We start from the raw sequence: 217,569 nt of genomic DNA on the forward strand, positions 1-217,569 counted from the left end.
TTAACTGGTATTTGAAATCGTTGTGCCTTGCTTTATTCCTATAAAATAGGAAAGGGAATAGGATGGATGGGAAAGAAGCAGATCAACTGATCTGACACCCATCTACACCCCAAGGTGAGGCCATTTCCTGATTTCTTCTTTCCGACAGTGCTATTCACTTGTGCCAACAGATCCCCGTTTTCAGACAGGAGAATTCTGCTACAGGAAACGAGAAGTAAACTTTAAAAATAGCCAACGCCCGGAAGAAACGAAGGAAAGGAAGCGATGTCTTTCGTGTCGGAGAGAGTGGAAGCGATCCAAGGACCAAAGGGATTTGGGGAGCCTTTTTCCATCATAGGCAGCAGGTGCTCGCCTAGATGTGGTTATGGCAGCAAAATAAATGACGGATAATTGCTTTTGTGACAACTTGCCAATTAAATTAGACTCAGCAGAATAACATAATGACAATTTGTTATGCTCTGGTGGGCACTAACATACCAATCATAATTAAATGCTATGACTGAAATAGGAGGTAGCTGTACCCAGGAATATATAACCCCAATTCCCACCCTGTGAAACATTATAGGTTTGGGCATGATATTTAATTTCGGGAGGATAATAGCATTAGCGCACAGCACAATGAGCTTGCAGGGATGCGCGGCGGAGGCAGCGCATTGGGGGGGGGGGCTGAGGCGCCGTCAGATCACCTCCCAAATGATCTGCATGTTTGCTCCAGCGCAGCGTGTGCACGAGGGGGTGGCAGAGAAACTCCTCGTCCCCCGCCACTGAAGAAGTATGGCCAGTAGAAGCTGGCTTTCGAAAAACTACCTTGGTGTTTAACATACAGCACGGTAGGTGTTGAGGGAGATGCCATGCCAGAGTTTCAGCCAGCAGCGTGTTAAAGACCCATGAGGTGCCAAACTCCACCGGGGAAGCCGAAAAGGGAGGGGGGGGGAATTAAACGATTAAAATCTCTCCACGTTACGAGCTTCTGTCGCCTTGATTTTAATGAGCTGCCTGCCGTTAAGCTGTCGGGTTAAAAAAAGAAGAAGGTTCATTTAAAAAATAATAATAATACACACATTACAACCCTCCCAGAAGTAAGAAAAGAAGTTTTCAAGGCCCCATCTGTTGTAAGGCATTGTGGGAAATATAACCTCAACGGACATGTGTCAGCCATAACAGCACATAGGAAGTTGATTCAGGTCGCAATCCTATGCTTGTTTAGACGGGGTGGGTAGGGTGGGGGTCCTCTATCTCCCAGCATAGGATTTCACCCTTAGACTAGATAGGACTGTTTGTTCATCAAACCTGAGGACCTTTCGGAGGTCTTGTGGGTTGCATGGTGGGAGGAGCCAATGAGAAAAGGGGTGTGGCCACAGGCAAAAGGTTTAATTTTTATGGATATCATTATTATTTATTGCATTTGTATACCGCCCCATAGCCGAAGCTCTCTGGGTGGTTCACATAGGCCTTAATCTATGCCTGCCTGAGATTTGAGCTCTGTTGGCGAAGCCCTCCACTGTGGGTCACACCACATGTGAAGTAACGTCAGGTGCAAAAGCTACCCACACACCAGACTACCATTTTTGTGCGTACCCTATGACTTTTGAGATTTCACCAGGTAGTATTCACCTACTTTTTTAGACGGAAAAAAGTCCAAGTCCTTGCATGCTGGGAGTTGTAGGGTTTTTTTTATCTAAGCACACAGAGGATTGTGCCCTTAGGGACTAGAAACTTTAAAAGAACGGCTGCCCTCTTATTATTATTGAATTTTACAAGTACTGATGAACAGTGACCAATCCAAATACACCACGCGTGAGGCCATTTCCTTACAATCTTTCTGATCTGTCAGGATCTCTATTTGGTACAAGCAAGCTTATCTGATAAAGTTACCACTCGTCTTCCTAAAAGATCATGCAGTACAGCTCCATGAGTGTCTGAGGTGGTTCTTCTCAATATTTGCAAATTCAATAAATGGATACCATAGTGTAGGAACGTCTGTTGATTATTTGTAAAGTGCTGTAGGAACCTTTCTGGTTGAGCTGAGGAATAAAAATACTCTAAATAAATAGAGGGTAATGTACATAACATCACTTTCTTCGAACTTGTGTTCCAACTGTGCTCTGGTCTGCTTGCACTGGCTGCCTGTATGTTTCCGAGCCCAATTCAAGGTGCTGGTTTTGACCTATAAAGCCTTACACGGCTTGGGACCACAATACCTGACGGAACGCCTCTCCCGACATGAATATACCCGGTCACTACGTTCAACATCTAAGGTCCTCCTCCGTGTGCCTACTCCGAGAGAGGCTCGGAGTGTGGCAACGAGGGACAGGGCCTTTTCGGTGGTGGCCCCCAGACTGTGGAATGATCTCCCTGATGAGGCTCGCCTGGCACCAACGCTGCTATCTTTCCGGCGCTAGGTTAACACTTTCCTCTTTGCCCAGGCATATGGCGGCACATCTTAATCACCCACATGTTTAGGTTTTTTAAAAAAGTTTTTAATGCTTTATGTACGTATGTTCTGTGTTTTAGAATTTTAAATTTTGTATACTCATTTTTATCTTTAGAATTTCTGTAAACCGCCCAGAGAGCCCTGGCTATGGGAGCGGTATACAAGTGCAATAAATAAATAAATAAATAAATAAACTCTGTAACCCAAAAGACTCACCTGACCTGGCACCCCCTTTGAAGCCATTCTGGTGCTGGACAAAGACATACAAAGATATTCCCGAGAGCATTGGCTATTGGGCGGTATAAAAATGAAATAAATGAATTTTAATTGAATGTGTTATTTTTAGCATCCAATTTTATGCTGCTCTCTTATTTGCTGTTGATTTATTTGCAGTTGAGGTTTTATTACACACGGGGTATTTGTTATTGCATTATTGTATTTTTAGAGTTTTTCATAGTCCCCTTGGGAATTTTTTTTTTTTAAAGGGTGAAGTATGACCGTTTTAAAAGAAATATGCTGCATATGCTATAGATTTGTAGGATGAAGAATAAATAGTACAAGTCCAGGCACTTATTGGTTAACAAGGATTTGTAAGTACTTGGCATTACATATTTTCACATTGCTTCCCTGAAGTAAGCCCTGCTGAACTCAGTAGGGCTTACCTCAGAGTAGACGCGTCTCGGTTTGCACTGTTAATTGACTAAACAGTGCAGTGCTAATATATAAACAGCCATATTACGAGATGCCTCGGTCTCCTAGAGGAAGGAAGTGTAAATTATTCCAATTAATGTCTCTATCCCCTAATGACCTATTAGATATCTTACCCCAGACAAATATCTGCTGGTGTGGTGCTTAAAACTGCGGGGAAAAACCGGCAGGAAATCTTTTAGCAATAAAACAGAAGCTAGAAAGCATCTTCCACTCTTTAATTAGAGCTGCCGTTCGCCTCAAAATCTTCCTTAATTCAAATCTTTTCAACAGCAACCCTCCTCCTAAGAGGAATTGGTTCGCTGAAGGATTTGATTGTTTTTATTTTTACATCTTGATCCGATGTCTTCAGCCACAAGATTGGTTTTGTAGTAGGCCCAATCTGATGCATATTTAGACAAGAATTAAGTCCGACAATGCTGGACGTTGTAGGATTTATTTTTGACTGAACATGCATAGGACTGCACCCTAAAGGTTCCAAACGGCTCAAGGTGTATAGAAGAGGTTCTCTGCCGCATCTCTGTATGATTCATTGCTCTAGCCTTGGCTCCTTCCAATTTCCAACAAAGAGTTGCAGAGTTGAGAGCTCTTGTTTAGGGTTCCAGCCAGCCATGCTGGTTCCAGAATATTCCATTTCATTGCTTTCCCTCTGGTTTTCCATATATCGCCTTCCCCCACCCAACAGTCAGCGGGCACTGTGTCAGTATTGAGCATGCTCAGTTCTCAGTAGACCATCTTGAGGGGTCCCTTGGGATTTATTAATAAAGATTTTTTTGCATGTCTGTAAATCTTGGGGCTCCCTCAAACCTGCTTATACACCCTATTGTACGTGGATGATGCCATTTTGGTTACATAAGTGGTTCGCACTTGTACTAATGAGTTCGCTGTTAGTATATAGGACTGATTGATCCCATTACTCCCCATGCAGAGGCAGAATTAGCCACCCTCATGTGGCTGCCTGTCGCAACTCTGCACGGTTCACCACTCTGGTTTTGGCTCCTGCTTATCAGCTTCCACTGAGAGACAAAAGATTCTGCTGCATCTTGGCACTGGGTACAATTCAAGCATTCAAATGCTTCCCAGGGCAGAGAAGCAACAAAATTGCCTGTAGGGTGGCCGCTTTACATGCATCTGTACATATAAGGGAGCATGTGCAAATTCTGAGCAAAAATGTCTTCATAGAATCATAGAATAGTAGAGTTGGAAGGGGCCTATAAGGCCATCAAGTCCAACCCCCTGTTCAATGCAGGAATCCACCCTAAAGCATACCTGAAAGATGGTTGTCCAGTTGCCTCTTGAAGGCCTCTAGTGTGGGAGAGCCCTCCTCTGTTTTGACAGATTGCCCCCACCCACCCCACACAAAAAAGACAGGAAATGCATAATCAAAAAAAGGGGACATGTTTGTTTAACATGTGCACAGGCTCATTTATAGGTATAGATCCAAATTTATAAAGAATTGCTATAATGTAAACAGAGATGCAACACTTCTCGCCTGCCCAAGGACCTCCACTTCCCTTACTCGGCTTCGTCCTTTTTCTTCTGCTGCCCCTTACGCCTGGAATGCTCTTCCAGAACACTTGAGAACTACCAACTCAATCACAGCTTTTAAAACTCAGCTAAAAACTTTTCTTTTCCCTATAGCTTTTAAATATTGAGTTTGTTCTGACTCTATACTGTTAGCCTCACCCTACCCGGTGCCTGTTTACACTTCCCTGTGCCTGTTTGCATTCTCTTTCCCTCCTTACTGTTTACTACAACTTTATTAGATTGTAAGCCTATGCGGCAGGGTCTTGCTATTTACTGTGTAATCTGTACAGCACCATGTACATTGATGGTGCTATATAAATAAATAAATAATAATATAATAATAATAGTAGGAGGACGATAAACAGGTGAACTGCTTAGTGGTAATTGTGGAAAGACAATAATTGCCCTTGCTTGGTCTCCCTTCTATTTGTTCTTTATCTTTAAACTGGACGTAGACCACGGAGCTGGGGATGTGCATTTTGTAAAACCTGTTCCATCGGCGTTTCACGGATTGTCAAGTGCTTTTTGTTCTCTCATCTGCTCACTGACGGAATCAGTCCCCCCCCCCCCCAATTTCATGAATTTGCGCAAATTCGCACTTGCGCAAATCCCCCCAAAATGCACATTTACATGTTTTAGTCTATAGGGGAAAGGTGTATTTTTAGCCAGTGTTTATTTTACATATTTTTCTACAACTAGATCTGCATGAAATTCCAGAAAAAAAATTATTTTGCAGGTCAGATTCATAGAAATCTGAACTCATTTGATTCCATTGCAGGGGTTTCTTCAACATCCAATCAAATACATTGCAGAAAATACTTCTGAAATAGAAGACGCCTTCAAAATAGAAACATCTGGAGATCTGTCCATGTCTGAAATAGAAGAAGCCTTCGAATAAAGGACTACCCTCTCTGAAGTAGGGCACCTGGCTACCTTAATGATCTACTTTTCACTAGAGGCTGCCCACTGCATCTCAGCCTGTCCCTCTTCTGGAGCCTCAGCCATCCGAAATTTGGGAAACGTCTGAGAATTATGGGCTCAAATGAGCACCGTTCGGAGAGGAGGCCGCGTGTGGGTGAGTGGAGAGTTCATTCATGGTCTGAAGTACTAAAATGAGAGGATGTTGTTTTAATGCACCATTGTGCCTGGAGCCATATGGAGGAAACGAGAGTGACCTCTTGCCACCCGCTGTTAACTCGGCTGCCTCGCGATGAGGCTTGCCAGAAGACCGGGAGGGCTGCTGACCTCTGTTCCTTTCGGTTCGCTTTCAGGAAGGAGGAGGTCAGCAATTTAGCCCGCAAAGGTCGACTGGGCGCCCTCGTAATGGGGTGCAGGATCCAAGACATAGACAAAGCCCCGGCTCTTCTCATTAGCAAGACCGGCAACCCTGGGACAAAACACTTCCTTTACACCCAGAGCAAGGGCAGACATTTTGCCTGTCTTCAAAACGCCACGTTTGTTAGGTTGCGAATTTAAGTGAATTAAGACACTCAAACGCACACACAGAGGAGACAAGGATATTTGAGCTCCTTGTTTAGCGCAAGATGAGACAGACCCACTTTATTACATACTATATTAGCTCCCCTTCCCATTACAGGTCCCAAGGGAAGCCCTGTTGTTTTTACTTAAATGGCTTTTTCGATGAAGGATCTCATTATCCAGGGTAGCACCAGACTGGAATTACAATGGGAACCGCCATAAACGCTGCTTCTTGCACTACTACTGTGCAGCACAGGAGCCGTGGGAAGACCCGGCATGACCCTCGGCCAAAACCGGATCCTCTGCGTCAACCTGGTGTCCTCCAGATGTGTCGGACTGCAACTTCCAGCATCTCCCAACCAGCAGATGCACATGACTGAAAGCTGAAGGACAAATAGGGAAGTTGCAGGTGCCCGACGAGGCCCAGGAGTCCGACGGACTCTCCCACATCCACCTCCTGGAACCTGCGGCGCATGCACGGGCCATCCCTTCAAGCACCCGGCAGCCGTCCGCCCTGGTCCAGAGCCTCCACTGTGCGCATAATGGAGACGCTAGAAATCACATATTTTCCCCGTTGCATAAATGACGTCCGTAAAGGCCCCATTTACACAAGAGTAAAGGTGCGAATGACGTGTTCGCGCCTCTGTTCTTGCATAAACGGGACCTTTATGGCAGCCGTTCACACCAAGGGGGAAATGTGCAATCTCTGGAGCCTCCGTTGTTGCGCACAACGGAAGCTTTGGACAAGGGTGGATGGTCTTGCGACGTTGTCAGATGTCCACCAAGCCTCAAAAGAAACTCACACGCTACCACAAGCGGGGAGCAGGTGGGGAGGGGCGAGCGTTCGATGAATCGGACGCAGGTGAGTCCGTCCATCTCTAAGCACAAACGATTCCCTGGATGCACTCCCTAGCTAACCACATGGCCTAAGGTAAGAGTGCATTACATCGGGTACCAGCAACACACGCACCTCCCTTGGGGTTCCCAGATAGCCAGGCCCATTCCCCTCCCGCGACATTGATCATTTGGTAGTTTCCCAGTTTCCCCCCATTCTAAACAGTTGAAATGCCTCTCCTAAGGCTAAGAGCTTTTCTACACAAGCCGGTGAATTGCTGTATCTACTTTCGGTTTCATCGCAGAATTGAGGCCTTGAGCTCTACCCAAAGGGCTTTTTTCCTTTCCTGCTTTTCTGCTACATAACCTCTAGGTGGCACTGTGGTATAGCAAAATACACATGTAGGAAAACACCCTTTCTATCGCTTTCAGAAATAATAATCCACTTTCCCCACTCTAAAACAACAACAACTGGGAAAGTCAAATAGAAACAAGTGAAACTGTAGGGTCAAAGTGCTGTCTAAAGAACCCATAAACAAGTATAAGGTATGAAGAGCACACAATAAATACCTCGTTTAGAAAAGTGCTTAGTTCTTAGCAGGAAGAGCTTTAAGCTAAAATGCTGGTATTTTAGGCTTACCCTTTTTGCCTTTGGTCCTGAATGTGCCTCTGCCCCCAAACATCTTTGATACTGGATTCGGCCTTCAGACTGAAAGATGTTCTGCACCACTGCCTTAAAGCCACGAATAGACCTTCAGAGTGTGCTCACATTACGCTTTCCCCTGCCACCTGCAAGTCCTGCAGGCCAACGACATGCTAGGCAGGATGGAGGAAACTTGGTGTGTGTTTGTTTAAAATATCTGTGTCCCACTCCTCAGCCACAAAAGGTCCCTGGACCAGTTTGCATGCAATCAGGAAAACAAGGCAGTCACTGCCTGCAGGCTTACGATCTAAAAAGACACGACACACGAGGAAATAGGGATGGGGAGGGAAGAGGAAGGAAAAGAAGAAGTCTTTTTTCAGTAGGGATGGGGGAATGACCCTGCTTCCCCTATCTGGGCTTGCTCCTCCTCTTCACCATTGCAACCTGCTTGTTCACTCGCCTCTCACTCTGGTCCAGACAACAATAGTGAGGAGCAGGAGGTGCCACGGACTCCTTGCTCACTGGCCCACTGCCTGTCAAGAAAGCAAGTGGGAGCAATGATGAGAAAGAAGGGGGGAGGAGCTAGAGCAGTTGGTAATAAGAAGGTAGACTCACTGAGGGAGGGGGCTCATGGAGGGCGCCTTGCCCAGGCCCGCCCGAACGCTAGAGCTGGCACTGATCAGACTAAAGGCCTATTTAGCCCATCATCCCATTCCCCGCACTTGCCAGGCACATGTCTATGGGAAGCCCACAGGTAGGACATGAGCGCAATAGCACCCAACCGCTCATGTTCAGCAGAAATGTGTCTACAGAGCCCTATGAGGAGAGACTGAAAGAGCTGGGCCTGTTTAGCCTGGAGAAGAGAAGACGGAGGGGAGACATGAGAGCACTCTTCACGTCCTTGAAATGTTATCACACAGTTGTCTCTTCTCGATCCTCCCAGAGTGCAGGACACGGAATAACGGGCTCAAGTTAAAGGAAGCCAGATTCCAGCTGGACAGCAGGAAAAACTTCCTGACTGTTAGAGCAGTACGACAATGGAATCATTACCTAGGGAGGTGGTGGGGTCTCCCACACTAGAGGCCTTCAAGAGGCAGCTGGACAACCATCTGTCAGGGATGCTGTAGGGTGGATTCCTGCACAGAGCAGGGGGTTGGACTCGATAGCCTTATAGGCCCCGTCCAACTCTACTATTCTATGATTCTTGCCTCTGATACAGGAGGTAATATATCTAGGAGCCATTGAAAGCCTTACCCTCCACGAATCCGTCCAAGCCCCCTTTAAATATGATGACCATCTCAATTAAAGAGCATTAAAGTGCAATTCCGTCCATGTTAAGACAGACAGAAATCCTACAACTCGAGTTGCCGGACTTTCGTCGGTCAAAACCCTTTGCAATCCTATCCCTTCTCTGACGTTAAGTCCCATGGAGTTGGATGGGACTTACTCCTAGATTCAGATTGCAGCCGTAGAAAACAAACATAAACGTAGCGTGGGTTTGCTGAAAAGACGTTGCTACCCGAAAACATGCATCTATAACAAAGGAAGGGAGAGGAAAGATCAAGCTGGCATGGGAAACCTTGCAGTGCCACCAAGTGGAAGAAAGCTGAAGGGGTTTTGCCAGCGCTTCTGCCCTTCCAGTCGTGACATTTGCAAAAGCAATCAATATCTCATTATTGACTATAATCACTAGCCAGTGGTTTGGATTTTTGTGGAAACGAGAAACAGACTCACACTTCTTCTTTTTTTTTTTTTTGTCCGCCTGTGAATTAGGCAGACACAGTGTCCTAAAAAGCCGAAAATCATTACTGGCAGGAATGTTATGCAGATTAAAAACACCAATACCACAAAACACAAGGTTAGAGCAATTGAAGGAGTATCTTTTTCATCATAAGCTAAAGAGGGAAAGGAGTTTCTAAAAAGAATGCGCGCGCGCACGCACGCACACATGCAAAACCACAAGTCTAAAAGCCTCCGCTGAAGCTGATAACCTTTTGCTAACTGCTGGAAGGTAAATGCTTGATAAATAAGTAAATAGGTCACCCTTGGAGGGGGTTGCTTACAACCTTTTAATTAAAATACTCCAGCTTCTGTAAGGTCACAATGAATGACAGAGTCCGGAGTACAAAGAACTCTTCCAAGGTAGAGAACTCAACTCACGGCATTTCTTTAGCAGGCTCCCTTTCCATTCTTACAGCAAGAAGGATACCTGCCTATTCCACGGTTCATTCAAAAGCTGAACCCCCAACCCTTTTTTCCAGCTGATTGAAAGTAATGGAGACCAAGCTGCTATTCTGCTAATGTGTTCTTTGGTAGGGAAGTCAACCAACTTGGATTCCAACAAGCTGTTTCTTAACTCTGGAAGCCACATTTAAAATTAAAGGGATGGCCAGGGGTGGGTGGGGGCGAGCAGCCATTCCGTGTGCCCCCCGCCCCATCTTTGCCACCACAGAACGGCCAACAACAAAATACCTTCAGCAGCGGCAAGGCCAACTCATTTTGCCTGACCGCTCGCTTAGGCATTTCAAATCTTTCCAGTTAATTGGGCCACCTTACGAAGCGACACGGAACGCCCTCACGCTGCTCTCCCCGTTGGCAGCGGGCCGGATGGCTGCTGCTCCACTGGCCGGGTGGCACCGCGTCAAGCCAAGCCACAAGCCGAGAGCCGCCAGCTCTGAGTTCGGGCTAGCCGACTTCCGTGGGACTTTCCTTCTAAGTCGGTTTCAGGTTCGGGGGCAAGCGTTCCATGAGCAGCGTTCTCGCCAGTCCAACTGTTGAAGAAAAAGATGGGGCAGGGAGCTTCTTTTTTTAATGCTGGGGCACAGGACCTTACACCCGGGGGTTCCTGTGCTGCAGATCCCCCCTCCCCCTGTCCAGGGGTCTCCGTGTTGCCGGGGGGGGGCCTCCCTCCTAGGAGTTCCCATGCTGCGGGTCCCCCACCCTCCCAGGGGTTCCTGTGTTGTGGGGGGGCGTCCGCCCAGGGGTTCCCGTGTTGCAGGGGGGCCACTCGCCCAGTTTCCTGTGCTGCAGGTTCCCCCCTCCAGCTATACACCTTCCCTATACCCCAACCCTAGAATCATAGAATAGCAGAGTTGGAAGGGGCCTACAAGGCCATTGAGTCCAACCCCCTGCTCAATGCAGGAATCCCCCTTGAGACCCACAATGGAAGAAAGGGGGGAGGCATGAAGAAACCAAGAACGAGGCCACAACCACAGGTGTTTCCCCCAACCACCATTTGGAGATTTTCCGGCATTCATGCTATTCCCCCCCCCCCCCCACCTTCTAGAAGGTTGAAATGTCTCTGGCAGTTTCGGGCGCAAACTTAGACAGGAAAAAAAAAAAAAGTCTGACAATTCCCAGCTTGGCTGGCTGGGAAATGTCAGACTTTTTTTCTGTCTAAACTTGCATAGGATTGTGCTCTTAAGTGAAAATACGCTGGTATTTTGGTTCGGCTCCTTTTGTCCTCAGGCCCACGTATCACTATGCGAGTCTCGAAAGCGTCCCTGAAATAGAATCTTACCTTCAGGATGAAAAGAGTTTCAATCCCCTGCCTTAATGCCGCCATCTGGGCAATACGTACAAATCAAGGTGACTCTCTGTGAACAGCCCACAAACTATAGGACTTCTCTTTCGCTGAAGGTTTACTAAGATGACACATCTCCAGAAGGCACGGTAAGGCTTTTCCATTTGGCAGGTTTTAAGACAGCCTCCCTCAACCTGGGGCGCTCCAGATGTGTTGGACTGCACCTCCCAGAATGCCCCAGCCAGCCGAGCTGGCTGGGGCATTCTGGGAGTTGTAGTCCAACACATCTGGAGCGCCCCAAGTTGAGGAAGGCTGTTTTAAGACAACAGGGAATTGCTGTCCACACTTCGAATACTGTGTACAGTTCTGGCCACCACACCTAAAAAAAGATATTGTAGAGCTGGGAAAAGTGCAGAAAAGGGCAAGAAAAATGATGAAGGGGCTGGAGCATCTCCCCTAAGAGGGAAGGTGACAACAGCTGGGATTGTTTAGCTTGGAGACAAGGAGGCTAAGGGGAGACAGGATAGAAGTGGACAAAATCATGCATGGGGTGGAGAATGTGGAGAGGGAGACATTTTATTCCCTCTCTCACAATAAGAGAACCCAAGGTCATCCCATGAAGCTGACTGATGGGAGATTCAGGACAGATCAAAAGAAGTACTTCTTCACACAGTGCATAGTTATAGCATGGAATTCACTTCCACAAGATGCAGTAATGTCCACAAATTTGAACGGCTTTAAAAAGGGGATGGATAAATTCCTGGAGGAGGAGAAGGCTATCCCTGGTTACTCGTCCTGATGTTTATATACTACCTCCAGCATCCGAGGCAGGAAGCCTATATACACAAGTTGCTGGGGAACATGGGTGGGAGAGGACTGTTGCATGTGGGTCCTGCTTGTGGGTCCCTGGTCCACAGCTGGTTGGCCACTGTGTGGACAGAGTGCTGGACAAGATGGACCCTTGGTCTGATCCAGCAGGGCTCTTCATATGTTCTTAAGGAGTTGTTCATGCATTTGCTACTAAGACAGCCTTTTCTCTCATGGCACCCTGGTTACTGAATGAGCTTCCCAGAGAGGTTCTCCTGTCGCCTACATTGTGCTCTTCCTGGTTTTAGACCTCAACTCCAAGAAGCCTAAGCTAATATAGCTAACGATCAGGAGTGCTGGGAATGACAAAGGTGAACTCAGTACCCAACTGTAGTTGCTGTACTGCCGATGCAGCTGGATTTTCAAGTTATTGTAAGAGCCACGTCTTCACAAGAGGCTAGCTTGAGAGATCTCCCACTGAGCTTTATGGCTGGGTGAGGAATTGGACTCGGTCTATCTTGGGTCACTCAGCCCCTACAGAATCATAGAATCATAGAATAGGCCACCTACAAGGCCATCGAGTCCAACCCCCTGCTCGATGCAGGAATCCACCCTGAAGCATCCCTGACAGATTTTTATTTCATGTTGGTAAACTGCAGAGGGGGGAAAATGGTGTATCCCTTTAAAATAAAGACATGTATGAATCTCTGAGGTCACAATCAGGCTTACACAACAATGCTCTGAAGTCCAGCTGAATTGCCAGTTGCTCCTTTTCATTTCAAAATGCTCTTGGGTCAGTTGGGGAGTAGAGTGGACTACGGAGATCATTGCTATTCAAGGACCTGGGCAACACCAGGTAGGTTAATAGAATAGTAGAGTTGGAAGGGGCCTACAAGGCCATTGAGTCCAACTCCCTGCTCAATGCAGGAATCCACTCTAAAGCATACCTGACAGATGGTTGTCCAGCTGCCTCTTGAATGCCTCTAGTGTGGGAGAGCCCACAACCTCCCTAGGTAACTGATTCCACCGTCGCACTGCTCTAACAGTCAGGAAGTTTTTCCTGATGTCCAGTCGGAATATGGCTTCCTTTAACTTGAGTCCTGGATGGACCTTTGGTCTGATCCAGCAGGGCTCTTCATATGTTCTTAAGGAGTTGTTCATGCATTTGCTACTAAGATGGCCTTTTCTCTCATGGCACCCTGGTTACTGAATGAGCTTCCCAGAGAGGTTCTCCTGTCGCCTACATTGTGCTCTTCCTGGTTTTAGACCTCAACTCCAAGAAGCCTAAGCTAATATAGCTAGCAAGCAGGAGTACTAGGAATGACAAAGGTGAACTCAGTACCCAATTGTAGTTGCTGTACTGGCGATGCAGCTGGATTTTCAAGTTATTGTAAGAGCCACATCTTCACAAGAGGCTAGCTTGAGAGATCTCCCACCGAGCTTTATGGCTGCGTGAGGAATTGGACTCGGTCTATCTTGTGTCACTCAGCCCCTACAGAACCATCAGCTCCACCCATATTAGACGTCTGCAAGGGAGGAAGAACATCAAAAGAGCTGGACGTGAACCAAACTTCAGACTGAGTCCTTGCTATAGTCTGCTCATGGCCCCTATTCTGTATGTAACTACTCAGAAGGAAGCCCCATTCAGTTCAGTAGGACTAACTCCCGAGTAAGTGTGTACAGGATTGCAGCCTCAGTGATTAGACTATTCGATTTCCTCCATCACTGAAAGATCTCAAGGAAGTTTTTAATGATTGAATTCATCATTTTAAACACCAACTGTAGTATGTCGGATTGCCTCCCAAAGCATGTCCCAAGTAGACAGTCCTCATGGCCTTCCTACAGCACGCCATTATTCATAACCATGGGAAATATGAGGTGGGCGGAGCTTTGGTGACCATTTGTTTTGCACGGTCTCTCCTTCAGCGGCACGTCGCAGCGCTTTAAAACTAAGGCTGAGAAACGCAGAGTCCTTCAGGGCGTCGAGGGGCCTCCCGCTGGCTCTTCTGTGGACTCGGGCTTCTGTTCTGGCACGGGGTCAAGCATCTCCTGCAACATGCTTTGGAGCCTCGTTTGCAATGCAGGCTTGGCTTCCAGGTGAGCCTCCTGGGTTACCTGTAGGACAGAAACAGGTGAGGGGCACGGCCCACAAGAGTACAACCAAGGGGGGGCTTTGCCAGCTCCACGTCAGCAGTTCTCATCCCGTACAAGGTTGCTAGAGCAAACCTCCCACTCCCTCGCGTGCCCCACGGGCAGCCCAGCTGGAGCCGATTCCTGACAAGACGCTGTTCACGCAATCTGAATTACCATCCCGGTGGAGGGGGTTTCACCCCCGCGGCAGTCCTGATCCGGATCGGGAGCTCCGGTTCCGCTCTTTGTGCCAAGGGGGATGCATTTCTTCCAATGCAAGAGCAGGTGTGAGCCACCCACCCTCGATCCTTTTCAGGACCACAGCAGGAAACAGAGGCGGCCTACAGCCCTCTAACTGCCCTGGACGCTGACCCAGATAGGGGGCAGAGGGAGACACACTCCTGCCATTTACTTTGAAGCAGCTCTTCACCCAACCGCTGGTTGGATGAAGGGCCCTTGGCCCACAGGCCAACCTAAAGCCAAATACTGAGACATCAGCATTGAGCAGGGGGTTGGACTCAATGGCCTTAAAGGCCCCTTCCAACTCTACTATTCTATGATTCTATGTATTGGTAACATTTACATACTGCTGAGTTGGAGCCAAGCCAAAAAGAACGCACATCGCAGCCACATTAATTGTCATAAGCTGGGTTAGGCCAAGCACAGAGTAGTGGAGAATTGATTCCCTCCCTCCTTGTACATTTTTATGCTAAATTCAATGCCACACATACAGGTGAAATCCAAAGGATTAAAGGATGAGAAGAGAAGCTAAAGAAAATTAACACACTATAGTCTCACCAATGCTTTAAAAACAAAGACAATGTAAACGCGACCGAATCCATTTCACAGAATACGTAACAAGCAGACTGATCCTATCCTGCGTGTTTACTCGGAAGCAAGTCTGACTGGTTTCAATGGCACTTGCTCCCAAGAAAGCATGCGCAGGATTGGAGCATGGCACTATTAAAGAGTCAATGTTACTTTGTCATTACTTTCTACTCACATCAGGGCTATTTCAAGGATTATGGAGAAAGTTTATTCTTCAACCTAAAGCCTCATTATTGATCGGCTTACACGGGAAGATAATTAATCTGATCTCGTCACTTTTAGGCAATACCAACTCCGGTATTAACTCAAACACACGCTAATGAAGCTCTGCTGAGAATACCATCTTATGTGGAAGTTAAACCTGTCTCCATATATTTATTTACTGCATTTTACCCCTCTTTTCAGACAATTATTGTCTCCCAAAGTAGCTCATTAAAAAGAGAGAGAGAGAGAGGTCCTTATTTCAATCTTACAAACTGAAATGCAAGACACACAAGGGAAGGGGAGTTGAAGAGAAAGGAAGAGGAGGGGTCGGCGTTTTAAAGCCCAGAACAAGATGGTGCACTATGAGTGGACATCTGAAGGCACTTTGGAACAGGCCAATCTACCCTTGAACAGCAATTGGTGGCTGGATTGGATTTGGTTTCAGAAGAATGGCAAGGAGTCAGGTATGAACTTGCAGAGTCATTCGCAGCACAGGTACACTTATTTGGTAGAGCAGTTGGCAACTATAAGGAAGTTAGAGTTGGTTTTCATAGCTTTCATAATTTTCATACAGTCTTTTGAAAGGCCGTATTCTCCCTTATGAGCCTGCCCGTGCTTTGAGATCTTCTAGAGAAGCCCTTCTTTCAGTCCCACCTTCTTCACAGGCGCGCTTGGTGGGAACACGGGAGAGGGCCTTCTCGGTGGCCGCTCCAGTGCTTTGGAACTTTCTTCCTGGGGAAGCTAGACTGGCTCCCTCCTTGATGGGCTTTCGGAAGCAGGCAAGAACTTCTTTGTTCCGGCAGGCCTTTGGAGAATAATCTGGTCCTCCATCTATGTTAATGACTTATAATTTTGTTGTGTATTTTAATTTTGTTTGTTTTGTACATTTCTTTTCCTAGGTTTTACAATGTATGTTTTAAACTTTGTAAGGCCGCCTTGAGGCCCAGTATTGGGCAAAAGGTGGGATACAAATAAATATAATAATAATAATAACAGCTGTACTCCGATAGAGCGGTCAGTGTTTTTTGCTGCTAGCAAAAGTTAGATAGCGCGCAGTTGCAGTTTGTACTTTCCTTACGGTAAGAATGCTCCTTTGCCTGCTGCGAGAAACTTTCGTTCCTCCCAAGAAATTAAGCCCCCGCTTTCTCCTCCATGGTGAAGGGAGGGACGCGTGTGCATGTCTTCTGACCATCTTTAACTCAGTGTCAGGGTCCTGGGCAGACTGGCCTGCTACCTGTTCTCGTCGGAGGGAGGGAAACAGCCCCCGGGATGATGCCCATTGCATCCAGGGAACTGATGCAACATCAACAGAGGGGATTGTGATCTACCAATTCAGAGGCGTGTGTAAGCTTTTCTTCGCTTTTATTATCTGCATCCGTGTTCTATCAACATGATTCATACCGAATCGCTTTAGTGTGGGTCCTGGCTGGATCCAGCCCCAGTAGCTTTTTTCCTTTTACCGATGGATGGGGCCAAAGCATTCATCCCCCTTACCTCCACAGTCCCAGGGCGACAGGCAGTTCGGGTCAAATGTCCTTTTGGGCAGAGAGAGGGGCAAGTGAACTCCCTGCACATGCTTCTTCTCTGGCCACTGAATGGGCCAGCCTGGCCTCCCACTCGGCTCGACGTTAATCCTGGGAAGCAGAAGGTGCGGCCTCCCATTGGCTCTACACCTCCTGGCTGATGGCCCGCCGGAGTGTGCTTCATGGATACAGGGCCTTTCTACTGTAGCCCCAGGACACCATAATGCTGTCCTATGGGAGGCTCACATAGCTCTTTGTCATCTTTCTAGAGACCTCCCTTTTCTATGCTGTTGAACGTTTTGAGTCTGCTTACACACTTTCTTCTCCTCTGCTGTTTATTGTATCTTTGGTTTAACTGCCCTCTGGCGTTTGCTTTAGGACGCCTTGTGTTTGGATTGTGTTGATTAACCCCGTCCAATGTCTTCTCGCCCAATGGTAGAGCTGCCTTCTCCAACCTGGAGCCCTCCAGATGTGTTGAACTGCAACTCCCATCATGCCCAGCCAGCTGCAGTCCTACACATCTGCAGAGTACCAGGACGAGGGAGAAACTTTTCATAATACTTACGTCCCCCATTGCTTTCCTTCGCAGGATAAGTCCCTCGGCCAGGAGAGCTTTCCCCGTTTCCTCAAACAGTCTGTCATCATCCATTTCTCCCTGCTTCTGCAGCTCGTGGTATTTCTCAACAAACCTGGAATTCAAGATACCCGTGAACCGCCAACAAGGGAAACCATGACGCCCATTCCATGAACCCAAGGGATGGCGGAGGGAATCCTCAAGTCAGAGTTTGTTCACTTACCTTTGGCAGGTGGATTTAAAGTTTAATCTGGACAGCTCAAAGGCTCTTGGGCCATTTCCATAAGCTTCATAAAATTTCCTAATGAGCAAGATAAGAAGTTTCAGCTTGGGAATGATCCATATGTCAAAAAGGTTTTTGGAGACACTAACAAAACAGTAAAGGCACTTTCCTTCCTCAGAACCTGAACTCCAAAATAAAGGCAAAATCTTGGCCTAGACAGATAAAAACCCTGTTATACCTTAGAGGTGGCCAATTCCTCATTTCCTGCTGCTGTCTCCAGGACCAACCAAGACAAAGCCCTCCCCCCACCCCCGGGACTTCAGAAAGGGCCAACAGCTCAGTGGTAGAGCACACGCCCCTTATTCAAGAGGTTCAAAGTTCGAACCCCACCCCAGCTTTGCAAAAAAAAAAAAATCCCCTTTTTTATTGTGAATATTAACCAAAAAGAAAATTGTGAAAAACGAAAACGAAGCATATATAGGAATATAATCATTTTCCATCAGGTATACCATTCTTTTTTAAAAAGTGTGTGTGGGTGGGAGGAGAGTTATGCATAGGTTTCAAGAAAAGCAGACTATGCGACCATGTATTTATCCACTCGCAAGTTGTGCCTATATAACACCCGTTCAAATGTTGATAACGTTAAGCCCTCAATCCACTGCATTATGGGAGGTGAGCATTTGTTCTTCCAACATGATACCCTATTTCTTTGATTCTAAGACGCACTTTTTTCCCCATATAAACTTCTCTAAAAATGGGGTGCATCTTAGAATCGCGGGTGTGTCTTAGGGGTTTTTTTTTTCTGTTGGTGGTACTGAAATTAGTGTGCGTCTTACAATCGATGGCGTCTTACAATCGAAGAAATACGGTAGTATAAGTCTTTTAGCTGTCGTAAGGGCTCTGGGAACCCATTTGCGTTGACCATGTGTCAACTTCCAAGAAGCCGGTAGGTAGTTTAGGAGGACATGCACAATTTTAAAAAATTCAGACAATGAGGCTGAGAACAGCCACTACAGCCTGAAATCTTGAAGAGTCGTTATTATTATTATTATTATTATTATTATTATTTACAATATTTATATACCGCTCCCCACTGAAAATTCCGGAGTGGTGTACAAGATAAAATGAAAATAAAAACAGAATAAAACACTTAAAACAGATTTTGAAAGAAGCAAATACAGTGACTCATGGCTGGATATTAAGGAAAGGCTTCCTGGAATAATGATGTTTTCAGGAGGCGCCAAAAGGAGTACAAAGTTGGTGCCTGCCTGACCTCCAGAGGCAGGGAATTCCACAGGAGGGGAGCCACCACGCCGAAGGCTCTTCCCGTGGTGGACTCCAATCAGAGGATGGAACTATGTGGGACCACCAGGAGCAGACCCTCGGATGACCTCAGTGACCAGGCAGGTTGGTAGGGGGGAAGGCGCCCTCTCAGGTATCCTGGTCCCAAGTTGTTTAGGGCTTTGTACACAAGTACAAGAACCTTAAACCTGGACATTATGACATATTTGTCATGTCCTTCCTCAAAGGAGCTTTTCCCCTCTCCCCTATTTTATCCTCCCCAAAACTATGTGAGGCAGGGAAAATACTGACGGCCCAAGGTCACCCAGTGACGTTCCTGAGTGTGGAGCTGCATCCACACCACCCTGGTCTTAGTCCACAACTGTAACCGCTGCACCCTACCTGCTTTCAACAGGAGTTGGGGTGGGTAGCCTGCAGCTCTAGCTGCAGCCTCATGCGGACCTCCGCCTAATTTCCAAAGCGTACCAATTGGTTTAGACCACTGGCAAGAGCGATCCGTCTCTTCCCTGGCAGTCCGCTATGTGGGGAGGAAGAGAGCAGAGAGAAAAGGGGTAACCCACCCACTCTTGACCAGCCAGTGGTCTCAATCATGATCAACGCTGAATCAACTTCAACTCAGCACATGTTCCTGAGCATCAACGTGCAAAAATGAGCCCCGTTCCGGGATCCTTGGTAGGTAACCCTGCAAATTATGCAACTGCCTTTCTTGGACAATTTCTCGCAGATTCATGAATGCCATACTTGGTTCTTGTACGAATGAATCATTTACTACGGTCACGGACCAATACAAATGTTTGGACGAAAGGAAGATACAGCTAATTGAGAGGAATTAAATAAAACCAGTACATTTGAAAACGGGGCCAATATAATTTTTCCCTTGGTTGCACTGGAATGAGAAAGAACGCAGCAACCTTCTCAGTGATGTAGGATGAATCATGCGAACATCACCCGCTCTTCCAAATGTCATCCAGGAGGAGCATACTTGGTTATTGACTTCTTCTTTTTTTGTCTCTGTAGGACAATTCTTTAGCTGGCTGGCCTTCGGTGACACAGGTCTAGATGAAATCTACGGCAGATGTGTTTACAAGTTTGTGCTATTAACGTGTCTGGGCAGCAAAACCTACTGCTCCCTTCCTCCTCCAAACACTTGCAGTAGAGTTTTAAACAAATGTGCTTCGATTTCCTGAGCCCTGGCTCATATACAGATGGTGAGCAATCACATCATATATTTATATTCCAGGGATTACTTGGAATTCCTGTGGACATTTCTGTTTGTGGCAGGCATTTGCCCAACAACTCAAACTTATCCAAAAGTGGCTGAAAGCGGCAAATGTTTCTGAGCCAAAAGAGAAGCTTCCTGTACAAGCAATTCTCCTCAAGACGCCATTTCCTCGTACAACCGGGCAGCCGAGGAAGCCACGATTGGCTCAGAATTAAAAAAGGAAGAAAAGAGTCCATCTTTCACTGTTCTTAGTAGCCCACTTTCTCTTGCTTGGAAAGAATGATCTATTTCACACAAGACATGAATAAGTCCACCTGCTACGAGGCTGGCCTGTTACCTATATAGGCCACCAAAACCACCTCCAAACCTTTGAGTTATGGTACCAAACACCCAAGGTTATAAAGGCAATCTTGATGATCCAGGCCTACCCAGTCTAGTGTTTTGTTTCCCGCAGTAGCCCCAAGTACAGCTTGAAGGCAAGAGCTCGCCTGCATTGCTCCTGCAACCCAGTTATTGGAATTCATTGACACATCACCTTGCAACATGGAGGACTGATTTAGTAGCCCCTCAATAGGCCTATCCATGAATTTGCCTAACCCCCTTTTAGGTCTCTCTCAGCTACTGAGCATCACCATATCTTGAGGCCGCACTGGATTCTTTAAATTCATTATGTGCCATCTAAAGGACTTCCTTCTGTCTAGCCTGAACCTATTGCCCATCAACTTCCCTGTATGGCTCCAAGTTGTAGAATTATGAAAGCGAGAGAGAACACTTACGCTCTGATCTCATCCTCCTGGTACAGGATTGTGGGGACTGTGCTTGACGCTTTGCCATATAGTGGACGAGGCTCCCGATAAAGAGGCTCCCTCAACGGAGGGAAAGCGGCATAAACGTCATACCAGATGGGTTTCTTGGCCTCAGACATCACCCCAGAGCGTAACAAGTCCTGTGTCCTGAGGGGTGTGGGGGAGAGGGGAAAACGCAAAGAACAATATTAGCCAAGAATAAAGTTTAAGATATCCTCGAAAAGGTACACGTAGGAAAGTGACCTCATAACAGCCATTACCACAAAAGAAGAGATCCTGAACCGTTGCTCTTTTCCCCCTGCCTATGGAGTAGTCAGAGGTGGGAAGAAAAAAAACCAGACTCATTGTGGGCTAGGGGAAAAAATCTCTCCTCTGAAACAGCAGCCTTACTATTGATTTGCTTGCAATGATATCTATTTGTGCTAATTATCTGGAGTACAAAACCTACATTATGTTCTCCACCTTTGCTACGTCCAAGCAAGTCCCTTTGGGCAAATTATAACAAAGGGTTGTGCACACACGATGCTTTGCTTTTAATGATTTCTTCCCCCCGTCAGCTTTCAAAAACAACATGTGAGAGGCGCAGTAAATTCCCATTCAAGAAGAAAAATTAAGAAGACATACACACATTGTGCTCACTGGATCACAGCCTCTCCATTTCTCTCATATATACTGTTTGTTCTGCTCTTGCTGACTCTAGTTTAATGCTGACTTATCATAGGGTGACCATATGGAAAGGAGGACAGGAATTTAAAGAGAGAATTTCAGCAGGTGTCGTTTGTATGCATGCAGCAGCTGGTGAAATTCCCTCTTCATCACAGCAGTTAAAGCTGCAGGAGCCCTGCCCTCTTTTGTATCTGGTCACGCTAGGCAGGGCTCCTGCAGCTTTAACTGCTGTGATGAAGAGGGAATTTCACCAGCTGCTGCATGCATACAAACGACACCTGCTGAAATTCTCTGTCCAATACAACTGTTAGATACAGGAGCCCTGTACTCCTTTCCAAAGGGTCACCCTATTCCTGCCGTTTATGTTAGAGTGACCCTATGAAAAGGAGGACAGGGCTCCTGTAACTTTAACAGTTGTCTATACAAGGGAATTTCAGCAGGTGTCATTTGTATGCATACAGCACCTGGTGAGAACATCCATATTTAGAGGCAGTATACCTCTAAATACTGGCTACTGCAGAGGCAGGCCACTGCCTTCAAGACTTGGTTGTGGGGGTCCTAGAGACATCTGATTGGCCACTGTAGGAATCAGGATAGCTGGACCTTTGGTCTGAACTTCCAGGGCTCAGGTTTTTTTACTAACTATGGTGGCTAGGAACAGAAGCTCCATGTTCAGAGGCAGTCTATCTTGTAGAACCGGCGAAAAAACGTGGAAGGTTGTTGCCTTCTTTCCCTGTTTGTAAGCTTCCTGGAGAAGCATCTGCTTGTAGGTTTTAGGAAACAGGCCACTTGGTTAGATAGAGAACACCAGCCTTTCCCAAGCTAGGCCCTCCAGATGCGTTTGACTACAACTCCCAGAATCCCTCAGCCAAATGACTGGGGGATTCTGGGAGTTGTATTCCAACACATCGGGAGGGCACCAGGTGGGGAAGACAGAAACAGACCTTTGCTGTAATCCAACCTTCCCCTGCATGAGGCCCTCCAGATGTATTGGACTATGCTGGCTGGGAGATTCTGGGAGTTGTAGTCCAACACATCTGGGGGGGAACCAGGTTGGGGAAGCCTTTGCTCTAGTCCAACCTTAGGCCCTCCAGATGTTTTGGACTACAACTCCCAGTATTCTTGGCCACTGGCCATGGCTGATGGGAACAAGTCCAAAACATCTGGAGGAAACCAGGCTGGGGAAGGCTCTTCCTAGCTTCTTATACCCCACTTCACGTCGAACCAAGAGCCCACCGTTTCAGCTAGCTTCCAGCAGCCCTGCATTTCATTTTTCGCCCCACACAAAGAACTCCACCCCATAGAACCTATGCCCGCGGCATCCCCTGCCCCCAAACTGCGAACGGAAGGCCCATACCGACTGAAGACAGTGCCGAGCTTCTCCAACCGGCTCCCCGCCATGGCGCCCTTGGCCTAAACTAGGCCTCTCTTAGCAACGCAGCGCAAGGCCTAGCAACAGCAGCACCCGGAAGCGGAAGCGCGAAACCTCGCGAGACCGCCGGGGCGCCAACGATGAGTGGCCGAGTAATGCAGTTGCAAACCGAAGCGGGGGAAGAATAGATTACGCAGACAGGCAGAAGCAATCGCTGACAGAATGGTGCTGGCTAAGCAGGGCGTTTCCTCCCTACAGCAGGCTTCGGGTAAAATCCAACATACATCCTATTTAGAGTAGACCCGTTGGAATAAATGGGGCTAACTTAATAAATGACTAACTTAGAACCATAGAATAATAGAGTTGGAAGGGGCCTACAAGGCCATCGAGTCCAACCCCCTGCTCACTTGTCCTATTCATTTTAATGAGTCTACTTTAAGTAAGATTTATGTTGGATTTTACCCATAAAGAATTTTAATTTTTTAAAAGAGCACATGGATAAGACTATTTAGGTTTTCATTTTGAGCTCTGTCCTGCAACCTATTTGCAGGTATTATGACAGCACAATCCTATGCATGTTTACTTAGAAGTAAATCTAGAACATAGTGCAGCATACTGTCCTTTATTTTATTTATCTAAAGTATTTTGAACTCCCCTCTTTAGTCAGAAAGCCTCCCAAGGTGGCTGTAGTTAGACAATCCCCAGCCCTCAAACTTGCAATCTAAGAGACACGACACAAAAGGAAAAAAGGGTGTGGAGGGAGGAGGAAAAAGAACGCTCAGGCACCAGCTCTTACTGATCCTGTCTAAACATTCAGAGAATTACACACCTAATGGCCTTAACCCCTTTAGATGCCCATGTGTATTCAGTTGTGAAGCATACAACTGACATCTCTTCTCGCCTGTGCAAATTCCATGCTTTACATCTGCTTCCACATTCCAAATATGTTAGGGCAAACAACCAGCCCAGCTAAAAAGAGAAATACTCTGGGCATGTGCAATTCTGCACTTTTAAACTGATTTAAATCATAGCACCATCATGATGACGAAAAGGATAGCAGCAATGTAAAGTAAAAATACTAAAACGATCATCTCAAACCATGTACATCCCCAGCCAAGCCAAATTTTAAAACAAAACAAGGAGAAAGGAAGGATGCTATATCTTGTTCATCTGCCTCTCACTCTAGACAACAGAGGTGGTGAGAAAGAGGAGCAGGAGATGCCACATCCTACATGCTCACAGGCCTGTCAAGTAAACAAGTGGGAGTGTCAGAGGTCCTTCTGTGTCCTGGATCCCCCAAGCGACTCCTTAAGGATCTCTGCCTCCTTAAGAGTCCCAGCTTCCTTCTTTTGCCTTCCCTTTCCCAGTAATGTGGGGTTTGGGATGTACACGTGGGGTAATTAGCACAACAGACACTTGAGGTTTAACACAACAGTTTACTAGTATATTAAAACCACCAACTTTCAAGTAAAGGTATTTAATCAACAGAGCCGATACAAAGGCATTAAAAGAAAACAAACATTGCCAAAACGGAAGTCCTTTACCCTAGCTACATTTAGGCTTTTCCAGCTGTTGCTTCCTCATGCTCTCATCCTTTCCTGCTGTCCCTGGCTGACTCGCTCCTCTCTTTTTATACCCTTTCCCCGCAAAACACTGTTTGAACCTTGAAGAAATTAAACTTAATTGGGAAATGAAACTACTCCTCTCAGGGATACCCCCTCCCAAAAGGATAACCCCAGGCCTCTAAGGCTTGGCGTTTTTACTCTGCTTCCGTAGGCCTCAAACCTTCACAGGGAGCCATGATGAGCAGCTAGTGACAATGGTGGTGAGATGTAGACTCACTGAGGGAAGGGGCCCAGCCCATTGGGGGTTTCTTGCCCAAGAGCCCTCCAAAACCTGTACCCAGCATTGTAGCTCCAACATCAGACCACCTGGCTTGTTTTCCTCTAGTTATCTCCAACTCCCCCTTGCATTTCACACTCTGGGTGATAGGGAGGGACACCCAAACTGGGTGTGTTTGGGCCAATACCATTCTTCGGTTAGGTACCATTTCGAAAGCACCAAAGCAAGAAGGAGCAGTGATGCTAGCAACTACCAACGCGCCCTTCCCGTCAGGAAAGCCGATCGAAGGAGGGTGGGGTGGAGAGCCGCTCTACATATCTCGCAACCGAACGCAAATTAAAGTCCTTAAGCTCAGACCATATGGCCAAGCAGAGTGCCCAGATGGCGTCAGGGCCTCAAAGCCTCGGCGAGGCTTCCGTCAGCTTTGATGCCTCGGTATAAACATAAATAGATGTGCACTTTTATGCTGCTTTCACGGCGCACTTTGTGGCAATTATCTCTGTACTGGAAGACACTGTTACTGATGTCAAGGAAGGAAGTGGCTTCCCCCCCACCCTCGGCAGTCTGTTTAATATTTTGCTGAAGCATCCTCGATGCACGTCAGAGGTTGGGAGACGTTTGCTTAAAGGCTGGCAGGATCCACACTACTGTTTTATAAAGGTATTGACAACTGTTGGGCCCAGGACACATTCCATATACTGTTTTTCAACCGCTTTCAAAGTGTTACACCCCTGCTTGGTGTAGATCTTGCTGGATCTGTCCCACCTGAGTGAAGATGGGAACACAACAGTGGGAATGTAGCCAGTGAAGGAAAAGGAAGGCTTGAGTTTGAGGCTGTGCAGCAAAGAGGAGACCCTTGAGCAGCCTTCCCCAACCTGGACTACAAATCCCAGTATCCCCCAGTCATGCTTGTAATCCAACACATACTGTTTGCTTTAGGGGCAGGGGAGGGGGCGCTGCTGCTGGTTTTATTGATAGCACCATCTGCTTCAGTGTTGGCTGGTTCCTCCATGCTCAGCTCATCTCTTTGCAAATAAACAGATTACAAAGGAAACATCTTAAATCGCCAGTCCTTTCTTCTCTCAAAGAAACCCACTCTGCAGGAGCAACCCTCAAAATGTCCCAAAGTTTGCGGAAACGTGGAGCGTACAATGGTATCACAAGCTACCTTTGCTGTGTCAGTACAAAGGTCCCTCTTTGGTTTATCTAGCCCCCCAGAACTGTCAACCTTGACTGGTCGTAACTCTCTCTTCCTTTTAAAAACAACGTAAGAATGTTTAATCCATAACACGCTTGCTCACGCTGCTAGTAGAATTGAGATATATGAATCTGCCTATTCACTAAGTTCATCCTTGGAGGTCCTGTTCCGTTTCCTACCACCATCACCACCTGAGGCACATTTCGTAGGGCAGGGCCTTTTCAACAGTGGCACCAGGCCTGTGTGGGGCTTATTTCCGAAAGAGGCGCATTTTGCTCCTTCTCTGTTGGTTTCTAGGTGGCAAACAGAGATGCTACTCCTTCAGAGATCTTTTGAAGACACACGGAAGCCAGGCCAGTGTCAACAGTAGCGACACTCTGGGGCGTGTGAGAAACTTAAAATGGCGGCCAATGTTTCACCAATGTAGAAGAGGCCCCACATTGACAAGGCCTCTCAGACCTGGAGCCTGTCTTGCAGTGATGACTTCGCGTTTTAAAGTTTAATGCTACTGGTGATGTTTCTACTGGTTTTATGTATGCAATTTATGTATTGAATGTAGGAGGCTAACAACAAGAATACTTAATTACAAAATAAAGACCAACAAATACAAGCAAAACCAAATGAGCAAATTAAAAACTACAAGTGAAAAAGCAGCAGCCGACTAAAAATCAGCTACACAAAAGCCTGTCGAAAGAGAGCTAGTGTGGTGTATTGGCTAGAGGGTTGGGGTGGGAGTCTGGAGATCCGGGTTCCAGTCCCCACTCAGCCATGGACTGGGTGACTTTGGGCCAGCCACTGCCTCTCAGACCATCCTACCTCACAGGGTTGTTGTTGTGAGGATAAAATGGAGAGGATTACATACGCCTCCTTGGATTTCTTAGAGGAAGAAAGGAGGGATATAAATGTAATAAATAAATAAATAAGACTTTATGTGCTGTCAGAAAGGTAGCAGGTGTGTGTTTGTGTGTGTGTGAAAGAACAGGGGGAGCAGAATATGTATTTTATTCTTAATTTATTTGCACAACAACCCTCTGAGTCTGAATAGAATCATAGAATAGCAGAGTTGGAAGGGGCCTACAAGGCCATCGAGTCCAACCCCCTGCTCAATGCAGGAATCCACGCTAAAGCATCCCTGACAGATGGTTGTCCAGCTGCCTCTTGAAGGCCTCTAGTGTGGGAGAGCCCACAACCTCCCTAGGTAACTGATTCCACCGTCGCACTGCTCTAACAGTTAGGAAGTTTTTCCTGATGTCCAGCCGGAATCTGGCTTCCTTTAACTTGAGCCCGTTATTCCGTGTCCTGCACTCTGGGAGGATCGAGAAGAGATCCTGGCCCTCCTCTGTGTGACAACCTTTTAAGTATTGGAAGAGTGCTCTCATGTCTCCCCTCCATCTTCTCTTCTCCAGGCTAAACATGCCCAGTTCTTTCAGTCTCTCTTCATAGGGCTTTGTTTCTAGACCTCTGATCAATAGGCTGAGGCATAGGGTGACGAGGCTTCAAGCCTGGTTTTAGAGGCAAACTTGCGGGATTCTCTAAGCCTGCTCCTGGAGAGGAAATTGTTCATCTAAACGCAACCATCGCCTATATTTTTACACAGCCTGAAAAACCTTGAGGCCAACTATGGCTGCGTTTTCAGGTTTGTTTGGAGGTGTGTGTGTTTTTTTCTTTTCTTTTTGGCACATTTCTTTGAAGGTTAACGGCGCTTCCCAGACGTGTCCGCCAGATGGCACCAGATGTAACGCTTCGCAGTCTGGTTTGTGTCCCACCCACTGTCCCCTTTGATGGATGCCCTGAAACACCTACACCAAGGTTACCGCAATGAGCAAACAGTCTTTTCATGCTTTCAATATTTCCAGGAATCGTCTTCGGCGAGAACCCGCCTAAGAATACCACTTGGCTGGCTTTGGGGGTTTCCGCTGCTCTAATAATTCCAGATGGGCTGACACAAAACCCACATTCTCCATCGAAAAGGAAAATCTGACTCCCTCTTTAAGCCAACATTTGGGAACGCCAGGGAGCTGGTAGTTGGTCATCTCATCGCCTCAGTAATTCCACTTCCTTTTACAGTGCAATCCAGAACACCCTTACTCTGAAGAAAGTCACAGTGTTCAAGGCCCTATGGCAGCCTGCAGGGCCGGAATGATGGGGCATCAGCCAAGGGCCCACATTTCAGCAGGAGCCCACTGACAAGACCCCCTTGGACATTGCAACCTGCTTGCTCACTTGGCTCTCCCTCTGGCCCAAACAATGGAGGTGAGGAAGAGGAGGAGATGTCCAAAAAAGCATGGAAGGAGTAGCAATGATGAGAAAGGATGAGTTGCTGGGTGATATAGGAATGTAGTAAATAAATAGATAAATGTCCAGATTTCACCTCAGAAAGACTCTGATCTTAACTAGGGATCATATAAAAATATATCTATATCATCATCATCATCATCATCATCTATATACCGCCTTATCTGCCAAAATGGCATCAAGGCAGAATATAAATAAATAGAAGTTGCCTTCTATTGCAGGAGTGGGGAACCTTTTTCAAGCCGAGGGCCGCATTCCATTTGGAGAAGCTCTGGGGGCCGCATTCCAGTGATGGGTGGAGCTAAAGACAAAAGGGGGGAAGGCCCGAAAACCTCAAAATAAATACTAGTCTATTGAGCTTTAGCTCTTACTGCCAGTAACTATGCTTTAGGAGAGAGGCATTTGAATCCTTTAGAATGGAAAACTACCAAAAGTGGGGAAACCACAGATCGATGGTCAGGGAAGATGGGTGTGGCGCTATCTGGGAACCCAAGCCAGCTGGAATGGGACCTCAGGCTTAAAGTTCCCCACCTCTGTCTATCTGAATCAGATCATTGTTCCATTTCTCCCCAGTGCTATCTGTTCTGGTGGTGGTTCTCCAAAGTTTCATGGATGCTTGATGCTAAAACGCTTGATTTTAACACTGTATCTTTTTTTTCTGAATACCAAAGGGACAGCTGCTCGGGGTTGAATTTGGAATCAGGACCACTGGTGAGAGGGGAGGAACTTTAAGCCTTACCCCTCTACCATAGTCGTGATGAAAATAGTCTCTCCCACTGGTGCTAAATTTGCATTGGGAGGGAAGCTTCATTAGGCAGCCATTTTGTTGCCCCCCACCCCCCAAACTTAAGGTGCATAGCTGCTAAAGCCCGTCAAGTTACTTTTTGGCACCTGAGGCAGAAAATCCTGGGTATAAAAGATATCATAAAATGAATTGAATAATGAACCAATTGCTGCCTTTCATAATAACAAGCTACCTGAGGTGGCTGCTTCAGTCTGCCTAATGGTAGGGCTAGCCCTGAAGGACGGAAAAGGTGAAACTCCCTTTCTCCTTCTGCAAACCTGATGGCAGACTCTCAGTAGCTGCTATTTTTCAACTGAGACCAAGTTCCTCTCCCACACTAAAGGCATTAGCTAGAAAGAACTTGCCCCGGTGACGGCTGTTGTGAATGAGCTCTCTGCTTATGTCATATGTTTTGAGCTTTACACAGAAATGCCACAGACTGTCATGTGTTTTATGCACTTCAGCCACTACTGCTTATAATTCTCCTTCCCCACCAACATATGTATCTCCACCAAGACTTTTTGCATCTGAAAAGTGGGCTCTAGTTCATGAAAGCGTCTGTCGCAAATTTTTAAGGTGCTTGTACAACTCTGTAAGCCCGGTGGGCACATTTGGAATTTTGAGTGTCATGGGCATATTCACAAAATGGCTGCCATGGAGGACTTGCCCATAAAATGGAGGTGCAAAGAGCATCCAAAGAGTAAAACACGTGGGGCTTTCCATTCATAACATCTTTGCCGGTACAGAATATTTTATTATGTACTGGTCCAGTAAAGTACAAAAGTATGCTAATCCACAATCCCTTTTAGGGATATGATGAGGCAGTAATAGACTGCATTTTATATCTGACATTTCTTTTTGACTTGTAAAATGAAATAGGGATGATTTATTTCTTATTTGTGTGGTCGAATACTTGTAAAACAAATAAATAAACAAAAATAAATAAATACAATCTTTGCATCCTTCATAAAATGGCTACCACGGTGGGTGTCACCAGTCACTACCATTTCCCAGACCGCAAACCTGTGAGGCTAAAAGAAAAATAAATCGCCCAAGGACAAGGTTTTTCTGGGCAGCTAGACATGCTTCAAAAGAAAACACTGAGCTGCAGCTACCCAAGATTTTTATTTTCTGGGGTTGTCTGTCTTAGCCTCCTAGTTTAAAAAACACACACGTTAGTCTCTTGGTTTTAAAATAAAATAAAATAACTATCAGGAAGGCACCACCAGAAGTGTCCGTGGGCACCCGTTGGAGACCCTAGTACAACACTATTTGTGTGTGTGTTTGATCTACGAGTTATCCAACGTTTCACAACTCTCAAGCAAGCATTCAGTTGTAAATCCACCTTTGGCCTCTCCAAAATCTCCGAGCTCAATTTGAAGTTTGCTGCTCACAACCAAGCAACGGGTTCAGCATCAGAGCACAACCACAGCGTCGAATCACAGAGCAAAAAGCACTTAAGAGAGTACAACATGACTTTTATTATATGAATTACTATGAAACATCTTTTAAGAAAAAAATCATGTATGGAAATAAATTCTAAAATAGCAACACTCACAAACGTCACAAAAGTCTCTCTTTTTGTTGCTGTTGGTTGTGTCCTTTTTGTTTGTTTTTAAACCATTTTTTTTTCTTTTTTAGAGAAAGCAATACAAATGTTATCAAGGATTGTACATTGTTTGATAGGAGAAACACAGCGCGGCTTTCAAGCCCGTCTCAGTGGCTCTTAAAATGCGTTTACGTCAGAGCTGGAAAATGAAATCCGGAACGGACAACTTTGTTCTCCTTCCTCTGGGAGACAAATGTCTGAAGGATTTTCTATCCAGCTGCAAGAATTCAAAATGATTCTTTTTTTCTGCCCATCCCCGGAATGATTTCTAAACTTCACCAAAGGACCTTTTATTCTACCGGGCCTTGTGGAGAAACCGTAACAGGGGGGACATTAGAGAATCACGCTTAGGCCATAATAAATTTGTTAGTCTTTAAAGTGCCACACGACTGTTTGTACTTTTTACTCCTAGTTGGAACACAACAGTACTTCAGGGAGGTTTAAAAGAACACCAGTGTTGTTGTGAGTGACTGCAGGAGCCATGGCTCAGGCAGCCTTCCTCAACCTGGGGCACTCCAGATGTGTTGGACTGCATCTCCCAGAATGCCCCAGCCAGCAGAGCTGGCTGGGGCATTCTGGGAGTTGTAGTCCAACACATCTGGAGCGCCCCAGGTTAAGGAAGGCTGGCTCAGACGGACACAGCGACAGCACTTTTTTTCTTAGCAGCATCTGCCATCCTCCCTCAGAATTTCCTGTTCCCTCTAAGCCTAACTGCAATCCTATAGATGGAAGGGTGGCGGGGAAATGAATTTTCCCAACAATATTATCTTTTTCCTTGTTGCAATGCAGAGTATTTTGGATGTGGTTTGATCTTGAACCATTTACAGGCGTCACACAACATGCTAACCTGCACTTGAGTGAGGGTTGTTTGTTGAACTGTGGGTTAGCGTGCCGTCTGAACCCAGGACATTTCCCGCTGGGTGTCTTGTTAACCATGCAGTGTGGTTTATTTGTCTCGAACTAGCCGCCTTGAGAACCTATGGTTTATTGTTGGATTGTGTTCAGGGTGGTTCCCTTGCAAGAAATGTCCTGAGTTCAGACATGCTCACCTACAGTTCAGCAAACAACCCACACAATCAACCTATGTGTGGGTTAGTGTCTTGTGTGAACAGCCCCACTAACTTGATAGACGACCTGCTTCTGGTGAAGATGAAAACTGCTAGAAGTGGTTCGTTGATATAGATCCGCACAGTTGCCTGAATTTTGAGACTCTCTTTTGGGACTCTTCCAAAATTTACCACTACACCTCTGAACCCAGGTTCAAGTTGGGTTTGTGGGGCATTGCAAAAATGTACATTATCATCTGTGACTGGGCTTCTTTTGGAAACCGTTGGGAGCATTCAGGACAGGGATGCAGGAGGACACGCACAAATGCTACAGCCGTGGCTGCAGGGCTATTGATCAGCCTGGAGGGGTCTCCCAAGTTGTTCCTTTCCCAATGCACGATTCATTGCTCACCCATCCCTGTAGACCCACGGGAATCCCCACGACTTGGGTCGTGTCAGCTTAATAAGCGCACCCGGATTCCCATCCATATCCCAAGTCTGATCAATTAATTGCAGCAAAGGGAGTACAGTACTTGTTTCAAAAGGGAAAAAATGGGACAGGAAACAGGAAGTTGTAGTGGCTACAGCGCCCAGGGTGGGGTCTTGAGGGATTGCTGCTGAAGCTGCAGAGGGAGATTGAGAGGGGTCAGCAACTAGAAGCCCCCGGGCACTACCCACCCTCCCGGATAAGAAGTATCGCCTGCCCCTCAGGGCCAATCCAATGGCAAGAAGGGTGAGTGACAGAAACTATGGCTGTAACACAGCCGCCCCCAACCTGGTGCCCTCCAGGTCTGTAGGACTGCAATTCCCATCACGGGAGGAATGATGGGACTTGCAGTCCCGTATACCTGGAGGGTACCAGGTTGGGGACATCTGCTGTAAGGCTTTGCGACAACCCATTTGGGGATAGGAATACATGACCTTGGCCCAACCCGCTCCCAAACGGCCGTCTTGTAAAACTAGTTGCCGACTAACGTTTTAAATAGGGTGACCATATTTTGGAAACCAAAAAGGAGGACAACATGGTCGGCCCCCAAGGGGGCGTGTCTAGCACCAAGGGGGCGTGCCCACCCGAACATGGCCTTGGTCATATGTCTGATTTTACAGCACACATTTAAGACAAATCTGTTCTACAAAATAATTTTAAAACCTCAATTATTAAAAAATTCCTAAAAAATCAATGGATGAACAGATCTGTTTCAAATTTGGTATGGCTAAAGCTCTACCTAAAACCTATCATGGTGTGAAGTTTCATCTCTTTATCTTTAAAATTGATGATTTAAAAAAAAATAATTTTAAAACCTCAATTATTAAAAAATTCCTAAAAAATCAATAGATGAACAGATCTGTTTCAAATTTGGAATGGCTAAAGCCCTTCCTAAGAGCTACCATCGTGCCAAGTTTCATGTCTTTATCTTTAAAAATGATGGAGTTATAAGCATTTTTGTTAATTCCCATTAGAGCTGCTCTTTGGCTGGGGAAGATCGGGAAAAAAATCCGGATTTCCCCTCCACCTCCCGGATTTGTCACCAAAAACCCAGACAAATCCGGGCAAATCCGGTCATATGGTCACCCTATTTTAAAGGCCCGGGAATTCTGAAAGGCTGGGGCAAGAGGGATGTGGCAGTGCTACATCAAAGGCCGAGGACATGGCCTGCTAATTTCTACTACTGTATGATGAATCCCTTAGTCATTTCACTCAAAACGGGTGGGCCTATTTTCTTTTTTCTTACAGAAGGGAGGAGCTGCCCGCATCTCTTCATAGCACGATATCCTAGAAAATAAAAACATAAACCAGGTATTCTGAGAAAGAGCAGGAGCCTTGGGTACGTCCTCCCCTCCGATTTCCACAAAGCGGCCACTCTGTAGCAGGCAATGTCTACTAAACATGCCTGGGTGATGGAATTTCTTGCTGGCTTTTAAAAAAGAGGGAGAAAATCCATGGAAAGTCTAAAAAGTCAAGCCCGCAAAGTGGCCACAAAACACTGGAACATTCAAAAACTTGGCTTCCTCCCAAGTGTTCAGAGAGAGCAGCTCTGAATAAGAAAAGAGGAACAGCCGGGCCGCTTCTTCAGCTACGAATGGAGAACGGAGGGAGGGAGGTGAAACCTACCCTAAGGATCTGTGTGTCTCTGTAGCCCTTAGTTTTCCATTTCCCCAAAGGGAACTATTAATGCCTGTCTGCCTCTGAAGTTCTTTTTAAGCAGTGTCGTCTCCCCAACCCCCTCTGCCTCCTTCAAAACAGTCTGGAAACTTGGATCTTGTACAGGGCAAGGCTGTGGCGTCCAAGCGGCTGAACTTTTGTCGAAGTTGTGCTGACGTCACTTTTGCCTTGGAGAGAACCCAAACTTCATTCGAGTTTTTTCCCCTCTCTCCTCTCGCTCTGTGTTTCAAAGCCACAGACAACTCCCCAGAGATCAGGCCTGCTTTTGATAGGCACATGAAATAAAACCCACAACCCTAGATGGACCCTCGGTCTGATCCAGCATGGCACTTCTAATGTTCATAAGTAGGTCTTAAGATCTGAATTGTCAAGGTACTTCTGAATAGCGAGTTAAAGATCCAATCTAAACCAAACCTTGCCAACCACAAATCAAAAGCATATCTATTAACCATGATAATGTACATTTTCATGGTTAATAGCTATAGATAAACCTAGGCTTCATAAATTTGTCTATAAGAAGGGGGAGCAATGAAATAGCCATACGCACAGCCTTGGGGTTATCAGCAAAATCCTCTGACCTAAGGTAGATATTTAAACCAGTAGTTACAACTGAGACCTGGTTTACACAACACAGCAACAAATTGTGGGTTATTTAACCCACGATTTGTGGGAAAGCACACCACTTGTGAGCTGCTTCTGGTTTCTGTAAACAACCTCCGATCAACCTGATTGGAGGTTGTGAGCATCATATGTGAACTCAGACCACTGAGTTTAAGGGCTAAACAACCCAGCAGTCTGAGTTCACATGTCACACTCACTACCTCTGATTGAACTGCCACCACTCTGTTCAGACGACACACTAAGCCACGGTGGGTAAGCATTTTGAGCTAAATATTACGGCTTAGTGTGTCATGTGAACCATGACTCAGCATGTCATGTGAGCCATTCCTAACCATGATGGCTCCATAATCATGTTTAAACACACTCACTGAGCATTTGCTGCAAAGGGTTAGTGGCCATTTGCTGGTGGCATCATAATACAAACCAGTTGAAGGAGGAACCAGTCAAAACCACCAATTCCCCCTCAGGGTCTCCATGTGAAGAATCCCTTCACACATGCTTTTGTCGCACACTGCTGAGGTAACGTTTGAAAACCTGGTGTCACGTGGGCGGGGCCAATTTTGTGCTTCCTCCCTAGTCAATTGTCACCTAGTGCCAAAGTTTCAAAGATGACCTCATCAGTGTGGGACAAAATCACGAGGACGTTGGCTCTCTCGCCAATGTTGTTAAGGAGACCTAATTCACAGAAATTAAAGGATATAATTCTTCACACCAATCCGATTTTTCCATTTTGTTTCTCAGTGACACAAGGAACACAAAGATAAAAGAGGGATCACACTGAAGCAACGGGGTAAAAATTGTTGCAAGTTGGGCAGACACTGAGTCTGAGTCCGTTTTTTTAGGATAGTCAACTATCGGCCGACAATAGGATGAATCCATTGTAAAGTGTTTTTCTGGTTGTGGAAGGGTATGAAACGCCTTTTCATGGAGAAAAGTTTATGGACAACCAGGTATCTTGATTTGGGGTTATTTTCTATTAGCAGCAATAATTATATTATAATAATAAAAATAAAATAATAACAATGATTTTGAGGCCATTCTGTATCTGGTCACACGTATCCGTTAAAGAGATATGGTTTGAAAACGCCACTTTAAAATATTCTTTTTCATTCATACATCTGAACAGCACGGTATAACAAAGATAGAGAGGGACTTGACCCATGTGTAGCTTGAAAATCATTCTTCAGCTGCAAAGACGGTTGTAGAAAAATTCAGGTCAGGTCAGCTGTTAAATTTTGTCTCTCTCCCCTGCCCCCCCCTTTTTTTTTTGCTGGATTCTTCAGACTGGAGAAGAAGAAGAAGAAAACAGAATTGTTTTCAAACCCATTGGTAAGAAAGCATTGTGTGCATTGACGTTATATAACGGTTGTACTTTGGGAACCATTCAAGGACTCGGGCAGGTATGAAGCATCAGCCCAAAAACCATCTTCCATGCCAGCCATCTTCTCACCTGATTTGCCTTTTATTTTTTGTAAAAACTGCCAGTTCAGGATCTAAAATGAAAAGGAAGAAGAAGAGAGGGGCTGTGAACGTAACATACACTGAGCTTGCTCGTTTGATTTATTTGATTTGTATCCTGCTCTTCTTCACAAGGAGCCCAAGGTGTCGACCATCCTATATTGAACACTGCATACCACATAAACATTAAAATCATGACTCTTCACAAGAAGGATGCAGACAAGCTGGAGGGGGTTCAGAGGAGGGCGACGAGGATGTTTAGGGATCTGTAAACAAAGCCCTATGAGGAGAGAATGAAAAAACTGGGCATGTTTAGCCCGGAGAAGAGAAGTCTGAGGGGAGACATGATGGCACTCTTCAAGGTCTTGAACGGTTGTCACACGGAGGAAGGCCAGGATCTCTTCTCGACCATCCCAGAGTGCAGGACACAGAATAATGGGCTGAAGTTACAGGAAGCCAGATTCCAGCTGGACATCAGGAATAACTTCGGATTGTTACAGCAGTACGACAATAGAACCAATGACCTAGGAAGGTCGTAGGCTCTCTCACATGAGAAGTATTCAAGATGCACCTGGACAGCCATCTGTCAAGTATGCTTTAAGGTGGATTCCTGCATTGAGCAGGTGGTTAGACTCAATGGCCTTCCAACTCTATTATTCTATGATTCTAAACCTGCACAGAACTAAAACATCAAGAGAGTGGAATTTAGTAAATAAGGGTGTGGGGTCAATAGAAATAAATACACACACACACACACAGAGCCTGTCAGGATCAGGTCCATTCTCCCTAGTGTAGGGGATGGCTTTTCAGAGCCTCAATCGGACTTGGAGGCTGAAGAAAAAGAAGGAGACGGATGCCAGTCAAAGACAGGAAGCGGGGGAGGAGATTCTCCAGGAGTCGAGGAGGAATCTTCCCAGGAGCTTTTTGGACAGGAAGCCCAGGCTCAGAGATCTCCCTCCCACACCACCGGGAACTGTCTTTGTTGGATGGGGAGGGAACATCCGAGTTGACAGACTCCAGAGCCCGGCGCAGGGTCAAGTGGGCGGAGTTGGAAGGAGGTGGGAGGCGCTCTGCTAGGTTGGCCGCTTGGCAGAGCCTTCACTTTGAAGACCCTCCCTGAAGGAGGGATTTAGTAAAAGCCTACCAGGCACAGTGGGAAACTGTCTATTTAGCTGATAGGCAACTGCCTTGCTTTGTTAGGCTAATTAAGCTTAGAGGAGAGCTCCTAGCATTCACACTCCCTTCAGGTGTGAAGAGACGTCTATTTACTCAATAAAGCTTTGTGGATTCGAAAGACCTCTTTATGGCCTCACATCTCAGAGGGAGGGCTTAGAATCACAGCACAGCCCAACTCAAAACACCCAGTTTATTAAATGATATTCCCAATAGCAAAAAAAAACCCACTGAATGGGCCGGTAACATCCGTGATGAAGAGCAGCCCTAACCTCAAATTGCCCCTCACCTTACTGCACTTCTTTGGATGTTTCTTCTTCCACGGGTAACTGTCGTCTTCTTGCTTGGGTGTCTTCATCTGAAACGCAGAGACAGACACGAGAAGCTTGAAGCCGCGTCGCCATCCGCTCCGCAGTCGCGTGGAGTTGGGGGGTCACACGCGCCCCATTGAATTGGAGAAGGTTGAATAAGCAGGGCAGGGGGTGGGGAAGCTCTCCATCTTTTCTTCAGGTTGAGGGACGCCACCCCACCTCGTCCATTTTAGCCTTTCTCTGGGCCTCTCTTACACAGAGGCCATAGCTAGATGGGGCGAAATCCTGGGGTGATCCCCGGAACCGTCCCTGTGTGTCCACATGACGCACAGGGGATCCCGGGATCAGGGAGGGATGATCCCTCCCTTGCCCCGGGATCTCGCCCTCCACTTTGGCCCCGGTTTTTGGCCCTCCACTTTGGCCCCGGACCGTGTGGCCGGGCCCCGCGGGTTGACCCGGCTCTGCCCGATTCCTCGCGAAGAACCGGGAACTGCGCACGGAGCGCTGTGCCCATCAGGGGTAGGGTGGGGGGAGCCGGGAAAGTAATTTAAATTTTTAAAAATTACTTACCGATTGCGCACGAGCGTTCGTGCGCTGCTGCCCCTTTAAGTTAAAAAAGATGGCAGTCACGACGCCTCTCCTTCTGAGGTCGTCAAGCGTCGCATGGAAACAGAGGAGGGATCTCGCGATAAACACATCGCGAGATCTTCCCTCCTCCGTCGTGGGCTAACTGGTAGGTCAAGCTAAGGCCAGAGAAAGGGATTCAGGTGGCACTGGGGAAAGCAGCTGCTATACAGCGCCAATTTTGCTACTGATCCACCCCCAAACCCCACAGCATCGCTACTGCGAAGCAGCAACGCTGGGGTTACATGGCAGGGGTTACATGGACCAACAACCCCCCCCCACCACCACCAATTTATCAATTCAAGCAGGGTGTGGGAACATGTGCCATTCCCATCAGCCTTTGCCAGCATAGCCAAGAGCAAGGCATGATGGGAGTTAAAGTCCAACTCCTTCCCACCCCTGAATTACACAAGCTGCAGCCCAAGCACAAAATTTGTGGCATATTAGGCAGTAGCCGGGTTCAGTCCAAAGGGTGGCAGTGACGTTAGAAACAGGCGTATCGTCTTACCGCACGACTGTCCTTCAACGTCATCGAGAAGGTTAGCTGTCGAGGCCGCGGTCCCCATCCTGGGCTTGCGATTAAGGAGAATAGTAGTGTGCTGATAATGTCCCGACGGCATAACCCAAACAAGGCCTCACTCAAAAGTGAGGGCTGCGGACGAAGTTATTTAAAGAACCTCCTGCACCCATGGGAGCTTCCGGATGGGGGAAACTCCATTGTGCAGCGGGTTCATCTTCTCCTCTCGAACAAATTGGCGTTGGGGCGTGTGTAAAGAAAAAAGATGGAAACAGCAGTGGGAAAACACGGGAGGGTTAGAAATGGAAGACACTGTTGTCTAGACCCCCTGTGAATGAGTCAGGGTGATTGCACGATAACGCCTGCTCTGGAAGCACCCTGTACGAACCTGCCTGGGCATTAAAAGTCTTTCTACATGAGGGTTTCATTGTGCACTCGTGACTGCTCACTCGTTGTAGTTTGCAGGTCCTTTACACAACGTCATCATCCTCCAGAGCCTCTCACGTGTTTGGCAAGCATTAATAATAATAATAATAATAATAATAATAATCACAGTTTTTTTTCCTAATGGGGAAAGTCAGGTATTATGTAGAAACGGCGGAACGAGACTCTCATGTAATTGCGCTATTCCACTATACCACAGTGCCATCTAGTGACTGTATAATGAAACATATAGAAAGACGAATGATTTTAAAAAAGCACATGTCACGAATCTGATCTTAATCCCGCAAGGAATCTGGAAGCGGAATGCTTGGAAAAGGTGCGGGATAATACCTCATGTAGAAATGCCCCAAAATTGGCCTCAGAGGCCTAGCGGGCACTGGAAACAGGGCATTTTTGCTGGTGGCTCCAGATTTTGTGGAACTCACTCCTGAAGGAAGCAGATATGGCTCCATCTTTGTCAACTTTTACAACCGGTGTGTTTACTAGAAGTCATGTGTTGAGCTTTTAAACTGCCACTGTTTTGAGTTTGCAGGTGTTTTATATTGTTTTAATTATATATGTAAATCGTCTTGGGAAGCCTTTGCCCTGAATTTTCTAAATCACAAGGAATAATAATAGGATAAATACTAGGTTTCATGTAGCAGAGCTGGGCAGAGATCTATATGGTCACGTGATATTTTACTAAAAAAACCCAGGTCCATTAACCAACCACAGCAAAGTGCAAAATAGCGGTTCAGGGAGGTAGATATATAAGGAGAATTAAAATCACATGCTCTGAACACATGACCAGCTGGGGGATTATTTTTCTAATCCACAACTGAGCTCTCAGTCCCTTTCACACAAAAATCCACTTCTGGTTTTCCCTCCGAGCTTTCTTAAACTGCAATCCATTGCAAATTTAGGCCAAAAATAATAATAATCCCAGCATGCCCCAGTGCTGTCTGGAGCATGCTGGGAGATGTAAGGCTTTTCCCCCCTCTAAACATGCACACGACTGCACACTTAGCTTCAGTCACCTAATTTAGAAAGGGAAATTTTTTTAAAAAATTACTCTTAAAAAGCTGGGAGCCAGAAACCCTTTTTAATCTACTACAACTCACTGAGAGATCTGCCAGAAGATTCCAATCTACCTTAAGTAACAACAGTAGCAACAACAAAGCAAGCAAGGAGAGTTATAAATCGGCATCTATTACTTTTTCAGATCTGCCCTGCTCACGTGTCAGGTGAGCTGCTGAACGCCGACCCAGCACAGTGTGTTGGAGAAGGACACGGGAGCTCCGAGTTCAAATCCCTGCTCAAACATGAAACTCACTGGCTCCTCTTTAGCTGGGTCAGGGAAAGTGGAGCACGTCCCACCGAAAGGAGGGTCCCTTTCTCCCTGGGGGACACTACAGCGAGTACAGAAAGCCAGCTATTTGTACCAGAATAAGGTTGCCCATACACTTGGGAGTTTGGAAGAGCTCTGTTATCCCTGGGGATGTCTTCATAGAGCTCAGTTGGCAGTGCAGAAACCCTGCGTTTTTCCTCTCCGACGGTGGCGTCGGGTAATCCTGAAACCAAGGGGGAAGCGTGGGTTTTCTGGCTGTCATCTGTGTATTGGAGCTGCCCCCTTCCCTCTTCCTGATGGAAGGCGACCAATCACCAGTCGCCTTCCATGGACCCCGGCCCCGCAACGATGTCAGACGGCAGAAGAGCTGTACTGCCCTCGCTCCCGTTGAAAAAGTCAGGATAGGTCCCCGACTTTTTCAATGCGCAGCTTCGCAGGAAAGCCTTGCGGTGGGTGCGAAGCTGCGGCTGCATTGCATAACTGATGCGGCGCAACTGCGCAGCCATCGCAGGGCTTTCACCGTGTACAGACGGCCCCCCTGAAAAGGGATTCATCCGGGTGACCCTCGAGGTCTCCGAGTTGGGAGACCAACAGCGGGATGTTTCCCACCATCAGGAAATATTTATCGTGTGGAAGGATACACCTGATGCTTCAACAGCTGTTTTCTTTTTGACTTCCGCATTTTGGTCTTCTCTGAGAAAGCCCTGGCGAGTTCAAAGAGCTTCTTGCGTGTAGCTAAAAGAAAAAGAAAAGGGGTGGGAGAAGACGTTTTTAAGGAAAAAGAGGGCAATAGAGGCTCAGTGGCTTTTGAAATTCCACCGGGCTCACGTGCTGTCAAGTCACACTTCAAAGCCTTAAGGTCTAGGAACTTGCTTAAAATAAACGCTGCAGTCTTTTCAGGACATCAAATCCCTCAATTGCAGTATATATATATATTTCTAACAGCGGAAGAAGGAGGAGAGAGTCTTTGAAGAAAGCATATATCCCCACCCCAGGGCCAAACATTATTAAATCCCATCCTACTTGGGAGCCCTGCCCATGTGGTGAACTGCAAGGATGAGATGATGATGGATAATAATTCTTACCCGCCTCTCCCTTTGGATCGAGGCAGGGAACAACATTAGTACAACAATACAATAGAAATCAAACACATAAAATTAATTAAAAGAGCATATAAAACCAATACAATATCAAAAAACAACCAAGACATCTTAAAATTCTTGGTTTAAAATTCATCTGGGTAGGCCTGCCGGAAGAGGCTAGTCTTTATAGCTGTCTTAAAGTCGGAGACAGAGTTAAGTTGACGAATCTCCTCCGGCAGGCCGTTCCACAGTCTGGGGGCGACAGAAGAAAAGGTCCTCTGGGTAATACTTGTCAGCCTAGTTTTGCCCAAAAGAAGTAAGTTCTCCCCAGAGGACCTGAGTGTATGGGAGAAGTTGATCCCGCAGGTAACCTGGACCCAAACCATGTAGGGCTTTAAAGGTAATGAAGGTAAATGTACTTCGCCTGGAAACTAATTGGCAGACAGTGGTGTGACGCTCCAAAACACACACACATACACACAGTAACACAATGGCATTCAGATGTCCGTATTGTTGACACTTAACGCCAAAGGAATTAAGAGATCTAGTGCAAGATGGACATACAGCGTTGACAAGGAAAACCTATCAAAGGCCTGGATCCAAGCCTGCCGTTCACCATGGTGCAACTTACATTTTCCCATGTGTTTTAATTTGTCCCTGAATAAGGCATCTTCGGCGGCGGCACCACTGGACACGCTGTTTAAGGACCGGGCGACATCGTCTGGAAGACAAAAACATCTGGGATCACCTGGAAGCGAAGAAAGGTGACCCTTTCGTGTGATGCACACAGCATACGTGTTTCAGGCTCCCACACCGTGTGCTCTGTTCTGACTGTAATTTATTTGATTGATTTGAAGTATTTTTATGCTACTCCTCAGCCCCAAAGGTTGTAAGCAGGGACAGGGACCAGCGAAAACATAAACTGAATGAATAAAAAAAAAACAATACACAAGGAAAAAGAAATAGGGATAGATGGGGCGGGGGATTAATTCTTTCAGCAGGACTGTTCTCCCTCTGTTTGACCTGAAACTAAATTGAGATGTGTAATTTCCATGGTGTAACACCACCATGTGGCGCGTAGGTTTGATGATGTCATCAAGATAGCCACCGTCAAAATTCACAAGGTCATAAATATCTCTGTAAATAGTGGACGGATTTTTATTTATAAGGTCTGATATTGTAGGCATTTTACAGAACTATGAATCTGATCATTACAACTATAACTCTAAAGTCTACGGGTTTTTTTAAAAAAAAGATATTTGCATATTTCTAATAACAACCCTTTCTATATACTAGTTTTAGGTATAAAAGCAGAACAAACAAAATTCCTACTGGTCATAAAATTGTGGGATACGCTCAGGCCTCCTCTAACAAAGTCTGCTTGAGCCATTCCAATTCCTTTCAGTGACGTTTTGCATGACATGACAAGCCATCATGGGTAACTAGCCGCGGTGGCTTGCCGTGTCGTCTGAACTCAGACCGCTTCCCGCAGGGTGGCTTATTTTTCGGCAGCAACCAACCCTGACATAGTTTCAGAGCGTTCACCAATGTTTCCAAGAGGAAGAAAATCACTTGAGGCGAGTCATGTGAAGTTGTCAACGTTACGATAAAGGCAGTGATGCCATAAAATTTCCGATATGGTATATCGTATTTCTTCAATTGTAAGACACCATCGATTGTAAGATGCACACTAATTTCAGTACCACCAACAGAAAAAAGCTTTGATTCTAAGAATAATAATTGCACCTGCGATTCAAGACGCACCCCGTTTTTAGAGATGTTTATATGGGGGGAAAAAGTGTGTCTTAGAATTGAAGAAATATGGTACTTTAGACAACTGTAAGGCGTTTATGCATTTTGGTGTGTTTTCCCCCGTCTTGTTCCTAAGTGTTTGTTGCTGTTTTTAATCCTCACTCCAAATAAAGTTTTGTTAAAGTTGATGATGCTTCTTGAAACTTTTGCACTCTTTTGCACTAGCGCTGTTCAGTTTCCAGGACCCTCTCCTACTCTGGGTCGGCTTCTAAATGCACCGCTACGCAACGAAGTACCCACACAAGGAAAATGCACAGGTAACGATGTAACGCCCGCAAATTACAATCACAAACTGCTGTGCACTGCACCTCTGCCACCCCTTGGAAAAATTCCTGCAGACACACATGCGCACGGCGTTGACTGCGGTTGGCAGTTTCACCCAAAGGCAGGCCTCTATAACGCTCCAGCCTCATCCCTTTCTGCAACTTCAGTAATGTGATAGTGACAGACAGAGGCTCTAATTCCCTCCTCTGAGGCTGCCGCTCGTCTGGGTGGCTGAGGTTAAGCAGGATTATTTGCTCGTTCTGCCAGCAAAGCAACAAACCCTTGTTCAAAGGCTAAAAGGAAGGCGGCGTTTGCGTTCAACGAGGACCGGGAATTGGGATCTTCCTAGCACAGCCGAGTTTCTCATCTGAGGTATTTCTAGCACAGTCCTCCTCAAACCGGCACCGTCCGGATGGGTTGGAATTGCAACTCCCATCATTCCCAGCCAGTATGGCTGACCATGGGAATGATGGGCGTTGCAGTTCAAGCCATCTAGAGCAGCCTTCCTCAACCTGGAGCGCTCCAGATGTGTTGGACTACAACTCCCAGAATGCCCCAGCCAGCTGGCTGGGGCATTCTGGGAGGTGCAGTCCAACACATCTGGAGCGCTCCAGGTTGAGGAAGGCTGATCTAGAGGATGTCAGGCCGGAGAAGCCTAGGTCTGGAGAGAGCCGGGTTCAAATCCCTACGCAGCCACAAAGCTCACTGAGTGACTTTGGGCAAGAAATATTAAACTTAGGGCTCAATTACACGTGACGTTATGTGTGTCTTTGCATCTAATGTTCAGGTTTTTTAAAGTGTAAGTTGCATCTGCTGAGGATGAGGCATCTACCTGCAAATTACTGGCAGCGGGGAGGGGGCAATTTAACCCTTTCCTCCCTTGCTGCAATCCTGAAGAAAATCCCGCACCTGAAGCTTTGCACGCTCCATTTTTTTTCCTGGCTTTGCAACCCTCCAATTCTTGCGACAGGCCACAAAGCTAAAATTCTGGCAAGGTGGCAACCGTATGGGACAAGGGCAAGAGTTAGGAACAACGACGGGGTTTTCCTCAGTAGGGTTAGCAACAGAGAGCAGCCATCTATCTACCTGATATTACGGAGGAAAAACTGACATCGCTACTGAGGGCAACGCTCGTCGTTTTGGATTTCTTCGATTCGTACCTCAATCGATCTAGATGGGGACAACAGCAGCAACAATCAGGAAATTTATGAGCTGTCTTTCGACGTCAACTCCCAGTTGAAAAAGAATAAGGCAATACAATAAACCATTCGACATGAATAGGGCCGGGCAAAGCTGGTAGTAGGCCCAGGCCAGATGGGAAATGGAGGCCCCATTTCAAACTGCTCATTAAGTATTTTTTAATCAGTTCTAAATACATATGAACTAGAACGATTTCTTAAAAAGGTAATGGCAAGCGCTTTTATTCGAGATGTATAGAGGACATCACTTCTTCACATTCAGAAATGCTTTAAGTGCTTTTCTTTGGGCAAATTCATCATCAACAGAAAATCAAGCCACTTTGCCCAGGGGGACTCGGAGTAGGCCCCCCTCAAAATCGTAGGCCCATGCCAACTGGCCCCGCTGGCCCCTCCTCTGCCCAGCCCTGGACATGAAAGCGTCATAAAACACAGAACAACGTTCATGCAATAAATCAAGGACAGGGGACGCTTTTCTATCAGAGGCCATTAAGAAGGGGGGAACTCAATTGTGGGTCAACCTACCTCTGGGCCCTTTGCCCTATAACCGCAACCGAGGACTGAACATGTAGCAGCTACAGTTTCCAGCCAAGTCTTGCTGTGCTACTTCTCTCTTTCTTTGTCTACCCAACTTCCCTCAATCTGTACCCTACCTCTCTCTTGGTGGTGTGTGTGTGTGGATTGGCCACACTGCTGGAAGTCGCTTGGAACACCCAACTGGCCACTTTTCTCACCTTTCCAAGGCTTCCCTTCTCAATTTGAGAAAAGCTTTGAAGGATGAGAGCCAAGCCAATCAAAGGCATCCTTTCTGAACACATTCAGGGCCAGCCCTACCGTTAGGCAGAGCTAAGCAGTTGCCTCAGGCGGCAGATGCTGGGGGATGGCAGCAAGGTGTTGGAGGAGAGACCCGTGAGCCATGGGAGGCGCTCTGCACCTCCCAAATCAGACTGCTGCCTTCAGGTACAGCGGAGGATGCTGTCCTGTCATCAGTGTGAAGACAGAATCATCTGCCAGACCAGTCAGCTTTTGTGCCAGGAATGGGAGGGGGCACCTTGTCCTCCTTTGCCTCAGGCAGCAAAGTGTATTGGGCGGCACACGGGCACAGTTTTTCCTGAACCTCCCAGAGAGCTTTGGCTATGGGGCAGAACAGAAAAGAAATGAAATTTTCAACACAGCGCCGTGAGCCAGATGAAATTAAACCGCAAGCGGAGTTGGCCCGCGAGCCACGGGTTCCCCATACCTTCAATAAGCCATAAAACTGCCAGAGCGTATTAAAATGGCAATTGAAACCAACACTTCAACATCCCGAAATGCCTGGGCAAACAAAAGAAAGGTTCACTTGCCGCCCAAAAGAGGTCAGGGGTGGGCACATGGGCAAGCTTCTCTGGTGAGGGCCATGACTAAAAAGGCCTTCCCTCTTCTCTCTGGGACCTGGACAGAGGCCTCTGATGGCCATAAAGTCTGGGCAGGCGTGACGTGGCGGAAGGCATCCATTCAACACGCTATTGGAAGGCTCTAAAACAACCCATTACCTCTCTCGAGGGCCAGGAGGAAATCCCGGTTCCTCTGCAGCTCCTTCATGAACTCCTCGTTCTGCAGGAAGAGCGCAATCCGTTCATCTTCCAGGTACTGCTTCCACTTCCTCTCCTGGTCCAAGCAGCCCTGGGCTCTCTGGCTTCCCGGGCTGGGTGTTGTTTGATGGCAGCTTTGCGAACTCTAGACAAAGGTGTTCGTGGGTCAAGGAAGAGCAAAGTGCGGCAAACAGGACCCGTATCACACATCACAGGGCAGCAAAGCCAAGTCCAACACTGTAGACTCTTAATGCAGAGCCACGGCCAAGGAAGATGCCCTTGATTCTTTATTTGCTGATTAAATTTATGAGACAGCTCAGAGAATCAATTTCTCCAGGCCTTTTACAATTTAAAACAGAATACTATTAAAATTACAATAAAACGTAGAACTAAGAAACATGGTAATACAGCCATAAAATACAAAATTTGGGTATAAGAGGTAAAACTAGGGACAAAATACACAAATATTAAGATATTTAAAATAGACTTTAAGGATGCAGTACTATGCATGGCTGTGGCATGCTGGGAGTTGCATCACCATCATCATCATCATTATTATTATTATTATTATTATTATTATTATTATTAATATACCGCCCCATAGCCGAAGCTCTCTGGGCAGTTTACAAAAGTTAAAAACAGTGAACATTAAACACAAATATACAAAATTTAAAACTATACAAAGCATAAAATACAAACAAAAACACAATATCCGTAGGACTTTTTTTCTAGTCTAAACATCCATAGGACTTTCTTTAAGAGGCTGGGAGAAAAGGAAAGTCTTAGTGTGGCGCCAAAAAATGTCTTAACCTGGCTTCCCTTGAGTGGGCCTACCAGAGCTGGGAGCCACCACTGAAAAGGCCCTTTCTCTTATTGCCACTTCTATAAACCACACAGTTTGCAAACACATGCTTGTAGTATTCACACTTTTCTTTCCTTCTTTTGAAGTATACTTTTAAAAAAAATCTTAGGGAAAAAGGTAACGGATGAAGCTGCCTCTCTGTGGACTAAAAGCCCACAACACTTCAGGGTTGTAGTTAACATTCCAGTCTGGGGAAGGAAGAACTAGATTTTCGATGGAGACCCAAATCGCAAGACAGGGAGGGTAAGATTTGGTGGAGAGGAGTAAAGCGCAGAGAAGAGGCATTTAACCTCCCCCCAGGCCAGAATACTCCCCCCAGGTGCTCTTCTCCCTAATAGGGAAAATAAGCTGAGGCAGAGAAATGTAGGAGAACAAAGGAACGCACCCACTCCTCTGCCCCTTGCATCTCTTCTCCAAATCATACATCCTCGCCTTACGCTTTTTTAGATGTTTCGTGGGAAGTCTGGGAGACTGGTGTTTGCCAATTAATATCTGGCTTGGCCTGAGCCTAAAGAGGCGAAAAAACAACAACCCCAAAAACCCAAACCAAGGACCACAGGGAAAGTAGAGATTCAGAAGGAGGAATGGAGGGGTGTTAGAACTGGCTCCTTCTGGGTTAAAGATGAGTCAAGGCAAGGCCAGGCCGAAGGGGAAAAAGGTGACAGAGGTCAGTAGAATCATAGAGTTGGAAGGGGCTTACAAGGCCATGGAGTCCAACCCCCTGCTCAATGCAGGAATCCACATGAAAGCATCCCTGACAGATGGCTGTCTAGCTGCCTCTCTTAAAGGCCTCTAGGGTGGGAGAGCCCATCACCTCTATAGGTAACTGGTTCCATTGTCGTACTGCTCTAACAGTCAGGAAGTTTTTCCTGATGTCCAGCCGGAATCTGGCTTCCTGTAACTTGAGCCCGTTAGTCCGTGTCCTGCACTCTGGGAGGATCGAGAAGCGGTCCTGGCCCTCCTCTGTGTGACAGCCTTTCAAGTATTTGAAGAGTGCTCTCATGTCTCCCCTCAGTAGATAACAAGAAGCATCAGAAAGCAGCAAGAGCTGACCCACAGTTTGGAGTGACTAACCCATTTTGCTAACCCATGGTTTAGAGTGACATGAATGCGCCTAGGGGAGACCTCACCCCTCTGCTCCTCCAGTGTTACTTCCATTTCCCATTAACCACAGTTGGTTAACTGTGGTTAATGTTAATTATGGTTTGTTGAAACAAACTAAATTCATAACTCGCCGTCTGAACTTGGCTTGTTTCAAGCAAACTATAGTTAACATTAACCACAGTTTGTCAGTTTGGGCAGCACGACAAGTTGCAGTTAAGAAAAAGAAGCAAAGGCTTCTTATCTTGTCCTCCCGTACATCGTTTAGCGTGAAGGGCACATGGCTTGTTCTCGATGGCTTTACAGGCCCCTTCCAACTCTATGATTCTATGCCACACTAAACTATGGTTTGGCATGATGTCCAAATGCAGCCATGGTTTAAATAAAAAATATATCGACTTCTCACCTGTAACTTGTCCATTTGCTGGGGTAAGATGCGAAGGAAGTCATCAGGAAGGTTGCCTAGTAATGGTGGATTCCAATTCCTGTACCGCCTTTGTGTCTGTGGCCCACTTGAATTTTGGATATCAATTCTGCATGGTCGAGGGGGGGAAAAGGCAAATTCAGTCGAAGCTTCAAAATCTAGTTGTCTTAAAATGTTGGCTCCCTTTCCTAGCATCCCCGTCCCCTTTTTCCTCCTCAAGACTTTTAGAGCCCAAAAAGTATGGACGCTTTTGTGTTCCATGAGATATTCAGTGTTAAAATGGCGTCCTCCTATTGTCATGACCACCAGACCTTGGGTCTTATAGTGAGCAGAAGAGGGGCTTTATAAGGATGAGGCACAGGCCTTGTAGGGCTGTCAGTGCCCTCCCAGCGAGAAGACTCAGCTCCATCGTCGGCTCAAAGAATGCGTCCCTATCAGACCTTCCATCTCTCGAGCCTCGCAGAAGTCTCAGGAAGACAAAAATCAGGCAAGGGCCCTTTAACTGTCCAGTCAGTTGCTTCTGGAAAGGCAGAACTGACCACGCTACCAGTCTTATCAGACTTTCCCAACATGGCGCCCTGCATTTGGGATGGACTGCAACTCCCATAATTCCCAGCCAGCACGGCCATTGTTCTAACAGGAGAGACTTCCAGCCAAGCAGGACCAGCTTAGAACTATCCAAGGCCCTATTTTCTTCCTGCTTTGAACTGAGTGCCATCAGATACTATCTGCTTTCCCCGTGAGCCTCAAGGAACCAAAGAACGGGACTCCTACATCCGTGGTTTCATGTACGTGCTTAAATTTATTCTTCTTCTTCTGGCAGGCCTATCCAGTGGAATTTTAGGATGTTTTTAGGATGTTTTAACAATGTATATTATGTTTTTATTCAGTTTTATGTATTTTATATTTGCTGCTGTTCCCCAGCTCTCATTTTCACTTGCTTAGCATCTAGCCTGAAGTAGAGTTCAATGAAACTTGAAAGCTTGCTCGATTTTTTGTGACCTCTAACTTTGTCAGTAAAGATATTATGCCTGGAATGATTTATAAGAGGATAACGTAAGTCCAACGGCAACATTTCCTTCTCTATTGCCCACACAGGTTTTGTGTTTCTGCTTAACATCCACACTGTTAAAGAGTTAAGAACCTAAGAAGAAGAGCCCTGCTGGATCAGACCAAAGGTCCATCTAGTCCAGCACTCTGTTCACATAGTTTGGAGAAAGGCGGTGTTTGTCCCTCGCCTCAGGCGTATCAAGAGGTGGTGCTTGGCTTGAGCAGGGAGTGTCCGCGGCCGGACCTGTTGTTCGGAGCCTGTGTCGTGGCAACACCCCCTTCCCGTAACTCGCAAACAAGGTTGCTATCCTCCCAACATGGAACTTGGAGCATTCTGCATGCAAAGAAGAGCTCTTCCACTGAGCTATGGATCCCTTCCAACTAGGGATCACTCTAGATTTCCTAGATCACGCAACGGGTTGGGCTAACCGGCCTGCAAGACCTCCTTCCAGCGCTGTGATTCTACGAGCTCCTAGTCAGAGTTGCCTGCTGCTTACCTGGGGGGTGGCGTCGGGGGAGCCTGCGGGTACTGCCTGTCAAACACGTGCATGTCGTAGGAGGGAGGAGAGTAAACTGGAGGCGGCTCTTCATCTGAACTGTCCGGTTCCAGAGTCCGTTCCAAGATCTGAATCAAATGAGAGAGAGAGAGAAAGCCAGGAATATATATATATTTATTTATTTATTACATTTTTATACCGCCCAATAGCCGAAGCTCTCTGGGCGGTTCACAAAAATTAAAACCATAATAAAACAACCAAATAAAACAAGGAATAGGCATAAGTATCCGAATCGCTTTGTGCACTGCAGAGATCCAGCCAACGCAAGAGCACCTAAGACTCGCTGTTGCGGGTTCCCTGATTTGCCTAAAATGAACCAGCTTGGAAGTATCTATGGATCTTACGTTACGCCTTATTCAATAAAAATGTCTTGTTTGGGGGTCTGTTGGATGCCACAATGTCTTGTCAGTAAAGGCTTGTCTAACTCGACTAATTGTTGGAGGTGTAATGCTTCTTTTCAGCATAGGTTTTCGAAATGCCCAATAGTCACCTCTTGTTGGGAGGAAGTTATTATAACTAGCTCAGTAACAGCTACACTGATTGGCAACGGTTCTTCCAGCCTCTTTCCCATTACCCGATTCTTCTACCTGGAAATGCCAGAGATTGAACCTGGGAGCATGTCTATGCAACACAAGCCTGCAGAACGCACAACAACATAAAGCTCAATGTAGCCCACCACCCATGAAACACACACACACACACACACACACACACCCCAGTCCCATTTCAGAAGCCCCTCAAGAAAGCAGCAAAAACAGGGAGATTACTAAGCCCCTGCTGGGGCTCAGCATGCCTATCTGGGAAATTGCATTCGGTGTGGAAGGTCACACTCGGACAGGCCTGGAAGAACTACGAGGCTGGGCAAGCGACCCAATTACTTGCCCTGAAGTTACCCGAGACGATGACAGCGCTCAAGGCACTGACCTCGCTGGGATCCCAGCAGTCTTGCAGTACGAGATTCCTGCCATCGTCTCGCCAGGATATTTTCAACCCCGTAAAAAGAGAACCAGACAAGACAAGAACGGCTTCCAGTGTTCCCTTCTGCTAAGGACAATACACAGCCTGCCCTAGCGGGGTTGTTTCTCCCGCCGCTGCGGTTCCTTTTCTTGCATCCGGATTTTCCTTTCCCCATTTTCAAACTCAATGCAAGGGATGGAAGGAAGCCATCCTTAAATGCCACCTACGCTTGCACTCCAGGAATGCTTAAAAACCGCAGTTCCATAAGCACTTAATTTTCCTTTTTTAAAAACCTACTTTGCGTGCCCATTCCTGTAGAAGCTACAAGAGGGTGATTAAAGAGGATATTAAGGAACACTGTCACGAAATTAAAGAAACTCTTAAGAGCTTTAGGCTGCAATCCCATACACATTTACCTGGGAGTAAGCCTCACTCAACTCTTAGGACTTACTTCTGAGTAGACATGTATGGGATTACACCGTTAGTTGATTGACCTACTGACTGATTAAACCCACATATATTTGCATATGATAAAAAACAAAACAAAACAATACTTCTAAAGGGGAAAAATGTTCTTTTGTTTTAAATGACAGAGATGTAGTTGCAGAAGGCACCATTACAGAGTGCTTCCTTGTTGCAGCAGGTATTGTCTTAGAAGAGGCATTTCTGCTTCTCTTCCACAGCATGGAACGCCTCTTCTTAGATCATACATCCCATCAGTTGCAGCTATATTCCTGCTTCCCTAACACACAGGAAGAAATGCCGCCTCTTCGCCTCTTCAACCAGCCTTCCCCTGCCAACCTGCGGAAAATGTTGTGGGTTCAGACAACATACTAACCCACGGTTCAACAACAACCCAAGTGTGGTTCCGTGTGATGTAGCCCCATTGTGTCATCACGGCGTAAGCACCAATCACAATCACTTTCATTCCTCGCCAAGTTCAGCCAAGAAACCTCACAACCGATTGGCTGGAATGCTTCTTCAACCATCCTTCTCTCACACCCATGCACACCTCTTTGAATCACCTGCACATATCCTCAGTGGAGGGCACACAGTTTCAAAAGAGAAAACCAAGGAAATGTAACTGAGGGAGAAGGCCTCATTTTAGTGCAGCCAGGAAGGTTAAATCAGCTGAGATTGTTCAGCCTGGGGAAAAAGGAGGGTAAGGGGAGACATGATAGAGGTTTACAAAATTATGCCTGGGGTGGAGAATGGGGAGAGGGAGACATTTTTCTCCCTCTCCCAGAATCCTAGAACGCAGTGGGGTCAATCCCATGAAGCTGAGTGGCGGGAGATTCAAGACAAAGAAAAGGAAGGACTTCTTCACACAGAGCATAGTTAAACTATGGGATTGTCTACCACAAGATGTGGTGATGGCCACCCATTTGGATGGCTTTAAAAGAGGATTGGATAACTTCCTGGAGGAGAAGGCTATCCATGGTCACTAGCCCTGATGGTTGTGTGCTACCTCCAGACTCTCAGGCAGTAAGCCTGTGTGCACCGGTTGCTGGGGAACATGGGCAGGAGGGTGCTGTTGCACCGTGTCCTGCTTTGTTGATCCCTGGTCAACAGCTGGTTGGCCATTGTGTGAACAGAGTGTTGAACCAAATGGACCCTTGGTCTGATTCAGTGGGGCTCTTCTGCTCTTCTGTTCTGTCACCACCAGACAGCTGGAAGTAACATCTAAGTCTTGGAACCCAATGAATTCTTCACACTTCATCAAGCGCCAAGTGCTTAAAATCGGATCGGAGCCTTAAGTAGCTTCAAAGCATTTAATGACTCATAAAAAAAGAAAAAAAGAAAAAGACTGAACCCCTAACCAAGTTACTAGAAAGAAAACTGTCAACACGTGCAATTTGTACAAAAACTTCATGACACAGCTTGAATATTTTTAAAGTATTCTCATAAAAGTGAGCCATTATTTTTCAAACAAAATCAACCAACGTTTGTGTAACCTGAATCATACCAACCCCGTGCAGAGTGATCGAAAGCATGTCTACTCAGAAGTAAGTCCCGCTGAGCTCCATGGGCCCTTACTCCTTAGTACGTGCGCTTAGGGCTGCCAACTTGGCTGGGTTCACAGAACACGGTAATCCACACTTAGTGGGCAATTGTGTGTTGTTTGTTGAACCTTGGGTTATCGTGTTGTCTGAACGCAATGCGTTTTCCATGGGGCGGCTTCTTAACTATGCAGGGTGGCTTCTTAACTACCTTGAATGGCCCAACAACAAACCATAGGTTCTCAAGGCGGCTTGCTTGAGGGGGGAAAAGCCCCACTGCATGGTTAACAAGCCACAGTGTCAACTTGCTTTAATGCTCTGTCACTCAACAAGGAGTTTCACATGAACAGGCACCAAGAATATCATTATGCAGTACAAATATATCCAGTTTTTGACCCTTCATGAAACGGTGGGGAATATGTGGTCCTTCAGCTGTTGTTAGACTATAACTCCCATCATCCCCAACCATGTTCCATGCTAGCTTAGAGTCCAACAACATCTGGGGAGAGGCACAACTTCCTCACCTCTGCCTTAGACCAAAACAAAACAAAAATCTTCCTAGTTTTATTTTTCCGCCCAAGAAAATTGGCCACCTTCTACTGGAACAGCAACTACCACCCACCCTGGTGTAGTGTTTCCATGTGGTATCCTTCTATGTCTCTTGGGGCACTGCTGACGCTAGCCCTGGACCCGTTTATACTTTGTTTGCCTGGGCATGGACATGGGCGGCCACCATTTTAATTTCCCATAATGTTCCAGAATCTCAGAGATGCTAAATTGATGGGCATGATGGCAATTAAAACGGTGGACATTCATCACTGACTGGAGAAGCACCACCACTGGGTAAGTCCACCAAGACAGGGCATACTAGCATTCGAAGAGCCCCACCACAGGGCACCATGATAAGGGCCTCCTCAAAGCTGGAGACGGCCTTGCAACTACCTCACAACATGGCAAAGTTTACCTCAGGAGGAATGCTGTCATCCGAATCCGAACTGTCGTCATACCCACTGCCATCTAGGTTCATCTGTAACAGCTGGTCAATGGTAGCATCCACCGCACCATTGTTCGCCCTCAAAACACATTCAATGATGTCGTAATCCATGTTGGGGAACATAGTCTTGAAATCCTCCATGGCCTGGTTAAACTCCAGCCGCCGGACCTGCCTGGCGGGGCGGCTATTGTTAAGTTCCTGGGCGGAGGAACCGTTCCTTGAGCTGCCATTGCTGCTGCTCCGTCGGAACAGACTTGTCATTTTTGAGAACTGTTTTTGGAAAATGTTTAAACTTTTTCAAATCAGCTTGTTGAGGTAGAAGGGAAAAAGAAGAAGAAATCGAAGAAATGTATAAATCCCACGCCAGGAGAAAGGAAAGATGAGGCGCGATCCGCCTTCCAGTCTCGTTGTCAGGAAGCTATGGATCCATCTTCCAGCACCACCGGCTGGTAACCCACAACAAAATGGCGGGACATCGGAGACGCCGACCCAAGACTGACAGATTTTGGCCCCGGGTGAATCCACCAAGGAGGTTGTCCGGGGCGAGGCCTTCAGAAATACGACAATTTTGGAAGCCTCAGAAGCAAGTTTGTCTGAAAACGAACAAACATTAAAATAAAAATGAAATGAAAAGGCACACGCGATGTAATCACACGTTTTCTCCCCTTGCACAAACCGTTATGAAGTTTGGCAGAATTTTAAAGAAAAGACATGGAATAGAAAAACAATTATCAATTTCGAAGTACAAGGGTGAGGCCTTTTTTGGTGGGGGGCTAGCAGGGTCGGCCCAAGATATTTTGCTGCCTTAGACCAGGAGGGATTGAATTTCTTTCAGCTCGAGGATCATATTCCATTAAGAAGGGGCGCATTCCAGTGGCAGGAGAAGCTGAAGGCCAAAGGAACCCGGGCAAAATACCAAAAATATCTAAATATTTTAGCTTAAAGATCCTACTGCCAGTAACTGAGTCTTAGGAAAGGCCTTTTAGAATGGGGGGAAATGGCAGAAAAACAAGGATACCACGATTTGTGGTTGTAGGGAGAGGCTGAGGGTAAGGAAAAGAGGAATATTTCATCTGGGGAACCCAGGAGAGATGAATCGGGAACCCAGGTAGACCAGATATGGCTTATGGGTCTGACCTCCTGCACCTCTGGCCTGCGACTAATCGGACTGGATCGGCAGTTCAATTTTACTTCAACAATTGTGATGGGAAGACATCTTACACCTCACCTGAGGAGAGAGGTTAGCTTAGGGGTACAGGTCAAGCTGTGCACAACACATAACTCTGTCCTCCAACTGAAGTGAAAGGGATGCCACTGCTACTCCCCGCACCACTCATCATCTGCCGCCTGAGGCAACCGCCTCACTCTCCTTAATGGTAGGGCTGGCCCTGTCTTTCATAGACTGCATTCTCTCTGGGATAATCCGATGGAGAAGGGGCACATACCAACGGTAGATGGGTCCAGGACCAAAGGTGGGAGGGTATCAACCCTTCCTCCCTCCCTCTCTCTCTCTTTCTCACTGTCCAAAGGGCTACCAAGTGAGGGAGGGATTGCTCTTGCTAGACATCTCAATTTCCCAGGGGGGCAGGGGCTTTGAAATTAGGCCACGGTCCACAAGTCGCCCACCTCTGATCTAATAACGAATGGATCTCCCATTTTTGGCCTTTATAAATTATCTTACAAGAGCCTCACACAGAAGTTAAAATGTAGCTGCAGAAAACCTGGGCTGGTCTAGTAGGCACAACGTTTGTAACCAGTGTTAATATTCCAGTTGCATTTCTATTCTTCAGAAGAGCAGACAATAAAACAGATGAACGCTGCTTACTATTCTGCGACGCTTTGGTTGGTCCTAATAAAGGCATTAACTTTTCTTTTGCTAACGAGTAGGGCTCCTTTTACATGCAGGCAACGTACATGCGTGGGTTTGTATGTCCAGTAATGTTTACCCACATCTAGATGAGCTACAAACTTGAAATTTGGGACGCTGGTAGATCTTCCTGTATAGGCTGACCATATGAGAAGGAGGTCAGGGAATCTGTATCTTTAACAGTTGCATAGAAAAGGGAGTTTCAGCAGGTGTCATTTGCATGCATACAGCAGCTGGTGAAATTCCCTCTTCATTACAACAGGTAAAGTTGCAGGAGCTATACTACAGTGACCAGATACAAAAGAGGGCAGGGCTCCTGCAGCTTTAACTGTTTTGTTGAAGAGGGGATTTCACCAGGTGCTGCACGCATACAAATGACACCTGCTGAAATTCCCTTTTCTATGCAACGGTTAAAGATACTGTTCTCCTTTACCTATGGTCACCCTATTCCTGTACAATGTACCCCCCAAAACCCCAAAAAACCATATTTTTGTGGTTTAACTGTTTTTAAACAATTTAAAACAAATCCTACACTGACGCCTACCACTCCCAGCAGCTGTTGAGGAAGCGTCTCTCAGAGGATGGGACCGCCTGAGGACCGCCAAAGGCATGCTGGGAGGTGTAGGCATTTCAGAGATCTCGTGGGATTGTGCACGGCCACGTGGCGATTACCCAAGATCTCTGAAATGGCGGCACATCCCCCATCATGCCTTGCCCAGAGCTGCCCGGGTCCACGGAGGGCTGCTTCCCTCTACTACTCAGCGATGCTACTATTCGAGAAAGCAGCAAGGAACAGCATCAGTGACAAGCGGAGGGAAGCGGATTTACATTTTTCAGGGACCCAAGCAACACTGGGAAATTCTGCTAATTAATTTTGATAATTAATACAAAAATGTAAAGTCCTTAAAACAATCATATGGAATGAATAATTATATTAGTAGTGATTTTTACAAGTAGTAGTCACCAGGGTGGATTTGATTTAAATCAATTAGATTTAAATCATGATTTAAATCACAATTTAAATCACTACTTCAAATAATAATAATTAAATAATTAAATAATAATAATAATTAAATAATAATTCAAATCGTGTGGCGCAGAGCGGTAAAGCAGCAGTTTCTGCAGCTGGAACTCTCCCCACGGCCTGAGTTTGATCCCAGCGGAAGCTGGTTTCAGGCAGCCGGCTCGGGATGACTCAGCCTTCCATCCTCCCAAGGTCGGTAAAATGAGTACCCAGTTAGCTGGGGGAAAGGTAATAAAGGCCGGGGAAGGCAACGGCAAACCACCCCGCTATAAGGCCTGCCAAGAAAACATCAGCGAAAGCTGGCGTCCCTCCAAGAGTCAGTAATGACTCAGTGCTTGCACGAGAGGTTCCTTTCCTTTCCTAAATCACTACTCAGAAAGACTAGATTTAATCATGTGACTCCTCCCCCCAAAAAAGTGCACTCTAGTTATTGAATTTTTTGTAATTTAGCACTTAAGAGGTAAGGGAGTTGATTCTGTGTACATAGATTTGCAAAGGAGCAATGGGATTGTGATCTCTGCAGACACAAATCCACAGTTTTGAGAACTGTAAAACCAAGCAGCTGTGATAATAATATTGTCTAGATAGAAAAATTGCCCAATAATCTTACAGAAACCTCTAGAACAGCATGACATTGTGAATGGATGAATGGAATTCATTTACCAAAAAAATTAAACTAAAAGCTAATCCTTATTTCATGATGAATAACATTTGGACTATAATGTATCTTAAATAGAAAACTCTCTTTAGATAGATTTTTCCTCAAAAAGCATTTTATTAAAAAAAATCCAATTTAAATTAAAAAAATCCAATTTAAATAAAAAAAAACCAATTTAAATAAAAAGAATCAATTTTTTTTATTTTAAAAAATAAATTTAAAAATCATTGATTTTTTTATCCACCCTGGTAGTCGCTGTAGGATAATTTCATACGTTTCACAATAATTTGCTCAGGCAGACTGCCTTATTGCTTCTTTTAACAACTAAGCTGGACATAAATCAGTATTTTCTCTATACATTGCTCTCAAAAAGAGAAATGGTTGTACTCTACCTTGTACCCTATTGTTCGGCTATATAACAAAAAGGCTCCACAGCTCAATGATACAACTGTCTAGACGTTTTCCTTCTTATTATATTAGGCGATGTGTTCATCACAATAACCCAGAATTTTAAACAATTCTGGCTTATTTTGAACAAGCTGCCTGTTCTTCCGACCATGATCTGTTTATCTTGATGTGCGAACCAGGAACTCCGGCTTGTCTTTCCTCAGACAAACCAGAGTCATAGCCAAGAAGAAACCACTGTCTGGGGAAAGACAAGCCAGAGTTCTTGGTTTCCATGTCATGATGGACAAATTATTTCGCCACTCCCTCTTGCCAAACAATATGAGCCTCGTGTGGTGCAGAGTGGTAAGCAGCAGTTACTGCAACCAAAAGTCTCCCCACGGCCTGAGTTCGATCCCAGCGGAAGCTGGTTCTCAGGCAGAGCCGGCTCAGGTCTCTTCCATCCTTCCGAGGTCGGTAAAATGAGTACCCAGCTAGCTGGGGGAAAGGTAACTGCGACTGGGGAAGGCCATGGCAAACCACCCCGCTACAAAGTCTGCCAAGAAAACATCAGCGAAAGCAGGCGTCCCTCTAGGAGTCAGCAATGACTCAAGTGTTTGCACGAGAGGTTCCTTTCCCTTTCCTTGCCAAACAAGCCAAGTGAAAGCTATTGAACTGTGCGCACCAGTACACCAGCCCATCACAATACGACAGAATTCTTTAGAACTTGAGTTTATTGTGACATAGCCAATGAGTGAGTCTGGTTGTTCATGCTATGCTCCAAGCCATTCCTCAAGAGAAAGAAGACCAAGCTTTTAAAATTTGAAAGTTATACAGCTATCTGGACTGGAGTCAATGAATGAACAACAATTTCTAAGGGGCTGTTTACACAACAAGCCAACCCACACTCACTGGGTTGTTTTGAACTTTGGGTTGTTCAAAGTTCAAAACAACTTTGTTTTGAACTTTGCGTTGTTTGCTGAACTTTGGGTTAGGAAGTTGTCTGAATGTTACATGTTTTCCACAGGGTGGGTTATCGTGTTGTCAGAACGCAGCCAGGGTGGCTTGCTAACCATGCAGTATGGTTTGTTAACCACCCTGAACATCCCAACAACAAACCATGGGTCCCCAAGGTGGCTTGTTCGAGAAAAATACGCCACACTGCATGGTTAACGAGCCACCTTGCTGGAAATATCCTGGGTTCAGACAATGTGCTAACCCACGGTTCAAGAAACAGCCCCTCGGTTCAACAACAGCCCACACCCAACCACTGCATGTGGGTTAGCGGGTTCTTGCGAACCCACTCATTCTATCCAAATGCCTAAACTGCCAGGTTTGGTGTTGATGACTGTCTCCTGGTTCCTTCAAGGAAGCCATTAAAGTGAGTCATTGGCAAACCTTGATATACAAACGTGAAAAATGCAATTGAGAAGGAGGGAAAAACTTCAGACCTGTTGAAAAATTATAACGCATGCTTTTTTTAAAAAAAAAAAGTACCGCAAATCCACAAGAGGGAGAGATGGGTGGGGGAAAGAGCCACAAATTCTAAGATTAACATTGCCTTAAACACAAAAGAAATACAATTTATTTCTAGTACAGAGACTCCACTGATGGATGAAATTACTCAGGGAAGGAATTCAGGGCACATCACATTATTCCATTAAGAGGCTGGTGGGAGATTTCAAAACCCAATGAGATAATAGAACCATATTTAAACTTACATATAAAAAAAAGAAGGTATTTTTGCAAAGGAAAATAAATGTGATTAGAAGCTCTTAGGTGAAACATCGTGCAAGTAGATTTAACACCATCAGGCAAAGGAATGAGCTCTGAAATTTATCCAGGCATAACAATTCCCTTATCACACAAACATGTATTATGCACAGAAGCTCTGTTCTTGTGTTAACTGATTTGTGTTAGCAATAAAACTGTGCAGTCGTTCATTCATTCAGTACACTTCTATACCGCCCAATAGCCAAAGCTCTCTAGGTGATTTACAAAGATGAAAATCTTAAAAATACACTTTACATAGCATAAAAACCATTTATATACAAACATATAAACAGACAGCACACACAGAATCACACATATCTCTAAACAAGTTGAAACAAACAACAATAAGAAAAGTCCAGCACCTGATTAAAACCTCATCATATGCTGTCGAATGCTTACGAGACGAGGAAGGTCTTAATATGATGCTGAAAAAATAGCAATGTTGATGCCAGGCGGGTCTTGTTGGGGAGATCAGCCCAGCATGGGGGATCACCACTGAGAAGGCCCTCTCCCTCAAAAGGAAGCTTGGAAGGAAGCAGCCTTCCAAGCTTCCTTTGGAGGAGGCATCTGGAGGAGGGCCTTAGATGATGAACATAGCGTACGGGTAGTTTCATGCTGGGAGAGGCGCCTTTGAATACTTTGAGTTATTCTTAGAAACGTAATGGGATACATGGAATAACTAGATAGTTAAGCCACGAGCACTGGTTGTGCGGCGGCATCCCCCAAATGGATCATGCCCACTAGTTAGTTTATTTCAGCTTTCCCCAACCTGACACCCTCTGAATGTGCTGGACTACCCTCCTAACATTCCCCAGCCAGCCAAGTTGGGCAACGCTGGGTTACATATTTCTCTGTTCTAGTACAAAGTTGTTGTGATTGATGACAGAAGCCTATGCACATGGTTTGGTGATGACATATGAAACCGGGGACGCTGGCAACCAAACATAAGCACTCAGGTCTCTGTGCCACCACAAGGGGGAGCCACAGGCCTACTATCTGCTGCTCTTGGGCGCCACCAATACAGGTGACTATAAGGAGGTACTGCAACTTGCTACGTCATTTCATTTCATTTATTCTCTTTCTATACTGCCCAACAATCAAAGCTGTCTTGGTGGTTTACAAAGATTAAAACCTTAAAAATACAATATAGTAACATTCTGTAAAAACAACCACCACCCCGTGAAGTAGGTTAGGCTGAGAGTCAGTGACTGGCCCAGAGTCACCCAATGAGCTTCATGGCTGAGTGGGGATTTGAACCCGGGTTCTCCCCAGTCCTAATCCAACACTCTCGCCACTGCACCACGCTGGTTGCTAGGAAGAGTAAGTTTCCCTGATTGAAATGTTTTTGCCCTCCACAATTGATGCTTTTTGCAGAAAATGCCGCCCTCTCCCGAATTGAGGGGCAAAGGAATGTTTTACTTTGGATCAGTAGGTAGGGCAAATATAATTCACGCTATGGTGCCACCTGCCTGCTCTTCCCTTAGGGCTGAAGGCATGGGTCCCGAGACAAATATCTATAATAATAAAAGAGCATGTCTGTCTGTCCGCACCATAGTGCCACATCCGTGAAATCCAGATACCTGAAACTTGGCATGCATACTCAAGAGACCCTAGGTGTATGCATCTCTGGGTTATATTATTTCTAATATGCATTAATTGGTTTTAATCAATTCAAATGTGTCCATGTGGTTGAAACCTGCAGTAACATCTTCAGCCACTAGGCGCTGATTTCCGTAAAGAACACATAGTTTTGCAGACCATATAGTTTGAAGCCGGGGAAGATTAGTAGGCCAAGGGGAAGAGTTAGATAATTTCCCTCTCCCCTTTGCTGAGGGGCAGTCCCGAATGGAGTGGACAGACCCTTCCCTTGGGATCTACCATAGCAGGGGTCATGTCTAGGGGGTGCCAGTGGGGGTGCCTATAGTTAGAGAGATTGGGCCACATAAACGTGCAGTGTATCATAAAGTTTTGTGAATGCTTTGCCCCCTCTTTTTTCATGCTACATTTATCCATGGGGCACTCCTTAGGCAGCTTGATTTTTCAGGTTGGAGGGAATCAGAAGGCACAACCGGGGTGAGCAGGCTGCTGCTACCAGGGCTGGCTCTGCACAAGAGCCTTAGACTTTCAGGGAAGATTCTTGAACAGCCTTACCTCCGGCTGGGCTGTTTTGAACACAGAAGACTTGACCGAGAAGATTCACAGGCCCACGTCACCATCACGTTCTCCAGCTTTTCTCAGAGGGGAGTTTGTTACCAAGAGAGTGAGATTCTTTCATCGTTTGTCCAGACAGAAGAAAACGCAGCCACCTGCAAGAAAATCCGTGTTTTAATGCTGTGCCGTTGCTTAATCCAAACTGGTGCCGTCCAGATGTGCTGCTCATCCAATACATCTGGAGACAGCTGCCTCGGTCTATTGAACTGGGTACCCTGCGTGTACGCACATGTGCGCAAGGATAATGAATTGGCAAAACACACAAAAAAGAGAAAGCTAGCGTTTAGGTCAAGCAGTCTCACCAACTTTCATTGGAAATTCAAGGCTTGTTTGGCCTTTGAAGTTTGGGGAAATCCAACTCAGATTCACCCAAAGCCATAAACAAGGGCCACCATACCCCAAGGGCCACAAGGGGTGTTGTTGCAATTGGGGGGGGTTAGATTTCAGGGAACAGTGATCCATGTTATTAATAAGGTATCCAGTCCCAACAAACAAATCCTGTAATAATCCATCTCAGTGATGCCAAACCTTTGATACTACCTAGGAAGTATCAGATGGCTTTCCCAGTCAGTCCCCCGCTCACCGCCGCAACCTCAATCATATTCCTTCGGTATGCCCACGGGAATTGAAATAATGACACCTTTGTTATTTTATGTTTTCAATTTGTATGTTTTCCCCTCGAATTTGGTGACCCACTTAACTTGGTGCCCTAGGCGACTGCCTAGCTTGCCTAGACGGACGGGCTGCACCCCTGGGTGTTGCATTAAGACACCAGAGGTGCCTAGTAGCTGTGGCAATGTGTGTCCTTATTCTGGGAAGTCGGGGAGGGAGAGATTGCGTTGATCATACAAGAGGGAGGGGGAGGAATCAGCCCCAAGGGTGAGCTCACTTTTAAAAATATATAGAGAAATTCATGGCAGATCCTTGGGCAAGTATTCTCGATGTGAACTCTGGGTGCCCCTTCAAACAATGCTCTGATCCGCTGAGGGTCAGGTAGCTGGATCTGGGAACTAGGCTTTTTAGTGTCCCAAAATGCCTCTGATGTAACATTGCTCCAAGGCATTGTGGGAAATTTAAATGAGAGCTCCACTGGAACTCTGCTGGCAGGTAAGCCTGCACTGCTGGGGGGTGCACTGAAATGAGGGCGGGGGCAATAGGGCCTCCCCTCAAACAGGGAACCAGCCCAGCCTCCTTGCCCTATTTTGCACTTCAGTTTCCCCCATGTCTCTGAGCTGTAGTCCAGATCGCATCAGGAAATCTAAGGGCATCCCGCAAACAGTGCTACAAAGCCTCTTTACACCCAAGAGGAAAAGAGTGGTGAATATTTATATTTATATAAGTAAATATTTATTTATTGTGGGATTTATAAACTGTTCCACGTCAAAAGATATCGGAGCAGCGTGCAACCAACTGAAATACGAAATATTTACAACGGAAGCAGAAACATCAGTAAAAGAAGTGGCTGGAATTTAGCCGTTAGTCCGGAAAACGTTCGCCTGAAAAGAAGCATTTTCAGCAAACACCGAAAACACAGTAAAGTAGAGGTGGGCCTGATCTCCGCTGGAAAGACATCCCACAGGATGGGAGCCAACACACTGAAGGCCCTACTCTTGGTGATTTCCAAGCAGATCTCTGAACCAGGAAGTACCACCAGGAGGGTCTCTTCAGAAGACCTCATTGATTGGGCAGGAAGGAGAATTTGGAGGAAAGAGAAAGGGGCGGAGCCACGTGGGAAACCCTGCAGGGCTGGATCAGAACCTCAGGGAGGCTCAATACCACTGGACTAGACAGTCTGGCTTTATATAAAGTGATTTCCTACTTTTGTGGTTTGAAAACAAAAATATCTTTGCCCTGCTTCAAGACGTCTTCCGCTCCACAGGCCAAATGCTTTTATCCACTTCGCGATTCTCCACTTTGCCTTTCGAATCGATCGCTAAGGAAGAGTCCAGGCAAATGAGACTTTTCCACGTAAACCTCCAGAGTGCTGCCATTGCAAACTGGGGAAGAAGCCAAGGAGTTGCAGTACCTCTGCCTCATTAGCCCGCAAAGCAAAAGGGACGTTAATCCGATGGCAGATTGCATTCAATTAAGCGAACAACTCCGAGGTGCCCAGGAGCTGGTTATTACAAGCTCGCCGACGGGCAGGCTAATTCTCCTCCGTCTCCGCCGCTCCGGCATCCCGCCCCGAGCGCTCATTTGCACCGCCACCCAATAAGTAACGCAAACGCTATATCATTGCCTGTTGTGTTTCAAAATATTTTAAGAACATAAGAAGAGCCATGCTGGGTCAGAACAAGGGCTTCATGCCTCTGATCCTGGAGGTCGCAAATAGCCATCAGGACTAGTAGCCATTGATAGCCTTTTCCTCCAGGAATTTCTCCAACCCCCTTTTAAAGCCATCCACATTTTGGGGTAGCTGGATCTTGAATGGGCTATTTAATAATAATAATAATAATAATAATAATAATAATAATAATAATAATAATACATTTATTTATTACCCGCCTCTCCCTTTGGATCGAGGCAGGGAACAACATTAGAACAGGAATCAATACATCTTAAAAATTCATGATTTTACATTGATCTGGATAGGCCTGCCAGAAAAGGCTAGTCTTTAAAGCTGCCTTAAAATCACACAGAGAGTTAATTTTACGAATCTCCTCCGGCAGGCCGTTCCACAATCCGGGGGCGACAGAAGAAAAGGTCCTCTGGGAAACTGATGTCAGCCTAGTTTTAGCTGACTGAAGTAAGTTCTCCCCAGAGGACCAGAGTGTGCAGGGCGGACTATATGGGAGAAGGCGATCCCGCAGGTAACCTGGACCCAAACCATTTAGGGCTTTAAAGGTAATGACCAACACTTTGCACTTTGCCCGGAAACTAATTGGCAGCCAGTGGAGTGATTTTAAAGTTGGTGCAATGTGGTCACCCCTAGGTGTACCGGTGACCAACCTGGCTGCCATATTTTGAACTAGTTGAAGTTTCCGAACTAGGTACAATGGTAGCCCTATGTAGAGCACATTGCAGAAGTCAAGCCTTGAGGTTACCAGCGCGTGCACGACCGTCTTTAGGTCTTCTGACTCTAAGAAGGGGCGCAGCTGGTGTAAAAGCCGAAGCTGATAGCAGGCACTCCTGGCCGTCGCATTTATCTGGGCTGTCATTTGGAGCGACGGATCCAGGAGCACCCCCAAACTGCGAACACAGTCTTTCAGGGGGAGTGTAGCCCCATCCAGAACTGGCTGACACACCTCCAAACCTAGGTCAGAGCCCTTGACAGCAAGCACCTCCGTTTTGTCTGGATTCAGTTTGTTTTTCCTCATCCAGCCCATTACCGCCTCCAAGCATTCATTCAGAGGAGACACACTATCCTTAGCCGATGCTGTTATTGAAGGCATAGAGAAATATATTTGGGTGTCATCAGCATACTGATAGCACCCCGCCCCAGGCCTCTGGATGATCTCTTCCAGCGGTTTCATGTAGATGTTAAACAGCATTGGGGATAGGATGGCACCTTGTGGTACACCATACAACAGCTCCTTCTTTGAGGAGCAACTATCCCCAAGCATCACCATTTAAGCTTTATTAAAGACCTGCAGCTGGTGGAGATGAACTGGTTTGTTGAGATCAATTGACACACTTGTCTGCATTTTTTAATTCTCCTTGGGGGCGTGGCTATGAGGACTGTCATGAGGAGCGCCCGCACTTCAAAATTTAATACTACCGCACTGCTGCCAGGTAGCGTGCAGCTTCAACTGGAAACTACGCAAACCAGGCATAGATTCCTTACTCCCTGGGTTGTTTTAGAGGAGGGAACGGCAGGGCCCCAGACACTTCTAGGAAGCGCATACAAACCGGGCATGGTGGCGATAGCCAGCTTCTGTTGTGTGATCTCACCATCTGGCATTCGGAAGTCTCCCGCCTCCAAGCATGGAGGTCAATCAGAGCAGGATTACAGCTGCAAAACAGCTGTCGGCGTTCTGCAAAATGGAGGAGCAATTCTCCTTCAATACCCTGAAACGCAGCAACCGGGAGGGCGGGGGAGATCGCCAAGCAGTCTCTCAAGATAAATTGACACCCTTCCCCGCTGGCTGGAAAATGGTGAGGTGTTAAGGGTTATTAGGTTTCCCCACTCCCATACCCCCATCCTGGCTGATCACTGCCTGCACTGTTATGCAAACAGGCCTCAAAACCTGGCGGGCCTGGTGCCGATTTGCACACACACACCCCACCGCCCCAAACTGATCAAAACCATATTGTCCGTCTGCAATTTGCCGCGAATGCCTAGCTACAGAGACAGCCCAGCTACAGTTATCCATGCTCTGATAACCTCTCGTTTGGATTACTGCAATGCGTTATACGTGGGGCTGCCTTTGAAAACGGTCCGGAAACTTCAACTGGTACAAAACAGGGCAGAGCGGTTACTAACAGGGACTGGCCGGCGAGACCACATTACGCCAGTCCTTTTCCAGCTTCATTGGCTGCCAGTCCAGGCCCGGCGGATTCAAAGTGCTGGTATTATCATTTAAAGCCCTAAACGGCTTGGGGCCAGACTATCTGAAGGAACGCCTCCTCCCATATGTACCTGCCCGGGCCCTAAGGTCATCCTCAGGGGTCCTTCTCCGCGAGCCCCTGCCAAAGGAAGTGAGGCAGGTGGCTACCAGGAGGAGGGCCTTCTCTGCTGTGGCACCCCGGCTGTGGAATGAGCCCCCTAAGGAAGTTCGCTTGGCACCTACTTTATATGCTTTTAGATGCCAGGTGAAGACCTTTTTATTCTCCCAGCATTTTAACAGTCTATAAATAAATTTTAACTTGGTGTTTTAAATTTGTAATTTTGCATTGTTGCTGTTTTTATGGTTGAGCTTTTATATTGTATTTATTATTATTAGTAGTAGTAGTAGTAGTATCCCGCCTTTTGCCCAATGCTGGGCCTCAAGGCGGCCTTACAAAGTTTAAAATATACATGGTGGGGGAGGGAAACAAAATCATAACCAATTAAAAAATACACAACAAAATTATAAGACATTAACATAGATGGAGGGCTGGATTATTCTCCAAAGGCCTGCTGGAACAAAAAAGTTTTAGCCTGCTTCCGAAAGCCCATCAAGGAGGGAGCCAGCCTAGCTTCCCCGGGAAGAGAGTTCCAGAGCACCGGAGCAGCCACCGAGAAGGCCCTCTCCCATGTTCCCACCAAGCGCGCCTGTGAAGAAGGTGGGACTGAAAGAAGGGCTTCTCCAGAAGATCTCAAAGCACGGGCAGGCTCATAAGAAGAATACGTTCTTTCAAATAACCTGGACCCGAACCATATAGAGCTTTATAGGTCATAACCAGCACTTTGAATTGTGCCCGGAAACAGACTGGAAGCCAGTGGAGCTGTTTTAACAGGGGAGTTGTGTGCTCCCTGTAATCAGCCCTGGTCAACACTCCGGCTGCAGCTCTTTGAACCAGCTGGAGTTTCCGAACACTCTTCAAAGGCAGCCCCACGTAGAGCGCGTTACAGTAATCCAGTCGGGATGTAACTAAGGCATGTGTCACCGTGGCCAGGTCCGACATCTCTAGGAACGGGCGCAGCTGGCGCACTAGCTTTAACTGTGCAAATGCACTCCTGGCCACCGCAGAAACCTGGGCATATATTATATATTTTATATTACGGTTTTATACTGTTGTTTTATACTTTGAATGTTTTTAATTTTTGTGAACCGCCCAGAGAGCTCCGGCTATTGGGCGGTATAGAAATGTAATAAATAAATAAATAAAAATAAATGCCTCATACCAGGCCCTCAAACACATGCTTCTTTCCCTATGCACACAGAGACACGTAACGGTTCATTCACGGCTCTGGGTGCTCTTACACACTTTGCCAGGAAAGCCTCCCACACGTTCCGTTCAAAGCTGCACCAGTCGTTCCAAGCAAAACAATGTTGGAAATTCTCAGTAACCGTATCTTGTACCGAGAGTCCCTGCCCCGGTACAAAGGGGAAATGGGCAGGGGTGTGTGTGTGTCTCCTCTTTGCATTCAGAAGCTGCAAAATGCCATTCAGCCTGCCCGTTTCCTGACTCAAGGGGCAGTACAGAGTTGGTGGCAAACCCAAGGAGTAGTGTAGTGGTAAAAGCTGAAGTGCAGCCATTCGTCATGACAGTCTTCATAGCCATGCCTGCCAGGAGAGTCAAAAATGCAAGCTGGGTTGATCCCTTTCAACAAACCAGGTTTAACAGTCGCCATCTCCCCCAGGATAAGGTCTTTTGTAAAGCTTGTTGTTTATTCGTTCAGTCGCTTCCGACTCTTCCGTGACTTCATGGACCAGCCCACGCCAGAGCTTTCTGTCGGCTGCCGCCACCCCTAGCTCCCCCAAGGTCAAGTCTGTCACCTCCAGAATATCATCCCTCCATCTTGCCCTTGGTCGGCCCCTCTTCCTTTTGCCTTCCACTTTCCCTAGCATCAGCCTCTTCTCCAGGATATCCTGTCTTCTCATTATGTGGCCAAAGTACTTCAGTTTTGCCAAAGATTAAAATACAGAGTTAAAACAGTAAAATTTAAATTTAAGTTAAAATTAAGTGCTAAAATACTGAGAGAATAAAAAGGTCTTCAGCTGGCGACGAAAGGAGTACAGTGTAGGCACCAGGCGGACCTCTCTGGGAGCTCATTCCGCAACCGGGGTGCCACAGCGGAGAAAGCCCTCCTCCTAGTAGCCACCTGCCTCACTTCCTTCGGCAGGGGCTCACGGAGAAGGGCCCCTGAAGATTACATCTTAAAAATTCATGATTTAACATTGATCTGGATAGGCCTGCCGGAAAAGGCTAGTCTTTAAAGCTGCCTTAAAATCACACATAGAGTTAATTTTAATATATGCGCATGCATTAACCTCCATGCACACTGGAGAGGAGCACCGCCGCCAACTCACACCTTCCAACCCAGCAGCCCTTCGGAAAGGCAAAACTGGGTCGCACATACTTTGTGCACCTTCGGCTCCCTGTCTTTTGCGTCACTGTGTGCAACAGAGTTAGGCCACCTTCGTGAGTTGTGTGGATTCCTGGCAGCTGATCTCCATATGTGGGAGTCCAAAGCATTTAATACCATGTCGGCTCAGACTGTGCACACCTGTCTTCGGTTTGACGCAAGCTGGTTCTGGAAATTTCCCTTTGTGCTCCTTACCAGGGTGAGGAGCATAAGCCCACACGTGGTGCACCCATGACGACAAAAAACAATCCTCCAAGGCCCGTGGCGCCTAGAATTAAACAAGAAGGGCTCTTTTCCCAAAACGCTTCCATTTGAACCTCTCTCAAATATCTTGACAGGAGGCTAGAAAGGGTTTGATGGTGGTGGTTTTTAAACCACTGCTACGTGGACCTTTAAAAACATGGGGGTGTCATATCAGCCTTGTCAATTGGCCCACAAAAATAATTGCCTGCAACATAAAACACACCACACACCAGCTGCATTGGACTACACTTCCCATTCATCCCTAGCCAACACAGCTGGAGGGGCTGGTCTACACATCGTCAAATTTATTTCTGCAGGCTTAGAAGGCAGGGAGCTGTTTTCCTAAACCAAAGCAGAAATGGAAAATTAATGTTCTCTTCACAACGACCCTGTGAGGTAGATTAGGCTGTGTGAGATGACATGTAGGCCAAGGTCAAGCAAGCTAGCTTTCGGGCAGAGCAGAGATTTGAACTCGGGTCTTGCTGGTTTAAGAGCAACTCTACGTGTGTGCCAAGCAGACAGCTATCCAGTAATATTTTGAACAAAGAGTATGCACAAATCCATATTACAAGCGTAGCTACAACTAACAGTGCAATTCTTCAGTATATTAGATTCAGTTCATTGCGGGTGGAGAGAGAGTTAAGTTTTAGCATTTGTAACTTGATAGCCTCTCCTTTTTAATCTATCCCGGATTTTAATCTATCCCGGATTTGTTTTTACGGTTTGGCTGATTGCTCAAAGTTTAGATGCAATGTTGTCTCTGTGTATGCTTTTTTTTAAAAAAATGTTTTTACATTTTGCATGTTGTTTTTAATGTTTTAATCTTTGTAAACTGCCCAGAGAGGTTCAGGTATGAAGCAGCATAGAAATTATTATTTATTTATAAATAATGGGGCAGAAGCAGGAAAAGAAACTACGGCTTTCTAAATCTTCTGATAAAAGCAAGCACCGGCAGTGGAGCGGGGGCTTGTTAATGCCACAGTCATATTAAACCGCAGCAGCTAAGCTACTTGGGGGAAGACAACAATAAAAAGCAATCAGAAGGAAATAAAATAAGCAAGCTCTCTTGGGACAGCCAGCCCTACACACGCACACACATTTCCGACAAGAATCAATCCTTCAAGACTGCAGAGCCAAGTAAAACTGGCCCAGGGAGAAAACAGAATGGATGGACGACTACGTGGAATGTGAGGAGTGTGTGTGTGTGTGTGTGTGTATATTACCCAAAAGGGAAAAGAGATCGAGGGAACAAAGGAGCAGACAGATTCCAAGCAATTCCAAGGCATTCAGAGGAATGTAGAAGAGGATGTGACTGAATGCGTGCCACATACTGGTGGCCATAGTAGACCTGTTGCTGCAGCGACAGCAGAGAGGCCGGCCTGGCCAAAGACATTTTGCTGCCTGAGGCGGAACGGCAAGTGGGGCCCCCTCCCCAAGTCAATTTTATGCTACCTAAGGCTGGCCACATTATTTGGGCTGAGGCAGAAAACCCCCAAAGTGCCTCACCCTGGGAGAAAAAATAATAACACAAAGGGTAGTACTCAATAACCTCCCAGCACCAGCAGCTCCTCTTCAAGAAAAGTCGCTCCTATTTTGCTGCTGATGCCACCAGTTTGGACGGCTTTAAAAGGGGGTTAAACAAATTCATGGAGGAGAAGGCTGGCCTTTTTTTTCCTGCCACACCGCCACTACTAGTCCTGATGAGTATACACTACTTCCCGTAGCAGAGGCAGTGTGCCTACGTACACCACTTGCTGGGGAACATGGGCAGGAGAGTGCTGTTGCACTCATGTCTTGAGCTTGTGTATCTCCTGTCGACAGCTGGTGGGCCACTGTGTCAACAGAATCCTGCACTCTTGGTCTCATCCAGCATGGCTCTTCTTATGTTCTTAGGACCTGTGCCTCTCCATTCCTAGTCCAACATAATGGGAAGGAAGAATGTGGTCATCTTGCCTCCTCTCCACTGGCTGGGTGTCCGTTTTGCCATCTTATTTACTTAACTCTTGCACTATAACATACATTTTTCAGCGTGAAATTGCTGATTCATCAAGACATTCAATTCGATTCCCTCTGGTTTGAATAAGGACTTTAAAAAAATCACGCTACATATATTAATTAGCTCACCAGTGCAAAGATGCCAGCATTATCGCCCAACAACATTTTATGAATGGTAATTATCACTGTCTGTACTTTTTGCATTTCAGTGCCCTCTGATAACACATCTCTCCCCACCATGTGTATATAAATCAACCCGTTTGAGAGTAATACTACATGAAGTAGAGATTGTCCACGAAAGCTTATGTCAGAATAAATTTGTTCGTTTTTAGGATGCCACCAGACTCTTTGCTGTTTTTGCTGCAACAGACTAAATTGGTTACCCTTTTGGAAATTAATTTTTTAGGCTTTGTTTTAAATCTTCCAATGCTGTGATAGTCAGGTTTCGAGAATGAATTTCTGGCTTCAACAAAACTGCCTTGGGGATGTTTCCCTTTTTGGTTTGGTCTCTACAAGTGTGTCTGTTTTTCCATTTCTTTCCTGTGACTAATGCTTTGCTATTCCATGCTGGAATTTTAACTCTTCTCACTGTAGTTCTAAATTAAACCTGTATTAATGAGGAAAGTGAAGGTACTTAATTGAAAAGCTCCATGCCCTTGCATGGGAACGTAATTTGATCTCAGTAGGATGGCATTCTTGAAATATCTGGGAGAATTCAAACATGAAATAAGGTTTCTAGGCAGGGAGGATGGCCGGAATGTAAAGGTGGCAATAGATATTTTATATAAATTTTAGGACAGCAACATTTAGTCATTTCATCACATTATGTGATTGAAAACTTCACTGGTTAGAAGGATTTTTATTTTTATTTGTTTAGAACACGGCTCATTATCTAATGCAAAATCTACAAAAGTGATGGCTGGCATCTGCCTCTTATAGGTCTATGTCATTTTGCATGCGTTAATTCACAAGTCCCTTCCGTCTGCATTTCAGCACGAATCTGCTTTTTTTTTTCCAAGCCAAACAAAACACTGCATTCTTTTTGCACACACATTTCCTGAGAATATGCAATTTTTGTACACATTGTAACCTAAAATATTCATTTAAGGTATGATCTTGGCATTTATTTGAGAGAAGATTAACTGGGTTAATCTGCTTATTAGCACAGGAAGTGTGAATCAGGTCAGTTTGCTTAAAAACGAGGACTGAACAAAATTCTCGAGCATTCTTAACTGGCCTGCACCATCATAAAAGAGGATCCCCCCCTTTGAATCTCACTGCAGAAAGCCTCTTTTAAATGGCACTTTCTATGGCACATGTGTCCACAATCTAAATACAAAGTATGCCTCTTTCCTTTCAAAGTTTTGCTTTACTCAAATGCAAATTTATTTTACTTAATTGTTAAAATATTTGTATATCTCTTTTCCACAGTTCTGAAAACAGTTCACAACAATAAAATAATATTTAACAGATCACATTGCCTCTCACACGGACAGCAAGCCTCCCAAGATAGAATTATCAGATTGGAATCAATTCATATGATCGATTGATCAAAGAAATATTAATCATGGGGCAGCACACACATATAGGTAGGTAGGGCTCCACAATTTTTTTTGTTTTTTGTTTTGTTAGACAGCCCAAATTTGTGCTCACCGATGCTAAATAGGAGAGGTGGCTCTTGCCATTCCTCCAAGGAACTCAAGGTAGCATGCATGGTTCTTTCCACACATACACCCATGTGAGGTACACAACAACCCTGTGATGTAGGCTAGGCTGAGAGGCAGTGGCTGGCTGAAAGTCACCCAGTAAGCTTCATGGCTGAGTGAGGACTAGAACCCAGATCTCCTGACTCCCAAACCAACACTCTAACCACTACACCACATTGGCTCATGCTGAGCTGCACCTTCCGAAGCCCAGTACAACAGCAGGGCCGGGTGGGGGAGTGTTAGAGAATCAAGCTTGCTTCGCGTGGAGAGTCTTAGAAACCAGCTAGATGTGTCGCTACTTACTAAGCACAAGGTCAGTGAGACTCCGCAAAGCCAGCTTCATGGCGGCTTCGGAAAGGGTTGGAAGGTAGCGAGATGAAAAGAACTGGAATGTGGGGGGATTGCCTTTCATGTTCCTTCAGTTTTGGGCTATCTTGCTTACTGTGAACCGGTCTATCGCTGTAGTTTCGACTTCTAAACTAGCAGGAGGTCAGAGACCCAGCAGAAGCACCTACGTGTTCCTTGACAGCCTGAAAATCTCTCCCTTTTGCCTCTGGAATGCAACAACCATCACAGTGTTTGCGGTGTCCGTGATGCATAGAAATAGTTCAGAATGTGAACACAGAGCTATGGGTTTAGCTGGACCAGAAACAGCCTGACCAGCTGTGTCTATGGGCATGTTCACACGTCCTGTTAACCCATGGTGGCATGTAAGCTATAGTGTAGTTTATTCCCCCCACCCCGGCAGTCCTCCCACCCACCCAGGCAGGTATCCCAGCTTCTTTAGTGAATTTTCAAACCTTTCCTTTTTCCACCCATGTGCAACAAAAACTGGGAGAATTTAACTCTGAAAGTTTGCAGAAATGGAATAAAATTTAATGTTCCCCTTATGGGGAGCCACCACACGCACTACTGGATAAATGTGGGGCTTTGCATTTTCATGGAAAAGTGAGGATTTATCCACACGTGAAACTGTTTGGGAACCACGTGGAGTGGGAGACACAGCAGAATGTGGCAGGAAAACAAGTTTGCTCAGAGATTGCTCGAGAGGAGCAGAATGGTGGCAGCGCTTTTTGGCTGCTCTTGCCACTGTAGGAGATCTCCGTAACCCATGCTGGTGCAACAGATGACACGGTAACCCACTGTAGGTAAAATAACCCTTAATGCAAACTGAGGGTTGCCAGGGTGGTGTATTTGGGGGAAATACCCTAATATGGGTGGGGAAAGGACGACACACTAAGCCATCATGGGCTAAATAAACCATCATGGTTTAACCCAGCATGGGTTAAGGTGTCATCTGAACCCAGTCTATATTAAGTCCAGTTCACATTGCTGTTGTTTTTAGGAGCCTGCTTGCTTCCAAAGAAGACCATAGATCAGTAGCGGAGTATCTGTCTTCCATCAAAATGTCTCAGTAGGGCAAGCAGCATCTCGAGCATCAGCGTCAGCAATACTGAACTGGGTGAACCAACGCCTGACTCTGAATAAATCCGCTTCCTTAGTCACTATAAATCATCAGTGTGCTCTTGTGCAAAGGAAACTAGATCCTGTAGCACTGTCTCAGGAACGCCTCACAGCTGAGAGAAGCAGTGCATGCATCTATTTATACAGCGCCATCCATAAACATGGAAGGAGCAAACCGGGACATCAATATGCCTCATGGCAACGGGTCTTTCCAAAATCCAAGAATTTTTCCTTGTTGTCAGCTTCCACCAGTCGATGTGGGGATGTGGGGGTGTATTTTAATGTGCAATTAAAGCCACTGTTCTCGAATCCCGCCGCTACTTCAGAAAGCCCTGGCTACAGCACAAGGGAGTGCAAAAGGATTCACTGCTTTCAACGTCTCCCGGTCCCGCTCTTTCCCTTTCAAGGCCTCCTTGCAATTGGGGGTGCGGGGAAGGAGGAGGAAGAGGAATAAACTGCTATTGATTCGCCTAAGGCGAGGCAAAAAGCAAAAAGCAAAAAGCAGAAAGCCCGGCGTGCGTTTCCATGGAAACAAAATGAGTGCACTTTGAAAGGGGCGGCGAGGCCTTCTCCCTCACAGGCACTGTAAATTATTTAACCAGGACAGGCCTCTATCCATTAAGGTCTGGGAGAAAGATTTAAAGCTAATCATTACACAGCGAGCCACAGCCGCTTCATTCAGGCCACTGCCCCACTGGGAACGAGGAAAAGAGAAGACCTGGGGTTTCATTCATTTATTTATTTTGCTTTGATGCCTGCAAACAGCTGTACAAGCCATCATGGGATGCAGAAGGGCTGGGTGTAAATTTCTTTAGGCCTTACATTACTGGCCAATCTGAAAATAAATAATAGTGCGATGATACAGAATGACATCCACACTCCATTGCTGGCGCTGGGGGCTTCTCGGCTTAATTGGAAGCTAAGGGAAAAAGAGTTGCAGGATGTGGCAGGAATGGCCCCCGCCATTTTGGGGCCTGAGGCACAAATAACCAAAACAGCACCCTCCACTGGGGTAAAGATACAATAATACATACAACAATTGAGAAATTGCTCCTTTTAATGGGCTACTAAAAGGTGTTGCTTGAGGCAGGCTGTTCACTTTGGTCATGACAGCGTTGTTTTAAGGGAGCGTCTGAGGAAAAATATGGATGCCACAAAGGCAGCCATTTCCCCCCCAGAAGCCCCTTCAAAACGATGCTACGTTATGATGGCGTGCCACTCCAAGGGCATTCAGAGGAGGCAGTGGTAAAAATGAATTAAAATAATAGAACAGAATGCCCCAAATTGCCCCCCCCAACCAAGAAATCTTTTTTTTTAAAGCCCTCTAAAAATAATGAGAAGATGCCAGCCCCTATTTTTGTCACCTATGAACAGGTTGGCAAATTAGGAGGAGACATTTACTTTCATCCGTAGCTGATTGTGCTGTTTTAATATTCATTGTTTTTATGATTATCAGCTAATACAAGAGTTCTTTTGGTGAGGTGGGATATACATATATTAAATTAAGGAATACAAATATTAAGTTGATTAAGACCACCAACGTTATATCAGCTTTTAGCAGGGTAAATTGCTTTACTGAATGGCAAGTGGTCCGTTGACCAGCACCATCCAGAATGTTTGGTTATTATTTTTATATTGTAGATTTAAACTTTCAAGAGCACAATCCCATGCATGTTTAGACGGAAAGAAATCCTACATCTCTCAGCAATCCCCAGCCAGCTATGCTAACTGGGAAATGCTAGAAGTTGTAGGACTTGTTTCTGTCTAAACATACATAGGATTGCACCCTAAACTTTTACACTGTATTTTGTCATTTCTATTTTATCGGCTTGTATTTTATGATTTTAATTGTGAGCCGCCCAGAGAGCTTCGGCTATTGGGTGTTATTATTATTATTAATAATAATAATAATAATAATAATAATATTTATTTATAAAGTGCCATCAATGTTCATGGGTGGAATAAAAAATGTAATGAATGAATGAATAAATAAAATAATATAGTATCACGCATGTTCTTATTATTGGCTGACAGTGCACAAATAGTCTGGCAACATGAAACTAGCCTCACTTCTGTTTTGGCAGATAGGGAAAAAACCCAATCTGGCTTTAAAAATCACATAAAAACACTAAATATAACCGTAACAATACACCAGCAACTGTTAAAGTATGGAGCCAAACGAAAAAGAGGCACTTAGAGCCTGAGAAATTTAAACAATTTTGACCTGGCACCCAAAAAGCCATCAAATTTGGCACCAAGAAAACGGGTAAGCAGAAGGCGTGGCTAGCGTGGGCCTGGAAGCCACAGCCTCGGCGTTCCTAGCCCACGTTGTGACCCACTCTTTCCTTACAACGAAGTTACAAGCCAGCAGAAAATACCTTGTTGAGCTTATTTTTGTGTACAGCACCAAGTACTCAGCAGATTTCAAAACAATAGCTAATTATGATAGTGCTAGGCCCCAGAGCACACACTGTTTTGTTGGCATAACTAAATCATTATTTCAATATTTGGGCAGGAGGGACGGGGCGGGGGGTAATAGAGATTATAAATATTGATGAGGCAATTACCTTCAATTAGCACCGGCTGGATGGAACCCCTTAAGGAATCCGCTTGGATAGAGGCCCAATTCCCACTTGAGGGCTGCTTTGAGTTCAAGCTGGCGCGCAGAGGCCCATTCTCCAGACAGAATAGCACTGATGGAGTAGAAAAGGAAGGTGTATTTCAGACTCATTTATTAGGGAGCAGGCAAAGTCCCATTAAACTCAGTGGGAATTCCTGGGCGTGTGCTGTTACACTGTTCTTTTTACCAAGACATTTGCTGTGTTTTTATTAACAAAAAAATGCCAAGTCAAACGGCTGGGGCATGCTGGGAGCTATAGGGCTTTTTTTTCTGTCGAAATACACATAGCATTGCACTCTAAATCACTAAAAGACTCAGTGGATGAAGGAGCTGCTAAAACCATCCAGTCCAAGTATCCTACATATGTAAAAACATACGCTGCTGAGCTGTAAACTATAGGATGTGGAAAAGAGGACAGGGCTCCTGGATCTTTAACAGTTGTATAGAAAAGGGAATTTCAGCAGGTGTCATATGTATGCATGCAGTACCTGGTGAAATGCCCTCTTCATCACAACCGTTAAAACTGCAGGAGCCCTGCCCTCTTTTGCACCTGGTGAAATGCCCTCTTCATCACAACAGTTAAAGATGCAGGAGCTATACTAGAGTGCCCCGATGCAAAAGAGGACAGGTTGATTTTGTTGTATTGATTATGTTCTTAAATTTATATTGAATGTAATGTATATTGTACAACACCCAGACAAATTAAATGTATATTGTACAACACCCAGACAAACTATTGTATTGGGCGTTTAATAAATCAGTTAAATAAAAGTATACAAAATGTTATCTTTCGCCCTTCGGGTGCTTATTATAGACCACTCAGGGCATCCAACAACCATTAAGACCAACCGTAAAATATAATAACATTGAATTTTATTTTTAAAGTTTAATAGAAACAGAGACAGGCAAAGCAGATAAAAGAGAGGCATCAGATAAAAACGCATTTACCTGATAAAACAAAACAGGAAGGCTTTTGCTACACAGCAAAAGAAAAATTTTTAAAAATAAGATGGGCAAATTGAAAGCCTCCCAGGTCAAAGAGCTTAATTCCTTTCTCTTACTATCCCATATGCCTTCAACCTGTCGGAAGAATGACACAGCCCCATCTCTTGCTTTTCCTTAAAATCATCTCATTGCGTAGTGACATCTTTATTTATTATTTATTTATTGCATTTCTATACCGCTCAATAGCTGAAGCTCTCCTCTTTACAGGAGATGCAAGGATAGCAAAGATATAATGTAGCCTTACCCATCTTGGCACTCTTCAAATGTTTTGGACTACAACTCCCAGCATTCCTGAACATTGGCCGTGCTGGCAGGGGCTGATGGGAATTGAAGTCCCAAACATCAACTCAACACAACTTTAAACAACAACGTGAGTGGAGTCCCCTATTAAAGGAAAATTAAAATTAAAATATTGTTTAGGGTTTTTTATTCCCATTTCTACAGCTCTACTGAAAACGCAATGTTTCTTCTTTGCCTTGTGCATGAAGGATACAACCAACCTACGCCTAAATCCTGCAGCCCTAAATTCAGCCTGTCAAGATTCATCCCTGTTTTCCTTTATACTGGATAAATAGCTTAACCTAAAACCAGCTTGGCTAAAGAAAAAAAACTTGCCATAAAAGGAACATTTTTAAAAAATCTTCAAGGGGAAAAAAAAGGAGATATTTGTGGCCTTTTATCGCTACATTAAAGTCACCCCCTCGGACACTGATGGTGCAAATCCGCTACACATCTACTCAGAAGTAAGACCCATTGAGTTCAACGGGATTTACTCCCAGGTGACTGCAGCTTGAATGACATCAAGATCTGATATATGTGTTTGTGAGTGTAATTTCTTGGAAGATACTGACTATCTAGACCCTACAGCCTCTCCTGGACAGAGGATAGCTTGGCCACACGCTAGTAACCTCAAGGCTGGATTACTGCAATGTGCTCTATGTGGGGCTGTCCTCAAAGCTTCTCCGCAGCAGCTCAGCTGTTGTCAGGAGCTGCTCCCTTTTCAGCATATAACTCCTTTGCGGAAGGAACTGCACTGGCTGCCTATTCACTACCAGGCCAGGTTTAAGGTTTTTTTATTGGCATAGAAGGCCCAAACAACTTGGTACCAGGATATTTGAGGATAAGACCTTACCAACCTGCCCAGTCACTGAGGTCATCAGATGGGATACTCCTGGTGATTACAGTTGAGCCTATGCCTTGAGTGGAGTCCACCTGGAGTACAGCCTTCAGTATAAGGGTTCCCTCTCTATGGAACTCCCTGCCTGTTGCTGTCAGGCAAACACTGACATGGTTTCATTTTCAGCGCCTGCTAAATAAATTTTTATTTAAACAAGCCTTCCCCGACTAACCTGTTACAGTTTTATTGGCATCATTTGACCTTAAAAAAAATAATTTTGCATTTTGATTTTCTTTTTTTTTCTTCTTTTCTAATCGCTTGGGAGTTTTATGGGATGTAGAGCAATCTATGAATCTTATAAATAAATTGTATCTATACACACACATCTGACATAGTTTTTTTCCTGATGCGCCAAGGTAGGATCAATAAAATCAGAAGTAGTTGAATTGACTTCAAGCACTGTACCAGACTTAAAACAAACAGAGGAAATCTATTCCGAATTCCTAACACTCTCAACTATGTAGATTTTTTATTTAAAAACCAAGTTTCTGGCCTTCGTGGTTGTAGGGAAATCATAATTAACATCTTTATATACTGTTCAAATCGTTTCAGATAAATTATCAGAAAAATTATAAATTATCTTTTTCTAATCTTTACAGCCCTGCAATGGAGATCACTACTGATCCCCCCAAAAATTGCAGATTGGGGGTAGGGGGACTGAAACCAAGAGAGAGGAAGTGTCTTGGGTTCCAAAAAACCCACCTCCTTAGCTCATAGCTGAAACAAGTTATCAACTGGAGACGCCCTGATCTGTACCTCAGCCAATGTGCTACGCCGTTACTCAACCATGAATATGTTCTACCTGTAACAGGTCCTTGCGTTTTTGCTGCACAGTTCTGTATCCTGCTTAGGTGCTTTTCTTTTTCCTGTTCCCCTACACTACAGCTAAATGAAGAGGAAGAAATTGCATTTCTCCTGTCCTGTTCTCATTGACTGACCAAAAAAAGAGCTCAGAATTCTACAAGAATGCAAATGTGCAAATGGAGCAGCTTTGTACAAAACCATATTTGCATGAAGACTGCATTTTTAAATAAAGAATTAGCATTTTCCAAAATCACATTTCCAGAATGTTGATGAGAATAGAACTCTGGTATAGGAACAGACCCATTTAAACCAGCTCTAACAAATAGCTTAAAATTCCATTGAGAACTTTTTACTATCCAACAGTAGTGAACTTTCTGCCATGTGTGATAGATAACCACTCTCTTTCGCTCAACAGAAGATGGCATACAGATATAAGGTGTTCTCTTAAGCAAGCCAGTGTAAGTTACCAAATGGAATATGCAAGCTTTTGGTATTCTACAGAACTCCATCTGGTGAGGAGTTCTGTGTAGCACAAAAGCCTATACCGTACTTCCTTACTGAACAAAACCAAGTCAATAAAAAGAGATACTCTTACCTAGAATGCAATATATGCCATAAGGGAAGCAGGAATCCCTGCATTTCTCCAAGGAAGGAGGCTAGGTCATTGACTAAGCCATATGCAAATGAGAAGCAGAGGGGATTAAAAAGGGATGGAATCACACCAGCTGTCTGCAATGTAACTATTAATTAAAGGGGCAGTGCTGTCCTTCCTTGGAATTAAAGCTCTGAAGACAACAGAAGGGAGGTGCCCAAGACATGACACCCCCCCTTACTTAAAGAGAGAGAGAGAGTTTGGTTGAATTTCTGCTCTAGAGATCAAGATTCAGCGAGAGAAGGAAATGCTGACTACAGATTTTTCAAAACTAATATCAAGCTATCCCAGATGGCTAAAACGCTAACCTTTCATGGCGCACGGAGCACAAATTACACAGAACTTAAAAGCCTTGCTGATCCATCACCAATTGTAGTCTTTAAAAAAAAGGTATCATCAACATAATGCAGCAGTCTGCATCAACAGCAACAATTTTACTTACCCTATTTCTTCTATTCTAAGACACACTTTTTCCCCCATATAAACATCTCTAAAAATGGGGTGCGTCTTAGAATCGCGGGTGTGTCTTAGTTTTTTTTTCCCCTGTTGGTGGTACTGAAATTAGTGTGCGTCTTACAATCGATGGCGTCTTACAGTCGAAGAAATACGGTATTCTTATTTCTAGCAGTAAAGTTTTGAATGGGGCCAGCAAGGTCCCAAGTTCCAACATGTAATAGAGTTAAGTCTGATCAGAAGTCAGCTAGAAAATCAGAGGTCTCAATAAACAAGCATAATTTCATGCAGTGTTTTAGAAAATCAAGACTAACGGTAATGTAAGAAGAGCCATGCTGGATCAGACCAACGTTCCACCTACAACCAGCTGTCGACCAGGAACCCACAAGCAGGACACGGATGCAACAGCACCATCCCACCCATGTTCCCTAGCAACTGGGGTACATAGGTTTACTGCTTCTGCTGCTGAAGGTAGCGCATAGCCATCTGGACTAGTAGCCATTGATAAGCTTCTCCTCCAGGAATTTATCGAACCCTCTCTTAAACCAATCCAAACTGGTGGCCATCAGAACATCTTGTGCTACTGAATTCCATAGTTTAACTCTGCTGCATGAAGAAGTCCTTCCTTTTATCTGTCCTGAATCTCCCACCAATCAGCTTCATGGAATGACCCCACTCAGATCTAGTATTATGGGAGAGGGAGAAAAATGTCTCCCTCTCCACATTCTCCATCCCAGGCATAATTTTGTACACCTCTATCTTGTCTCAGCGTCCTTTTTCCCAAGCTTAACAATCCCAGCCGTTGTAACTTTCCCTCATAGGGGAGATGCTCCAGCCGCTTGACCATTTTATTTGCCCTTTTCTGCACCTTTTCCAGCTCTACAAGATTTTTTTTTTAAGTATGGTGACCGGAACTGTACACAGTATTCCAAATGTGGTCACACCACAGATTTTTATAATGGCAGTATGATATTGGCAGTTTTATTCTCAATTCTTTTTCTAATTATGCCTAGCATGGAGTTGGCTCCCTCCACGCTTTTTTCTTTTTTTACAGCAGCTACACACTGGCTCCATCTTTTCATCGAGCTGTCCACGATAACCCCAAGATCTCTTTCTTGGTTGCTACGAGTTCAGATCTCATCAGGTTATTCTTGAAGTTGCAAAAAGTCTATCATACATCTGCCCACAGGAGATGATGACCTGTCCTCCAGGTACCCAAACATCTAGTGCTACTTGGGCCTCGTTGCTAGGCATGGTCACCATGGTACCTTCAAAGAGCAGCAGTAGGGAACATTATTAGCATCTAACGCAGTGATGTGTAACCAGATTCCCTCCAGATGTTTTGGTCCACAACTCCCAGAAGCCTCTGATCATTGGCTAGTGTCGATGAGAGCTGTGTACATCTGATGCCTACTTCTGATCTATTATTATTATTATTTATTTATATAGCACCATCAATGTACATGGTACTGTACAGAGTAAAACAGTAAATAGCAAGACCCTGCCGCATAGGCTTACAATCTAATAAAATCATAGTAAAACAATAAGGAGGGGAAGAGAATGCAAACAGGCACAGGGTAGGGTAAGCAGGCACAGGGTAGGGTAAAACTAACAGTATAAAGTCCGCACAACATCAAGTTTTAAAAGCTTTAGGAAAAAGAAAAGTTTTTAGTTGAGCTTTAAAAGCTGCGATTGAACTTGTAGTTCTCAAATGTTCTGGAAGAGCGTTCCAGGCGTAAGGGGCAGCAGAAGAAAATGGACGAAGCCGAGCAAGGGAAGTAGAGGCCCTTGGGCAGGTGAGAAACATGGCATCAGAGGAGGGAAGAGCACGAGCGGGGCAATAGTGTGAGATGAGAGAGGAGAGATAGGAAGGAGCTAGACGGTGAAAAGCTTTGGAGGTTAACAGGAGAAGTTTATATTGGATTCTGAAGTGAATTGGAAGCCAATGAAGAGATTTCAGAAGCGGAGTAACATGGTCTGAGCGGCGAGCCAAGATCTAAGGTCTGGGGAGTGGATGTTTTCTATAATTGCCCACCCCTCCCAAGAATCTTCATCAGGAGGAGGAGGAGGAGAAGAAAATATACACCACTGGCTATGGAAGTTAAAGAACTATGGCAACAGGAAAAGGTCACAATTATTCTGTTAGTCACATCAGTCACCAGGACCACATCAAAAAACTATACAGAAAACCTTCAGAAACCGGGCCTACCAAAACGCATCCACACCAACATCCTGAAAGCAGTCATACTTAAAACATGTTCAATAGTCAGGAATTTCCGAGTCAGTAAAAGACAGCATGACTTGGCAAAGCCCGTCATGTCCGTCTAGAAAAACCACCATGAGTAAGAAAAGAGAGAATAATATTAATACCATCAACAATAAGAACAATAAGCAATACTTATAACCCCCTTTTTTATTTATATACCTTGCCTTTAAAACTGGATTATATTTATTATGTATTCATTTTCACTTAATGTCAGCCTCATTCGAGGTCCGCTGTAGGGGTATAAAATATTTAAATTAAATTAAATAATCACTTTCGTCTCCTCTCTAGTGCTTCAGCCATGCCAGCAGGGGAAGCTGGTTCCACAAGGGCCTGGGGCAGATCTGGAGTGATACCCATTCGATTTCTAGCACCCTCCATCTTGTCTGCATCCTTCTTGAAGTGTGGTGCCCAGAACTGGACGCTATACTCAAGATGAAGCCTAACCAGGGCCGAATAGAAGGGAACCAGTACCTCGCGCAATTTGGAAGCTATGCTTATATTAATGCAGCCCAAAATAGCATTTGCTTTTTTTGCAGCTACATCACACTGTTGGCTCATATTCATTCTCATCTTGTTGTGTTTTTCCCCATTCTGAAAGGTTGAAATCTCTCTCTCAAGGTGACTGCCAGTAAGATCTTCAAACTACAACAGGCCGGTATTTTGGCCACTCCCCTTTTCCCTTCAGCCCCGCCCCCTTTTCCCTCCAGTCCTGCGCACCACTGGAACGTGATCCCTGAAAGCTTCTCCAAAACTGAATTTTGAATCAAGCTGAGTTTCTGCACCCCTACATTCCAACATCTTGGAATGCAGGGGTGCAGAAATCAAACTTCATTCGCCACTTTAATTTCCATTTGATTTTAGATTGGATGGACACAGTAGGATTGTGCAACACTGTCTCATGTCCCTTCATCTCTATGGTAGGGAACCTCCCGGGGGTACAAAATGAGCAAGCAGTAGTGCATCCATAGATGATCACAGAACTGATACTCCAAATTCCAAGGGTGATAATGGATTAAGAGTTTTTTTGGGTAGACGCAGCACAAGAAACTCATCAGTTATATGGTACAGCTCAGTACGGACCTACCTTCGCCCATCACACTGGGTCCTATTAAATCGGGCTTAGCTCCTTAGTAATTAGGAGGCAGATACCAAAAGGTGCAGAACCAGGAGTAGCTACTACCACTTTCTCCAGCCTCAACTGCTGGCTCTGTTCTCCTCACCTGGTTCTCACACTAGGGAAACAAAGAAAAGCGCTGCTAGGAGACCACTGTGATGAAACAACATTCCACCAGACCATTCTGCTTCAGGCATTGTGCAACGGGTACTTAAAGCAGAGTGTTTTTTTAAGGCTTCTTCAAAATATGAACCAACGGATGGAGGTAAGCATCCAAAGTAGGTCAGAAAGAAGAGAAGCACGTTTTCAGGAGGCAAAATGTTTCTTTTCAGGAAGCCCGACACGTTTCGGGCTGTCCTTTAATCTAAGGCCTTCCTTAAGGGGTTGTTAGAAGCGTCTGCAGAATTTCTTCTGGCAAAAAGATGGTCTCCTAGGACGACTTTCGGCACCTTTGAGAGCTCCTTTAGAGTTCTGACTGAAACTCAGAACGGATTCACCGCCCCACTGACATTGGACCCCACTGAACCTCCAATGGCTTGGCTGATATTTTCCCCTCCCCTTCTTTTTTGCCCAACCCTGTACGTTGCTTTATCTGCTGTGCCGAGATTTTAGATGAACCTGTGGTCTCGGCTTGGGATAAAACAGCTTCCAAGTTTCCTATTTAATTCAGCCCTTTCTTCGGAGTCATGAGTACTAGCATCTTACTTTATTTTTAGGTGAAGGACAATAGCTCAGTCCTAGAGTACACCCTTTGCATGCAGAAGGTTGCAGGTTCAAACACGACCGTCTCCAGGCTAGAGATGCAAAGTTTCTGGAAATTTTGAAGCCATGGGGGTAAAATACCTGGTTTTTTCCTCAAGTTTTTATTTCAGGAAAGAAACAATGGACATTTTGGGAGAAATTAAAATTTGGGGGGGGGGTTAAAAAAAACCTCCAGGGCTCTCTATGTTTATTTTTTTCTAGAGACCTACCTGGAGAAGATGGGGATTGAACCTACAACCTTCTGCAGGCAAAGATTGTACTCTGCTACTGAGCGAGAGCTTCTCCCCCATCTGTGCATCAGTTCCAAAGATGTGCATTTCAGCGCTTAGTTTTGGAATGGAAATAAGGAATAGAAGGAAGGCTGGGAATCTTACAGAGAGGATTAAAAAAACATTTTCCCCATGGCTTCATTATTTCCAGACGTTTTACATCTCTAGTCTTTCTATAAAAGTGTCCTTATTACATAGAGAAAAGGCTGAGTAACAATACAAATACCACGTCTTAAAATTCTTAAAGAAAGTATTTCATCATCTAACGTTGTTCAATATTTTTAGGGGGGACGGGACACAAAAATGGTCCTTGAAGGGAGACATTCAGGGGAGAAACTGTTTCCCCCCCCCAAAAAAAAATCTGTCCCCCCACCCCCGGCCATCACATCCCTACTCCAGGCAGGCATCTGGGAAAGGCCCTTGCCTGAAAACTACTGTCAATTGTCCATGTACACAAAATTATGCCTGGTGTGGAGAATATAGAAAGGGAGACATTTTTCTCCCTCCCCCATAATACTAGAACCCAATGGGCTCATCCCATGAAGCTGATGGGTGGGAGATTCAGGACAAATCAAAGGAAGAACTTCATCACACAGCACATAGTTAAATTATGGAACTCACTACCACAAGATGTAGCGGTGGCCACCAATTTGGATGGCTTTAAAAGGGGGCTGGATAAATTCCTGAATAAGAAGGCTATCAATGGCTACTAGCCCTGATAGTTACCAGTATCACAGGCAGTAAGCCTGTGGGCATGAGTTGCTGGGAAACATGGGTGGGAAGGCGCTTTGTTGGTCCCTGGTTGATGGCTGGCTGGCCACTGTGTGAACAGAGTGCTGAACTAGATGGACCCTTGGGCTGATCCAGCAGTGCTCTTCTGATGCTCTCACAATATTGAGTTAGATGGACCAATGGACAGTCTCAGTATAAAGCAGCTTCACATGTTTCTCTGCAACTGCACTTTAAAGAAGTCCAGGGGGTGCCGTGCTGTGTTCAATGCTTGCTGATAGCGTGCAAATCCCTGGCACATTGGGTGCCTGATACAGGGCAGAAGGGAAGTGATCTGTGATAGGATTTCAGGAAGATGCTTGGCCTGGTGCAAGAGAATTTGAGGCAAGAGAATGGCAGAGCAGCTACCAGAGAAAGCAAAAAAGCTGTCAAGCAACAAATGCACTTGGCAAAGCGACCTGCTGTCACAAGAGCTCAACGCATGTCCAGCAGGGCCATCGGCTGACAAGGTTACCGTTGAGTGGTATAGCTCCAGCGTCTATCTATGTTTACCCAGGATTTTTTTGCTTTTTTAAAACCCAGCTGCTGACATGAATTATCTACTCATCTTCCACAACAGCTGGTGCAGCACTAGAAGGGCAGGCAGCTTAGAAACGGGGCAGGCGGGATACTGGCCGAGCCGATGTGTCTTACGCGCAGGGGTGTACGCGCTGCTCATGTCAGTGGGTTTGCTGTTGCAAAAGCAGAAGACGCCATCGTGATGAGAGGAAACAATCTCAGCTTTTACACTACCAAAACAAGGAGCGTTTTTCTAGTCCTCAAGAAAGATTCTAGCAGGCAGGAAGACACAGAAATGCCAGGTAGCGCTGGCCCAAGACATTTGCTGCCTGAAGCAGAGCAACAAATGGTCTCCCCTACAAAAAAAAAAATCAAGGTGCACAGTATCCCAAACCAGCCAAGTTATTTTGGTACATGAGCCAGAAAATCCCATAAGCAAGTCTTCCCATTCCTAGCTGCAGAAATACAAGAATAACTAAGTAAATAACTAACAATTTGCTATCCTTTTATGACTGCCTCACACAGCCTCATAGTAGGGCCAGGCCTGATGCTGGGCAACATTGTCCCAGCTTTCCCAAATGGGTAATTAAAAAGGGGAGATAAGTCAAACAGGTAGGGTGCTTCTACCAGAGATATTTTGTCTAGAATTGCTGCTCTTTGGTCATTCGCCTTTTACAGTCAAGGTAAAAATTGATCAGCCCAGAGAGTACCGCACCTTTGACCTAAGCCACTAAGTTGTACCCTATTATCATATATATCCACCCCCACCCCAAGTTGCATGGTGATTTATATGAGGATACATCCCACATCTGGAACCCATAACTCTATGTGATGTTAATGTCTCATGCTTGTAGGGGGCGGAAGTAGGGAGTGACATCTTTTGCAGCTGGTTTAGCTTGCATTTATCTCTTGCTTATCTCCCTCCCAATCCCTGATCTCAAATCTAAATTTAGACTGCAAACTCCTCAGGGCAGGGACCTGCCTTTTCTTGATTTTTCTGTAAAGCTCTACGAACACCAATAGCGCAACGGGAAAACAATCACACAACTTTAAAAACTGCAGAATTAAAAAAGAAGGGTCAAGGCAAAGCATCACTACACTCCATCAGCTATAACACACACAGAGCTAACCAACAGTTCTAATTAAAGAAGGAATTCAGAGCCACTGACACAACCTAATTAACCGTAGGGTCATTGCAAAAGCACCCAGAGCAATATCATTGTCGACAGGAAGTCACTGGCGTTCCTGCTTCTACCCCACTTGGCAAATAAACTCCATAGCAAAGTTTTGGCTTGGAGTTAAAGAGAGAGAAATCTATTCTCTTACGGCCTCCAGCCCACCTCCCTTTGTAAACAATGGGGATTCTAGCGCATTACAAATATTTGTTTCTTCTTGTAGTCCGAGAAGAACCTCTTTTTTGGTGTGTGGCAAAGCCTACTGTCTTTGTGTTTTTAGAAACTTGCAAGCAAGTTTCTGGCTGCTTAACCAGGGCAGGCCACCCAAAAAAATTTGCTGCCCGAGAGAAAGGACAAGATGGCGTCTCCCCATTCTACATACACAAGCCAACCGGACTGGCTCGTTGAATCTTACTTACTGTCCAACGGGCCACACCTGAAGGCAGCAGGTTAGCTCAGAAGATGAGATGCCCACCTCCCTCTGCCCAAAGGCAGTGCTGCTGGTGATTCCTCTTGTCCCACACCTACCCCACATCGCTACTAAATATTGCATCCATCTCTCCGCCCTTTCTCCCAATTTTCCCTTTCTTGCCTAATCCAACGGCCTCCATTTGGTTCTTCTGGGTCACTCTGCCGTCCAACATACCTTTCCTAGGCCCATGCTACTCATCTTTCTAACCAACCTTCCTGCCACAGACAGTTGAGATGCAACAGGTTAAAATGTCGACGTTTCAGATAAGATGTCGACGTTTGTATCTGAACTTTAGTTCCAGGACCGGCATCAAGGGTAGGTATGATCAGGCACCTACCAATAATAATAATAATAATAATAATAATAATAATAATAATAATAATTTCTTACCCGCCTCATGTTACCCAAGATCCTTTAACTGGAAGGGCCAGATATTACCCAGAGGACCTTTTCTTCTGCTGCCCCCAGAGAGTGGAATGGCCTGCCGGAGGAGATTCGTCAGCTTAATGCTCTCTCTGAGTTTAAGACACACGTAACATATGACCTGCCTGCCTGTTCTAAGCAGTCAGATGCAAAATTTTCTTTGTCTACTTAACAGGCTGTGTTTTGCTAAACAAACCTGTTTAGTTAATGACTACTGGCATGTTCTGTTACGGTCGAAAAGACGAAATAGCTGCTCAATGCATTCTCATTAGAAACACCCTAAAAGAGTTGCAACTTGGCACCCCAATTTTATCTCTCATTCCAAAATAGTTAGGAGAGTCCTATAGCTCTGTTGACCTAGTAGCGGGTGGCAGCTAGTGATTCACTGGGTTATTTTTGGGCTGGGTTTGCCCCAGTGATAAAGCTGGTACAACCAAAAACTCTCTTAGATGTGTCTTACAGGGGTACCATGATCAATCCCTAGAAGCCATTCAGCCTGTTCTATCTACGTTTTAATGATGTGGGGAAAGGGGTTGTTTGTGGGGGGGGGGGGAATTGGAAAATTTTACATTAAAAAATCTGGGAAATATCCCTATACAAATTAGGATAATTTGCACTGGAAATTTTTCACTTTGCATAAATATATATATATATCTGATGCCCTAGAGAGTGATTGAATTTAGCATGTTTATTTTACTCGTTAGTAAGCAACAACAAAATCAACTCCCAAAAAGTAAGTGACGTTAATTTTTTGACCCAATACACTACAAGTATTTGACCTGAAATATTTGAGGGGGGAAATTAGGCACACTTAATGTGGTTTAAATGTTATATTGTGTAGATTTTTCTTACTGAAGTATTTTAAAGACAATAGCATGTGCCTCCCTTACGGTGTTTAAATTGAAGGGGAAAATGTTGAGGCAGTCATAAACGTTTGCAACCCAAAGAACTGTGCAGGGCATGTGACCACCCACTTGTCTACAACATGACTAATACTGCATTTGCAATTGGGATCCATTAATCAATACTAATGATCTTACAAAATGGAAAAAATTTCCACCGAAAAATAAAACACTGGAAAAATTTCCACCCTGCATCACTGGGTGGAAATTTCAAACCAATAGCAGCTCAAACCAATAGCAGCTTTCTGATTGCTCAGCCTCTCTGTGACAGCCTAACAGCTGAGCCAATCACGGTAAAAGAAGCCTCAGCAACATCACACACACCCCACATACACACAAAATTGTATTTCTGAATGCAAAAAGCCTATCCTGAAACTCCTTCCTCAGCCACCAACAATAAAGCAGCCATTTCCGTTACCTATGACAACGCAACTGTGTGCTTCGCTAATTAGGTTTGGAATTAAAATCTTGCAAAAGATTCGAGATGGTGGAACAGAGTATATAATGACTCCCCCTCCCACAACTCAAGCCAGGAAACTAAGCGTCAGTCCGGGATTTAGCGGCAGGAGAGGAAGTCATTTTGTTGCGGTAAATGAAGGCACACCTTTTAATTTATTTCGGATTTAGGAAATTAGTTCTTAGGCCTTTCGAATGAGGATCAGCTGGATGTAGCCTTGGAGAAATTGCTCTCTGCATTTGCTCAGCTTCATGAGCTGCAGCAGACTATGTAAAATGTACCATTATCCAGTTGCTCCCTAAATTGGTTTCTTTACTGAATCTTGTCGGCTGTATCTTTGTTTACTCATTATTTTCCCACCCAATTTTGATGGCTTTTTTTTAAAAAAAAGGTTCATTTAGATACTATGGAACAACTTGCTTCTTGAATCCTCTGCCCCAAGGCTGTTATGGCACACAGACCTTGCTTATATCATCATCTTCGAAATCTGATTTGTTTGCAAATGCAGTGGTTGGAACAAAATAATCAAAACAGGCTGGAGGTTGTTGTACTTGAATACAGACTTATACAAATGTAAGTAGAGCCATACTGGATCAGACCAAAATCTTATGAAGTCCAGCACTGTGTTCCCACAAGTAGGACATGAGTGCAACAGCACCCTCCCTCCCACCCATGTTCCCCAGCAACTGGTGTACATAGGCATACTGCCTCCAATACTGGAGGTGGCATATAACCTTCAGGACAAGTACCTATTGATAGCTTTATCCTCCGTAAATTTGTCAAATCCATTTTCAAAGCCATCCAAAGTGGTGTCCATCACTGCATCTCGTGGTGTGTGAAGAAGTCCTTCCCTTCATGGGATGACCCCATTGGGTTCTAGTATTTTGACTCCTGTTATTCGCCATTCTTCTAGGCTAAAATGTCCCATTCCTCATAGAGGTTGCTCCAGCACCTAAGATCATTTTCATTGCCCTTTTCTGCACCTTTTCCAACTCTACACTATCCTTTATTGAGGTGCACCCCTTTTTTGGAAGCGTGTGCTCTCCCACTCAAGAATCTCAGAGGTAAAGATTCTAGAGATGGCCATCAGAAACACAGGCCTGGACCTTGGAGCACAGTAGCCTGAAAACACTGCCTTGTAGAGCAGTCAAGAACCACCCATGGCCAGTCAAAGAACAGGGGAGCAGGGCCACGTGTGTAGTGGCCCCATCCCCAGCAAAAGTTCAGCAGACATCTGAAGGGGTAGCTGGCTGTACTTGTGTACGCTCCTCCATGCAACCCCATCACACAGGGGTCCCAATCACATGGAAGAGCATACACAACCACAGGTTCCTTTGGACCTTCGTCAAACACTCAGAGGTTGGAAGGGTGGAGCACATGGTGTTGGGGCAGAGACATATGGCCCAGTTTCCTGCTCGGCTCTGAATTGGTCCTGCCCAAACAGGCCGGCCATTGGGCCCTCCTAGATAGGACGTAACTTCCCGTTTAGGCTGGGACCATGCCTCAGCAAGAAAGTCTTCCTGCTTCTGAGAACCAATGTCAATGTGGTGTTTCACTCAGAACTCGAAGGAGCTAATTGCTCTGCACCTTGGAGAGTTCTGGCTGGTTCTGACTGAAACCCAGAGTGGATTCACCACCTCACCGACATTGGAACCCTCAGCTTCTAGTGTCTAGTAGGTTCCTCAGCTCCAAGAAGGGAAGCTGGCGGACTGCATGGGGACCACTCGCGGGCCGCAACATGGCCACAGGCAGAAGGTTGCCCATTCCTGTTTTAGAAAACGTCTGACTGCTATTTGTCCTGCCAAATGTCCAACCCTAACACCAATAGCAGGGACTCGAAGTTACACACTCCTTCTGTAACTGGTGTTTTGCCAACTGTTTCATCAATAGGCAACAGTTCTTTTTGGATATTCAGAGGCAATGAACACACCCCTGGGTGAAGGAAAGGAGGTTATTTAGCTAATAGAGCAAGAAAAAGGAAGACAATCCATACATTTCTTCAGAGACTGGGAATCCCGACATCCTATCAAGATAAGATCAGCAGCAAACGAAATCCCATAATGGCCTGGTCCATAGCACCAGTTCTGGATCGGCCTCTAGAGAAGTTCTGAATTGGGAGAGTCCAACGTAGTCCAGCTGGACCTCAGCATCCATCCACGTAGCACCCCTCCCCATCAGCTCAACAAACATGCACTCTAGGCATGGGCAGGAGAACTGATGCACTACTGACTGCTCAATATACATCAGCCTTCCACGTTTCCACTACACTTGGACACACCCAGCCCCAGATAGCTTACTTTGCTGGGTCCCAGACATGCTATAAGCATCTTGATCCATAGTCAAGAGTGCCTGACATTTTGTAGCCTTGGCCAAGGCCCCCTGGCTAGAATGCATATCATCACCTTATAAGCAATCACGTTAGAACACACACATGGTTTTTATCTCTGCTGGTGGGTGCAGGTGAAAGCTTCCTCAAACATGTTTGGCAACTTCTGTGTTCTTGGGGGACATGGGGGGGGGGAGACAGAGTATTTTGCCACACACTCTCCCCTCGAGGTAGGCAGAGAAGAGCCTTACATAGCTTATAACAGTGAAAAGAAAATAGGATATGCTTCCTGAACGAGAACTCTCAAGAGTCCAGAATTAACACAGCCAATAATATAAAACATGCCATGCCTGGTTGCTTCACTAGCTAGCATTCACGCAAGGCTTTTACATCAGCCCTCTACATAAAAAGTCACTAGCTGGCAAAAATGTTTATTAGTCCGCTGGTGGCAGGCTGAAGAAGGATGGTCCGTCCCTCTTTCAGCAGCCTATTGCATTTCTACACTGGCATGGAGGAGGAATAAAGCACTTGCTCGCCTGCCATAGAATTCCTGATCGCCTGTGGTGACCAAGGCTAGCACTTAAATACAAGGCAGAGGAGGGCCAGGATGTCTTCTCAATCATCCCAGAGTGCAGGACACAGAATAATGGGCTCAAGTTACAGGAAGCCAGATTCCAGCTGGACATCAAGAAAAACTTCCTGACTGTTAGAGTGGTATGGCAATGGAACCAGTGACCCAGGGAGATCGTGGGCTCTCCCACACTAGAGGGCTTCAAGATGCAGCTGGACAGCCATCTGTCAGGGATGCTTTAAGGTGGATTCCTGCACTGAGCAGGGGGTTGGACTCAATGGCCTTATAGGCCCCTTCCAACTATACTATTCTATGGGTCTATGATTCTAAGGCTGTTTTATACCCACAACCCAAAAGAGAAAAAGTCAACATTAAAAGATGGGAGCACACACTGGTACACCCGGTGGCTACATATTTCCCCTATATCACTATTGATTTTGAAACTCCTCTTGGTTTTCAAAATGATTTAACACACAGGGAGATTGCAGTCTAAGAAACACACAGCAGAACCGTATGCATGTTTACAAGACGTAAGCCTGACTGCATTCAATAGGGCTTACTCTCAGCAAAGTGTGCATTAGGGTGGCACACTTCAAAGCTCCATTGGACACATGGAACTGGTGGTTCTGTGTTTTAGATCCTTACCTTAAGCCTTGCGCTGCCCTGCTTTTAAGATGTGCACTTGCAAAATTCTTGCAAAAGCGTAAAACTTAAACTTGCTCTTTATGATTCACAAGGAGAGATGCTCCTGCAAGATGGCCCCCACTGAGATCTCGCAGCTCAGCTCTTGCAAAGCTCATCTTGCTTTCTTCGTTTGTTACATTTTCAGTGGAGAAATACTTGGCCGCACTCAAAATTCAACAGACGAGAAGGAAAGCAAAATGCAAGGAGGTGGAGAGACCGCATGGGCGCTTGCCGCAGAGGCAAGAGAGAGGGAAGAGGAAGGGGAGGGAGCAGGAAATAGGAACTGGTCAAGCTACAGGACATTCTCTATCGCCCCCTAGTGGCTGGATACATGCGGAGTTGATCCTATTATCCCACATGTCCCAGGTGGGGTACATGCGAGGTGTAGTTTTAAAAGGCAGTGCAAGGCCTAAGCTGGTACGGTGTAGGCTATGAGCAAGAATCCAGGCAAGACCAAGAAATAAGCCAGCAGGGTTCAGTCAGAGAGCTAGGGACATCTGACTCCAAGAGCTTTAGATCTTCCTCAGATGAGAAATCCATCAGGGGAGGCATGACAATCCCAATAAACAAACCAAGAACAGAAGATCCACAGTTTCTTTAGTTGGGCAGTGTGCACCACCATGCTCATTCCTTCACAATAAGGCTAAATTCTCTAGAATTCTGGTTTATTGTGACATGCAAATGCGGCCAATATGTTAATTTAGACATCCTCTGCATTTCAAGAGGGTGCAGTTGCACCTTACAAAATCAAACAAACTCTGATTTCCAAACAAACTTTCAAATCTTATTTAAATAAAGGATTTTGTTTTCGGTACAGTGTTCTCTCAGGGTGTGGCCTCTCTCCCCTCAGGCCAGAAGAAGTGGGAATTGCTCTTAACTACTTCCGGCTTCCTCCCAGGAAGAACAACTCATTCAGGTTGAATCCAGTGGCTTTCATATTTATTTATTTATTTATTTATTTATTACATTTCTATACCACCCATACTGTGACACTTCTCTTGACTAAATGTACTCCAGGGCTACTGGAAAAACATTTCTTTGCTTCCCATGTCAACAGCATTCAGAAACATTTGCAGGCTTCATCCAAAAGCTGGGCGTGCTATCAGCCCACAAGGAAATATATGTGTGTTATTAACAAAGGGAAATAACCCACAGGATTTTTAGAAAACAGGCATCTGTGATCCAGGCTGTTACGATGCAATTCCCAAATTCATTTTGACACAGTGGGAGGTGTTGAGGATGCAGGATCAAATTTACAGAGGAAGATCCATCTATCTATCTCCTGTGATACAGATGTAAAATGTCTGGAAATTTTGAGGCCATGGGGGGAAATGTTTGGAAGCTTTTTCAGAGGCTTTTTTGTGTGTGGGGGGGAGAGAAATGTTTGAGTCGGGAATTAAATACGCAATACTTTTTTTTAACACTCTGCAGATCTAAAGTCACTTTGTTGCTTTAAGATAGCCTGTCTCAACCTGGTGCCCTCCAGAAGTTTTGGATTTCAGGTTCCATCAGCCCCCGACAGCATAGCCATAGGTCAGAAATGCTGTAGTCCAAAACATCCAGAAGGCACCAGTTTGGGGAGGGATGCTTTAGGGACATAAAATACCCTTTCTTTTCCTAAAGTTATTTTATTATTAGATTAGAACTACAGCAGCAGAAACACAGGACTCTATAGAACAAAACCCAGGAAATGCACATTTACTGTCAGGAACTCACATGTTGGAAAACTGAGCATAAATGTCTATCAGTAAAATAAACTTCAGATGTACTTCAGAACAATAACTTTTAATAAGGAATGAAAGAAATAACTATGCTGGGAATCTTACAGAGAGAATTTTAAAAAAATTCCCCATGGCTTCATTACTTCCAGACACTTTTCATCTCTAGTCTTTCTATAAAAGTGTTCTTAGTTTTTAGAAAACATTTGGGTGGGGAGAGAAAAGGCTAGGTAACAATATATAAACACTTAGCCTTAAATTCTAAAAGAAAATAAAGAAAATATTTCATAATCTAAAGCTTTCCAATTTGGGGGGGGGGCAGGAATGGTCCATAGAAAAAATGGGGAATTTCCCTCCCTGAATTTTTCCATTTTCCCCCCCGGGCTTTCATGTCTCTATTCCTACCTGTTTTTCACACTACATCTGAGTCTGAACCTCTGGTTCCCCCATTTCACCAGCCGGCTCTCACTTGCAACCCAATTTTATGCACATTTACTCAGAAATCAGTCTCCTCGTGTTCAGTAGGACCTACTCCTAGGAAAACACGCATAGGATCGTAGTCCAGGAAAGACAAATGACTTACCATAACAAATTTTTATTTATTTATTGCATTTCTATACCGCCCAATAGCCGAAGCTCTCTGGGCAGTTTACAAAAATTATTAAATGAGCCTCTATGCATTTCATAGGTATAAATCCCCTTTAAAATTAAGAATGGGTGGATCTGTAAAATCATAATCATACTATGCTCATAATCATATCAGGCAAGAAATAAATTTGTTGTTATTATTATTATTTATTATCTGCTAATCCTACTGTGATCATTATTAAGAGTATTTTTTTTCATTGAAAAAATTAAAAGCACTAAAGACATTGGGCCTGTTCAGACAACACGCTAAGCCATAGTTAGGCCGCTAACTCTTTTGCAGCAAATGGTTATTGAGCGTGTTTAAACCATGGTTATGTAGCCACCATGGTTAGGGAGTGTTCACATGACACGCTAAACCATAACGTTTAGCTCACAGTGCTTAACCACCATGGCTTAGCACGCCATCTGAACTGGGTCATTTTCTGAATCCACTCCGGATTTCAGTCAGAACTCCAGAGGTGCTGAGCCCGTTTTGAAGATGGGTTTGGCACCTTGGATAGTGTCTTTAGAATTCTGTCTGGTTCTGACTGAAACCCAGAGCGGATTCAATGCCCTAGTGACATAGGAGCCACCAGCCTCCCCTGGGTACAACTTAGGTCAACCTTCTGCAACCTGATGTTCTCCAGATGCGTTGAATGACAACTCCCAACACACATAGCTAGCATGGCTATTGGGCCTGCTGACTGATGGATGATTGGAACTGGTTTTTTAGGTTTAGCAATATGCAAACTTTTCAATTGCTCGGAAACAGTTCATTAGGCACCAGTGGTACGGAAGATTTTGGCCCACACTGTGGAGAAGTGAAGGAGAAGAGAAGTTCTTTGCCCCTTCTGGAGGAGAAGTATTGAGTGTAGAAGGGTGACATGTGGCCAGGACCAGAAACACTGACTATTATTTGGTGCGGTAATAAACGTGCTGCAATTCCACAGGTGAGTTGGAAAAGATGCTTAGGTTGTGGATCGTGGAAGAAGAAGGCAGCTACCTGAGAAGCTTAGCTTTCATTAAAAGAATAAAAATAAATTTGCTAGACCTTCTGAAGCTCAAAACTATGTCGGTGTGTGGTTTCCCCCTGCTAGTTTCCTCTATACTGTCCTTGTTTTAATTGGTTTCCTTGTTCATCGCTGAATTTATGACAGGCAGGTGGTTAATAAGCATTATCAACAAAATCAGCACCGTCAAATCACTTCCTAGAACAGATCTCAGTTGCGTAAAAGGACAGCGTCCTGGAACTTGGCAAGACAGACTCAAGGATTTGCAGAAATGATAAACCCAAAGGAAAGACTTTGTGAAAGGAATTGAAGGATCCTTTCCTTTTACCTTACAATCACTTCTGTCCATACGCCTTCCACACCATTTCAGTACCTGAAGCCAGACAAAATGAGCCGCCAGTATAACAATTCACTAGCAAAACCGCATGAGAGCCAGCTGGATCCAGCCGACAGACAACAGGACTTCAAATCTGGGAGTCACGAGTTCGAATCAGACTTCTGCCACAGATTAATTCTAAGGCTTTCAGCAAACTGCTGGGCGTTTTTACAAGTCATGGGCGAACATTGTTTTGTTAACACATTTTTGAATGTGGAGGAATTCTGCTTTGGGGCTGGTCACCATCACTCATCCCAACCTACCTCACAGGGTTGTTGTAATGATAAAATGCTGTGTGTGTGTGAATCACAAAGGCCACCTTGAATTCCATTTTCCTTTTTCTTTAACAATAAACAGAGTGTCAGCACAAACTTGTACATGCCTACTCAGAAGTAACTCACGCTGAGTTTAATACTGCTTACTCTCCGGTAAGTGTGTACATATGATTGCAGACCAAGTCATTCTGTTTCAGGAGGAGGATGTTTCTCATTACTGTTTCTTTTTCCTGAGAATTTAACTTCTTTATTCCAAGAACATAAAAAGAGCCCTGCTGGATTAGTCCAAGGGTCCATTTAGTCTAGCATTCTGTTCGCAGAGGCCAACCACCCACCCACAGGAAACCCACAAGCAGGACATGAATGCAACGGCACCCTCCTGCCCATGTTCCCCAGCAACTGGTGTACATCGACATATAGCCATCAGCACTTGCAGCCCTGGACAGCCTTCTCCTCCAGGAATTTGTCTAACCCCCATTTAAAGCCATCCAAATTGCTGGCCATCACTATGCCTTGGTGAAGCGAATTCCATCATTTATTTATTATTATTATTATTTTATTTAGCTCTCTGGGAAGATCACAAAAATTTAACTCTGCACTGTGTGAAGAAGTGCTTCCTTTTATCTGAGCTGAATCTCCCACTAATCAGCTTGATGGGAGGACCCCACTGGCTTCTAGTATGAGGAGAGGGAGAAAAATGTCTCCCGATCCACATTCTCCACACCAGGCATCCTTCTAAGTTTTGGAATGTTTCATGTTTAGGAGCTATCTGTTGATCTGTGATAATGAGATTATCTTTCTCAGGTTTCTGAGACAAGGTAATAGATGGTGTTCGAGGAACCGCGGGGTCTTTCACCTAGATGACCTCACAAAGAACAATAGCAGAGGTGAGGGGGGGCATTATGACATCACCAGGCAACAGACCAATCCTCCTCCACAGCCATCTCCTTTATTTGCATGTTTGAAAATACTCAGCTCGAAATGGCAAACTGAGCTAGAGAGCAGATGTCAATCATTCCCATCAGTTGACAGACGTCTCATTAATAACAACAACAAACACAGCCAATGAGATAAAATCCTGTTGCAAGCGTTAACCGAAAACTCCCGGGGAACTGTGACAAAACCATCAGACGACTACAAGATGAGAAGGAAGATCGTTCTCAGAAATTATATGGCATCCTTGCTCCTGAAATGGCTAATCATATATGCCGATATTATCTGATAAATAGACGAGCTGCAATGCTCCTGTCCTAAGGTGGGAGTAATATTCTGATGGGTCAAGAAGGGCTCAACTGCCCTGCCCAAAATTAACTTTTAAATCTTAATGGTACAGCTCAGAAACAGCCCAAAGCAAAACCAGTGTCTCCAATGTTGCAACTCACCATGACATTCAACGAACCTAGCGGATCATCCGTGGATCCCATGCAGCAAGATCTCAGTTGGTTTGTAATTGGAGCCTTTAAGAAACACTTATAGGTGGAGTTGTCTGTACATAAATAGCAAAATTCTATCCCAATGTAAGAGATATAGGCCACACCATTTCAGCAATGTAATCATGACAAAACAGACCGATTTCAGAAACTGGATTGCATAGGTGCAGATCCAAAATGAAACAAGAACTAAACCGGGCATAATTTAGATGCCTTTTATACCTGCTCAACTTTCAAAATTAAAGCAAGGTTTAGCACTATGTCATGGCTATGAGCTGGAGAGTAAAATCACTTTAGAACTCCCTTCCTGGATGAACTGGTTTCGGTGGCCTTAAGGGAGCCATTAAGTTACCCCACCTGCGAAATGGGGATAATCATGCAGGCATACCGGACAAGAGTGTTGTTAGGACTGCAAAATTATGCATTGCCATCAACAACAACAAAATGAGAAGGGGGGAAAAGTGAAACAAATTTGCAATCACTGGAAACAGGGCATGTATTGGGGGAGATCGCAAGCTACAGGATTTGGGGTGGGGAAGGATATATAAGAGAAATAAATAAGTATAATTCTAGGAGTAGTTTCTGTACAGCCTTCCTCAGTGGGAGTGGGAAGACCTGGCTAGCCCCAAGTTATCCAAAGCCCCCCCTCCACACACACACACACACACCTGGGAGGGATAAACAGGAGGGAAACACACATACACAAGGAAACAATTACATTTGGAATTATCAAAAAAGAAAGGGAAAGTGTCCAAAAAACCCCTACCCCCACCTTTTCATTGAACCAAAGAAGAGCCCCCTCCTACTCACCCACCCTATCAGCCATGCCTGCCCGCCTCTCTTGCTGCCTTTCCTCCAAAAGCCCAGCTCCTTCTGCTTCGCGTCGCACACACCCCTTTTCCCTTTAAATCCAACCAGTGGAAGCAGCGTTGGGAGTCCTCCAAAACACACACCTCTCTTTTATTTGGAATGCTTTGGGTGGGTTTAGGATTGCCTGAAGGGAGGGGGAGAAGAGGCGACGGACCGCCACGCCACCCTCCAAGCGCTCCCAGGAGCTGGGATCCGAAAGGGGGAAAAGAGGCAAAGCAGAAGCGGAGAAAAGCTGAGGGCCTGCGCTGGCTTAGAACAGGCCGCTCTGGAGGAGGAAGGAGGAGAGTGGTGGGGAGAAGGGGGGTGGGGGTGGCGGATCAGCTGCTACCCCGCCTCCGGAATCCAATTTTGCGGGGCGGTGGGGGCGCGAATCGGGCAAGAAAATGGAGGTGGGGGTTGTTTGTTTGTTGCCGAACGTTCTATAGAACGTTCGGAGCGCACAAAAGGGAAGCGAGAGTTCCACAAAGTAGCAACAATTCGACCCTCAACGTTCCAAAGCCTCCCGCCGCGTTCCGAAGGGGAGAGGCGCGCTCCAGGGTGCCCGGGAGGGGAGGGGGTGGGTGCGTGGGTGCTATGGCTGGCTGGCTGGCTGGCAGCACATCTGAGAGGGAGGGGGGAGAGCAGAGCAGAGCATTGCACACGACGAGCTGGGGGTGCAAAGATCTTCCTGCCGCCGCCGACCCCTCCCTGGAGGAAAACTACCACCGCTTCCTCGCCCCCTCCCCAGCTCCGATCTTACCTACGTTAGTTCTCTCGGAGTTTCTCCACCACCACCACCCTCGATCCGAGGTCTTGGTGGAGGGCGGCTGGAGGCGAAGGCGATGATTTAATTAAAAATAAAATAAGATGGCAGTGGCTGCTCGCTCGCACGCTCCGATCAGAGATCCAAGACAGGAGGAGAAACGTAAGGCCAGGCAAGCTGGTTATTTCTCCCCCGCCGCCCTCTCTCTTTTTTGCGGCTTCTTTTCCCAAGCCTAGCGGCCGGTTGTTTGAAATGCAGCTGTAACACACCCCTCCCCGTAGGAAGGCCTCCTTGGCCACAAGTGGATTTCGGAGGGAGGGAGAGTGGAAGAGGACGCCGAGAAAGCCTGGGGTGCGGTGGGGGGCAGGGAGTAGGTGGGCAGAGAGGGCTCACAAAGGGCAGCCGCCCCCAGGCTGGGACGTCTCATCCTTGGGTCGAATGGGGGGGGGGTGTTAAGGACGGAGAGCCGCCCCCTCCTCCCCCAATAAAACCCCTTCTGTAGCAATGTTATCTGAGTTCTCAGTGCTTTGCCCAGAAGAAGCTGGTGGCTCCGATTTCGGTGTGGCTGTGTGAATCCGTTCTGTAAAGGAGCGATCCAAGCTACCTTAGAGTTCTGGTAGGTTCTGACTGAAACCCAGAATGGAATCACAGCCCCACGGAAATCAGGGGCACCAGCCTCCACGGAATTATCCTTTCATTGACAGCCCCAATGGATATAAAGACAGATTTTCAGTCCGTCTAACCCAGTATTGTCGACACTAACTGGCAGCAAGGGCTCTCCTGGGTTTCAGGCAGGAGCGTTTCCAGCCCTGCCTGCAGATGCCTGGAACCTTGAACCAGGGCCTCTGAGAGGGATTTTATCAGGGGGTACAAAGTGTTTTTTTTTGGGGGGGGGGCTTCCCTTCTCCATTAGACATTCTGTTTTTATCCACAATGGTTTTATGCCATGAGGTCAAAAAGGGTATGGAAGACAAGAGAGGGGTGCTCTTATGCTCCCTCCATGATAAACATAAATAAATATAAATAAAATAAAAGAGGATCAAAGTTAAGAAAGCACATTTGATTTGAACATCTTTGTTTATGCTACAATACTGATAAAAGAATTCACATTGAAACATCCTTTTATATTGCAATGCAGATCAGGTCATCAGAAAACATAAGTATTACTCTATTTCTTCGATTCTAAGATGCACTTTTTCCCCCATATAAACATCTCTAAAAATCATAGAATCATAGAATAGCAGAGTTGGAAGGGACCTACAAGGCCATCGAGTCCAACCCCCTGCTCAATGCAGGAATCCACCCTAAAGCATCCCTGACTGTACAGCTGCCTGGTTTTCCAGCTGCCTCTTGAAGGCCTCTAGTGTGGGAGAGCCCACAACCCCCCTAAGTAACTAATTCCATTGCCGTACTGCTCTAACAGTCAGGAAGTTTTTCCTGATGTCCAGATGGAATCTGGCTTCCTTTAACTTGAGCCCGTTATTCTGTGTCCTGCACTCTGGGAGGATCGAGAAGAGATCCTGGCCCTCCTCTGTGTGACAACCTTTCAAGTATTTGAAGAGTGCTCTCATGTCTCCCCTCAATGGGGTGTGTCTTAGAATCGCGGGTGTGTCTTAGGTTTTGTTTTCTGTTGATGGTACTGAAATTAGTGTGCGTCTCACAATTGAAGAAATACGGTAGTAAAAATGTTAGATAAACTTACTGACTCCAGACAAGCCGGTCTCTTACATGTAGTTCTCCATTAGTACTTTGAAATTTCAGGATGCTTTCTGGCAAAACTTGATGGCAGGTGTCTTTTGGGAATGTTTTAGGCAGAGGGATGTGACCATTTGTAACATACTTTTCTGTTTCCTTTTGAGATGGAAACTCATTTGTGATGCATCCAATGTCGAGGCCTACGTTATGATTACTCCTCTCATCTTCCAAATTCACTTCTATCTGCATGTCTGTTTCTTTCTATTTTCCATTTTCTGCATCTGCCCCTTCATCAAAATACTGTGCATGTTTACCCAAATCAACTGCTCCCCGGTTACCGAGGGAGACTAGAGGCCTTCAAGAGGCAGCTGGACAGCCATCGATCAGGGATGCTTTAGGGTGGATTCCTGCATTGAACAGGGGTTGGACTAGATGACCTCAGAGGCCCCTTCCAACTCCACCATTCTATGATTTCTATGCTCCTTTTTGGGGGATGAGGATTCGAAAAGTTTCTTCTTGCTCCAATCCTATAGGTGACTTCAACGAAAATCTTTTTGAAGCCGCACTTAATCCAAATTGAAAGAGCGTTTGTTGACCCCTGTTTTCATTTTCCACTTGTTCTTTCTTGTCTTGTCTTTTCTGGGCCCCTGAGTTGTGAGAATACATTTTGGAGAGATGATTTATAATTTATACTTCTATATAGGCCCTTCTCAGCCAGATAAACGCAAGCTTCTTAAAATTCAACAGTCTTTATTAAACAACCTCTTTAACAGACAAGAAAAAATAAGAAGTAATCTGGGGGGGGAAATGAACACAGGATGTTGAATTAAAAAGGGTTAAGGCCTGTTTAAAAAGGAGTGCCCTCAGCCAGGTCCTCTCAGCCTCTTACTTCTTTGCTGTCTAGGCCAAACTGAGGCGAAATCTCCCGCCCAAATGGAAGCCCCCACCAATCCATTCCAGACTGCTAGATCCCAGTCACAGCAGGCCTGGCTAGCAGATCCCTGATCTCTCTGCTCTCAATTGCTGGGGGCAATACATAAACATTTGTAAAGTGATGCACACTGGCGCAAAGCTAGGGTGACCCTATGAAAAGGAGGACAGGGCTCTTGTTTCTTTAACAGTTGTATAGAAAAGGGAATTTCAGCAGGTGTCATTTGTATATATGGGGAACCTGGTGAAATTCCCTCTTCATCACACCAGTTAAAGCTGCAGGTGCCCTGCCCTCTTTCAAATCTGGTCACCCTAAGTATAGCTCCTGCAGCTTTAACTGGTGTGATGAAGAGGGAATTTCACCAGGTTCCCCATATATACAAATGTCACCTGCTGAAATTCCCTTTTCTATGCAACTGTTAAAGATACAGGAGCCCTGTCCTCCTTTTCATAGGGTCACCCTAAGCATCCCAAGGTTATCAAATCTGGGACTAGTCACCACTGCATATCGTATTCTCCAACCTGTCCTCATGGTTTGCTTTGGGAGAATGAGAATTTCACTGGCACTTTCTGCCTCCTTAGGGAGGATGTGGCGTTAAGGCTTGTGAGCCATAACTCCCAATTTCCCTGCTTTTTGGTGCTTGGTTGGAAACTGTAGGGCCTTAACGTTGTTTTCGTAAACCATAGGGGTTTTTTTTTTGTCTAATGAATATTATGGATCATAATTTCTATGAATTACAATGCATAAAACTATGTAAGCTTACACAAAATGTGAATGCTAGGCTTCACACAATATATGCAAACATTTTCTGAGATCCCAGGAAATTTCCAGCTCCCTTCCTTTGGGGCCCCCTTTTTGACCCCGGGCTCAGGTACAATGTACCCCCTGCACCCCTCTCTCATGGGCCCTGCCTTGAACGTGTAAAGATGGTACTCTACCACTGAGCTATGTTCCTTCCCCTAAAAATAAAGTAACATTCTAGTCCTCATGGTTCTGAATAAAAGGTTGATTTAAATTCTGTATTCAAAGCAAGTCCCTCCTTCACATAATTATATAATTATAATTATATTTATATAAAGGCAGTAAAGTGTTATTGCTTCTAGCCAAGTGACCATTACAATATAAATGTGATCCAATGAAACAGAACTATAAATTTCACCCATTTTTAATTAATGTATATAAAAACAACCAAAGAGCATGTATACAATTGTAGTTCCATGTCTATGCAGTCACTGATCCAACATATAAGGTAGGATAGAGAGACAGTGCAGAGCCAGGAGATCTGGGTTCTAGTCCCCACTCAGCCATGGGAGCTCATTGGGTGACTTAGTGTCAGTCACAGACTCTCAGCCCAGCCTACCTCACAAGGTTGTTGTGAGGATAAAAGGGAGAGGAGGATTATCAATATGAGAGCCACTCACTTCATTCTACAGCAAGATGTAATGATGTCACCAATTATTATTTTTAAAACATTTAAGAAATTCCTTTGACTCTGTATGTTCATGTATATATAATATAGCATCTCTTGTGTCTATGGCCAGAACCTTGGTGAATGTTGACATTTCCCAGCAATTCTAAAGAGTCAGAAGTCCCAACAACAGGAAATACCAGAAGATGGCTTGCTCACAAACAGAAAGGGGAAAACCCCCACCAACCATTTATACTTATGGTTTGGTAAGTAATTATTAAGTCAGGACATTTATTGAAAGCACTTGAGCTGGTTTTGCCATTTACTGGGAGACATGTCAGGATTTTCTGACTTGCCTGGGAGTAAGCCCCATTGAACTCAATAGGACTTGCTTGTTAACAGATGCAAAGGACCTCTGTTCTTCCTTTAATGTTTAAATTGCAAGCTCCTAAAGGCAGGGCAAGTCTCTTTTTTTCCCCCTTCTTTGCTTATGTGGCAGCATCCCAATTTTGGATTTCCCTCCTGAAGGATGTAAGATTGGCACAGAAAAGAATGTGGAGTCTGTGCCAAATGGAACCATTTCTTTGCTCAGGCATCCGGAGGAGAACCCTATCCCATTTAAAAATGCAATCTAAATTGATTTTAGATTATTATTTTATTTCCTGGTTTTATAGTTTGTATGCCTTTGTTTTATTTTTATGTATTTTAATATAATTTAATAAAATTATAAAAAGCAATACATAAAAATTAAACAGAGGTACACTGTCCTGGGATTGCCTTTGATGATGATGAAGTGATACAGAACGCTTAAAAATAAACTTCTCTCACAGAGGACTGGAGGAAGAGTTTTACCCCTGTTCTCCAAACAGCTCTGTCCCCCACACCATGAAATTAATGAATTTGGAACCGGTACCACTACGTGCGCTCACAATTACTAATGCTAACCAAAACGAATGCTAACTAGATATTCTGGACTTCTGCTCCCATCAGCCCCAGCCAGCATGGCCAGTGGTTGGGGATGATGGGAGTTGTAGTCCAAAACTACTGGAGGGGGGGTGAGGCTGGGGAGGCTGTTTTACCCCAAATTGTGTGTGTGTGTGTGTGTGTTTTCAACTGTACGCTTTCATCCATGTCCTATTATTTAGGCATAAGTCCATTGACTTGAATAGGGCTTGCTCTCAAGGAGTGTGCATTGGACGTCAGACACTTTACGTGTGTGCACAAAAGGTTTCAGAGAATATCACAAAAAGGAAAACAGACAGGCTTTGGTGTGGCAAGGTTACTCCAAAGGATTGATTGCCAGTACCCAACTGGGAAGGGTGGGATTATTCCAGATCTGTTGGTGCAGGGGTCCCCAACATGACACCCATATATATTATATAGTTTCTCATATCTTTAAATATACATACTTGGATTTGTATATATTCATAGCAATGAATACATAATGAAATGCACCCAACTTTCTAACAACTACATATAGGCTTCAACAAATGTATCCACTTGAAGGTGATGTCCATATGCCACATGTTCAAAGATTGAAAGTGTTGTAAAGTCCTCAATCCATTGTATAACAGGAGGTGAGCATTTTTATCCTTCCAGTGTTATAAAAATGTCTTTTAGCTGTCAAAGGGGAATGGAGAATCTATTTATGCTGACCGTTTGTGAATGTCGAAGAAGCAAGTAAATAATTCAATTCAGTGAATATTAAAGACTGTTCCAGTACAAAATTTATTTGTGTAATAACCTCCTCCCCCAAAAGAAGCAACTACTGGACATTGCCAAAACATTTGGTTATAGTAAGTATTAGCTGCATTGAACCACCAGCAATTAGCTAAATTACACTATCCCTTATGAGATGTTGTGTTGTCAAATAGAAGCAAAAGTTTTTGCTGAATAAGATGCAACTGAAGATCCATAGATGCAACAGGTAGACGCCAATGCAGCGATCCACTGATTAGGTATTTTGTGGTGGTGCCCACAGCAGTTCCTCAAATACCCAAGTTCATAGGGACAAAGGAAATGGCCTTAGATGCTTGGTTCATCTGGCCCAGTATTCTCGGCACTGACTTGCAGCAGAACCCAAGGATTTCAGGCACGTTTCTTTCCTCACTTTCCCTGAACGTGGTGGGATCGCACTGAGGAACTTCTGCATGCAAAGGAAGACCCCTTTCAAGCTGAACTACAGCCCACTCCATGTAGACAATGCTGAGCTCTTTGGACTAATGGTGTGACCCATTTATGGCGGAGTTGGAAGAATTGGGGAGTGATTAATCAGGCTCCAATCCAGTGGAGGCTGGTGGTTCTGATTTCGGTGGGGCTGTGAATCCATTCTGGGTTTTAGTCGGAACAGCCAGAACTCTAAAGGAGCCATTCCCAAAACAGGTTCAGCACTTTGAATAGCTTTTACAGTTTTGTCAGCCGTTGCCACCCCTAGCTCCCCCAAGGTCAAGTCTGTCACCTCTAGAATGTGGAATCACAGCTCAAGCTTCACCTTTCTGCCATTCAACACCCCAAAACCGCAATCCAGAATTCTAAATCCACCTCCCCCAATTTGGTGCCCTCCATTTGTTGGACTACAAGTCCTAGCACACCCAGCCAGCATGCTGGTTAGGGGATGCTAGGAACTGTATTCCAACACAACTTGGGGACAACAGCATGCAGGACTCAGTCGAAAGAGTTCTGCTTCATTCTTTTAAAAAAATACCAACTAATTTTATTCATATAAAGCCTGTATTGACCAGTTGCTGGGGAACATGGGTGAGAGGGTACTGTTGCACCGTGTCCTGCTTTGTTGGTCCCTGGTCAAGAGCTGGTTTGCCACTGTGTGAACGGAGTGCTGGGCTAGATGGACCCTTGGCCTCATCCAGCAGGGCTCTTGTGGTGTTCTTATATTCATATCTTAATATGAATACCAAAAAAAAGGCAAAGTATTTAAACAGGACTGTCCAATGCCTACCTCTGTATCACCTGTGCTGGTATTTTTATCCAGTATCTGAGGCAGTAAGCCTGTGTGCACCAGTTGCTGGGGAACATGGGCAGGAGGGTACTGCTGCAGCCATGTCCTGTTTGTGGGTCCCTGGTCGACAGCTGGTTGGCCATTGTGGGAACGATGCTGGACTAGATGGACCCTCGGTCTGATCCAGCAGGGCACTTAAGAACTCTCAGCTTACACCTGGCACAAAAAGGCAATCGAATTACCTGCATTTTCGCTGCATCAATCACAGCTCTCAGCTTGCAAGGTTTCAGCACTGGGCACCATAAAAACAAACCTCTGTGGGTGCACGTACCTCAGTTGTGGCGAGGGGGTACAACACCCCACTATAACATTCCAGCCACAATTCAGAAAGTAAAACCAGTACTTCAGATTGTGGGCACCTTCTCCGGCAGGGAGCTTCATGATGGCATCCAAGATATCTATGCAAGTGTTCTTCAAAGCTTCTCGCCCTTGACATCCACAAATAGAAGCAATGCAAAAAAAGTCTATTTAAATAGGTTTCTACCAGCTGGAGCTTTTTTGATTGAAAGGAAGTGCTACATTGTCAATTGACAACAGCGAGTGGCAGGAGAAAGGAGGTTAGTGCTGCTCCGTGACGTCTTGTGAAAGAGCGATGGGAAAAGTTTGCTCCTCACTGGAGCACCATGGTGTTATCAGGGGCTGTGCACTGTTGCGGGAGGCGAAAAACAGCGAACGAGGCAAACCACAGCCTGCACCATGGAAACTTACAAAGCCATAAAAAGGTCGTGAAAAGAGCTTGTGCGAAGTTTTGTACGTGAGCATACACAGACGGAGGAACTTCTCTGGATTTGCAGGTCTATCTTTTTCCATCAGGAGTGGGAGAGAAGAAAAGGTTTCCCCACTAGCAGAAAGGCAAGTCTGAATCTGACTCAATATAGGGTTTACTATCTGCTTTGTCCCTGTAGAGCAGGGCAGGTTAGAAATCAAAATCTTTAGTGCAAGAAGCATTACCAGGACTGCTACACACACCTCCAGGTAACCTTGAGATGTTGTACCTTCGAAACGGATCTCAACCATAAGCTGCTTTGGGAGTGTGATCTCTGTCAAAAAGCAGGATACTCAATTCAAATGCTGCATGGTAATATACACAACTACAAGGTCTCTACATTTCTGTTTATTGAGACAAACTAATTAAAAGGCACAAACATGGGGCATATGTTTACATGACATTATAACAAACATATACATTAAAAGTGTAGGAATGTGTTCTTTTTGCTACACAGGAAGTTCCTAAGCTTTTATATATACAAAAGTTGTACAATTTGATGTCCTAAGGTACAAAAGATCATTTATAAAATTATTTTACACTAAGTTCTATTATTTTTCCCATTTTTTTTTATTTTTAACTATGTAGTCCAAGCCCCTAGAACCGTTTTTCACATAATCCGGACATTAGTCCCCTGACCCAGGACGTTTGCCTCAAAAGTACGAAATAGGCTGCTTTTATACTGACACGATGGCTATAAACACAAAACAGTGGATTTTGACCCTCAGGTTTGCCGGCATCCATTAAAAATCAAAATATTGACTGCTACTGTGTTGTCATCCTTGTCCTAATCAAAAGCCACCCTGCTTTTTACTTCCAATTATTTCTTATACCACCTTGGTTATAGGGTATGTCTTTAAAAACAAAGATTAAAAAGTGACTGTGACATGATTTCCTAAAAAAAGTAATTGCTTCCCTAGATTTTCCATCCTACTTTATGTACAGATAAAAGAAATAAAGAATGTAGTTGTGGTATGTGTGTGTGTGTGTGTGTTTTTAAAATGAGACCATTCAAGGGAGAGGGGGGTTAGGGACTTCTCCGTTGCTGGATGGGTCAGACAGTTCCTGGGATTCCCCCACAAATTGATAACTATGAGTTAACACAATTAACTAAAAGTACAAATGATGGGCGGGAAAGGGTGTTCCTGCAAATATTTACAAAGTTGAAGAGATCGCCACAACACTTGATTAAGGAGGAGGGAAGAAAAAGTTTTTAAAAAAGGAAACACAAAACATAGGATGCACTCTCTTGGCTTTGTCCTGAAGGGGCATCCTAACTAGTTAGTGGTTAGAATAAAAACTGTATACCATTTTATAATATAAGACAAAAAAAAAAAACTTCTAGTGAACACTGCCTGCTCGTGTTGCAACATCAGCAGGTCCTGATTGAGAGAATGGGGGCAGAGCCACGTCCGACCCCAGCACCTCCACAGTCTTCCAGCTTAAAGCAACGTTTCCATGTTCCAAAGCCGGCCGTTTGCTCTTCAGGAAAGAGTCCCAACGGGGTTTTGACCAGAAACCATGTTTCAAATCCTCTTCCACCAGCCACAGCTGTTCCTTGCCGAACGTTTAAAGAGTTCTTTTTAATATGTTGACTATGATGTTATATTCCCTTAGGGTAATATGTTGCGTAGTATTTACATCTCCAAATATCAGGTCACAATCCCTATTGTTATTTAGAAGTTAGAATGATAAAGTTACCATATGCTTTGCATATCAGAGCTGGTATCACTTTTTCCCATAGGGAATTCGGCCTGAAATCATCATATTCCCAAAAGGTAAAATGCATAATCACTCAAAATGCATTTTTTTAAAAAAAAAATAGGACCATGAAATGCATTTACTTAAAACAAACACTACAACTCTACTTTTTGAATCAGATGGATAAAGAGCTGGCAAATTGAAGTGATCCATCTCCACCCTGTGATTATGGAGGGCCTCATTTTGAGCCTTCTAGTGTTTAGAATAAAACCGCTTCTGTGTTCGCAATTTCCAGGGTTATCGATAATGCTCATTTTAATAAGAGAGAGAGAGAGACTGGGTTCGACTCCCGTCTACTCCTCTTTTCAATATCACTGCCAGCTTAAAAGGAACAAAGTGACCCAGTGATAAGACAGCCAGCCAGCCAACTAAACAGGGACACTAAGGTAAGTTTTTTTGTTTCTTAAAAACAAACTGGTGCATGATTTTTGCCCCAGTTGAATTAGTCTGGTTTCATCACCATCATTAACAAAACAAAACCAAAACAAAAAGGTAACCTGCTGGTAAGGATTGCTTTTCATTCCTTTTTTTTTTTTTTAATACTGATGTGAGGTTTTTGTTTTGCTTCGCTTTGTTTTTACCAGGGGGGAGAGGTGGGCAAAGCCTGGGGAAGGAACGGCATGCTTTCCACAGGTCTCATTGCTATATTTAATGGACCGGCTAACGTCATTGGTGTTGGGAGGTTCATGGGTGAGGTGATGGTGACCGGATGTGCTATGTTCACTGGAGCAGTGACCGAAGTCGGTAAATTGACAGGTGTTGTGAGGGTTAACGGAGAGGTCATGGACAACGGGCTAGTTATAGTGACCGGGTGGCCTAGACTCATAGGGCTGGAGATGTTAACTGCGCTTGATACATTGACTGGGCTTCTCATGTTCATCGCAGCAGCCACTGTGACTGGATTGGTGATAGTCCCAGATGCCACCGAAGAGGTTATATTGAAGGGAGTAGAAAGAGTCACAGGCGTAGAGGCAGCAGTGGACGTTTGGCACAGGTTAGCAGCTTCTAAAAAACAAGATATAGAAAAGACACCACGGTGGTGGTTGTTTTAAAGAGAGAGACACAAAAGGGAAGATTTTGAACCACTGGCAGGGCAGTCCTCAGGATAAACTAAGCAAAAATGTTCACGTTTGTGGGCTCCCCACTTGGACTGTTCCAGGTCCAGCCCTCCTCAATCCCTACAAAGACCCTTCCGTCTCTAGGCCCCGTTTGCTGACAGTTTATGCCTGAACAGCAAAACATGTTTCGAACACACTGCAGCCGCTCAGCTAACAGCTACTAAAGGCTTGCAGACCGATGAGTTAACCATCAGCCTGGGTCTATCTCAGGTTCCCTTTAAACTGGCAAAACTATTGAATTTTAAAGTAGCAGTCTACATATTCTGAGCTTCAACATCTCATTTCTCTCTCAAACAGCATCTACTCAGAAATACAATAGTTAAATACTACAATTCTACAGCCTAGGGTAACTTCAATCATGCAATTCATCTCAATTCAAGACATTTTCTGGGAAGCTTCTTTGTTCTTTTTCTTTTTAGTATAAAGGGGGGATTTGCTCATAAAAACAGCACAGTATTAGCAGAAAATCCTCTCATGAGGAACATTATAAGTAGAGGAGAGTGTACATACCGAATGGTACGTACTCTATAGCCTTCTCAAAGTTGTACTGACATTCTGTGAAGGTTTTAAAAAGTAATTATTAGGGACCGATACACAAAGCTGGTTTCACTATTTACCTGCTTATTTCATTCTTACGATAAAACTTAAACCACCACTGGTGGGAATAATTTTGTCAGTGTCGCTTTAATTACTACAATACCCCAGTCAATAAGATGCCTGCATCAAACCCATTGGTCGCAGCGTTTTCACGTTGGCTAGTAACTACACACCAGTGTTTGGCATTTGAGAAAGGGTTAGGTTGACACCGTACCCCAAAAGGAACGCAGGGCCTGTAGCGTGGGGAAGGATAAGAAGGCTATACAGCAGAGGTAGCTACCTCTGATATATTAGCACCACCTGCTGGCTAGCAACTGAGTACTTCTCGTGCTCACATGGAGACAGGAAGGAATGCTAAGAGTGTCATAGGTATGGAAAAGTCTAGTAGCCCTTGGAAACCTTGACCTAAGGCATGAAGCCAGGACATGGAGCCATTCACGTACATCTCCTAGCACAGACCATATAGCCAGAATTTATAAGGCAACAACAACACATGCTTTCCACGTGACGTCTCAGTTGTGCCACACCGTCACTCCAGTGTATGACACAGGCTGTGTTTACACACACAAAGCTGTGTCTCACAGTGCATAACTTTGGGGTGCGATGCACACGGAGCCACAGGGGCAAAAGGCAGGTGGTACTACAGCCAGTACACAAAAAACTCCCCGGGGTGTGTGTCTGGTGCCAAGCAACTAGTATTATTTTGTCCAGAAACCGGCGTCTTGTACCCCACAAAAGTGGAACTGTACGCTGTTATTTCAAAGGGGGAAATGGAGGCAGCTAGGAGTTCAGCCTTACCACACAAGCTATATAAATGTATCTGACCCTACCTTGCTTGACTGAAGTTGGCCTCAGAGTCTGCTGACTTTCTGCAATCAAAATTGGGAGGTGGAGGAAAGGTGTTGCAATTAAGCCATTCAATGACACATTTCTCTAGTTTTTTGTTCTAGTCTTGCAAAACCAGACAGGCTGCCTTTGCACACGAGTGTAAAAACAGACAGTTCTCCCTTTAAAAGTATCATACCAAAGCCAAGTCCCAAGTATTCCCAGTCCAAGGCTAGAGTTGCTCTAACCTGTGGAGTAAGTCACTTCATAGGATGTGGAGACCACTGGTCTTCTCTACTCTGACCAGCAGCCTCCCACTAAGGCTTGAGGACAGGGGACTTTCCAAGCTCTGCCAACTTTTTTTTTTAACTAGGTATGTCTAAGATTGAACCTGGCACCTTCTGTTAGCAGTGGGTGGGATTTTCCTCTCTCCTACAGCCCCTTACCATGCTCTGACGTACTACACAGGGAAGCTGCCAGTGCCCCAGTCCTGACCACCATGTCTCTTAGGATACTGCGCATGCACGACGCGGCTTGTGTAAGCACTGTTGAAAAACAGGTCCTGGCGATTCAGCCGCTGCCGTTCTGACTTGCCGCCAAATGGGGAAAGGAAAAGAGGCTTGAGCCAAAGGGCACCGTGGACACAATGGCCCTGTTCAGACGACACGCTAAGCCACGGTGGTTAAGCACTTTAGAGCTAAACACGATGGCTTAGCGTGTCGTGTGAAACTTTCCTAACCATGGTTTAAACACACTCACTGACCATTTGCTGCAAAAGGGTTAGCAGCCTAACCATGGCTTAGTGTGTCGTCTGAACAGGCCCAATGGAAATTTCTGGATGCGATCATGAACTACAAGAAATGAGAGATAAGACACAAGGGCTACAATCCAAGCTTCCTGGTACCCTGGAACCAGCCTCCTGCCTTGTGTCCCAGGACGTTAGAAGAGGCACAAGCGTTAAGATTATTCACTCCTCGTGCTTCGGCATCTGGGTGTTTCTGCAGCAGGGCCCACTTTTCAATGGACTGCAAGTGCAGGGCCTTTTATGGAACGGATTTGGAATCCACCAAGATCTTCTGCTTCCGGGCTGTTCTCCCTCTGCTCTCTCAGCTTCTCTTCCTTCAGTTACCAGGTAAAATCCTTCTGCTAGGCTCCTTTGCTAATGTTTCTTTGTCGTGTTATTTATTTATTTACAATACTTATATACCACTCCATATTCAAAATTTCGAAGCGGGGTACAAGATAAAACAAAACAAAAACAATGAAAACACATTAAAAAGTATTTTTTTTAAAAAATAAGCAGAATGCAAAGTGAACCGTGTCAAGGGAAGCCTTCCAGGAACGACAACGTTTTCAGGAGGCGCCGAAAGGAATACGAAGTTGTGTTTCTAGGAAGTACGCAGGTACTTGGTCCTGTATCACGTGAGAAAACTTCCTCTTCAACAGGGCCCCTTCCACACCTGTCTGGATTTAGACTTGCCTTGAGGAATGGCCAATGCCTTTTTGCTTCTGGGCCCAGCCAGCCAGACACCTGTGGGGGCCTTGGCCCCGCTTGCACCAAGGAAGTACCTCCTTCCCTCTTTTCCAGGCTTCTCATCCAGTTCAGGTTTGGCATCCTGTAGACAAGGCAGAGTCCTGCCTGCCCTTGCCCCACCCCACTCTCTACAGGTTCCCTGGAAACCACCATTGCATGCATGCACAGTTCCATAAAAATCAAGGTGATGAGGGCGCAAGATGCTAGCAGCCACCACAAGCAGAGACAGGTGAAGGTGCAAATGGCAACAGGAGAAGGGAAAGCAGCAGAGGTTCAGTGGGCCTAATGTTTAAGTCACAAGGCAGCTATTGAGGGGCTGAGGTTTATCTCAACACCTCTTATTCAGCAAAGGAAAGGAAATCCTGGAACCAGAAGAAGACTCTCGGCATTCGAGCACTTAAGAGTCATGTACTTAAAGCATGCAGGGGAGGCCCAAGTTCAAACTGCCACTCAGCCATAGTGCTCATTAGAGGACTTTGGGCCAGTTACATACTTGTAATGCAAAATAAAAATAAAAATGCTGCCCTTGGAGAAAGGGCAGGATTATAGATCTGTGGGTGCATTAAATACAGGCTTCCCGTGCAAGAAGGGAATTCAGTACCAGATCCAGGATTTAACATCCCAAGTAGTCTCAGCTTTCACAAAGAAGTTAGAGGAAAGCTAAAGCAGAGAGACTAGAGTACGCCTGAAGCTACTACTGGTCAGAAAACGTATATCGTAGCCAACTGCACCATTTCTCCCGCAAACTCTAAAAGCAGGATTACGCATGGGAGAACACTCACATAGTTTATTCCAAATGGCAGAACCTGGATTTCCTTGGCATGCAATATATACCACTCAAATTATAATATACACATTGTAAAAACTGGGTACTACCATATCATCATCTCTCTCTCTCTCTCTCTACATTGATCAAAACTGGTGGTAAAAAAACATCTCTGTGGATGGAAATAGAAAAATAAAAATGGACCAGTGCACTCAAGGGATGGAGCTTTCATTCCCATGTTGAAAGTCTGGTACACACTGCTACCCTCATTTTAACGCAAAGAGAAAAACGTTAATTTGCCACTAATGAACTTGGCATCACTGAATTAGATGCCTTTGTAAAAGGCAACTGCAATAAGAAAGATACAACTTCCTGGTATTGAAGCCACCACAAGGCACAGGGCAAAATGGGTGAGTATACTATTAGTTCACATTATTTAAAAACATCATTTTATCCAGAACACAGTGGGCAGTGGTTAGAAACTCCAAATTGCCAAGGGGTAACAGAATAAGCTTGACTCCAAGAGAAATGTTACACCTGCCTTCCCCAACCAGATGCCCTCCAGATGTTTTGGACTACAATTCCAAGGATTCCTGACCATTGGCCATGTGGGCTGGGGCTGATAGAAGTTGACATTACACAATTATCCTCCGGAACTGGCCAACACTTTCTTGGCTTACTCATGCGTTTTATATACGGTTAAGCCCAAGTGAGCTATAAACGGCAGTGAAGTGTCTAGCGTCCTATGGGAAGAGCAAAGTCTCCCTGGCGAGAGGGGACCCCAGCATCTTTTGCGGTGCAGCCTCACACAAATAAACGGTGAAAGTTAACAGAATGTCAAACCAACCCTGCGTAAGAGCAAGACTTGAGGGGAATATAAGGAAAGTGGGATGAAACGGGCAAACAACGTCAAGAAACCATGGAGGTCAAATGCCTTCTAGCCATGTTAGAGAACTTGAGAGAGCAGATCTATCACAAACAATTGTACACCAGTTTCCATTAGACATTCGCTCCCCCTGGGGATCCCTGGAAAGTAGGTCTGAGATGAGCGGCTACATCAAACTTAAGCCTTTTTTGGGTTCGCCCCAATAGACTTAATTAAATCTATCACTAGAACTTGAGGCTTGACAGGGGTAGGTAACCTGGTGCCCTCTAGATGCTTCGGACTACAACTCCCATAAATTCCAGCTAGCACGTCAAACTGTCAGGGATTATAGGAGTTTACTTTGTACAAAATATAGTTTCAGGAGGTATTTAAATTCACGGTTTCTTATGTCCCCAACATGATCTGTTCACTGTTTTCAACTTCTGTAAACCGCCCAGAGAGCTTTGGCTATGGGGCGGTATATAAATTTAATCAATAAAATAAATAAATAAAAATAATAAATGATACTGGAGCATGAGCTGATACTTTTGATTTAAGCAGCAGACCACCACAGAGGGCTTGCGAACCCATGAGGGCAAACTGCCATCTTGGCCCTGTGGGGAAGAAGAAGGACCGAGGGGACAGAGCAGGCAGAAGTAACATCGGGGCCTGCTCCTGCTGGACTCTTCCCCCCCCCCAGGGCAAACTGCCATCTTGGCCCTGTGGGGAAGAAGAAGGACCGAGGGGACAGGAGCAGGCAGAAGTAACATCGGGGCCTGCTCCTGCTGGACTCTTCCCCCCCCCCCAGGGCAAACTGCCATCTTGGCCCTGTGGGGAAGAAGAAGGACCGAGGGGACAGGAGCAGGCAGAAGTAACATCGGGGCCTGCTCCTGCTGGACTCTCTCTCTCTCTCTCTCTCTCTCTCTCCTCCCTCCCTCCCTGACTCCTTTTCCTTGTGTGTCATGTCTTTATTAGATTGTAAGCCTGAGGGCAGGGACTGTCTTTTTTGCTAAGTGTAAGCCGCTCCGAGAGCCTTTTTTGGCTGAGGAGCGGAGTATAAGTATGATAAATAATAATAATAATAATAAATAATAATAACAGAACCAACATCTCCCATGAAGCAACTGTTTGAGGGGATTAAGAGGTAAGGATCTATGGCAATTCTGGCGGATACCACCAGTCAGTGCCAGAGAATTATCGTCACGCGGCGGCCGCCATTAAGTGTCTGTACGAAATCACTCCATGTTTCTTGCCTAGTCAATGTCACCTTTGCACAAATGGTATTCATTCCGACACTTCCATACACCGACAGCATTCATTCAAAAGCCACTGATTGATTGATTTTTACCTTTCTTCCTCGCTTTGACAGCTTCTTCCCACAATCTCAGGGTCTCTACCTGTTTTCCAGGCCAGTTTGTGATATGCTGCTGCTGCTGCTGCTGTTGCTGCTGCTGCTGCTGTTGCTGCTGCTTCTGGTTGTTACTCTCTTCGTTCATGCAAGCTATTGCAGCCAAATATATTTTAAAGATACATATACATACAGAGGCAAGTTAGAGCTTTCCCCCATCAAAATGAAGCATTTTGCTGACGTTAAAAGCCATGCTCAGAGACGCTTGAGAAAACAGGGTTCGGTTTCAGAGTTGTACTTCGCCAAATTATCTCTTCACGGTTTTGAACAAAAAGGCAATACAAGGAAGATATGCATAAGAACACTCCTTTCTAGATTTAGTAATCCCTAGGTTTTCAAACAAACAATGTGGGTAATGTGACACCTTCCAGGTTGCATGCACACACACACGGAGATTCTGGGAGCGGACAGTGGTCTGGATCGCGCGTTGCAGGGGTCGCTCCAAGCCCAACAGTAGATGCCAAGGATTCAATCTGGGACCTTGTGTTTTCCATCTTATTTCTCATGTTCGTAAGGACATTTGTCACGTTGGACCCATCTGTTTTGTTTCAGGTGTTTTTCTTCATCATAGTTGTTAGCCTATTTGCTAAGTGCTCAGATCTTTCTGCCTTTGGTTATCACTCATTTTAGACTTTTATTCACATGACCCAAAGGGTTTGAATCCTGGCCATCTTAGCTTTTTTAAAGGTGGCTTTGATGTTTCAGAGCCTCGTGTGGCACAGAGCGGTAAAGCAGCAGTTTCTGCAGCTGAAACTCTCCCCACGGCCTGAGTTCGATCCCAGCGGAAGCTGGTTTCAGGCAGCCGGCTCAGGTCAACTCAGCCTTCCATCCTCCCGAGGTTGGTAAAATGAGTACCCGGTTAGCTGGAGAAAAGGTAATAACGGCCGGGGAAGGCAACGGCAAACCACCCTGCTATAAGGCCTGCCAAGAAAACGTCAGCGGAAGCTGGCGTCCCTCCAAGAGTCAGTAATGACTCAGTGCTTGCACGAGAGGTTCCTTTCCTTTCCTTGATGTTTCAAGTGTGCAGTGACAAATGTTGCATTTGTTCACAATTATATACTTGAAACGTGCAATGCAGAGCACACATGTAATCATCATTGAAATAATCAATAAAATCTACTCCTGTGCTACATAGTCTTTATGCAGGCGATTACAACGACTAACTTTGCTGTTTTAAATTTGTATTTCTGCACTGTTGCTGACTTTATCCTGGTTGTGCTTTTATATGGTATTTTATATTAAGTTTTTATATACTGTTGTTTTATACTTTGAATGGTTTTAGTTTTTGTGAACCGCCCAGAGAGCTTCAGCTATTGGGCAGTATAGAAATGAAATAAATAAATCAATAAAGTGGGAACAAGCGAATAGGCTCCAGGCCACCCACAGAGCTAAATACGGTGATGTCTTAACCTAAAATTGTAGGTTATTAGGGAGAAACAACCCAGACTTGTAACCCAGGAATAAACCATATTGGCCCTGTTCAGACGACACCTTAAAGCACAGCTTTAACCATGGTGAATAAGGCAAAAAGCCTTATTCACCGTGGCTAAAGCCATGGTTTAAGGTGTCTTCTGAATGGATCCGTTACTTGTTTAGCTAAGCAGGAGTGGCCAGGAATCAGTACACTCAGTCCCACTTAATTCTCAACAACCCACCGTTTTTAAAAATGGTGCGTTGTTCCAACATGTGAACTGATCAGTAGCTTGCAATCCCCCATCTCTCCCAAGATCTTAATTGGAAACTCTGCAAACAACCGTTGTGGATGAACTGTCCTGTTCATACCCCCGAGGTCAAACCCCAAAACAACCCAGGTTGGCATCTTTGCCGGGCAAGAGAGTGAGGGCAACAGAAATGACCTAAAACAATGTTTTATAGCTAATTGCCCTGGTTCTCCCACCACTGACAATTTGTGGACATCCAACTAAACGCTACACCATGCAGAGAGAGTTCAGAAATCCCTCTTCTAAGTTTAAGACACGCTACGTTACTCTCAAGCTACAACTCATGCAAACACTATTTAAGAGCTTATTCCATTGATAAGCAGACAGTGAAAATCTGTTTTTAGCACCTTGAGAGTACCAAAGGGCGAATAAAGAATGGTAAAGGATAGCTACTAGCATTACATGGAGCTGAGAACGTCTAAGAAAGGGGGGGGCATGCCTTCAGCCCTGCATCTTTTGTTGAACTTCAGGGTTTTTTTAAGTCCCTGTGGATCAGCCTTCCTTCCAACCTGATCCCCCCCATAAGTCTTGGGATAAGCCCCAGCCAGCATGGCCAATGGTCAGGGGAATGCTGGAGTTGTAGTCCAAAATATCTGGAGAGCACCAGTTATTTTGAGAAGGCTGCTGTAGATGAATGTGGTTTAAGTTTGCCAAACAAATATATACATACACCCAGGATTTCTTAGGAGAAGGCATAACGAACGTAGTTCTGACTGAGGTGACAAATCCAGGTGATCTTGAGAATGCAGGAACATTCGTTCTTGCTTTATTGGATTGTGTTCCACCTAGTCCAGCATTTTTTTTTGCAATTTTCACAGAAGAAAATGGCCTAGTTTCTGCCCAGGCCTGTCCTAAGAGGATTAGTCATTTTGCTGCCAGTGTCATATCCATTCTCATGATATGGGATTCCCCTTCACACACTTACCTGGGAGGTAAAGAAAGCCAGAAACCCTCACACATAATTCAATACTTCTTCTAAAAGACGATTATTGCTGGGAGAGATCTCAAACTCAGCCCTTTAAGACCAACTGTGCCTTCAAACAGTTTGAAGAAGAGGAAGGAGACCAAATCCCTTACATTGTCTGCTGCTGAAATGGACTCAGACAAACGTAACCTACCATTCCCATTCATTAAGAACTGGTCAATATATTACACTAGCAAAAAAAGGCCATCATACGACAAGTGTAGAGAAGCAGTCTGGTGAGGAGGTTAGTGGGTTTTGGCCCCTCTGCTAGGCCGAAAGCTCCTGGCAGTTATCTTTCTCAGAACTTGGAACTTCCATAGAAGGCTGCAGTTCTGAGAAACGTCGCTAGATGGTGCCAGAGGGCAAAAACTATTTCTCGGACGCAGTTCCGAGGAATGTCCCTAGATGGCACCAGAGGGCAAAAACTATAACTGGCTTGGAGGAGCAGTCTGGGCTATAGATTATGGAGTTGTCTCGCTCTTATTCCTTGGGGCCCAATTTGTTCTGCTTAGATCATGAGCCCTTTACAGAACTATGGGCCTATTTAGTTCATGCAGAGAGGGTGCTACCTGTCCTTGAGCCTTTGCAATTGAGTGTGAGTCCTTGTAATTTAGTGTAAAAGCCGAATGCTTTAACACACCTTCCCACTGGAAGAGAGCCAACTGCTTTCTGGCCATGTAGCTGGTACAGGTATACAGCCTCTGCCAACAGGGAATTCCATACTGTAGATTTTTCAAAAGGGGACCCATGACTCTCGCTAAGACAGACTGGGATGTGTGCACAGGAGGCCAAGAGTGTGCAGTAGTTTCTTCCACAGTGATCACAGCTGTGGCTGAAACAGATGAATGGAAGGTAACCTATATACGTTGACAGAATGCATGTCAGGGTGGATCAATTAGGAAGCGGGTAGGCAGAGCTCGCATGGAATAATTTATAGGGGGAAACTAGAAATTTCTCCATAATGACTTGTACAAGCATTCAAATCACACCCAATGAAAAATTGGCAGCAAACTCCTTCCTATCTTAAGGGCAAAGACAGGTTACGAATTCTCGCACCAAACAAGTCCAGTCTTATACACTAAAAGATATCCAGTTTAAACAAATTGCTACTCACAAGAAGGGAGGTGTAGATTTTCTTGCTTGAAAAAGCCAAATTCTGCAAATAAGAGAAGTGTAAATGAAGCAACCTCGAATGATTTATGAAGCACACAAAGCAGGTCTATCTTTTGGACATGGAAAATTTGCTTTCAATCCCTACCAACTCATGAAGCTCAGCAAGCAACTATTTCAGATCAGTGAACCTTTACTGGGTTGTTGCAAGAATAAAGCAAAAGGATATATTCTGAACCAACCCACCTGAATCCCTTGGAGGAGGGTAGGCACTGTGTTCAGAAACATTTCTCCCAAACCTCTGGGACACCACATAGGCTCCTGTTTCCCAATACTTGAGCAGACCGGAGAAGATCACACATTTATGTTTTCCTTCTGCCTAAAACTCATTTATTTTTTCTTACTTGTTCTATGTGCTTGGACAACCATACAAAAAAACCTACGAAACATTAGTGGCCAGGAAAACTTCCACAAGTGTTAGTCATTCAGAGGAACATTGGACTTGGATCACTTTATTCCATAGGTGGGGAGAATGCCATTTTTGAGTGTTCCGCCATGTAAGAAATTATTTGCAAGTAAGAAAACCCCTAGCATAGCAGGGAATAGGTTTTCTACTGAAACCATCTCCCTGCTGTGCTAGTTTTCTGCTTGCAGAATGGCTTTTTTAAAAAACGTGGTGGAGTATTCAAAAAATGGTATACCTCAACTGCAATCTACCACTTTAGATCTCTACCATTTCATTCTGTTGCATGTGTAGGCTAGACCTCACCTTTAACCTACAGATAAAACCAACGTTGACAAAATTCCGAGGCATAATTTCTTACCACAGTTAACTAATGAGGTGGTTATTTTACAGACCTATCCTTGAGTTCTTCAGATTCTGCGAAGCACTCTGGAAATGGTCAAAATTCTGAACTTTGTGGCAATGGATCCATAATGACTCTATACTGCCTGCCCTTAGCTCCTGTGTATCTTCAAGCTTCTACACTGGGAACTGTTGGAAAAGTTGAAAGGGTTTTAAAAACACTACGGAGGTCCTTCACAATGGGGGCTGATTCGAACTCCTGGACAGTTGATTTCTTCAGACTCCACTGAAAGTCTTAAGTAACCATTTTGGTGGGGAGATTTTTCATTATTTGCACTGTTAAACATGACTGGGCATTTCAGTTGCAACAACCACTTAGATTTATCTTTAATACCCTAAAATGCTGCACCAGGATGGTGGTGGTGGTTTTTTTAAAAAAAACTTGTTTAGTCATCAGCTCCAGCATGCCAAGAACGCTGAAGCAGCAATTCAAAGCCTGCTGAAATCAACGGGACGCCTTCCACCGACTTCAAAGACATTCGGACAATCTTACGCACCAGCCTGGGAAGTTTTCAAGTGACTTGTGGCAAAAGGCAAAAAACTGACAGACTCCTATGTTTAATCCAGAGATTCCCATCCTCACAGGTCTTATTTTGGAGAATTCTTTCACTAGGATTTCATCTTTATCTTATATAAGCTAAAATTATTTCTTTAAAACGTTAAACACTCCACACACCCATACCCAACACTCCATCCTACTAGTGGTTAAAAATGGCATTGAAAGTCTCTGGGGGGAAAAAAGGCATCCACCTACTTTTATTGATGCCTTGTTTACAGGTATTACAGTTGATACTTTGGCTCTGTCCATGAGTCTTTAAGTGGCTGGTAATATATGCCGCACTCAGAAGTTTACCACAGATATTACATGACACCTTTCCTTCGTGGCGCACCATGTGTGTCCTCAGCCTGTCTTTGGTGGCAAAGGCGGCCGTGCAGGTCTATGTGGAAAGAAACAGAAGGCTTAAGGCAGGTAGTCTGGCTTGTCCAAATATTAATTTTAAGTGCATTTTTAAATATTAAGCTGTCAATGCTTAACAAGTCCTTACAGCTTGCAAATCAGTCCAAAGAAGGAACTTAATGGGATTCAGTTCAAAAGACTTCAGATGTAATTAAAGCACACCAATTTTCTTTCTTAAAAGTGCACACATCAAATGAAGACTCCCTTGATGCATAATATCTAGAGTACAGCTGCTGCTCTCACAGTAGTGACGACAAAGTATAAGTAAACGGGAACCAACAACTAATTCATGCAAACAGTAAGTAAAGTAGTAAACCTGTGTCTACTTCAGTGTCCAGAAGCGTGTAGGTGTGTTTTGTGGGGGACTGGAGGTGGGGGAAGAAAGAACTATGATGTAATGCACATTCAAATAAAGGAAGTTGTAATGTAGGATACAACCTGTCTCTGCAACATGCTCATTTTCTGGCTGCAGTGAGTGAATTCAATTAAGTGAACCCCCACCTGCACTCTGAAGTGGTATGGGAACAGTTTTGCCACCTCTAGTGGTTCTAGCATGGTGAGCATTGTACCCTAAGCCACTTTTGCAGCTGGATAAACTGTGATTGGCCATGCAGGATGAAGATGCAACAGTTAAGTTTATAGATTCTGGGATGATTTAAACTGGATGCCTTAACTACTTCAAATTGATGCATCTGTAATCCAAAGGTTGAACGGCTCTCTCAAAAATGCACCATGGAGCTGAATAAATACTTCAGGACAAAAATGGATCTTCTGCTTTAAAAGCTAAGACAAGCTCACATACCAAGTTGACACAGAGCTTATAAACGCTAGGAACACACACAGGTGGTCTCTTGTACAGATTTACTGATAACAATCCTGGTCATGATTTTTCCATTACTCGGTTACATTCAGTTAAATAAAAATCAGACAAAAATTGAACACAAAAGCATGAAGAGTCATTTGTTTTAATTCAGAATACCTGATGGCCGTAGTGAGTCACTGAGAACAAGCTCAGGCATGCATGAGTGAAGCTGAACAGAAGAATAAAGTCAACCAATCAAGCCACCCAAGTAATTTTGCTTGCCTTTAAGCCTTGTAAATAAGTTGACACGTTATTAGCCCACGCAAAAAAAGAATTGCTAGCCTGCCTACACATGTACATGGTCTGCCATTCGTGGCACACTGACGATCTGGAAGAGGGATAAAAAAGAAAAGGAAAAAAAGAACCACTCTTCTTCAGTTTACAAAAACTTCCCTCTTCAGTTACCTTGCTTGAAGCCAGATATTTACAAGCCTGTTTTAAGCTCCTTGTTAATTTTCACCACTAGAACTGGTTTTCAACATCAAGCCCAGAATTGGTTTGCTTAGCGCAAGAGCTGCTGACAATTGCTTACAAGAGTTACTACATGACCGTCTTTCCTAACTTGGTGCTCTCCCGTAATTCCCAACCAGCATGGCCATTATGGGAATTCACATTCTGAGGGCACTAGGTTGGGGAAGATAAGTGGTCTGGGGTGAACTTTTCCTGTCCTATCAGAACTGGAGGGAAGTGAAGTTAAACCAGTTTAAGTAGGCTGAATGGGCCACTCAAGTAATCGATATGTGAAGCATCTTGCTCAAATACAGAGGCAAACAGTGGAGTCCTAACGATGTCATCTAAAGCAAGCTTCCAAGGTTTGAAAAGGGGGTGCAGTTTGGTCATCAGAGACCTGATTCTTCCAATTCAAGGAGTCCCTATGATTTCTGAATCCAAACTCGGGTATGAAGCAGTTCCGCCATCAGCCCAACAATTTAAGCTCTATAGATCACCAAAACTCTTACTTGGCATTTGAAGGGCCTCTCTGTGGAGTGAACATGTTTAACGTGACAGCTTAAGTGATCAGGCCTGTGAAAGGAAGAAAAATGGGGACACAAGAAAACAACATTGTTACACATAAACACAGTACTGATCATCCATACAGCCCAATACCCTTCACAAGAGAGGAATTTTTTAAAAAACCCACTCCCAAATGGCACAAATCCACAGCTCCCATGCTATAAGAAGCGTAATATTTTCAGTGCCCTCATAACACTCCTCAAAGCCGCTACGCAAATAAGTTGCCAGTGGCTATTGGCAGGCCTCGCCATGAAAAGGTTTACTAAGCATAGATTCTCTTTTTAAGAGACGTAAGAAATATACTAGCCATTTACGTAGAGAACTAGAGATTACCCAGCTAAAGTAGAGGCTCTATATTAATGCAATACTGCTACATCAGCCCTCTACCCATAAACGAGTGTTTAAATCTTTTGGGCCTGCTCACATTCTTTGCAGGTCCAATACAAACTAACGCTAAAGCAATTTCTGGTTTAAGACCACAGGCAGCGTCTCCATTCATTAGTAAAACGGTGGCTTAAGATGCATATTGGAGACTGATGACCACTGTTTTCTCTCCCGGCCCCACCACCAACCCCCCCCAGCCCCCACCCCAGCTCTCACTTTCCTCACAGCTCCCCACCCCCACCCCAGTACCAGCCCCCTCGCGATCACGGAATGAAAATCCAATACTTGAGCTCGCCTGGGATTTTCTACATGGTACCTCGAAAAGCCTTTTCCACAAACACCACAGGTGTAGGGTTTAGTGATGCCACCCTCATGAGACCTCACGTGATAGGTCATGCGGTCCTTCCGCTTGAAACGCTGATTGCAAATTGGGCACTCAAAGGGCTTCTCATCCGAGTGGGACAGCTTGTGCCTGTTGAGGTGGTAGACGTCACGGAAGGCCTTGCCACACATCTCACAAGCGTGGTTCTTTTTGACGGGCTTGCTGGGCTTCTTCACCGTCTGCGTCACCGGCATGGCTGTGGCACCACTGCTGCTGCTTGGGTTGGTGGCGGAGGAAGACGTAGTGACTGTCGACAGGATGCCGGCAATGGTTGAAACCAGCGATGTCCGGCTGTTGTCGCCCGCAATGGTCGAGATTAGGGGTACCATCGTGGCAGGAGCTTTCTTTGGCCGTGACACTAACTTTATCCCTGTGTGGCAGGATTCATGGCGCCTCAAATGGTAGCTGTCCCTGAAGGCCTTGCTGCAGTATGTACACACAAAGGAGGTTTTCGGTTTCTCCTTTTTAATCCCAACAATGGCATCTTTTAGCGTTTCTGGTGGGGGCTGAGGTTTCTGTGTTATCGGCAAGGGTAAAATTGGCTTCTGGTCAGGGGGCTCGACAGCAGAGCTCAGGAGAGGCAGCAAACTGTTCTGCGCGGCTTGCTGTTGGTGATGTGATGCTTCATGAGCCTAGAATTGAAACAGTGACACTTCAGAACTCACAGATGTACTGTTCAGCTTTGGGAAAGCGCAGAAAGCTCGTATTTATTGAGGCTGGCGATGCGGATCCAACATAGGGTCTGATTTGGTAAGATTTGTTTTGATATGGAGGATCCTTCCTTGCCTAGAATAGATCTGAGGGGCACCCTACACAAAAAGGATTTCAAATGATACCCAACAAGGAGAACTACGCACACCCTACACAAAAAGAGGATTCAAGTTGCACACCAAAGAGGAAAGCAAACATGCATATATTTTAACTTGCTAAATTGTACCGCAGCCAAGACTGAAGGTTTTTGCTATTCCCACTGCAGACGCTGGATGCGAGGGGAAAGTATGGAGACTGAGTAACAGAAATAGTAGCCAGCAGAAGGAACAAGCCACTCTGCAAAGCAGACTTGCCCAGCCTGATGTGTTGGCTGGGGATGATGGGTGTTGACTGGGGATGATGGGATTTGTAGCCTGACACAACTGGAGGGTGCCAGGTTGGGTAAACTGCTGCAAGGCATCTGAATTTTACCAGAGCCCTGCCTAATTATGTTTGGTCTTCAGGTACAGTCAATGTACTTTCAGACTTTGTATGAGGTATCAAGCGCAAGAAACATGTTTTAACAAATTAAACTTGTTCTCATGTACAGCCAACCTGTAGCACAACCAGCCAGTAGCGTGTGGAACACCTTTTATAGAATTATCCCCCCTGGGAGATCCGCCAGAATTCACCCTTTTCTATTTTTAGGAAGCAGGTGAAGACAGTTGCTCAGGAAGGCTTCTTTACATTTATCCTCTTTGCTACCGGCTCGTGAATGAAGATTGTCATTTATGGTAGTACATAAACGAAATTGGGAAATTGTTTCGGCTTACTGGACACCTTTTTAAACAGAGCAAAATATGTTGAGCTTCCTGGCTTGATGCAAAGCTAGAATAAAATAGAGCAATACATGGTTAGAATCAAGAGGGCCTGTCGATTTAGCTAGTGAGGCCTATTCTTCTGCCAGATTCTCCTGGGCTGCAGCTCAGTAGATCATGTGCCCAAGGAATTGAGAATGCCAAAATCTAAAATTCCACCAAGACAGTTTATACCAGTATCATGGTTATATTTATACCAAAAGCCTGATCAATACTCAATTTAAGAAGCACCTATCTGGCCAACTACTGGGATTGGAAGGTTGGTCCTTAATTGGCCAACAGATCAGGAGCAGTAAGTAATCTTAGGTCCTCTTCAACCATTATTTATTGACTGCCCTCTAGATTTAGTCAGGCCCAAGCTACTGGATTCTACCTACCTTGAAAGGACTCTTTCTATTTTGGGTTGACTGCTGAGGAATGCCTATGGGTAGCAGAAGATTAGGAGGCACGTTCTCAAGTGAGGTTCAAATGGACCCACACGAAAGAGATGGACCACAGCTCAGTGTCAGGGCACATACTTTGAATGCAGAAGGACCCAGGTTCAATTCCTGGCAACCCTAAACATACTTCAGGTAACAGGGGAATGGAAAAAACTCTGTCTGCAAAAGATTCTGAAAAGCAGCTGCCAGTTGCAATCAACAATACTAGGCTTGATGGACAAGTAGTCCACCCTGATATAAGGCTGTTTCCTATGTCCTGTGACCCATACACAGGCCTATTAGGCCTTATCATTACCCTAAGTCAGGCGTGGGCAACTTGTGGCCCACGAAATGTCTGGGCCTACAAATCCCAATATCCTTCACCACTGTCTATGTTGGCTAGAGGAGGGGCCGTGGCTCAGTGGTAGAGCACCTGTTTTGAATGAAGAAGGCCCAAAGTTCAATCCCTAGCCTCTCCAGGTAGGGCTGGGAAGGAATCCTGCCTGAAACTTTAGAAAGCCACTGCTACCAGTCAGTATCAACAACACTGGCCTAGATGGTTTGATTCAGTATAAGTCGTATGCCAAAAAGTTTCCCACCCCTGCCCTATGTGAACCAAGCATGCAAAGCCCAAAACATAGGTAGGCAGAAAATAGATCTGGATCAACTAGCAGATCTGTGGGTGACCGGCAGAAAACCAGCAGGGATTTGATTCTGAATTGCTTAATAGCAGCAACGAAATGACTCTCCCCCTCTGTGTTAACTATTAAAATAAAGAAGGCATTGGTGAACCAGGAGTGGATTTTGGTTTGGAAGAAGTGGGAGCTCCATTCAGTTCTGATGCTCAAAACAAATTCCTAGGCTCAGAATGGTGTATGTCTGACGCACCAGGCTCTGGACGTGGATCTCGAGTTTCTAGTAAAAAAAGATGCCACATGCCTGAAGTCCCCATCCTTGCCCTAGTAAAGCCTTCCCCAACTTTCTGCCTTCTAGATATGTTAGACTACAACTCTCATCCTGATAGGAGTTGTAGTCCAACACATCTGAAGGGCACTAGGTTGGGGAAGGCTTTTCTAGAACAATGGCTGCACCTTGCAGGGGAAAGTCAGTAAGGGGCAACCAGCAACTCCCAGGGATGCTTGTCTGCCATTTACTAATCTTCCATTTGGGTAATCTCCAAGGCAACTCACAGTCTGGAAACCACTGCACTCTAGAGCATTCACAAAGTAGCCCCTGGCCAGCTTGGCAAGTTCGCAACACCACCTCCAAAACAACAAAACCACCGAGTCCTCCACCTTTTTAACTAGGCTGTTCTCCCCTATCAATAGAAGAACAAATCCTCGACATAAAGAACTGAGGTAACGGACGCAAGTTATATAATCTCACTCACAGCGATTTCCCCGCGAGGAAGATAAGCCACTTGCTTTGCAAACACAGGCGCTCATCACAAACGGACGTAGTGCGGTGCACGTTACAGCACACCATTGTTTTAATTCCCCGAGGGGAGCAATTCTTGGAGCTAATGACTGGGTGTATGCCACGATGCTCAACATATTGTATGATCTCTATCTTAATGACAGCCTATTTGGTTAACTACAAGTTAGAAATATAATTATAAATGCCCAGTCTACTCTATTAGATTGTGGATACATTAGAAGGGGATAAACAACTGTTGACATCAGCCCCTACACAGGAAGGCTGCTTTAGAATGCGATCCGTGAACCAGCCTGCAGCTACAGACAGCCAAAAGACGATCTGGTTGATTCAAAGAAATACTTGCAGAAGCTTCCCTGTGCCAACATAAGGAACGTGTATTTGGAATGCACACTTGCTGTGGATGGAGAGAGTGATGGAGAGGGGGGAAAGGTGAGTGTATAAGACCAGGGGAGGGCAACACGTGGCTCCCCTGCCACGTGTAAATAAAAACGGCAGTTTGCCACTGAAATTCAGCAGCAAACTACTCCGGAACCTTAGAAAGGCCAAATGGAGCTTGTTTTTCAAGCTAAGTTGGACCTTTCAAAGGCTCCATGGCAGCAAATTGCCTATTTTTAATTATTTTTTTGCTGATGGCATGTTGGAAGGAATGCATCCCACACAGGGGCAGGGAGGGGGGTCACAAGTGCCACCCCTTGTACACTTCAGAATTGCCCACCCCTGATAAAGACAGACAGTAAAATACAATGACTAAGGCATTCTAGGCAAGTGAAAGCTGGTAAAATTAAGAAATGTGTCTCTTCCATCAGCAGCTCTTTCCGGAAAGGGTTTAAAACAGCAAATAAAGGATCTGGTGATTTTGACAGGACATAATTCAAAGGCCTTCTAAAATCACAATAAGCTTATAGCCTGGAGTAGATAAACCAGCAAGCTGGGTACAAGGGTGTAGAGAACAAATTATTTGGTTTCCACCAAATAATTTAATTTTACAGAGGGCACTAACACAGAGTAAAGATAGGAGACATGGCATTTGATTGGATTTTCAATTTTCAATGTTAAAAAGCATAAACAACGCAGGTCCAGATAGGAACAAAAGGAGCAATTCTCACAAGGAAGAACTTTTCAAATGTATGCTCTCCTGAGCCTAGTAAGGAATGTATGCTTAAGCATAGCTGAGAGAAAGAGCTCAGATGGGACATTAAAGCTGATCCTCAGTTGTGAAACTTGCTTCCCCAGCACAAGGGCATTTTTTTAAAAAAATCCTATATACACAGTTGTCTAAGAGTATGACTCTGCCTAACAATTTGAAAATATTTTTCTGGCCATACCCAAGTGTTATCCGGAGGAACGATGCAAAATTTGACAACCTTAATAAACCAAGACAGTGGTAAACTTCACACATTAAGAACCATAAACAGATCTGACCTTATGGGACAAGGGCAGAGAATTCAAATACAGGCTCTTTAAACACATACTTAAATATACCAGAGTGCAAGATGACCCTGAATGACTGCAGAGAGAGACAACTATATGTACTATGTCATTACTCGGCAATGAACAGTTAGCCTGCACCCACACTACTTGAATTTATCCTAACTTACCCTGGCATCAAATCCTACAGCCTTTCCCCACCGTATATTTTTAATCACTGTATGTCCCTTAGACTGGCCAAACCAATTGTACACTGAAATTAAGGTGGGTCTACATATATAGCCTAAAATGTTTGGCCATTTTTCTTCACCATGTCATATGTGTTTCACGCTATTTGCTTTCCTATGCTTGGGATTAAGCAGAATTAGTCACATGGGGGTGTGTGTGCACTTAATCTAAATCAGGAACTAGTGTTACTGAATCAGGAACTAGTCCAACAAGCCTTAATGAAGCCCCTTTAAAAACAGTCATGTTTTGGAAGACGCATCCCTTCGTATGTTGCCAATGAGGACAACCAAGTCTCATTCTCTTCTCTACGCTTAGGGGCAGCAATCATGGAATCAAGGACAAGAGAGTAAACAATGCTTTTCACAAATGTTTGCTACTGAAACAGCTTTAAGGAAATCTGCAAGCTATGCTGAAGGATCAAATCCAGGCCAGATTCATGCGAAGGGCTTGCACTACCCTTGTAAAAATTGGGCCCTCTGGGCAGCAAGCCACTATGTATGAAGCATTACAAGCTGGTGCAGAAACACCCATTTCAAAATCAGTCTGGCATGCAACACAGGGGGCTTCTCTCTGAGGAAGACCAAATCAAAGCCCCTCTCTGCTGCCCAGAACCTCAGGGAATTAGTTAGTTCTTTGGATCCTGGTTCCAGTCTCCAACACTCTGACTCACACCAACTAACCCGCCTCTTAGACAAGAAAAGGCCAGCTGCTACATGTGACCTGTTACACCGTTTTACCCAGCCTCCACAATCTAGTACCAGTACACCACCAAGGCTCAGAGTACAGAACCAATAACATGTGCTCTTCTTTAGATCCCCTATCCACCCTTCTGACATTCTCTACTACACCTGCACATCAGAACTGCGAGGACATGAGGCGGCACTTCCAGACAGCTTCAGTGAGACAGAAACATTCCTGTCCTTGCAAAGTCCTCCCCTGTACTCCAAATTAAAAAGTTGGGCTTGGGAGAGTCCAACCTGCCATTATTATCAAATTGGATGTTGCTGTCAGACTTATTTTAAAACTTTGAGATGCAACATTTAGGATTTATCAAGACCAAGAATAGCTACCAAGTTGTTGTAAACCGCCCAGAGAGCTTCGGCTGTGGGGCGGTATATAAATGTAATAAAATAAATAAATAAATAATAAGTTATTTTCACTACCTTTAAAAATGGACAGCTTACTGGAGGTGGAAGAGAAAACCCCAGTTTGCGCATAATGGCAACCATCTTCTTTTTAACCCTGGATTACCATTAGTGAGACAGCATGCTAGTGCCCTGAGCTTAATCGCTCCCACTTGATTCCTCCTGCCAGCAGGAACTAAACAAGCCAGAGCTACTAAACAAGCCAGAGCCTCTCCATCCCTGGCTTGGTTAGCGCTGATTGAACAGGGAACTCTGGCTTATCTCTAGCCCAACAAGCCAGTTGTGGCCCAAGGTTTTTTCTTGGGTTACTGCTCTGGGTTGCCAGAGAGAGACAAGCCAGAGTTCCTGATTCAGGTGCAATAGAGCGTCAGTGGTCCATTTAGTTGCTCCCACTGACAAGAGCCAAGCAGGAATGATCAAGCCACATACACAATGGTTCACTTATGGTAATCCAAGGTGTTTTTTAAAAACAAAACAATAACACCAAGATTGTTATGTGTGAAAGGAGACCAAAGTGAATGGGGCTGCTATGTCCTTTAGACAGAAGGGGAGTTACTTTCCCAGGATAGGTACCTTATTAAACCACCAGTTCTATACTGTTGCACAGAGCTTGTTTTCCTAAGGAAGGCTCCAGAACCTGCAAGCATGGTCTGCATTTCAAACCCACAGACATTTTAATAAAAAGGATTGGACTTGATGGCCTTATAGGCCCCTTCCAACTCTATTATTCTATGATTCTATGAATGGATGAGCAGAGCATGAACCCAAAATAAGGCTGCACTTCTGATCAAGGTTACACCTAAAACACTAATGATCCTGTATTTTTTTTTAAAAAAAATAGATAGTACTTTATGGGCAATAAAATATATGCAGCCAAGAATACAATACTGGAACTCCAACTCAGGTGGGTTTCAACTCCTTTACTTTGTGTTTTCCTGTAGTCTTTTATGTAAACAGATTCAAATGCTGCAAACACTTGTTTAGGGAAATCAGGCAGGGCTCTCCCTCCAAAATCCCCTCCCACTGCCTGAAGCCTCTGACATCATTCCTTGCGCCATCATTCAGCTTCTCTCTGCACTGACTAACAGGAGCTTTGCCTGCCCCACACCTTTCCCCATTAGGGAGGATTTGGGGCCAGTAAAACACTTGGCATGCCACTCACCGTCCCAATTGGGGGGGAGGGGGGAGCAGCATAAAGAGGAATCGCCAGTTTTGATTTCAACCCCCAACCCCAGTAGCTGACCCCAGCCTAAAATCACAAGTTATACATTTCAAGGTACTGCATACCACCTCCATAAGAAGCCCAAATCCTTTCAGACAAGGTTCAAGCAGCCACATTTTATGGGCCACTTTAAGCCTTACAGAGCTATTAAGCTCCACATGGTTATCATGCACTTTGTCTTAATAAAATGACATAGCCATCACAATGTGAAACTCAATATATTCATGAAGCTTTCTGCTCTGAAAGTCATTCACACAAGCATACATACCTTGAAACTCAGGCAGCTCAGCTTGTTAAGTTTGCTAAACCGGTAAATCAATATTGCTTATGGCAGAAAGTAACATCCTGCAATTCTTACTGATCCCTTGAATTAAGGCCTTCTAAAAAGGGATCGAGAATTAAATGATAAATTAGAGGATGAAGAATGAAACAGCATCTAAGTATCTTTGGTTAAGTCATTTTTATTCACTTGTAGTGTACAGTTTTATTAGGCCTAGCTTATAAGTCAATAGTTCTGGGTTTCCTTTCTATCACTGTGATTTCTAAAATAAAACACAACACTGTTTCATGACCCAGGGTGGAAAAATTTGGCATTGTGAGCTTCCATCGCCAGAGGCAAAGTTTTTTTTTTGTACAATGTAGCCTTGATGTCAGAGCCACCAATTAGCATCAGTGAGTCATACCTTGGTTCTGCTGTTGTTTGGAAGATATTTTCCTTATTAACATGCAACCTGCACTTTCTAGGCAGATATAATACTGTTTTAAGATGCATACTAGTGTGTAGAAAAAAGTTACTCATTCTGAAAAACTGTTCCTCACTTCAGTGTAGGACACTTCAACACATGATCAAGATCAACATACTTCAAAGGGACTTTTTACCCACAACATGAAATATTGTACAAGATTTCTTTAGGTAAGCATTAAAAGCTATGTGAAGTAGAAGGCGGCAGAATGCTTTATCAATACAGCCTGCGATTTTGAAGACCTGAGACCCGAATAGGGGAGGGGGCGTAGTTCACTATTATATCACATGCTTTGCATGCGGAAAATCTTAGGTTAACATAAGGGCATAAGAGCCATCTAGTCCAGCATTCAGTGGCCAACTGGCTGCCCATAGGAAACACACAAACAGGACACGGGTGCATTAGCACCATCCTGTCCATGTTCCCCAGCAACTGGTTTACCCAGGCATACCTCTGATATTGGAGGTGACACATAGCCATCAGGACTAGTAGCCATGGATAGACAAACTCCTGGAGGAGAAGACTAACCCCTTTTAAAGCCATCCAAATTGGTGGCCATCACTACGTCTTGTGGTAGTGAATTCCATAGTTTAACTCTGCGCTGTGTGAAAAAGTACTTCCTTTGATCTGTCCTGAATCTCCCACCAATCAGCTTTATGGGATGAACATGATTCTAGTATTATAAGAGAGGGATAAAAGTGTCTCCCTATCTACATTCTCCACAGCAGGCATATTTTTGTACAACACTATCATGCACAATTTTTGTACACCTTATCCTCCATTCCCCCCCCCCCAAGTTAAACAATCTCAGCTGTTGGAAACTTCCCACATGGGAGAAATGCATTTTTGTTGCCCTTTTCTGCACTTATTCCAGTTCTACAATATCTTTCTTTAGGTGCGGAGACTAGAATTGTACACAGTATTCTAAGTGTGATCGACCATAGATTTATATAAAGGCAGCATGATTATTAATAATAATAATTTATTTCTTACCCGCCTCTCCCTCTGGGAGTTTTATTCCCAATTCCTTTTCTAATTATGCCTAACATAGAGTTGGCCCTTTTTACAGCTTCATTCAATCATGGCATCTCCAGGGGGAAAAAATGTCTGGAGTAATGAAGAGACACCTGCCAGTCAGTGTCAACCATACTGGGCTAGATGAATCAAAGCTCTGATTCAGCATAATATAGCTTCCTAAGTTCCTATGGAAGATGTCTTGCAAGAAAGGGCTTTAATACCCATTTTCTGGAATAAGTAGAAGACAAGAAGAGCTATTCCAGTTCTTTCAACATTCATTTTAGCTTTCTCATCAAAACAGAGGTATTAAGGCAAAGATTAATAATATTCTCCAAACATTTGTCATACTGGAAAATATCTTCCCCAACCTGGATCCATCCAGATATTTTAGACTACAACTCCCACCAGTCCCAGCCTGCATGGTCAATGGTAAGGGTCTATGGGAGCTCTAGTCCAAAACATTAAGAGGGGCCCAGTTTTGGGGAGGCTGTACTAGAAATCTTACTAGCTTTGTGATGGGGCTGGAGGACTGATGATGATGATTAAGAGAGGGGCTACATTTCAAAGGCCCATGTTGGTATTTAGTTTAGGCAAGTGAAACTGCTGAACCCTCAAAACAGGGATGGGGAATGTGTGGTTCTTCAGATGTTGTTAGACTAAAATGCCCTTCATCCATCATTATTGGCCATGCTGGCAGGGATTGATTGGAGTTGCAGATCAACATCTGGAAGGCCACACATCTCCTGCCCCTACCCTACAGTACCAAACTGAGCCAAGATGTTTTTTAAATCTAGCTATTAGAGATGATCAACTCAACCACAAAATGACAGTTGATTGTATTCTTGTAGGGACATATCAACAATAATCTTTCCCTTAAAGTTGTTATAAGGAAAGATACAGCATGGAAGCCAGGGGAAGGGGGGGAGAGAGAAATATTCTAACCAATGCAATGGAGATGGTTCTCCAGTAATGAGATTAACGATATTCAAAACTTCAGAAAAGGAGAAATTAAGTCCTGAAAAGGAGAAATTAACTGGAGTGTAGACATTTCATTGCTGGCATCTGCCTACAGTAAAACATTTCAAACCTAGTATATAAAAATAAGTCATACAAAAACTTTGTACTAGTTATCTTAGGCTCAAACAGATTTTGTTTTGAAGAGGATGTTTTAAGCCTGCTTCCAGAGACTGGGCACCTAAGCAAGTGACTCATCTTTGTACTTGGAAGTCTCTTTTTTTTTCCTTTAGAAGAGAAAGACTGCAGTGCATTTGCCTCTAGATTTATTCGCTTGCTTCATGTTTTCAAACTGGAGTCATGCTTTGTATTTTAAAAAGAACAGAAGACTCAACGGGCAAGTGACGCAGGCTTGTAATTTGCAGAGGATTATTTTACCTTCAGGAAAGAGGGGGAGGAGAAGAGGTATTGCAATTAGTATACTTTTTCAAGCTAAAAAAGGAGAATGGCTTGTAATCCAGGTTCTCACTTGGCTTGTAGTTTTGAGAAGGAAGTTGTCTGGCATGCTGCATTCCTGATAGAAGATTAATGCTTCTAAGTGACTCAAGTTGCAGGCTATGTGGCTTCATTTTTACTACACTGTACTCTAGCATCGTTTAACAGCTCTTAAAATTTCTCATTTTTAAAAAAAGCGGGTAGCAGGGATTACTACACATTTATAATTCACTCAAAAAACCCTGACTTGATGAGAATAATCCCTGGAAATTTCTCTTGGCAAAGTATTCTTTGAAATCAGGCAGCAAGTTAGTAAATTGGTTAGAAAGCTGAATATATTCCCTCCCCCTTAAAACTACCACATATGGTTTGCCCCAACACTTTCTTGTTAAGTCAACCAATTCCAGCTAATAACCATGAACATGCTCCCTCTTCAAAGCAATCCACTGTTTGATCCCATATGCAGGTAAGGGGATTCCTGACCCATATCTTAATAAGAGGGTTGGGCCTGAAAATTAATATATTATCTGTTCTTAAAGCTTTGCACAAGCAGATTTAATTTCCAAGCAAAGAACCAACTAATATATATTAGAAGACAGTGGCATAGTTTCCCAAAGGACTGCCAAAAAATAGAGGGGAAATGTAGAAGGGCTTTATGTGCCAGAGTAGCAGATCAAGGATAGATAGAATAGTATTTTATGTAGAACAAAAGACGGCAAAGTAGAGAAAATGACAATATTTTGGAAAAGGTAAGAGATACAATGAAGCATGTGAGCACATCTTTAGAAAGGAGGGGGGAAATAAACTGGAGAAAGCGATAAATATAGGGAATAAGATGCAAGGAAAAAAGTCAGGAGTAGATAATGAGAGGGGGGAAGAAAACAGTGGATCACAATTAAATAACGGTGGAGAAAACAGGACAACATTGTTGAGATCAGAAGAAAAAACAGTAACATCTTAGAAACCGCAGGTATAAAGGAGATAAACATGAGCGCAAAAACTATAGAATGTATCAGGAAAAAATGTTAGGACAAAGTTATAAAAGGTGGAAGAGTTTATAATGGGAGGGGGAAGAAATGAGTAGTGCCATTCAAAAATGGAGGACAGATGGGAGCAAAGGGGAGTAAAGTAGAATCCCACATACCAAAGGGGAGAAAAACAGAAAATCAATCATTTGCAAGAATGAAGATTCTGAATGAAAAATTAGTAAAACAGACCACCAAGAACACAGCAAAAAAGGAGAGGACAGGACAGAACAAGTAACAACCACCACAGAGTAACAACTTCCAAAGTAGCTGTGATAGTCTGCTACCGAACAGCCACACATAAGGTCTTATGGCATCCTAAAGACTAAAGGGAAAGTGCGAATGCTGGAAAGGGGGGGGGGGGTGTTTAAAAAGCAAAGCATAAGAAAACATGAAAGCAAGCAAAAGAACGGAACGGAAGGAGACACTCTCATTTAGTAATAAAAGGTAGCAGAATTATTGTGGGGCAGAAGAATCTATTCAGACTGAACATTACCAGGAGGCAGAAGTGAAATATACAGAGAAATGTTGGGGGGGGGGAGCACACCAGAGGGATAGCTAAAAGTCCCAAAGAAACCTGGGAGGAAAAAATACAGCAGCAGAAGTAGGGGGGTGGGGTGGAGAGAAATAAGCAGCTGAAGAACACAAGATGGAGAAGAGACTGAAATGAGTGAAATGTGCAGAGAATCCCATTTTGCGGTGGCAGCAGGGTGGGGAAGAAAAATAAATTCAGATTCCCAATGAAACATGGAGAGGGAAGAAAAATGCTTGAAGTTGGATGGAGGAGAAGAAGGCAGGAGAGACAGAATCTCATGAAAGCTGATTAATTAAAAATGCTAAATAATTGTTGGGAGGGTGGGAGAGAAAGAATGCAGAAGAAAATCAGGCGGGGGGGGGGATGAGGAGAGGAGAAGTGTACAGCGAGAATCTCATGGGGGGAGATTAGTTACGAGTCCTAAAGAACTGGGGAAGGAGGGAAGAGAAATAAAAGAATGCAGCAGCAGAAAATATGGTGCGGCCGAGAAGGGTGTGCAGACAGGAGATTTCTTTTAAAAATCCTAAAGAACTAGAGAGACATTTAAAACACACACGAACGAAGGGCATTTTTGTATCGAAAACTTGGGGGGGGGAAGAAAGAAACACCGATCAGCCAAGAAGTGCAACAACAAAAATGGGGGGGGGGAGTTCTTAAGAAATAATAATCGCCACTGATACTTGAGCACATATAAGATGAAACCAAAACCACCCAAATGAATCAGCTTCATTCCTCCCTCTTTTCTTACAGAAAAAAAGAGAGAAAAGACTGGAAAAAGCCAGTTGCAGAAAATAGTTTTGCATGCGTGTTTGGGGGGTCGGTTGGTGGGGGGGGGTTCCCCTCAGTTATTATTGCTGCTTGGGATGAGGATGAGGAGGATGAAGGAGGCTGTTTGCTGGGGGGGGGAAGAAGGAGAGAGGGGGAGAGAGAGAAAGAAAGGGAGGGAGAGCAGAGCAAGCGCGCTATAGCCGGCCTCCCACCGCGCTATAGAGAGCCCAGCTACATTCTCCTCCTCTTCCTCCCCCCCTCCCGCTATTCCCCCCACCCCACCGCGGAGAGGGGGGGGTTAGAGAAAGCGAGGCCGCCCCCCGCTGCTGCCTGACAGACCCAGCCGGCCTGATCCCTGCGAGGAGGCCTAGCGGGGTGGGTGGGTTTTTGTGGGGGGGGGGGGAAGAGAGAGAGAGACCGCGAGTAGGCAGGCAGGCAGGCGCGCGCCCGAAGCGGGGGCGCGCTCACGGATGAAGGCGCGGGGGGGGGTGGAGAGAGAAAGCCAGGACGACCTCTAGTAATATTTTTTGCGCGAGGGGGGGGGGGCCGTTAAGAAAATAAAAGAAATAAACGCGGTTAGTCGTTTCTTTTTTTTTTTCCCTCACCTGAAAGAGGAACGCGGTCCAATTGGCCTCCATGGCTTGGAAACGGCGCCCGTTGGAAAATAAAAAATAAAAATTTTCTGTCTATATATATATATATGTGTGTGTGTGTGTGTGTATATATAAATATATAAAGGGTTTGTGTGTATATGTGTGTGTGTGTGCGGGGTGTGTGTGTGTGTCTCCCTCTCCCCTCAGGCCCGGCGGCCTGGTCTTGGCGGCTGCGGCTCCTCGCTGGCGCTTCCTTCCTGCCTGCCTCCCTCGCTCTCTCCCCCGCCCGCCCCCCGCCCTCCCCCGGGCCCCCAGCTACATGGAGCCGACAACAAAGCACAAGTGGCGGCGGCGGCGGCTGCTGGTGCTGCGGCGGCGGCGACGAAGGAGGAGGAGGAGGAGGCGGCTCAACATGGCAGCGCCACCGCGGCCGCGCTTCCGCTAACCCCCGGGCCGTACCACCGCGGCGAAAAGGGGGGAGCCCGAGCCTGAGAGGGGAGGCCGAGAGCCCCGACGCGGCAGGGAGGCCCGCCTGGGGCTCCCCGACACTCGCCTCAAGCACCCCGAAAAAGCCGAGGGGAAGACGCTGAGCAGGAGGCCTTGGCAGAGCGCTCGGGGGAGGCCGGGAGCGAAGCGGGCGCCCCCGCCGAGGCTGCAAATGGCACGGCCGGCTCTCCTCAGGCCGCTGATGGGGAGAAAATAAAAAAAGGCTCTCTTTTTTTTTTTTTTTTGTGAGCGGTGAGAAGATGGAGGAGAGAGGGTGAAGGCCAGGGCTGGTCACCGAGGCTATTCCCTCTCTGTGCCCCCACTTTTAAGAATAAAAGGGGGTCCCCGTGAGGGGAAAAGAGGAGAAGTCTCCCTCAAAAAAACATTTGAGGGAGGGATTCTATCTTTTCTTTCTTTCTCAGCCCCCGAGGAGTCATAATCCACGAAATGTTTCGGGGGAAAACAGAATTGTTTGTGCGTCCTCTGAGGAGAAATCTCCCCGAAAGACAACGCGTATAAACACACACATAAGCACACCACAAATTTCATTCCAACCAGTTGCAAAATCTGTAGCAGCTTCCCAGGAAAGCGCATGGTCCACACTTCGTTATGTCATTTACTTGAAAGTAAACCTCAATGAACTCAGTAGGACTTAAGTTAAATACACTGTGTGGGTGGTGGTGGGGGGGGGCTTTTAAATATTATTATTATTATTATTATTATTATTATTATTATTAATTTATATAGCACCATCAGTGTACATGGTGCTGTACAGAGTAAAACAGTAAATAGCAAGACCCTGCCGCATAGGCTTAATGAAGTAGGGTTTGCCAGACGAACAGCAGAATGGCAAGCCCCATTTATTTTATATAAATATATGTATATTCCCATCTTTTGCACCTTAGACGGCAATAAGGAATATGCAGTTCAAAGCATATTCCCAAGAGTACATAAGATTTGCGATGGGAGGGCTGTCATCCAATCCTAAATGAACTTGCAAGGAAATCCAATTAACACTAATGGGAATTACTAGTGAGTAAACACGATTAAGGTTGCAGCACTGCATTTAGAAAGTTACTCAAGATCTATGGCGCCCAGTTATTAATAAGTGATTGGGTAATTAGTTGCAATGTTTTTGGCAATTTCCTTGCCAAAACTGTTAATAAGCAATGATTAAGATGACTTGGGGTGTAATTCCGGATGAGCCGAGGTATGGGTTTTATTTTTTATTTTTGCATTCCTGTTAGTTTTGTTCTCACTTTGATTTATACACCACTCGTATTTTTGTCTACTCTCCGGCCAGGCATACAATCTAGTTTGTTGCTACAGTGTTTTATTTAGTGTACAGACTAGTAAAGCACTTCCCACTGAGGAATTCTGGAATAAGGGATACCTGGTAACCCAAATATATACGTCATCCACCCATCTCTTAGGTCCTGGAAATGGTGATTCCGGTCAGCCAAAACCACATTATTACCTATTCTCAGGGAGGAAGTTGTGCTTAATTGTGTGTTCAAAGACAACACTTTCACTGTTTCGTAACAACCCAGAAATACAGGAAACGTGAGTGGTTACACTAAATCTAACTATGTGGCTTGTTTTATTTTTATTAATTGTTAATAGTTTTTACCACCTTTCGGTGGCAGGGCTGGGGGAAAAGGACACCAAACTAGTGTAAAACAAATCAAAATAAAATCATGCAACAGGGTTGAATCATTATAACTATTAATGGTGTTTGATTGGAGTGCTGGTTGTTATACCGTTAATAAACTTATTCATTCATTCATTATAACCATTAATAAAAGCAAATTAAGAGGCCTCGGCTAACAGCACAGGAACTTGCATTTACTCTCAGTTAGTCATATCAGCCAGTTGTAGCCAAAGGGGCTAAAATCCAAATGTGTTCAAATCCTCCCACTCAACTGGTTGTGGATTGAGCAATAAGGCATCCTAGCATGACATCAACTCAACCCAATGCTGTTACTATAAGAAAGTAATAAACACCACTGTTGCACCCGAAGTCACCTTTGCAACCTGCTAGTTACTACAGAACTACTCTAACAGTGCCATCCTATTAAGTTCAGTAGGACTTACTTCAAGGTAAGTGAGTTTTGAATTGGAGCCTACAGGGATGAATCAATGTGGTCCACCTGGGAGGAGACGGGGTGTAAAATGACTTCTACTATATCCACATGTACTCCACACTAGCTGGATTTCATTGATTTCTAGCCCACTGGCTTACTACAGGTCACAGCAGATATACACATCCTTGTCCCTGCTGAAGGCCTCACAATATTTTGGAGAGCAAAGGAGGAGGAACTGGCTGCCTATTGACTACCGGGCCAAGTTTAAGGTTCTAGTACTAGTGTACAAAGCCCTAAACAACTTGGGACCAGGATACCTGAGGGAGCACCTTCTCCCTTACCAACCTGCCTGGCCACTGAGGTCATTGGAGGGTATGCGCCTGATGATTCCACATGGACATGTGGACCGATTGGAATTCACCAGGAGAAGAGCCTTCAGCGTAGTGGCCCCCTTTCTGTGGAACTCCTTGCCCCTGGAGGTCAAGCAAGAGCCAACACTAGGCTGCTTCCGGCGCCTCCTGAAAACAGCTCTATTTTGAGAAGCCTTCCCCAACTGACCAGCCACTGTTTTTACCGTTCCTTTGTTTTAAATTGAACAATTTTAATTTACTGTTCTTAATCTTCTTTCTTTTACTGTTTATACCTGTGTTCACCACTCTGGAATCTATTTTAGATATGGTGTGGTATATAAATATTGTAAACAAATAATAAAGATAATTTAACAATATTAAGATTACTAACACTCAGCACATTGGGAGGAGTTTAAAGCAATTTACACACTTTATGCTGTTATCATCGCAAAAGCAACCCTGTGAGGTAGGCCAACATTATTAAACTCATATTTCAGGTGGGGGGGGGCTAAGGCTGAGAGAGTGGCTTCCCCTAAACCTACTATGAGATTTCACAAAAGAGGCAAAATTCAAATTCCTAATTTGTACCTCTGTGTCTTAGCCTCTGCATTACACCAAGTGGAACAAAATACAAATCCATATAGTTTGTGTACTCACCTATTCACAAGCCAATTCCAGCTACATACCCTTCTCCTTTTGAATTTCTACCAGCCTCATCTCTTAATTGTCCTTTAAACCATTTCCTTAGTAGGGCTGGAGTCCTATTAAATCTTTGCCAATCTTACCAATTAGTTGATCAATTGGGTATATCTGCATAAATAAGCATGTGAATAGCTCTAACAACAAGTGGGTCACAATACACACCATCTCAAATGCAGAATTCCCTCCTGAGGGAGAATGGGGATTTCTCTCTCTAAGATTATGCCTACCACTTGCAGCTTTACTAAGTGCTTATATTAAAACAAGTGAGAGCTGCAACAAAATGTTGCAGTATATCCTTCCTCCTAAACAGAGTGGCCCTGTTCAGGGCGCCAGCCAACCGTTCCCTTCAGGAAAACATTCCCCCACTTTTCTTTTTCAGCTCTCTCTGTACTCCACAGCTACCAAATATACTCAGTACCCATTGGGCTCTTATTTTGGCCCTGTACAATTTTTCCAATCTTGTGGTTTCGCTTGAAGACGTTGATACCTTCCTCTTATTTCTCAGCGGCCCCATTTTGGCTAGAATTTTTTCAGCACTCACCACCCCAAGTTCACTATTAGAGGGGGCAATTAACAGCAGATTTTTTATCTCCTGCCCAATTAATCAGAGGGTAACTTTTTAACAGTTCCAGAACTTTTTAATCAATTAGCAGATGAACTCAACATTAGACCAATGCCATTCAATGTCCTATTGTTTAAAACAAACACTGTAAAAGAGTCAAGTGTATTTACTTACCATTGTGTGACATTTATACTTTAAGGTAGCATCAAGTAAAATATATTCCCACGTTTGTTCACGGTCAGAGGAGAGAAAGCTGGTCTCTACAACAAAACTTAAATCAAAATCTTAAGGTTACGGCATAATGCTTAGTCACCTCCTCTCCCAATATTTGGTAATGGTCCATATGTCCAGTGTGGAGTAGAGAACATCTGTTTCTAAATGGTTTGTCCAGCAGTCTTGCTATATACAGCCAGGCGCATTAAGGTGCATCACTAGAAGAGGCAGATAGCTTCTCCACAAAAAACTTGAAAACAAGTCCTGAAGATTGTCCAGCGCACAAAAATCCCCATTATCTAAAGTGGATAGACTCCATCTTGGTTTGTGCAATACAGTGGAATAGTACAGCCTTGCAAAATGAGTCCAAAGTTACTAGTCCATAAGAAAAAGCACTAGCTTTGTCTCCCTACACTGATTATATTAGTTATTTGTGCCCAGAGAGAATCAGTTGTTTTAAGATTTCGTTCTCTGAGTAAGAGAGATCCTTACTCACCAAAGCAAGTTTACAAGCCTCAAAACAGCATATTCAGCCTCCTGAAAATGAGCTGTATAGACAAGCTTGTCTACTTGGCACTAACAAAACTCTACACAAGGACCAAAAGCCTTTTCATGCATGATTCCTCCAGCTGTGGAAGCAATACCGCCACCTACGCATGGTCCACAGTTAAGTCCTGTGCAAACACAGAACCTTGGCATTAGGTACAAAATCCTACTTTTCAGAAAAGTTAGATTAACAAAGCTATTGGCAATGCTCAAGGAAGGCCCAGAAAGCAGGGACGCTCCTTGTAAGAATGCCAGCAGTCAATAGGCAGTTAAGAACATAAGAAGAGCCCTGCTGGATCAGACCAAGGGTCCACTTTGTCTAGCATTCTCTTCATACAGTAGCCAACTAACTGCCTAGGACATGTCCCCGCCCCTGCTCATGACTAGCATAATGGACACCCCGCCCCCCAGAAAACAAATACGTAGTAACGTAATGTAAGAGCCCTGCAGGATCAAACTCACAGGCTCATTCCAGAGCAACTTTTGGTTTCCCAAAATGCATAACCAGATATTTCTAGGGCATGGCTTTCTCCTGTTGGCCCCCAGCTTCCACCACTCTAAGTTTATGAGCGCAATCTGATGCATGTTTATACAGAAAAAAATCTTCTGTATTCCCCTAGCTGGCTGGGGAACGCTAGGAACCACCCAGAGAGCTTCGGCTATTGGCCGGTATAAAACTGAGATAAATAAATAAATAAATAGGAACTGGAAGAGTTTTTTCTGTCTCAACATGCACCTTAGGAATGTAGACTCTAAAGTACCCCCCTCAACCTGGTACCTTCTCTATATTTTGGACTACAACTCCCATCAGCTCCTGCAAGCATGGCCAATGGCCAGGAATCCTGGGAGTTGCAGTCTCAAACATCTGGAGGGCACCAAGTTGGGGAAGGCTGCTCTAAGGTGAAGTATCTCTGAAGCTAAATGGTCTACTAGCTATGCGTACGAATAGCTACTGGGTGACCTATCCCCCATGACTTTATTGAATACCCTTGCATCATTTCTACAGATCACACGCTCAGTTTTGCTTAGCACCAGATTTATGGCAACTTTTTGCCTTCTTTTTCTTTCTTTTTTACTTACACGCATAAGACTTGAAAGGTTGTCGCACAGAGGAGGACCAGGAACTCTTCTCGATCATCCTAGAGAACCGGACATGGACTCAAGTTCCAGGAAGCCAGATTCCAGCTGGATGTCAGGAAAAACTTCCTGTTAGAGCAGTACGACAATGGGACCAGTGACCTAGGGAGACTGTGGGCTCTCCCACACTAGAGGGCTTCAAGAGGCAGCCAGACAGCCGTCAGGGATGCTTTAAGGTGGATTTGTGCATTGAGCAGGGGGTTGGACTCGATGGCCTTATAGGCCCCTTCCTACTCTATGATTCTATGAAACTTAACAAGGACCCTCTTCTCTTCCACTGCAGCACTAACTATACCAGGGTCCTGTGGACTCAATCCAGCCTTCTGGAGTTATCCAAATAGTTCCTCCCAGCAATTATTTGGTGGTTTCTTTTTTCCTGGCTTTTGTGCAATTTTTGTCCCAATTCTAAACGATGGAAATGTCTTTTGTAAGGCTTAACTCCTGGCAATAAGAGCTTTAAGCTCAAATATGCAGATATTTCAGATATTTTGGACTCCATCCTTTTGCCTTTATTCCTCCCCTTAGTACTAGAATGCAGCCACTGGAGAGTAGCTCTAAATTTGGTCCTCAGGTTGAATGAGATTCCCCATCCATTTAGGATGGACATACTTTATACCCTTGCAACAGGAAAAGGCGGGGGAATCAGATCCCTGACTCCACCCCCTTGCTCTGATAGGTTTCTGCCTTGACGGTCCTGGAGATTTTCTTAAAGGCACAGTAGCTGCAGCAACCATCTGAGTGCTGAACTTTGTTTGTGGAGTTTCTACTTGGCACTTTCTAGTGGCAGCTGGGAGTTGTAGTCCTACACAACTGGAGGAGCCAGGTTGGGGAAGGCTTCCCTGGATTCAAGAGGAGGAGAAATTCCCCCAAAGCCCAGCGACTTAAGACAGGTACAGCACAGCTGCCCCTCAGTGATGCTGGATTCATTTGTCATTAAGACTGCCAGCTTTTTATTTTCCAGCCAGGGCTTGTGTGCCCCTAACACAGCAGTGGGCAACTTGCGGCCCTCTGGATGTTGCTGGACTACAGCTCCCATCATTCCTCACTGTTGGCTATGCTGGCCAGGGCTGATGTCAGTTGCAGTCGAAAAACATCTGGAGGGCCACAAATTGCCCATCCTTGCCCTAACATATGGTCGTTAGCTTCTGAATTGTAGCTTTCCCTTTCATTGCAGTTTAATCAACAGTAATTAGCAGCTGATAAGCTGCATGCTGTGAAAAGCTTTCCTTGCTGATTGCTGTATATTCAGTTCCTGTTAAAGGCACAGGAGCAGGTCAGGTCCCTTTTTGCTGGTCATTTGGCAACCCTATGGCCAGTTGGCTGTCAGGGACGCAGCATGGTCATCGCATTTATCTGAAAGCTGTTAACGGCAGAGGAACCCTGGGGGGTGGGGGGTGCAGCCAGCATTGCCAATCCAAGCCAAAGTTCACCCTAATCCTATGCATGTTTACTCAGAAGTAACTCTCCCCAAGTTGAATGGGACTTGTTCCCAGGTAAGCGTGATTAGAATTCCAGCCTGACAACATTGTGTTCCTCTCTGCGGGCCTATAAGATAGGTACACACTACACCAGGTTCCAATATTCTGTTAAAACTCAGGAGCAACAATCACCTCTGTGGGAGAAAAAAGCAATTAATCGGAGCTGAAAGATGAATGCACCTCTTAGTTCTGCTGCTTTGCTATACTATCTCTCAATTATCTTGAGGAAGGGCATTAGCAAGTTTGTAGATTATTTTCAAACATGATCTCAGTAGCTAATAAGATTGTACCAGCTCCTCAGCCCTGGAAATTGGCACTGGGTGATAACAAGGTGTTGGAAATGGCAAGAAATGCATAAACTTGGAGAAAAGATACAGAATACAAGGATCCACAGTTGTAGTATATTGGAATATTTATTTTGATTATATTAAAGTTAGAAGGGATTATTATTATTATTATTAATAATAATAATAATAATAATAATAATTAATTATTATTATTATTTCTTACCCGCCTCTCCCTCTGGATCGAGGCAGGGAACAACATTGAATACAAAAATATAAAATACATAAAACTGATTAAAAACATAAACCAATACATTATTAAAATCTCAAAATCTTTTAAGACATTTTAAAATTCGACTGGGTAGGCCTGCAGGAAGAGATCCATCTTTATAGCTTTTTTAAATTCAGAAAGACTATTAAGCTGGTGGATCTCTCCCAGCCGGCCATTCCACAGTCTGGGAAAGGCAGAAGAGAAGGTCCTCTGGATAATGGTTGTCAGCCTAGTACCTTTCTGTAATGTTATAGTCTGGCCTTTTTAAAAATGCATAGGAGCAGGGGCAGAAAAAATACATGGCGAACTTAATTCTTCTTTATCTGTTCCATGACGAAGTTTGGGTATTGCTGGTGGGGTGGATAAGAGGCCCAGGGCTAAAAATTGACTCCTTTTAAGCGCTGTAAGCATCCTGAATATGTTAAGGCGTATCCAGGGTTGCCTTCTTTTTTTATTGGTCCAGAAATTAAGTAGGTGAAGTTTTTCACATCACCTTTCCTCTAGACTCCATGCTAGGAAACTGATCAGCCTGCTGTTAAAGACACAGGAGCACAAGGATGGGGTGGGGGAAAGGATGTTGGCAATTTAACCAATCCATTAAAACCATCCGGATTTTCCCTGCAGGAGCTCTTCCTTGTTCTCAGCAAGACCTTTTAAAAATCTGATGATGATGATGATAATGATGATGCAAGCCTCACATCTGCAAAGCTCTGTTTCCTTCACTTCTTTCTGCTGCATCGTGGACGTGTTTCAGCAAGAGTGAATGGCAGGATGGCCTCCCTCAGCTGAGAGCCAAGTCTATATTTTCCGATGGCATCTTTCCTACAACTGCAGTGTTCCGGCCTCACCTCTTTGGGAGGGAAGGGGAAAATATCCCTTTCTAGAGTCTTGAATAAAAGCTAATAAATAAACCTACACATTGTTGTGCTGCAGAGCTGAAGGATAGCAGGCCAGCCCATTCCTGTTCTTTCAATTTGCTTGGCTGATTGGAAGGTATCTTCCTACACACACACACACACACACACACACCACAGGCACACAGATAAGCTACATTTCCTTATTCCAGAAAAAGAAGGGAAGGTGGAAAATGCTGATGTAGCCGCTTTGACAAGAGATGGCCCATTAAACTGCTGCTTCCAGCCTGCAACCCACCAGGGATGTGCTACTTTCATTGAAAAGGGAAGAGGGGAGGGACATTGACTGCAGCTATATGATGAGCTGACATTGAAGCTTACACAATGCAGCTCAAAGAAGGCCGAAGGGTGGGGCCATGTCAATTGATGCCCTGCAAACGCTTTCTGGCTTCACCCCCGTTGAATTCACCTTTCTGGACCACATATGGTGTGTGTTTGTTGTGTGTGTGTGTTTGGGATGGGTGGGCATTTTCAAGCCTCTCCCAGAGTTTTCATGCTTGCTTCTCAGCTAATAATTAAAAACAACCCTCCAGGAAATGCAGGCGAGAAAGGAGGCCAGCCGCAAAAGTCCATGACACCACCTGGATGAAATTCAGAAATCGAGAAGCATTAAAGCCACATAAGCAGAGAGAGAGAGAGGAGGAGAAGAAGGGAAAACCTGAGAATATTTATTAGACGCAGCCATTGAAGCCTGATCTAAAGAGGAAATTTTAAAATGGGTTGGTGCGCTCTTTGGCATGATGGAAAAGACGAAAGTCATATCTTGCAAGGTGGGCGATATGTTTTCAACAGCAATTTCTTCTCTTCTCATTTGTGTTCCTCTCACCGCCCCTGCGAGAGATGTGTCCGTGCTTTGCAAAGTTCCCACATTCTGTTGGGAATTAGCAGCATGAACGTGCTTCCATCTCAAGTCTTTAGAATCATAGAGTTGGAAGGAACTTTAGAGATCATATAGTCTAAAGAAGAATCTCGCAGGATTGCAATTTTGGCTGAAAGCGCAGTGCTTTGTTCATTCAGCTTTCTACAGGGCATCTACACAGCTTATATAAAGCTATTGTCCTATGTTTCGCCTCTGCTACTTCCATCTTTTTTCAGACTACAGAAAATCCAGGGTTGTGCCCCCCCCCGCACCCCAGTCTCTGGGGGCGGGGAGCTAAAAGGAGGTGAAAGACACGCGTTGCCTTAGAATTGATAGGAAGCCTTCTAGCGGCAGCAGAAATAATTATAGCCACTAAATCAGGGGTGGGAAACGTCACCTGATTTAGGGCCAATTTCAAGCCCCCAGACTGCTTTGCTGCCTGCCGCCATATTGCCCAAATTCAGCAGTGTGGCGATGTCAAAAACGACCCTCCAGTTTACCACTGACATTCAAACCACTACAGAGACTCCAAAGGGCTGCATTTTGCTTGAAAACAAGCTAAAACTGCAATCCTATGCATGTTGAGACAGAAAAAAATCCTCCAACTCCCAGCATTCCCTGCCAATTTTGGGTTTGCTCAGCAAGGGCAACAGGGGCTACCTTGAGGCTATGTGGGGCATGTAACCCTGGGCCCAGTTCTTGCCTACTCCTGCAGTAAATAAAGGCCATTGAGTTCTCCTTCTGTTTCATATAATCAATGAATGGCATCCAAAGTTGCTAAAATTTCAGCATCTTCTGATGCTGTCCATTGATTATACGAAACAGCAATATAACATGGCTCTCAACCAATGTAGAGAATTTGCATAATAAGAAAAGAAAAAGGATTGGAATCTTGTTTAGGGTTACCACCTTTTCTTTTAACTGGCCTGATGCTGCTCCCATCCAGCAACATGACACATGCTGAAATTGGAACTTTCTCTGCATCTTCTCCCCATGCCAGAAAAAAAGCTCCGCACGCAGCGCGGAATGTCGTTTTGTCCAGGCTGCTGCTAGAAGCGCAGGAGTGAAAATTGATCTCCTAGAGGAAATGCTCTTCATTAGGGCTCGTTGCAATACACACGGCTGCAGTGTTGCTATTTAACGCTGGCTCAAGAGCCGGACCTTGTGTCTGGGGGTTATGAAGGGCAACTATGTGGCTGGATTGGCTAGGCCTAGCAGGAGGGAGCGATGAAAGACCCACTGCTAGGCCTCCTTGAATGTTATGCACATAAATGGCAGGAACAGGGTGACCATATGGAAAGGAGGACTGGGCTTCTATATCTTTAACAGTTGTATTGAAAAGGGAGTTTCAGCAGGTGTCATTTGTATGTATGCAGCACCTGGTGAAATACCCTTGTCATCACAACAGTTAAAGCTGCAGGAGCTATACATGGGTCCCCCCCCCACAATATTTGGGGCTTGGTTTTGTTTAATATCTATATCTATATCTATATATGAACGTTGTATGTTCAAAAACTGCTCACTGCAGTACTGAATCATGATGTGAAGTTTGGTTGAAATTGATCAAATGGTATTAAGATCAGAAGAACCTAAGAGCCCTGTTGGATCAGACCGAGGTTTCATCTAGTCCAGCATTCTGTTCACACAGTGGTCACCCAGCTGTCGACCAGGAACCCACAAGCAAGACATGGGCCTTGTCTACACCAGCCGTTTATTCCACAATAATATCAAGGTTGTCCCGATGCTGATACCGGTTCACATGACGCACAGCTCTTCCCGCAGTGTTCTCGGGTCCACCCCTCAACTGTCCCAGGACATCGCTGACTGCTTTTGTCATGTTTTTTCCGGCTATATCGGTGCAATTCCAAAGTCCGCAGCTGGTGTGCACCCCCTTCATGAAGCTGTTGCTGTTCAGCATGAGTTCCTGGCTCAGCAAACAGCTAACCCACTGTCAGGGGTGTGTGCAGGTGTTTCAGAGGTGTGTGTAAGTGGATGCAGCCGCCATTTTTGCCACATGTTTTGGATGTGTATCAGCGTGCTGTGGCAGGCTGCAAGAGTGTGTATTTTTTTTAACACAAATGTATCTTTGCGCAGCATCGCACATTCTATGGACTCCCTATCCACCCCATGTGTAGCTGTGCATTTGTGTTCCTGCGCAGCACTGACTTGTCATAAAAATAACACACACACCCATAGCTGTAGAATCTGCCTATCCCCGCCCACTTCTCCGGATCCACATGCAGAAGCACTGTCACGGGGCACATGGCTTCCTGCAACGGCACTCCTGAAAATGCAGGAAACTCCGCTGACGTGTGCCCCGTGAGTGCCGACCCCGGAAGCGGGAAAACTCCCAACCACCCGTCCTCCCTTGCGAAAGGGCTGTAGATGTAGATCAGGCCATGGTGCAACAGCACCCTCCCACCCATGTTCCCCAGCAACAAGTGTATATAGGCGTACTACTTACTGTATTGAAGCAGTATATCTTTTTTATTATTATTTACTGCCTTTTTTGGTTCAAGATGGCAGTTGAAATTTTCATACCTAAAACCATCCTGGAAAGAGGTAGAACAAATCCTAAATGTTTCATAACAATTGGATGTATGATACTAGGTACCACATTTGCAGAAGGCTATGACAGTTTAGAACGGGTTCAGAGAAGGGCAACAAAGACGATACAGGGGCTTGAGGCCATGCCCTACGAGGACAGGCTGAAGGAATTGGGATGTTCTGTTTGGAGAAAAGAAGACCAAGAGGACACATGTTAGCAGTGTTCAGGTAGATAAAAGGGTGCCACAGAGACGATGGTGAAGAATTATTTTCCATGGCCACAGAAATTTGGACCTGAAATAATGGGAGTAAGTTACAGCTAAATAAGTCTCAGGTAAATATAAGGGAAAACTTCCGACGAGAAGATCTGTACAACAGTGGACCAGTCTACCTACAGAGGTTGTAGGTTCTCCATCTCTGGAGGTTTTTAAGAACAGGCTGGGCAGCCACCTCTCATGAATGGTTTAATTGATTTTCCTGCACACTGCAGAGGGTTGGACCAGATCAGCCTTCCTCAACCTGGGGTGCTCCAGATGTGTTGGATTGCATCTCCCAGAATGCCCCAGCCAGCTGGCTGGGGCATTCTGGGAGTTGTAGTCCAACACATCTGGAGCGCCCCAGGTTGAGGAAGGCTGAACTAGATGATCCTTATGGTCCCTTCCAAGTCCCCAATTCTATGATTCTAGGGTTTTCGAGTTCATTGAGGACATACAAACACTTCTATCTATAGAAGATTTATTATATTTCTATACCGCTCAACAGATGAATCGCACTGTAGAAGTTCACCTTGAACAATTAGATAGGTTCACAAACAACCTGGACAATCTCCTTTCTGAGCTGTCCTGTCCTCACCCACTACAAAAACAAGCAAACCTCGGAACTAAACTGAATCCAACCTTTCCCCTGAAAGGCTGGAAATTGCCACACAAACCAATTGGGGAAGAGGGTGGATGGAAAAACTCATAAGCAGACTCGGAGATGCGAGACTCGATTATGAGTAGACAGAAACAAGGTGAAGTGTTGGCGTGATTTATGACTCAGCGCAGAGGACTTCCCAAGCATGGGTTTGCGCTTTCTGCTAGGATGACTCAGCAGCAAGTGCCACTTTCCTAAGCGAGGTTGTTAGCAGTTAAAGATGAAAGGATAGCACTTGGCAACCAAAAAAGTCAAGGCTTATTTCAGTTATGTTTCATTTGCGTCGTCCCCTATGGGCGTGTCTATAACACCACTCAGGCAGTAAGCAATGGCATCTATGGCTGCGTAAAAGTAAAAGCAGGCATGTGGTGGTGGTGGGCAATGTGGATCAGAACCTTAGCATGGAGAAGGGGCTTCAAGCCTTTACCCCTCACCGGGATCCCAGTCCAGGCACCTCCTCCCCTGCCGTGCCTGCCATTTACTTATAAAAGCCATTTACTCAATTAATTGTCAATTACATGAATGACATCTTGTCTAGTTTTTCCCTTTTCTCTCTTAAGACTGAAACAATAAACTTGAAAGTGCATGGGCACTGCCTACTATGAAATCTTAATGGGGCTGAGTGCGATTTCAGTGTGGGTTTTCCTTACCCCTCCTATAAGTAGCAGAAGCAGGATTAATACACAAAGGTATTTATTACCTTTATCTCATTCCTTACCTCCAGGGAGTTCCCCACCCCTTCATCTTCACAACAACCCTCTGAATTAGGTGCACTAAGAGTCTATGTAATGTGCATGGAAACCACAATCCCTATTGAGTCCCTGAAGGACGCAATCAAATTGACTATTCCTTGTTCTGCAATTTCATGTTCCAAGCGAGCCTCCGATATCAGTTTCTTTAGAACAGCCACCTTGAGGTCCTTGACGGTATGTCCACGAAATATTCACTGACATGTTTATTGATGTGTGTTGATAAATTGTTATTGCTGCCCAACAAACTGTGTGTGTGCACCCACGTTTCTGGGGAGTGATATATGAACATTCACTGCCTATCTTTTAGCTGGTAAATTCAAACAACCTCTAATAAAAAGATTCATCTGAGGTAACACCTTCACTGCAACACTGGAGCAGGGGGATCAAAGGGGCGAGGGGGAGAGAGAGAAAGATTTAGCTGGAGGTAACTGCGTTTTGGATGCAGTTTTGGACGCAGGAATAAAAGCTGAGCTATCTGCTCATTGGTGTGCATTTGTCCCCTCTGTGCTCTGCTTGTATATTTATAAATCAAACCAATATCACAACAACAACATCAACATGGAAAGGAAAGGGAAAGGAACCTCTCGTGCAAGCACTTGAGTCATTGCTGACTCCTAGAGGGACGCCTGCTTTCGCTGACGTTTTCTTGGCAGACTTTGTAGCGGGGTGGTTTGCTGTTGCCTTCCCCAGTCACAGTTACCTTTCCCCCAGCTAGCCGGCTGCTCATTTTACCGACCTTGGAAGGATGGAAGGCTGAGACGACCTGAGCCGGCTGCCTGAGAACCAGCTTCCGCTGGGATCGAACTCAGGCCACGGGGAGAGTTTTGGCTGCAGTAACTGCCGCTTACCACTCTGCACCACACGAGGCTCAACAACAACATGATGATGATGATGATGATGATGATAATAATACCTGCCTCTCCATTTTGATCAAGGCGGGGAACAGCAGTAAGTATAAAATACTGATTAAAAACATAGTATACATTGTTAAAACATCCTTAAAGCATCCTAAAATCCCCCTGGATAGGCCTGCGGGAAGAGATCAGTCTTTATGGCTTTCTTAAATGCTAAAAGACTGTTAAGTTGACAAATCTCCTCCGGCAGGCTATTCGACCCAGGATTAGCAACCTCAGCACTAATATTTACCCTTGATCACCAGTAGAGATTTGAAGGCCTGGAAAAAAAAGGCTTTGGAAAAATTCAGGAAAAACAACAACCCAGTTGTCACCCTGGTTTGTTTCTGAAGCCACAAAAAATTGGAAAAATTGGGGGGGGGGGGGGAATGAAGAAAAAAATGGATTATGGAATGTTTTATTTTAGCCTGATGAATAAAATGTTTAAGACAAGGTGGTCATATATTTATTTTTCCAAACAATTTCTAAAAACTATGTACAGTATCCAATTATTACAATTTCTGTGCACTGAGGACAAGCAAGTTCTGGGTTACAAACTGAGACTACAACTCTCAAATGCAAGAGCAAGATGCATTTCTGCCTCTAGGGGGCAGCACTGCCATTGAAGCAGAGACTGAAACTGATAGCGATAGCTATAGCTCAGAAAATGAGTCTGATTAAATTTCATGCATATTCATTGAATCTTCGTCCCTCTTTTTTCTCAGTTCTTTTTATGGAAATGGGTGCTTTATGTCTGCTTGACACTGTGGAGGATTAGTGGAGTCATAATTTTCTTTGTTACTAATGTTGATGGTTTCTTCTGTTGTTGTTGTTTTTAATTGTTTTTTGCCTGCTTCTCATAAACTGGCAAAACCAAAGAGGTTCCTTACATTTCAGGCATTCGTTACAGTTCAGGAGCTTGTAGCTCCATTTGTTACCAAAAAATTTAAAAATTAAAAAGTAGATCCGCTAGCTACGGCCTTTCCTGGACAGGGACAACCTAGCCACAGTAGTGCATGCACTGGTAACTTCCCAATTAGACTACTGCAATGCACTCTACGTGGGGCTGCCCTTGAAGACGACGCGGAAGTTGCAGCTAGTGCAAAATGCAGCAGCTAGACTGCTGGCGGGTACATCTTACAGAAACCACATAACACCGGTCTTAAAGGAACTGCACTGGCTGCCTATATGCTTCCGGTCAGAATTCAAGGTGTTGGTAATGACGTTTAAAGCCCTAGATGGCTTGGGACCTCAATACTTGAGCGATACTTGATACATTGATTTCATTTTGACGCCAAGTAAAAGCATGGCTTTTTAACAAAGCTTTTGATGGTTAAACTCACTGGCACATTGTTTTAACTGCTTTTATTGCTTTTAAATTATATATTGTTTTAACTTGGATCATGGTTTAATTTGTTTTTAACTGTGTATATTTATTGTTTTATACTGTATGTCTTTATCTGTATGCCGCTCTGAGATCTTAATGATATAGGGCGGGATATAAATGTTTTAAATAAATAAATTCAATTTGTAATAATTGTTTGAATACATTGTACTTTTAATATACCAAATATAATAATTTTATGCCAAACCAACTTGTACATAATTACATTTTATGTTCCTAAAGTAACAAAGTGACTGAAAATGCTAATATTGCAAAATAATAATAATAATCAGTTTTTCAGAAAATTTCCATTTCCCCCTGAAAAAACCTGGGGGGAAACTGGTTTTTCCCCCATGGCTTCAAAATTTCTGAAGATTTTACATCTTGAATCACCAGTCACTATCTTCCCTGGTGGTGGTAGAAGCAGGTGATGTCTGTTTAAATCTCCCACAATGCCTCAGAGCGACAGTGCATAGGGAGCATGTTGGAATGGTTGTTTTATTGCCACCAGCGCATCAGAGGGCATTTTGCTGAGGGCTCCTCAAACGCAGAGCTGTCCATGTCCCTGGGATCCTGGTCCCAGTCCCAGATAATTTGCAAGGTTGCGAGGTAACACTGGCCTTCCTTAACTAGGAGGAATCTTCTGTTTAACTTTTGCAAACCGCCCAGAGAGCTTCGTCTATGGGGCGGTATTATATAAACGTAATAATAATAATAAATACACGTCAGTGGAAAACATTGGGAATGCTGATAATGATTCAGAAACAAGTACTGTCAAGGTGGCTGGCTGGTGGGTAGGGTGACCATATGAAAAGGACAGGGCTCCTGTATCTTTAACAGTTGCATAGAAAAGGGAATTTCAGCAAGTGATATTTGTATATATGGGGAACCTGGTGAAATTTCCTCTTCATCACAACAGTTAAAGCTGCAGGTGCCCTGCCCTCTTTTTAAATCTGGTCACTCTAGTATAGCTCCTGCAGCTTTAACTGTTGTGGTGAAGAGGGCATTTCACCAGGTTCTCCATATATATAAATGACACCTGCTGAAATTCCCTTTTCTGTGCAACTGTTAAAGATACAGGAGCCCTGTCCTCCTTTTCATAGGGTCACCCTACTGGTGGGTAGAGAGAAAGTCAACATGCACCGTCTTCCCCAAACCTCCAGGCTTAAAAAGATTAAAAATCTAGTCTAACATAGTTAAACTGTGGAACTCACTACCACAAGACGTGGTGCTGGCCACCTATTGGATGGCTTTAAAAGGGAATTGGATAAATTCCTGGAGAAAAAGGCTATCGATGGCTACTTGATGGCTATGTGCTGATTCCAGTATTCGAGGCAGTAAGCCTGTGTGCACTAGTTGCTGGGGAACATGGGCGGGAGGGTGCCGTTGCACTCATGTCCTGCTTGTGGGTCCTTTGTCAACAGCTGGTTGGCCCCTGTGTGAACGGATTGCTGGACTAGATGGACCCTTGGTCTGATCCAGCAGGGCTCCTCTTATGCTCTTACATTCCGGTTATTGTGCCTCCTGGGTCAGATCTGCTGTTTCCATCACGGCTGTCCTTAAAGGCACTTAAAAGTGGAATCGTTTTGTCTGTCTTATGATGGCAAGGCGGCTGCAGCTGCTCCTCCTTCCCCTCTCTCTTTCTTTCTCTCTCTCTGTGTATCCATGGCCGAGTGCAAAAAAATAAGAACAGACCACAGCAAACAGGGTGCCAGCAAAAAAGGGCTCAGCAAAGAAGAGGGAAAGGCAAAGAAATATTTCTTGCAAGAAGGAGGCCCCCGGAGTGGAAGGGGACAAAAGCGGAGATTCACGGGTACATCAAAGGCAACCAGGAAGATTAGTGCGGATAGCTAGAATTCCACTGGAAACAAGAAACCCTTCTCTCAGCCGAGAGAGCCGGTGGGACAGAGAGGAACAGCAGCTGCTACCACAATGGGAGCTGGCTGGGCAGTTGTAGGCTGCAACGTCCCACTGAACGGGGGCCCATGAAAGACTCTCGAGACGGCCCATAAAACAGCCTTTTCTGCCGCCTGTCTCTCTCATTAGACACAGACGAGCAGGCCATGCTGGCGCACAGAGCCAGCCGTCTATGGAGCTGGGCCAACTGCAGGACTGGGGGCGGGGGTATATTAAAACAATCCCCGCATGGGGCAGCACAAATCCTACAGTTGCCCACAAGCTGCCCCCATCGCTTCAGGTGGGCAAGTTTGGAAGGGTATCCGTGGAACAGTGCGCGGCGTTCGTAGCCCACATTTCCTGCGAGGCGCTGGAGGCTGCCCACGACAGCCACTTAATTTCATGGCCTCGAGAAAGGATGCCGGCCTGCGTCGCATTTGCACAAGCAAAATACAGGTATCGGTGCACGATTCGGAACAACTGTTCGCATGTAAATGGAAATACGGCATACACTGCCCATGCTAATTGTTGATGGGCAATAATTAGTCCAGAGAGCTTCAGCTACGGGGTGGTATATAAATTTATTTATTTATTGCATTTCTATACTGCCCAATAGCCGGAGCTCTCTGGGCAGTTCACAAAAATTAAAACCGTTCAAAGTATAAAACAACAGTATAAAACCATAATATAAAAGCTCAAGCAGATCAAAACAGCAGCAATGCAAAATTGTTGTAAACCGCCCAGAGAGCTTCGGCTGTGGGGCGGTATATAAATGTAATAAAATAAATAAATAAATAAATAAATAAAAATTTAAATTTAAAACACCAAGTTAAAATTTATTTATAGACTGTTAAAATGCTGGGAGAATAAAAAGGTTTTCACCTGGCGTCTGCAGGCATATAATGTAGGTGCCAAGTGGACCTCCTTAGGGAGCTCATTCCACAGCTGGGGTGCCACAGCAGAGAAGGCCCTGCTCCTGGTAGCCACATTATTTTTGTAATAAATAATAATAGTCCAGATGGTGACGCTCAACCTCCAGTATCAGAGGCAGTAAGCCTATATACACTGGGGAACATGGGCGGGAGGGTGCTGTTGCACCTGTGTCCTGTTTGTGAGTCTCTGGTCAACAGCTGGTTGGCCACTGGGGGAACCGAGTGCTGGACTAGATGGACTTTTGGTCTGACCCAGCAGGTCTCTCTTGTTCTTGAGCCCTGCTTTTCCTTGTTAACCAAACTGGCTGTGGACAGGTCTTCAAACAAAGGATGCCTACAAATGGAGGACTTCCCCTCTAAAGTAGGACATATGATCACCTTAGCCCTAGCACGGGGAGAGAGAAAAAGGCATGCAATCTTAATACCGTGGGGAGAAAAGATGGAGTCCAATAGCGCAATTAGGCAGATTGCGTCTAATTGTGCAGATTTAGACAGAAAAAAGCCCAACAATTCCCAGTATTCCCCAGCCAGCCATGTCAACCACATATTTAAGACATACATAGGAGACTCTGATGCATATCGTGTTGCTGTCGAGATATGGTAGACGATCACTCAGGTCAAGGCTTTTTTAGCAGTGGTACTAAGATGGTAAAACGTCTCCTGCAGAGAGTACTCACCAGTACTGGTTTTTCGGCAGCCGGCAAAGGTGCATTTTTTGGACGAGTTTTGGAGAAATCTCTTTGAGCATTCGTCCATTACAGTGCTGGCTCCAGGTTTTGGAGATCTTTGTTTGCAACGGGGAGGGAAGGAAGGGCTCCTATTGGTCGGCCACGGCTGGGATGTGGGCCTGGGACAGGAGTCCAACCACGCCTAGCTGTGATGCAATGCATTGATGACTTAACAGCATTAAGTCATCAAACAAATGGCGACATTCATGTGATCGGACGGAGAGACGCTAGTTCTATAAAGTACGCTTCACCCCAACAGCGGATGACATGCACCTCTATTTCTCCTTCTCATCTTCATCAAGTGAGGCTGTGGACGTGCTATTGTAAGCCTATGCGGCAGGGTCTTGCTATTTACTGTGTTATCTGTACAGCACCATGTACATTGATGGTGCTATATAAATAAATAATAATAATAATAATAGCTCAGTGCCTGGATGAGGGCTAATAAACTGAAACTCAGTTGAGACAAGCCCAAAACGCTGTTAGTGGTTAGTTCTTCTGGACCACGTTCAACCTGTTCTGGATAGGGTTGCACTCCCCGTGGAGGAGCTGGTTCATAATTTGGGGGTTCTCCTGGAGGCATCTTTGTCACTTGAGGTTCAGGTGGCCTCAGTGGCGTGGAGTGCCTTCTACCAGCTTTGGCTGGTGGCTCAGTTATGTCCCGATCTGGACAGAGATAACCTGCCTTCAGTAGTCTATGCTCTGGTCACCTCCAAGTTAGATTACTGCAATGTGCATTCTGTGTGGCTGCCCTTGAAGACTGTTCAGAAGCCAACGTTGTCAACTCTTTGGTGCCATGTTAAGACTTCCCTCTACTCCCGGGCGCTTGACAGCATATGATGGGGCTTTTTCATGTGAGTTGTTTTTTTTATCAGGTCCTGGCATTTTATTGTAACTGTTTTTAGCTGCTTCAAATTGTTTTAAATCTCTGTACATTAAAAGGTTTTATATTCTGTTTTATTAAGCTGTATTTTAGGATTCTGATTTTTGCAAACTGCCCAGAGAGCTTTGGCTATTGGACGATATAGAAATGTAATAAATGAACGAACAGCATTTTTAATTTCTCCCACTAGATGGCTGCAGCAGGCCAAGGTTTTAACAAACTATTTTGACAGCCCTAGGAGTTGAAGAGGCCCAAGTGCCTTTAGATATACAGGGGACACCTAGTGCTACTTTCTGGGAAGAAAGAAAAAGATGGAAACATCACTGGGAAAAACACTGGAAGCAGCTTACAAATTGAAAACACTATTTGAAGTCCCTGCAAAATCCCATGTAAAAAGGCAATCATGTTTGCACAATAAAAGCCTAATCTAGAAGCACCCTAAGATGACAAACGTCTTAATTTGATATGGTTGAGACCCTTCTTTCTTTGGATGGGACAAGGCATTTATCTAGTCCAGTTCAATCTACTGTTCACTGGCAGCAGTAACTCTCTAGACCCGGGTAAAGTCTTTTCCATCAGCTACCAACAGCTTTATTCTGGAGGTGGCAAGCACTGAACTAGACTTTCTGCATAACCAAGCTGTGGTTATTGAGGACTTATTTCCCGACTACATCATGTTGGAGGGTTGATTTAGCATTCTCACCGGGAAAGGAAAATGCATCGGCAAGCATCCAATTTCTTGTTAGAAAGCAGCTTCCAGAAGACAAAGCAGGTGAATGAAAACTTCTCCCAAAAAGTATGGCTATGCTCATTCGCACTATGGCTGGCCCTACCATAAGGCAGGTTGAGGCACTTGCCTCAGGCGGCAGATGCTGGGAGGAGGCAGCAAGATGTTGGAGAAGAAAATTGTGGGCAATTCAGCCTGCTCTGGACCCTCTAAGTTAGCCTGCTGTTGGCAATGGGGGGTGGAGGATGTTGTCCCACTGCCAATGTTGAAGATTCAGCCAGTCCAGTCAGGTTTTGTACATGGAATGGGAGGAGGCGCCATATTGTCTATTGCCTCAGGCAGCAAAATGTCTTTGGCCGGCCATAGTTCTCACACCCACCAACTCCAAGGATGAAGAACAATTTGCGGGCAAAAGAGCCCCCTATGAATATCACTGGCATGGAAACATTCTCATTGGTAAGAGTTATGTCAATACCCTGGATTATTCTCTTGCCCTGGTCTACCCTCCTGTAGTGTTGTAACAGGGAGGAGGGAACATAAGAATGTAAGAAGAGCCCTGCTGGATCAGACCGAGGGTCCAATCTAGACCAGAACTCTGTTCCCACAGTGGCCAAACCGCTGTCAACCAGGGACCAACAAAGTAGGACATGGTGCAACAGCACCCTCCCACCCATGTTCCCCAGCAACTGGTGCACACAGGCTTACTGCCTCGGATACTGGAGGTAGCACATAACCATCAGGGCTAGTAGCCATTGATAGCCTTCTCCGAGAATTTATCCAACCCCCTTTTCAAGCCATCCAAAAAGGTGGCCATCACTACATCTTGTGTAAGTGAATTCTATAGCTTAACTATGCACTGTGAAGAAGTACTTCCTTCCTTTTATTTGTCCTGGATCTCCCACCCATCAGCTTCATGGGATGACCCCTTTGGGTTCTGGTATTTTGAGAGGGAGAAAAATGTCTCCCTCTCCACATTCTCACTTGGCCTTGTTTTGTACCTCTATCATGACTCCCCTCAGCCTCCTTTTTTCAAGCTAAACAATCCCAGCTGTTGTCACTTTCCCTCATAGGGGAGATGCTCCAACCCCTTAATCATTTTAGTTGTCCTTTTCTGCATGTTTTCCAGCTATCTCTCTTTTTTAGGTGTGGTGACCAGAACTGTACACACAGCATTCTAAGTGTGGTCACACCATAGATTTGTATAAAGGCAGTATGACACTGGCAGTTTTATTCTCAATTTTTTTAAAAATATTGCCTACCATGGACTTTGTTCAAGCAGCTGAACAGTCACAGATTCAGTGTCCAGTTTTGCAGCTGATGCAAAAGACCTGAGAGAGAGACGCTGCTAGTCAGAACAAGCAATTCTGACCTAAATGTAGTTTTGAGTTGGATGGTAAACCCGGATCTACTTTATTGGGAGCCTGTGAATGATCCAACTGTGCAGGATGCAGAGATATAATTACCCACCCTCTATGGAAGCCGGTTTGGAGGCATCCAGTATTCATTTCTGACTGTAAGTTCTTTTCACAGCATAATAGCATGTCCTCACCCACACGTTGGGAATGACTGTACTACATTGTCTCATTGCAAAGTGGAAACAGCTGTGGGATTCCAAGCGCCATGCCTTTCAAAACCCGCAAAGTGTCATTGGACGGAGAGAAAAAAATAAAGCGCTTGTGCGGAAGGAGCCTCCAAAGGGTCTCACATTCCTGCATGAAGAATCACAGCCACTCCAGAGGTTTAAGAGGGAACAGAACGACTTCTCAGGATGATTGGTGGCAGGAGTGGGTGGGGAAATGGGAAGAATGGGCCGGTTTAAAAACACAGGTTTGGCTCTTTTGATTCTAACCTATGATTAATGCACAGCATCATTGCCGTTTTTGGTTCCACAAAACATAAACAAAGGGAGACAAATCCCTTCCTCACTGAGATTGCAGGGTAAGATCCAATAGCAGGGGCAGATGCAATCACGTGTGTTGTATTATTTTATTCAGGCAAAATAAGATCCTAAAGCTGCTTAGCATTAAACCCCACACATTGGTACAGAAGAATTAGGGATACATTGCTGTGTGCACACCTGTGCAGGGCCCTTCTTCCATCAGTGGGTTCCTCTGGTGATTAACAGTGGTCAAGGAACACCATGTTGGGACACTCAGGGGAAAATTAAAAAAAAAGTTTCCAGACACCTCCCCAGGCCCTGAGGATGCTTAAAGTACATGTTGGCAGGCCTGTGTGTAGAGGGGCAATGAGTGGTACAGTCCCATTCCAGGCACTTACCTTCTAGCTGGTGTTCAAGATGACGGCCCACAGAAGCAGTCCTATTATTTCATTTATAGAAATCTGCAATCGTCTAGTCCTTTGTATTCAGCAACAATAGTCGACTTTTTTTTCCAGAGGGAGAGAGCAGGTGGTCACTTCTACACATGCAGCAGGAACACTGATCCTCTTAAACCCTATCTGCAAAAAACTAGCACGAGGGAGAAATATTCTAGCTGAGCCTACTGTTGCGCAAGCTTTCTAATTGCAATTCCTTTTGGTTGTTTTTAAATGTGGGGGAGCATTCATAGAATCATAGTAGAGTTGGCAGGGGCCTATAAGGCCATAGAGTACAACCCCCTGCTCAACGCAGAAATTCATAAATGTGATTCTACACTGACGGTCGGAAGCAGTACAGTCCCATCCTGCCAAATGATTCTGGTATATGCAGGTTAAGGATGCTTGTAGAATTGGAGCTGTGCAAATTTTGATCTGAATTGACCAGACCCACAACACCCAGCCAATGTGTAGGAAAGCACATAGCTTCTCCATTCAATTCCTCGTCTACCAACGTTGTGGGTACAGTTCTCAGCTCAAATCACATGTCGAAACACATGGAAAAATGCATTCGAGATAAAACCCATTCAAAAGTACAGAAATGGTATTGGACAGAATGAGTGAACACATGCAAAAAAAATGACACCAACCAGAAGAGCTATACAAGCCAGAGCTGAAAATGGACTAAGGGCCAACTGGTGGGGAAAGCGCAAATGCACAGAAGCAGCATACGTAATCCTGGAGGGTTTTTTAAATAAGGGATGAGGACTAAAGCCTCACATCAAATGTTCCAGGGTGGCATTTCCACACCTCTAGTACACTTTAAAAAAAGTTTTTGATACATTCCTTCACCCAAACTGCCTGTAAAAACACCACTCTGTTTCAAAAGTGGTCTGAGATAGCGTGGAAAAACTTTGGAAACTAACTCCGCTGGGGCTCAAGGACTTGACTGCTCTTTTGATCTAGATTCCAGGATGCAAGCATTCCATTTCCCCCTGCCTCTGCCAGGATGCTGGGAGCTGTTTTCTTCTGCCTAAACCCACTTAAGATTGCACCCCAAGTTGGCCTATAACTGTATGTTAAGCAAGGAATTGAGGAGCACAGGAGGTTTTTCAAGATATTCAGCATGTCCAAGATCCTCTGGGTACCAAGCCAATACTCAGCTTTTAAAGTCATGGCCTCCAGAGTAGAACTGAGACCAGGGGTTGGCAACTTTGGCGTGTTCACTTTTCACTCCTGCCCCCCACCCCAAGTATGGCAGCACAGCAGGGACCGCACAAGAGGGGAGCCACGCAAGGATGGGGACTGGGTGTTGCCCACCCTGAACAAGAATGCAGATTTCATCTCACTACAGTTCGCCTTTTCCCGTGTAGAGGTTTTTCCAAGTCTATGAAAATCTATAGCTATTCAAAATATATGGACTGGGAATGCCACCCAGATTTTTAATAACATCCTTTATGCCAAGCACTTGCAGTTTTCAACAGGCTGGTTGCACAAGCTACAGAAAAACAGGTTATGGGCTGAGAGAAGGTCATTTTGTGCAGAGCAACGCCTTGGAGGAATTCTGGTACACTGTACTGATGTTAGTACAATATTAAAAGTACCAATTTTTGTTTAAATGGTGTATATTTCTAGGATTCATGACCTAGGACTGTAAAGGAAATAAAAATATCCACAACTACTGATCATAGAATCATAGAATAGCAGAGTTGGAAGGGGCCTACAAGGCCATCGAGTCCAACTCCCTGCTCAATGCAGGAATCAACCCTAAAGCATCCCTGACAGATGGTTGTCCAGCTGCCCCTTGAAGGCCTCTAGTGTGGGAGAGGCCACAACCTCCCCAGGCAACTGATTCCATTGTCGTACTGCTCTAACAGTCAGGACGTTTTTCCTGATGTCCAGCTGGAATCTGGCTTCCTTTAACTTGAGCCCGTTATTCCGTGTCCTGCACTCTGGGAGGATTGAGAAGAGATCCTGGCCCATCTCTGTGTGATGTAATAAACCCACAATTAATTGATTTACAAGTTACACCATTCCTGAAGCTTGTGTGTTGCATGGAGAGCTAGTACTGCATTCTGCCGTCCTGGTTAAAATCCAGCATTGTGAGACTTTTGCCTGGGAGTCGTGTGGAAAAAGAAGCAGTGTGCCTAATCTTCCTCCTCTCTTGGGTGAACTGGTGGACAGGAAAAAAAATGAAAAGGGGAGGGGACAGTTTTGCACAGTAGAATGCCTTTGTGCTTAAGGAGTTGCATGTGAAGTTAGTGGTTTGTGTGTGGTGTGTCATTGCCATTTCAGACTTGTGCACGTGACATGTGCGCTCATGAATCTGGGGTTGTAGGTTACACTTGCCCTCAAGATCCTAGAGATGAGTGAGAAATGCACACATTTGCAAACACACACCCCAAAAAGGCAGACTTAGAGAGAGAAAAAATGCACACAAAAATGTTAAGAAACGTGGGCACAAAACGCATACAAATTTTCATGCCGACTAAAAAAATTAATTCAGTCCAATATGGAACTGGGGCAGAATGGGCTTGGCCTTGGAAAAATGAAAACCTGCGTGAATTCCAGCATGGCAGACTGGCCCATCTCTACTGGGTCCTCTCCAAACTGCTCAGCGAGCCTCGGAACTCAACCAACAAAAATCTCTCCTGTGCAGTAAATAGCACCGGTCAACAATGTGAGGTCTCAAAGATTTTAAGGCTGGCTGCGTTTGAGAGTAATCATTGCGGAGTAGAACAAAGCCAATCCGCCCAGCCCATCTTGTGTTCAGCAGGAGGCAATAGTTACAGTCCTTGATAGCTGCAGTCCCTAAATGCCCTCCCCTTTGGTGGATATGGACTCTTGAAAATGTTGTGGTAGTGACGGTGAAGAAATTCTATACTAAAGCTTCCCAGGCCGTGATCCAACCAACACAAGCTGGTCTCCTCCTCTCCTTTGTACTGGTAAACTGTTCTGCAGGGGCATAAAAGCTTTGGAGAAGGGCTGTCTTTGGGTAGGAAAGCCTCAAGGAATCCTCTCCTGGCTCCAAGTGCAAAATCATCCACCAGCAGGGCTCCAATTCTCCATGCCTCAGTCATCTGTTAACAGAAATGATATTGCAAACTAATTGCAGCCAGAGAGTTCACATTTCATTTCTTGGTTTTCTTGGTTTATTTTCAAAGTTCTCTGAACAGTAACACAGGGAGGGAAAAAACAGCAAGTTAAACAGATTAACAAGAGTAAGCCATACACTTAAAAGGAATGCAGTCCACGAGTTCATTTAAATCTAGCTCACGTATCTTTCCCTTTTGAATTCTGAGCATGGCGACCAGACACACTACAGGTTTCAGAGTTTTCTTTACAAGTCTGTTAAAACTTTTCCACTGCAATATTACCACATTTCCCCCCTCCAAACTGTCATAACTCACAAGTTCCATTTCCACCACCCCCAGCCCCACATACATCACATAATTACTGCTGATACTATAGCCAGATCTTTGTCAGATATAGATATGTATTGCAAACTTTTACTACAAGATACTGCAGCGACTTCTATGTTTAGTTTCACATACTTTAAGACCAGGATCCATGAATCCTTTGCAATTGCATAAACCAGGATACAAACAACCATAAGCTATCCTACTTGGCCAACTGAGACTTGAAACTTAAAAGTGTTTCAAAAGTAAACACAACTGTGATTTGGCATAAAGAAAAGCCAAGAATTCCATTGGACAAGAACAAGACATTTAGATCCAGGTTAATGCTTTCAACGTTCAGTTTGGATGATTTAAGATTAACCCATGCAATTCCCCTAAATCTCTGAAATTGGGAGTTACCGATCCGGCGCAGAACTTTGTAAGGTAAGTAAAATAATGGACCCGAGATAGATGCACATCCTTGCAACGGTCATGGCAGGTGACACAGGGAAGAGCTTCGGGTTGTAGAGCAAGCAAAGGGGCTGGGGTAGGAGTTGCATGGCAGCGGAAGAGCAAATAAACTAATAGGGAAGTTTTCACATAAATGGCGAGTTCAAAATGGAAGCTGGAAAGCAGGACAACAAAAAGAGGGAAGTTATTCCAGCAGAAGAATAAGCCTGGGAAAACACACCACTCAATAGAACGATGGGGAATTTGCCTACATTTCCCCCTCTGCCTCATCTCTCCCTCCCGGTCATTTCCTATTTTAGATTGTAAGCTCCTTGGGAGCAGGGACTTGTATGTTGCCCATAACTCTGTAAGATGGTGTACACACACGTTAAGGTAGTAATACAGCAATATGAAGTCTAGAGCATCACAGGTCCTCCTATCCTTATAGCACCCTGTAATTTCTTATCTTTGTGGTGCGGCTACAAGCGCCAACTACGAGAACTAGCGTTTGGAAAGCCACGTCACTTCGTGGTAGAAGGGACATTTCAGCTAGGGCCCTTTAGCAACTACACTGCAACAGAAAATAGAAAGCAGGTGATGGGCAAAGGGGACAATAGATCACAAACTTGGGCGGAAGGAACAGAGATTGGGAAAAGGCAGGGGCTTAAGAAAAAACTTAGCAGCAGGGTCAAAAATACAAAAAAGTTCCAAGCAAAAGGACTGACTATGCAGGAGGTACAGGGCGAGGGAAGACAAAAGAGCTCACAGAAAAGAACTTTCCAGTGAACTAATCTTTAAAATTTGTGTACTAGAGAAACTTGCTTTTAAGTTTACGTGCAAAAGGAAGGATCCACATGGGAATTGCTCTCCGGTTACACAGTCAATCACAGCTTTTAAAACTCAGCTAAAAACTTTTCTTTTCCCTATAGCTTTTAAACATTGAGTTTGTTCTGACTCTATACTGTTAGCTTCACCCTACCCGGTGCCTGTTTGCATTCTCTTCCCTCCTTATTATTTACTACAACTTTATTAGATTGTAAGCCTATGCGGCAGGGTCTTGCTGTTTACTGTGTGGTCTGTGCAGCACCATGTACATCGATGGTGCTATATAAATAAATAAATAAATAAATAAATAAATAAATAAATAATAATAATAATAATAATAATAATAAAGCAAGGCTTTGTCTACTCTGCATGGACATTAAAAGGAGCCCATATTATCTATTAAGTATAGATTGGTGGCTGTTTGTCTTCCTACTTGCCTCTCGACAACAGAAAAGCTTCTGCCTTTTCCCTGGGTAAATTGAAGACTTAAGGCCTCCTATGTTAAAGTATATGTATGCGTGTGTGTTAAAAACCAGTGATGTTTCAGGTCTGTGAACTGATGTGCATGCACCCGTTAAATTTGCTCCTAGTCTTTCCACTAACATGCCTGAATTTAGGACCAAAAAGGCTGTTTCCCCCCAGTTAGAAATTGCTACTGACCTCCGGGAGAGTTCTCACTCCCCTCGGCAACATTGGCTTGATTTGTTTGTATCTTTTTCAGACTTAAGGATGTGTTGCCAGCTGCTGGACACATAATTAAAAAAAACCTCTTTAGAATGTACCTGCTCTCTACTTGTGGCACATTATATTCCAGACAGTCTTTATCATTTAGAGGAAAGAAACTAAAGAAAAATGGTTTGGGCAGGGGAATTGGACTTTTTAAACTTAAGACGGTACAAAATGAGAACATTGCTCTTTAATAAAAAGGTCTTATTTCCTCAGGATCATGATAAGGGAGATTGAACAGATCAGAGTTTTGCTTTAAGTCTCTGATCAACAATTAATTTTACAGGTGGGAACTTTGAGATGGGTCAAGTTGGATAAAAATTATTATTTAAATCAGATTTTTAATTCTCAGTAACTTACTTCCTTTTAAAAATAGCCTGGTTAGGATTAAATCAGGAGATGGACATGTTAAAAGTCATGATTCTCTTAAGTGAATTTATGGTCCTCTAATACAGTGGAATTAAACTGGTCCAGACCCAAGACCCACCTCAGTCTCCCAACCTGCAACATGGGACCCACTCTCACAATTGCCCAACATGGCGGCAACAGCTTTGCCACGACCCATCCGGACTGATCTTGCGACCCACTTTTGGGTTGAGACCCACCCGTTGAAGACCACTGCAACACATACAGTTAAATGAAAACCTATGTAAATAACGTGGGGACTTCTTTTGAGGTCAAACATTATGACACAAAAGGTTATATACGTGATTATGGACTTGGATGCTGGGTATCAGGGAATGGTAAATAACCTGACACCCCTAGCTTTAAAACAGGGCTGCAGAATCTCTTTCACTCAAGACTCAAAAGGGTCGAATTCCATTTCAGAGCTTTCAAGGGGCGGCATTTGGTGGTAGGAAGGGCTAAGATAAAAGGGGTGGGGCCAAAATGCCAGCATATTTTTGTTTAAAGCTCTTGCTGTCAGTATCTGAAACTTGAGAGCCATTTCAATATTGTAGAACATGCGGGGGGGGGGGGGGGGAAGACTTCACAAAAGCCACTGCAGAGGGCTGGATTGGGACCCCTGGCCTGAGTTTCTGCAGCCCTGCTCTTAAGAAATGCAATCCTGTTTATCACCCAAAGGATGATCACTGGTGATCTTATTCCTTTTTAAAACGGTCTTTAAAGGCATAATCCTACGCATGTTTAGACAGAAAAGTCCTACAACTCCCAGCATGCCTCCAGCCAGGACTGCTAAGAATTGTAGGGCTTTTTCTATTGTCTAAATAGGATTTTGCCCTAAATATGTTAGCTGAAACATCCCCCTTTCATCTACTTAAAATAAAAAGGCTCTGTTTGACAACTAACAGTTGGCATCTCTGCTATCTCTAAACAAAGACAGGTTCCGACATATTGGTTTCATATTGGGTGGAATTCGTGCAGTGCGTGGGCTCAGCTCGAGAAAGTGCTTTATTCTAGATCAGATCACTGGTCTATTTAGCTCGGTGCAGTAAATTCTGACTGGCAGTAGCTCTTCAGGGCCTCAAGAGCTGTCTTTCCCATCACCTGCTCCCTATTGGGGACTGGAGGTTGGGACCGTCTCTATGCAAAATATGGACTCTACCAATGAGCTATTCAACATAGGAGCAGACGGAAAGAAAACAGTGACAGTAGAACGCATGCCCTTCCTAGTGCAAATGCTGTTGTACTTGCAAATCTGTTCCCTTTGGTTAGAACCCATTTTGCATCATTGTATTTCCTAAAACAAGCCTTCCCCAACTGGATACAATTCCCACCACCCCAGCAAAAATGGGTTAGTGAGCATATTGGGGATGATGGGAGTTGCAGGAGGGCACAAGGTTGGGAAGGATGTTTTAAACAATTCCCATTTGGGAAAAATGTGGACCACCACTCTCACTCTTCTGGGTTAAAATCTATAGCCAGCCAATAGCCTCTGGAGCAGGGATGGGCAACCTGTGGCCCTCCAGATGTTGACTAGCACCAATGGGAATTCAATTCCAACATCTGGAGGGCCATACAGTCCTTACCCGTTTTAGAGGACCTATTTGGTTCCCAGTTGCTGATCGCAACTCTAAACATAGATTCAGGAGCATTACATTAGAAGTAAAAAAAAAAAGAAGGGGGATTTTCAGCAAAGCCTAGGGCAGAGTCTGTGAATTTGGTTCCCTCCAGAGGTTTTGGATGTCAACTCCTATCAGCCCCAGTCAGCATGGCCAACAGACAGGAAGGCTGGGAGTTGTAAATCCAAAACATCTGGAGTGGCCGCGGTTGAGCAAAGGGCAGTCTAAGGAGTGCTTCTCTAGTAGTGAACCATGACAAGTAGTTCTAATGAATCTTCACCATACCCATGCAAGTACAAAAACATCTCACTTAATCACATCACTTTGTTTTCCACTAAGCATGGGCCAATTATTGAAGGCTACAATTTCCATTATTATGCAGCAAGTGTCATACTCCAGGGTGCTGGATCTAGAGATCGAAACCTTAAAAGACCGACAACCCTTTGCCTCAAGCAAAGGACCCAGGTGTTTTATACAAAAGCAAGTCACAACTTAATTATAGACCTGACATTGCTTCCCTGACATGAAGATTTAGCTTTCACTTTACTACATCGAAGAGCTTATTTCTTGTGTTGCTTCAGCTTACTAAATAAACAAAAGCCTTTCTCATTAGTATCTTATTTGCCTTGATATATAGTCTTATCATATAGCAGGTTATCCAAGAGCCTATTTTCAATCTACATCTGAAGAAGCTCAAGGCTCTATAGTAATGCCAAAACTCTAGAAGGGGGGTTTAGTGAGACATTTTAAAACCAGTAAATAGTTCCGCAGTAGCTGTGATGTGTTTCCATTAGTTAACCCCACGATTTTCTCAAAAGCATGTTGCAAAAGCAGCATCCTAAACCTATGATGTAGAGACTTTCCAGCACTACCACTGTATCTTAACAACCCTGCAAGGAAGGTCCGAGATTGACTGCCACCAAACCCAGCGATATTTATGGCCAAGAAAGGACCTAAACTCAGTCCAAGTGTGCTACTACTTCCAATGGATCACATAATGTAAGGGAAAGAGGGACCAGCAATGTGAAGCACCATACAAAAGATTCAGTGTCACTCCCATGTATCTGCCTATAAACCATAACCTTCTCAAAATGCTGTTTATTCTAGATCTTACACAATCAGAGTATCCAGGTGCAGACGTCACACTAACAAACTAAGAACATTGTGTTCATAAATTGTTTATGCAAACTGGATACAGCTCACATGTGGTTTATATCCCGGCAAAACATGGGTTAATTCATGCATGATTTGCCAAAATGACAAGTGAACTGGTCCAATGTGGACTCATCGGATTTTGAGATGGTATTTACTGTTCCTGCCACTACATTCAGATGCAATTTTGCACTTAATGCTTGTTAGGTCACACAGCTTTATGGCAGCTAACTCAGGAAATTCTGAACTAGACAACTATATATGCATCCTCAGTACTTCTGGACTACCAGAAACATCAGGCAGTACTTGTATAGCTAACATTAAAGGTATACATTGTTTCTCTTTCCCATCCCATGCTAATTACTTCCCATGTCAGCTAACTGGAAACTTTTATAGCTGCAGGACTGCAATAACTTGAGTTGTGTGCTTGTGGGGATTCCTGTCTTACCCCCTTTCTCACCTATGAGAAGTCTCAAGAGCTTAGAGATGTACTGCTTATCATGGAGAGTGGGCACAGCAGTCCACAACCATGATTTGGTGTCAGGGTGGAAGCCATGGTACTTTTGAAAGATGTGCTGATAAGACAGCAAGATTGACTGCCTTGTTCCCTCAGGAGCAACATGGAGCCCATTATCAGGTTCAACGGAAGCAGTATGAACACCTGGGAGACCACAGTTCACAGGGTGCCCTTGGGCAAGTACCGCCATTTTTTCTTTCAGATTTCTTTCACTGGACTGATTTTTAACCCAAAAGTGCAATCTTTCAGATTTCAGAGGTCTGAGGCAGAATTTACAATAGTCCATAGGCAATTCACATTTTCCAAGGACTATTTATGTAAAACTAAAGCATCAGCTTAGTCAACTAGTCTTGCTCCATACAGAAGTCTGAAACTCTTACCTTGTTATCCAAAACCTGGACTCACCAATGGTTGTGTGAGCCTTTGAACACTGCTTTATACCACACTAGAGAAGCAGGGTTTCCCCCCACTGTGAACGTCAGCTGCATGACCATGTAGGATCCAGGATGCTCAACTTCTGGAGGGGTCACTCTCAGCCCTCCTCATGGCTCACAGGACTGCTCCCATCATAGGCCTACTGCCAGTGATCCAATGGAAGTAAACGGGCCATGGAGTACCCACTTGGGCACAGTCAGTCTTACGTCAGTTCCCAGGCCAAGGACAGAGGGGCTTAAAAGCTGAATTCATCATGGCACAAGACAATGTAAGAGGGCATTATTTAATACAACAGAACGACCATGCACTTTTTTATAAAATTTTATTTGTCAAAAGAAAAAAGGCAATAGCCAATTGAAAACCTACTTAATCTTAAGACTCCAATTTCTTTTGTGTCTTTAAATTTAGATAAATGACTTATTGGTTTAACGTTTTTAAACAAAACCCCCCTTTTCCCCTTTAACATTTACCATCTACTCGTGCTGAATCCTTCCAAGGAGAATGCTCCAGCGTACCTCTCCAGGTCCTTGCTTTGCTCCTTTTACCAAAAAATGACAACTCCATCGTGCATCTTAAGGGCTCCAATCGTCAAAAATAGGAAAAAAATCTTTGGAATAGCCAATTGAGTTGAATAAAAATCCACACGAGTGCGGTTTGGTTGGGGCAGGAATCCACTCCTATGTTCCTGGTAATCTGATCCCGCTCCATGAATCCTTGCAATTGATCCTCCCTATCCTATCCACATTATGATTTGAATCCAATGATCCAGCTCCAAGGATTGGGATCCAGTGAGCCCTCTCCAATCCAAACCTTTATAACCAGCAAAACCAAAAAAGAGGAGGCAAAAAGTTAGATACCGTAATGAAAAATAGGATTCTGGGGAATGATGAGTTATGTCTGCCGTTGAATAATAAAGATAGGCATCGATAACTATCAATTCCCCAAAACAAGCTTTTGAGTTGTGAAGCTCAGATTTTAGCAATGTTAATCATCTGGAGGAAACATTCTAGTATTTACACAGGATAACTGATAATGCCAATCTATCAATTCCTATATGGCAAATTACAGGTTTTGTGGTTCCAAAAAAGTTTTACGAAGTAGCAAAAACTTGCTGCTAAAGCTATCCACCTACTGCATGTCTAAACTAAAGGCTCGTTGTACTCAGCCTGGATGGTAACAAAGTTAACTGAAGTATCAGTGAGTCAGTTCTGAAAGGGGGGGGGGGCTTAAAAAGGAATCCCCAAAGGTGTCATCCCCACCACCCGCCGGCTACTATAACTGCTTTCATTCCATTACTTTTAAGAAGGTGAAACAGCATTGCTATATCAGCCACACAGAGGACATGCAGATTTTAGCAGTATTGAGATTATACTCGCAGGTTTGAAACAACCTGCATTTTTTGGGTAGCGCCTGTAATCAACTGATTCACTGCAGTCACTCGGTATTACCCCACCCCCAGGACTGGAAGAGTCATACAGGTACATCTAGCCACAATTGCCATCATGGTGGTTAGAAGACTAAAGCTATCTAAAACAATAGAGAGGGTTGTGTGTATTAAGATCATCTCTCAGTATAAGGTCAATACTGCCAATTTAATCTGTGACAATAGCACTTGGAGTCATACCATTGCCTCCATTATTGATCTGATCCTCCTCAATCCTCCTTTTGACAATCCTAAAATGATTGACATGTGCTCCACAATCCTTTAATCCAAAGCATTCTTAATCCATCTCTTCAGATATGTCTACAGAAAGACACATGAAAAGGCAAGATAAAAATGTAAGCTCCCCCAGAAGAGACAAGTTAAACACCCAACCCCCCCGCAACATCCCCAGCTTGTAGAACCCATAGCTGAACAAAGACATTTTATACAGCGATACCACAGTTGGAAGAGTGTGGGTAAGCAAACTAACTAGAGAGAACCCTGCCTAGGACATGTTAAAATACAATTTATGAAAGACGTGAGGGAATGTTGATGTTAAGGAGCAAATACTCACTAGGGATATTATACAAGAATGCAATTCAACACTTTTAGCCAATTTTGAGTAAAACAGCTTGAATTACTTTTTTCTTTAAAAAAAGACTGTACGGAGTAAAGGAAAACTGCATACAACATGGAGGGGTTCTACAAAAAGGAGCACCATTAAAGATCATTTATGTACGGGAACGTGATCTGCTGTGGCGGGGAGAGTAGCGTGGAGATCCTCTGCTTCTTCTCGGGGAATAACTGCGACTTCTGCTGTTGCTTCGGCTACGGCTTCTGCTACGACTACGGCTGCGAGAACGAGATCTTCCGTAACTTGGACTTCTTGGGCCATCAACTTTAACACGGATGTAGGCAGTTTCTCCCTATCAAATAGACACAACTTTCGATTGAAAGGTCTAAGCTTTTGAGCTGTCTTTGCAGGCATGCTGACAGACTGAAGATCTTTTTTTTATAAACAAGAACCAAGAGGAGACTCAGCACATCTCCCTGAACAACATCTTAAACATGGGGTGACCCAACTAACTTTCTGTATTTGTTAGTGCTGCAAATGGAGAGATTGCATCTCCTTACCTTCAATCCTATTGTATCCAATTGCAACCCTGCGCATCCAATTCTGGTCAAAACGTTAAGTGGAAAACCTACCTCATGAGATCTAAACTTAGTGTTATCCAGTTTTCGCACTGCGTAGGTCATATCTTCTTTCCGTACAAACTCCACGACACCAGTTCCATCTCGGAAAACATCAGCATAACATACATCACCTGCTTCACGCATGTGATCCTTTAAATCCTGCCAGCTTCCACTGGGAGGCAGTCCTGAACAAGAGACAGGTTGGAAGTTATTTCCAGGGACATCCCAGTAAGGTAATATGGATGCCTTCCAGAACTTCATCTACTCAACACAAGTAGCGTGTGTGTCTCTCAAGCAGAAATCCATATAGCACACTAAACAGCACAATACATGTTTAGAGTGAATTATTAAAAATATGTTCTTATATTTTACATGCATTCTGCTTTCAGAAGATTTAGGATTTTGGAAGGAGTGGAGCAGCAAAGGTTTATGATTGTAAGGAAGGCAGTAGAAGCTCCTTCAGAGTAGGAATTCTACAGGGCAGTGAAGCATCATTGAATTACTGCCAACATGTTTTGTGTTTTCAGCAAGACCAAACGAACACTTTAAAGTAGAAAGATAAGATTTTCAGGATGCCAAATTCTATGCTACTCACAAAATATGCTTGCCCAGACCACAGTTGCAGACTTGGAATACATTTGGTTCAGCTTACACGCATAGCCCATCAATTCTATGCTTTTGCTAGCTAGACAAACCACCATTTCCAAAGCTGAAAATAAACAAAGTTGCTTCATCTTAAGTGGATAATCAACTTACCTGATACTATCACTCTGTACTCTGAGCGCCTGGATGGGGGCCCATATCTGCCCCTTGGGGCACCACCACCTCCACCGCCGCCGCCTCCCCTGCCAGTGCCCCGACCACTTCGAGGAAACTCCACACGTAGACGGTACCCATCATAATCATATCCATCCCGTCCATACACTGCATCCTCTGCGTCCCTGCAAGAATGGGAGAAAAGAACACCCTGAAGCCAGATCAAAGGTGACTGAATCATAGTCCCTGCGGGAACGCACATCCTGCATGGGCTTCCAGGCAGGACCCTCTCACTGCCCCACCTCTTATGTCTATGGAAGCAAGACAAGCAGGAATCTCTCAATGGCACTACAAAAACACGTATTTTCTCGAACCGTCATTATTCCATCGAGGCTTTTCCACTCTAATGATGGGGAAGGATAAAAACTGCCATGAGAGGAAAGGTTCATCTCTGTTGGTTGGCAAGGACATTCTTTTTTGGACAACCTTTTGGCATCTAAGCTGATGTGCTGCTGAAGTAGGGTTTAATCTAGTGGGTGGTGTGTGTGTTTTCTTACTGGTGTGTTTTTATTGGATGTATCTGATTAATTTTAATGTTTTTAATTATAACTTCAGTTTATCAGTATTTTATTGTTAATTGCCTTGAGTACTACTTTTAGCAAAAAGGCAGAATATAATTTAAAGGAATCAAAGGTTTGAAGGAGTGTTGGGAATAGGAAAAGCAGGCACTGAGGGGAAACAAACTGTGGTTCCACATATCTTATGACACAGAACCCCTCATCCGAACACAAAGACTACTGTTGGAATGGTGTAGCACTGGGGAAACAAGCAATGCAACTTCAGTAGGTCAAGCATGGAATCTGTCCCACTGTTTCTACAAGAGATATCTGGCTAAATACACAGTAATGTATTCAAAGGCTGGGTGAGACCAAAATAAAGTGCTTGAGGTTGTTCACTGCAAGTATTTTTTACTTGCATGTTAAGTTATGTACCCAAAAAGCAGGGGATCCTCACCAGAACAGTTACTTCTTTGTAAAACAAAAACTGTTCCTTTGAGTTATTAACATACTTTGAGACCCTGTGATCCTGGTTAGATATTTAAGGATAGAATTTTCCTGAAAGAGATAGTTGGTGTCTTTGTTTTTTACTTTCTTTGTTAATGTGGATGCTAGAAATTATCTTTCTAGTTCTAAAAAAGAATCTAAGATGATGTACAAAGTACAAAAAAATAGTAAGGACAACTTTACCTATTTTTTGTTTACTAGAGATCATGGTTACTTGCACTGGGGACAGGAAGGGAGAAGAGAGCTGAGAACTGCTCCTAACAGGAGAGGCGGATAAGAAATAAATATTATTATTTTCTGTAAACCGCCCAGAGAGCTCCATTTAGAAATACTCTCCATATAAATCAGTTATATGCACATACTTCATCTTAATACAGTCTAAACAGTAAAAAAAAAAATGAAAGAATTTTTAAATCTGCAACCCTATGCATACTTACAAGGAAGTAAACTGAACTTTGAACTGTTCTGCATAGTATGTAGAAAACTCTGAAGTATTATCACTTAGACTGTAGATCAGGTGTGTACTGTATGTAGTAAAGTAATGTCTTGCAGCGATTACTCTAAAACTTCTCTTTAGTGTATTAGTTACTCTATGAATGGAACTTTTTATGCGGGAGAGCATTAAAAATGATGCTTAGACCTGCTACATTTCAGAATTCTTTCACCTCGTTTTGCATGTGGTTATCTCTCACTAGCGCTTCCTTAGAAGTAAATCACATGGGATTGTGCTATAAGGTTGCTTCATATTATTTGTATGAACACCTGAGGTTGATGGATTCCAGGTATGAGAAAAATTGTATGTGTATCTCTCAGTACTCAAAAGGTGAGAATTATAAGAAAGTTGCCTGCCTCTCGGGGATTGTCCAGGTTCCTTCTCTGAAATTTTCAATCATAAAAAGGAATCATCTAGCTTTTTACCTGTAAGCATGCGAAGAAAAACTAAGCAGTATTTTACCAATACCAGGATTCTGGCTAATGCTTTCAAAGGCATTGGGATTGCTGACGAATACTAGACACATTTTTAAAAAATGTTAAAGACTGGACTTCTGTACACACTTGAGTATTGGGGTAACTAGGTCACACCGAAGCCTGACACACAGTTACAGCAGAAGCAAACACAAAATACCAGTTTTTCTCTCTCTAAAAAACTGGAGGGTGACCAGAGGCAAAGAGGAACTGCCCTCCAACTCCTTTAAAAGTAAAAGTGGAAGTTTCCAACTCCTTTAAAAGTGGAAGTTTCCAATCGCACAGCTTCTCTCAGCCAAAAAACCTTCTTCGACTCAACCAGTTACAGTACAGCAGCACTTCCGTCCCTTGAGACACAAGCAAGAAGAGAGTCGATTAAAATAAATAGATGTGGGTCCTACAGAGCAAATTGTAGCCCATTTATATTATTTAAAAAAGTATCTACCCCACCTTCCTGCACAACCTTTCGAAGCAAGTAAGCAAGATTAATCAGTGTGCTGGCCTTTGACTGTAGGCTATAAAGTTTTTGTAATAATTAAATTACCAGAAAAATGCAGACAGTAAAGCAAGAAAGGCACAATAGAAGTTCAACGGGAATCCTGGGCTGGAAAAGTTTGGAGGGAATAGCCTAAGTATATGCACTTTCAAGCAAACATTCATAGGACCAGGCTTATTTCATTTCCTTTTATTTAATATTGATAATCTGAAGTGGAAAGAAGGGGGGATGCACTGTGAAATCCTAACAAATGTTTACTTTGGTTTTGCAATACACTGTTTTTAAAAACCAAGTAAACATTCACAAAATTGAGCAACACACAAGAACTTTTATTACACTTTAACTTAATCTTTCAGGGCCGCCTACTCGATTCTCTCCCCCTCTTTCACTTTAAGCTACCAACTCTGTGAGGCAGGCCAGGCTACTCCTACATAGGGTGAGCTTCATGGTCAACAAGGTGACATTGAATCCTTTTAGCCTCACAACAGGCCTGCAAGGAAGGCCAAGGCAAGAGCCAGCCACAGGTCCGAGGCCCCCTGCCAGAGTGAGCTCCAGGGGTGAGTGGGGATATGAAACTTGGCCTCCCTAACCTTTCAGAAGAGGCTGCCTTCTGGAGGCTCTGGACCACAACCCCCATCTGCTCCAGCCCAACATGCGGGTGATGGGACTTGCAGTCCTACAGATCTGGAGGGCAGCACATTGGAGCCCTCTCTAACCACTATTCAGGTTCTGAATATTCTGCAATTATTTCTCCTCCTTCCCCATTCTCCTCATGAGCTTGGCCTCCTTAGCCTTTCACAACAGGGCGCCACCCATATGTGTTGGACCACAACACCCATCAGCCCCAGCCAGCATGTGGGTGATGGGACTTGCGGTCCCACATATCCAGGATGGCAGCACATGTGGGGGGGGGGAAGGCCTCTCTAACCACTATGCTACACTTCTACTACTCAGGTTCTGGATATTCTTCGATTATGGTCTGCTGAGGACTGCTGAGTGGGGCTATGAACCTTGGCCTCTCCAGCCTTTCACAACAGGGTGCCCTCCACACATATTAGACCACAACTCCCATCCGCCCCAGCCAGCATGCAGGTGATGGGACGTGTAGTCCCACACATCTGCAGGTCTGGGTGGGTGGGAGGCCCTTCGAACCACACTTCATCCTCCTCGGATTCCGGGTATTCTGCAATGATGCCTCCTCCCGCCCTTCCTCCCTCCGCCTCACGAGCAAAACGTGACTCGCCCCGGGCCTCACCTGGGGTCCTCGAACTCGACGAAGGCGAACGGCGGCCCCCCGCGGCGGTTCTTGAGGTCGATGTCCCGGATGGCTCCGTACTTGTAGAAGACGTCCTCGATGTCCTTGGTGCGGATGTCCGGCGGCAGGTTGCCCACGTAGATGCGGCAGTCGTTGTTCCCGGCGGGGCCGCGGATCACGCCGCCACCAGACATGGCAAGGTCGGCAATGGCTGCGGTTGTTGGTGGGCGAGTGTGAGGAGAGAAAAGGAGGAGCAGGGCTGGAAGGAGCCCGAAAGGGAGGAGGGGGAAGAAAGGGGGATTAAAAAGGGTTTTAAAAAGAAAATTAAAATGAAGAGAAAACGGAGAGGAGGGAACGGGCTGGAAGGCGGGTGAGGGAAGGCGGTAACAGTGGTGGCGGCAGCGGCGGCGGCACCTCCTCTTCTTGCTTCTAGTCCTACAGCCGCCACAAAATGGCGCCTGCCTCACGCGGCCCTACCTGCCCTGCGCAAGGATCCTCCCGCGCCGCCTGACGTCACGCGGCCGGCGTGGAGGGAAAGCGTCCACGCCTCACTCTCAAACGCACGCCTGGGAAGACGTTCGCCGCCCGCTATTCGCCACATCCGCCTTCCAAGCGCGCATGCGCGGCTCTCCTCAGAGGAGCCGCGGGCCATGAGAAAATAGTCCCGCCGTCTACTTTTCTACCGGTCGCTTCGAGGGGCGCGATGATAAGGGAGGGTACGGCCACGGCCGCCGCCGCTAGCTACGCGGAGGTTTTAATGAACGGTAAAAAAAAAAGAGATAGAAAATAAGTCTGGCGTGCGAGGGACACCTCCGTTAGTCTCAAGGGATGGGGACCGTTAAAAGTTTACGCGAAGAGGATCCGGCTGAAGGGAGAGGGAGAGATGGCCCACAATGCATCACGCGTAAAACTTGCTTGGCGCCAAGGAGGAATATTCCCACAATGCATAGCGAGTAAAGCGTTTGGCCAATAAGATTAAGGACAAGGCAAAAAAAAAAATATCTCGACGCAAAACCCGCCTCAGTAATCTGACGTAAAATTAAAAAATGTAAAAAAAAAATTAAATTGGTTGGGACTTTAAAGTTAAGGGACGTTGCACGTATTATGGTGGTTTAAAAAAGGTGTGTATGCACCTGGATTTTTAACGTGTACATGTGAAATGTAACGTGTGGATAAGAGAAACCAGTGTTTGGGTACACAGCTCCCTCAGTGGCACAAATCGTCACAAAGAGATTGGCTGTAGCTCAATACTGCAGGGACTCTATGTGACAAATCCAGGCTTACTACCAATTAATATATAAAGAAGAATCCAGCTAAAATCCTACTTAGAGTAGACCCTTTGAAATTAATGGGATTTAAGTTAGTAATGAGTAGCTTAAGTCTCATCCATATAACTTGGCTAAGTTTGTGTCCTAGAATTGATGATGATGAGACAAATACCATAAATAAATATCACCTCTGTGATGCTTTATTTTTTTATATTATTTATATTTTTGTACCAATTATCCAAAGCTGCTTGCGTTAGAGACCTATTATAACAACAATAAAATACCATGCTACACTTCAGATAAAGCATTACAGATACACAGCAGTATTTTTTTAAAAAATAACAATTGATTTTCATCATGATAATAACAGAAACAAGCCAGAACGCATTGTCAGGCATGGTACAAATAATGTAAATGCCTAAAATAATTTTCCTGCTAGACAATTATTATATAATTACCCTTGTGGATATATACACAACAGCTGTCAAAACTGGCAGAACACATCTTTCCAGAATGAAGATGTTTTCAAGCCTTACCTAAATGGGAAAGTTGGACTTTCAAAAGAGAATTTCACAACTGTGGAGCCACCACTGAGACGGCCCTGTCCCTGAGATCTACCAAGGGGATCATTACTAATGATAGGCAAGATGGTGAATTATGAGCTGAGGAAGCTAGCCCCAAATTTGTTTCTTTTTGAAGGGGATGGATGCTTTTGCTGCTATGGGAATAGCCAGCTCATAGGGGCAAAAGAAGGTTGAGAAGGAATTCTATCCGCAGCAACATAACTGATTGGCATTCTTCATTCTCAAAGTGACCCTCTAAACATCTAGCTGCTGTCTCCAACTTCCAAATCCAACCAACTTTCAACAAAGAAACCCCAACATTTAGATGGGGAGAAAACTGCTAGAGATTTGAGTCTCTGTTGCACCGGAGCCCGGCCTCAAATTATTTTTATTTCTCACATTTGTATATTTCCTCCAATGAGATAAAAAAACAGATGAGTTTAACCTCACAAAAATCCTGTGGGATAAGAGCTTTTGCGGCCTTTAAACACACTTTGTGGGACTGCGGAGAAATAAAAGTGTTGGACAGATATAGTTGGAAAGTACATAAAAGAACAATTAGACGGATGTAAAAGAGATGTAAATTACCAACAGAACCTACTTTAGATAACTTCGAGAGTGTGACAAAAATTAATAGCTGTAAATATATGGCAAAGTGTTTAATGTATGAACACTATAAGAAACTTTGGAGGGATATAAAACCAAAAGGACTCTGGAATGTTGTAACACAGGAATAGGAATGCTAATTATGAAAATGTTAAGAGGACGGTATTAAATGGGCGCTCTTTGGGCGCTCTGTGCCCATCTGGGGAGAGCGGCGTCGGGTTTTTGGTTGGAGTGCAATTGCGCTCATCTCCCCCCTCTTTTTTTTAAATGGTGGGCATGACATCCCTCCTGGGATGTCGCGCGTAAGTATGGATCCAGGGGGAAGATCTCGCGAGCAGGATATTGCAAGATCCTCCCTGCTCTCTCCCGGAAGGTCAGGAGGTTTAGAAAAGGCACCTGTCTCTTGATTTGTCCTTCAAACCTGACTCCATGGTCTTCAACGTTTTCTCCTGGTTTGTCTTTTTGATCCTGCTTTTTCCAAAATCCTGCCTTCTGGCTTTCTCAAGCCAGTGTGGTGTAGTAGCTAAAGTGTTCGTTCTAGACCCCACTCAGCCATGGAACCTCACTGGGTGACTTTGAGATGGTCACAGACTCTCAGCTGAACCTACCTCACAGGGTTGTTGTTGTGAGGTTAAAATGGAGCGGAGGAGGATTATGTACACCGCCTTGGGTTTCTTGGAGAGAAAAAGGCATGATATAAATGTAATAAACAAATCCTGCTTCCTGGTTTGTTCTTTGATCCTGGCTTGCTCTTCAATCCTGATTTTTGGCTCGCTCCTTTATCCTGTCTCCTGGTTTGTCCTTGGTTCTGGAGTACTCTTAACTGCTGACTATAGGCTTTCTCCACGGTTCCTGGTTAGGCCGCTGTCTGTGGGCCAGCCCTGTCACCCAGGAATTATCGCCGAAGAAATGAGGCTGCCAACCAGTATTTTAAAAATCCTTGAAACGCTTCCAATTCAGAGTGGCAGCGAGCCATCTGTGTTTTCTAAATCCTGCAAGTGAACAGTGTGAGGAAATCAAAGCAAGCTGGCAGGCTTAAACCAGCATTGCTGATAATTATGCACATTTAGCTCCATCCCACCTACATATTTTTCCTGGTTTTCCCACTTTGTTTCCATAGCGGAAGGAAGGAAGGAAGGAAGGTGGGTCCTGCACCCCTTCTTTTAAGGGGCTCAGAGCACCTGTCCAAAGGAGAACAGGTCAAGAGAAACCCAGGTCTTCTATGCAGTGTATTTTACTGCAGACATTTCCCCTGGGTGTTTTATGCACGCCTCTTTTTTAAAATTATTATTATCACTATTTCCACAGAACACTGGTTTGATTCTCTAATGCAGCCTTCCTCAACCTGGGTCGCTCCAGATGTGTTGGACTGCAACTCCCAGAATGCCCCAGCCAGCTCTGGCTGGGGCATTCTGGGAGATGCAGTCCAAACACATCTGGAGCGACCCAGGTTGAGGAAGGCTGCTCTAATGTATCCCATGCAGTAGCGACTGCCGTTTTTTATGTGGCGCCCTCTTCCTTTTGCGGCCATTTTGAGTGTGTCTGCTGTTTCAGCTAATGCTGTCCGCCATGTTGTGTGACGTGGGAATAAGCTTTCCCCCAATCACTTACGCTGTTTGCACTACCTGGTTTTCTTGCTATAGCAACGCCTTCCTCATTCCCTACCCAGTGCTATTTAGAAGAACACAAACCTTCAGTATATTGAAAGTAAAAGCTTTTATTGATCTAAGTATGCATAGCATTTATCAGCATCTTCCCCGCCCCCCGAGTTACATTTGGATGTTGGGTTGGTGCATCTCTCCGCCAATTATATCGTTGGAAATTCCAACGGGATGTGCGCAAACTCCGTAACTAGAAACATGTGCTTCCCCTAGCCGTCTGTATTGCATTTTAACCATTATCTTTACTGGTGGCCTTCTAAAGATTGAAGGCGCTGTTCCAAAAAATGGAGGCAAAACTCAAATGCCGCCATGCGAGCTCTCCGTGCACACTCTGTAATGAAGACATTAATATATGTCAGTGCACTTAGCTGAAACTCCTACTGTTTTCCCTCAGTTACCCACTTCTTCGCTGATTCACTAACCTTTCATCTCCAGTAACTAAGCCGCCTTAGGACACGCCTCAGTATAATTATCAGCATCAGGATCTTTGTTTGAACAGGCATGGTTCGTGTTCTGAGTACTGAACTGTTCTGACATTGTTGCAATGTGCAACACTGGGAATGGCCTTGAGATATCCCTACACAAAGTCAGAATTGTACCTCGTCGACAGTTTCGAGGCGTAAACAGCGAGATGTCCTGCTCTTCCCTGTCTGGGAGTTATGTCCCAGTACACCTTTGTACTCGAGCAGCATCACCTTACTTTTGTTATGGCATTCTAAGGCTGCCCGTTTGGATTTTTTGTCGCCCCCAAATATCCCGCATATCCAGGGTTTGCGCATGGCGCCAAGACACACCATGTTTGTTTCGGAGAGGAGTAACATTCTCAGCCATAACAACAAAAAAACAGAAAAGGACAAATGACAAAGGAAGAAAATTATTATTATTATTATTATTATTATTATTATTATTTATTTATTTATTTATTTATTTATATAGCACCATCAATGTAAAACAGTGTAGGAATTGAAAATTAAAGGTGGAAGAACGAAAGTAGACTTGACTTGCCCATTTTTTCTTTCCCTCGATTCAGTGGTAGTACAGTTAAGATGGACAGGTGTTATTAGAGTAGTCCCATCAGCCGTCCGATCCAGAAAGTAGAAGGAGGAAAGGATTGCACAGGAAATTTAAAAAAATGTTTAAAAAATTATATTTATTTGTATCCCGCCTTTTCCCCAATGCTGGGCCTCAAGGCGGCCTTACAAAGTTTAAAACATATATGGGGGCGGGGCGGGGGAAACCATAAACGTTTAAAATACACAACAAAATTATAAGACATTAACATAGATGGAGGGCCAGATTATTCTCCAAAGGCCTTCTGGAACAAAAAAGTTTTAGCCTGCTTCCAAAAGCCCATCAAGGAGGGAGCCAGCCTAGCTTCTCCGGAAAGAGAGTTCCCACCAAGAGAAAGCCCTCTCTCATGTTCCCATCTTGTGAAGATGGTGGGACTGAAAGAAGGGCTTCTCCAGAAGATCTCAATGCACGGGCAGGCTCATAAGGGAGAATACGGTCTTTCATATTTGGACACCGCGCCCTCCCTGCACACCCTTGTCTTTCGTCAGAAAGACCTTGATCACAGCAGGACAGCAGGGAAGAACCACAATCACAGCAGGACATGGTCAGCATCATAGGAGTCCTTCGCCCGACCGCAGACTATAACGTTAGCATCATCTGAGTCCTTTGTATGCAATTTGCTGCGTCAGCAGACTATATGGCTGGTGTGATAGAGCTCATTGTGTCGGTACTACCTAACTGATCCTTCTGCCTCATATCTCAGGAGATACTTTCCAACTTTCTTGAAGATTGTGGAGAAACAGTGTTTATATGTCTGTTTATGTTTTGTTATGTTTAAAAACTTCATGTGACTTTTGTGTGGCTATAATGCAGCCTCCCCCCAACCTGGCACCCTCCAGATATGTTGGGACTACAACTCACATAAGTTGGCTGGGGTGAGAGCCAGAAGCTGTAGGCTGGTGTGTGCAGCCTTAAACAATTGTGGTTGCCATGGTTATGGTGGCTTATGAAAAGAGGCTTTAGGCAGTTTAAAATGCATACAGGGAGAAGTTGCCTTTGTTTTGATTGGTCAGGTGGGTCAACAAAGATGATTGGTGGTTGAGAATTCCATGGGGGAACCTGATTGGCCGGGAGTTCTTTTAGAAGGTGAGGTGGAAGTCTGTTAGGGACAGTTGAAGAGTGGATGATAGAGAGTTGGGATTACTGGTAGTTAGCTAAAGGGAACAGAACTGGGGGAAAGAAGAAAAAGCCAATCTGAGAGGACTTTTGTGGAGGAACACCTGGAAACTGGAGCTGGTGTCTGTGGACAAAAGGAGGCTGGACTGAGAGGTGGAGATATTTCAGGCAGGTTTTAGAGGCCGCAGCACCAGGGAGATTCAGTCTGAGGTCTGACCAAAGCAAGTGATCTTTGTGGGCTCCTCTAAACGAGTGATTTATTGAACGCTCACAATGAGCCTTATAGGCCCCTTCCAACTCAAGAAGAAGAAGAAGAAGAAGAAGAAGAAGAAGAAGAAGAAGAAGAAGAAGAAGAAGAAGAAAGACCAAGGGGACAGGAGCAGGCAGAAGAAACATCATGGCCTGCTCCTGTTGGACTCTCCCCCCACCCCCACAGGGCAAACTGTCATCTTGGCCCTGTGGGGAAGAAGAAAGTGCAAGGGGACAGGAGCAGGCAGAAGAAACATCATGGCCTGCTCCAGTTGGACTCCCCTCTTTTGGGAGCAGGACAATCCCATCAGCCCTGTTCCCAGTCCACTTAATTTCTCTCTCTCTCTCTCTCTCTCTCTCTCTCCCTCTCCCTCTTCTCTCCTGGACTCCTGTTCCTTGTGTGTCATGTCTTTATTAGACTGTAAGCCTGATGGCAGGGACTGTCTTTTTTGCTAAGTGTAAGCCACTCAGAGAGCCTTTTTTGGCTGAGGAGCTGGGTATAAATATGATAAATAAATAAATAATAAATAACTCTACCATTCTGTGATTCTATGAGCTATCCCCTGGAACTCTTGCCATTAAAAGAACCATAGATAATGTGTTAATATCCGGAAAAAGCAAGATCTTTTGTGAACCGCCCGGAGAGCTTCGGCTATTGGGCGGTATAAAAATGTAACAAATAATAAAATAATAATAATAATAATAATAATCTCCCAACTCTGGTGTGGCACAATAATTCTGCCACTAGACAGCACCGTCTCAATGGAAGTGGACAGAGCATGCAGAGAGGGGAAGTATTCGATCCAAACCACATGGCTGCCCGTGTAATTCAGCCGATTGCAGTCCCAGAAAGAAAGCCGAAGCAGAAAGCCCTTCTAAGCTCAATGCCATCTTCTCGGAAGCCAGACGCAACAGGAGGGGCTGAAGGTAGAGGACAACTACTGTACAGCATTCTATTTCTGGTTGTGAGGCATTGGCTGCAGTCGAGTTTAGGGAAATCGGATTAACTAGCAAAGGGTGAAGTATTTGGGACAATTTCATTTAGAAGTGGGAGAGCCAACTTTATAAAATTCTGCAGTGTGGAGAAAGGAGAGAGATGTTTTTCTGTTCTTTCATCCTTTCATAATACTAGAATTTGGGATCATCCGATGACACAGTTCGGCAGCGGGCGAATATCCAGAACTTCACTCAGTATAATGAGCAGGACAGCCCCCAAATGCAGCAGTGTTGGCTTGCCACATTTTAAAGTAACTAAAGTAACACACATTAACACCAGAAGAGTATCCTCACCCCCAGACCATTACGACCAGATTCTAAAATTACCTGACTGCTCCACTGCAGATTGGCAACAGAGATAGGACAGACAAGAGGAAGTCCTTCACACAACACTTAATTCATCGGTTGAGCTTGCTGCTACAAACCGTAGCCGCTGGCTTATATAGCTTTCAAAAGGGAATTAGACACCTGAATGAAGATATGACGGATCTCCAAGGCTGACCGGCCTCCAGGAAGAAACTGCAGGAAGGCAGGGCTGGCTGGGTAAAATGCAGGAGGGAGAAGAAGGAGAAAGAGAAGACCTGACAGGTTTTGGGGTATTCTGGAGCCAACCCACCTTCACAGAAACAGTCCTCTCAGTTGGGCTCATCCAACAAATATCTTGGGACGGCACCAAAGAACAGGGACTCAGAGCCTGCCCTTAATGCCTGGTCAGGCTTATCTGGGAGTAGGCAGTCCATAAGGCAGGGTTCTCCAACCTTTTTGGATCAATAAAGCCCTTTAGAGTGTTGAGAGGGAGTTATGGGTTCTGACACAAAATGGCAGCCATGGTAGGCATGGTTGGTCACAAAACTCTCATGAGGCAAGTGGGGAGACTACAAGGAAAGTTACTTCCCCAAGAGCCTAGGTGCAAGGCAGAGGTGGAGTGTGAGCTCCAAAACAGAAAACCATTCGTTTGAACCCAAATAAAGCTGGTGCCAGAGAGCAGCACTTTGCCTTGCGGCATGCCGGCACCCCAGTTCAAAAGCACGTGTACTTGCTGCTGCTCCTCGGCGCGATCGCCCACTCCACCAGTTGCTGGGGAACATGGGGGGGAGGGTGCTGTTGCACCATGTCCTGCTTGTTGGTCCCTGGCCGATGGCTGGTTGGCCCCTGTGTGAACAGAGTGCTGGACTAGATGGACCCTTGGTCTGATCCAGCAGGGCTCTTCTGATGTTCTGATGTTCTTGGCGCAATTGCTGGCTTCCTGGCGCGATCGCAGCTGTTGATGGCGCTGAGGTGGAGGCGATGGTGGCAGAGAGTACACGTACGCCCACCGTTCCTCAGCCCCAGTAGGTTCAGCCCTCTCAGGCACTGCATGCTGGGAGTTGTAGGCTATATTTTGCATTGCTGCTGTTTTTATCTGGTTTTTATCTTATTGTATTTTATATTATGGTTTTATACTGTGGTTTTATACTTTGAATGGTTTTAATTTTTGTGAACCGCCCAGAGAGCTCCGGCTATTGGGCGGTATAGAAATGTAATAAATAAATAAATATGGGGGCCTAGGGCTGTGCAAGGAAATGGCAGGTCTGCCATAAAATGGCCTCTGTGATTTGGATTTCCAAATCCGAGGCCCGAGGCTTGCACAGCCCTAGTTCTGAACGACACCTCAAAATTTGTGATGAATTTTGATGGTGAATATTCCCCGAATGCCCTTTGGATGTGCAAATCATCAGCAGGTATTTGATATTCATCATTAGACTGGAGATTTTTGCAGTGTCAGCCTTTGACAGGCCTTACATGTAACTGCCAGTCATGAACGCGATCTGACTGCTGACCTGCTGCAGCAAATTGGCATCCGACATTCTCCAGATCAAAAGAACGTGGTCGTTTTTATGCATTCATTGAACCGATCAAACAGTTGAACGACATTTAAGGGTAGGTTTTGACTTGTAGCAATTTGACCCCTGTTTGATTTCCATTACCTTTGGCATATGCGTACCCATACGCATACCCAGGTGACATTTAAGATCTTCAGAGGAGGTCTTGCTGGTCATACCAAAAGTCCATGTGAAACCACTAGGAGCATGCCCTCCAATGACCTCAGTGACTAAGGAATAATAATAATAATAATTTTAAAAATGTAATAAATAAATAAATATCCAAATCCCAGAATTCCACTCTGCATCCCAAGTGTGAAGATGGAAACCTTTTTATTCCATTGGAGATAATCTGCTAAGGGCTTCTTATTCTCTCTCTCTGTCTCTGACACCCCTCTCTTCTCCCCTCACTCAGTAGGCCGTCAGCAGAGGAACAGCTTCGCCCAGGGCTCCCCAACCTTTTGGGACCCACTGGCACATTTGGGAATTTGAGAAACTCCTGTGGGCACCACCACAAAATGGCCCCCACGGATGATGTGGCTAGTCTCATCATGGCTGCCGTGAGGGCCTGGCTAGACAAAAGTGAGCTAAAGAGAGGAAAGAAATAGTGAGGCTAGGAAGAGAGAGAAAGAAGACCTCCTGAACATTTCTAAGGTTTGTTCTTAAACCAATTTTTTTAAGGGGACAGGGCAGCTTCATGGGTGCCATTGGAGGTCCCCATGTTTGCTGCTTTTGGGATCCTAGGCTTAGCCCCTCCTTCCATTGCTCCATCCATTTTGGCTTCCCCCCACCTTGCCAGACGTCAGAATTGAATCCTTGAAGACAGCTTTCCTCGGTCTTCCCATCACTCTGTCTATCCCAGCTTTCCCAAAGGAAAAGAGCATTCTCAGGCTGCTGTGAATGCTTTTATTGATGAAAAGCCTGACAGATTTCGGCCTCATTCTTTATTATTAGGCCTTCTTCAACGGGCTGTAACAATGAATGTGTAGAATATGGGTGAGACAACAAGCCAGTACTTTTCTTTTTCAAACAATGAGTAGAGCACATTGCAAGCGAGGCCCGTATATACATTTAAACAGTATAAAAGAGTTTTTGCGTGCTCACTTGCAAAAAGCCCTGCAGAGATTCTTACAAGGGATGGGTTTGTGCCGTAAATACTGGTGACTGGAAGGAATATGTCGAAGGCTATGTTTTTAATCTACTGATGACAAGTTGTGTTTTTTTCCCCTCCTAGAAATTATTACCAGCCCTGCCATGCCAGGGCAATTCACTCAAGGTCTTTCATATCTGGATTAAGCTCCAGACACCAGAGAGTGTCTGAAAACTACAAGACAATTACAGTAATGGCAGGAATTCCAACTCTTCATTTTGACCCTGTGCAGGCAGGGTCTTTAATTTCTTTTCTCCACTGTTGCTACTTATCCTTCTTGTTACATTTTTTTCAGTGCCCGAAACTTGAGATCTAATAAGATCTCAAGTTTTGTTTCTCTCGAAATGGTATACTAGTAGAACGCCTGGCCTATTGTTTTTGCTCTTACTCAGTTGTTCTCCTATTCGTTTTTTAAGAGGGATGGTGGTCTTTCCCACATAAATTTTGTCTAGGGGCCCTAGGATTGCTCCCTTAAACTGCTTTTAAATTTTGTATGCTGTTTTTTTGATACTGTGTTTTTGTTTTGTCATTTTTGTGAACCGCCCAGAGAATTTTGGCTATCCGGTAGTGTAGAAATGAAATAAATGAATTGAAAATGAACGAACCATGGATTGTTGTGATGCGTGAAACGGGGCTATTGATCTGCTTAGTCAAGGACTGTCTGCTTCTTGGACAATGGCTCTTTAACATCTCAAGTCTTTCCCAGCAATACTGGGGTTTATCACACAAGGCGGAAATCCCGCTTCCTATTAGAGATTTTTGCTCCAAGATTTTTTGCGGGATTAAGATTGGCTCCTGTACATGGGCGGACACGTAGTTTGAATTGAGGACACTCCTTTCCTGGCAAATTCTAGATGTTTCATTTTACAGCCACTAGATGGCACCGTGATTATAGCGCAACGCCATCATTTCACACAGCTGATAGATCAGATTAATGTCCCTTATTGCATTATCTCCGATCTTTTTGAAAGCAGGATATAGGTAATAAACCACGGGAGTGGCCCTGGAGGTTGTTGGCATTGTTTAAAGGACTCGTAAACGTCTGTGAGCAACCAATCTTGATTGTACAGTATGAGCCCCATGTGGAGAAGCTCACTGTCACACATTTTTTTAACTGGAGACGGGAATGTTCAAACCTGAGATTTGCATGTAAACCATGGGATCTTCCACTCAGCTACCGCCTCTCTCTGGAAATTGGCTCTCCTTCAGAGTAAATCTCTTGCTTCGAGGCTCATAGAAGCTTGGAATCCTTCCAAGCCTTTTGATTCTGGATCACTTGAAATCTGATCTTTGCTGTACCCAGTGCTTCTTGTTATTTTAGCTGGGTTGTGCATGAATTCCACTCTAGAGGGCAGCAGAACATGTTAAGACTCACTCACCAGTTGACTATTTCTCCTCCATCAAGGGAAGGGGTTTCCATCCCTGATTTATAATTCTGCAATCTGGAACGGCAAGAATAATGGGACTGCAATGCATTCATGAACAATTCAGGGAGGTTGACTGTAAGCAAGAGAAGATGGGAATTATCACCTGGATTATTTCAAAAGACCAGGCAAATGAGACACTGAAGGAATGCAGAAAAGGGTGAAGCTAGCAATGAAAGGTATTCAGTGATGGTGTGTTTGCTTTGGTTTGCATATGTGGTTTAAAGTAGATGATGGATCCTTTCTACAGGAATCGGAGTGATACATTGAAGAAGTGAGTCTCAGCAAGAAGGTTTCAATAATCAGCTGGATCCAATATAAACTTCTCCTGTTAACCTACAAAGCGTTTCACTGTCTAGCTCCTTCCTATCTCTCCTCTCCCATCTCACACTATTGCCCCGCTCATGCTCTTCGCTCCTCTGATGCCATGTTTCTCGCCTGCCCAAGGGTCTCTACTTCCCTTGCTCGGCTTCGTCCATTTTCTTCTGCTGCCCCTTACGCCTGGAACGCTCTTCCAGAACATCTGAGATCCACAAGTTCAATCGCAGCTTTTAAAGCTCAGCTAAAAACTTTTCTTTTTCCTAAAGCTTTTAAAACTTGATGTTGTGCGGACTTTATACTGTTAGTTTTACCCTACCCTGTGCCTGTTTGCATTCTCTTCCCCTCCTTATTGTTTTATTATTATTTTATTAGAATGTAAGCCTATGCGGCAGGGTCTTGCTATTTACTGTTTTACTCTGTACAGCACCATGTACATTGATGGTGCTATATAAATAAATAAATTAATAATAATAATAATAATAATAATAATAATGCAGTGATATGGAAGTGATGTAAAGAATTTATGCCTCTATACTCCAGAAAGGAATAAAGTGGAAATAACGACGATGAGAAAAACAATAAAATTGAAACCAGATGGCATTCTGGTCTTTTCCTATCTTGCTGTTAGGCATTCATTCTCTCTGCAGGCCGTTCAAGCCAGGATACCAGGACCAATTTTACAACACCAGGTTCCTGGCGGTTCCACATGGACCTGCGGTCCAACTGGAGTCCACCAGGAGAAGAGTCTTCACTGTGGTGGCCCCCTTCCTATTGGACTTCCCTGCCTTTGGAGATCAGGCAGGCACCAACATTGTATTGCTTCTGACGCCTCCTGAAATCAATTTATACTACTAAAAGCAGTTTCAATGGAATCCTAGACCTGCTTAGCTGGCTGGCATAAGTGCCTCGTCACGTGCTGTTAAATGCCTGGGAGTAGAGGACAGTCAACTTGGTGCCAAAAAGATGACAGTGTTGGTGCCAGGCGGGCCTCCCCGGGGAGTTCATTCCATGGTCAGGGGGCCACCACTGAGAAGGCCCTCTCCCTTGTTGCCACCCTCTGAGCCTCCCTCAGAGGAGGCGGTCAGAGGGGGCCTCCAGATGTCAATCGTAGTGTCCAAACACGTTCAGGTCGGGAGAGACTTTGCAGCCACCCCACCCCAACTGCCCCCATGCCCAAAAGTGGGGGGGGAGGAATGGGGAAATACTGTAGGAATGGGCTCTAGGAATTCTGCCATAGAACAGGCCAGAAACATGCATGTGCTTTTCTAGTGCAGTAACACCACCTCACTTTTCAAGTCTTGTATTGATTTCACACACACACAACTAAACAGGGACGGAAGTTGATGTCAGGAGCCATTGCTTCGTCTTTTCGCCTGACTACTATGGCATTATTTTCAGTGAAAACTCTGGTTAACACAAATAGTCGGCACGCTGACAATAGCAGCAGCATATGGCGTTCCATGACAGCATCGCCTGAATAGAGCCTCTGTGTTTATGTGGGAAGAGGCAGAAACATTCCAGCCAACTTTTAATAAATAAATCAGTTTTGCCTAGATTAGTTCATGTGCTATTAAAAAAAGAAGAAGAAAGAAAGAACATATTGCAATGACTGCCGCAAGAGACTGAGCCAAGCCCGGGGAGAAGTTTACATACTGAGATGGTGTTCTAGCTAGTCTTTTGTTGTAAGCGAGTGCCCGTTTTCAACAAATGGTACATAGAATCATAGAACAGCAGAGTTGGAAGGGGCCTACAAGGCCATCGAGTCCAACCCCCTGCTCAACGCAGGAATCCACCCTAAAGCATCCCCGACAGAGGGTTGTCCAGCTGCCTCTTGAAGGCCTCTAGTGTGGAAGAGCCCACCACCTGCCTAGGTCACTGGTTCCATTGTTGTACTGCTCTAACAGTCATAGATTCATAGAATCATAGAACAGCAGAGTTGGAAGGGGCCTACAAGGCCATCGAGTCCAACCCCCTGCTCAACGCAGGAATCCACCCTAAAGCATCCCTGACAGATGGTTGTCCAGCTGCCTCTTGAAGGCCTCTAGTGTGGAAGAGCCCACCACCTGCCTAGGTCACTGGTTCCATTGTTGTACTGCTCTAACAGTCATAGAATCATAGAATCATAGAACAGCAGAGTTGGAAGGGGCCTACAAGGCCATCGAGTCCAACCCCCTGCTCAACGCAGGAATCCACCCTAAAGCATCCCTGACAGATGGTTGTCCAGCTGCCTCTTGAATGCCTTTAGTGTGGAAGAGCCCACAACTTCCCTAGGTAACTGATTCCATTGTCGTCCTGTGAATGTGTGGATGTGATCAGATCCATACAAATGGATCATCTTACATGACAGGTATACATCTTGTAGGCAGTTCGTCCATCAAACACATAACATGGACAACAAAGACAGCAACATCAATGTATTCTCATGCTGAATCATTAGAGAGGGGCTATTTTGGGGGTGGGCAAATTGGTCAATTTTGGGGCAGTATCCAACAATGTTTAATTAATGTTTAATGTTCAATGTTTAATGTTTTAATGTTTACTATTTTTAATTGTTGTAAACCACCCAGAGAGCTTCGGCTGTGGGGCGGTATATAAATGTAATTAAATAAATAAATAAATAAACAATGACGCTCCTCAAACTCAAATAACGCTGGCAAAGCTCCACCAAATCTTCCTGTTGCACCATATTAAATACATTTCTATACCGCCCTGTAGCTGATTCTATTGTTTAATTAAAACAATTTAAAAAGATACACAAAATTTAAAACCATAAATATATTCAGTATGCAGAAAAACATACAACTAAAAACAACTATTTGCTGTCAGCTGAACCTAAAAACAGTTCTGGGATTACTCATTGATTACTGCTAAATACCTGGGAAAAGAGAAAAGTTTTGACCTGGCGCCGAAAAAAGAGCAATGTTGGCGCCAGGCAGGCCTCGTTGGGGAGATAATTCCATAATTGGGGGGCCACCACTGAGAAGACCCTCTCTCTTCTTTCCTTTTTTCACAAATCTATCTTAAGTTGGATTCTCCTTTTGTGTGTTGTTCAGAACCTAGTTTCTGCTAGTGCAATGTCCTTTTCATTAGCGGAATGACACATCTGGATACTAACCTCAATTGCTCTCGGTGTCTCATTTTCCCAATCTTAACTATAGTTCATCCCAAATTATGAGAACTTAAAAAACAGAAAAAAGTTTGCATGAAAAGAGTTGCGATTTTTGTGCGCGTTTCTCCTAATATGTGCACTTGAATGCAATTTTACCGATATGCACTTTTTTGATTGCATGCAATATAATGAATTCTTGAATGATATTTTACTAATAGACCCTTTTTTGTGTGCAGTTTCCCCAGTGCATTTTTGTGCACTGTTTTTAATTGGAGAACTCCACTGCAAAATTCGTAGAAGGGCGAATTTCGAAGGATGACCAGTTTCAATTCGTATATTTGTTCAAAAGGGCAAAATGAGGTAAGCTCATTAAAATGCAAAGCAAATTTCTCCCCCAGCCTTTGGCTGTTCCTTGCCTGGAACTAAGTACCAATGATGGGGAGAGCAATCCTATGATCCATAGCCAACATCTGGGGGACATAGGATTGTTCTGATTCCTGACTCCAAGGTTAGAGACAAGGCTCCGACCTTGGAGCCAGCAATCTGCACTCCCTGCACCCTCTCCCACCTGGAGCAGAGAGAATCATGCTGGCTACTGCTACAAGCTGGCAAAGACAAGCTTGAACAGGTAAAAGGGGGCGTGTCAGTGGGTAAGAATGGGAGGAGACTGGGGTGTGGGGATACAAGCCCCGGTCTCTTTCCCTCCCCCTCCCCGAAGCCTCTGCTAGATGGGCGAAAATGCCCGTCTAGCTAAAATGCAGAGGAGAAGGCGCAAAGCGAAAGCTCACGAGTACTCAGGGTGGATCCCATTAATTTGGCCCATTTATCTTTAAAGCTTTAGTGGCTGACACCACATCCTGTGGCTATAGAGTGGCCACTTCCGCATGGCCCCAAAGAAGAAATGTAGCATTGCCATCAAAGAAGAAACGGGTCTGCATGAAATGTACATCTATTAATTTAAATATAAATTAGTTTGCTTTGTTAGATACATAGGAAAACGTCAAAATAATGACTAATTTAAATACAAATACAACATATCTCTCCATGGTGGGGAAGCCTAGGAGGCAGGTGACCCACGTACTCAGTCTGCTAACTTCTAGGTTCGGCTGCTTCCTCTCCTTGCGGTTCTTTAAACTGGATTTGGACCAGGCAGCCTTTCAGAGGATACGTTCAAAATAGAGGACTATCTTCTGACAGTTCCTCAAAGACAGGTTCATCCTCTAAAGTAAGACACATGGCTACCTTACGTGATCAGCAAATAAAACCAGCTGTTTATGTGCGAGCCCAAAGACGTGCGTTAGGCTCTTTACAAGAGAGGACGGGTAGCAAGCTCCGCCTACTGTAAACCCTAGGCTCCGCCCCACCAGCCACAGCCGTTGCCGGCCACCACTGCTCTTTCATTTATTATATGTTATTAAATTTACATCTCGCCTTTTTGCTCTTGCAAGGAGCCAAGGCGATGTACACCTCCATTTTGCCCTCATAGCAACAACCTTGCAAGGTAGGTTAGGCTGAGATTCAAACACTGGCCTAAAGTCACCAAGTGAGCTTTCATGGCCGAGCGGGGACTAGAACCCGGATCTCCTGAGTCCTAGTCCAGTGTTCTAACCTCTCTACCATGCTCGCACCACACTTTTGACTGCTCTAAATAATGGAATTTTGAGGAGGAGGGAATGATTTTGGGAAGCACAACTTCTCCTGTCTGAGCGCTCGGGACTCTCATATACACGCCCTAACCCAATCATGTCTTCATCCCTTCTGCTTTCATGTGCAGTTTGAAATTCATGCAGAGACATGCACAGGACCCAGGGCGTTTCGGCTAATTATCCCACTCCATCTTTGTGTGTGTGTTTGCCGCTTGTGGGCCTTTTGCCATTCCATGTAAAGGAGGCCTCTTCATCTTTCCGTACTCAGACTGTTTGCCAAGCCTTTAGCCTTGAGGCTGCAGAGGTGTGGTCCCGGGGCCTCTTCCATATGATGTTGAAATACAAAACCACCCTGCATTCCCTTTTAGCTCACGAGACAATTCTGTATCGCTGAACAGAGATGCTTCCAGCTGCAGGGGTGGGGTTTCTGAGTGACTGACAAGCTGATTCAGCACACTTAACAGTCATAGGCCGCAGGGGAACAGCGACCGTTTTAGCAGAAGCTGAAAGAATGATAGCTGTGCAAAACTCTTGTGCTACTTGGTACCTTTTTTCCTGGCGGTACCTTTCCCCACCGCCCCCCAGGTTTTATAATGCTAAACTAGCAGAGTCCCACTCTCTGACGAACCCTTAGGTGTGTGTAGGAGCACATGCACACAGCAACAACCACAACAACTCTTCTGCAATGGGGCTCTCTCAAGTTCTGCACTAAGAAAAGTTGGAATCAGGAAACCGGATCAAAAATAGAAACTGAACAAATTGGCTTAATTTATTCTGCGCTTTTTATTATGTTGAATATTTGTTCTCTTTTTTTAAAAAAAGTATATTGTACTTAGATTTATACCATCAGCATAATATATGATATAACATAAAAATGATATAAAATATAACACAGTACAATTCTCAGAAAGCTTGCAACAATAAAATAATAATAATAATAATAATAATAATTATTATTATTATTATTATTATTATTTACATTTATATACCGCCCCATAGCTGAAGCTCTCTGAGTGGTTTACAAAGGTTAAAATAAAAGTGTGTGTGTGTGTGTAGGAAGCAAGGAGTTACGCAGACACTCAATCACTGATATATTTTTTTACTTGGCCACCCTTCCACCTTCTGAGATTTTGGTAGGTATTTCCCTACATCTAAATCATAAGAACATCATAAGAGCCCTGCTGGATCACAGCAAGGGTCCATTTAGTCCAGTGCTCTGTTCACACAGTGGCCAAGCAGCTGTCAACCAGGAACCTACAAGCAGGACACGGTGCAACAACACCCTCCTATCCATGTTCCCCAGCAACTGGTGTATACAGGCTTACTGCCTCTGATACAGGAGGTGGCACTTAGCCACCAGTAGCCATTGATAGCCTCCTCCTTCAGGGATTTATCCAAGCCCCTTTTAAAGCCATCCAAATTGGTGGCCGTCATGGAATGACCCGGGTTCTATTATTATGGGAGAAATATGTCTCCCTCGCCACATTCTCCTCTATGTACCCCTCTGTCAGGTCTCCCCTTAGCCTCCTTTTTTCCCAGCTGAACAATCCCAGCTGTTGTAACCTTCCCTCCTAGGAAAGACGCTCCAGCCCCTTCATCATTTTAGTCGCCCTTTTCTGCACTTTTCCCAGCTCTGCAAGGTCTCTCTTTTCTTCTTCTTTTAGGTGTGGCGATCCGTAGCAGATCCCTCCAACCCAGGCCGCAGCACGGGGCACCAGCAAAACGCACAGCCTGAAACCTGTACACCATTTTGGCTCCAGTCCCTGAAAATGAACGCAGCTGTCTGGCTCCTTCAGTCCAAAGCCAATACTTGATGACCTGCTGGGACCACATCAGATCTCCTTCTTGTCGCAGAGAGGCCAAGATGGCCTTCCACCCCTACAGCCAGTATACGAAAAAGGTTCCTTAAGGGGAAAGAGAGCGATGAATATGCAATTTCAAATCAAAACAGTAGTCCCAAGCAGCGGGCGTTCCATGCTTAGCAAGCTCTGTTTTTCCGCCAAGAGCCTGACACATTTATCGTCTCGAGCCAGGAGTTCAGCCGCCCAATTTGTCAGCGAAATCACAGGCAATCCAGCCTGCTGCAGGCAAACCGCCTTGTTATTCCCTGGCTGCAACGAACTCCGAACGCAGGCTTCGCGCTCGCAGGAACCGACATGTAAAAGATACGCCTTGCCGTCAGTTTCATCCCTTGAGAGCTGTTGCCAGTCGCAGCGGCAAAGACCTGCCAAATCGGGGAGCGAACAAAGCAGATCTGTGAACGGCGGAGGAAGAGGATTAGGCAACGGCAGGTTTCGTCTCTAGAGTGAAGAGAGAGAGAGAGAGAGAGTTGTGGATTTCATATCTAGAGTGAACGGAGCGATGTGGTTTTGAATGGCGATATTCGCATCCATCCTCAGCGTGGTACTTTAAGCTCAGGAGAGGAGAAAAGCCAATAACATCCTTTTTATGCGTGCGCCTGTTCATAGTGGTTGGAACCTCTCATGGGAAGGATGCTGAGATCCTGAAGATGTACCTGAGGGGACATTTCCAAAACCATTATAGTTCTTTTCTCTCCCCGACCAAGACTAAACCTGAAATAAGAGTTTGGCAGCTTTTAGGCTACTTGGCTCCACCTCTACACTGACTGAGGCGTTGGTGCAGTTCTCCGCCCCCCTCCCATCCCCAAGGTTTGGAATCACTCTCCTTACGGGCAGCAAGGGCCTCAAGCGACGAGATGCTGGCATTTGGGGCCATGCCCCTTTTGCCTTCGGCCCCACCCATCACTGGCCTGTGGCCCCTGATTGGTTCTCTAGAACGGGATTCGGTCTTTGGGTTGAAAAGAGGTTCTGCATCCCAGCTGTAGAAGTATATTAATATTTCCGTATCTGCCGTTCTTCCGTGGGAGAGTTCTGTGCAGCAATGGTGGCAGTGGGAGCAGGGGTTCATCCCGTTTTATCCTCACAACAACCCTGAGAGGTAGGCCAGGAGACAGGGACCAGTCCAACATGGCCCCACTGAGCTTAAGGGCTGAGTGAGAATTTAAACTCAGGTTCCAGTTCAACATCGTCCCCTGACAGTGGGATGTAGTTATGCAGGGTGAACATAAATAAACTGAAACATATAGAAAAGAGGACAGGGCTGCTGAATCTTTAACAGCAGTATTGAAAAAGGAATTTCAGCAGGTGTTCTTTGTACGCCGGTAGCACCTGGTGAAATTCCCCTTCGTCACCACGTTAAAGCTGCAGGAGCCCTGCCCTCTATTGTATCTGGTCACTCTAGCTACACTCCTGCAGCTTTCACTGTTGTGATGAAGAGGGAATTTCACCAGGCGCTGCATGCATACAAAGGACACCTGCTGAAATTCCTCTTTTCTACACAACTGTTAAAGAGACAGGAGCCCTGTCCTCCTTTCCATAGGGTCACCCTATCTTAGGAATGCTCACTTCAAGAAACAGGAGGGGGTGGCAGATCCTTCCCCCCACACACACACGCCCAAGGGAAACTTGTAGCCTGGTGTTTACGATTTGGTACCGAGATGCCAGCAGATCCATACAGCTGTACAGGTAGACGTTTGGGTGGATAAATCGCCCACAGTAGATCTCAGCGCAAGCCTACACCGAGATGCAAGGTAATACGACCCCAACGCTGACAGAGGGCGGTTCACTAACAGCAAGGCACCCAAATCATCATTTATAATTTAAGAAAAGCGTTGGGCTTGTCATTTGTTGGAACCCGCAGAACTTTCCCCGTTACGTCTCTAATGTCCAGCGCCGTTCAGCAGCAAGGTCATGCTGAGGTTGGCATCAGTGGACGCGCGGCGTAGCTGCGCACAACCTGCTAGAAACAGGAACCAAAGGATGATATCTCATCTTCGTTTGCAAGAGCTGCTGCCATGACCCTTGCAGTGCAGAAAGTCCCCGGTTCAATCCTTGGCATCTCCACTTAAAAACAGGGCTGCACAACCCCTTTTGGCCCCAAGGACCAATGGCTAAAAATAATTATTCTTGTGTATTTAACAGGGAAACCCACATATAGTGTGTGTATGTCTCTCTCTCTCTCTCTCACACACACACACACATATATATATACACTTACCATTTTGCAATTGTTACTGGAGGGCCTTCCCTTGTGACACCACAAAGGCCTGCCCCCCCCCCCGGAACTCAATTTTTGGCCCTGAAAACTCAAGCAATGGGATGCTGTTGACCTAGCAACACTATTTTGCATTAAAAGCAGGCATCCTTCCACTGTATGATCATCATTTCCATACCAGCGGCCCCAGTGCCACGTGTCTGTTGGAGGGGAGGGGAAATGGAATGGAATGGAATATCCTGAAATGGGACACAGCTGACTGGCTGGCAGCTTGGACAGGAGCAATCCACTCTGCAACGTTTTTTTGTTGCCGCTCCCCCTTTTAATTTTAGGGCTCCGCCTATTTTCCAGTTCTGCCTCAGACGACATCCGTCCATTTCGTGAGGTGTCACAACAGGTCAGTGGTGCCGTTACCCCGTTCCTACAGAAACGTTTGCTCAGTGACAAATGAGAATTCTCTTTATCTATTCATGAGACCATGTATCGATTATAATGCAGCTCTTTGCCCACAGCTTTCACAGGGAGCGGCCTAGCGCGGCACAGAAACCCAGAGTTTCCCACCGTCGTTGACAGAGCTGTTTTGCCTGAACTTCTGGGTTGCTCACCCGCCTGCTGTGCCTGTTTCCCCAGCTTCGGATGCCTCTACTTGCCTCGCCAAACCATTCCCAAGCCGTGCGACATTCCCCTACACCTCTCAGGCAGTTGGTGCAGCAGAAATAGAGCCAAGTTTCCCAAGAGCTACAGTTCTCAGCTTCTCTGGAAAATAAAAACACAGGAGGTGGGTTTTTTTTTTGAAAGAGACATTGACTTGGCACATTGGGTTGGGAGCTTCGGCTATTGGGCGGTACAGAAATGAAATAAACAAATGATTAAATAAAAATACTGGAAGGTATCTCAGAAATTAGTTTGTGTACTCTTGTTATATGGACGGGGCCAGCATCAAGGCTTTATTCACTAAACAAGCATCTCTTCACACGTGAAGAGAGTGTGAATGCTAGGAACTATCCTCTAAGCTTAATTAGCCTAACAAAGCAACTAAATGGGCAGTTTCCCACCATGTCCAAAACAGGAAGTGTTTTCAAGCTGTAACATCTGGCGAGTGCTTAACCTAACGGACCACCTACCACTTCCTCTCAACTACGCACATTTGACCCTACGGTGGACTATGGGATCTGTCAATCCCGATGCTCTCCCCCACCATCTGACAAAGACTGAGTTCTCAGGAGCAGGGAGGAGAGGGAAGATAATCACTGAGCCTGGGCCTCCTGCTTGATAAGCTCCTGGGAAGATTCCTCCTTCACTCCTGGAAAGTCTTGGAGAATTTCCTCCAGGCTTCCTTCCTCCTCCTCCTCCTCCTCCTCCTCCTCCTTCTTCTTCCAAGTCTCATTGGGAATCCACACCAGGTAGACCAGGCCTGAACCTGACAAACGGTACCCATGGTTGTGCACCTGCTGAGGTTCTACACTCCAGCTAGGGGCCCAATGTTATGCTCCCACTGGAAGAATTCTCAGAGGAAGGACTAGAGCTTCCAGAAACTGAGGGCATCCCAGATCAGTCACTGTCACCAGACCAGGAGGACCCTGGGCCCTTGGAAGAGAGGGTTACAGGTCTATGTCAGGGAAGGGGCCTCTGCCTCTGAGGCAAAAGCTGAGCAACTCCCTAGCCCCCAGGAGCATCATTACCTCAAGCAACAGGTCAGTAGGGCTCCCTCATGACTAGGGCTCTGACCAGAGACCTCTAATGCACTGCAGCTGAGCCCTGGGTGGGGCTCAGCAGGCTTTAGTATTAAAAGCCACCAGTGTCTGCCTAGCCAGTCCTGGAAACAATGTTGTTACCAGTACCTGCTGCCTTATAGCCTGTTTCTATTGACCTTAGAGTCCTGCTTGATTCTTCTTCTTGGATTGCTTATTGTTATCTGATTTTATTTTGGCTGCTCTTCAGACTTTTCTTTTTGATCGCTCCCTCCCTCTTGATAAAACTGTGCTTTTGATCCTTGCCTGCCAATTGACTTGTTTTTAGGTGGCCCCTTAGCTTAACCTGATCCAGCTGTAGTAGGACACCCACAGACAGCTTCTAATTAAAGTTGCAGGGGATCTTTGCTGCACATGAGCAGGACTTCGTTCTGAATAAACATTATAGGGATCTTGGTGATCTGGACAGGTATATAGTGCTAAATTCTTAACCCCTCTTTATAAAATTACACTTCCAGCTAAGTGCAGAAAAGTAATGACACAGCTGTGCTAAACAGGGTGCAAAACCTCTTTTGCACCCTGAGGGCTGAATTCCATTTTGAAGAATCCTTGGAGGGAGGATCCATCCCAGGGATTAGTGGAGCTGAAGGTAATTGGTGTGTGGCCAACAGTGAAAGTGGTGGGGCTAAAAATATCAGCAGATTTAACTTAAAGTTCTTTCCACCAGTAACTAAAACCTTCAGAGAGGCTTTTAGAATGGGAAAAACTGCACAAAAGTCAGGAAACCAACAAATGGAAGTAGCTGGGGGAAAGGGGTGGAGCTTGGAAAAGGGGGTGGAGCTGGGGAGACATGATACCACTCATCAAATACTTAAAAGGTTATCACACAGAGGAGGGCCAGGATCTCTTCTTAATCATCCCAGAGTGCAGGACAAGAGAATAACGGGCTGAAATTACAGGAAGTCAGATTCCGGCTGGACATCAGGAAAAACTTCCTGACGGTTAGAGCAGTACGACAATGGAACCAGTTACCTAGGGAGGTCGTGGGCTCTCCCACACTAGAGGCATTCAAGAGGCAGCTGGACAACCCTCTGTCAGGGATGCTTTAGGGTGGATTCCAACACTGAGTGGGGAGTTGGACTTGATGGCCTTATAGTCCCCTTCCAACTCTACTATTCTACGATTCTATGGAGAACGGGGGTGGAGCCACAGAAAGGGGTGCGGTCACCTGGGAAACCGGAGATCTGGACTGGGACCTTGAGGTTCAAGTTCTGCGTTCCCCCCTGTGTTAAATAATCTTAAGTGTGGAAATGTTTTTTCTCCCCCAAAAGGAAAGAGTACCTTTGAAATTTTAACAGAGTCTGTTCCAGTGTCTTTCTGAGGCTCTTTTCCTTAAAACTGCTGCACATATTTATTTGCAAAGGATTTCATTGTCATAAATTACCATCAAACTTCTGAGGGACAACTCCTGCAGAGTTAATAAGGCTTCCTGTAATTGTTCTGCTGGAATGGTTCCATACCATAATTCATTCTTCTACCATGTCCACCCACCCCGCACACCCTGCCACACAGCCACAACTTCATTTCATTTAGAGTGTAAGCTTTCGGGGAAGAGGGACTGACAGAGCAATCCTATATGTATCTATACAGAAGTAAATCCACTTAGTTTAAGCCTCAATCCAGGTCAAGGTCACCACAGGTGAGTAGGGGAGATAAAACCTACCTCCCCCCGTGCCACTCGCCCCACATCCCAAAATTTATTGGAAAGTTTGGTGTGACTTAAAGCAGAGTTGCTTTATATTGAGAAAGCGTGGCAACACAGAAAATCTCCAAAATGGAATTTAGCCCTCGGGCTGAAAGAGATTCTACCCTTCTGAATTAAGGGGAGTAGTTGCTCCCATGGAGCTATGGAAATAAGCACTTGCTTACCTGACTGCCAAGTCTCTGCCCAGCCAGCTAAACCAGGAGGGAGCTATTTAATTGGCCAATCCAGAGCCTTGGTATGAAATATTGCCCAATCCTGAACCATTCCCACCTACCAGACAGGTCAACTGGTTAGAAACCACTCTGGTACCGCTTCTGATACCTTTTGTTTTGCTTACTAGTAGCTAATTTTTCCCCATACCATGGCTTCATTACTGTGCAGTCAAGTAGATAGGAACCTCTCAGAGGTTTCTCTTGGGCCCTGTCTCTGCTTTTTGCCCCCTTTCCATATTGGATAGTAGGAAGAACTCCAGACACTAGGGGGCGACAGAGTACGTGTTGCATCAACAGCCGCTTGTCTTGTTCACCCCTCCTTGTTGTCTGATCACTTCCTTTTTCCTGATCTCGCCCCTTCGATCCTCCCAGAGTGCAGGACACGGAATAACGGGCTCCAGTTAAAGGAAGCCAGATTCCAGCTGGACATCAGGAAAAACTTCCTGACTGTTAGAGCAGTACAACAATGGAATCAGTTGCCTGTTGAGGTTGTGGCCTCTCCCACACTCTCCCACACTAGAGGCAGCTGGACAACCCTCTGTCAGGGATGCTTTAGGGTGGATTCCTGCATTGAGCAGGGGGTTGGACTCGATGGCCTTGTAGGCCCCTGCCAACTCTGCTATTCTATGATTCTATGAACTGCGGATTTCTTAGACATCCTGAGTTAGTTGCTTAATATCAAAGCTGAACCTGGTTTCCCTCAAAACACCAACAGAACCCAGCTGCCCTTGCTGCTAATGTGGCCACAAGCCAGTTCCTCTACTCTGCCACAGGATCTGAGCCTGCCCGCATTCCAGACACGTCAGCGATGGATGCTTTTTATTTATGGCTCTTGCATAAAGGAGCACACCATAAGTCACTTGCAAAAAATAAAATAAAAAATACACAAAGCATATGACCTGGATACATATTAATAAGGCCCAAGAGTCATTTAATATTGGAGGATTTTTATTTATTTATTTTATTTGGTATGCAAAAAATTTTTAAAAAAATATTTAAAAAATGCAGGGGAACTGCACAAAATCTAGGAAAAGAAGCCTTTGAAAACAGATCGTCTTATTCTAGCTGCTTGCCCCACTTAATACTTATATGTAATTTTATCTAATAGTGACCATGTTGGAGGAACAAAAATGAGTTGATCATTCCAGCTCAATGCTATCTGTGCTAGAATTAACAGTGTGATCCTATATCCTCAGAAGTATGTCCCAGTGTATTCAGTAATGTGTCTGTGTCTGTTTTTGTTTTAAATAACAGCTGTGGACAAGAGGAGGTGGGAATCAGATCCATGTGGTGTAGGGAGGTGGGAGTTAACCCTTCCCCTTCCCCTCGCTGCATTCCCAACAAAAATGGCTAGCAGCGGCTTCCCTAGGCAGGCAGTCTCCTGGGACACCCCTCCCACAATGCCTGGCACTGAGCAAGGACCCTCACAGAACCAGTCATTTCAGCCTGGTGAGCTTTCTGAAGAGCCTTACCAGCCACTTCCTCAGACAGCACAGCTCTCCAGTGGGGGGCTGCTCCAGAGACCCCTGCCAGCCGCTCTCTCTCTCTGAGACAAATGCCATGGTGGGGCAACATCTGGGAAGGCTCCCCACAGCACCTGCTGGAGGGAGCAGCAGTGGGCGCTCCTGGCGAGGGCAGGAGCAGGGCAATTCACCACTCCTCTAGCTCCGCCATCTGAGGCGGGAGCTTCACACCCTCCTTATGGGAGGGCTGGCCCTGCATTTGACCTCAGTGGCACGGAGTGCCTTCTACAAACTCCAGTTGGTGGCCCAGCTATGCCCCTATCTAGACAGGGATAGCCTGGCTTCAGTTGTCCATGCTCTGGTAACCTCCAAGTTAGATTACTGCAATGCGCTCTACATAGTAGGGCTGCCTTTGAAGACGGTTCGGAAGCTGCAGCTCGTGCAAAATGCAGCGGCCAGATTGATTTCGGGAACCAGAAGGTTTGACCATATAACACCTGCTCTGGTCCGCTTGCGCTGGCTGCCTGTCTGTTTCCGAGCCCAATTCAAGGTGCTGGTTTTGACATATAAAGCCTTACACGGCTTGGGACCACAATACCTGACGGAACGCCTCTCCTGACGTGAATATACCCGGTCACTACGTTCAACATCTAAGGTCCTCCTCCAGGTGCCTACTCCCAGAGAGGCTCGGAGTGTGGCAACAAGGGATAGGGCCTTTTCGGTGGTGGCCCCCAGACTGTGGAATGATCTCTCTGATGAGGCTCGCCTGGCGCCAACGCTGCTATCCTTCTGGCGCCAGGTTAAGACTTTCCTCTTTGCCCAGGCATATGGCGGCACATCCTAATTACCCACATGTTTAGTTTTTAATCGGTTTTTAATGCTTTATGTGTGTATGTTCTGTGTTTTAGAGTTTTAAATTTTGTATACTTGTTTTTACCTCAATTTTAGAGTTTCTGTAAACTGCCCAGAGAGCCCTGGCTATGGGAGCAGTATATAAGTTTAATAAATAAATAAATAAATAAAATAATTTCTATGGCCTTAACTAGACCTAAGGTTTATCCCGGGATCGTCCCGGGTTCATACATGAACAGGGATGACCCTGGGATGATCCCGGGATAAACCTTAGGTCTAGCTAAGGCCTATCTCTCCAGCCTTTCTGCCAAGGAGCTCAGGTTGGCGTACAACCGGTGTGTTCAGCCTCTTTCACCCCAAGGGCAAATTCCATTTCAGAGAAGGACTTGGCCGTGGTGGGGGGTGCATTCTAGTAGTGGGCAGGGCCAAAAGGGGAAGCCCCCAAATCCCAGCGTATTTTAGCTTAAAGTCTATATTACCAGTAAATAAGCTGTAGGCGAGACAGTTCAACTTATTGCACAAAAGCCAGAAAACCGCTCAATGGTGGTTGGGGAAAGGGGGTGTGAGACTGTGGGAAAGGGGGTGGAGCCAGTTGGAGAACCTTAGAGGGCAGGATCGAGACCCCAGGAGAGCCAGACCTGATATTCTACACCTCTGTCGTGCATGAAGGGTTATCCCATTTCTATCTTCACAATAACCCTGTGATGCAGATCAGCCTGGGAGACAGTGACAGACCCAATGTCACCCAGGGAGTTTCACAACCCAAGTGGGGACTCAAAGCTCAAACTCCCCAGCTTGGCCTCAATACTCTATGCCCCACCCCCCCATACAGCTCATTGTCTGTCACTTTCAGCAGCGAAGTAGTGCAAATGCACCCTCCGGGGCACAACTCTTTTGAAGCTAAGTGCCTTCCACTTAGCTCACAACCCAGCTATTATTTCCTGCTTCCTTTTTATATATATGGCAGCTAAGCGGGTGGGAGAGGAATTGCTTACAGGCGTGAAGGGCCGGTTGAAAAGGAGACGAGCACTCTCCGACAAGTCCCTTGCAAAGTCTTTGTGACGGTTTACCGGAGGGCCTTTCAACACATGTGCGCCAGGACAAAGCAAGAGCGTTTCCTTTGAACTAGACACATGACTATTCACTGAGCAGCAAAAGCCTCAAGGGTTAATAGCCGACTCCTCCAAGTTGGAACTACATCATTGGGCAGGACTGGTGCTGGCAGTCAGGATCATCTGGTACATTCCAGTAGGGTGGCCATATTTTGGAAACCAAAAAGGAGGACAATATGGCTGCCATCAGGAGGTGTGACCACCCCAAGATGTCTGGGTCCTAAGTGGGTGTGGCCTCGGTCAACATCCATTATCAGCATCCATTGTCAGCATCACCATCATTAGCTGCAGCAGCAGCATTATCAATATCACCATCATCCATTATCATTATCAGCATCCATTATCAGCATCACCATCACTAGCAGCATCAGCATCATTATCAATATCAGCATCAGCATCCATTATCATTATGAGGATCCATTATCATTAGCAGCAGCATTAGCAGCAGCAGCATTATCAATATCATCATCAGCATCTATTATCATTATCAGCATCCATTGATTGAAATACACACAAAATGCACACACATTTTCAGGCAGACTATTATTATTATTATTATTATTATTATTGTACAAACTAATGTGAAAATGGGCTGGAACAAACTAAGGATTGGAAAAATGAGAAGCTGAGCAAAACTGAGTGAAAATAGGCTCATCCATCCTATTCCCTACTTCTTACCCACAAGCATGCTTTGATGTTAAAAATAGACCTCTCTTCGCTCCCCATGCATGAGGGCGACACGAGGCAACGGGCAGGGCTCCATCTTTGCTCCCCATCACAGGAGGCTGGGCCAGGCCCTGCTGCGGCAGGGAGCAAACTGAGCCCCGCCCCTTGCCTCGCATCACCCTCATGCATGAGGGCGACACGAGGCAACGGGCAGGGCTCCGTCTTTGCTCCCCATCACAGGAGGCTGGGACAGGCCCAGCCGCCCGCAGCACGGTGCGAAAACTGAGCCGCCTAGGTCAGCGCTGGGGGGGGCGGGGGCTAGGAGACGCATTCCCAGCCCCCTCCCTGCAGCGCGATCTAGGGCGGCTGTGGGAGGGCTGCCGCACACGTTCCCGGAAGCCCAGGAATGTGTACTACAGCAGCCCCAGCCCCTGCGTTTTGCCCGGACATAACGGGAAACGGGGATTTCCCCCCAGATCAGGTTTGCCCCCCCAATTCCGGACATGTCTGGACAAAACCAGACGTATGGTCACCCTAATTCCAGGACTTGGAGAGGGGCCCCACTGCGATCTCAGGCATCGGCCAGGGCCCATCCCATTCCGGAGGCCATGAAACTAACCACTGGGACGAGCAAATGGATGATGGCAGTGAGAAGGAAGAGAAACAAGAGCCAGTGCTGTCTGTCAGACCTTTATCCCCCCACCACTAGTTTGGGTAACTGAGTTATAGTGATGTAGTGGCATCAAGGCTTACAGGGTCAAGGTGTTGGGATGTTTTGATTGAGCAGGGGGTTGGACTCAATGGCCTTACAGGCCCCTTACAACTCTACTAGTCTATGATTCTAGGGACTATCATTTCATCTGCCACCTCCCCTCAGATTTCCCTGTTTTCTCTGAGCTTAGCTGCAATCCTCATAGTTGCTTGGGAGTGAGGGTGGGCTCGACTTTTCCCAGCAACGATATATTGTTCCTTGTTGAAATACGAGGCATTTGGGGGCAATTCAGGGGGCAATTCAGACTCATTTGCTTTACAAATGATTTACTCCTACTGAAGATGAAAAAGGTAAGAAGAGCCGGTGGCATATGATGGGCTTCTCAATGCATCAGCTGATCTGTCTATGGTTGCCACTAATGTTTACTTGTTGGGTTGTGGACTCTTATTGATAATTGTTGCTGTGGTAAATCGTTTTAAATGTGTGTGTGAGACTTTTTCATTAAATTGTTTAAATGTGTGCATGAATCTTCTTATTAATTGTTTTAAATGTGTGTATGTCTTTTAAAAAATTGTTTTGAATGTGTGTATGAGTGTTGTTATTGCTGTTTTTTGAAGAAAGGTGTCTGTAACAAATTTTAACAACAATAATTTCCAGTTAGCAAAGTGGATTACATTTAGAACCAGTCACCATTTTTTCCTATAAAATTGCCATAATTCCATGTGAATTTTGTTTTTTTAAAAAAGCCAGTTACTTCCCCATAAACACAGTTTGCCGAGAAAACTAAAATCTGATGAAAGGTTTAACTTAACTAAAGGTGTTTACAGGCCGTATGTTACTGTCATATCCTTGTAAAATCAGGAATTTATTTATGTCCATAAAGCTTTTTTTAATAATTAGTTTATCTTCTATAAAGTTTTTTTTTAATATCAAAAAATGTCAAGTATAATTAAACAAATATGATTAATTGCAAACTGGAGCAAAATGAAATATGAACACACACAAAAGCATCTGTACACCTTTATCAACACAGGTTCAGGCGAAAGTACAATGCTGGGAGAATAAAAAGGTCTTCACCTGGTGTCTAAAAGCATATAATGTAGGTGCCAAGCGAACCTCCTTAGGGAGCTCATTCCACAGCCGGGGTGCCACAGCAGAGAAGGCCCTCCTCCTGGTAGCCACCTGCCTCACTTCCAGGTAGATACATATGGGAGGAGGCGTTCCTTCAGATAGCCTGGCCCTAAGCCGTTTAGGGCTTTAAATGTTAATACCAGCACTTTGAATCGGGCCCGGACCTGGACTGGCAGCTAATGAAGCTGGAAAAGGACTGGCGTGATGTGGTCTCGTCAGCCAGTCCCTGTTAGTAACCGTGCTGCCCTGTTTTGTACCAGTTGAAGTTTCCGGACCATTTTCAAAGGCAGCCCCACGTATAACGCATTGCAGTAATCCAAACGAGAGGTGATCAGAGCATGGAAAACTGTAGCTAGGCTGTCTCTGTCCAGATAAGGGCACAGTTGGTATATCAGCCTAAGCTGATTCAGTTTTGGAGGATCTGGGCCATTATGTGCTTGAGTGTAGGTTACACTCTGACTTTAGAGGAAATTATTTAGATTCTTTCCTAAAGGAAATGAAATATTGGGGTATAACACAGAAACTGGACTTTCTTCTACAATCGGAAAATCAATCTGTTGTTCAAAGGGTTGCAGAGTTTGTGATTAAATCCACAAAGTCCAGGGAAAACTTCCTCTTTTCACCTGATTCTCTTTCTGTAAAGGGCCACAGTAACTTGGAGACCTGAACGTTTTAAAATTGCACCATGATACGATTTTAACTCCTGTTTTACACTTTTAATTGCAATGTTTTATAGTTGTATACGCGGCATTTTGTTTAATTTTATTCATTTTCTTAATGTTTTATGGGCTGATTTTAAATTGTGATCTTTGGCCAAAATATGTAAGCCTTTTACTATTTAATGAGTGATATTCCATTTTTATCTTGCAATGGGTCTCGGACCCAAGCAATAAAGCAATAGTGGATTTTCTGATGGATGAAGCAACGGTCAAGCCAAGCGACAGTGACACGAGCTAGAAATAGCCTGATTTGCTAATTTGAAGCCACAATGCTCTATTCCAACCCCCCTTTGCAACAACTCCCCAGCTCTCTGCACCCTCTGCCTTTGTTAGCACGTTCCGAATTTCTGAGCGCTTTGGGATTTTGCAACTGAGAGGTTGCCTGATAATTAAGAAGGAGCTAATTGATGGCATTGAAATGCAAATGGAAGTGCTCTCTTCAACACCTTCCGTACTTCGCATTAATTAAACTGGCAATCACTGACAAATTAGAGCGCGGGTGTTGGATCTCTTGCCCCAGGGCCAGATTCCATTTCGCTGAAGCTCTCAGTGGCTGCGTTCTAGCAGTGGGCGGAGCTGAACTCAAAAGGGGCGGGCCCAAAAATACCAGCATATTTTTGGGACCTTAGACCTCCAAAGCCTATGATTCTTCACCCCTGGATTAGCAAATTCCCCACTTCCTCCAGAAAGGATGAATTGAAAAGATTATTGCAGGGAGTGGGGGGAAAGTGGGGAGGGAATTTACTCAATGCCATTCTTTCACTTCCCTAATTTGCGCACAGAAACGGGCAGTTGAAATGTGTTTAAAAATCACTAAGTAATCCTCAGTGGGTGACGCCAAGCATGGATTCCCCTCGACTCCAAGGAGTTAAGACAAAGAAGACAGATCTCTCATGCCTCTGGGTTCTCAGCCAATGGTAATTCGAATGCTACTGGCTCCTAAGCCTTCTCTCGCTCCATTTGCTCAGCCGCAGCCACAGGTGTAAGCGATATGCGCTGCTTTCCCTTGACGGCAAATCCATTGCCGTTGAAACCTCAACTTGGACAAATGGTAAGGCTTGTGGGACTGGAAGCATGAGCAAATTTGCAGATGTGCTTTCCCTGAACCTCATTCAAGGAAAACATGAGAATTTTATTATTTATTTATTTATTTATTTATTTCATTTATTACATTTATATACTGCTTTTTTTTCCTCCTTAAGGAACACGAGGTGGCACACATAATCCTCCTCTCCATTTTATCCTCCATTTTATCCTGTGAGGCAGGTTGGGCTGAGAGTCTGTGACTGGCCCAAAGTCACCCAGTGAGCTTTCATGGCCAAGTGGGGACTCGAATCCAGATCTCCCTGTTTCCAGTCCAACGTTCTAACTACTACGTTACACTGGCACTTCCCTGGGTGGTGGCTAGGGATGTCTGTCACTGAGAAATCTGCCCCTTTGGGGGCTTGACTTGGCTTGCATTTGCGAGCCAAGCCACGTGTTTTTCCCGAATTCGGGGATGGTTAATATATTTTCTTTTATTTGCAGAAAGAGACATTAAACTGCAGCTGAAATTTGTGTCATTTGTGAAAACTGTGGCCAAAACCTGTGCAAATTATGCAAATTGTGGGTGAAATTTACACAAATGTCTATTTCCACAAATGAAAAAAAAATACTGAAAATCTGTCAGCAGGAATGACTTGCTATGGACCGAGTCAGGCCAGCTGGTAGAAGATCAGACAGAGTCCTGGGGGCTGAGCCATTGAGCTCCACCCCCCAACCGAGTTCCTCTGAGGTTCCTAGTGGTGGTAAATTTGGGGCAGGCTTTAAAGAATAAGCTTCCTGGTGCTACCTGTTTTTGTATTCACTCGAGTGTCGATGGATTGCATTCAAAACAACTCGAGTGCCGATAGATTGCAGTCAAAACAAGACCACTGGTTGGGAGCACCTCAAGGTTTGCCGAAAATATATTGGAAAAACCCTAAAAGGGCATCTCCCCAAGACAGGCTAATGGAGAATGAACATAATCAAGTAGTCAAAGTATCAGTTGGAGGGAGAATGGAATGGAGTGTCTTGGAGGAGGGTGTGGCTGGCTGGCTTGAATGCTGAAGAGAAGCATTTCACGCTGCAACATTTTGTTGCAGGCCCCACTTGTAATTTGCTTATTTCAAATTGTGCAGGGCCGGCCCTGCCATCTGGCAGGATGAAGCAACCTGCAAGCACGCTTCAGGCGGCACCAGTAAGAGGGGTGGAGTTAGATGCAGGTAGGAAATGGTGTCCAAAGCAAGCCTTTAAAAATTGTTAGCCATCGTCAGGTGAATGCACCCACCACTTGGGCTCCAGTTCAAGCAGCAAAATGTCTTGCTTTGGCACTGGTTGAGCAGGCACAAGACAGATGCAGAAGGAACTAGAGTCTACCCTGTTCCCCATATTGTCACTCCACAAAATCCCCCCAATTGTCCAGCTCAACTCTCCAGGTACTTATAACAACACTGTGTAAGGAGTTGCTCTTGCTGTGAAATGCAAGTTTTCCCTATTCTCTGTCTTGACTGAAGGTTCCCAGGGGAAGGTGTTGTGGCCCAGCTAGGGATAGTGGGGAAATGCATTTGGGAAGGATGGAGCTTACTTCTAGAGGAGACATCACTGGTGATATCTGGTGTCTTTGTAATAATTCCTTCCAATAATAATAATAATTCCTTCCGGTAATAATTCCGGTGCCAACAGGTGTGCAATCAAGACAAGACCGAGTTTTCTTGAGGGTTCTTTAGCTTCCCTATTCTCTGCCTTGGCCAAAGGTCCCCAGGCTATCCCAGCTAGGAAATATTGGAGGAATGCATTTGAGGGGTTGAACTCAATAGGTTTTTGTTGGACTTTGTTCCACTTTCTGTTCAGGCACCTAACTCGAATCCGTTTTGCATTTTCCCTTTATTTTTAAAATTGCACTCGAAATCTGCACATTTTTTTTTAAAAAAATGCACAAATTATGGCTGGCTCAACAGAATTTGGGTGGTGGTAGAAGGGAGCCACATTTTGTCCCACAAATGCTAGTTGAATCAGACACCCCGCAGAACTCTGTCAGGCATAGCGGGGAACTATCCATTTAGTCGATAAAGCAACTGCCTTGCTTTGTTAGGCTAATTAAGCTTAGAGGAGAGCTCCTAGCCTTCACACTCCCTTCAGGTGTGAAGAGATGTCTAGTTACTGAATAAAGACTTTGTGGATTGCACGGCAGACCTCAATATTGTCTCAGATCTTGGCAGGAGGGCTTAGAATCATGACACAGGCCCAGAAAGGTGTGACAGCCTTTCAAGTATGTGAAGAGTGCTCTCATGTCTCCCCTCAATCTTCTCTTCTCCAGGCTAAACATGCCCAGTTCTTTCAGTCTCTCCTCATAGGGCCTAAGATACGTTTTCTTTCTCTCTCTTTTTGGTGCTAATTCACGAACTGCACTCTCTCAGGAACTGAAGAGTTTGCTCGCACAGTTCCTCTTCTTAAAGCATTCCCGTCATGTTTGAAGACTGAACTCTTAGAAGCCCTGAACCAGAAGCATACTGTGTGGGCAAACATGGGAATCTGTGTGTGAGACGGTGGGAGAAAAAGCACTTCTTTGATGAGAGATGGGTTCAACACCGAGAATAAAAGCTTCTGGGTGAATCAAAAATGGAATGTTAACCTGCTGGCTGTTGGCTGTTGTTTAATTTGTGAAGGGGAGGAAAGCAATTTAATTTGTGAAGGGGAGGAAAGCCAGCCAAAGACATGAGCCAAAGGACAAAATGGCTGCCCCTCCCATTCTTTGTACAAAATGGCTGCCCCTCCCATTCCATGTACAAAACCGTTTCTTCTTCTTCTTCTTCTTCTTCTTCTTCTTCTTCTTCTTCTTCTTCTTCTTCTTCTTCTTCATTATTGTTTACATTTCTATACCACCCAATAGCCAAAGCTCCCTGGGTGGTTCATGGAAGATTAAAACATCCGAAATCGATATTCAAAATGTAAAAACACAAAAACAGACAGCATACACAGAGACAACACACATCTCAAAACCACTTTGAGCTGCCAGCCAAACCTAAAATTAGATTTGGGATCGATTAAAAACTCAACATATCCCAAATTAGATTTGGGATCGATTAAAAACTGAAGTTCTTTCTTCAGCACCAACAGTGGGACAGCATCCTCTGCCACACCTGAAGGCCGCAGGCTGTGTGGGGAAAGCCATGTGGTACACAATTCTCCCCTCCTGCACCTCGCTGCTGCCTCTTAGCATTTGCCGCCTGAGGCAACCACCTCACTTTGCCTAATGGGTGGGGCGGTCCTAGCTCATATGTACTCTGTTCCTGAATTTATTTATTTATTTTATTACATTTATATCCCGCCTTTTTTCCTCCAAGGAACTCAAGGTGGCATACATAATCCTCCTCCTCTCCATGTTATCCTCACAACAACAACCCTGTGAGGTAGGTTGGGCTGAAAGTCTGTGACTGGCCCAAAGTCACCCAGTGGGTTTCCATGGCCGAGTGAGGACTAGAACCTGGCTCTTAGCATATGTCTGCCACTCAGAGCTACAATTTTACACCTGTACTGGCTGGTGGACATCAGGATTATAGAGAGGAGGAGGAGGAGGAGGAGAAGAAGGAGAAAAAGAGCCTGTAGACCTTATGTCTGTCTAACACTGCAATAGAATTGTTGGGTTGTGGTTGTTGGGTTTTTTTGTGTGTGCTTCTCTTTTTCACTGAATACTGCATCAAGTTTCTAGACCTGATCGCCATGGAGTTCCCGTTGTCACCTGCGTCTTTCTTCCCAGGATATTCGTTTCCTTCAGATGCCTTTGCTTAAGGGGATAAAGTGCTCTACAGCTAATGATTCCGCCATTACGGACACCCACAACCCAGTGCAGGAATTTCTTTCCTTGATCATATTCAGAAGGCTGCGGCATTGAATTCCCTGACGCCAATGCAACTGTAAACAGAGCCAGCGCTGCCCCAGATACGACCGCTTATAGAAAAGACATGTTTCATCGAACATTCCTACCCATGTCGGCGGAAGAAACGTTTAATTTTCCATAAGGCCCGCGCTCTCTGATTTCTGTGTTCTGTATCATGTTTTGACAGCACAGAATTGACACGTGTGCAGCCTCTCTGGCCCTAGGTTTATAAAAGACAGGGGAAAAGCCCGGCCAATAGAGAAGGAAAAAGTGGTGATGTGCCATTGCTTGCAGAGGAACGGAATACAAGATGCTAAGGATTTAAAGATTCTTCCATACTGTTGTGGCAGTAAGAGCGTTTCTTCAGCAATGCCTTCGTCACAATGTTGATTTAATTTGCAAACGCCTTAGCTCCAGCCCCGGATAGTTGGCAGTTGCTCTGAAATGGATTATCTGAGTTTTACCGTGTAAACAGCTAAGGAGTTCACAAGGGAAAACAATCTTGCCCCCTGCTGCAGTAAATCTACTTTAAGATTATCCCTGAGAGGTTTGGGATTTGATTTGATTTTTAAGTCAAGGAAGAAGCAAAGCGAGTGTCGATCAATTGTGGTTTTGCAACCAGCTTCAGATAACGCGTGAAGCGATCCATGATCTGAAACGTCAAAGGGCATGGCTAGACCAGGCGATATCCCGGGGACCACCCCACAATCATCCCTGTGCGTCCACATGATGCACAGGGAATCCCAGGGGCAAGGAGGGATGATCCCTCCCTTTCCCGGGGTAGCCGGGACGGCTTTAATCCCGACTTTTCCTGTGGTCTCGGTATTGTCCCAAGACTGTGGGATGTGTGGGTGGCCGTCCTGGTTTCTTCCAGGCTCCTCGCGAGTAAACGCAAGAAGCCGGGAACTGGGCATAGAGTTCATGAGAAGCTGATGAAACAAATTTTGAGAAACAAATTGCCAGTGTTTCAAGGAAGTGTGATGTAGTAGTGATGGGGGACTTCAATTACCCTGATATCTGTTGGGAGACCAATACTGCCAAAAACAGCCCTTCCAAGAAATTCCTGACATGTGTGGGTGATAACTTTCTCCTGCAGAAAGTGGAGGAAGGAACTAGAGGATCAGCAATCCTTGACTTGATATTGACGAATAGGGATGACTTAGTGGATAAAGTGGCAGTTACGGGAACTCTGGGGGAAAGTGACCACATCATACTTGAATTCTTGATTATGAAGGAGACAAAAGTTGAGTGTAGCCATACACGTACTCTGGATTTTAGGAAAGTTGATTTTAATAAACTCAGAACTATGGTAAGTAAGGCCCCATGGCAAATAAGCCTAA

The 217,569-nt window shown here is 44.9% G+C and overlaps 4 protein-coding genes across 10 annotated transcripts; all 4 read right to left on the bottom strand.

The window, feature by feature from the left end:
* Positions 1 to 13,677: 13,677 nt before the first annotated feature.
* MRPS23 (mitochondrial ribosomal protein S23) lies at positions 13,678 to 22,920 on the bottom strand. The gene is made up of 5 exons (XM_063146433.1): positions 22,791 to 22,920; positions 20,738 to 20,914; positions 17,438 to 17,515; positions 17,206 to 17,329; positions 13,678 to 14,070 (listed from the first exon to the last, which is right to left on the bottom strand). The coding sequence occupies exons 1-5, from the start codon at positions 22,832 to 22,834 to the stop codon at positions 13,930 to 13,932; spliced, it is 564 nt and encodes a 187-aa protein (XP_063002503.1). The 5' UTR covers positions 22,835 to 22,920; the 3' UTR covers positions 13,678 to 13,929.
* Positions 22,921 to 35,622: 12,702 nt separating this feature from the next.
* CUEDC1 (CUE domain containing 1) lies at positions 35,623 to 101,053 on the bottom strand. 2 transcript variants are annotated; one of them, XM_063146571.1, is made up of 13 exons: positions 100,830 to 101,053; positions 76,933 to 77,058; positions 61,946 to 62,100; positions 54,059 to 54,681; positions 50,078 to 50,205; positions 48,513 to 48,639; positions 46,105 to 46,288; positions 44,463 to 44,546; positions 41,932 to 42,021; positions 40,860 to 40,953; positions 38,439 to 38,497; positions 37,285 to 37,353; positions 35,623 to 35,857 (listed from the first exon to the last, which is right to left on the bottom strand). In XM_063146571.1, the coding sequence occupies exons 4-12, from the start codon at positions 54,347 to 54,349 to the stop codon at positions 37,286 to 37,288; spliced, it is 1,125 nt and encodes a 374-aa protein (XP_063002641.1). In that variant the 5' UTR covers positions 54,350 to 54,681; positions 61,946 to 62,100; positions 76,933 to 77,058; positions 100,830 to 101,053; the 3' UTR covers positions 35,623 to 35,857; position 37,285. The 2 variants fall into 2 exon arrangements, with proteins under 2 accessions (XP_063002641.1, XP_063002642.1); XM_063146572.1 differs by lacking the exon at positions 76,933 to 77,058.
* Positions 101,054 to 108,981: 7,928 nt separating this feature from the next.
* VEZF1 (vascular endothelial zinc finger 1) lies at positions 108,982 to 139,613 on the bottom strand. Of its 5 annotated transcripts, none has more exons than XM_063146691.1 (9): positions 139,372 to 139,613; positions 125,696 to 126,414; positions 124,962 to 125,025; positions 122,937 to 123,120; positions 121,322 to 121,363; positions 117,463 to 117,615; positions 112,955 to 112,993; positions 112,038 to 112,082; positions 108,982 to 111,414 (listed from the first exon to the last, which is right to left on the bottom strand). In XM_063146691.1, the coding sequence occupies exons 1-9, from the start codon at positions 139,402 to 139,404 to the stop codon at positions 110,987 to 110,989; spliced, it is 1,707 nt and encodes a 568-aa protein (XP_063002761.1). In that variant the 5' UTR covers positions 139,405 to 139,613; the 3' UTR covers positions 108,982 to 110,986. The 5 variants fall into 5 exon arrangements, with proteins under 5 accessions (XP_063002761.1, XP_063002762.1, XP_063002764.1 ...); XM_063146692.1 differs by having other exon boundaries at positions 125,717 to 126,414; positions 139,372 to 139,612; XM_063146694.1 differs by lacking the exon at positions 112,038 to 112,082.
* A 33,431-nt stretch (positions 139,614 to 173,044) lies between these two features.
* On the bottom strand, positions 173,045 to 180,364 carry SRSF1 (serine and arginine rich splicing factor 1). 2 transcript variants are annotated; one of them, XM_063146672.1, is made up of 4 exons: positions 179,894 to 180,364; positions 176,113 to 176,297; positions 175,369 to 175,541; positions 173,045 to 174,483 (listed from the first exon to the last, which is right to left on the bottom strand). In XM_063146672.1, exons 1-4 carry the CDS (start codon positions 180,085 to 180,087, stop codon positions 174,445 to 174,447), a joined length of 591 nt encoding a protein of 196 aa, XP_063002742.1. In that variant the 5' UTR covers positions 180,088 to 180,364; the 3' UTR covers positions 173,045 to 174,444. The 2 variants fall into 2 exon arrangements, with proteins under 2 accessions (XP_063002742.1, XP_063002739.1); XM_063146669.1 differs by having other exon boundaries at positions 173,045 to 175,088; positions 179,894 to 180,360.
* Positions 180,365 to 217,569: the final 37,205 nt, after the last annotated feature.

Source organism: Elgaria multicarinata, chromosome 22 (genome assembly GCF_023053635.1).
Source record: "Elgaria multicarinata webbii isolate HBS135686 ecotype San Diego chromosome 22, rElgMul1.1.pri, whole genome shotgun sequence".
Lineage (NCBI taxonomy): Eukaryota > Metazoa > Chordata > Lepidosauria > Squamata > Anguidae > Elgaria > Elgaria multicarinata.

Coding starts and splice junctions, on each gene's coding strand:
- MRPS23 (XM_063146433.1), bottom strand. CDS start 22,834: ATGGCGGGGAGCCGGTTGGAGAAGCTCGGCACTGTCTTCAGTCG. Junction 20,915..22,790: donor CTCGGCACTGTCTTCAGTCG/GTATGGGCCTTC, acceptor CACACCCCTCAG/GACACAGGACTTGTTACGCT. Junction 14,071..17,205: donor GAAGGAAAGCAATGGGGGAC/GTAAGTATTATG, acceptor TCTGTCCTACAG/GTAACCCAGGAGGCTCACCT.
- CUEDC1 (XM_063146572.1), bottom strand. CDS start 54,349: ATGACAAGTCTGTTCCGACGGAGCAGCAGCAATGGCAGCTCAAGGAAC. Junction 50,206..54,058: donor ATGACAGCATTCCTCCTGAG/GTAAACTTTGCC, acceptor CATTTGATTCAG/ATCTTGGAACGGACTCTGGA. Junction 48,640..50,077: donor CCCCCGACGCCACCCCCCAG/GTAAGCAGCAGG, acceptor TCGACCATGCAG/AATTGATATCCAAAATTCAA.
- VEZF1 (XM_063146691.1), bottom strand. CDS start 139,404: ATGGAGGCCAATTGGACCGCGTTCCTCTTTCAG. Junction 121,364..122,936: donor TAAACAAGGCATCAATAAAA/GTAGGTGGATGC, acceptor TCTTATTTGCAG/AATTTGGCTTTTTCAAGCAA. Junction 112,083..112,954: donor GCCAACTTCAGTCAAGCAAG/GTAGGGTCAGAT, acceptor AAACCTTCACAG/AATGTCAGTACAACTTTGAG.
- SRSF1 (XM_063146669.1), bottom strand. CDS start 180,087: ATGTCTGGTGGCGGCGTGATCCGCGGCCCCGCCGGGAACAACGACTGC. Junction 175,542..176,112: donor GTACAGAGTGATAGTATCAG/GTAAGTTGATTA, acceptor TCTCTTGTTCAG/GACTGCCTCCCAGTGGAAGC. Junction 175,089..175,368: donor CTAAGTTTAGATCTCATGAG/GTAGGTTTTCCA, acceptor TCTATTTGATAG/GGAGAAACTGCCTACATCCG.